We start from the raw sequence: 286,032 nt of genomic DNA, 5'->3' as shown, positions 1-286,032 counted from the left end.
ATAGTAGCTGCAGCCGAGAAGACCATTCCTGGTGCTCACTGCCTTCAGGTTCACTCACTCTGCTTCTTCCACACCAGTGCAGAGCCAGGAACCTCTGGGGATGCCAATGGTCCCTGCCTAGCATGCACTGCCCCTGGAGGAAATGTGACCATCCTCACTAAGACCCTCCGTAAGGTCCTGCCACATCTGGGGTTTTTCCAGGGAGAAAGGCTCAGGATCCTACTGAGACCCAAAGATTTCTTTCTCCTGCCCCACCCTTTGGAATTTCTTCTTAAATCTGGGGAAATCCTTTCATGTCTTTTAATCTTTCTCCCATCAGCATTCCTTCTCTCCTCAAACCCCATTCTTCTTCATGGGCTTAAGGCAGAAGCCATGAAGTCAAACGGCTTCAGGGTCCAAGAGGGCACGTAAATGAGTGAAATCAGCAGGATATAAGGTAAAGGGGAGTGGTGAGACTGTGGCAAACTGGAGACCACATGGCCCATCCAAAGAAGGGAGCTGCTACTCAGCACCAGCCAAGAGTGGTTATATGGGAATTTTAGGACCAGAACTGCCAGATAATCAGATTTTCCTGGAGATCTAAGAAATCTAGATGTTTAGGTGAAATTGTCCAATTTTTAAAATACTATACAGGTTAACTAAAAATGCCTTCCAGGCCACTATGAAGGCCAGTTTGTGACCCCTGGCTAACCTAGGCTTTGAAAAAAGAAACCCAGAGAGAAAAGTGCAATTCCTTCAGGCAATTCCTGCTTCCTGCAGTACCACAGACCTCCCCCAAAGAAAGAAAACATAGAACCTTCTCCCTATCTGAATGGGAAAACAAAGAAAAAAAATTATAAACTTAATATCTCAAAAAATTATCCTGCTACATCTCGATTATTATCTTATTTGTACGAGTTATAAAAATTCAAAGAATAATTTAACTCAATAATCTAGCACATGTTATTTATCTACCAGGATTCTTTTTAGTTACAAGTGAGAGGAAAAAACTAGCTAAAACACAAAGAGATTTTGTTGTTTGTGTAACTGGAAAGGTAGATCTGGCTTTAGGTTCAATTTGATAATAATTCAGACATTGTCACAGACACTTGATTTCTCTCCATCTCAATAAATTGGCTTCTTTCTCAGGTTACACATGGTGGCAAGATGGCAGCAGCCTGTAGCCAACTTCTTCCAGGTTCAAATATGAATGAGAGTCTCCTTCCCCACCCCCACCCCATCCCATCCTGAGGCTCCTTGCATTTCATTGGCTATGACTGGGTCACATGCCCATCCCTGAACCAATCAGTAAGGCCAAGAGATTATGGGGTGGTGATTGACCTCACTCTAGGTCATCCTCCACCTTTGAGTTATGGGCTACCCATGGTGGGAGAGGCGAGGAAAGACTGCCAAAAGAAAATGGAAAAAAGAAGACATGGACGCTGAGAAAGCAGATGTTCTCCATAAAACACTTCCAAAAGCCCGCCCTCAGCAACCTGTTTCACACAGCTGCCTAAGGGGAGCTTAACAATTCTGAAGCCAGTGCAGAAAGACAACCCAACCCCCAATTACTGACATTTGCTAGCAAAATAATTCAGATAGAGCCAGCTAACAAAACTGGCACCTCCCAGTGCAGAATGAAAACGTGAGGTGCCTTGTTCAAAAAGTACAGGCAAAATGCTGTTAAAGGTACTAAAGTATAAAGTTGTTCCTTTTTTCTCGTGGTCTCTCAACTCGTCGTGGTATCTTTTGTTTGCTATGTAATGTCCTAGGTAAGGAAAAATTTAAATTATGAGCATAAAGTTTACTGTTTATCTTCATATTATGCAATGCCAGTTTAAATGCAAATATAAGCACATTTAAGTCCTCTGCAGAATTATTGAAATTACACAATTTGTATTTTGTAGCTCATATGAACATACCCATTTCATTCTTACCAGAACAGTAGAAACGTTGCACAAAACTAGCTTGACTGTTTTTACTTCGCTTTTTTGATACATGTGCATTCTACCAACACTGTCTACCTTCTGCTACTGATGAGTAAGGAAGCCTGAAAGGAAAAGGTGTCTGGGCTGTCCTCATCCTTCTCTTTCCTCCTATGGCATCATTTTCAGCATAAATTTTTGGCTCATACAAGGAAGTGAAAAAGGATATGATAAGGTCATTGCGTTTCTTAGAACATCGCCTTCTTTCTACCTTTAAAGCAGGGTCTGCTTCGAATAGAAAAATTGGCCTCTGAGGCTATCAGTGTCCCTGCTTATTCAGTCATAGACATAAGGTGCTTATCTTGTACACTCTTTGAGGCTTGCTGAACTCCCGTGCGTGGTGGGTCCACTGGAATTCTGTGCTCATGGGGTATGGTGAAAGCTATGTGCAAATGAGGCAGCTAGAACTGCAGTGTCTACACACATTGCATGTATCTCCTCTACTCAAAACACCTGTCATTGTCCCATCAGACTTCACTAACAAAACACAAGTTCAAAGAGAAAATTGTCAAGAGTTGCAGGATGGTGACAGCAGGGCCCATTAAACCAAGTGCAGGGCCCCTCTGAGCACTCGACCTGTGCAACTGCCCGTGAAGCTGGTCCTGACTTCAGGCGACACAGCGTTTCTCATGTTGACCCAGACATTCTTGTATTATTCAGGATATTTCCACCCCCCATCACCACCCAAAACAACAGACTCAAAAAGTAGTCATTTAAAATAGGTTGGCAAAAAGACAGGAAAATAAAAGGTCTGTAAAAGCCAATGCTAAACCCAACAACATTGCCTATCTGGCTAATTATATGTTGTTCTGCTCCCTAATGCTCCTTTTATATCCATTCTCTTTGAGTTGGTACAGATTGAGCTGTGCTGCATGTTTATTTTCTTATGAATAAACGTCCAGAAACAAATCGAGCCGCCTTGTGTACCTTTGCTAAAGAAGTTTGCTAAAGGAGCCTGGGTCCCTGAGTCAAGGCCCCAGGATCTATCCCTGAGCTGTTGTCCACAGAGGAAGGGCTCATGTTGAGTGCATTTGGAACAAGTTAGCCTGTGTTTATAAAGCGCGTATGGAGCTCTTGCTCAGTGCCAGCAACTGTTCTAAACACTTTACAAATTCCCTTGTTAACCCCAAGACAACTCTAAAAGATAAGAAACTATTATCATGCCCAATGTATAGATGGGCAAACCGAGGCACAGTAAGGTTAATTAACACCTGGCAACACAGCTAGTAGGCAATTATCAAAAAGCCAATTGCAGTGGTCAAAAAGTCCAAGTTCTAAGAGAATCAGTTAGTCCAGTTTTTCTCACCAAGCCTAAGACAACCCACCCAAAGAAAGGAAACCACTACTCAGCTTCTCTGAAACTAATCAAGGGTTCTTCCAGCCCACTGGTTCCCAGCCCTGACTACATATGGTAATAACCGGGGTGGCTCTTAAATACCCGGATGCCCTGGCCTCACTCCAGGCCAATGAATCAGAGCCTCCAGGGGTGGGACCAGACATCAGTATTCGGTAAAGCTGTCCAGGTGGTTCCAGTGTGCTGCCAAGGTCAAGACCCAGAGGGAACTGGCCTACTCTTCTGGGGACAGTGGTGAGTGATGGGCCACCAGCGAGAGGAAGAGCCTCCATTTGGGGACAACTTATATTTTAATATAAACTGCCCGCCTCCTCTTCTTTTTTTTTTTTCAAGAAACTGTATTGTACCAGAAATAGTCCTGACCCTAACATTGGCAGGACACGACCAAGAGCCCAAATTGAGGTCCACATACTGTAAGTCTCAATGTTTAATTTATAAATTAAGGTAATGAATTGTTAAATAAAATATGTGCTATCTCCTACCTTGACAAATACACTCATTTAACAACAAAATGGTAAAAAAGCAAAACAGGTAAAGCAACAGTTCATCCAAACAATTGTGGATAGAACAAATTCGAAATAAATTTCACTTTCTGCCAAAGACTGCAACTTGCTCTAGAGCAGGAGTGGGAATAGGAAGATGGATTGCAAAAAATTTCTCCCCTCCTTGCTGGGCTGCCGGGTGGGGCTCCCTCTGCCAATCACTCAGGCAATGCATAGACCCTGTTTTCTTTTCCTCTTTTTGAGAAGGGAAGTCTTTCATCCCCCACTGAGGCTCATCTGCTCTCCCACCCCCACTCCCACCACCCAGGTACCTATAAAGTGCACCCAGCACGGAGGCCATAAGTTCTCTCCTGACCTCTTTCTGCCCAGGCCTAGAAACTACTGCCCACAAGGCACCCCAGCCCCCAGCCCCCACTGACAACACCCCTGGCCCTGGCCCTGGCCCTGGCCCCTCTTCCACCCTTCCTAGACTCAATCTTGCACCCTGAAGGGCCTTGCCACCCCTCAGGCTGATGGGGCACCCACCAATGGTGCACCCAGGGAAGAGACATATGCAGGCCCTGGGAGAAGGTGTGAGGACTTGTGAGCAGGGAATTCCTTCCAGCATCCTGCTACCCAAAGGCAGGGCAGAAGAGAGGGCATGGGCTAGGGAGGACCTGCCCCCTCGGCTCCAGGGACTCCTTGTCCCAATGCAGCCAAATGCCCCCACCTTAGGGTGGAAGGATGTTGTTGCTGGGGCCAGGGGCCGCTCTTGCTAGGCACTAAGGACTATGCTAACCTGAAACCATGTCTTTCATTGTTTCCATCAGGTCTCACCAGGAGCCTGAGGTTGTAAACACTATTATTATCCCCACTTTGCACATGAGAAACAGAGCTGGTAAAGGTGAAGAACTCCCAAGATTCTGCACTCACTGCGGGGGGAGCCAGGACTCGAATTGAGCTCTGACTCCAAAACCCCTGTTTTTAACTAGTTCATTCCATTTTCTCCCTCTTCCCGTTGTCCAAACCGCAACCCTTTTACATGGGTCTCTGCGAAGCCCAGCTGCCTCTGCAAACCTGCCCTGAGCCTCCCCCTGGACGTGATCCACCCAGCCCTGACCTCCTGTGGTTTCTAAGAGCCATCAAACTAGGATATGAGCACCCCCAGAAACTCAGGGGTCAGCCTTAAGGATGGTTTCAAAGGAATCAATTTCCAGGTTCTCAAATCTCATATAAGCTCTTTCCAAATCAGATCTGAGCCCATTCCTGGTACCCAGAAGTGCTCTGAGCATCTTGGGCTCCCTCTTTTCCTCCCTCCCCTTCATAATCGCCCTTCTCCCACTCTACAAAAGACAAGCCCACCTCTTGCCACCCTGAATTCATGGTGCAGCATCCCCAAGCCCAAACCCTCCAGGGACGTCACGGAAAAGAACCATTCTCGATATTGATGTAAGTGTTAAGAAAATGAATGACCCTAAAGTCTGGGAATAAACCCTCCCCCAAGTCCAATAGTTTCCAATTCTTTGCTTCCAGCAATATGAGAGCAGGACCTAATTGAGTTGGCAGCTCAGAAATCATTAAAAATAAATTTTTGATAAATCACTCTGTGATTTTTGGCACATAGGAGTTTAAATAATTGAGTGACGTTGCTGAAACAAAACTCTTGCATTTCCATCAATTTAGTCATGTGTGAACAAGGTTTCTGAGAACTTACATCTATAAAAAGTGAAAAATAAGAACAGAATTAATGCTGATCATTATGGTAATAAGTAATTTCCTTCCTTTGAACAGCTTTTTTAAAAAGCCCACCCAGCTTATTAAAAGATGCAGTTCAATAAAATGTTACTTTTTATGCTCGATAATTATTTCTCATATTTTATAATGAATTTGTGTTAATGGATCAATTATATTAATAATAATTAAATTGCAAATTCAATCTGGAAGAATTTTTTTAAGCCCTAAAAGCCTCAGAGTGCCAGGAAACCATGTTTTTGCTTCAATGTGTATGTAAATTTGCTTGCAGAGAACCATGATAACATGATCGATAAAAATCTTTGAAGCATAAAAATAGATTTCATTAGAATAAAACTCTGTGTGGAAATAAAAAAAGAGATTGTAAATTCAAGGAGTAAAGGGGGCAACGTAAAATTTTAAAGAAGAATTTTTTCATCCATTTTTCAATGAATAATGGTGGGTATCAAATTGTTATGGTGTTTAGATTCCTTTGGATATAATTTTTTTAAAGCATGTAACATTCTTATTTTAAAACATCGATATTCATAAAATGCCAGAGGTAATATTCGTTGCAATTGTTTAAACTTACAAAGAAAAATTTTGAATGTCAACCTCCAAATATGTGAGAGGAATTCATAGTTTTTCAAAATACTTTGAGGGTGGTTTGCAAGCAAAAAACTATTGAAGCCACTGGCCTGTGCCATTTACTTGTCACCAATCCCTGCCACCTTGGGACAAGCCTGGGTTTCAATAGCTATTTAGCTGCTGTATTGTTTGAATTTCCTCATGGCAGCCTTGTCTCTCCAACTCGACTTGAAGCAAAGAGTCCCACACTGTCTTGTGTCCCCGTCCCCAATGTTAGCAAAGTATAGAATAAGCAGAGCCCCGACTCCCGCGTCAATCACCCCCCCCCTTCTAACTCACGGATGATGACCTGAACTGAAACCCACACCCACCGGCTATTGCACGTGCTCCATGGTCACTTCTTAAGCCCCTCCGGGTCTCAATTTGCTCATCTGTAAAATAGGGGCAAGGCCACACACCTACTGTATCTACATTGAAGATTTTTACGAGGTTCAAATAGGATCATCTTTCCTCCTACTTTGAACTCCAATTTTTCAATTTTCTTGCAGCCTATTTGCTCATTCTGAGCTTGCAAACCCCCCTAAAAAAATAGCAAAAACCCCTCTCCCAAAAAAATCCATGTCCCTAACCACCACCACCCCAAATTAGTGAATCTACTCCACCTTTCCTGCCCAGTGAGCCAAATATGGCGTGAGATTCCTTCACAAAACCCACAGCTCTCTAAGCCACTTTCCCTCTGATGTGTTTGATGATTGACTATTGAGTGGTGGGTGTATTGATTACTGAGCTTTTGATGACACCTCCCTCCAGGGGATTCAGATGTCCCATGGTAGAGCCCTCCATTCTAGAGACTCACCCCTACTCTAGCATTTGCCTGGAGAGTAAAGGAGGGCATGAAGCAGGGAAGAAACTACAGGATTGATGCTCCCTCCTCCTCCCTCCAAAAGGGGAGCCAGGAAATGTCTCCACATGATTGCAGACATGATCTGCAGCATCTCTGTTCCATTTGAGACATCCCCTACAGAGCCTGCCTGTGCCGCTTCAGAGCTGTTCTCATCTGCTTTGCTTCAAGGATTTGACCAGGACAGAATCAGCTGCTCTGCCTGCTGCTTTTGTTGTGTGAGAGGCTTGTTTTATTAATGAAAAGACTCTCTCCTCCTGGGAAGCCCTGGGAAGGCGGACAAGAGAAGCAGAATGACTCAGTCGATAATCCAGCGGAACATTCTTGGCAATTCTTCCAATTCACTCAGAGCGTGAAGAAGACACACCAGTCTGTGCCCCAACGAGACAAAGCAGCTATGGTTTGGGGACTGATCCTCAAGCTCACAGCTGCCATCCACAAGTCACAACAGGCTTGGGCTTAAACGCCAAATCTGCCACGTCCCTGTATAACCTCAGTTCTCTGTCCTGATAGTGAAAAACAGGGCCATCCCGTCTCTTCCCACGTGGTCTCACTATTTGCAAACATGCCCTCACACACAGAGTCCAGAAGGACTCACACACTGGGCTTTACTGTAATTTGAGTCTTAGTTCTAATCAATACAGGAGCCACAGGGTGGAGAGCAGTAAGGAGCCCTCCAGGACCAGTTGGGAAGCTGCCAATCCTTGTTAGGCCAAAGCAACAGAGCTGGTTACACTGGAGCAAGTTGCCTCCGAGACTCAGACCATGAGCCTCCCAGGCCACAGCCTTAGAAGGCATGGAAGGAACTAGAGGATTCCTACATTGGAGGATGTTGGCTGCTCTGTGCCAGGCACTGATCTCAGCGCCCAAGATAAAGCAGTGAACCACAGACAAAAATCCTAGAGGAAGATAAACAAGATAAATAAAACGCTTTCTATATCCAATAGTAAAAAGAGAAGAATAAATCCGAGGGAAGAATAAAGAATAAATAAAAAAGGGGAAGAATAAATCAGAGAAGGGCATGGATCGAGTGTATTTGTTGCAATCTGAGATCGTGAAGTCAGGGAAGCCCTCGCTGAGAAGTTGACCTGTGAGTTCAGACTTGAAGGAAATGAAGAAGTGAGCAAGTGATTCAAGAGCAAGCGAGACCGAGATGGAAGCCACAGCGGCTTTTACAACCTAATCTCAGAAACGATCAATCATTACTTCTGCCATGTTCTGTTGGTCACTCAAACCAACCCTAGGATAACGTGGGAGGGGGCCACCCAAGGGCATGAATGCCAGAAGGGGGGCATGATTGGAGTCAGGCTACCACACCTGATGACTTGTCTGTACCCTCTACCTAACAAGCCCCTTGAGGGCAAAAGCTGGGTCTTGTCCACCATTATGTCTCCCATACCTGGCACATATAGTCTTATCCTCTGAGTCAACAAGTACATATTTAAGACACGAGGGCAGGTACCACCTTGTTAATCTTCACAGTCACCGTGGTGACTGTCTATGTCTTCAACAAGGCGGAAGGTGGCAGGAAGGAAAGGAGGCAACAGCCAGCTTCTCTATTTAGGACAAGGAATAGAGAAAAATCAAAACAGACAAGAGAAAAACTGAACACTTTCTCCAAAGGAGACATTCTGAGCAGCTTGCTACCGTGGAGAGACCCCCATCTTTGTGGAGGGACACATGGGACTATCACTGCAGCCAGAAGACAAATTTAGGCTCAGGATCTCTCTGCCTTGTTAGGGACAGGGAAGGGATCCCCTTGATAGGGGAGCTCATACAGAAGATCATTCAGATTATTACTAATGACATTAATAGCTATAAAATGGGGATAATAATATCACCAACTTCACAAAGTTATTGTGTAGATCAATTGAGATAAATGTTTGTTACTGGTTTAGCATGGTATCCAGCAACCAGGACATCACTAAATGATAGGTACTTTTATTGAGTGGACATGACCAAATCCCAGCCAAGTCCAACCTCCCCCAGCCGTGGAAAGGGGCAGCATTCTCTTCCCCAAGGAGTTATGCTAATTCTTTCAGACAAAGGAAAAGAGAGGAAAAAGTATTTTCACCAAAGCTGGCTGGCTATGGAAAAAAATGAGATTCTTTTCTAATTAAGTGGCTGCTAGAGAGATGCTTCGTCTGAAACCTATTGCTTTCTCAGTCAGTACTAGTTTTCAATGAAATGCAGCTGCCTGGAAAATTAATTAAGACTGAAATGTCACACAAGAAAGTCATCCCATTTATAAATTTACAAGGCTTTTGGGAGGGGGGCAGAATTTTCATCAAGCCTGAAGATGAAGATATCATATCCATCAGGATCCAGGCACACTCAAGGTGGGTGATTCAAGCAGACATTAATAAAAGACCCATATGCAAAGGTTAGGCAGATTGCAAGGGATAGGGAAGTACCCCAGCTCAAGAGGGGGTGCACAGACACCACCTTTAGGCCTGAAGGAACATGGGGAAGGAACAGTTATCAAAACCTGGAGAGAGAGCTTCATGGAGAGAGGGCTGCCCAATGCCCGATTGGAGCCATATTATTTAGTCAAGGAATGCAGCCATACCAAGTCAAATCTGCAGGGAATAAGCAAGGAGAATAGACACCCTGACCTCATTCTTCACTCTCATCCCTCTCTCCAGTCTTCTGCTATAGATCCCTGTTGGTCAAACCCAACCTGAAGCCATAGGGAAGGGAGCCCATTGATGCAAACGTGCATCTGGCGGGGGCAAGGTGGACAAGGGTGGAAAGGGGATCTGGAAGGGCAAATAGAAAATTTTCAATACATACCTTTATGAACTTATAAAGAAAAATAGTAGTAATGCATATAACAAACACATCTGTTATTGTAATATACCATGCAATATTTATAACAACTTCCTGATTCCTCAATGCCATCATCATTTTACAGATGAGGTAACCGAGGCTCATAAAGGTCAAGACTAGACACTGATTCCTCATGTACTGCTTAGCAGTCAAGTACCTTGCTGTGCCATCCACAATTGGATCTAGGCAGTGTGTCCTGAATGGAAGAACCCTTGATCAAGGGAGCTCCTAGGCAGCCATGTTTTGTATCACATGACCTCCATGGCCACAGTTGATTGGACCACTGGCAAGCATCATCTACAAGGGTAGCCAATCTATAAACTGGCCAGCGCTCCACATCACAGTCTGGCATAAGAAAATGGGTAGACCAAAGATCCCTGTCAAGAATATTAATTATGAAATAGGGAAAGAATGCAGCAATTAATAAACAAAGACAAAGATTCATAAGCCAAGTTCCTATGTAAAACTCTTGCTTCTTGATTTCTCCTAATTTTCTTGAAGGTCTTCTATTCTCACAGACTTTTGGGAAGGAATATTCTGTACCGACTTTACCCATGTGTGTTCTGTGAAACATACTCTTCTCTCCAGAGATGCCACAGGGAAGAACATAACAGAGTCCATGATCAGATGAATTTGAGACAGACATCATATTGCTTTGAGACAGACATCTTCCTCTAGACCTGCCCTGTCTGGAAGCCCTAACCACATGTGGCAATTTAAATTTAAGTTAATTAAAATAAAATAAAACTTAAAATTCAGTTTCTTTTGTCTCACCAGTCACACTTCAAGTGCTCAATAGCTCTACGTGGCTAGCGGCATCAGTATTAGACAGGGCAGAGAACACTTCCGTCATCAAGGAGAGATCTAGTGGGCAGGGCTGCTCTAGATAGTTCATAAGGCACATTGCCATGATAAAGGCTAGAGAAATCCACAAGTAAAACAATGTGCTGAAATTTTAAACTGTTTCTCATACTTATTTGATCCTATCACCTTATAACATTACATAAGTTTACACCTCATGCAACCATATTTTTGCAAGACATGATTTTTAGAAGGGAAACCAATCAACTGTTCTTCAGTGCCTGGCCATCTTGATCCCAATAAGCTCTTCTTTTTATTTAGCTTACTTCCTATTGGCTCATTTTCTCTGGCTGTCAACTCTGCCATTTGATGAGTGGAATCAAAATCCCAAGAAATAATTTAAGAAAAAATGCACAAAGATTATATTGGCAAGAGTTGTTACATTTGAAGGAAAGAAATAGCAGACAACTGATCTACCCAGAGTAGGGAAAGGAATAATAAAGTCAATTCTCCTATATCCACTGGGTGGAATATTATCCTCCCCCTAGAAATAATGGTTCTAAACTATGTGTGATGAGTTGGAAATGTTTATGACCTAATCTAAATGAAAAATGAGGACACCAAATAACCCATATGTTATGATTATCACTGTGTAAAAACAATCTACGTTTGGAAAAGACTGTACAAAAAAATAATGCGAGTATGCTTGTGTTTCAGTAGTGGAATTTGGGGTATTTTCTCAAATATCTTTTAAAAGCACCTAGTGCTTTCAGGATAACAGCAAATACTACTCATGGAACAACAGCCAGGGTGTGTGTGGGTGGGGGTGGTGCTGATGAATCATTTTGGCCCCAGAATTTTCTGATGTTGTGTCTATTCTAGTCAAGCATCTTGGATAGCATCAGCTCTCGGTGGCTGTGAAAATACAAGCATGGCAGTCTCCCCTTCCACCTCCACTGCTCTGAGCAATACTCCATCACCTATGGCGCAGCAGCCAGAGAAGTGGCAAGAGACACGTGACTCCAGGCTTCCCTGTCGGTTCCCTTCTGCGCCTTCTCTTCCCCATGTGAAAGCACTAACAGCACAATGGATCCTCTCTCCCAGCACCGGGTCCCAAATCCTAACCCCCTCCTCTCAAAACCCATCTCTGATCCCTCCTCACTCAGGAAATCTTGCCCTTCCACCCAACTAGATAAAATCTCACTGTGATAAAGTATGTGCCCAAACACCTAGCCCTAATTCTGGCAGATGGCAAATAATAATTTCCTTCTCTTCCCCTTTTCTTTTTTAAATTAACAAATACTTGATTAAACAAACAGAAAATAATCTCTTTGCAAATGCCAGCGTGCAAACGTTTCTTTGGCTGATATTTTTTCGGCCAGTTCTTCCTTAATTTTCCCCTGGAACATCCGCAGTTCATTCTTTCTATTTCCCCCTGCCCCTCAATTTCTATGACTTGGTCATAATTCGGAGGCCGGCACCAGGCTGAACGTATTCAACAGTCATTAAGCAAAATACAAAAGTTAAGCTAGAGCCTTGCCGGATAGCACAGCTGTTTCTACAGTTGGAGAGCACCTTTTAATAAATTATGCAACCAATGTTCCTTTTATTTCCTCAATGAGAATGTGGTTCATAAATTGTTATGTGGATTACCTTAATCAGTTAATTTCAACAATCTATAGCCTTGAGGCAATTTCACTGCATTATGTAGAGTGGATTGAGCATTTGAGCATTTGAAAGGATGAAATGATTATTTGTTTTTTGAGCTCCGGACATTCCTTGGGTCCAAGAACATGTTGTTTGGGGCATTTGTACCTGCTCAGCCCTTCGGAGGCTTTCTCTTACTCATGCTGGGTTACTCCCTTGGGATTCAGATTCACAACATCCCCCTTTGCAGAGTTCCAATTGTGTCTCCTAATCACAAGAGTTTCATGTGAAAAAAAATAATTCAAATAGCTTCCTGGTTAGACTCACCAGCATAGTGGGAAATAGGCTCGAGGAGGGAGTGCTGATGACAGGGGCTTCAGGCAGCAGGCACTTTTTTGGAAAGGTTTTATTTTGAACATCATGTGTAAGTAGCTGGGCCAGGCAATCTGACCTGTGAGAAAAATTCCTCTGAGGCCAATAGTGAAGAGTCACCACCTGTGAGTTTGACAAACATTTCTTTTGGACCTACTATGTGCTGAATGCAGCAGGGGGTGTAAGGAGGAGTAAGACCCAGCTCCTGCCTGGTCTCAAAGGGTTCACAGTCTCCAAGGCACAGTGCTTGGTGCTAATTAGGCTCCTGTTAGTGTTTGAGTATAGAAACCCCGCAAGTCAATGTGATCATACCGTGAAAGAGACTCAAAAGATTCTAGTGGAGGGGCCAGCCTGGTGGCGTAGCAGTTAATTTTGCACCCTCCGCTTCAGCAGCCTGGGGTTCACAGGTTCGGATCCTGGACGCAGACCTATGCACCTCTTGTCAAGCAATGCTGTGGTGGCGTCCCATATAAAATGGAGGAAGATGGGCACAGATGTTAGCCCAGGGCCAACCTTCCTCAGCAAAAAGAAGAGGATTGGCATCAGATGTTAGCTCAGGACTAATCTTCCTCAAAAAAAAAAAAAAAAGATTCTAGTGGAGGCTGGTGGCCTGGCTCCCCTACCTCTAGCTCTGTGACCCTGGGAAAGTTTCTTAGTCTCTCTGTTTCTCAGTTTCCTCTCCTGTAAAATGGGAGTAAATGAGTTAAATTACTCATGAGGAGTAAATGAGTTAAGGGTTTCAAAGTGCTTACACGTGTCCAGCTCACGTTTAATTTTTCTGTTCTACTTAATGACTGGGAGATAAATGGAGCCTGGTACTGGCCTCCCAATTATTACTAAGTCTGGAAGTTGGGGGTAAGTGATGAACTGCAGATGTTTCAGGAGAAAATTGCAGAGGAAGGAGCTGAAGGAAAAAAAAAAAAACCAGTCAAAGATACTTGTGCAGACTGGCGCTTGCAAAGAAATTGTTTTCTGTTTACTTAATCAATATTTGAGGCACAATTTAGAAACAAAGATTTATCATATAATTGATGGTTCAATTTAATAAATAAGATACAAATATTAAACACCACTATTTACCACAGTCTCCAAGAGAAGGATCTTCATTATTAAGGTGGCTCCCACTTCTAGGAATGCTCAGGTCACAATTAATATCAAATTATTAAATTAATAACAAAATGTAGACAAGGCACTTCGGAGATGCAGCTATTGGCGAAAAGTCCACCACTGTATCTGTCCCTAGTGCCCATACTTCTCCTTAAAAACCACCACAGTTGTTCTTACATAGCTACTTGTGGGCTTTTTAGTATTATCTTCATTTGCCTCAGTAGACTGTAAGTTCCATGTGGGCAGGAACAATGATTGTCTTTTTAACTTTTACTTCTCTTGCCTAACACAATGATTGCCACGTAGTAGGCATTCAGTGGATATCTCTTGGATGGATGGATGGAAGGATGGATGGATGGATGGATGGATGGATGGATAAAAGAAAAGACGAACACATCTCAGGACCAATGTTCGTAGGTGTTACCCTTTAAATGGAGAGATTCGTGCGTGTAGCATAGTGCAACAGTTCAGCAGTTCTCAATGCTTAAGGCAGGATACTCTGATGTGTCTTGATCAGTTGTGAGGTAGATCATAATTAACAGCTCTAAAGTTTGTGATTGATCTACAATTTTTCCCAAATTACATCAAATGCAAGATTTTCCTTAAAAGAACATCTCCCATCCTCACTTGGACCCAAAACTGCTTCCTCAAAAGTAAAAAGGGGGAAGGAGATTACACCAGGAGTCCTTAAAGCGAAGCATGACCCCAGGCTCTCTTGTTTTTGTGATGTAGCAGAGACTTCAGTCCCCACCAAATATCCACGTGCTTTTCCACATTTCCCAGCCCCCTTGCAGTAGGTTAGAGCCATATGACTAGTTCTGGCCAACAGACTGGGAACAGAAGTGGCACGTGTCACTCCAAAGCCAAAGCATGTAAGAGCTGGTGTGTGAGCCTCCAGATAATGGAGCTACCCCGTGGTGGAGCCTCTCTCAGCCTGAGGCATTGTGACTACAAGAAGCAGAGGCCACCATCAACGGGTGTTGGACTTGTGGAGCTAGAGAAAAATCAACTTTTATGGTGTTAAGCCATAGAAATTTTGTAGTTGCTTGTTACCTCAGCAGAGCCTTGCCTATCCTGACTGACACATGCCATAATCTGGGGATACCCCTGGGAGAGGCTCATGAGCATGATTGACATGATTCACATACTCTAAGACACAAAGAAAGTTGAGAACAATTGGTGTGCTGGAAATTGTTCTGCTAAGAATCTTGGGTTTTAGAAAAGGTTTCTTTTGAAACATTTTTTAATTATGAAATGTGTTCTATGTGCAGAAAATAGCATAATAGATAGTGTACCAACCACACAAATTTGACAAAATTTAACATTTTGCCATATTAGCTTCAACTCTTTTTATTAATAAAATACTACAGCTATAGCTAGTGCCCCACTCCATTCCCACCCCATTTCCTTCCCAGAAATAACCACTAACCTGTGTGTCTGTCATCTGTGAGGAAAGTTTTACACTGTTCAAGTTTTGTTTTGTTTTTTGTGAAGAAAACCAGCCCTGAGCCATCTATTGCCAATCCTCCTTTTTTTTCCCCCTTTTTCTCCCCAAAGACCCAGTAGATAGTTGTATGTTATAGCTGCACATCCTGCTAGTTGCTGTATGTGGGACGCCGCCTCAGCATGGCCCGACAAGCAGTGCTTCCGGACGCGCCTGGGATCTGAACCCGGGCCCCAGTAGCGCAGTGCGCACACTCAACCGCTAAGCCACAGGGCCAGCCCCTGCACTGCTCAATTTTTTTTTTTTTTTTGGCTTCTTATTTATTTATTTATTTTTAATTTTTTGTTTATTGCAATAACATTGGTTTATAACATTGTAAAAATTTCAAGTGTACATCATTATACTTCTATTTCTGCATAGATTACATCATGTTCACCACCAAAATACTAATTACAACCCATCACCACACACATGTACCGAATTATCCCTTTCACCCTCCTCCCTCCCCCCTTCCCCTCTGGTAACCACCAATCCAATCTTTGTCCCTGTGTGTTTGTTTATTGTTGTTATTATCTACTACTTAATGAAGGAAATCATACGGTATTTGACCTTCTCCCTCTGACTTATTTCACTTTGCATAATACCCTCAATGTCCATCCATGTTGTCACAAATGGCTGGATTTCATCGTTTCTTATGGCTGAGTAGTATTCCATTGTGTATATAGACCACAGCTTCTTGATCCATTCGTCCCTTGATGGGCACTTAGGTTGCTTCCAAGTCTTGGCTATTGTGAGTAACGCTGCAATGAACACAGGGGTGCATGTACCTTTACAAATTGGTGTTTTCAAGTTCTTTGGGTAAACACCCAGCAGTGGAATAGCGGGATCATATGGTAGTTCTATCCTTGATTTTTTGAGGAATCTCCATACTGTTTTCCATAGTGGCTGCACCAGTTTGCACTCCCACCAGCAGTGTATGAGAGTTCCCTTCTCTCCACATCCTCTCCAACACATGTTGTTTCCTGTCTTGTTAATTACAGCCATTCTTGCACTGCTCAAGTTTTAAACATGGCAATCTGATCCTTGAGCTTTCTGTTTCAGGAAAAAATGCAAAAACATTACGCTCTGATGTTTTTCTTTTACAGGAGTAGAACTTCTGGCACTAGCTACCCTTCCTCTTTTTCCATTTTTTTCTTCTTTCCCATGGTTTGCAAAACTATTTTCAGATAGGGAATATGCAATCACTTTATTTTTAAACATTGGTCTCTTAAATCAAGGATATTTTATTTAAGTTTGTTTCAAAATTCTATGAGGAAAAAATACCTGTTTCTGTATTTGTTTCAGTTTTAGGTTTTAGTGAAACCACTGCTTAACTCTCAAACTGCTTATGTTCTTATCCCCACTTGGCCTCCTACTAGCTGGATAACCTTGACCAATTTTCCTGACCTTTCTGTGCTCCAACTCCCTTGTGTATCGCTCAAGGCCGTGGCATGAAATAAATGGCACACTCCAGAGAGACCGTCGAAGAGAATTTAATAAAGCATCAACTTCCAAAGGCATGAACGTAGCCAAGGGAGCTCATCAAGGAAGGGGAAATACCCCAGAGCTGGCAATCACAGAAAGCCGTCGTCAGCCTGGGCTGGAAGGGGCAAAGGAAAGTAGTGGAGGCCGGAATCTGGCGAGACTCGAAGCTGGAGGAGAGGATCACTTGCCAGGAGCTGTGGCCTTAGGCAAGGAGCTCAGTCTTTGCCCTCCTATGACATTATGACTTGACGGTCAATCTCCTGATGGATCCCATTGGACAAACCCAACTGGAATCCAGAGGACAAAGGAGCACGACTGATGCAGCCCCACAGGTCACCCTGCCAGGGCACACAGTGTGGTAAGGAGATACGAAGGGGCATGCACAGAAAATCTAGCTCACCCCAGCTGTAAAATTAGGATAACAACAGTACCGTTGTCATGAAGCTATTCTGATGATTACATGGAAAAATATATAAAGGACAGTCTCTGGCACATATAAATGCTCAAAAATGTTAGCTTCTTGCAGGATTATTAATTAGTCCATATAATCAATTTACTTCTGCAGTACTGAATATGCATATTGATGTTTTCAAATAACTATAGAAGTGAATTCTTTCTGAAAACTCATCTTATCATGGCCTGAAGGATTTGCATTAATCTATTTATTTGTTTATTTATATACTTTAGCAAGAAGTTTGCCAAAGCAGTCATTTCAAAGCTGAATGTTTTCTTTTCTTTTTTTTTTTTTTATTTATTTTTCCCCCAAAGCCCCAGTAGGTAGTTGTATGTCATAGCTGCACATCCTTCTAGTTGCTGTACGTGGGACACGGCCTCAGCATGGCCGGAAAAGCGGTGCGTTGGTGCGCGCCCGGCATCCGAACCTGGGCCGCCAGCAGCGGAGCGCACGCACTTAACCACTAAGCCACGGGGCCGGCCCTAAAGCTGAATGTTTTCACCAGGCACACTCAAAAGGAAAATCTTCATTTTTTTTAATGAGGAGTTCTGTGCCTTGATGTAATATCCACTGCCCTTCAGGAAAAAAAAAACAGCTCTTACGAAATGGAAATTATTTTTCTTCAAAGAATCTGCTGCTCCAAATTTGTTGAAAGTCATTCAATATTTGGTCCAATATTTGTCCCAAAGCCTGCATCAAAATCTGGTGAAAAGAGAAGTTGTAGGTTTAACTCTGGCCTAAGGAATGCAATGGTAGGAGTTGTTTCAGTGGAAAGGGTTCCTGGAGAATGTTTCAGTAGATCTTCTCCCCTTGAATGCAAAGGATGAGTTTTCGAAAACCAAAGTATTGATCAAATCTCAACACTAAAATGCAAAATATAAGATTGCTATCAATATCATTAATATTGGAGCTTTCCATTTCTCGTGACCAATAATTTCGTACCAGGCATACCCAGTGACTTGTGACAACTCTAGTTATATAGCTCAGAAACTTACAGTGATAAAACCCTTGTTGTGTAGCTTCGCTAGCTCCCTACTCGCCTAGGGCAAGCCACCTGGATTCTGGGCACCTCCACCTGGGTGGGGAGCCAGAGTGCTCACTTAAATTGTAGCCCTACCACCTATTGACCAAATGACCTTGAGCAAATCACTTAACCTTTCTGGGCCTCAGTTTCTTCACGTATAAAATGGAAATAACAATAGCACATGTGTCACTGGGCTGTTGTGAAGATTAAAGGAATTAATGAAGACAAAGCACTTAGCACAATGCCTGGCATTCATTTATTGAACAAGCATTTATCGAGCACCTACTCTTTCTTAAGTGCTGTTTTAGGCACAGGAAATACAGATAAAAATCCTGGCCTTCACTGACCTTACAGTCTACCTGGGGAAGACAGACGACAAAAATAATAAATAGGCAAATTATAGAGCATGTTTGAGGGTAATGCATGCTATAGAGAAAGAAATAGAGCAAGACAAGAGGAATCTGGGCTGCCAGTAAGTGATGGGGATTACAACTGTAACAAGACAGTCAGGGAAGATCTCACTGAGGGGACATGTTAGCAAGGAGCTGAAGGGGATGAGGCAGTGAGCCATGAGAATGTCTGGGGGAAAGATTGTTCCAGGCAAGAAGACAAGGAGAACCCCTGACATGTTCAAAGAACCGTCAGGGGATCAGAAGGGTCAATCTCAATATATTTTGAAGGTGAAATCAGCAGGATCTGATGATGTGAAATGTGAAAGAAAGAGGAGTTAAGAGTGGTTCCGAGGGTTCTGTCTTGAGCAAGTAAAAGGATGGTGTTGCCTTTCCTGCATCAATAAGTCAGCCAGCCTGTTTTTTTTTCATTAGTTTATGATGAGAAACTCCAGGCCTTGATCTGGACTCTCATCTAATGCCAAAGCTGGTGCGCTCTGATCCTCTCCACCATATTCCAATTCATTGTTTGGCAATTAAACCTGAGTCCCTCCAGGATAGCCTGAACACCATGCCTAAGCTAATAAGTCAGTCAACAGCAAGTATTGCGGACACTTTCCACACAGCATTAATTTCTGGACTACGTTGGCCAAAATTAGGCTCAGCAAGATTGAAGTGATTTGCCAAGGGTCCCATAGCAAGTCAGAACTGGGGCTTTCAGCTTGTACAAACTCATCCTGCTTGCCATAGATGAAGGTTCATCTCTAAAGCAGCAGTTCTGAACCTTCTGGAGATCCTGGACCGCTCTGAGAATCTGATGAAAATTATGGATCCCATACCTTGAAAATGCACTTAGGTGTATACAGTTCCCTAGACAATTTCTGGAGGTTCACAGACCCTCCTCTTAAAGCTTGTCTGTAAACCCACTCAGGAGTCCTGGGCTACAAATTCTTGCCCTAGAAGCAAAATTGAAAGTAACTAAAGTATTACTGAGATGCTTTTAATTATTATGAATAGGTTATAGTTACACATGGGGAAAAATACTAAATAAAAGTGTACAAAAGGGGATTAGGTGGTCTCCCTCCCAGTCCTATCTTTAGCATCTCAGTTCCCTTGACCAGATGCATCCACTCCTAGTGGATTCTTCTAGAGACATCCAGAGATGGAGTGTGTGTGTTGCCCCCTTTCTCTTCACACAAAAAGTAGCATACTATACACATTATTCTGTTGCTTAGTTTTTCTCACTGAATATCCCATCTTGGAGGACATCTTTTAATGGAATCTAGGGATGTCTTACACTCTTTAATGTCCCTCTAATGCTCCTGCCCTTGTGTAGCTGGCTCTTATGATGGATACTTAGGGATTTTTTAATCTTTTGCCATCAAGAACACACTGCAATGATTAACCTTGAACATCCCTGTTTGTGCTCATTTGGGAGCATGTCTGTAGCAAAAGCTCCCAGAAGTGGGACTGAGGGTCCAAGGACATGTGCATCTTATGGTTCATAGATTTTCCAAATTGATCTCCAAAGGGGTTCTACCAAGTTACACTCTCACCAACAAAATCACTAAGTATTTTAATAATACTGTCATATTTTTCCCAGAACTGGAACTATCAATTTTTTTTTTTTATTTCAAAAAAGAAATCCATTGGCCCAGCCCAGTGGCATAGTGGTTATGTTCACACGCTCTGCTTCAGAGGCCCAGGGTTCACAGTTTCAGATCCTGGGCGCAGACCTACGCACCACTTATCAAGCCATGCTGTGGCAGGCGTTCTACATATAAAGTGGAGGAAGACGGGCACGGATGTTAGCCCAGGGCCAATCTTCCTCAGCAAGAAGAGGAGGATTGGCAATAGATGTTAGCTCAGGGCTAATCTTCCTCACCAAAAAAAATAAAAGAAATCCATTACATGAAATGCTTTCTGGCTTCTCTAGACTAGACCAAGTTCATTCCACAAATTATTCTCACAAATAAAAACAAATATGCATTCACATTTAGCTCAGGCCAAAAAGCAAAGCAAGCATGCAGATAATGCTTCAGAATGCTTATCTGCTCATGAGGGACTCCTTCTTGATAACAACCATTCCACCTCATTATTAATGGATAGACAGAACTGATGTTGTATTGGAAATGAAGTTTGTTTCAATTCCAAAGGAACTTCATATGAACAACCCAGAACAGAGAGAAAAGTTTTAAAGATCAAAATCCCCAGGGAAATGAAAAATGTCAAGGCCAGAATCCATTCTCATTTCAATTAGTTCCAGCAAAGAACTATTGAATCATAGTTTCCAATGCTGCTAAAGCAATTTTTCATTCAAGCAAATTGAGACAAGGCTCAACCCTGCCATCCTCCCTTCATTCTGAACAGAACATCCCATGCTTTCAGAATTGGACACATGGTACCAAGTGGAACAAGAAATTTTATTAAAGAATATGCGGGAGAAAAATAAATTAAAAACTGGATATATCAGCCAAGATTCTATCCATGAGTTGCAAGGGGCTGAAGCTCAAACTGGCTTCAGAAAAAAACAAACACAAAAAGAGTTCAGAAAGAGAATGCTCCCCATCCCCTTCCGTTAAGGGCCTCTGACACTGCATCATGCCCTAATGGGGTTTGTGACTTCCTGGCCTACACCTTATGATGCTCCCTCAACTCTTGCTGAGGGTTACTCCCCTGAGATCCCTGGCCCCAGCTGACATCTCAATGTGACACACACCCAGCGACCTTCCACAGCATCCTCTTGACCCGTGGGTAAATATGTGTGGCAGTCCCCCCAACCTCAGCAAATGTGGGCAGCTCCCTCTGCTGCCCTGTCTTCCCAACCCCCTGCCATTCAGAGCTACTCTAGGCAGCCGCCTGACATCAGGCTTCTCCAGGCCAGAGGCAGCACCAGTCCAAACACCCACAAGTCAAGCTCTCCAAAGCCCTCACTCATATTCTGCTCCAGCAGCATTTCTGCTCAGAACATATTTCCCGGGCTGTTTCGGACTCAGGGTTAACCACTAGATTAAAAGAGCAGGGAGGAGATGTCTGCCTTTTCTGTGGGTCAGAAGATTCTTAACTGATTATCATCTTCAATTTCTTCTATCTCCTTCCTTCTTGTGGTAGAAGAAGAAGCGAAATTATTTAGAATGACTAAAAGGTATAACTCGAGGTGACCTTGGAAATGATCAGGTCCAACTCTCTCACAATACACAGCAAGAAAGAGAAGTACAGAGCGGGGTTGTGATGTTTCCGATCACCCAGCATGGCCGTGGCTGCCCCCGAAGCCAAGTGAAGCAGGACCCCGACTTCTAAGCCACGGATGGCGTCGCTTGCTCTAAGAGACCCCCAGGCACAGAGAAGGCAATAAAGAAAGTGGGGGAAGAGGGGGCAAAAATGGAGACAGGGTAGCCGTAGAGAACTTAAGTAGGAATAAAAGGCAGGAAAGTTCCCCAGGTGTCTTACTGGGGCGACCTCAAGAACCCTACTTGAGTGGCGAAGAGCCCCTGGTTTCTGAATTCCCCTTCGCTAGCTGTGGTTTCTATCGATTGCTGCAGCCTGCACAAGTCAGGGCTCCCACTGGCGACATGCTTCACGCCAAGGACAAATCTCACAGCTAACGCTCTGAGGCTTTCCTGAGTTAAGCTGAGATAGTAAACCATTTATACCAATGTCAGGCTGGAAGTTGATCGTGAAGCCCGTGTTATGAAGCCTTATGTTGTATCTTGTCACTTCACTCGTTCAACAAAGGTTTATGGAGTCTGCTGTAGGAGCCTGGCGCCATGCTGGGTGTGAGGGACACCTGGCCAACGGCAGACATTGCCTCTGTTTTCCTTTCAGGGAGAGAGGGAAATGGCCTTTGATGCTTTTGTTTTCTTTAGTGGCTTTGAAAAGAAACTCAAATTAACTTGAGCTAAAGCTGCTTGCTGTTCTTGGAGGAACCACCAGCAAGGCCCTGCTCTGAGTCAGCTGCACAGACAGCCGCTGAGCATGCCAGGCCTAGATTTGGGCTGTTCCAGAAAAGCGACTTAGGGTCCGCCCCATGGACTGCTGCAGAAGGCTCAGTGGCTTCCTCCTGGCACCCCTCCCCTCAGCCTTACCATTTCTGTGCTCTCTGGCATGACTTTCAAATGCCTGACATGCAACTCTTTTCTCTGGCCCTAGAGCCTGCTCAGCCTGTACAGGACAAGCTGGAAATACGAAGGAATTAGCACTCCCAGGAAACCGTCTTCAACCAATGACTGATAGGAGTTGGTGATAAATACCCCAGGCCCCTCACCCCTCGGGTGGATAACTCTGAGGTGCATGTTCTACACTATCTCCCATCATTGCCCAGTGGTATCTTGCTTGATGACACATCTTGTATTGACCGTCTTCTCTTCCCTGTCCCACCTCTCCACTCCCCTGCCAGTGTTTTCTGAGATCACCTCTCAAATAAACTACTTGCTCTTGAATCTGTGCCTTAGGGTCTGCTTCTAGTAGCGCTTATGTCAGGAAATCAAAACTTTTCCAGGAGTCCTCAGCAGAATTCTGCTTATGTCCCATTGGACAGAACTGGATCACATGAAAACTAGCTGTAAGGGAGTCTGAGAGGGAGTCGAGTTTTTTAGCTGGTCACATTGCATTGTTCACTTAGCATAATGCCCTCTAGGTTGATCTATGTTGTTGCCAAAGGCAAGATGTCCTTCTTTTTTATGGCTGAATAATATTCCATTATATATATATCATATCACATATATATATATCATATCACATATGTATATCATATCACATATAAGTATAGATCACATTTTCTTTATTCATTCATCCATTGATGGACACTTAGGTTATTTTTATATCTTAGCCATTGTGAATAATGCTTCAGTGAATATGGAAGTGCAGATATCTCTTCAAGACACTAATTTCATTTCCTTTGGCTAAATACCCAGAAGTGGAATTGCTGGATCATAGTAGGTCTCATTTTAATTTTTTGAGGAGCCTCTATACTGGTTTCCATAACGGCTGCATCAATTCACACTCCCACCAACAGTGCACCAGGGTTCCCTTTTTTCCACATCCTCATTGACACTCATTATCTCTTGTCTTTTTGATAACAGCTATGGTAGCAGGTGTGAGGTGATATCTCATTGTGGTTTGGATTTGCGTTTACTTGATTATTAGTGGTATTGAGCACCGCTAAGCTTGTGGTAATTGGTTACACAACAACAGAAAATTAATATATGCATCTTTAAGAGCAGGAATGATTTCTAGATGGCCCTGTGAATCTCTGAGCTCCCAGTTTGCTGAGGAGGAGGGATTGCCTATTGATTAGGATGAGCCTGGGTGAAAGACAGCCTCCCTTGAATTACTGAGCTCAACATAATGAACGCAGGCTGGAAGGCAGCCACCACAAACAGGACGAAAATTGAGATCATGGAGCCACATAGCTGGGCAGATGGCACAAGGAAAATTACAAGCTCAGATGTCCTGCAGGGGCTGGAATACCCATATCCTTCACTGTCTTTCTTTTGGCTTTAGTTTATTCTAAGGCAAAATTCACTACCGTGCCTACAGTCCCTGTAAGGTCTTACCCCTGCCAACCTCCCTGACCCTGTTGCTCTCCATTCTCCCCTTATCAAACACATTCTTGTCTCATCAGCTTTCTTTCAGTACCTGGAACATGCCATTCTCTTCCCACCTCTGGGTCTTTGCGATTTGTGCTCCCTCTGCCAGGAATGCCCTTCTCTTGGCTCTTGCCGTGGGTGGCTCCTTCTTCAGGTCCAGCTGAAATATCATTTCTTCTTTTATTAAAAGGCTTCCAGGAAGCTTTCTCTACATGCTCAATCCAAAGTGAGTCCCTCCAAGTTATATTCTATCCCTGCGCCCTGTTTCTTTCCACCATAGCACTTATGAGAATTTGCACTTAGATTATGTATTTGGTTGTTTACTTATTCACCCTGTATCTTCATCACTGGAATGTATGCACCAGCAGTGGCCAGGATCATGTCTGTCTATTTAATCTCTACTTCCCAGCATCTAGCAGAGTGCCAGGCCCAAGAAGGCATTCAGTAAGTATAAATGGATGAATGACTGCTTCTTACCTGAGCAAGAGTGCTTCTCTGCCATCCCTTTTCCCCTCCTGTCATAAGACCAGCAAGATGCAGAGACTTCAGAGTCGTGCTTTTGGAATCCCAGACATGCTCTACGCAAGTCTTGGTGATCACTTATCCATCAAGGTAGGAATATTTATTAACTCCATTTTACCAATGAAAAAACTGAGGCACAGAGAGATTAAGAGGCATACAGCTTCTTAAAGAGCAGAGCCAAGATTTGAACCCACTTATGACTGGCTCAAAAATCCACACTCCTCTCCCTAGTGTCTGTTGCCTCCAGTCTTCAAGAGAAGACATCTTGAGAAACTTTAACATTCTGAATACTCACAGCATCCAGTCCATGCCCAGTCCAGGAGGAGAAGAAGAGAGTCAGAGAAATCTGGCTGAAAGGAATTTGAGGCAGGTTACAAAGCAATAGGCAGAGAATGAGTCCCCGCTGTAGACAAGTGTTCCCTGCAGGCTGTGGGCTCCATGCAGACAGGGGCCTGGTCTTGTCAACTGCTGTGTCTTCAGAGCTAATAGTGCCTGGTACGTGATGGGCATTCAATAAATATAGCTAAAAGAATGAAAATGTTAATATAAAAATATCAGGAGTCCATAGTTCTGTATATAGCAAGTGCCTCAACTTGAGTAGAATCCCAACACGCGTGGGCATGACTGTCAAACTGGTTTCAGTTATATTAGGGTTTCTCAACCTTGGCACTATTGACATTTGGGACTGGATCATTCTTTGTGGTGAGAGCTGCCCTGTGCACTGTGGGATGTTAGCAGCAGCCCTGGTCTCTACTCTTTAGATGCCAGTACACTCCACCCCCCAAGTTGTACTAACCACAAATGTCTCCAGACGTTTCCAAATGTCCACTCACTGGGCAAAATCATCTTCCTCATTCAGTGAGAACCACTGAGATATACGCAGAAGAGCCTAATCCTTATTGAAACAGGGTCTTAGACCCTCAGAGATTTTACTGGAACAAGGAAATAAGCTACCAGGATGCTCTGCTTGCCTTCCTTTCCTGGATAAAATTGATAAACTCTGTTTCAGGAGAAGTAAGGGGAAGCAATGAAGAAGCCTGCAGCTCAGCACGAGGCAGTTCTGACTCTAGACACCGCTGGGGCTGGTGGGAGGCCTCAGAGCCCTATCATATCAATTCCTGAGGAACTTGCCACGTTTAATTTTCCAAGGTAGTAACATCTGGATTTAATCTGAAATGAAGCTTCACTGTCTTCTCTCACCTTGGGATAAAAATAATTCTCAACCTAAATCAGGGTATTTAACACTTAAAATGAAATATTCTGGAACAGAAGGAGTAAGCCATACCACAAACCACAAAAAAATAATGCGAGAAGGATAATTCCTCCATCAAAAATGCTGCTGAATTAAAGAATAATAAAGATCAAGTGTTCTCTTACTTTGGGTGTTTGGTATTCTCCAGGAACAAGCAGTGCAGAAAACATGCATAAATCAAAGAATTTTCTAAGTGGCACTGTGAAACCTCTTTACACTTGGAATCTCATTCCCTCAAGAGTTTCTTATCTGAATTTTTAAATATACTTGTCTAGCCCCACTGATATCACCTTCCTAATGAATTATAAGGAACAGCACAGAACTCGGTGAAGTCCGAAACAGCATCTCTCACCTGCCCTTCCTCCACTCGTTCAAACATAGAGAGGAATGAGCATGTTTTCATTTTAAATGTCAAGCATTCTCTGTGGGGGCTGCTCACTCTGCTCCTCAGCAGAACATCAAAGGAGAGACCAATTACAAGAGAGTTTTCTATTCCAGGTTGTGAAAGGAAAGTTCAGGTTGGAGTTCATGGAGTATTTTGCTTGAACGTGACCTATTACTTACAGACAAGGGAGCATGCAGGCGTTAGAGTGCTCCAAAGAGTGATTTTTAAAATAGGTTTCTAACGCATGGAACATTTCCTTCTGACAAAATCTTAAGGAAAAATCTCAATAAAAGCAGATACAAGACTAGCCTTTTTCAGAGAAATGGAAGTTCTAGAAGTCCACCCCAGCCAACACTCAGCTTGGCAGCTGCCACAAAACTTCACCATATTCTGCCAAAACAAGTTGGAGCTCTCTGCTCTGGGGGATTCGGTTTTCTCTTTGGCATTTGGTTCCTCCACGGACTTCCAACTGACTGTGCTTGCGTCTTGAGCCAGTTACTCTGTCCAGCCACTCCCAGCCCCTTCTCGCCTTCTCCACCCTGCTCAGTGGCCCGGGAGCTGATTCTCAGGACTGGCTTGCCCAAGTTCCTTTGGTGTGGCCAATGGGAGGCACCAGCAGGAGATGAAAGGTCAGGGTATTTTTTCCCCACACATTCCCTGCAGTAGTCAGCTTGGGCTGTTTTTGAACTATGGCTCTATAACCCCGATTTTCTGAGTCTGTTCTCATTTCAGACAACCTGGTTTGGATTTGAGGTTGAGAAATGTGGTTCCTGATATACATGTGCATTAAGTCCAAGCCTTCCCTGAAGAACGTTCACATTTCTTTACCTGGAAGTAGAATCTAGTTTGTTGGTTGCCTGAGCAACAAAATGCACTGTTTTGTACCATTTAAACGTTAAGAGGGCTGAGATGTTTTTCTGCAAAAAGCCTATTTACCCTGCACTGAGTTCCCCAGACCACACAGTTTCGCAGGTGAGGAAGTTCGCTTTCATTAGAAAGTTCTTTAGAAAACGAAGGGGATGGATTTTATTTACATGAATTTCTTTCTGTGCTTTCTACCAAATTCCAAATTAATTCCCACCCAAGATTTAACATATCAGATCCACGAGGTCACCATGACTTTATATTTATATTAAGCCGGCCCACTATTAACTGAGTGCCAGCTTTGTGCTAGACATGCTCTGTTCACTGTCTCTAATCCTCCCAAAAGCCACAGGGTACACGGCATTATTCCCAATGAAGAAACAGGCTCAGAAATATGTGAAGTCATTTAGGAGAGCTAGAATTTGAACCTAAGTCTTTATAGTCCCAAAACCTGAACTCTTTCCACCAGAGCATGCAGCTTCCTACATTTTACCCTCAAGTTATCTGAGGTTTCAATTTGGCAATGTCTACATTTTGAGGTTGACATCATTTTCCTGCCCCCAATTGCTCAGAGTTACAGTGAATTTGTGCAGGCTTCATTTATCCCTCCCTGGGTCCACAGAGAAAAATGCCATTGTTTGTTTAGCACGGGAACCTCAGGCATCATTTAGGTTGGTGAGAACAAAGTGGCATGGGAGACATCTTCATTGGAGATGATGCCAAGTACTTCTCCTCTGTCTGGGTACAACATATCTCCATGTCTCAGAGCTCAACTCCACTGCGATGAAGGCGGTTCTCTGCAGAAAGACGCTAAGAGGTCAGAGTAATTGATGTTATTGCAGGTGTGCCCACTTCAGCACCAGCTCCTCTGGGGAACTCCTGTGAACAGGAACCTTGGCAATTCAGGAAAATGAAGCATGTTGGCAAACAAGTGTCAAAGTAGAAAAGGCAAGAAAGGTCACTTCTCTCTTTATTTGGACATAATTCACATACCATACAATTCACCCTTTTAAAGTGTACGATTCAGTAGATTTTAGAATATTCACCAAGTTGTGCAACCATCACCACTAATTCCAGAACATTCTCATCACCCCAAAAAGAAACCCCATGTCCATTAGCAGTCACTTGTGATCCTTACCTTCCCTCAGCTCCTGGAAACCACTAATCTATTTTCTGTCTCTATCGAACTGCTTGTTCTGGACATTTTATATAAATGGAATCATACAATATGTGGCCTTTAGTGTCTGGCTACTTTCACTTGCCATAATGTTTTCAAGATCCATCCATGTTGTAACATGTATCAGTACTTCATTCCTTTTGTTTAGCTAAATAGGTGTACGGGTATGTTACATTTTTTTATCCATTCATCAACTGATGAACATTTGCGTTGTTTCCATCTTTTACTATTATGAATAATGCTGTTAGGAATATTTCACATACAAGTTGTTGTGTGGACATATTTTTTCAGTTCTCTTGGGTATATATCTAGGAGTGGGATAGCTGGATCATATGATTATGCTATGTTTAACTTTTCGAGGAACTGCCATCTGTTTTCCACAGTGACTGTATCATTTTACATTCCCACCAGCAATGCATGAGGGTTCCAATTTCTCTACATCCTTGTCAACATTTGTTATTATTCATCTTTCTTATTGTAGCCATCCTAGTAGGTATGAAGTGATAACTAATAGTGGTTTTGATCGGCATTCCCCTAAAGACTAATGATGTTAAGCATCTTTTCATGTGCTTGTTGACCGTTAGCATATCTTCTTTGGAGAAGCATCTATTCAAATCCTTTCTCATTTTTTAAATTAGGTTATTTGTCTTTTTATTGTTGAGTTAAGAGTACTTTATATGACGTTATATATCAATTATATCTCAACTAAAAAAAGAGTACTTTAGGGGCCGGCCCCGTGGCTTAGTGGTTAAGCGTGCACACTCTGCTACTGGCGGCCCGGGTTCGGATCCTGGGTGTGCACCGGCGCACCGCTTGTCTGGCCATGCTCAGGCGGCGTTCCACATACAGCAACTAGAAGGATGTGCAACTGTGACATACAACTATCTACTGGGGCCTTGAGGAGAAAAAGGGAGGGAGAAAGGAGGAGGATTGGCAATAGATGTTAGCTCAGGGCTGATCTTCCTCACAAAAAAAAAAAGGGTACTTTATATGTTCTGGATACAAGTCCTTTATCAGATATATGAATTGCAAATATTTTCGCCCATTTTATGGGTTGTCTTCTCACTTTCTTGATGGTGTCCTTTGAAGCACAAATGTTTTTAACTTTGATGAAGTCAACTGAAGACTTGTGTAGAATATGCCTCAGAATTTTCGTCCTGAGGGAGAGTGGAGTTGGGCTCTCCTGGGGGCATTACATTCCCAGCACTTCTAAGTCATAGCAGAATGGCCTCCTTTGGCTTTGGAGAAAGACCTGAAGTAGCAAAGCAGAGTCGCGGTGCACGCCTACTTCTGCAGTGAACTGTCCACCACGGCGGTGCTGAAATCAGCTGGGCTGAGATGTGGTGCGGGGGCGCCATAGTGTCTGCCACAAAGTGTGTTCAGAGGAAGACCTCAGAGTCTTGAAAGTAAAGAAAGAATTTACCAGGTGGACAAAAGAGTAACTGCATTCCAGTGCAAACAGCATATGCAAAAATGCAGAATGGCACGTTTGATGAATTTCAATGAGCTGAATCCAGATGAAAGGTGGTGACGGCTTGCATACAAGTCGTAACAGCACTGATGGAAAGAAGTGACCAGATTGAGGATGTTTCGAGACAGAGTCAACAAGACTTGGAAATGGGTTGGAGGTTAGGGATGAGGAGAAGGGAGGAATCAAAAGAATGCCTAAGTCTTTGACTTGAGAAAGCAGGTAGTTGAAGGTGGTATTTACAGAGATGGAGAAGAATAGCGGAAAAATAGTTTAAAACTGGAATGTAAATCAGAAGGTCTGTACTAAAACCATCAAAGGTGAGAGAGGAGGGGTAGCAAAACATAGCAGGTAAATTTTATAAGTTTATTTCTTTTCTTATTTGCTGCCTAGTGTTGCTTTTGGCCATATTGAATCTCCTCCCCCTATGATATATAAAAATGCCTTCACTTGTTATCAATAAATTAATTCTAATTATGGGAGGAAGACTAGTGGTTAAGATCATTGCCTCTGGGGCCAGATGACTTGGGTTCAAATGCAAATTCCACCTCCTATGAACCCTGAGCCCGTTCCTCCTCAGGAAGTGATGGATGTTTATAGTCTCTACCTTAGAGAGTTGGAATGAATATTAAATGAGTAAATATTTTGTACACCTGGGGAATGACTGTTAACGGACATGAGATTTCTTTTTAGGGTGAAAAAATGTTCTGAAACTAGATAGTGGTGATTGCTGTACAATTTTCTGAATATACTGACACCACTGGACTGTACACTTTAAAAGGGTGAATTTTATGGTCTATGAATTGTATCTCAAAAAAGTATTTTGAACAGCACTTAGAACCATGCTTGGCTAAGTACTAAGGAAGTGTTCACTAAATAAATTAAAATGAATTGTAAAAACAATAAATTATTATTTTAGATTTAAAAATCTTTGTTCTTCAAATCCTTCAGCCACACCACCACAGGAGATTTTTCAGAGTCCGCTTCACTCCTGAAGAGCCTTCATCCTCTTCCTCCTTTTCCCATATTTTCTCCTACCTCTCCCTCCCAGTTGGCTTCCTTCCAACTCCAAATTTCCCTCTTTCTATTACATAAAGAAGCACCACTCCTCTGAGGCCCTTCGCTCCAGTTCAGTACCATGCTCATTTTTCCGTATCCAAACCAAGAAACAAGATTCTCTCCTAATTAAAAGGCAATTGTGGTTTATGTTTTCCTTTTCTTACACAAGTTATTGTGATAGAGACAACACATGTCTTTATTATCGTTATTATCATTGAAAGAATTCAGAGGATAGAGTGGAAAAGGGAAACTGAGTCAGTAAGCCAGAGACTGAGGAAGCAGAGATGGGTCTGAAAACTACTAACCTTTTTCTTCTCATCCACCTTTTTTTTTCCTCCTTTAATGACAGATTTAAGGCACATTTTGGCCTCAGGCTTTTGTATTTACTGTTCCTTCTACCTAGAATGCTTTTCCCGCAGGTAGCCACATGGCCCACTCTCATGCTTCACTCAGGTCTCTGATCAAATGTCACCACTTTGTGACATTCCCAAAGTTCCCTGACTTCCTGACGTTAGACTGCACTCTCCTCCCTGACACTCAATCTCCATCTTGCCTCCTTTCCTTCCTCTCCATATCTTGTATTATGACCTTCCATCCTATATATTGTAGTATTTACTTGTTTGGAGTCTCTCTCCCCGCTGAAATGTCAGCTCCCTCAGGGCAGTATTTTGTCTTCCTTATTCACTGTGGTATCCCCAGCACTCAGTGTCTGGTACATAGAAGATGCCCAGTAAATATTTGTTGGATGAATGAATGAATGAACAGATAAATGAATGACACAAGAAGCTAATATTCAACAGGTGTTCTAGACAAGGAGTAATATTTTGCATGGATGGTCGGTATTATTATACATTTGGTGGTATTCGGGTTCATCTATATTATTTCCCTGGGTACCATGAAGAACTCTAAGAAGCCATTGTTCTGATATAAAAATTACAAGGGAAAATTAGTCACTTAATTCAAAAGTATTCATGCTTCTGTATAATAATTCAATGTGAAAAGAAAAGGCATGGAAAGATATTAGTCCTATTGTCAGCACCCTTTTTTCTTTTAAGTTTTTAAAAATCAAATCTCCTCTGTGCTTGTCTTGCCATTTCCTCCATCAGGTTGAGAGCTCCCCAGGGGAAGAGGCTGGGGGCAAGGGGCTTCAGGACAGGGCTGAGTGTCTGGGGAGGGGGTGGAAGTAAGTGTTGCCTTCAGTTCTGTGAACTGTTCTAGCAAGTTATCAAACCCCAGGGGGAGTGGTCACGGGAGCCCCATTTATAGCCAGTTGGTCAGAAGTACAGGTGACAACCTGGGACTTGTGACTGGCGTCTGAAGTGGGGGCAGTCTTGTGGGACTGAGCCCTTCACTTGTGGGATCTGACGCTAACTCCAGGTAGATAGTGTCAGAACATAATTGAATTGTAGGACACCCAGCTGGTGTGAGAAAATTGGTTGATGTGGGGGAAAAAACCTACAGATCTGGTCAACAAGTGTTCTGTGTGAATAATAGTAGAGAAACATGAGAATTTTTCTCTTACACCACCCCAGGGCTACTGAAGTAGAAACCCTGGGCACGGGGCCCAGCGGTCTGTGTTATAACAAGTCCAAAGGTGATTCTGGTGCAAGCTCAAGTTTGAGACAATTGCTTGCTTCCCCTGGGAGGTCCCTGAAGTGCCTAACTCTCTTCCAGCTAGTCTAGTCTCCACATCTTCCCCCTCAGCAGAATCATTCCATTAGCTGAGCCCATAGCACCAATTTCCAACTAACAAATCCCAATGTTCACCTCCATAGTTCTAAATAATAAGTTTATACTATTATTGCTGGATGTAGACAACATATAGTGCCTCCCCACCAGGAGGAGTTAGCTCATAACTTTCCCTCTCCATCTCAATTTTTCATATTTATTGGTCTATTTTTCAGTCCCTCTGTGACTCTTCCTCTACTTCTTGTTCCATCGACTTCCTGCAGGATCTCTTGACCCCCCGCATTTGTGAGATGCTCCTTAGCTCCCATTCCCTTCTCTCCACTTCTCTTCCCTCCCATCCACTTCACAACATCTGTCAAAAAGCCCTTTGTTTTTATGTTTCTAAACAGTTCTTATTTACAATTCCTTCCGAACTTTGAACACATAAGCTAAAGTCTTTCATGCTTGGCTTGTGAACCAATTATGAATATTAAAAACCAATAAATTGACTTTATATTATTATGAGATTATGTATGTAAAGAGCATGGTATAGTGTGTAGCACATAGTAAGCCCTCCATCAATAGTAGTTATTATTTTTATGACAAGTGAATATTGTTCATGTGGTAGCCAGCCTCCAAAGTGGTCCTCAATGATCCTCAACTCCTGGTATTCACATTTTTGTGTAATCTGCTCCCACATTGAATACCCGTTTGACAAATAGGATATTGCAGAAGTGACAGTGTGTGGTTTCCAAAGCTAAGTTATAAAGAGCATCACAACTTTCGCCTTGTTCTCTTGGGATTACGTGGTCTGGGGAAAGCCAACTGCCATGTTGTGAGGACACTCAAGCTGCTCTGTGGAGAGGTTCATGTGGAGAGGAACAGCCAGCAGACAGCACTAACTGGCCTGCCATGTGTGAGCCATATTGGAAGTGGACCATCCAGCCCCAATCAAACCTTCAGGTGACAGTAGCCCTGGCCCACATGTTCACTGCAAACTCACGAAAAATCTTGAGCTAGAAGCACCCAGTTAAGTTGGCTCTGAATTTCTGAGCCACACAAACTGAAAATGATAATAAATAATAAATGTTTATTGTTGTGTTAAGCCGGTAAGTGTTGGCGTGATGTGTTACACAGTAATAGATAACTACTACATTTACTGTAGAGTCTGCCATCCTGTTGAAGGACCATATTTCATTGTACAGGGCTAGTTCCAAATGGCAGTATTCTAAGTCAGATAAAGAGATAGGTCTCTCTCAACCAGAGAGACGTGTGCTAACACATGGTTTTAATTATCTGCAAAATTCTCTCCTGATCCTGGTGGCAAAAATCAAAGCCAACTCTCGGGAAATTCTAGGCTACAGGTCAGCATCTCACTGAGACCTTTAAGCTCAGATATTTTAACAAAGGGAAAGCTTTCCAGACCCCGTCCTTGCACCACAGTGCCTGCTCCCTCCCCACCTCTAATGCACAGTTTAGAAAATCACCTAAGTAACTTGTTAAAACTATAGGTTCTAGGGCCCCATCCCCAAGGATTCTGAATTGGTGGCTTTAGTCTAGACCCAGAAATCTGCTTTTTAAAGAAGCCATCCTCCAAGAAATAACAAATGTTGGCGAGGATGTGGAGAAAGGGAAACTCTTATACACTGTTGGCGGGACTGTAAATGGTACAGTCATTACAGAAAACCCTATGGGGTTCCTCAAAAACTTAAAAATTGAACTGCCATACGATCGAGAAATCCCACTGCTGGGTATATATTTGAAGGAATTGAAATCAGTATCTTGAAGGGATATCTGCACTGCAGTGTTCATTGCAGTGTTATTCACAATAGCCAAGATATGGAAAAATCTAAGTGTCCATCAACAGATGAGTGGATGAAGAAGATGTGGTGGACATGTACAATGGGATACCATTCAGCCATGAGAAAGAAGGAAATGCTGCCATTTGCGACAACATGGATAAACCTTGAAGGCATTATGCTAAGTGAGATAAGTCAGACAGAGAAAGACAAATACTGTATGACATCACTTATACATGGAATCTCAAAAAATCGAACTTGTAAAAATAGAGAGTAGAACGGTGATTACCAGGAGCTGGGGGGTGGGGGAATTGGGGAGATGTTACTTAAGGGTACAAACTTACAAGTAGTAGATAAATAAGTTCTGGAGATCTAATGCACGACATAGTGACTATAATCAACAATACTATAAACTTTAAAGATGCTAAGAGACTAAATCTTATTTGTTCTCAACACAAAACAGAAATGATAAATATGTGACATGATAAAGGTGTTAGCTAATTCCACCGTAGTAATCATACTGCAATATACAAATGTATGAAACCAACACGTTGTACACCTTAAACTTACACAATGTTATATGTCAATTATATCTCAATAAAAAAAAGAAGGTGTTCCCCTGCCCCTACCCAGGTGATCCTTTTCTCCCCCATCCACTCTCGGAGAAAAGATGCTCTAAAAACTGGTGTCTCCTCTCCCCCAATCCATTAGCTAAAGTGATCGCGGCCTGCGAAATGGAATAACGTTGAAAGCATTTGCGGGCACGAATGAGCCAGGCCTTCTCCGAGCCTGAAGTCAGAGGACGGCAAGCTGGGCTCCATTGTGTAAAATATGTGCAGTCACAATCCTTTTTTTGTCTCATAAAAGATCCACCGGTGAATAACTCGGAGAAAAATTCCCCTGAAAGAACCAGTGGCCGCTCCTACCTCCCTCAGGCTTTTCATTTTCTTTCCCAGTTTTGCAAATCTGAGGGAATTACATCTTTTTCATTATGCCAGGTGTTTAGGACCAAGATTGTTTTTAATCGCTCTTTAAAGTCTCACAGACAATGCGGGGAAAACAACTTGGAAACCTTGAAAATCTGAAGTGTGAAGGAAGAGCCTGATTCCTTCCTGCTACCTCGCTTAGCTCTTCTCAGGGACGCTGATACAAAATACTCATTTCCTCGCCCTAGTCAATACCCGTCGATTACCCCCACTGAAGTTATTGAAGTAGGTGGACGTGCAGAAGATAATGCTTTTCTGGTGCCCGGCTCACTGCAGCGGGGAACGAGATTGGGACTTTGTTCATTACTGGAGCATGAAGAGTCCATTTTTAACCACGATCAGAGATAACCTTGAACAAAGAAACCCATAAATTCAAAACCTGAAACTCCGTATCCCAAGAGGGAAGCCCACACAGATGAGTGCCCTCTGAGAGTCGTCGCAGTAAATCATTCCCTACAATAACATTCAATTAGTATTTCTAAATTCACTAAGATTTACATGTGCCAAGATTGCTGCAAACAGCAAACCAAGATTTGTTTCCATTCCATAGGCTTTACAGCATTGTTTGCAAACTGGTGATTCCTGGGGCCTCATCTGAAACTCAGAAATATTTGACTCAACCTGTAGAGGTTTGGGGTTTTTTTTTTTAACACATTGCCAACAGTTAAATATCAGGAGATTTGACATTCCTCAAATGCAGATGGCCAGCTTGGGTCAGTTAGCATTTTCTGTGTAACAGCCATTTATTGTCTCCCGAGTCTGGGGCTCAGCAATTCGGGCCGGGCTCAGCCAGGCGGCTCTGCTGGGCTGGGCTGGCTTGGCTGATCCCGGCTGGGCTTGTTCATGTGTTTGTGGTAGCTGCCGCGACAGATGGGAGCTGGCTGGTCTCGGATGGCCTCGGCTGGGATGACTCGCTCTGATCCACTTGGTCTCCTCCTCCAGCAGGCCACCCCGGGCTTGTTCACAGGTGATCACAGGTTCTAAGAGCAAAAGCAGAGCGTGCAAGGCCCCTTGAGGCCTGGGCTCACGCACCATCACCTTCACTGTGTGCTATTGGGCAAGCAAGTCACAGGCCAACCCCGATTCAAGGGTGGAAAAAGACTCCACCTCTGGATGGGAGGGGAAGAATTATGGCCATTTTTGCAATTCACCACACAGCTTATCTTGAGAATTCAGTAGGTATGATCACCTTGAGCACACAATGTGCTAGAGCCTAGAGGCAGCTGCCGCCTCAGATGGGTATGGCACTGCTCTTCTTCTCAAGACTTGTCCTTGCTGTCCGGCCCTGTGGGCATGGTCGGGTTTGCCGTTCCTAATCCCAGAATGACTTCTCACCACATATATCCCAATCCATCCCCAGCCATGAACGCAACCGCCGTGCAATAGCCCGGAATCACTTTTCACTTCTCAGAAAACATCTCCTTTCTATTTACCCTATTTTCTTCCCCCCACTAAATATCCCATTTTCTGCCGGGAGAATCAATGGGGGGCGGGGGGAGGGTGAAAAGGGGGAAGGAGGGTTGTTATTTGATAATTGGAAAACTTAGAAAAAGAGCTGCCTTGGAGCCAGACAGATTTGGTTCCCCTGGCTCTGCTATTCTATTTACTCGGTCTCTCCAGGCCTGGTTCTCATCTGTAAAACTGTACCTGACCTGTTTGCATACTTCTCCTTGAAGATATTATGTTAGTTGATCCATACATGTTGCATAAATGTGGACCCATTTTGGTGTAACAAAAAAACAGGCAAAAACACAAAAGCAACAACGACCCAAAAAAGCACTCAGAGGAGTGAGTGGTTAACGTTATTTCCCTGCTCAACTCTGACTTTAAGCCAGGCTTCCTACAAAAGGCAATTCTAGGCTCAAGAGCAGAAGCGATTTGCTGAAAGGTCCGGAGACTCGAGCGTCCAGGTGACTGTCTTAGGTCGATGCATTTGCAAACTGTAACTCGCCCCAGACCTCAGAGTCGCTGGCTGTGCCTCGCTGCTCAGTGGTCAGAGCCTTGGGAGGGCCTGCAGCGCCACCTGCTGGGCGAGGACGCCTAGGACAGGGTTAGCGGTGTGCAGGGCAGGACCATCGAGGTAAATCCTGCACGGTTCCTTGCCCCGAATGACATGCACACACCAGCTGCAAGCCAGCGGAGCCCGCGCCCGGTAAAGCCCGCTCCCGAGGGCGAGCTCGGCAGCCCCTGTCACCTTCGGGGCGCAAATCGCCTTCGTGCGAGAGCGCGCAGTCCTCAGCCGCCCAGCGTGCCGGAGAGGTTGACCGGGCATCAGTGAGCTGGCATCGCACGGGAAGAAACTCGGCTGGTGCCAGCCACGGCTCAGGAAGCCTCTCACGTCCGGGAGGGCCCTGGAGCCCCAGACAGCCCTCCCTTAACCTCCCTAAGCCTCAATTCCCTCATCTGTAAAATGGAAATGATGTTAATGCCAATCCCATGGGGTTGTTGTCAGGGGCAAATGTGACAATCCATATGAAGGCTCAGAGCCTGGCAGCAGAGTGTGCAATAAGTAGCAGCTATTAATGTTAAGCCTGAATCTCCTCTGAATAACAGTAATATAACAACGAGAATAATAAATAGTGGTCCTCCCGCCTAGCAGGAGTACGATAGCAGGTACAGTGGATTTACTATCTGTCAGCTTCTATTGTAAGAGCCTTCAGTAAAACCCTTCAGCATTCCCATAAAGTCAACAATGTTCTCATCCTCATTTCACAGAGCAGGAAATAAACGCGGAGAGATTAAGTAACTTGGCCAAGGTCAGCTAGCAAGCAAATCGCAGGAGTAAAACTCAAATGCCCGCAGCACGCATCTAGAAGGAATAAGAAATTTTCTTCTTGGAGAGAGATCGGCAGGTCCAATCTCTCCCACCTCCCACCCTTTTCCTTGGCAATCTATTAAAAAGGGGAAACTGAGTGAATCAAAAGGCTTTGTTTTCCCCCAAAGACCCCTCCACGATGCTTTTACGGCCTGCCGAGTTCCTCATTGGCATGGTGGCCCTGGGTATTTGTCCCCATCTTACAGAGAGAAAATAGAGAAGCTGTATTAGGCAAATGAGTTCCCCTCACTTGCTTGTCACTCCCAGAAGCCAGTCAGTGGAGGGCCAGGCTGGAACCCGGTGTTCTAGGCCACACTGACCTGGGTCAGGACCCGAGAAACAGTGCATGAAGCTTGAGGCCGATGAGCAACACTTACAAATTGCGGGGAGACAAAGCAAAGATTGGTGTACACACGCACACACGCACATGCGCACACACACACTCCCTAGTCATCCAAAGATCAACATCACTTTAAAATGTCCCCTCATGTTGAAGTCTGAGAATCGGCCCAGCATGCTGAGAGACCAGCAAGGATGTGGTTTCAGAGAGGAGTGGAGCTCTGAGTTCCCACTGATGTCTCACGCAGACCCTGGGACATAACTTTCCCAAAGACAAAACCTTGACTTATCCTACATGTCGGCTCTTCCCCAGTTTTCCCCGCTCAGTAGATGCCCCACATCTCTCAGGTGCTCAGCGTGAGGTCCTGCAGTCGTCCCTGTTGGTTCCCAATGGTGAGAGCTCCCCGGGTGAAATCAGGGCCCCTCCCTGAAGGGCAAGGAGAGACCCAGAAAGAGGCAGGCCGCTCCAAATGGGTAGGGGGCAATTTTAACCAGCAAAGGAACTTACATACAAGGCTTATCTTGGGCACCTTGAGACAAGTGGCTCTCACCCCCCACCTGCCGGAATCTTAAAAGTTTATAGAGAACCCTTAACGGGGTTCAGTCGCGTGTACCGTCCAAATGGTCTCAGCAACACCTTGCTCTCTCAAGGCTGCGTCCTTGGAAAGACTGCAGAATGTACATGCCAAGAGCAGGGGTGGGGTGAGGGGCCGCTGGCTGCCCGGGTCCAGGTGGCAGGTCACCCAGCTGCCACGTCCTCTGGATGACCTCCTCCAACAATCCGGAGTCCTCCCTCTCTTCACCCCACCGCCAGGCTTCCCATGTGTCTCTCAAGTCCTCCCATGTGGCCTCAAGGTCACCACCAGAGCCCAAGGCACGTCCTCTCTCACCCAGAGTTCTGCAAAACCCTCCCAGCGGGGCTCCCTGCTTCTCATCTTTCCTCCTCCAACCCATTCTCCACACAGCAAGCAGAGGGACCTGTTTAACGTGGTCATCGGATTGTGTCGCTCCCCTAATGAAAACCCTTCCATGCCTACCCACTGCAGCTAGAATAAAATAAAATTGACTGATCTGGCCCGTGGCAACTTTTTCTAAGCCCGGGTCATGCCCCTCAGTCCTTGTGCCCTGCCACTCAGGCCTCCTCTGACTCCCCCACCCTGACACGCTCTCTTCTTCCTTTGGAAATGCACCTGGGCCATCCCTCTGCTTGGCAGCCTCTTCCACTGAAAGCTCTATGTCTGCTCCTTTGCACCCTTAGGTGTCCAAGGCCTCCCTCTAGAGGAAGCCTTTCTGATCACCCACGGCCCGCCACATTCATCACGCTACCCTCACTCTGCTAGTCGTTCACTGTCCATCAGCCCACCCAACTCGAAGCCCCATAAGAGCGGAGACCACGCCCCAGCCATCCACCTGTGCTACACAGTGCCTGGCACAGTCCTGGGCAGATCGGACATGCTCAATAAATATATGGGGGGTGAAGGAAGGGAGGGAGGGAGGGAGGGAAGGACAAGACATACACAACCCTTATGGGAGAACAATCAGTAATTATTAATATAATGTATAATAGCCTACACCAATACAGGGCTGCTCTGAGCCCAGCGCTACTGTAAGCACTTTACATGTGTTAATACACTTAATCCTCACAATAACCCCATCACGTACCTGGTATTACTATCCTCGTCTTACATGTGCAGAAACTAAGGCACAGGTTCCGAAACCGGCCCAGTGCCATTCAGGAAGCAAGTGGTGCGGCCCGAGCTTGAACTTGGGCTCCTGTCCAGAGTTCATGCTCTCAACATCCACTAGGAAGACCCTACATGTCCATCAACTAGGAAAGAGGTAAGCCACTTCTGACATGACAATTGCAGGGAATACAATGCAGCCATTTAAAGGAAAATTTGGCCGCTCTGTATTTACCAACATGGACAGATATCCTTGATGGGACACTGGGTGAAAAAAGCAAATGGAGAACAAGTTATAATTCCATTTTTGGAAAAAACAAACAAACAAAACAACAACCAGATGTGACTGCTTTTACACAGAAACCTGCCTGGAATGACACAGAAAGCAGCTGGTACTGGCTCCTGCTGGGAGGGTTTTCCCTGGTTCTCGCTCTGGGCTCTGGGCTCACGGAACCCTTCAGGGAGACCCCCCCAAGGGCCTATCTAAAATCACACCCCCATTAGTCTCCAGTCCCATACTTCGCTTCCACGTGGCATTTACTGCTGCCTGACACCACAGGTTGTACTTATTTGTCTAATGCCTATCTGCTTAAGGGTAAAAACAAACTGAAAAAGAAAAAAAAAATTTTCCCTGGTGCAAAAAGAGAAGAGACCCTCCCCACTCCTTTTCTTAGACCATTTCCTTTAGAAAACTGGCAAATTCTTTCTCTGCCTCTTTGAGATGTATGTAAACCATTTTAAAGGTGAAATATGCCTCTTCCCAGTTTTTATAAGCCAGAAATATGTTTCTTTTTCTTTCTTTCTTTCTTTTTTTTGGTGAGGAAGATTGTCCCTGAGCTAACATCTGTGCCTGTCTTCCTCTATTTTGTATGTGGGACACTGCCACAGCATGGCTTGATGAGCCATGTGTAGGTCTGCACCCAGGATCCAAACCTGCAAACCCCAGGCCACCAAAGCAGACCGTGTGAACCCAACCACTATGTTGCCACTGGGCTGGCCCCAGGAATGTGTTTCTTAAGAGTTTGAGGACCATCTCTTTGAAATGTAAACATCAAGGAAGACAGTACCCCGTCTCCTAGTCCAGGTGAGGGTTTCAGTTGGTGAGGAGCTCCATATTGTAATTACATGCTTGCCGTAGAGATATGAGAAGTTTATTATCCCTTTGGATAAAGACAATTAGCAAACACAAATGGCCGCCCCAGTTACCAGTGGATTGAGGATGAACTGTGTGTGACACATGGTGCTGTCAAGTCCTCTTGCTTGAGAACTAATTATTGTTGATCTTGAGAGCATGGATGTAACAGATTGCATCTGCTCAGCTGTATGAAACGGTGAGATTTCTTTCTGTCTTTGCAGTCTCTTCAGTGGATCGCCTGGGGTACGCATCACATTGTGGTTTAATGTTTATTCAATAATAAAGCTGTTCTCTTTCTCTTCTCCTTTTGTGGAAAGGTCTTCTGGGTTGGCAGGAGATTTTGTTCTGAATTTTATTTCCCCAACACTTTTCCCCAGTAGATCATAAGCCCCGTGGGACTTTTTGTCTTCCTAGATCACGGCTGGGTGCCTGGCACTGCGTAGGTGCTCAAAACATGCTTATTGAATGAATAAACGAACTTACTGGCCGTGTTGTTTGAATTTCACTTTTTACAATGAGCAAGTATTACTTATTATAAAAAAAATCAATTGAGCTTTTAAAAACTCCACAATTGCCAATAGAACAGGCAAGAACTGGTTTGCTTTATGGATACTGATTTTATTTCCTGTTAATCCCCATGCTTCACAGACATGACTCAGGAGTCTTTAAATGGCTATTAGTAACTACTTCAGACATTCTCATTAGCAACCATTTCAGACATTATGCAAAAAAAAAAAATCTTCAGACATCATAGTCCCATCTAATCCAGATCCTTCCTAAATACTGGGAAGTGATCCATTTCTATCTCAAAGGCAGTCAAGAGGAGATTCTCGGAATGCCATATCAGCTCCCCCAGCCTCCAACAAGCTGCTACTCTTCTCAGCGGACATAGTCAAAGCCCACACCATTCACCCTCTTCTCAGAATGAATGAATGCAGAGAAACAATGATGGTCACTCATTTAGCTTTCAGGGGGACACCGTGTCTGCCAGGCCCCTTGCCCAGCACCCTATGCGCATGATTTCTCTTAATCTTCACAGCAACCCCACGAGGTGGATACTATTATTATCCCCATTTTACAGATGAGAAAACGGAGGTTCAGAGATGTAAAGTGACTTGCCCAGTCACACAGTAAGTGCACAGTAAAGTGGGGATACACTCCTAGGCAATCTGACCCCAAAGCCCCAGCTCTTGGCCCCAAGCCATAAAATGCCTTTAGTCCCAAAGCATTGGACCAATCTTCCACCTGATTTGTGGAAACAAGAAGAGAAAACCCAACTGGGCAGGAACCTGGGGCAGGAGGAATCAGAATTCCTCTTAATAACTCACATTTCCTGAGCCCCTGCCATATGCCAGCGCTAGGCTAAACACTCTAAAGATGCTATCCAATGTAAGCCTCACACGGAACTAAGGTGTTTGCTATCACTGTCCGCATTTCAGAGATGAGGACTGTGACGAGTAGAGGTGAAGTGACTTGCAAAGGTGCCAGCTAGTAAGTGGCCAAGCCAGAATCAAATCCAGGTCTGTCTGCCCCCATGGCCCCTGCTTTTAGCCACGATTCTTCCCCCAAAGTGATAGAGAAAAGCAGAGATGATGATCCAAAGTCAGTGCAGGCTCAAACAGGGATGGAGCTCCCACGGGGCGGGCCAGGAGGAGAACAGGGTCACTCTGAAGCAGGTGGCGGCAGCCACCACTGTTGACATTCTCCACTCTGGCTTAAGGGGTGGGGCAGTCCTATGTCCTGGGAATGGAGGAGCTTGAGAGTTCTTTTTGTGTTTGTCATCTCGACGACTAGGGCCCTGACCTGTATTTCTTCTGTCCCCCTTTGCGCCTGTCACAGAGCCAAGCACGACATGGATGCTGAAGGAATAGTTGCTGAACAAATGAGAGAATGCACCTGTCTCCCTTTACAAGAGACTACAGCCCGGGCCTGCATGGTTTCCAGCTCAGAAGCGGTCCACAGGGGCTGGAGTCACGTAGTCCCCTCTGCCCTCCTCCTTCCTTCACAATGCCCCACAAAGCCACCTGTGTCCAGGTGGAGGGAAGGGGGAAGGGGATGAAGCCTCTGGGGCACTGATACCACGCCTGCCGTGCACACATGGGATTGCTTTTCATTCTTTCAGGAAGCCACAGAGGCACATGCTGTTAATTCCCATATTACAGAAAAAGAAAGCTGAGGTTCAAGGAGGTTATGTATCTTCCTCAGGCCTGTACAACCAGTGTCGCGAGCCCCAGAACTCAACTCCGACCTGTTTGCCTCCCAAGACCCTGGTTCACAGAGGGAGAAGAATCAGTAGGCGCTGTGTGGTAGAAGCAACTCCACACACACAGTCAGCACCCAGTAAGTACCTGTTGAATGAGCCAGTAAATGGATGGATGAGACTGCTTCAAGGAGAGGGTTACCGATGGGATCTGCTGCAGCAAGACGTCGCGAATGATGGAGACTGGAAAAAGGGCTAATAGACTTGACAATCAAGTTCAAGTTATCACAGAAAAAAAATTGGAGATCACCTATATATCCATTATAATCTATATTAGTCTGCTGGACTCCTGTAACAAAATACCGTACACTAAGGGGCTTAAACAAGAGAAAGTTACTTCTCACAGTTCTGGAGGCTAGAAGTCCACGACCAGGGTGCCAGCATGGTGCGGTTCTGGTGAGACCCCTCTTCCTGGCTTGCTGATCGCCTTCTCGCTGAGTCCTCACATGGCAGAGAGAGAGAGTTTTGGTGTCTTTGCACTTCATATAATGGCACTAATCGCATCATGAGGGCCCCACCCTTATGACCTAATCTAACTCTGTTTACCTCCCAAAGGCCCCATCTCCAAATACTAACGCATTGAGGGTTAGTGCTTCGACATATGAATTTGAGGGGGACACAAACATTCAGTCCATAACATCCATTACCAGGAGATTGGATTAAATAAATCATGGTGCATCTATACTATAGAATGCTCTGTAGCTTTTCAATAATATTCCACAATGATGGTTTCAACAGGAAAGACATTAGTGACAGATTAAGTGAAAAAGTCATTATAATGCATATACACAGCACAACCCCATTTTTATCAACACCAGGGACATGGGGTACTTGGGCAAGATCTGGATCCTGAGCCCATTCCCTGGCCAGAGGGCAGGCAGGGCACTGAGATTTGACAGCCTCACCCAAACTACAGTAGGGAAGGAGGGAACTCTTCAGTAGAAAGAAGGAGCTAGGCAGACAAAAAAGAAAGAAATGCCAGCCACATTTCCGTTTCTCACGTCCTTACTCTGTGCCAGGCTCTGTTCTATAAGCACTGAAACATGTTCTCTTGACCCTCACAGTGACCCTTTGAGATTATTACTCCCACTTCTTCCAATAGAGGAAGCAGAGACTTAGATAGTAGGACTCAGTGAAGGGGCAGGGCAGAGCCACGTCTAAGCCAGGCCTGTCCCTACCAAAGCCATGATGCTAACTACCAAACCTTGAATCAACAAGGCCTTCCTTTCACCGCATCACCTGCTGCCAGCACAGCCTCTGGCACACAGCAGGTGTTCAGAACAGTGAATGTTGACTGGAAATGAACAGAGAGGAGGGAAGAAGTGATGTATGGGTGTGGGTGGTTGGGTCTGCCTTGGGAAAAGGGACAGAAGCAGAAGGAGGTGGGCAGTGGCATGCAGGGCAATCAAGAGGTAGGCTGGGGCCATCAGTCAGGGCTCAGGATTCTCCTAGAAGGAGGAGGAGGGGGCATGTGCTAAGAGAGGAGGCATCAGGGAGGAGGGAGGCCTCTGGGTGGAACGGTCACTGCAGAATCTGACAAAGAGAGGAGAATTGGAATAAAAATGCTCTTGTCCTCAAGAAGGCTCAGGCATGGTCAGAGAACAGGTATTGGGAGAAAAACAGCAATTTGTCCCAAACACTGTCCACTTTCTATTTGAACAGTTCCTCTGTGTGTGCTCCAGAATCTATCTCCCACATTCCTATAGAAACAAGCCACAATAAGTAATCTGAGGCCCTCGATCCCAGAGCAGACTAATATTATGTTCTCTTGGAAACTGGGAATAAGTGGTTCCTCCACTGGAAGGGAAAATCCTTCTTCCTTCCTTCAGCACCTTGGCCCCCTTCAGTCTCAACCCCTTCACATATGCACACTCGAGTGTGCTGCTTCCCACCTGCACACATGCACTCCCCGTGTTATTCACACTCACCGCCACACACAGCCCGGTGGCACCGTCTGGGAGTTACCACTCCGGCCCACAGCCATCCTCCTCTACCCCCGTGCCAACAAAACCCTAATTGTGTTCAGGAAGACACGTGCCTGCTCCCATCTAAGCCAAGTCTGTTTCCTTTTGCCAGATCCTCAAATTCCAGACTCCCTTGCAGCTAAGAGTGATCATGTGACACAGTGCTAGCCTATGAGATATAAGGGGCTTCTCAAGGTTGGGGCAGGGGTGGGGGTTCCAGAAAGGGTTTCAATTTGCTGAGGTACTGAATTTGGGCATGTTGATTTCCATCTCTTTCCAGTGTACTTTCTTGGCAGAAAAGCTAAAATTTCCCAGACTCCTTTGCAGCTAGGTTTCTGGATATAAATTAGTTTCTGCCAGCTGGATGCACTTGCACAGTATTTTGAAGGTAGAAATGGGGCAGAGGCATCTTCCTGTGGCTTGGGCTGTTTGCTGCTGGTGAACAAGTTTGCAGACATGTGGGGGTTTTCTGCAGCAGAATTCAGGTGTCCAGTCACCAGCCCATGGGTGTGGACAGGCAGCTGTGGCAGAGGTAGCAGCCTGACCCCGCCTTCCAGTGTCCAGTGACCCGTCTTGTGGGAGCTGGAAGGCAGTTTCCTGATCCCTGGATCACAGCTATGGCAGTGTGTTCTAGGATTCATTCATTCCCCTGGGGACTCCTGATGCCCACCTTCCCAGTTGGCTGAGGAGCAGCTCCTCTGGCTGGCCGGGGTTGCTGCGTCCTGGGAGCCCAGCCTAGTGCCCACTCCTCCAGCTTTTCCAATGATCTTCCAAGCACCAGTTCCCTGTGCTAAACTCTTTTCTGCCTAAAATAGCAAAGATCTAGAAAGATTTTGGATGCTTTAGTCTCAATCAAAAAATGTACAAGGGGTCAGGCATGAAAAGTGTATGAGGATAAGAAATACTCCATTTCTTTGAGCTTAAGTTTATTCTGTAGAATGGAGACCAAAGATTATTATCATTATTATCAGTTAATAGTTATTGAATACTGCACCAGATTGTATTTCCCCAACATGGTCACAACAGTATTTCCCCTCCCACAAGCCTTTCCACATGTGACCTTGCCACTTTCCATCAAGCTGGAGGAGTCTAACCCCCTCACTCTTGAAGCTGGGCTGGCGTCTGACTCGCTTGTAACCAACATAATGCCGCAGAATCGGAGCTGTATGAATTCCAAGACTAAGTCGGAAAAGGCGGGCGCCTCCAGCCCCGCCCATTCCTCCCCAGGCTCCGGCTCCGGCCCCGCCCACCCCGAGCTTGGCTCCGGCTATGGAGGGGCGGGGCATGTGGGCGGAGTCAAGTGCTGCGCACAGTTCTCTGGCCCCGCCCACTCCGCGCTGGGCTCCTGCTCCGCCCCGCCGACGCTGCTCCGGCTCTCCGGCGGGCCCCGCCCACAGGCTGGCTCCCCCTCCGGTCCGCAGCGCCTCTGCACGCACCATGGCCGGGCTGCTGGTGCTGCTGGGCCCCGCGGGCAGGGCGGGCGCCCGGGTCCGGCCTCGCGCCGCCTGGCTCCTCAGCGCCGCCGCCCCTTGCTCCCCGCCGCCCCTGTTCCTGCCGCTGCTCCGGCCCGGGCCAGACGCCCCGCTGGTGCGCGCTGCCGGCGGGGACGGCCGCGGCCGCCAGGTGAGCCTCCCCACCCCCACCGCGGTCCCCGGGCGTCCCGGTCCTCGGTCCACCGCCGCCGAAGGACAGCTGTGCACGCGCAGCTGCCCGACACCGAGCACCTCCAGGGTCCCCAGGCCCCAGATCTCTACGAGCTAAGGAAGATCCTCCCAATTGACAGCCGGAGAAACTGAGGCTCCGGGAGGTATGGTGATCTGCCCAGGGTCGCACAGTCTCCTGCGGAGCCCCAGGTTCCCAAAGCGCCGGCCGGTACGGTGGCGGCAGCCGACAGAATTGTGGGTGGGCTTGGTGTTCACGTCCTCACCTGGCCTGCAGAGCCTCCTCACTTTGCCCAGGAGAAACGCGCCGGGGGTGCTGCTGTCTTGAACGCCTCCCAACACCTGCTGCTCCTCCCTTTTTATCTAACCAGAGAGCAGGCCTCCCCGTCGGACTTCAGGCAGGACTCAGCCCAGAAACCACAGTGTTGTTTCGTTCAACGTATTTCATTTCGGGTGCCTTCTGTGCGTGTTAAGTGAAAACTGGTTTCCATTCAGAATGGTAATACAGGCTTTCCTTTGATTAAAAAAAACATTTATTACAGTTGTTTTTTTTTAAGTAGGTTTCTTTAAAGAAAAACAGTAATTAAGTGGTGGAGTCTGGAGATACAGGGCTAACAAGTTGGGACACGCAGAACCCAGCTTCCTGCAGGAGTGCCTCAAGCTTGGCCGCCTGCAGTCCTGGGTCAGATCCGGGCCCCTCCGCTCCCAGCGGTGTGACCGCACCCCAGGCACTGAAGGCCTCTGAGCCTGTTTGCTGACCTTTCAGGGGGCTCTTCCCAGTGAGAGTTTGGGGGACAATTCCATGAGCTGATGCATGCTGGAGCACAGTGCCAGCAGAGCCCGCGCTTCCTGAACGTTCTGTGGGGATTTGTCGGAGGCATGCCCTTACCATGCCTCCCACGCAGATGGGAGAAGCTTCCTTCCCTGCCTTCTGCTCTCCCAGCACATGAGCAGCCTGTAGATCTTGTCTCTAAATCCTGAGCCCAGTTTGGGGATCCTCACGGGTCTGGCATCCTGCGCACACACCCAGCTGCCTACTAGTGATTCTTCATGGCTCAGCCCAGCTGTCGCTTCCTCCAAGAAGCCTTCCCTGACTACCAGTGATGCCTTGGGTGCCTCCACTGGCCCCCCTCAGGCCCATGGGTGTGGATCCTCTCCACACTCATCATCTGGAATGATCTCCTGACTTGCTTGTCCATCCCCTCAGCCACATCAGCCTTGTCCCTAGCCAGGGCCCTGGCCAGTGTTTGCATGTGTGTGTGTGAGAGAGAGAGAGAGAGAGAGAGAGAGATGTGTATACAGTGATGATGAGTGTGGTTTCAGACTCCCCGTATTCGTGTCTCTCCTCACTAGTTCTGTGGCCTTCATCAAATTCCCTCACTTCTCTGTGTTTCGGTTTCCTCATCTGTAAAATGGGATATTGATAATTCACATTTCATAGAGTGTGAGTGTAAAACGAGGTAACGTGCATAGCTGGCACCTGGTTCATTCTAAATTAATGTTAACTTTGTTATTATCATCACAGTAGATATATAAAATCACAGGGCCCCACAAGCTGTGCTTTGTTTCTCCTGCTTTCTGGCAGATGGGCGGGATCCAAGTGGGATCAGAACCTAACAGGAAATTAGGACCGAAAAACTCATCTCCCTGAGAAAACAGTTCCCCAGCGGGGCCTGGGAGGAGGTGGAGGGAGGCCTCCCCTGGGGCTTGGCTGTCCTGGCTACCCACAGGCACCGCGTCTCTGGTCTCTGGGAGGAGGGAGTACAGTGCTCAGCTGGGGTCTCCAAATGTGCCGGAAGAGAGACAGCCCACCTCTGCCTTCAGCGTCTGCTCTAACGGGGAGGGAGGACGTAGAGCCACAGGAGAAACCTCCCTTTTGCACTTAACCTGATTCAATGTCATGTCGCCCGGCAGAGCAGCCCAGCCTGCCTACACTTACCACTTACAGGAGGGAAACCTTAGGCAAGGGACTTGCTCTCCCTGAGCCCCCCTGTCCTCCTTGTCTCCAGCAGTTCTCACATGCTGCCTCTTCAGGGAGCCCTTCCCTGATGACCTTCTCTAAACTGGCAGCATCCCTCCCGCAGTCCTACCTGTCTGCCCCCACTCCTTGGTGTATCTCCAGAGCACTTGTCACCTCTAGCAGCCCTGATACTTTCCTTCTCTGTTATTGTCCCTCCTCTCCCACTAGACTGTAGGCTCCCTGAGGGTGGGGTTTGTCTGTTTCCTTCATTGCTCTGTCCCCCACGCTTAGAGCAGTGCCTAACGCAGAGCAGACCCTCCTGAATAAGTGAGGAACATAGCTCAGCGGGTTTGGATCCCAGCTCTGACAGGTAATCCCTGTGTGATCCTCTGTAAATTACTCAACCTCTCTGGGATTCCAGGATCCTCTTCTGTCAAGTGAGGATGACAGTAGTGCCTATCTCACATGGTGGTTGTGAAGATTATATGCATTAATATTTTCAAAGGACTCACAGCAGTGCCTGGTACAAAGTAAACACAATCTAGTGTTTATTATTAATATTATTTATCAAATGAAGGAAAACAGGCATCACTCGAAACAGTGTGAGCAATTTGTGAACAAGATCTTTGGCTCATTCCTCAAACCTTCCTCCCCCTTCTGATACAGCCTTTTGTACTTTAATAAATGTTTGGGGGGGAATCACACACACACACACACTCACGCAAGTATGTGAAAACACTTTAAGTACAGACACTGGGGGATGTAGAATGTTATATGCATCCTGGGCAGTGCCTGACATGTCACAGGTACTTTAGGTGATATTTCACAAAGAAATGAATGTCTGAAAAGTTTCCATTTCTTGCAAGTCACCCCCTCATAAATTCGTTTGTTTTAGCTTCTTTAGGTTCCTCCAGGGTTAGGAAGAAAAACGCATGGCTCACAATGCTTAAAGATATTTCCTTTTACTGAGATAAAAGAAAAAAAATTGTCCAAGTAAGATTCTAACTCTGGAAAGTTAAAAACTAACCGCTGGGCTGGCTAACAGGAAGTTGCCTGTTGTGTCTGAATATTTTGTCCCTCTCATTGTCTTGCAGTAGATGCTGGCTGTTCTGTAGCTGGAAGTCTGGCTGCCTTTTTCTTTTTCCTTTTTGGCCAAAAGGCCTTTTGCCAAAACAGAGGTTGTAAAGAAAAGCGCCCTCAACGGGGATGGCTGCGCCAGGTCCTGGTGAATGGACAGATGGGGTGTAATTAAGCTTGGTTGGGCCCAGTGTCAAGGGTGGGAAATGAAGGGGGCTTTCCCGTCACCAGCCTCTCTCAGATGTTGGCTGGCACTTGGAGCTGTCGAGAGTAGATCGTGTGTGCTATCAGCGCCTGGCGGCTGGCAGTGCTCCCATCTGCAGCACTTCTCAGCAGCCAAAAGTCGGGTGGGGCCGTGTTTATCAGAAAGAACCTGCGCTCTGAGCGCCGTTCTGGCTGGTGGCGGGCAGAGGCCATCAGAGGCTTTGAGGAAAGGGGAGGGAACATGTGCCAGCCAACCCAAAGGAGACTGATGACAGTTTTCCTTCTCCCCTCCAGAGCCTTGAAGTTCTGGAGAATTGTCTTCCTGTAGGAATGTTCAACCCTTACAGGACATGAAGGAGCATCTGCTAATGATTATGGAGGCCGTGTGGCCTGGTAGTGACTGCGCAGTAACCAGTCCAGGAGCTGCCAGCGAGCTTGCCACTTCCCCTGGAACCTCGGTCTCCCACTGTCAGAGTGGGAAGGACAGAGGTCCCCACATCACGGGGTTGGGAGGGTTTTTATGAAATGATGCCTTTAAAGTGCTAATCCCAGCGCCTGGCTCAAACCCCCCTATCCTGAGGACACTGAGGTTTTCCTAAAACCTTTCAAGAAATGTCATGCTTTCCTGCCTGTCAGAGTTCAGTCTCTGGATTTCAGTAGCCCCTCCCCCTTTTTATAAGTCTTTGTTTTCATGAGTCTGAAATAACTCCCAGAAGTCAAAGCTAAAGGCAGTGATGAAATACTGTTCATCCCCACCCCCTGGGCCTTAACACTTAATTCCCAAGGCCGGGAGCAGCCTTTATGAAACTGAGATTAATTCCAGAACCAAAGCTTCTGGGCATTTTGGGTTTTATTTATTTTTTTTTTCCATCCCAACTACAGTTTGGGAACAAAAGAGATGCTCTTTCAATTGGCTGTTTGTCTGTTGGGCAAATCTGTAGAGACAGGAGGTAAAGAAAAGACTCTCTTAACTAACCTGAGTTTTGTAGAGACTTTTTGTTGGGAGGAGGGGCACATGAGTAGCTGTTGTGTGTGATTATAAATCAAGGATGACTCTGGGCAAGTTTTAATCCAAGGCTGAATCCCACCCCCTCCTCGCCGTGCCCGGAATGTGGCCCTTCACTGAGCCTTAGTTCGTTTGGGGACAATAGGGTGGTCTGCTTTTGTGGCTTTCTTATCTTCTGCATCCGTGCAGCATCCACGGTGTATCTTCTCCAGATGCAGACTGCAGGGTCAGCGTCCCGGTTGGCATGTCCAGAGCCCGGCCTTCCTAGTCCTGCAGGACACTGGGCTGAGAGGCTGCCCCAGGGGTGACCAGGGTCAGCAGTGCTCCCTGACAGAGCAGACATTCTTTGGAGGGTGTAAAATGTACTGTGGCTCCCAGCTTGCCCTGGAAAGTAAATTTTAGAATTTGTACTTTGTATTTCAGTAAATCAAACTGTGTCTCATAAAAAGGAATGAAGTTCTGGTGCCGGCCTGGTGGTGTAGCGGTTAAGTTTGTGTGCTCTGCTTCGGCAGCCCAGGGTTCACAGGTTCGGATCCCGGGCACGGACCGACGCACCGTTTATCAAGCCATGCTGTGGCGGCGTGCCATATAAAGTAGAGGAAGATGGGCACGGATGTTAGCCCAGGGCCAGTCTTCCTCAGCAAAAAGAGGAGGATTGGCAATGGATGTTAGCTCAGGGCTAATCTTCCTCACCCAAAAAAAAAAAAAAAAAGGAATGAAGTTCTAATACCCACTACAACATGAATGAACCTTGAAAACATGATGCTAAGTGAAAACTGTCTTAGTCTATTTGGGTTGCTATAACAAAAAGACCACAGAATGGGGGGCTTAAACAACAAATGTTTATTTCTCACAGTTCTGGAGACTGAAGCCCAAGGTCACCAGCAGACTCAGTGTCTGGCGAGGGCCCGCTTCCTAGTTCATAGACGCCGTCTTCTCCTTGTGTCCTCACATGGTGGAGGGGGCGAGGGAGCTCTCTGGGATCTTTTATGAGGGCTCTAATCCCATGCATGAGGGCTCCACCCTCGTGACCTAGTCATCTCCCTCTTCCAGATACCATCACATCGGGGATTAGGTTTCAACATAGGAATTTTGGGGAGGTCACAGACGTTCAGTCCATAGCAGAAGCCCATCACAGAAGGCCACATATTGTATGACTCCATTTATTTGAAGTGTCCAGGATGGGCAAATCTACAGAAACAGAAAGGAGACTGGTGTTTGCCTTCCCTCAAAGGGGATGGGGGAGGAGGGGAATGGGAGTGACTGCTAATTGGGAGAAGAAAATGTTCCAAAATTAGATTATGGTGATGGTTGTACAGCTGTAAACACACGTAAACCATTCCACTGTATACTTTAAACAGGTGAACTGTGTGGTTTGTAATTTATATATCAATAAAACTGTTACCAGAATGGATGGGCCCCTCCCTGGGAAGGAGGGAGAAACATGTGGGGTGTTAGATGGTAAATGCATGATGGAGGAAAATACGCAGGGAGAGGGCGTGTAAAGGGGTCTCAGTTTTAAAGAGGGTCCAGGAGGGCCTCCCTGAGGTGACGTTTGATAAACATCTGGAGGTGGCAGTGAGGGAGCGAGCTGTGAGCACCTCTGGGGAAAAGCGTCCCAGCAGAGGGAGCAACAGATGCCAGCACCTTGAGCGTTCTTGGCCTGTTTTCCTGAAGGCACAGCGAGGAGGCCGGTGTGGCTGGAATTGCGGGAAGGGAGAGGGAAGGGTCCGGGGGGTCAGGGTGTGTGTTTGGGAGCTGAGGGGACTGGTGCAGAGGCTGCTCTGGCTTCCAGGAGGCCTCTAGGGGAGCAGTGCTGCAATCCCACCTAGGTTTTTGCAGGGTCCCTCTGGCCACTGTGTGGAGACTAGACTGGAGGGGTCAAGGGTGGGAGCAGGGGACCAGTTGGGAGGCTGTCACAATAATCCAGGGGGTAGATGATGGGCCTGGGCCAGGGTGGCGGGGGGAGGTCTGAGTCTGGACACAGCAGCGTTGGCTGATGGATTGGATGAGAGAGGAGTCACTGTGACTCAGAGGTTTTGGCCAGAGTGACTGGAAGGATGGAGTTTGCCGAGATGGGGACCACCTTGACCATGAGAGGAGAGTGTGGGGGAGGGTGGATCAGGAGCTCGTCTGGACGTGTTGGGGATGTGTGGCTGTCGACATCCCAGCTGAGGCAGTCGTGCCAGTTCCGAGTTTGGGGAGATGCACATCTGGGAGTCATCAGCCGGGGTGGGTGTAGGGCCAGGGGCCCCCCGGCCGAGGTCATGCCGGGGTTTGCACCCCTTCTTGCTCCCAGTGCCCTCCCTGCGCAGACACACGGGGTGTCCTGGAGAGAGGAAACCCAAAGACCACCGGCGGCAGGTTCCGTTCGGAAACAGCTTCCCCCGAGCGCACTTAGCCCGCTGCCCCGCAGGTGCCCCCTTTAGGTAACAGCCATGCATCTCCTGCTCCGGAGGGTCAGCCCCTCGTGGACGAGACCTGTGAGGACAGGCCCGTCGGGACTTGTTTCTTACATTCCCGCCACACCCCAGGCAAGAGTTGCCTAGGAGTTCTGGTCCAAGTGTGTCAGTCAAAGAAGGAAAAGTTCAGTAGGGGGATAGAAGGGGCCAGAAGGCAGAATGAAGGAGCTGCCATGGGGAGCACGAGGGCAGAGCAATGAGTTCTGACGGGGTGTCTGCCGCAAGAGAGGGTCTGCCCGAGTCCTGAGGATTGGAGGGCTGAGGGTGGACCACCAGGGCTGGGGGCGCTGGTGGCTCAGGGGACAGAATGGACACAGCGGGGGCCTGGCAGGTGAGGGGGGTAGGACAGTAGGCAGTGAAAGTATCTGAGGAGGGAAGGGACCCCCTGTCACATCCTAATACATGCTCACCGTGGTCCATCTCAACACTGCAGAAGTGTGAAAAATGGAAATGCTCCCTTGGCTCCCTGACCTTGATACACTCGGCAGAGATGCTCTGTTAGTTCGAAGCCAAGCACAGCAGCGAGCAGGACAGACCAGGCCCCTGCTCCCTGGAACCACACATATTCCAGGCCTCTGGCCAACAGCAAACAGGCAAACAATGCTTCCGTTACCTGTTACATGTATTTGTTACATTATAAGCAAGACAATTCTTGAAGATAGAAACTTCGAAGAGGGAAGTGGGTGATGTGAGAAGGGGGCTGCCATGGAGGGCAGGCAGCGGTGAGGTGGTCACGGAGGGCCGCTTGGAGGAGCTGATGTTTGCATTTCCGGCTTGGGAAGTGGAGGTGCATCTGAGTAGAAGGGAAGGCCCACCTGGAGAGTCTGCTGAGGGTGGGAAAGAGCAGGGCAAAGTGAGGCAGGAGAGGTGAGCAGAGGTTCCCCTGGCCACCCTGGCCGATCACATTAGAATCTCCTGGAGAACTGATAACTAATCCCGGTGCCCAGGCCTCACCCCAGCTCTATAAAATCAGAGGCTGGGCGCCTGGACATAGGTACAAACGGACCAGCGGCATCTGGGCCACCTGGGAGCTCATGGGAAAAGCAGCATCTGGGGCCTACCCCCAGACAAGCATGGTCAGAGCTCCTGAAGTGGGTCAGGGGTGGAGCTGGGAGGTCCCCTGCAGCCCAGGCGTTGTTGAGTCTGGAGGCCTCTGCTCTGGGGCCCTGTATTCTTTCTCATTTTCATTCCGGGGAGTCCTGCCTCTGCCTCCTGGGGATGCTGGGCTGTCGTGCTCCTCCCTCTTGCCTGTGAAGCGTGGCTCAGCTGCAGCATGCTCAAAAGTACGAGGAAGAGGCCATCCTGCTGCAAAGTCAGTAACTGGAACTAACTGACCGGGATAACCGCCTGCCCGGAAGAGGCCTGTTGTTAGAGAAATCCTTTGATAAAAAAGGCACTCTCCATGTTGAGAAGGAGTTGGGTTTTTTTTAATCCAATGTTGTTTTTTTGTTTCTCCCAAACATACCAGGCCCTGTAGGTGCTCAATAAATGTTAACAGACACCAGGTGCAATGAATTATTTCTGTACAAATCCCAGCCAGTGTATTTATGGCCCGGCCCTCCCTTTTTATCTTTTCAAATCTCAGGGGTAAATCTTAAATCTGGAAGTAAATATCCCAAAGCTTCTGCTCCATTTTATTTCGCATCCACCGTCCTGGTTTTGTAGAGTCTGGCATGGTTGTCATGTGCTCAGGCTGTGGAATCAGATGACCTGGGTTCTAGTCTTGGTGACTTTGGGCCAATTCCTTGGCCCCTGTAAGCCTGTGTTCCTCCTCTGTAAAGTAGAAGGAATAGTAGTATCTACCTAGAGGTTGTTGTGAGGACAGAAGCAGACAGCGGATGCATAGAAGCATCTGAGCACTGCCTGGCTCAGAGAAAGTGCTCGATAAAGGATCGTCGTTGTCCTCAAGGGTGTGAGCCCTGGCGTTTTAGTTCCTATGGCTGCTGTAATAGATTACCCCAAACCTGGTGGCTTAAAACAACCCACATTTATTATCTTACAGTTATGGAGGTCAGAAGCCCAAACTGGGTCTTACGGGGCTGAAGTCAAGGTGTCAGCAGGGCTGGTTCCCTCTGAAGCCTGGGTTGTGGGGGGAGTCCATTTCCTGTCTTTTCCAGCTTCTCGAGGCTGCTTGCATTCCTTGGCTGCATTTCCTGTCTTCCAAGCCAGTGGTGTAGCGTCTTCAAATCTCTAACTTGGCTTCTGTCCTCACATCTGGTTCCCTCTCATTACTGATAAGGACCCTTGTGATTACGTTGGTCTCACTCAAAATCCAGGATGACCTGCCCATCTCAGGATCCTTAGCTTAATCACATCTCAAAATCTTTTTGCGATGTAAGGTAACATATTTCACAGGCTCTGGGGACTAGGACCTGGACACCTTTGGAGCCGTCATTCTGCCCTTCATACCTAGTACCCAGCCTTTCACCGCACTTAGTGGCTAAGTGGGCATTAGCCTCAGCCCACTGGGTAAGAGGTAACTGACCTCGCACTGGAGGGAAAGAGAGCACAACAGTGCGTGATGTGAAAGCTGGTGAGGACACTAACGTCCTGCTCCTGCCCTAGAGTGTCTCCCTTCTTTGGTTTGTGCACAGGACCCCAGCAGAATCACTGGAACAGCAGGCAGCGATGTCAGCAGAGCAGAGGAGAAAAAGCAAAGCAAATCGCAGCAGCTGAAAAAGGTTTTTCAAGAATATGGCGCCGTTGGCGTGTCCCTGCACATTGGAATCTCGCTAATCTCCTTGGGCATATTTTACATGGTTGTTTCAAGGTAAGATTTTTGACAGTAATAAATATTGGTTTTCTACTGTCATGTAAGATTGTTTGTATAAGAACTTTTTCCCCTAAGACTTTTTATTCTTCTAGCTACTTTCATCCGTGGCTTAGCGGTTAAGTGCGTGCGCTCTGATGCTGGCGGCCCGGGTTCGGATCCCGGGCGCGCACAGACCCAGCGCTTCTCCCGCCATGCTGAGGCCAAGTCCCACATACAGCAGCTGGAGGGATGTGCAGCTATGACATACAACTATCTACTGGGGCTTTGGGGGAAAAAAATAAATAAATAAAATTTAAAAAAAAAAAAAATACTGTAAATCTCATAGCCAAATTGATTTAATTTAACCCCTTGCTGTAATAATCGGGTTTTTGCCTCTTTCCCCTCCAGTGGTGTGGACATGTCTGCAGTCCTGCTTCAACTCGGATTTAAAGAGTCACTGGTCCAGTCAAAAATGGCGGCGGGCACAGGTACCTTCGTGGTGGCTTACGCCATCCACAAGCTGTTTGCGCCAGTGAGGATCAGTATTACCTTAGTTTCTGTGCCCTTCGTTGTCAGATATTTTCGGAAAGTGGGGTTTTTTAAACCTCCAGCTGCAAAGCCTTGATGAACTCTTCAATTGTGGGCCTGAAAACCTATTTCTTTTAAATTACACATTTCAGATTGGTTTTAGGGTTTTTTGGGGGGGGAGGGCAAGAGCTAATTGCTATGTTCTCATGGATAAGTTTTACTTTTGCCAGCATACTTCAAGTTTTTGAATAACTGTAATTTTTCTGCTTTATAAATTTTGTTAATGTTTTTCATCCTAAGGCTTGTATACATAATCAAAAATGTCAGCAAAACATCACAAATGAGTTGTCATGTCAAACAAAATGTGAGCCTATGAAATGTTCCTTTTGGAAGATCACTGGTGAGGGTCTGTCTATAAAAGCCCCAGGGGTTAATCTTTGCTCAAGTTCTTACAGGACAATGATTCATTAAGCTGGTTTTTAAAATTCCCCTTCCTCCAACATTTGTCAGGCCGCCTGTGGTTTAATATGCAATATTCTGCAAAATAGCCGCCAGTGCTACAGTTAAGCAGAATTTAAGACTTAATGTGTAATCAGGATGTAAATTAGCATCAACACTGACATTCATTCTACTTGTTTGGGGGAAAGAAAAACGAGTATTTCTGGTGTGTTTCATTGATCCCAAAACACCTTCAAATCTGGACATGATGGGGCCTACCTCAGGTGGTTTTTCTCAAATTTCATTAAAGTAGGTCAGGGTCATCTGTCTCTGTTTAGGTAAAATATGGAAACTTTGTCCAGTAGTAATGGCATCACTTGGCTCCCGGTGCCCCGTTCTCAGAGGAGTTTGGATACTGCCATATGGAAAGCTAAGACAATCTTGCTTAACCCTCTGTATCTCAGACTTCAAACATTCCAGAATGACTCTCACAATGTTTACATTGTGTTGCTACTTATATTTTCCAATTGAGTTAAAATTATGTAAAAAAGATTTTGTGTCACTCTCTAAAAAGGAAAATTAGTAGCACTTCCTGTAAATGGGAGGCCACTGTGAAATAATACAAGCTGGGAGGCAGGCAGGCAGGCAGGCGTAATTACATTCTACTTTGCCAGTTTTACCAGGAAGAGGGTGTATGACCTGAGGCCCCCCCTCACTCTCCTGTTCAGGACATTTGTTAAGAAGAGAAATTCAAGTACACAGACTCAAATTGAGACTTTGTCCTTGAAGTAGTCAGGAGCAGGCACTGAGGAGTTCCTTCCTGTGGGATTCAGCATCACGAATTGCTGCCCTCCAGGCCCGGCTTACGCAGAGTACCTGCTCCACACTCTGGGAATCCGGGTCTAACCAATCTGCCCTGCCACGGTGGTCCAGGGAGTTGTTTTATCTTTCTGGCTCCCAGTTCTTGTTTTGTTTTGTTTGATTACATCTGTGACAATCAGAAAACTAAAGAAACTAAAAACTGACCTTTTTGGTTTTATGATCTAGCTATTGACAGTTCCCTGGTAGTCCATAGTAACTCATATCAGTTATTTCAGTTAACTTTTATAAGAATCTTTATGGGACAGTTTCTTCACTTGCAAAATCTTTAAAGTGAATCCGTATTTTTTTTTCCCCCTTTTAAAGCAATTAGCCCATTGCCAAAAGATTTTACCAATTTTAAGTTGGAACTGCCTTTCTGGATCTAATTCCAAGGACATCTACACAGCTGAGCAAGATGCCTAATATAGTGCTAGGTAATTCCTTGTGTGGACAAGACCAGCATCTCCATGTCATCTCATCTTTATTTAAACAGTTGGCTCTTAACCACCTTCTCTAGCAGTGTCCCTACCGTTCAGATCCCTAGTAATGCCTATGCAAAAAAAGCTGACAGTGATGCCTATAGGGTTCAGGGCTTCAATCTTCAACTTTGATTCCGTGTTTGGAGTAATTCGAGTGGACTGAAAGGGCAAGCAATAACATTATCATACCAAATAGCCATAGCGTTCTCTTCTCAGCCCCAACTCCACTCCACTCCGGTGACCAGTGGTCAAATCAGAAAAGAATAAATGCAGAGGATGAGGAAATCCAAGGATCAGGGAACTAGAGCATCATGTGAATTCACCAGCAAGATGTACAAATTGCTTGTATTTACATTGTTTTTATGGAACTAGGGGAATAAAACGGATGATCTATTTTAAAATGTAAGCCATGGTTCACCTCTAATTTTTTATCTGACACAATGAGCAGCTTAAATCCCGTAAAACAAATAAACATCTTTGTAAAGTTTATGAAGACCTTTTTATTCCTCTTCTCGTAAGCCATAATTGTTACGATTATGAAGCAGCACTGTGTGTGACTAGTTTATTAATGGTGTGCTCCTACAATGAGCTATTTTCTTTGCTTGTGTGGGTCTGGGGAAATGACAGTTTAGCTAGTACCACTGGTGAAGTTAATCACATCATGTTAACCATAGCTGGGCTGGACGGTACATGAAATATGCCTTAGGGAATGTAAAAGTTGGGTCAGCTCAAGACTGTGGGAACCAGAAGTTACTTTGTCCCAAGGGGGCTTACTGGACCGTGCAGTTTTACTCAGTTGTTTTGAAGTTTCTGTGATACTTCGTCAACTTTGACTTGGAAGTTTAGGTTGCTACTTATAGACATATCTGATATCTAGTCTCTTACATTCAAAGTGAGCCATGAAAGCATTATTTCTCTATTATTTCTCAGTAAGCTCAACACTTCCACCTTTTCCTTCACCGTATCTGTGGTTGATGAACAGATGATGTTGGCATCTATCTAGAAACAGATATGTAACTTGATGCATTAGGAGCACACACAACGTGAGAGACCAACAGAGGGACAGACCTGCTCCTCCGATGGTACCTGCCCAGTTCTAGGCCAACAGTGAACAGTGAACATTACCCATATACTCCAGACAGATGTATTTGTGCACTTAAAGTTTACATACACACTATAACTCCAGTGTAATAAGGCTTTAACATTTAGAAACAGCTCTGAGACCCATCTCATCCGTGTCCCAAGCAAGTCCCGAGATGGAGGCAGAGCACATGTTCCTATTTTCCAGTCTCAGGAGGTAAGTGGGTAAGGAGGCCTCGATAACCAGGTTTAACAGGGCTGTTGGACACGAGAGCGTTTCTGAAGGAATGCCTAGAAGTAAAAATACAAGTCTATACAATATCTTTATTTTTAACATTTAAAAGAACAAATCACATATTCATTCTGACAGCTTTGCCAGGCTTGGCCGCCCAATAAGTTACACACACACTCAGCACTGGGGAGGTTATTGCACGGCTCTGTAACTGATCAGGTCAGGGCAAAGCAGCCAGTTCCCCACAACTGGACTCCGAGGTCGCCATCCACAAGGATGCCTCACCTGAAACACTGTGGGGCGGCTGCAGTTGAACTTTGCCTCCAGATTATGAAACCAGTGAAGTTAGACAGCTCTCGTGGCTACTTTCACTTTAGAGTGTCATGTTTATTGAAGTCGAACTTTCTGAAGGGGGAGGCTGAGGCACTGCCTGCTCAGTAAAACAACATTTTCTGTGGCACTCTCCACTACAGGCAGGCAGTCAAGAGTAAGTTAATGTCAGTAGCCTGTTCCTGACAGATTGTTCAGTAGCCCTGGCTCAAGGACTTCTCCCCCTGCAAGAGTTTTAAGATTGTTTACTAGTTGATTCTTTGCTTTTTTGGCTATTTGATGGTTTTGATGCATTTGCTGTGATCCAGGGGTGTTCAAGTACTTCTTTTAGAGTCGGCCTTTGGCTGGGATTATGCTTCAGCAGTCTTGAAATGAGGTCCCTAGCTCCGTCTGGTACAAAGTCAGGGAATGTGAATTCAACCTGGAGTACAAAAAGTGACCGTCAAAACGTGGTTTAGAAAGAGGAGTGTAAATATTCAGATCGTAGCCTAAAGTTAAGGCTGATAATAAAGAATTCTAACAGAAATGACGGATCCTTTCTAGTTATGTCTTACCCGTGATATTCTTTTGTAGGTCTCTTGGTATGTGCTTGCCTCAAAAGGAGGCTTCCCAACTAAAAATTCATAGCAAAGAACCCCAAGGCTCCAGAGATCCACCTTCTCATCATGCATTCGGCCTTCAATCATCTCAGGGGGCAGGTAGTCCAGGGTGCCACAGAGGGTGGTTCTCCTAAAAATGGAGGCAGGCTCAGGGTGACATGCTTCTGTTTTATCATCACAACAGCTGCTAAAAACTATTAACGTTATGCTAACACTGAGCACTTTTCCTAGGCCAGATCTTGTGCTATGAAGCAGATACTATTATAAATCTCCATTTTTAGATGGGAAACAGATAGAGGGATACACAAGATCACATGGCTAGCAACCAAGCTGCACCCCAAATCTGTCCACTCCAGAACCTTCTTAAATGATCTAATATGTAAGAAATTTAACATATCACTACTATATAAAAGCAGCCAAGCAAAGTTCTCTGTAAGTACAATTTGTTTTTTATTAGATATGCTAAGAAGATTAAGAGCCGGGTGACATTAATGACAAGAAACTAAAGACTGTCCACCGTGAAAGCACTAGGTTAGAGGTTATAGATATGTGTTGCCTTCTGATACATCACTGGTACAAAAGAGATACTGAAATTCTGGAGGTGGCCTATGAAGTATTCTTGCCAAAAATATTCTTCAGGCACTTAGACCTAACTTCTAGTTTTCAGCAAATACAGGAGATGAAGGACCAAGTAAAGTGACACCACAATCAAAAAATTCCATTTAAAACTGGGAGGGGACTGGTCTAGATTTAGACAAAAGAGACAATCAAATACAATGGATGGACCTTGGTTGGGTTCTGATAAAAAAGCTATAAAATTTTGTGGACAACTGGGGAAATTTGAACGCAGACTAACAGTAGATATTAACAAGGCTGTTAATTTTCTTAGGAGTGATAATGGTTGTGATTATATGGGACAATGTCCTTATTTTTAGGAGATGCATACTGAAGTGCTCAAGGATGAAGCATCACGTCTGCAACTTATTTTAGAAGGTTCGCCAAAGAAGTAGCCAATGTGGCAAAGTGGTAACTGTTGAATGTAGGCACTGGGTTGGACAGACGGGTGTGTTATCAGTTACCAGTTAGGTGTTTGCGTTTTTTTTTTTTTTTTTTTTAAAGATTTTATTTATTTATTTTTCCCCTCAAAGCCCCAGTAGATAGTTGTATGTCATAGCTGCACATCCTTCTAGTTGCTGTATGTGGGACTCGGCCTCAGGATGGACGGAGAAGTGGTGCCTCGGTGCGCGCCCGGGATCCGAACCCGGGCCACCAGCATCGGAGCGCGCGCACTTAACCACCAAGCCACGGGGCCGGCCCTTGTGTTTGCGTTTTTATAACCGAGGTTGGAAGCAAGCTGGGGATGGCAGACATCAAACCAGGAGCAAAGGCCATGTAGGGTTTTGTTGCTTTCTCTGAGTTGTTTATTCTTTGCCATCGGAGCTTATGCTGGGTCAGTGCTGGTGCCGTGTTCACCACACCTGGCGACCCGTGAACACACGAATACTCGCTCAGCTGAATGGTGCCTGAGATTGCAGAGCCATCTCTCCAGACATCTCACCCTCATCACCACGGAGATGAGGGAGACGGACTACACCAGAGCTTCTCAAATGACAGCTCACAATAACCTGGGAGCACCTGTGGTTATTAATGTCTGGGAGGCGGGGCAAAGTGACCTTCCACATTTACATAAATGTCCTTTTCAGAAAAGGATAAGCTATCTTCCTATCATGATGCACCACTGGAGAGGTTCAAGTCTGGTTTAGCCCTGTGATTCCATGAAGCCTACAGTTCTTCATTGTTGTTTGCCTCACCAGATGCCAACAGCTCCCACTAGTGACAGACAACCAGTTTAAAAAGAGAGACTGCAAGAGCTGACTCACTGCATTGCTGGCAACAATCAGAAGTGTTCTGTAACAAAAAACAAAGGGCCCTCTCCCATGTCATCTATTTTAGGCTGTACATTTTTTTTTAACCAGCTTTATTTTTAGAAGTAATCTGGTGGGCCGGCCCCGTGGCCTAGCGGTTAAATGCGCGCGCTCCGCTGCTGGCGGCCCGGGTTCAGATCCCGGGCGCACACTGACACACCGCTTCTCCGGCCATGCTGAGGCCGCGTCCCACATACAGCAACTAGAAGGATGTGCAGTCATGACATACAACTATCTACTGGGGCTTTGGGGGAAAAATAAAATAAAAAAATAAATAAATAAAATTATAAAAGTAATCTGGGTATAGTTTTTTTTAAGTCCTACTTCAAAGTTAAAAATCTAATCAATGTATGCTTTTAAATGCCCTGCCTCACATGAGGTTTCAAAAGTTTATTTAAACCCAGATTCAATTTAAAACGGGAGAGAGTCATGGCAGCCTGGTGGCGTAGCGGTTAATTGCGCACACTCCACTGCGGCAGCCTGGGGTTCGCAGGTTCGGATACCGGGCACGGACCAACACACCGCTTGTCAAGCCATGCTGTGGCAGCATCCCATATAAAGTAGAAGAAGATGGGCATAGATGTTAGCCCAGGGCCAATCTTCCTCAGCAAAAAGAGGAGGATTGGCATCAGATGTTAGCTCAGGGCTAATCTTCCTCACCAAAAAAAAAAAAAAAAACCAATGGAGAATATTTTAGCTTGTTTGCAAAGTTCAGATTGTTTCATTAGATCAATCTCTCTGCTTTAGCTTTAAAGAAAGGAGACAAGAAAGGACTATTCTGTTAACAAAAGCAGACCAAAGAGAATCTTTAACCACTACCCTGAAAGTTCTATCCAAATCAGTTTATGTTTTTTTTTTTTTACGGTTCCCAAAAGAACCATGCCTGTGCTCTCAGCTCTAGATCTTTTCCCGTGCCATCCTCTGAAACTTCTCTCTCCTGGTCCCGGAAGCACCATTGTCAGAATTCCTCCACCTCCACACATCCTGCACTTCACCTGTCATATACTTGTCATATCTGTTTACTCTTTGTCCCCTTCATTAGCCTCTAAGGATATTAAGCATCTTTAACATCAAGCCTAAGACACGATAAATAGCCCAAAATGGTTACAGAATAAAAGGGTCTTGAAGACACTAGTTTACTATCAGGCCTAAATTGCTCTAAAGTATGTGTGTCAGTAAATTGCCCCAATTCACAACATCTATGCTTAAGTACTTTACCATTTAGCTCATAATTAGCACCCCCAGCTTTTGCTAAACCAAACAAGCGACCTCCAAAGTTACATACCTGGAGGATGGGGCATGTACTGACCACCCAAAATCTGCAATCTTAAGCTCTCCAGCTGATCCAAGAAGCAGGTTCTCCGGCTTAATGTCTCTGTGAATAACTCTCTTCGAATGACAGTAAGCCAGCGCATTTGCCAATTCTGTGATATACTATTAAAAAAAAGTATTAAAAATCTGTGTTTTAGATTTTATGTAAGAATTTTAGACATATCTTCTGCAAGGAAACCCAACACAGATTAACATGTTTTACAGGTTTTAAAGCAAAAACTAGAAACAATGGATGACTCTACAAAATCAGTTGAACCAGTTTATATCAAGTATGAGTATTCAGCCCTGTTACTGATTTGCTAATATAGCAGACGTAATATTGAAGGACAGGAAACAAACTGATAAGCTATCACTACATCCCCACACAGCAATTTATGGCCCAGCAGCAATGAATTAAGACAATACTGGAAAACTGGTACAAATTAGGGAGTCAGATGTGTAAATAATTTAATATAAAAAAACTATTTTTAAAAAACCTTTGGGTACAATCAATTCCATTTTTAAAACCAAGATCAATTTACAACATAAAGATTTGTTTGCAGCTAAAAATTTACTCTAGGAGTATCAGAGGAAAGTAATCCCAAACAATAAACAGAAACTAAAAACAGATGTACTGGCACATTAAATAGCATGGTAAATTTTGGGTATCCTAATCTATTAGCCAGCTTAAAAGCACACAAGCAAGTCAGTCCTTTTGTTAGTTTTGTTTCCTCTTCAAGTAAAGAAAGATCTAGCAAGCAAGTCCAAAATTTCCTTTCACATATAGATAAGAATTATTAGTATATTAAAAGAATTTATTTAGCTCTGGCTAAAGTTTGAGAAGGGTTTGTTTTCCAAAGTAACTACTAGACAGGACTGAACATTATTTTACACCAAAAAGGTTTACTAAACAAATGGGTAGAAGCCAAATGTTATTGGCGTCTACAAAATCAGAACATTTTTCATTTTTCAGCCAAAGCGAAAATTTAGATAATAAACTGAAAGTAAAGGCAAAGAAAGCCCTTCCCAAATTTGAGTTGATGATGATTTAAGAGCATACATTAGAATTCCAGAGGGCAGTGGGTTTTCCCTGCTCAAATCAAGACAAGAAGCTCTTAGCTAAATCAGAGCTCTCTGGCACCCACTTCCTCCACACCTCCCCCATTAGAGTGTGGATATGTGTAAAAGTCCCTACCATTGCTCTACAATTAGTTTTATTTGAATTAATCAGAAAAGGAAAACAGATGTGTGTATACATATTCATTCTAACTACTAAGGAATCTAAAAAGAACCAATCTTGTATTTTCTTTCCAATAGCTACCTGCTTACACCAAAATAAACTCCATTTGGATTGAAGAAAACTGAGGAGTATAAATATTAATTGCCAAATAAGAAACTAATTTGGTTAGCTAATATTTTAAAAAGCAAATGAAACAGATCTATTTCTACGTATCCAAAGGGCAAACATTTAAGTTTAAAATAGTATGTGTCCTCACTGCAGAGACAAGACCAGAGGGTTATTCACCAAAAGTGCTGTGATTTCATCAGATGGTAAAAGTAAAGCCTCCTGAATTTAATGCCATTTAAATCAATACCAAAAAGAAAGAAAATTCATGTACATACTACACACTACCCAGAGATTTCCACCAAGAAACAAATCAAAGGAACCACCATTCAATAGGCCCGTCATCTGCCAATTCAACAAAGAGCCCAAATTAAGACTCTTGAATTTCTTCCAACAAGTAATTTGATTCACATAATAAAGGAGAAGTATGATCCATGTAAAAAACAAAAACTTGTTATGTTGGACTTTAAAAACTTCTGCCCGGGGCCCAGCCCCGTGGCATAGCAGTTAAGTGCAGACGCTCTGCTACTGGCGGCCCGCGGTTCGGATCCCGGGCGTGCACCGACGCATCGCTTGTCAAGCCATGCTGTGCTGGCGTCCCATATAAAGTGGAGGAAGAGAGGCACGGATGTTAGCCCAGGGCCAGTCTTCCTCAGCAAAAAGAGGATTGGCATGGATGTTAGCTCAGGGCTGATCTTCCTCAAAAAAAAAAAAAAAAAAAAACTTCTGCCCTGTGAAAGACACAAATAAGAGAATGAAAAGACAAGCCACAGACTGGGAGAAAACATTTGTAAAACACATGTGTGATAAAGGACTTGTACACAAAATATACAACTCAATAAAAAGACAACCAAAAAAACAATTAAATGGGCAAAAGATCTGAACAGACACCTTAAAGATGATATACAGATGGCAAATAAGCACATGAAAAGATGCTCAACATCATATGTCATTAGAGAATTGCAAATTAAAACGAGATACCATTATACAACTATTAGAATGACTAAAATCCAAAAAACCTGACAATACCAATTGCTGGTGAGGACGAGGAGCAACAGGAACTCTTATTCATTGGGGGGAATGCAAAGATGGTATATCCACTTTGGAAGACAGCTGTAACAGTTTCTTACAAAACTAAATGTAATCTTACCATACAAGCCAGCAATCACACCCCTAGGTATTTACCCAACAGACTTGAAAACTTATGCCCCACCAAAACCTGCACAAAAATGTTTATAGTAGCTTTATTCATAATTGCCAAAAACTGGAAGCAACCAAGGTGCCCTTCAATAGATGAAGGGAAACAGAGGTATACCCATACAGTGGAATATTATTCAGCAATAACAACAAATGAGCTATCAAACCCTGAAAAGATAGATGAATCTTAAATGCATATAGTTGTTTCCCACAGGGGTAACTTGTCAACAATTCTAATACCACTATGCATGTACAATGGAATTGAATGACAGATGGTGGATGGTGGAATCCAGGTTTCTCAGGGTTGGAGTGGGAGGTCACAGATAAGCAAGGGGAGGAGAGTGGAGTGATCCATGTAGTAATGGACTCGTGTTTTGCTTTAATATAGATACACATGGGTAAATACGGAAATATTTATAGATAGATGTATATACACAGATTAGGATACACACATATTTCCTTGCTCTCCGTCAGCTGAGAACCTAGAAATAGTGACACTCTGGTAGCAATGAGCCCATCTAGCACCCAGATCTTGGTTTCTAATAACGTTTGCCAATAAAAGGAACCAGGGCTCCTTGGAAAAATGGCTGATTCTAGGCCTGGGATAGGAAATATACAAGATGAGGCTGGAGCATCTTATACGAGAGCAAGGAAGCACTGAAAAAACAACCAATGAGGGGCCGGCCCAGTGGCACAGTGGTTAAGTGCCCACACTCTGCTGCAGCAGCCGGGGGTTCAGATCCTGGGCATGCACCTATGCACCACTTGTCAAGCCATGCTGTGGCGGTGTCCCATATAAAGTGGAAGAAGACAGGCACAGATGTTAGCCCAGGGCCAGTCTTCCTCAGCAAAAAAGAGGAGGATTGGCGACAGATGTTAGCTCAGGGCTGACCTGGGTCACAAAAAAAAAAAAGACCGAAAAAAAAAAAGAGAGAACCACACACCCACAATGTCAAAACAACACAGGAACCATGTGAAAGAGCTCCCAGGGACCAAGGCTGGAACAATTTGAGCAACAAAATAAAGTAGTATTGGTTGTAACCCAAAGTATAAAATATCCATGAGACTATATTAATAAATGATTATTACCTCTATAGTCTTCCTCTCAAAAACCATGACCTTAGTCTAATCATGAGAAAAACTAAGGAAATCTGAATAAAGGATGGACTTCAGTTAATAGTTACATATCAATATTGGTTCATTAGTTATGACAAAATGTACCACACTAATGTAAGATATTAATTGGAGAAATTAAGTGTGTATTATTAATAGGAGAAAATAGATCTGTATAGATCTGTATTAGCTTTACAATTATTCTGTAAATCAAACTATTCTCGAATAAATTGCTTATTAAAAAAAGAAAGAGGGCAACTTTTTATATACATTTCCACAGAAAAACAACCATGGACACAAACAAGATTCTACCTAGTACCTGATTTTATCTGTACATATGGTCCAGCTAAGCCATTTTGGGTTTTTTTTTGGTGAGGAATATTTGCCCTGAGCTAACATCTGTTGCCAATCCTCCTCTTTTTGCTGAGGAAGATTGGCCCTGGGCTAACATCTGTGCCCATCTTCTTCCTCTGCTTTATATGTGGGACGCCACCACATCATGGCTTGATAAACGGTGCATAGGTCCGCACCCGGGATGGGAACCTGTGAACCCCAGGCCACCAAAGCAGAGCACGTGAACTTAACCACTACGCCACTGGGCTGGCCCCCCAGCTAAGCCATTTTGATTTTTTCATTTCAAATATTTGATCCTATCTTGTCTTATTATTTTCCATAAGACAAAACCCACCCTACCACTGAAAGGTACACTGCTGTGTAGGACAGGGACAGAGGAAACAGAATTTGTCTGGACAATAAATGAAAACTTACAGTAGCAGTTCTCTGCTCATCAAACTTGGACAGTTTCTGAAGTTCTCTATAGACAGCTCCAAGAGGTGCATATTCTAGAATGAGGTAAACTCTGGTGGCATCATGGAAGTAACCATACAGTCTGAGAATATTTGGATGCCTGCAAAGGATGAACACTCTAACACCTGGTTTTGGAGCTGATACAAGAATATGTACTAAATACCAAACAAACCCCTCATGTGAAACCAGTGGTAAAAATTAGTTCTGGTCACAGACTCCCCCGACCCCGCAAAGCCACTTGAGAATCTGAAACTATAGACCCACTCTAAGAAAAATATGTCTATCCACATATCAGTTTACATGCATTTGAAGGTATTGACGGACCTCAGGTTTAGTTGACTATTATTTCCCTCCTTTAGGCCATCTTTATTCTTAGGGGAAAAGATTCAACTAAATATTAATTCTCTGCAAAAAAAAAAAAACAAAAACAAAAAAGAGAGCGATGGCATTCCCACAGCAGTCTGATACCCAAATGCTATGAGACAGACAACATAAAAGCAGTGCTCAACAATGGCAGTAGCTGCGTGCTGCTGAGGACTTCAGGCAGCTGAGAGCAGAGCCCATCTAAGACATCAGCCCTTCTCAGCTCCAGCCAGGTGTCGCCAGGTCTGAAAACAGGCCTGGTACAGACAGATTTTTAAGTATTTAGCAGCTGACTCAAGTTTGAAAAAACAATGAAAGGGAAAAAAAAGAAGAAGAAAAAGACCAATTGGCCAAAGTCACCCTGAAGCCTGCCAGTTTGCCACCTCTGCTTAGAACTCAGAATAAGAGGTATCATTCCCCTTAATTATCCACCAAACAAAAAAAAATTTGCTCACATAAATTACTCTATTAACAAAACAAACCTTCAAGGAATTTTTCAGGACCACAGCACTTAAGTCTAGATAAATCTTTGAAAACTGACAAATTTAATCACTTCTTGCAGCACCATGAAGCAGGCCTTCTAAAAAGTTTATAGTTGTTTACTTCTGTACACCATTCTTCTGAGTGTCAAACTGAAAACTTACCTAAGGTGGGACTGTATTTCTACTTCTCTTCTCAGCTGATGCTCAACTCCTGCTTTCTCCAGCTGAGCTTTAAATAATACTTTAAGAGCCAGGATAAACTTGCTTTGTTTTTCTCTCGCCAAATAAACATTACCAAACTTTCCTTTACCCAGTGGACGACCAATTTCAAAATCTTCCAAAGCCCATTGCCTTCTAGGAAAGAATTCAAACATTTTAAAATGTGAAGAAAACAAATCTTTTCTAGCCATTTATTAATTAGTAGACACAGCCTAGAAATAATTTCATATTCAAAGTTGTATTCGGTATGTACCTCCTCAAGAACCAAGCCAATAACCACAGTTAATGAGTCACCACAGACATTAAACCCTTACTCCCCCACCTGCCAGTGGCTGTATGAATCAGTGACAAGGAAAATCCGGACTTTTAGAGCTGAAGCACTCAACGAAAAGTGTCCCAAGGCAGTACTACACTTAAGAGAACAGGCCTATTCACGACAACACTCAAGACCACAGAAAGGACTAGATCAGTCACTGGAGAGGGAAGAATGCTTCAGAACCCTCTGTGGGCCTCTTGCCAACTACCCACAGCCTCCTGCTCCTCCATCCCTGGAGATGCTAACACTCTCCGGGGTGGAGAACCACCCTGGTAAAAGCAAGCGGGATGGAGCCCACAGGGCAGTCGGGGTGAGAACCACTGGATTTCTTCTCAGAAAGCCCTTCCTCAGGCAGCTAAAGCAAAAAAGTCTGTGGGTTCATCCCTGGCTCCTCCTCCTCCATTCTAGAGTCTAAACAGCTCAGAGACTGACAGCAGGCTTTTAGAAAATATCTGGGAAGATATTATAGCCGAGCTTTGTTATAAAGAATAATTCTATTAATACTATCAAAATACTCATAGTCACATATGTGTATATAGTTGTGCAACATGACCGCATTTTGTTTTTAAATAAACTTGCACTTTTGTCTAATAGAAAAAAGTATAGAAACATACGTAAACCATATGTAGTGGTTACTTCTGAGGGTCGAGGGGAACTTTTATTTTACACATTTCTGTAACAAGCTTTTTCATACTGGCTTTTTCTAAATTTGAAAAGCAATAAGAAAAACTTGAGTCTAATAAACATCCATCATTAAAATTCCTTCTCTCTTTTTAAGATTAGAAATTTGGAAACATTTATATTTTCTGAATGAAAATACTTTTTTATTTTTTAAAGAGTTCCCATAATTAAATTTGCAATTAAATGGTGTCATTCTAATGGAATGATAGCACATAACTTTGTAAATAAGATAAAGCTTACCTTTTTGAGTCTTCGTTTTTCTCTTTTGATGTGCGTTCCTTTTCAGAATTATTTCCTATATAGAATAAGTTAAAAACCTGTTTTAGAATAACTAGAGTTGTTTTAGAATAACTATACAGAATAAGTTAAAAACCTGTGAATAGAGATGAATCAAAGAATGGTCACCAAAATGTTAATGGTATGTGCTGAATAGTAGATCTGGGCTATTTTTAGTTTTCTTTATAGAAAAAAGACTACCACACCCTGACTGACTCCCACCATGTGAAGTCTTTACAGATTTCTAGAGTAAAGACAGGCAGAGATGTATGTATACAATTAGGCCCTCCCATAATTTAAAGACTCAAAGACTACGCAGATTCTCCCTGAAGCCTCAGGTTCCAAATGCAGAGCTTCTAAGGCAAAATCACCAATCTTCCCATCCCTGACAAGCTCCCACCTCATCACCTATTCCCCTCTAGGGGGGCCAGCCAGCTATCCATATGCTACACACAAATTATCAACAATGTGCAACAAAACACAAGCTAGCCACCTTCCTTCCACTATATTAGTTACCAAGGGGAAATATAAAAATAGAAGCCACCGATTCAGCAAAATGTACAATAAACCAATTGTACAACAGGGTGCTAAAGTCACTACTATTTCATTATCCAGAGACTCTATGAGACATTTTCACTTATCTATCTCTGGCACTTCAAACTCCAGCAGCATGCTCTGCTCAGATATTTGAACGCAGGCCCAAACTGGTTTTTCCCTCCCCGGTTCACTCTCTCAGTTAATGCCATCAAAATAAGCACCATCCCGATGTTCAGTCTATTGCCCAGGTCTATCCAGTCTGCATCCTAAGTGAGCGCTCAAGTTTGTCTACCCCTCTCCATCCTGGCTATGTCTTTGGATAAGTTAATGCTCAGCTTCCTCCTCTGTAAACTGAGTTAGTAACTCTGACTACTTCATAGAGCAGATCCTCCCAGTATTGAAGGAAACAAAAGTGAATGAAGGAAGCACTTATCTCAGAGCCTGCTGTGTGTGAGGATTCAACAGCTGGTAAATAATAACTACAGTATCCACCCTGCTGCACCTAGCAGGCCACCGCCATCTTTGACCTAAACCACAGCGGCCTCCCTCCTATCTGGTACCCCTGGGTCCAGCGTTGCTACTCTCCAATTCATTCCACACATCCAGAGTAAGCTTTCTAAAACACAAGTCAGTCCCTCAGAAACCTTTCAGCAACTTCCCAGGGCATGGGGGATGAAGCCCCACTCCTCCACACAGCCAGCAGTGCCCACTGGGACCTCGCCACGGCCTGCCTCAGTCCATCCACTTCCCCCTGATTTCCCTCCATGCTCAGAACCTTAGAACTTTTCAGCTCCTCAACTGTACCTTTGAGGGTAGGACTCAGGTCTGTGTTCTTAGCACGGGCCTGGCCCAGAAGAGACACTGTTACTTCAACCTGACATCAGATTTTCTCCCCATCCTCCAGAAAAACGATGTAAAGGCTAGGGCTCCAAACAATAAACACAAGTCCATACGCTTGCTTTTTTTAGCAACTAAAAAGAATGACTATCCAATGAGTCTGAAAAAGCTGATTTACCAGGGGCTGATGGCTGAGGCTGCTCACTCTTTTGGGTACTATTCAGCGGCCTGGAGACAGGAGGAGGGACACTGGTTGCCTGCGATTGCTTCTGCTTCAGATTCTGAACCGGTCTGTGGCTGGAGACGAGCTTCTGTGCTTGTGTAGGAGCTCGGTGGGAGGAATTTGAAGGACACAAGACCCGCTGAGCCTGGCCACTGTTTGCAGACAATGGATGCTGAGAAGGGAACTGCTGAGTCACCAGGACACGTTTTGGACCATCACCAAGTGGAATCGTAGTCTAGGTTGGGAGGGAAAAAGAAAAGAAACTTCATGGTCTTCATGAACAAAAGCTGAATATTTTGAGAATTTCACGAAGTTTGTTTTCTAGTATAACAAAATACTGAATGTCCCTGATAAGAGATGGAAGGGGAAAGCTATTTTAATCAGCATTTCCAGAAGATATAGTTAGTATATGGCTGAAAAGAATACCTAAATGATACCTCCTACCCCCTCCCCAATATCCCCCCTAAAAATCAAACTCCCATAAACAAATGTTCATTAACTAAACTTCCATCTAAAGAGTATCGTGGTGGGGCCGGCCCCATGGCTTAGGGGTTAAGTGCGCGCGCTCCACTGCTGGCGGCCCGGGTTCGGATCCCGGGTGCGCACCTACGCACCGCTTCCCCGGCCATGCTGAGGCTGCGTCCCACATATAGCAACTAGAAGGATGTGCAGCTATAACATACAACTATCTACTGGGACTTTGGGGGAAAAAAATAAATAAAAATTAAAAAATAAATAAATAAATAAAGAGTATCATGGAGATAGTAAACACTTTCTAACAATTCTCGATGACTTGGGAATTATTTAGCAAAAAGCTGTAATATAGCAACTTTATACTAAAATTCTAATTCCACTGCAGTTTTTTGACAATATATATGTTCAGAAAAGACAAAAAAATACATCACAATGTTCAACGTTTATCTCTGAGTGAAGAAGTTTTAGAAGACAGTCTGAATTTTTGCATTTGCTAGAATTTCCAAAAAAAGCTTATTACTAATTTACTAATGTTTCATTTTCCAAGTGCTTACAAAATGGATCTGAGCCAAAAAGAACTTTGGCAAAGAGGAAAGAAACATAGGTTCTTCAAAAAGTTATTACCCAAATATATGATTTACATGCCTGTAAGTAGGTATCATAAGCTTAAAAAACAGTTAATTTAATTCTAAGACCCTGAGCTAATCAAACTAAAATGGGGGGTAGAGGGAGTGAGACTTCCTCCAGCTTCAGCAGAGGAAATTTCTCTCATAAATGAGGAAACAGTGCTGGAAAGGGAAGCCTCAGAGTCCATCACCAGCACTGGTGAGTGCTTCACGAGAGAGGGTTTCCAACTTCAAAGTAAAAAGCCGAGTACCTCTGAAATTAGCAGCCACACCACAGTAGGCATCCAGGCAGTGACAAATAAAGAAACATTTTCAACATAGAGCAATTTTTAAAAATGATCTTTGTCATAGTAATTGAGAATCAAATAGGGTGACTCAAGTTAGCCTTTTTCTAAACTGGCCCTTTTCACTTGCAGCCAGTAAAATAGGGTCAGTATCCATTTATTTGAAGATGAAGGATTCTAAAAACAAGCTCCCCTCCCCCACCAAAAATGAAGCAATATTTATATTCTTATGTTGATTTCCTAGAAGGAAAAAAATCTGGAGACTACTTACAGTAAAGGATCTGTATACGCAAGACTCACTCACCCAATTGCTCCACTGAAACGCCAAGAGCCAGTGGTCTTGGCTTGGTGAAGACTGCCTGGGTTCCAGCCCATCCCCATCTGAACTGAGCACCTCTCCTTGGAAGTACGCAGGTGTGTGTGTGAGTGTGAGAGTGTGTGTGTGTGTGTGTGTGTGCGCGCGCGCGCTCACACACATTGTAAGGCATGGTATTGGCTCACACAGTTCCTTGGAAGTACGCAGGGTGTGTGTGTGTGTGTGTGTGTGTGCTCACACACATTATAAGGCATGGTATTGGCTCACACAGTTCCCCAAAAGGGCTCTAAGTTCTTCAAAGCCAAAGACCATGTGCTTTTCATCATTGTAAGTCCTGCATCTGACACAGAACTTGGCTCCAAGTGGAATCCCAGGAAATGTTCACTAAAGTGCAGCTTGACGTTCCTCTGAGCTTATCATTCCCTAAATCATGACCAGAACAAAACTACGGCAAAGAAATTAATTTCTGGCAAGCAAGAAAGTACAGGCAAGTACTGGGCACCTATCATGTACTACATTATTATTCTGCATACAAGGGAGGAATACAGATACTTAAACAGCTAATTATAAGACAAAAGCAGAACAAAATAAAAGTTCCAGTGAGAGAATCAACAAAATGTTACTGAATGCTGAGAAAAGTGACTAACTCATATCCAGGAATAGAGCAGAGGAATCTAAAGTTACAATGCAAAGTAAAGGTGAACAGAATTCCAGATATAAGACCAATCTCCATTTGGGTTTTGTAAATGTGATTGAGATCACAGATTATTCAATTTACCTTCACAGGCCCTGCAACACAGTTTTCTTTAGATCTGTCCATGATGCCTGAAAAGAAAAATATTGTTATGCTAGATCAGGGTTACAGCTCCTGATGAAAAAAACCTCACAACAGAATTTTACACTTTTTCTTTGTCCAAATGAAGGTGATAACAGAGCAGTGTTTTCTCATGTGATACAAATAATGTACAGGCGTGGGGCCTTTCCCACAAAACCAACCTCTCCCCTTGTACACTGCATCCCCATCCCTTCCCCCTCTCCTTCACTCCAACTTCACCCCTGAACTGACTTGTCCTTCTGCCCCATCATCTCCTCTCTAATGGATGGCTTCCATCAGTGCACAAAAACCTACTTCAATACCTACTGCCTTTAAAAAAAAAAAAAAAAAAGGTCCTTCCACCCCATAATTGACTCAAGCGATGACCGCATCTCGCCTTTTTTATAATTTTTATTTATTTATTTATTTTTCCCCCCAAAGCCCCAGTAGATAGTTGTATGTCATAGCTGCACATCCTTCTAGTTGCTGTATGTGGGACGTGGCCTCAGCGTGGCCGCAGAAGCGGTGCGTCGGTCCGCCCCCAGGATCCAAACCCCAGCCGCCAGCAGCAGAGCGCACGCACTTAACCGCTAAGCCACGGGGCCGGCCCTCTCGCCTCTACTTTTAACAGCAAAGCTCTGGAACAGTCATCCACACTCATCCTCTCTACTACTTCTCTCCCTCTCTTACGCTCCCTCAAGCCCACTCCCATAGGGCTTGTGCTCCCATGGTGTGTGTTGGGGTGGGGGGTGGAGTGGAGGTCAGGCTCATGACTGACCCCTACTGTTGCCAAATCCAAAGGTCGGTAGTTCACAGCAGCATTTGACAAGCTGGATCACAATTTTTCCACTCCTTTCTTCATTTACCTCAAAGATTTGCCTCCTACCTCACCAGCTGTCCTGTCGCAACCTCCTTTGCTGGATCAGCCTCATTTTTACTAGTCTAGAGTGTCGGGGTGACCCAGGAACAAGTCCTTAGACTCTCTACTTCCCCATCTACACCCTTCCTAGGGCCCCTCATCCAGCACCAGGGCTCTAAGACATTAAGATGACTCAAATTTGCATCTTCTGCCCTAACCTCTCCTCTGACTGGTAGACTCCGTTATCTAATTACCTGCTCAGGGTCCCCCGGAAAGGTCTACCAGACATCTCAATCCTAACACATCCAAAGGGAACCTCTTCTCTCCTCCACACTTCATTTCCCCTCTGCTCACAGGAGCACCCTGAGCTCAGGCCCAGAGCACTCTTCTTTTCCAGCTACACTCACTCCCTAGGTGAGCTCATCCAGTCTCCTGGCTGTCAATACCATCCACAGGCTGAGGACCTCCAAATTTCCATCTCCAGCTCAGACCTCACCCTGAACTCCTACCACCTACACAACATCTCCACCTGGTGCTCTGAGAGGCGTCTCAACTTTAACATGTCCCAACCTGAAGTCCTGCTCCCTCCCACCCACCTCCCCAAACCTGTTCTCACAGAAGTCCCCACCTCAGCTGATGGCAAATCCGTCTTGCCAGTTGCTCAGGTCAAGTCTTGATATAATGTTTTACACGGTTCCCCCTCAAACCCCGTATGTAATCCATCAGCATATCTTGTATGCTCTACCTTCAAAAATCACTGCTCATGACCTTTACTGCTACCACCTGCTCACACAATTCTCTCCCCTCAATTATTTGCAACAGGCTCCCAATGGTCACTCTGCTTCCACTGTTGCCCCATTATGGTCCATTCGCAACAGTGTGCCCAGTGATCCCATTAACAGGTCAGATATGTTGGTCCTCATAGTTCCCCAATCCAAATTCAAAATCCTACTTGCACAGACAGGCCTACAAAGTCTCAAAGAATGTGGAACGTGACCACCTTTCTGACCTCATCTCCTCTTCTTATCTGTTGCATACCAGCCATATAGGGCTCCTTTCTTTCCTCAAAGTCCCTGCCACAGGGCCTTTGCACTTCCTGTTCCCTCTATTAGGCTCTTCCCCTAATAGAAGTGTGGCTTACTCCTTCATTTCATTCATGTCTCTGCTCAGACATCCCCTTTCAGACCATCTCTCCTTTATTTTTCATCATACTCCTTAATATCTTACATAACGTCACTTGCACTTGTTTACTGTCTCTCCCCAGACTCAGACATCCAGCTACCTGCTCAGCATCTCCAAAGCAAGCAAGCTCCACGAGCACAAGGGCTTAGTCCCATTTTGTTCACTGCTGCCTCCCCAGAACATGCCTGGCATGTAGTATGTACACCAATGTTCTGAGAATGAATTAATCCATTAACAAAGCAAATCAATAATAAAAATAGTTTATAACACTTAGTAAGCCCATACGGTGATTCAGGTACAACCACCTATCAAGTAAGTAGAACATAAACTCCAAGAAAGCAGAAACTTTTCTGTATTTTTCTTACCCAAGTGCTCTCCGAATTCTAGAATCCAATCAGAAAGTGCTCCCCACCCCTACACTTTCACATTCATTTTATAAATAAGCAAATAACTCCACCTTGAAGATGGGACCACAGCTAAAGAGCTGGGAGTCCTTACTTTAAGCAGTGGCTTAGTAGAAATAGACAAAAAGGAAAAAAGGAAACATATGCTTGTGTTATGAAAACGTTCATTTCACATACACTCTAATGCTTTCTTCACTTTCCCCTAACAATTACAAGCAGCTCTACTGAAGTCACATAGCCCTAAGGACATTTATTCAACAGTCTTTGACAGAAGCTACAGATATTTGCTCCAATTTAATATGTTTCCTTCTCAGGGAGATGAATGATGATAAGCAGAAGGGAATAAGATTCTGACCCAGAAATTCTGGCGAGAGCCCCAGGGAGACTGCTTCTCAGATGGTTCTGGCCTACAGCCAGGTTCAGGAGCCACATGGCCAGACGACCTTCACAAGATCCCTACCGCTCAAGCCAGAGATCCTACTATTCTAAACAGGAAAATTGTTAGATTTAATAGCACTGTGGGGTTAGACTTTTCCTTCCTTGTCAAACCTACTAATGTCTGCATATATGAAGGACAGTGGACAGGAAATAAGTATGTTGTTGAAAAGTGTTTAATTCAAAGAACAAGGAAGGTTGAGGAGGGGACATTAAAAGTCAAGGGCAGTAGCTACACCTACAACAGGGGGGCGTTTGTTAGAAATGGAGACTCTCAGGCCCACCCCCAGACCTAACAACTCAGACCCTGCATTCTAACACCCAGTTGACTAGTATGCGCTGGTCTGGGTCTCTAGTTCTCAATGACACATCAGAACCACCTGGAGAGCTTGATAAAAAGACAGACACCTGAGTCCTATGCCCGAGTGCTTCCGATTCATTAGGTGGGTCTATATTTTTGACAAGGACTCCCAGGCCATCCCGACGTATAGGTGGTCCAAGGTCTACGGTTTGAGAAGCGCTGGCCCAGGAGGCCTCTTCCAGGTTATTCATTCACCCACTCATCCAGCCAGCCAGGAAAAAGGGACCTTCCTAGCTGTTCTGTCCCAACTAGCCCCCGGTAAACCACACGACTGTTTTCTTTCGTAAGGCTCACCACTCTCGGACGTTATCTTGCTAGTTCGCAGTCTGTCTCCCCACCCCCACTCAACTGCAAGACAGCAAAAACCTGTGTTTCTTCTTACCCGATGCTCACTGAATACAAGAACCCACCTGAAAGCACACCCTCCCCCCACCCCCCACCCCCCACCCCCCCAACCACCCCAACCACCCCAACCACTCCAGAACACATCAAGCAGCATCTTCAGGGCGCCTCAGTACCCAGAAGCAGATGCGAGGGCGCTGGGAAAGCACAGGTGGGGGACGGGGAGGATGAGGGGGATGGGGGAGGATGGGGGCACAGGGACCCTGGGGACGGAGGGCGACTGGGGGGGGGGCCTTCTCGCCCCGACCATTCCCTCGCGGACCCCGCGGACCCACTGCCTGCATCCCTCCCACCCAGGCCGGCCACCCGGACCCTCCCGGGCCCGCCCGCCTTGCAGAGCTGTCCCAGGGTCTACCCACCCGTCAGCTCCTGCCTCCGACCTAAGGCCGCCGAGTCCTCCCGAGAACTCAGCCGTTAGAATTCAAAGTCTTCATTTTAAATAGGAGTTAAACCCTCTAATCCGAAAGCTGATTGGCCCGGGCTAGAGAGGCGCTGCCTTTTGATTGGTTCAGAGCCAATTCGACGCTTGAGTCACGTCCAGGGCAGAGACGGCGCGCAGGCGCACTTGCCCAGTAAGGCCCCGGAAGTGGTGGAGCCAACGGCCCGCCAGACCCGTGGCCGTGCTACCGCCCTTGGTGCTCTCCGGAATCCGGCATTTGTCTGTGCGACAGCAGCCCCTTGGCGTCAGGGTTGTCGCGTAGAAGATAAATTCAGAGAAGGTGAACAAACCTCTCGAATGCGCTAGTAGGTAAGATGCAGAGAAGAGCAGGGGAGAGTGGTGCCGATCGATAGCGCAGCGTTCGGCGCGTCTTCCTGCACGCGTGCGCAGTGAACGTGCGCTCGGAGTGATCGATCGGGCAGGAGTCGCGCCTCCATTTTTCTGGAGAGAGCGGGAGACCAGGAGAGCTGGATTAGCGGGTACAGGGGGCCCGGGATACGTGGCGGGGGTGGCTGGCGCGGTGGGCTGGGCTTTCAGGAAGGCTGGGGGCGAGGCGAGAAAGGTCGATAGCGAGCGGGGCGGCGTGCGCCGAGTGGCCGGGCTGGGCCTGCACCCCCCTCGTTTTCCTCGAAGGCCTCGTCCCTTCCCTCCCTTCCTCCTCAGTTCGCCCCTGCGCCGGGATGGTAGCGGAGCGGGCGGTGAGGGGGCGCCTGCGCTCTCGCCCTGGTCCCCCTTCCAACTCCTCTGACAGTTCTGGGTCGGGCTCTTCCTGTCCCCGGGCCTCAGAGGCCTCACCTGCAAGTTGGCGATGGTAATTAGGCTCTAACCAGCCCAGCGAGCGAACGTTCTAGGGGAGTTGAGAAGCGGGGCGCGTCCTCTCTTTTCTTCATCTCTTTGTACACCTCCGTGATGCTCCTGGCGTGAGTGAAGAGACAGGGTGGAATAGTGGTTAAGCTCTGGGCTCTGGTGTGGGCAGTCCTGGCGGCCACTTGAACCTTGGGCGACTTAGCCACATTTTACTTTCACTGGGATTCCTAACCCCTTTGAGCCGGTTTCATAGTCTCCATTGTGTCCTCGTATTGTCTACGCAAGCATAGATTTATATACGTTTGCTTTTACATGTACTTAAATACATTTAGTGATTTCATTCGGTGAGCTAATGCTTATAAAGTGCTTTGCACGGTGTCTGGCAACTGCTTAATAAATGTTAGCTATTATTAACACCCACCAGTACAGCCCGGTAAGAACGGCGGCTCTGGGGTCAAATAGCCTGGATTAGGATTCAGGCTCTGCCGTTTATAAGCTGTTTGATCCTGAGTTGAGTTAACCTCTCTGGACCTCAGGTTGTCTGTCTCTAAAATAGGATTAGATGAGGATTGAATGAGGTAATGCATATTAGCTGCTTACACGGTATATGTTATATACTGTACAGAATGTCTAATAAATTTTAGCTAGTTTTAAGTTTTTGAGGAGCACTGCAGGTAGTGGTTAGGAACAAGACAGTCTTTAGAGTCAAACCTCCTGTGTTCTAGTCCTGGTTCCTCCAGGCACTAGTTGTGAGACCATGGGCAAGTTATTTCCCCTCCTCATCTGTTAACAAGATTACAGGACCTGCTTTATAAGATGGTGTTGCCAGTTAGGTGAGATAAAACGTGGTAAATGCTCAGTGAATGTTAGCTGTTCTTAGGATCAGCAGCCTCAGTAATTCTCCAGAGGGAGTTTGTACTTAGAAAACGTGGTTCCCCACCCCTTTCCTCTAACACCCTCACCTCCCCCCCTTTCAGAATCGCCCCTGTAAAGTACAGCAATACCAGGAGGTACTGATGTTGGTGTTCACTCCCTCCTCTTTTTTCTCATATTCATCTCTTTCCCGTACTCTGCCTTTCAGTTTTCTTCTCTGCCACAACTTTTATTCTTTATTGCTGTCCCTAGGCTCCTGCAGTCTTCTGATCTGTCCATATGTACATATACATAAAGACATTAATTTTTGATAATCAAATTTTCTATCCATGTCCACCAATTGCAGTTTTGTTTTGTTTTGTTTTGGCATAAACCAGAAACCATCATCTACAGTTTTCTGTTTCACTTTCTAAGACTGAGGGAAAACTTAGACACTTGTAAATCGATCTAAGAGCACAATCTTTCAGATTTTTGCATTTTTTTCCATTTTTTAAAGTTATCTTGGCCATATCCTACTTGCCAGTATTTTACTAAACAGTCCACTTTTGAATCTTTGAAAGCATTCAGCTTCATTGTTTTCATAGCACATTAGCTGTTTTGTGCTCATATGAAGCTCGGTTACTTTAAAACATGTTTTAAGAATGAACATAACTGGTATTAGTAAACGTAGAGCTCAGCTGGTGTAAACAATACTGTTTAGACAATAGCAGCTGTCTTACCTATTGCAAACACCAGTCACTGTTTTATTAACAGAAGAAATGGAAGATTCTGGGATAGCAATAAAGAATAAAAATTGCAAGTGGGTAGTTCAGCATAGAAGAAAAGTTGAAGAAGAGACATTCTGCTGTAAATATCAGCAAACATGATTTGAATAATTTCTTTCTGCCACTATGCTCAATGCACCGTCTTGTTTAACCTTCACTAACTTATTTAACAGATGAGGAACTTGATCTTAGAGAAACGAAGTCACTCACCAAAGATAGTGCAGCTGGTAGAGCTGGGATTTAAGCCTACAGGTCTGACCAGGTTCCTGTGTTGCTTCTGTGGTTTACTAGTGCCTCTGCCCTTCACCGGCCACCTGTTTTCTCTTCTTGCAGCTGGCAGGGAAATTGTCTTCCTGTTCTTCAAGATGTACAGAACCAAAGTGGGCTTGAAGGACCGCCAGCAGCTCTACAAGCTGATCATTAGCCAGCTGCTCTATGACGGCTACATCAGCATTGCCAATGGCCTCATCAATGAAATCAAGCCTCAGTCTGTCTGTGCGCCCTCGGAGCAGCTCCTGCATCTCATCAAACTAGGTAGCTTGTGAATGCAAATTCATTGATCCCATGACAAGGTTTCAGATGTTTTCACACGTCAGAATTTTTCGAAATTATTTCTTTAGTTTTAGCCTTTAGTATGTATCAAGTACAGTGCTAGATATTGAAGGAGTAAGCAAAGTACAGATTATAAAGATTTCAAGCTGGTTCTAGCCTCAGGATCTTTATACGAATTATCTGAAGCATTCCGTCATTGTATTATTGACTTTCTTCAAGTTTCGGCTCAAATGTCATCTCAGAGTCCTCTTCACTTCTAAAATAACCCGACTATCTTCCCCGTAACTCTCCAGTTACTCTAAGACAATAATCCCATTTTCTTCATAACAGAATCAGTGTCTGAAATTTTCTTTATTGTTTTGGGTTGTTTTCCACACAGTCCACACCTCCCCAAAAGAAGACTGCAGGCTTAATAAAAGATCAGGACCTTGTCTTGTTCAGAAGTATATCCTGGTGCTTACCTGGGTCACAGAAAGCACTCAGTAAAGTATAAAATTACCGAAGATGTTTATACCGTTTGACTTGGCAATGCTAGTTGTGAGAATTTGTCCTGAGGATATAAAATGAATATAACTGAAATGCCTAACAATGGGGAATTAGTTATGAATGTTCTTATATCCATAAAATTAGATCCAACAACATGATGTAGATGAACATTTATTATGCTGGCCAGATGTTTATTGTGTATGATTAAGTGAAAAAGTAAGTCACAACATGTTATGTAGTGTAATTCTATTTTTCTGTTTCTGTTAAGAAGTGAAACAGCTGTATGCATGGAGAAAAGTCTAGAAGAATTCATACCGCCATGTTAACAGTAATATTCTCTGGGTGATATAGAATGAGGATATTTTAATTTTTTTGTTCTTCTGTATTTTTAATTTTTGTTATGCTAATAAACATTGTTTATATGATATATGAAGTTATTTTTAAATTTAAAGTGCATATTCTTGGTAAACTTGAGTTTATTTAGATAACATTCTTTCAAATACATTTCACTGGTGTTAATGCTGACACTATATCTGACTTAATGAGCTTCAGAGCTGCTACTCACAGGTCTCAGCACTAAAAATATTAAAATCCAGAATGGGAAAAAATGGACAGTTTAACTACAGAACTGCTTTTTTTTTTGAGTTTCTGTAGTTGTGGTTAAAGTAGAAAGTTTTGGAGGCAAAAATCAGGGGAGATGACTTGACATATTGGAGCCTAACCTTCCACAACCCATATTGCCTTACAGTGTGTGTCACTGTGCATGCGCCCAGGTCGTTACACATAGTTGTTTACAATATTAAGTGTCCTGCAGCTCCAAGAAATAGTAAGTTCACATTGGCAAACATCTTGCCCAGTGTGGGTCCTGAACTTTGTCTTGGCCTTTTAAAATAGCATTTTTTATGCCCTTCATTTTTCTTCCTTTCAGGAATGGAAAATGATGATACTGCAGTTCAGTATGCAATTGGTCGTTCAGATACAGTTGCCCCTGGCACAGGAATTGACCTGGAATTTGATGCAGATGTCCAGACTATGTCCCCAGAGGCTTCAGAGTATGAGACATGTTATGTCACATCCCATAAAGGACCATGCCGGGTGGCTACCTATAGCAGAGATGGACAGTTAATAGCTACTGGATCTGCTGATGCTTCCATAAAGATACTTGACACAGAAAGAATGTTGGCCAAAAGTGCCATGCCAATAGAGGTAAAAAAATCCCAGTTACATACTTCCTGTTTGCCTTTGGTTGTTCATTCTTAGAAGAATGAGAGAATAGTTGAAACCAGCTTTAACTTAGCATAGTTGTAGGTTGTGTGCTTTGAGTCAAACAGATTTTGCACTTTGAGCATCTCTTCTTTTCTTGTTGGCCTAGGTCATGATGAATGAGACTGCACAACAGAATATGGAAAACCACCCAGTGATTCGAACTCTTTATGACCATGTGGATGAAGTCACGTGTCTTGCTTTCCACCCAACAGAACAGATCCTTGCCTCTGGTTCAAGAGATTATACTCTTAAATTATTTGATTATTCCAAACCATCTGCAAAAAGAGCCTTCAAATACATTCAGGTTAGGAATGTTTGGAAAGGAGCTGTACGTTTTTTTTCTGAAATACAGTGAGCTATTGTATGAGTATCCTCTTTTTAAAAGTAATCTCAGCGTCCTGTAAAACAAGAGTACAGCAGCAAGGGTGCATGCCGCAGATAGCACCTGGATCACTTTTTGTTGGCATGCCGTTCACGTGCTGTCATGCACCCCCTTCCTCGTCAGGAATATTGCTGGGCACAGCTCATGTGACAAGGGTTCAGAATCCACATCACTCTTTAAAGGTTGCTGATCCCTGTTTGAAGACAGAACACAACCAACTTCACTAAAGTATAACTTAAGGGAATCAAAAAATTACTCAGTTGAAACTAGCAGGTGTTTACTGGAAAAGTGACATTTGGTGTACCCTATTTTGAATATGCAGGTCAGAAATACTAATGTTTTAGAAGTGGCTTCCTTCTTTTAATAATTTAATTTTTTACTCAATATTTGAAGCCCTGGGACAAATTAAAGAAGCTGTTCCTATGTACAGGTTGTGTTTATCTTCATTAATCGTGTGTGAACGTATCATAGATTGATAATATTCCGTTTTGAGTTCACTCTGTTCATTTGCAAATAATGAAGCTCACTTTTATGGTTTTGGGAATAATCTCACCATTAAAGGGACTTCTGAGTCCCTTTGGTGGCGCTATTTGGCACTATTTGGAGAGTTTTGGAAATCTCTGTTCAAATGATACATTGATATAGTCCAGAAAATTCTTTTTTCCTTTTCGTGCCTATACAATATCTGATCATTGGTTTATGGATTCTTTGCATCAGCCAAATATTTTCCACAGTTCCTCTGGATTTAATTGTTCACCAGTTGGTCACCTAACGTTAATGTCTCTGTCCTAACAGGAAGCTGAGATGTTACGCTCCATCTCTTTTCATCCTTCTGGAGACTTTATACTTGTCGGGACTCAGCATCCTACTCTTCGGCTTTATGATATCAACACATTTCAGTGTTTTGTCTCCTGCAATCCTCAAGATCAACACACCGATGCTATATGTTCTGTTAATTACAATCCTAGTGCCAATATGTATGTAACTGGTAGCAAGGACGGCTGCATCAAATTATGGGACGGTGTTTCAAATCGATGCATCACAACTTTTGAGAAAGCACATGATGGTGCTGAAGTTTGTTCTGCCATTTTTTCCAAAAATTCTAAATACATTCTCTCAAGTGGAAAAGACTCTGTAGCTAAACTTTGGGAAATTTCAACAGGACGCACGCTGGTCAGATACACGGGTAAGTGAGAAATTGACATTACTTAACATTTCTGTAGCATGAAGCAGGGCTGGAAATAGAACTACAGTTTCTTAGCTTTGCTCTTCTCAATACGTAACAGCTTTAACTAGATCTGATTCCATGCAAGTAACGTTTGAGAACCTGGTGGTCCATTTGTAGACTGATGGCTTGCCCTTTTCCCACAAAAACATGAAAGCAGTCCAGAGAAAAGCCTCAGTTAGTGGATCTCAGTAAGTGTACGCATTCAGGAAAGAGGGGCTGAGAGGGAGGATCTTGGCCCATTCCTGAGCGCGCAAAGGTAACACCCAGAGACCACAGTGTTCTGAACCTGGGTGTGAAGTGGGCCCTTCAGACAGAAAAACAAAAGTTCATCACATTTTCTCATTAATTCATGTTGGTCTCTAATTGGTAACAGTTATGCCTGTGAGCTCTGTTTATGGTAAGATCTGTTTAAATTTATCGTATCACTAGTGGTCAGTATTCAGGTCTAGTTATTTGGTAGTGAATATTGTTAAAATGTGTCTCCTTCTTCTGTCCCTTGCAGCAGCAAAGGCTGGTGTTTGCTGGAGAACTTCCAGGAGACTTCAGCTAGTTTCCTCTGTTGTGAGATGTTTGTGTCATGCACTAAAACCAGCACGACCATAACTTAAAAACTCACAAAAAAGCAATACTGTTTTTTTTATAATTTTATTTCTTTATTTTTCCCCCCAAAGCTCCAGTAGATAGCTGTACGTCATAGCTGCACATCCTTCTAGTTGCTGTAGGTGGGACACAACCTTAGCATGGCCAGAGAAGCGGTGCGTCGGTGCACGCCCGGGATCCGGGCCCGGGCCGCCAGCAGCCAAGCGCGTGCACTTAACCGCTAAGCCACGGGGTCGGCCCGAAAGCAATACTGTTTTAAGGGGCTCTCCTATGGTGTTACTAAGCAAGCATTTTAAAGAAAATTGAAAAGTTGCTAACATCTGAGCCACTAGGGTGCAGCATAACCTACCTTAGATTTATCATTGTAACCAAAGTTTGCTCCAGCCATCTCTCTGGCTTCTCGTGTAGATGGTACAACTGGCAAGTCTTGGGAAGACTCATTTTTATCATAATTCTTGGGGACTTCGCTGAAATACTTACTTTTGTATGAAGCTATTTTGAAAAAATCTCTAATTAGTACTATTGAAGGACGGTGCTTGTTCCAAGAAGAAGATACAAAAGTAATCAAAGTGAAAATGGGAAAGCTTTTTCCCTCTTCAGAAGTAACAACCACTGCTTGAGTGTGGCAGATCTGGAAGGGTACACACCAGACTGCTGACGAGAATTTACTATATTTGTTTTATGAATTTTTGGGACGTTTTATAGTTGTATGTAGTTGATTGGTTTCTTTTGGTGGAGAATTGAGATTTAATTTTAAAATGAGATAATACTGAATTTATATGCAAATTCCCTTTTTTCTAATTCACAGATTAACACTGCTTCATGTTAGCACATTTAGATCTGTTTACAGTTTTAATATTTAGTTAGAATCCAACAGGCTCTTAAAATAATGAAGGAAAAGGAAGAATTATCAAGTAAACATTAGAAATTTTGATGTTAAAAATTAATTTAAGGGGCCGGCCCAGTGGCACAAGTGGTTCAAGTGCGTGCACTCCGCTGTGGCAGTCGGGGGTTCGCCGGTTCGGATCCCCGGCGCGCACCGACGCACCGCTTGGCAAGCCATGCTGTGGCGGCATCCCATACAAAGTGGAGGAAGATGGGCATGGATGTTAGCCCAGGGCCAGTCTTCCTCAGCAAAAAAGAGGAGGATTGGCAGGTATCAGCTCAGGGCCGATCTTCCTCACAGAAAAATAAATAAATAAATAAAAATTAATTTAAAACACCAAACAAGGGGCCGGACCGGTGGCATAGTGGTTAAGTGCATGCACTCCATTTTTGCGGCCCAGGGTTCGCAGGTTAGGATCCCGGGCGCTCACTGACGCACTGCTTGTCGAAGCCATGCTCTGGTGGCATCCCATATACAGTAGAGGAAGATGTGCACGGATGTTAGCCCAGGGTCAGTCCTCCTCAGCGAAAAGAGGAGGATTGGCATCGGATGTTAGCTCCGGGCTAATCTTCCCAGGGGAAAAAAAAAAAAAAAAACACTAAAAAAATTTAAATGCTGAACTAGGAGAAAAATATTCATAGCATATGTAACAGAGATGGGTCAGACATTGGTCAGTGAACCCAAGAAAAGATAGATGACCAACCTCACTATAAACCTAAGAAATGAAAATAGAAGGATTTTTGTGCTCATCAGATTTTAGGAATTTAAAAAATTGATATTATCTAGTAGTGATAAACATTTAAGGAAACCACACATTTTATTATTAGGAGTGTTGATTGGTAAAATATTTCTGAAGGGCACTTGGTGTTAACTATCAAAATTTTAAGTATATATATTTTTGACCCACTATATTCACACTTGGAAATTCACCCTAAAAAGATTCTTGGGCAAGCATGCACATGCACACGTAAAAGGATGTCCATCCCAGCATTATCTGGAGGAGTGGAAAGTTAGAGACGGCATAAATATCCACCAAGAAGCATTGAATAAATCGTTGTTGTGCATCCTTTAACAGCATGCAGCCTTTAAAAGTACTCATAGTGGGGCTGGCCTGGTGGCGTAGCAGTTAAGTTCGTGCACCTTGCTTCGGTGGCCCAGAGTTCACAGGTTCAGATCCCAGGCACGGACCTACTCACTGCTTATCAAGCCATGCTGTGGTGGCATCCCATCTAAAGGAGAGGAGGATAGGCACAGATGTTAGCCCAGGGCCAATCTTCATCAGCAAAAAGAGGAGGATTGGCAACAGATGTTAGCTTAGGGCTAATCTTCCTCCAAAAAAAAAAAATAGTAATATTTGTTAAGCACTTGTACTGCGAAGCTGGATGTGTGTTATCCCTTGTTTTAATCCCCACAACAATCTGTGGGTAGGTGCTGTAATTATCCCCGTGGAACAGAGGAAAAAATTAAGGCTTGGAGGTGTTAAGTAATTTGTCCAAGGTCATGTTGCTAATAAGTGTTGAATCCAGATCTGATACCAAAGTTTGTAGTTTTATCCATTAGGTTATATCTTTTTAGAGATCTCCACTACATAGTATTGACTAAAAGCAGCGTATGATGTATGATCTGATTTATATAGTATACAATTGAGTGTACAACACATGGAGATATTTGGAAAGGTTATTCATCAAAATATTGACTCAGTGTAAAGTTATCAGGCAGTTTTTATTTTTTATACTTTAAATAGTACTTTAAACATAAGATACTTTTTTTTTCCCATGGTCAGAAAAAAGCATAAAGCTTCCTTTTGGAGAGCGGATGTTCATACATCCCAGTAATTCCATTCCTAAGAATTTAATCCTAAGGAAGTAATGTGTTCTGTGCAAAGAATGTTTATCACAGCATTACTTTCAATTGAATGCAAACTAAATGCCTTGCGGGAAAAGAATTATTAAATAAGTAATGGTGCTTCCAAACAATGGGATACTTTGCAGTCAGTAAAAAACATGGAGAGGCATACCCAACGTAAAGTTGGCTCAGACGGATAGAAAAGACATGTAACGTGGCACCAGTTTTGTATTTTTTTGAAAAGGTGTTTTTATAGCTGGAAGTACATCAGAACGTTAACAGAGTTGCCTTAGGTGGTGTGCCCAGGGGCGATTTTCTTTTTCACACGTTTTTAGAGTTTCCAAAATTGCACAATAACTGTGTATTACTTCAATGATTTTAAAATGCTGTTTCACATCGACAGGATTAATAACAAAAGTAGAACAGTCTGGGGTCTAAGAGGGTCTGAACTTGGAAAGCTAGCCCTGGTGCGCAGGCTCTTAACCTCTCGATCTCTGCGCAGGCGCTGGCTTGAGCGGGCGGCAGGTGCACCGGACGCAGGCCGTCTTCAACCACACAGAGGACTATGTGCTGCTGCCTGACGAGAGGACCATCAGTCTCTGCTGCTGGGACTCGAGGACGGCCGAGCGCCGAAACCTGCTCTCCCTGGGCCACAACAACATTGTGCGCTGTATCGTGCACTCGCCCACCAACCCCGGCTTTATGACCTGCAGCGACGACTTCAGGGCACGGTTTTGGTACCGGAGGTCAACCACGGACTAGGACCACCTGATTGAATAGGGTTCTTTTCTTGGGGGCTCTGCTCCTCCTTGCCCTTGTGCCCCGTCACCAGCTTCAGTAGTAAGTCATTGTACCAACTGTGGCAGGTGTGCTGCCGCCTCCACATCCTTCTCGGATTTGTACAAAAGAATCTTTTCTTACCTTGATGTAGAATCATGGTGGAAAAAGTTGGAAACGCAGATCTGTGTGGTTGTTCTGCATTCACTGATTATTACAGTGTGATTTTCATTGGTTTTGTAAATACAGGACTTGCCATTTCTCTTGACTCTCGCGATCATTTGAAGAAGGGTAGAGTATTCAAGTACTTTTCTGGATCTCGAGTGGATCTGTCATGAGGAATTTTCCTTTGGTTATTTTGTCAACTTTCGTGCCTATTCTGCATCTTCTTTGTACTTTTCCTTTCAAAATGCATTTGGCAATAAGTAGGCATACAGCTCTGAGAATCAAGAGTTTTGTGCCATATTAAAACCATTTTAGAGAATTTATCAATTCTCTCCTAAAAGGACATTCTGATAATAAAGCTCAGATCTGCAACTTTAGTGTTATACATTTTTCACTTCGGTAAAATTAATGCCCAGTTTTTCCTGAAGATTGGTGGGAGATATATCTTTCATCATAGCACCTGTGTTATATCCAATCTAATCAAAATTAGGCGAACCCATTACTGTTCTCAGGTGTTGCTTATCTTCATGAATGATTAATATCAATTAAATTTATTCTTATGTAATTTTAAATCTTATTTTTCAGTTCTCTTCATGAACTGTAACTGCTCATCGTGGATGCACGTGGCAACTGTGTTCTCAGAAGATTTTTTGCAATTAACCAACTGATAACGAGTTTTCTTTTTCTTGAAACTTTGAAAGTGACACTGTTTCTCTGGATTCAGCTCTAACTGAGTCAGAGAACCCTGAACTCCTCGCATAAAGATAAACTTTGGTTTATATTTATCCCCAAATACAAATACCTCATGATCTGGGTAGGAATGCCTAGAAATGTAATCCAGGATCATTTGATAAAAATATTAAAATAGATTAAAGTTAAAGTAATTGTTTTATGTTTTAGGAGCTTTAAAATCTTCTGAAGTTTATTGCATAAAAGTTTTGCTTTAATCATCATCCTTGAGGATCATTTTAACTCTTTGGTCCATAAAAGCATTTTAAGCATTCTTAATGTGTTAAATCACGGGGTTTTAGTTCAGATTTCCAAAGAGCTATATATTTCGGTCCATAGTGAGTTTAAATTTATTTTTATTTTGTGTCCTGATTCTCCAGTATTTGAACTTGTCCACCTGTGGGTGCTGCTTTTGTAAGGTTAAAAGAAATCTACTAAATAGGAACAAGGATAACCAGTTCTACCAAAAAAAAATTACCACCAAAACTCCCCACTTCTTTTTCTGACCTTTTTTTTGCTTTCAACCTTTGAAACTATAAAGCAGAGATTTAACGGCTTGGTCTGGCACAGAAGTCGTTTTGTGGAATGACCACACTGCACTCCTGATCTAAGTTCCATTGGATGTTTTCACTGCATGAACTAAAATAATAATGTCTCCTTTTTCCAGTTTTTGGAATAGTCTCAGCAATAGGTCTGTAGTTTAAGGACTTCTGCTTACAAGATCAAGATAGTTTTGTGTGTTTCCAAAATAGACTTCTTTGTTTTTTTTTTTTTTTTTTTCTTTTACAAATCACATTAATGTTTTGAACTGGTGTAAATACCAGGAATATCACAGGGACCTGGTATCCGCACATCACTAATGTACCTACCACTCTACACCCTGGCGTTTAAATGGTGAATAATATCCAGTCAGGATAAGAACTTAGAACTTCTGTGTAATTTTTTAAAGATGCCTGATTTCTAAAATAAACTTTTTTGTATATAACGATAATTTAAAGCTAGTTCATTTTTTTGGGAGCTTGCTTTGAATGTTTCCATATTTGAACATGAGTTCTCAAACAGCAGTTATGACTTTGGACTGGTACTTTTCACAGTTTCTTTAATGCTTTTTTCCAGAAGTTAGATTTTTGTAATTTAATCACCTTTAGCTGTGTATCTTTGTTCTTCTACTCTCTATGAATTTAAAAACTTGAGTGTAATTTCATTTCTTTTGATCATTCAGGGAAAACTACCTTTTGCCTTAAACTGTGGTTTCCCTTAGTAAGGGCAGTGTTGGGGGAGAGGAGGGTCCAGTCTCAGCTCTGTTACTGACTTGTTAAGTAGTGGGGCAAGTCGTTTCTCCATGGGGCTACAGCTTCCTTCTCTGTGATTAAAGAGCTTAATCAAAATAGCCCTAACATGCGCTTCCATCAGTAAATCTCTTTTTTTTTTTTTAACCACATCATGATATAAAGAGATTTGGGAGAAGGGGGAGGCATTTACTTTTAGGGGAGAGGTTTCTGTTTCTCAAAATACAGCAGACCAGATATTCTGCGAACCCTGTCAGTACAGACCTAGATAGAATTTATTTTTAATCTCCAAATAGGTAGTTGAGCTAGCAGGAAAGTGAGGGAATTCCTGAGAGGCAAAAACGACCAGAAAGCACAAATCCAGAGGATTGACAGTGACAGAGCCGCTGGTTGCGCTGAGGACATTTGTCAATCCCTTGAAGCCTAGTGATTTCTGAGCTCTGAGTCTTCACAGGATGGGGACTTTTATCAAGATCCAGAAAACCCAAAACCTGAAAGGTGCCCCCCTCAGTGCAAGGATGCACTGGACAAAAACCCTGTCTCAGAGAAAGAGAGAAGGAACCTGCCTGGCTTTGTGTGGGCTCAGGTTTGCAGGGAGGGGTCTTCCCTGAGAATTCGCATCCAAGCTGTTCCTCAAGTAAGGCTGGAATAGTTCACACTACTTATGTGGTTTAGAGAAGAGCAAGCTGAGAACTGAAAGCAACTCCAGTTGGTAGTGGCCACGAGTGCCTGACAAGCACAGATTCCCTGGGAAGAGCACATCTTCACTCGCAGATGAAAGCTCTGAGAACCGTGGGTTCACGATCAAGTGCACGGGGAAACAGCCTCCATGAGGAGAACCAGCAGAAACATCCGTGAAGGTTCTTAGCCACCTTTTGGCAAATGCACTCCACTTTCTGGCTGCTCGCCGCACAATGACTGCTTGCCTGCGGCATTTCTGCCCTGGTATTGCTCTCCCTGTCAACATTCAGCCCTTTGTCTTCCAGCTTTATGCCCACTGTACACCCACAGCGTTTCCTTTGCATCTTTTTTTTCAAGTCTTGCTCTGATTCCTTTTCCCTCTCAATTTGGGGATCAAAATTCAGGTTATTAAACTGAGTTGTCACTAATAATTACAGTAGCTGCAGAATCCCAGTACTCCTGTATTATCCCAACGTTAGAGTATTTAGATGAATTTATTGGCAATTTATGAAATTCTACTTTGACCAAAAAAGCTATTTTTGAGTTATCTTGAAGAGGTTAAAATCTGCCAGATTAATCAGATGATTTTAAAGCATTGCAGTCTGAAATTTCCTGCCATGCATTTAATGTTTTGGGCCTTCTAAGTCTGGTGTTCGGCTGTCCTTTAATAAGTCAAGTACTGAGCACCCAGTGTTTGAGTGCTACCCCTCAAGGAGCTTGATCGCTCAAGTCCACATGAAAACAGTACAAAAGCATAACGAAAGCAGTCTGCCTGCCTGCACATTTGTTGCGAGCGATAGAAGTGAACACACTAGGTTCTGAAAAGAATTAATCCAAAATACTGTTCTTGGTAGCATATTTATCAAGAGAAGGGGGAAAATTACCTCATTAGAGTCGCCCCAACTCGGTTCTCTTAAACTCTAGCTGTCTCAACCTTCAGTTGGCGGGATGTTACGAAAGCCACCCAATTTCCTGGAATAATCAACTCTTGCAATATTTGTACACGTAAGAGACTCATTTGCGTTAAGAAGTAAATATGAGTGGATTGCAGCAAAATAACTAGGCCTTTCATGCGGAAAAATCGTAGCAGGATCAAACACCAGAGAGTCAAGCCCCTCATTCCCAAAATACTGCACTAGGAATCTATGTAGGAGTGAATCTTTAATTTCAGGGCCAAATCCTATCACTTTTGTGTCTTAGTTTTGTTTTTTGGTTTGGATTGTTTTTCCTAAAAAAAGACATGCAAATTACAGCATTCTAATCTTTATTGGAAACTTTAGGCTCCACCCTTCAGTACTGGGAGGAATCAGTAGCAGAGTTTGCCAAGGTGATGGGAAGGGTCCAAACTTGAGTTGGTGTGAAGTCTTGTTCTTTTCCAAGAGACGAGTTCAGGTTCTGTCTCTCACATCAGTGTGTGACCTTGAGCAAATTTGTCCATCCTTTTTACTTTTTTTCAAGTGTATACAAAAGTCAACAATACGATAGAAACAATGGTTGCCAGGGGGTTGGGGGAGGGGAATGAAGAGTGACTGCTAATGGGTATGGGGTTTCTTTTCGGGGTGATGTTCGGAAATTAGATAGTGGTGATGGTTGCACAACTCTGTGACTAAACGAAAAAACACTGAATTGTACTCCTTAAAAGGGTGAATTTTGTGGTATGTGAATTGTATCTTAATAAAGCTGGTTTTTTTAGTTCACTGTCAACAGTACAGTACAATGAATCCTCATGTACCCATCACTCAGACGCCCCGATTTTCAACTCATGGCCAATCTTTTTATCTATACCTCTATCCACTTTCCCCTTTCTTGAATGATTTTGAAGCAAATCTCAAATTTTATCTGTAAATATTTCAGTATATATCTCTGAGAGAGAAGGACTTTTTAAAACACAATCATAATATCATTACATCCAAGTATATATATATGGAGGCATCAAATTTAGGTCTCATAGATTCCCACTCTGGAAACGTGAACCTCAGCCGTAGCTCAACAGTGCTTGCGTCTTCCTCGTCTGAGATGCTGCGTGTCCCGTGCCCACCAACACAGAGGAACGGGTAGAGCCAGAAGAAAGCAGGAGCGAAGAGGCACACCCAAGAAAAATGTCCAGATTCACATTTAACAACACAAAAATCGTCTGCTATCTCGTAGTGCCCTTTGCCTTACAAATGTCACTAGCTATATGTGTTGCAGTAGAGCCATTGTGATGATTTGTCTTATCTGGAAAGACTAATAGGATAAAATACTTCTGTTAGTCCAGGCTGTCATTCATAACCTCAGCCTCTATGACTCATTGCCCTTCATACGAATCTGCTTATTTTCCTTAAATGGAGCTTGCTAATTCCATCTTTTTTTTTTTTTTTTTTCCATGTTCATGGTGTGGCAGCCAGGAACAAGCTCTGCCTCCATACTGGACCACCCCTGCTTCTCATATCTGGCCTTCCTCATGAAGCCTTCCCTAAATTACCCTCCTCTTCTCCCATTTCTGGCCTCCTCTCTATGGATCTCCACTTTGAATTTGTTGCTAAGTCAGTTTGTGTTCATTCTGTGGGGTCATTGTTCCCTACCTGTTATCTGTTCCCATTCGCAGCACGTCAGTTACTTGGCCCCGGAAGTTAACTTCCAACAATGATAACAATTTAAAATATGTCTTGTCTCAGCCAGAAATCAGTCAGCTATGTCCATTGGTAAATCCTTCCGGGGGCTCAGACTTGAGGGGACTACACATGGGAGGACCAACAGACAAGACAGTAAGTGCTGTCGTCGCAGGAAGAGAGGGATGAAAGAGACAGCTTGTTGGAGATGAAACTTGAAAGCCAGGCTTAGAAGGATGTGTACCAGTTTGTTTAAATGAAATCAAAATGCAAACGTGTTTAGCAAGGAGTCTGCTCCCCTGTAGGTCCTCTCTGTATGTTGAGTCTGAATTTAGGGAAAGTAAAAGACTTAGCAAGTAATGCTGAACTGTGTGAATGGGGGGTGGTGAGATTTAAGAGAGAATCATAATTGTATTGATATGTGCCCAGCATAGCCCTAGTGCAGAGTCAGCACTCAGAAAATGTGCATCGTGAAATGTGAGCAAAGACCAAGAGGTGGGCCTGGGGGTCAGAGCAAGGAGAAGTGTGCACCTGAGTGGGAAAGATATGGTGGGACTAGATCCTTTAAGACCTTCCCCTTGACTTGTTTTCTCCTGGCTGTTGCAGGGCAAGCTTTAGAGAGCAGGAAGGAAGAAACACTGACCACTATCAGAAATTTGGTCTCATGGCCTCTAGTTAGGGAAATGAGCTTGGTCTGTTTGGTGGGAGTTGTTCCACAGTGTTCGAGAGACAAGAATGCTGTGCATTCATACCCTGAGCTTTTCAAAGTAGGAACTTCATCCTACAAAGCAGAAGAATGGTTTCCTTTTCTTCTTTTGTGGTTTCACGGAGCAAATATGTGACAATCTACTTATAGACAAAGTGAGACGTCAGGCGTTGAGTGAGTGTGGGCTGGATTTCTCGTCTCCCCTCGTTCATCCATTTCATTTTACTCTTATCGTGCTTTCCAGAAAGTTTGCCTGCTGGGAGAACCGTTTTGACAATTTCCCGTGTTGTCAGCTCCATAGAATTCAGTTTCTGAGAACCAGCCAGAGGCATGCAGTGACGTTGCATAATCTGCCTCTGAACCGGAGATATCAGCTGTGGCGCTCAAAGGAGCTGTTGCACACCACCAACATGAAGGGAGTGAGCATCATGGATGGTGCGCCCAAGGTGAGTGATGGGGCTGTCTGAATGGGCAGGGGGTATAACAACCTGTTGTGGCTAAGGAAAGTGACTGATTTGAGTTCTGAGTTGCTAGTCGAGTCAAAGGATGAATACTAGTCACATGTAAGTTTGAGATGGGAAAGTTTCATGTAAGTGTAAGTGTGGAAAATATATGTGCTGTAAAGCTCCTTACCAGTTTGATTCAGAGATGGGTGAAAATTGCTTTCTAGCAGAAACCAGTTTATGTGGTTGATAAGACAACCCATTCCTTTGTCTCCATTCACCTTCTAACAAATTTCTTGAGCAAGACTCGAGTCTCTGCCTCAGCCCACCCTAACCTCTCCTGTCTCTGGACCCCGAAGACAGTCCTTGTCACTCCCAAGTCTCCTGTTTGATTCTGTGCTGCTTTCCAAGAGCAGAGCCCAGACCTCGGCTTCAGCCTCCTATGCTGAGTCCACAGTGGACATTCCCTATGCTGTTTTCACGTTGACTTTTGTATTGATATGTGTGAGTGGAGCTCAAGTCTGTGACATGAATCAAAAAAGAGTCACTATTTAGAAAGTTGAAATGGTTACCAAAAAAAAAAAATTTACGAGGACACAAGGAAAGTGAAGCTCAAGAGTTATCTTGCTATACTTTTTTAAATTCTAAGTAGAACAGGAAAAAAGGAAATGAAATAATTACTAAATGGGGAGTTTGCTTATATGAATTAAATATAAGTTATTTATTATCACAGTAATAATAATAGGTATTACTAGTGGAATTTATGGCTGAGTAACCCATGACATCCTCTTACATAGGTTGTGTGTAAATATCTCAGCTACCCTAGAATTTTGTAGCCAACTATTTACTTTGAAAATTTTTAAACCATTGGAAAAATTGAAAAAAATAATTCAGTAAACCCCTGCATATCCTTTACCTAGATTCACCAATTCCTGGCACTTTGTCACACTTATGTACATCTATTTGTATGTATTTAGACACAGGCGCACACTTCGTTATTGTAGTGGTGTTTTGTTTTGTTTTGCTTTTTGTGAGGAAGATCAGCCCTGAGCTAACATCCATGCTAATCCTCCTCTTTTTGCTGAGGAAGACTGGCCCTGGGCTAACATCTGTGCCCAGCCCATCTTCCTCCACTTTATATGGGACACCGCCACAGCATGGCCTGACAAGTGGTGCCTTGGTGCGTGCCCGGGATCCGAACCGGGGCCGCCAGCAGCAGAGCGTGTGCACTTAACCGCTACGCCACGGGGCCGGCCCCAGTAGTGGTTATTAAATCATTTGAAAACAAATTGCAGATATAGTGACACTTCTTCCCTAAATAGGTCAACTTGTGTCTCCTAAAAACAAGGACATTCTCCTACACAACTCCAATATCATTAACATACCCAAGAAAATTTAACATTGAATTAACAACGTCATTCTAATGTTCAGCCCACATTCACATTTTCCAAAAATATCCTTTCTAGCTTTTTGGGCTGTTGCTATTTGTTTGGGTGTGTGTTTGTTTTTTCCAACCCAGGATTCATTCCAAGATCACGCATTGCATTGTTTATCTGGTCTCTGTTGTCCTTAATCTAGAACAATCCAGTACTTTTTATTTCTTTCATAACATTGACATTTTTTCCTGAATATCCCAGGTTTTTTATGATCTAGACTTCTTTTTATTTATGTGCCACTTATTCTGCCTAATTTCTATAGCACTTTACAGTGTGTAATTCACATGTATGTGTGTGTATAACATGTGTTTGATATTCCGAGCCTCCCCGCGAAGTCCTATTATCAGTATCATACAGATCCTAATAGCTGACCCTTACTGTGCATGCGCCGGGCCCAGTGCTGAGTGCTCTACTTGCATTTTCTCATTACATCCTCACAACATCTCCGTGAGGTGGAGGTGTTAATCTCATTCCCATTTTACAGATGAGGAAAGTAGGCTGCGTTGACTTGCCAAGGTCATACGCTAGTAAATGGAATGCCAGGAGTCAAACCCAGCAGACTGAACCCAGAGCCCCAGCTCTTAACCAGCTGGCTATATTCTGACTCGTAGGTCAGGAGTCAGCAAACTCTTTCCAGAAAGAGCCAGATAGTATTTTATGCTTCGTGGGCCACCTGCAATCTCTGTTGCATATTCTTTTTTGTTTTTACAACCTTTTAAAAGTATAAAATTATTCTTAACTCTAGAAGTGGTCATGTGGATTTGGTCCACAGGCCATAGTTTGCCAGCCCGTGTCCTAGACCAGCAACGTCACAGCTCATACAGGCTACCCCCGCCCAGTAACAGCAGCATCAGGGCAGGAACCCAAGTCTTCGACTCCTGGTCCAGAGGCAGCCTCAGTGCGTGGTTTCTTGAGTATCTGTACAGAACTGTCAATGCACATATAAGATAATATACTTTTTTAAAAGTTTTCCACAAATAGGAGCAGTCACTGAACAACTGTGGAACTTCTTGCCTTTTACAATTAACAGTACATAGTACAGTTCCATTCATTTTAGCACCATTGATCTACCTCATTATTGTTAATGCCTACATTGTTGTTTAATTGCTTTTTATTAAATGGTAACACAATGCTTTAAGGGGTCATACCACCTAAATGGTCCTCGGCTTTGGTGCATTTGACTTTAAAGCAACCCTCACTTTCATTCGGGGCTGCCCCAGATCACCTTTCATGCCCTGAAGTTGGCCTGTATATGTTGGATGGTGAACCATGACTCCCCTTTCAAGCTGTTCCCTAGCGTGGCTGCTTGCCAACCAGCAGTTCCGCGTCAGGAGAGCTTCCAACTCCGTGCATGGCAGATTTTGTGTAATCGACTGATTTTCACTAGGTTTTCCCTAATTATCATAAAACAAAGAGAAAACTGAAAAATAAACATGATGATGTTAGTGATAGGAAATGCTTGCCTCAAACAGTACAGTTGCAACCAAGGTCAAAATCGTTAGGCATGGTGAACGTGGTAAATCTAACATCATGTTCATCGGCTCACTGGACTCTCCATGATTGAGTCCACGTTCACTTCCATTCAAGAAATGCTAGAAGATTTGGTCCAAAAGACAAGGTGAATAAGTTCATAAGAATATGTAAGTTCTTTTTTGGGTTTTTGGTAGTTTCAAAAGTGACTTATTGATGAAAAATAGAGTCTGTATGTACCTTAGTGATTCAGTCCGATTTGTTGCAAATTGTGTTTACTTCCGAGTGTGTGTGTGCGTGCACATCATTAGAGGTGATATTGAAATTAGCATCTTTGTGCAAAGACATCTTTGTCTCCATGGGGTCAATGTCCAGGAATTGAAGGAGGGTCACTGTGTCACTTCATTTGTGAGTGTGGAGCAATTTCACACTCTCCTTATACTTTTAGCAGTTCTGAGGTGGTAAGCAAGACATTTTAACTCAGCCTTTGTCGAAGAAGGGCAAGTGGGATCATGTGGGGTCATGTGCAGAGAACTTACCATGGCCCACAGGCCCTGCCTGATCCCACTCCCACCAGCCCCCCTACCTCAGTTCCTTCCCCTTCTCCCCTGCTGTTCCTGGCCTTGGAATGCTCCTCTCTCATTGTGGCTGCATCACGTGGGTCCTTCACCCAAGCATCTCCCCCACCTAAGGCTTCTCTGGACCACCCTCCCCTTCCACCCCACCCCATCATTCTCCTTGTCCATCTTGTCTTCACTTAACAAGATCTGAAATTGTCTTTCCTGTCTGTTTGTCATTGTCTGTCTCCTCCTCTAGAAAGTCAGCTCCGTGAGCAACAGACCTGGGCCTGGTTCTTTGGTGCTGCATCTCTAGTACCTAGAGCAGTGCTTGCACATAGTGGGTCCTCCATAAGTGCTTTGTGTTGGTGTGTGTGAATGAATGGGAGGGTACAGGCAGTGCAGACAGAGCCCTGGCGATACAGCCCTGCCTCGAGGACAGGAACAGCCCTTCCTCTCTGTCAGACGTCTGGAGACAGAGATTGTCCCTGACTCTCAGCTCTCTAACCCCTACCTGGCCCCAGCCTGACCTGCCACTCAGCCGACTGTTAAGAACTGGCCCCTCTTTCTCCTGTGGTCAGACGTTGCCTTAGATCTGAACCTTTGCAATTGAAGTCAAGGTCACAAGGACCTGTGGCCTCCCTCGGACCTTGTCCAGCAACTTCATCCTTTCACCCAGCTCACGGCACAAAACAACCTAGACACAACACCCAGCTTGAAAACACTACTCACTGTCCATCGTTTAGCCATTCACCCAACACATAGTTATTTGGCTCTGGGGGTTGGAGTGATCGAGACAGAGCTGATGTTCCAGTGGCATCAGAAAGTCAGTAAGCGAGTAATGGACACAATGATTTCAGGTGGTGATAACTACCGTGAGAAAAATAAAACATGGTGATCTGATAGAGGTGATGGACAGATAAGGCCTCTCTGGAGACCTGAATGATGGGAAAAGCATTCCAGGCCAAGGGAGCAGCAAATACAGAGGCCATGCAGTAGAAATTTCAGCATGGTAGAGTATCCGTAAAACAGCCAGAGTGGTTGGAGCACAGTAAACAAGGGGGGAGAGTGGTCAGAAATGAGATCTAGGGGGTCAGCAGTGTCCTGTTCACATAGGGCCTCGCTGGCCCTGTAAGAACTTTGAAGTGCATTCTAATTGCAGAGGAAGCCACTGGCCTATTTAAAGCCGGAGATGACATGACTGATCTGTGTTTTTAAAAGGTCACACAGGCTGCTGTGCGACAAGTGAACTGTGGGTAGGGCAAGAGCAGAAGCAGGGAGAGGGATTAGGAGACAAGTGCGGGGGCTTTGTTTTCCACTTTGGATAGTATTGTGGTCTTCTCAGTGGACGCGAGAAGAATCGTTTGCTCTGTCTTTTGAAAAAAATAAAACTTCTGATGTTTGAGACTGTCAGGGGGTGTGAGCAAAAATGGAATAGTAAATAAAAGTGTAAATAGCTTTTATTGAACTATATGTGCTATATACTTTTTTTTTTAGACACTGACATTTGTTTTCCACAAACTTTATTTCCATTTTCTGTTGAGACAATGTACCTTTCCTTCATTCAACAAATACTGCGTGCCTACTAATGTGCCAGGCACTGTTCTAAATGCCACAAAAGGCAAACATGTCTTGTCCCCTTTCTCAATATTTAATACATTATCATTATAGTTAATAAAAAATCCATTACATTATTCTTTCCCCTGTTTAACGACCTTTATTCTCTTAGCATTTTACTTCCTATAGAGCTCACTTTTTTAAAAAAAGCTAAACAAAACATCACCACCACCAAAGTTAAAAAAGTCTGCTACAAAGACTATTCAAAGGAAAGTGGCCTGCATGATAATGAAATGGGGAAGCAACCATAGAAACCTGCAGTGGTCATTTTGGAACTGTGATGACTAAGGGAGGAAATGACAAGGGCCTGGAGGGAAATAACTTCAAAGGAGGAAGGTGGGAGGCTGGTAGAAAGATGATGCTCCAAGTGATATTCGAATACTCCAACATGAGTTGCAAAAAGGGGAAATAAAATGTTTTAGGAGCCGGTTCCAAATGTATTTCTCATAAACCATTTGTTTATTGGAATGAAAGAGGACTCTGTGTACACACCTTGAGGATAGAGTTAATGCTAGAATACAGTGTGTCCTCCTGCGCCTGGGACAGCATCTGCTGGCTCTCTGCCGTAGAGTCTTTGCAGTCTCTTAAAACGCCTCTTGGAAAAGTGTGGAAATGACTGAAAAGTCATTCAGAGGCAAGTCTGGGCTGCTCAGCCGGCCACTCCAGAGAGCACTTCTACCTGAGTTTATAAGTTAGTGAACCTACTGCTCTTTTTCTTTAAACTGTTGCTTCTCCTTAGAAACAAGAGTAGCTCTTGTTTGTTACACATCTGTTACAGGCAGTCTGTCATTTGGGGGAAAATAAAGAAGAAATGAAGTAAGAAAGCAGTAGGGTCCCCCTCCCTTGGAGATGTTTGCCATCTGGTTAACAGAAAGTAAAAAGTGCATTGTGGAATGTTCACTTGGGTCCGGAGTTTACACTCACCCTCCCGCAGTGAAAAGGGCACGAGAGTCAGTTACTAATAGCAGTACTTCAAGTTGTTTCTCTCCTGCACGGATGTTTCCCGAAGTGAGGGGATCGACAACCATCGGGAAATCAACAGGGCCAGTTACGCACACATTGTGGTCTCCCAACTAAGGCTTCGATGGGTTTATCTGTAGCCCGTTATTGACAACAAAATGCGTTAACCCAGTGAACTGGAATAAATTCACACCAACAGAATGAGAGAAGAAAAGCTCAAATAACAGGTGGCTCACTGCTTTCTTACACCCCTAAAAATGACCCTGGGAAAATGGAGAATTCGGTGAACAAGCATGAACCTTCACTCGTTTTTCTGTGATCCATTAAACTACGTGGGCCAGCTTTGAATTCTTCCTGATCAATCAAACAGAAAAATCACACCCTGCGGGGACCTTGACCTCCAGCATACAAAATGATTTTAGATGTGGTACACAGATAGAACATTTTTTACATTAGTTATATGTTTTAATGTGCATTAGAAAAGACTAAAACAAGCTCATCAAACTTGTAATTTCATATGTAGTATTGCTTAGGGAGAGTGTTTTATAATTGGCTTAATTTGATATTTTACTTTAAGTAAAAAAATATACAGACGGCACATGCGTATGACAGGAAGCAGACACACGAAGTTTAAGAAACACAGTCTTAGACAAAGCTTTCTCCTAACTGGAGTTGGCGTAATCACTTATGACCACAAAACATCTTCATTGTCTCCATGCCTTTCTTCCTCCCTTTTTCCCTTCGAAAAAAAGAAAGAAGGAAGTAAGAGAAAAGAAATGAGAAAGGGGGGCCGGCCCCATGGCTTAGCAGTTAAGTGCATGCACTCCACTACTGGCGGCCTGGGTTCGGATCCCGGGTGCGCACCGATGCACCACTTCTCCAGCCATGCTGAGGCCACGTCCCACATACAGCAACTAGAAGGATGTGCAACTATGACATACAACTATCTACTGGGGCTTTGGGGCGGGGGGGAAAGGAGGAGGATTGGCAATAGATGTTAGCTCAGAGCTGGTCTTCCTCACAAAAAAAAAAAAGAAAGAAATGAGAAAGGGAAAGAACCTACCTGTTGTTTTCTTTACTCCCTCGGATGGCTTTCAAGAAGTAAGAGATAAGAGTAAGGAAAGAAGCTGTGCAAAAGGCAGGGCGTTGCCGCTGGGTGGGCACCCTACACAGCTACGTCACTTTCAGAGGAGGATACAGAGGGCCAGAGTTCTGTTACCTGCCCTCCCTCCAGGAGTTTCTCTCAAGCAAGGGTGGAATCCTCAACCACCTACCTTGCCACAACATTGCTCCCAACTCCTCTACTTTCCAAACCAAATATCTTAGTAACTCAGGGACTTGGCTAGCAAGGAGTGAACTTGGAGGTGGGACGGTGGGGAGAAAGCTGTGAATAAATATTTTGGAATAGAGTTCAGTTCAGTATAACATGGACTTGTCTTGGGTCACATCCCAAAAAGTCAATTGCTAGAAGGCCTGGGAGCTCTTTATTGTTGCATCGTTTCAATCCTGAGCTTAGCCCAGGGAACCTGGTTCACCTCATTCCCCAAAGCGTGTGTCAGACACAGTAGGTGCTGAATAAATAATTGTGGAATCAATGAAGCACTAAGAGTGCATTTTAGCAAGATTCCCACAAATAGGGGAAGTATATTCAAACAAGTTAATCTGGGCAAGACCCAAGCCTATTGGAAAACCACAGTACTCAGAACTTGGGGAAGAAAATGTTTCATTTCCATTGGGTGGCTTTGGAATTTTTTCTGGCCACAGCCTCTTCTTCCTCAAAGTCTCATTAGTAGGCAGTGCTTTCTGCAGCTACAGAAGTCCCTGCAAGGAGTGACTTTTTCATCCGAACCATCAGGAAGAATTCAAAGCCAGAGGGATCAGAATTCAACGTTATCGTGGAGAAATCAGTTAAGGTTTGTGCTTGTTCACAGAATATGCCATCATCCAGGGTCATTTTTAGAGGCGTCAAGAAAACAAAGGATCGCTCTTTTATTTGTTTCTCTTTTTCTCTCATTTCCAAGTTCACCAGGTTTATTCACTTCTTTGTCCCCAGTGCCTATAGATAGACCCACCACAATGGCTATTTAGCATCCTGACAGATGGGAGGGACCCACAGGAATGTCGAGAGAATGTGTTATGTAACTGGCCCCATCCTTTCCCATGGCTGTTGGTTTCAGCCCAGATCGCCTGGCTGGACAGCTGCAGAAAGAGCCCTGATCAGGCACAAGTGTTTTAGCCCCAGAACCTCCCGACATTCCAGCACAAACGACTACAGAAGGACTTCCCTTCCAAAGCCATTTCTGCCGATGTTTTCCAGGATATGGAATAATCACCTTTAAAAATAATTTCTTTAAAGGCCTGAGATGAAGGTGAATGTGAGTATCTGGGTTTTCTCTCTGCTGGCATCCCTCTCTTCAACTGTTTGATTGCGTGGGACTCGGAGTTAACTGTGTAAAAGAGTCGTTACCTGTTATTTCATGTTTTTTCCCCTAAATTAAGGAAGTAGGTAATGATGTTTCCCAAATAACTAGCACACTAGTGGTAACAACTGGAAGTTGTTTTATGTCCCCGGTTTTGAAACAAAAAAGAGAGAATTTATATTTTGTTTAAAAAGTTATATTCTATTCGGTTGTTTTTTTTTTAAAGCTTAAATGTTACTTTAAATATCAAAATAATTGGGAAAAGGGAGTTTCAGGATTTCACTTTTGGTTAAATGACTTCAGATCATTTTCTGCACACGCTGGAACCTTTCATTCAAGAACTTTTCAACTTTTTCACAAGAGGAACGGAAGCAGAAACTCAGTTGTTTTTCTAGCCGATCTGGCAATATTAACAACAAAAAAGACAGCAGTTTTCCCTCAGCATCTCTCAATCAACTACTTTGCTAAGTTTTAAAAAACAGCTCCAAGAGAAACAACCCTTCTTTATGTTGTAGGATGATGCAAGAAATGACTTAGCTGTCACCTCATTAAGATATTCTAAATATTTCTGAGAGTGAAATGCAGATTATTGAAGCAGAGCTGTCTCAAGTTCTACAGTATTGCAAACTAATTCTCTTACCACATTAGGCATGACAAATTAAAGGGAAATAATTTCATATCGTTGCAAATCTCAGGGCAGGTCTGGTTATAAAATATACCGTTTTGTAAATGACTCTCAGTTCCCCATAACTTGTGGAATTCTGCTTTACATTTTAATGTAAATATTGCTACGGAAAGCTACTGCAATTCATGAGGGAAAATAAAAGTTAAGGTAACAGCTTCTTCCTTGGACAACTATTTCAAAGGGAGATGATTAAAGAGGAAAGAAGATGAAGGGACGAAGGGAAGACCGGAAAATGAGGGAGGGAAAGAGAGAAAAAATGAGTGATAGAGGAGGAGAGAAGAGAAGGGGGAGGTGGGCTGGTCGTCTGGGGCTCCCATCTCAGCTGCAGACCTCATAATACAGCTCCACCAGGAAGGAAAGTAGCAATGGGTATTCTCAATGCCTTCCCCACTGTTACACGCACGCAGAACACATGTTATGCAGCAAACTGCTATGGTGTCCAGTGACTGCTCGTCCTAATTTTCACTGTTGGTAGCAGCACCCTCCATCTGGTCGGAGTGTTTGTGCGTAGGGCCCAAATCATTCTGCAGGGCCAAAGCAGGGCGAGGTGGGTGCAGTGTTGGGAAGGGTAGGAAGCCTCCCCCAACTGCTTGGGGGCTCATTCGATGCCTCTCTACCTTGCCCAGGGCTGGGCCAGAAACACCCTTAAAACTTCCTCCAGCCTAACCTTGTGTGATTCTTAACGCACCTGCAGTTAGACCCCAGTTTAATTTAAGCGGTAGGCCTTTGTTGCCTTCACGCTGCGGCCCTGCTCTCAAGGAGCTGGGGAGAGAGAAGCATGCACAAAATCACCTGGTTCTCAAAAACTGCTCAAGCGCTTTCCAGCATCTTCCATGCTGTAATGGCACAGGTCCTCTGAAGACCGGGCAATGTGAGTTGCAGCGATGGTAGGTGTTGTTCCAGACGTTCCCGAAGGGTTACCCCAGATGCGAGATGCCTTTGTGTGGCAAACTGCTTTTGGCCAAAATTAAGATAGATTCGGAGTCAAGGTTCCCTTCTGTCGAATCTAGGAGTAGAACGGGCTTAAGTGATCATGGCAAGCAGGAGTTCAACTGCCAATGCAGAAGCCATTTTCTTCCAACAGAACAGAATCCTTTTTAAAAACTAGATTTTTATATTGAAAAAGCAAACACGTACGCATGGTTTAAAAAATTCAAACTGTACCAATGGGCGTGGACTGAAACACGTCTTCCTTTAATCCCAAATCTCTATAGTTCCCTGGGTTCCAGTTCCCCTGGCCAGAGGGGGAGCCCCAAAACTTACGTAATCTTCCAGAAAGATGCTACACTTATCAAAGCATAAATGCGGACATGTCATCTGCTCTTGCTCGTTTTTAAAATTTAATACTGTATTTGGAAATTGTTCCATTTCAGCTCGTATAAACTCTACCTCATTCCTTTTAATGGCGGCGTAGTATTCTGTTACACAAATGTATCATTATTTACCAGTAATTGCATTTAAGCTATTTCCTGAATTCTTGGTGCAGAATCTAATTCTGGTATATAATCACACAACTCACCCAACTGAGTTCAATGTTTTCATCAGCTTACCATCCCTCTCTCCAGAGGCACACTTTGTCATTCACTCATCTGTGGAAATGCACATGCCATCGTGTGAAGGAGTCTGTGCTAAGCACTATGATGTGTAGGCTAAAAGGGCAGACTCTGGAGACAAAACTGCCTGTGTTACAATCCTACCTATGTTCCTTGTTCGCTGAGCACTCTTAAGCTACTTACTCACCCTCTCTGTGCATTAGCTTTCTCATCTCTTAAATGTGACATAGTAACAGTACCCTCTTCATGGGGTTGTGAACACCGAGTGAGATAATCAGTGCTAATTACTTGTTGCAGTGCCTGGCAGAAAGTTGAAAAACTGTGAGCTATTCTTAATCAGGCATTGGCTAGATAGTAAACAACAAAATTAGCATGTGCCTGACTCAGTATGCATCCAGAAGATTGAAGAGAGTTTTTTTCCTCTCTGATTAATTGTAGGAAAATAATATTTGCTGACACACACAGAATGTAAGAAGTCTGCATTGTTATCTGGGGTTTGCAAAGTGGGGAACCTTTCCAGATCATCTTTGCTGTGACTCCTTAAAAACATTTCTACCCCTCTCTCATCTTGCCAGAGGTGACCTCACAGAAAATTGTTCCCCATCAAAATCTCCCTCAAAAGGAGTGTCATGTAGATACTGTGTCTCTGCCTCAGAGCTGTCCCTCTTCCTCTGCCTTTCTTCCCTTTTTGGAGGATGTGGGTGGGAAAAATGGAGGTGGTAAGGGGATTTTTCTTATGTTCTTGGAAAATTTTCTCTCTATTTTTTTCCTTAATGTAATGTGCTTTAAAACATGATGGAAAATAAACATTCACAAGCCAACAGAGAGCACCATTCTCTCTGCTTTGATCTCTCCAAGCCTATCTATGTATTTACATCCTATGAAATGCTTCCAAGTACATTCAAGGGGAGACGATTGTCTTTAAAGATGATCAAAGAGCTTTCTCCGTTCTGCATCTCCTCCTGAGGTTCCAAGTCTGGGCTGAGCTGCCTCATAAAGGAATATAAGAGAATAGTTCACTGATCTCAGAGTAGAAGCTCCTACATCCAGGGGTACCTTTATGAACTTCAGGGATTCACATTTCCCAGACATCAAAGGATTTGACTGTTTACAATGTGTGCTTTAAAAAAAACTGTCTTGTGTATAACTAAGTATTCTCTCATGGTCCTCAGAGGGGAAGTATGAACTATTCCGCCACCTTCCCCTAAAACTAAGAATTCTTGGAAGTAATTCCGGATTCATGGAATCTGTGAAAAGGAAGCTAAAATACTAAACATGGACCTTTTTCAAAGAAGGATTTTAGTGGAAGAAAAATGCCACCTTGTTAACAATGGAGTTCTGTGACATCGTGCAGAGCAGGGGCCCAGTGACCACTTACCGCTCAGGGTTCCTTCCACATTTACGGTCTCTGTCATTGTTTGGGGCCCTCACTTATTTACTACTTCTGACTATGAGCTGCTGGCCTCGTGGTCTGATTTACCTTCTCAAGGAAATGATGATCTTCTGGCTAGTTTGTTGGAAACCATTTCAGGATCTCTATTGTCCTATCCCCTGGCCACTAACTTTTTAATTTTAGGAGTACAAGAGTTTGGGGGGTGAGGAAGCACTTGTGAAAGGAGGAGGAAGGATTGGGCTACAATGTGGATTTGACGCCTGTGAAGGGAAAGAGGGAAGCACGAGGAGAGGGTAGGGAGAGGCTCAAACTCTGAGCAGCTTTCCCACAGTCTTGGACATAAAATAACGGGGGCTTCGGAGCAAAGATCGCCTGTCAGAGTCCTGCATAAATTGGGCAGAAATGCTCCAGCCCCCGCCTATTAACTTTTGGTTGGCAAAGGAAACTGGGGTGGGCCTCTAAGACCCCAGTAGTAGGCTGGACTCAGCAGCAGAGTACTTCACTTGGCCCAAGTAGTTATATTTTAAAATCTGCCTGGGGGCCGGCCCTGTGGCTTAGCGGTTAAGTGCGCGTGCTCCGCTACTGGCGGCCTGGGTTCGGATCCTGGGCGCGCACTGACGCACCGCTTCTCCGGCCATGCTGAGGCCGTGTCCCACATACAGCAACTAGAAGGATGTGCAGCTATGACATACAACTATCTGCTGGGGCTTTGGGGAAAAAAAAGGGAGGAGGATTGACAATAGATGTTAGCTCAGAGCCAGTCTTCCACAGCAAAAAGAGGAGGATTGGCATGGATGTTAGCTCAGGGCTGATCTTCCTCACACACAAAAATAAAAAAACTGCCTGAGCATACCAATCTCCACCACTCCCAAATGTCTTACACCTGGCCCGCCTCACTTACATATGTTTGTTGCCCAGCTCCCATAATCGTTTGAATTTGCTGCTCCTGCCTATACATGTCCTTAAGATGGCTCCTTCTAAATTTACATGCATTTAGACTTGAGCAGATTAAAGTAGGACATTGACTTGCACTTGGGGAGGCCGTGCAGTGAGTTAGCAATAGCAGGCTTCAGAGTCAGACAGACTCGAGTTTGAATCCCCACTCTACTGCCTGCTGCTGTGTGACCTTGGGCAGGTCACTTAACCTTGCCTAGTCTCGGCCACCACAGAGCTCTAACATGAGGCCAGCAGAGCAGATGACATCCAAGGCCCCCATCCAACTCTACCACTCTGATCTCCGCAGCTTTGCTCTCTCAAGTGAACTGAAGAAAATAAAAATGGAAAGCAAAGCAGAAAGGCAAGCTGGGCCCCTGGAGGGCCAGCGTGGGCGCAGTCACTGCGGAGCTGTGCCCACCCTCCCAGTCTAGAGAGCGGCTTACCATCCTGGCCATAGGAATGATGAAGAGACATAGAACTAGCTTCCACGGGTGGCATTTCTACAGGCTCATCCAACCTGGTTCTGTTTAGAACTGTCCCTGCTGCTGATGGCTCTTGATGCCACTGCAGGAGACAGAGTATGAGGCCCAGGTCTCTCCTTCTGCTTCTGACTTTCCCTGGTCCATCGTGGGGCCCTCCGCCTTTCTCTGGCAATTATAATCCTGCCCTTCTTTCAAGACTCACCTCCAAGTTGCATGCAATCCTTCACCAGCTCCTCCCTACAGCTACCCTAAATCCAGCCTCCACCCTCATCTGAACCATGGGCATCTCCCACTTCGACTGGGCAGTTGGCTTTGATTAGCCTCTTTGGCTTCACACCAGCTCCTCCAATCCCTTTTCCACCCAGCAACCAGATGTAAACAGCAGCCAATACAAAACTCAAGGCCCCGACCCTTTGTTTACTTCTCTCTGGCCAGCCGGGTCATCTTTCAGTTCCTCCCGTGCACCACCCACTTCACACACACACTCACACTCACGCCCTCCCTCCCTCCAGTCCTCACATATTTCTCTTCCCCTGCCTGGATGATGTCTCCTCCACTCTTGATCTGACTAACTCCAACTCACCCCCAGATCGCAATTTCCACGGCGCCGTTCCCAGGGGAACTTTCCCTAAGCCCTCATCTGTCACCAATTCCTGACTGCACTCATCATTTCTCCTAACTTCCTGTATTTCCTTCATCGCACTTAAGAGAAGGACAAACCCTATATTTATTTCTGATTTGATTGGAATTTGCCTCCTCACCGGAACATACATTGGCATGAGATCAGGAGCTGTTTTGTTCATGGCTGTATCTCCAGCAGAGCACCGCCCATATAGTAGATGCTTAGTACAATCTTCGTGAATGAATGAATGGCGTCCCAGATGTCTCCAGTCATAGCTCATTACTCCTATGGCTCATTGCTGGTTCAATATAGATGAGCACATTACATCTGGCATTGTGTGAAGGTCTCCCCAGAGAGACGAGCATCATCATGAGAACAAGGAATCTTATTCTTTGCTTTTGTTTCCCTAAACTCCTTCCCCTTCTTCCTTTCAAACGCTTATTCATTTTCCTTTCCCCTCTCCCAGCTGTTGTATAAAGATGGGCATTTGGAGGAAATGCCTTTTTTGGAAATTGGTTAAGAAGATTTCTTCCATGGTACCCAGAAGCTAACTGCCTGTGTGCCCCCAAGGATAAAAATATAAACCTCAATCCTCCTTCATTTCTTAAATATCTACACACGTTTCCAGATTAACACCCTATTGAAAAATACCTTGTGAGTGGCCTCAGCGACAATTGCAGTTGTGATCAGGACCCTTTGCAGTGGCCTGTCAATTGCTTCCATGTGTTCTCCGATAAAGAGCGTGGCACAGTGCCAGGAACATAGGTGCACACTGAATGTTTGCTGCTGCTGCTTGTTCTCCCCACACCGCCTGCTTGTCCATAAAGGTCCGGCTTGCCCGCTCTGCTTCCTCGACATGCCTCGAGGACCATCGTCTCCAAGGCCCGTGTGCATGCAGAGGAGGAGCCTCGCCTTGCGTGAGTGGTCAGGCACAGCCTCTGCAGGAGGTGACTTTTGAGCTGAGAGCTGAAGGAGAAGGAGCCAGTCTTGCAAAGATCTGGCAGAAGAGTGTTCTGGGCAGAGGAATAGCAAGGACCAAGGTCCTGGGGCGGAAGCGAGCTTAGTGCCTCCAGGAAAAGTAAGAAAACAATGAAGCTGGAGGGAAATTAAGGAGAGGAATAGTGGGCCGGGAGGCCCATCAGGCAGGCCAACCGGGTAGGGAGTTTAGGTTTTGTTCTAAGTGCAGTTCCAAGCAGTTGGAGGTTTTTAAACAAGAACCAACACAATCTGATTTATGTATATAAAATGTCATCTGGCTGGTGTCTGGAGAATGGATTGTAAGGGGAAGGCTGCAGTAATGGATGTGAGGAGAGCAGTTAGAGTCCAAGTGACCTTGGACAAGTCATTTGATCTCTCTGACCCTCAGTTTCCTCATCTGTAAAATGGGGATAAGAAAACCTGCCTCTGAGACTTCTGAGAATTAAGTGATATAATGACTGCACTGAGGAGCACCCAACACAAAAGAGGCCCCCATTCAATATATCTCACTATTTTCCCTCCTTCCTAGGTGAGGAGCTCCCTAAGACTTCTCACATGTGTTTCCTTCTTCTTTTGTAACATAAACTTTGATAGTCTTTGTGATTAAAACTCTGAGACATTAACTGATTGCATGAGGTGTCCAGAGACACCCCCTGCCAATTACAATGAAGTGCCATACTGGAGGGAATCGAGTTACAGCAACATATTTAGGGTTTTCCTTTGCTGGGAATTTACATCCTTTGAAGGTGTGGGCTGCTGCAATGGAGACCGCAGGCTGCAAGTACGGGGTAAACCATGTCTCCAGAACAAGACTGTCGTCATCCCTCCTGGACAGCTGTGGGTGCCCAATGGGGTGGATGATCACACAAGCCCGTGGTTCCCTGGAAACACATCGCTGCCTTCCACAACTGGCAAATCCACCAGCTAAGCTGATGCCAAACTGGACACTTCCGAGCAGATGCCATATTGTGACAACTGCTCTGTCTCAATATACACACGTTCTTATTTCTGGACAAATGCGAGTACATTTCAGATGATGGGCTTTTTCTTTTAAGACTGTTTTAAGTGTGTTTCATGATGATTGGTTGGAGCTTGTTTTTATTTTCCCTTTTCTTCCCAATGTGGACAGTTAAAGTATAATTTTCGAAAAGGTAAAATCATGATTCTTGTGCAAATAGAAAATGAACTCATGTCAAAGGTTTTATTAAACTGGTTAATTAATGAGGGAACCATAAAAATGTTACAACCAGGTCAAAGAGCATTTGAAGATCTAGGTATTTATAGGCAATTTAATAAGGAAATATTAGGATAGGAATGCAGGGCTAGATACAAATCTAGTTAAAGTTTGACAAAATAATAAACCGTAACCTTTCAGATTATCTTTTCCTACTGAAAAGAAATTATTTGCCAGAAACTTTAACTGGAAAAAAAAAATCTACAAAGTAGCGTGTAACTTCAGGAAGTCTTGACCTTTACTCGGTACTGTGTATAAGATTCTACGACTCTATTCCCCCTAAATGCTTCATCTCTGCTGTATTCTCCAAGCCAAGCACCCACATTCACATGAAACCTGCTCGCAACACACTGAAGGGACAGTAATTGAGTGTGCAGAATAGCCAGGCCTTGAGGTCCAACTTCTGGACGTCTCGGTGGTCATTCTTACTGAAGGGGGTGGGTGGGCAGACGGTCAAAGAGAGCTTCCTTCTGACCCTACTCTGGACAGAAATACAAGCTCTCATCCTGATGCTCTGTGTCTGCTTACCTCCCATAGGGGCATCACATTACTTGTCCTTCTCCACCCCTTGGCTCACCAAGTAGCACCTCCTGTGTGCTGGGGCCTGGGGCTGCAGTGAAAGCAAGGAACCGCGGCCCCTGCTCTCCCGGGGCTTGTGCTCCAGCCGGTAAACCCATGCAGGATAGATGATTGCCCACTGAGTGAATTACAGTGGTCCCATTTATCCGTGGAGATACGTTCCAAGGCCCCCAGTGGACGCCTGAAACTGTAGATAGTACCGAACCCTATATATACTGTGCTTTTTTCCTATACATACATACCTGTGATAAAGTTTAATTCTAAATGAGGCACAGTAAGAGATTAACAACAATAACTTCTCTTTGGGGTATCTGAATTGCCAGCATCACTACTCTTGCGCTTTGAAAAGGGGCCATTACTAAGTAAAATAAGGGACACAAGCACTGCAGTACTGCAATGGTCATCTGATAACTGAGGCTACTAATTACTAATGGGTGGGTGGCGTCTACAGCGTGGATCCACTGGACAAAGGGATGATTCACGTCCCAGGCGGGAGGGAGCACGACGGCACGAGATTTCATCACACTACACGGTACAGCACACAATTTGAAACTTATGACTTGTTTATTTCTGGAATTTTCCATTTAGTATTTTCAGATCGCAGTTGACCGTGGGCAACTAAAACCTCAGAAAGCAAAACCACAGATAAGAGTGGATTACTGTTCATTTAAATGTCATAAGGCCTGACATGGAAAGGTGTTCAGCAAAAAAATGGGGAGAACTAATTTAGTCTGCGGGAGTCTGGGTGTCAGGGAATCCTTTTCTGAGGAAGGGACATATAAGATGAGTCTGAAAGGATGGGTGGGATTTCACTGGGTGAAAATCCACTGACTGTTTTGGGTAGGGGGTACTGCATGTGTGAAGGACTCGAGCCCCGCAACAAGGGTGACACTGCGGGGCTAGTGACAGTGATACCATGAGGCCGGAAACATGGGCAGAAACAGAATTACACGGGGCCATGAAAGTTTGGGCAGAGTTTGGGCTTCATCTCAAGGGTCCTGGGGAGCCATCGAAGGGTCATAGAGAGGGGAGCAGCATCATCGTAATTTGTGTTCCTGCCAAGTCAAGCACTAGGCACAGTGAGGTACCTAGTAGACACTCAGTAAGTGTCGGCTGAGTTTGGGAAGGAATAAAGGCTGACCCAAGGGGACACTTCATGGGATGCCTGACCCCGGGAGGCAGGTGATGTCTTAAATTAGCTCTAACTCAGCGCTCTGCTTTTCAACTCAATCTCGTGATCTCAGTCAACCTCGGACAAGTGAGACTTTATACCATCCCTCTCAATTGAGGATTTCGGGTTCACCATGGATGAGAGAGGAAATCTCTACAGGCAGCCACGGCCCTCACCATACACATGCCTGGAACTCTTCAGGACCATTTTCCTTCTTTTAAAAATGAGCGGTGGAGTGCAGCGGGGAGGTGACACCCTTTCCAAGATGCACGGAAAGTATCCACTCACAGCTCGTGAAGCTGTGGCTGGTTCTGTAGTTTTGGGGAGTCTGGGTGTTTGCAAGAACATGTTAAAAAACATTTCAAGTTTCCTTGACAAATATTCTAAAACAAAATGTACCATCCAACAAAGAGCTAATACCCAGGGTGGATCAGGGTGCGAGGAAAAGGGCAGTCTCCTTCCTGTGGGTGAAAGTGTTAATGAGTCAAACCCTGCTGGAGGGTGCTGCACAGCACAGAAGGAGGAGCCCCAACGACTTTCACCCCACCAACTTCCCACCTAGAAATTTATCCTATGGAAACAAACAAGGGGAGTGCAGATATTTATCTGCAAAGATGATCATTTCAGCCTTGGTTGTAATAGCTAACAACTGGAATTAGCTAAAATGTCCCCAAACCAGGAAGGACAGGTATGGTTCATCCATACAATGGAAAACCATGGTGGTATTTAAAAGGATACTGAAGAAAACTGTTTATTGGTGTGGAAAGATGTTCACAATCTATTTTTAAGTGAAAAAAAAAAGCAGATTATACAACTGTATGTAGCATATGATCTACATACAGTTAGATGTAGCACTGTATGTTTGATCAAATATGCATGAGAAAAGATCTGGAAAGACACAAACCAAAGGGATAACGGTGGTGACCTGTGGTTGGTGACACTGTGGGCATTTTTGTTTTCTTATGTTGTTTATCCTTATTTTGTATTCTTTCTTTAATGAACTTCTATTGCTTTTTAGTAAGAAAATAGTTTCATGTGCAAAAACTTTTCATGATCTCCTAGGATCTCAGTTGCAGTAGATTTTATGGGGCATTTTCAATGCCTGTTTGCCTGCATGAAGGATCTAATTCTACTTCTGCTTCTCAGATACTCATGAAGCACACAGACCTGTGTGTTTAAGACGGTATTTTTCAGCAGTTTGCCATCCCATTCCATTTTTGTAACAGAAAAATATTATTATGCAAAAAAAAAAGCAACAGTTCTCAACAAATGTAACGGAAGGTTTGGCAATTTTTGCTTTATTCATAAACTATGTGTACTAGGGGCTAAGGATATAAAAAGTATAATCAAGTAAATTTAAAGAAAGAAAAAAGCAACCGGAAGGATAAATACCAAATGGTATGAATAATTACCTCTGAGTGGGGGGATTATGGGTAATTTTCATTTTCTTCTTTTTGGTTCTCTATATTTCCTAATTTTTCTGTAATAAATATGCATTGATGTAATAAGGGAAGTGATTATGTTAACCCCATAGAAACAAACTGCCTTCATTTAATTATAGCAGTAAGTTCTGATAAGAAGGGGGCTTAACCATTGCTACCATTGCAACAAGGTGAATTTTTTTGGAGGACCAGGGGGCTGCAGAAAGTGTGTGGGTCTGAGAATTAGGGAGACGGACTGTCTTTTCATCCTGGCTCTGTGACCACAGACAAGTCAATCACCCCTGTGTTTTCGTTCCGTTGTTCATGAATTTATGAACATTTACCTAGCATCTCCTATGTACCTGGGTCTGTGCTTGATGCTGGGGACAGAGCAGGAGAAGAGCCAGATATGGTCCCAGCAGTCATGGAACCTCAATCTAATACAAGAGAAAAATAATGGCAACCCGACAAAGAGCAATATAATAATTATGACAGAAACAGCCAACCTTGACTGAGCACTTCTAAATGCCAGGTGCTGTTCAATGAGCTGTATATACGTGTCAACCCATTTAATTCTCACAGTGACTCCATGAGGTAGATATTACTATTATTCCCACTTTACAGACAAGGAAACTGAGGCCCAAAGATAGTAGCTAATTTGCTCAAGGGTACACAGCCAGAAAGTCGCCGAGCTAGGTTTCAACCCTACCGTGTGCTACACTGCACTCAATATGTAACTATGAGGGTCAGAGTCACCACGAATGAAATCAGGGCCTGCGAGCATATTAGGGAGCCTGGCCCTGGTCTCAGGGTGCAGGTAAGACTTCCCTGAGGATGTGACATTTCACCTGAGACCCCAAGGAAGGGTAGGAATAAATCAGGCAAAGAACAGGAACAAGGGCCTCTGGGGTCGAGGAAACAAGAATAAATAGCAATTGTGACTATTCGCTAATGTTCCTAGGCGAGTGGTATTGGTATAGTGGTCATTGACAACGGTAATAACAATGAATTCTCTTCTCTCCCCGCCCCCAGACACTCTTGGCCAGAGCACTTTATGACAACCACCCTGACTGCTCTGATGAGCTGGGTTTCTGCAGAGGAGACATCCTGACTGTTCTGGAACAAAATGTGCCGGAAAGCGAGGGCTGGTGGAAGTGTTTGCTCCACGGGAGGCAAGGTCTGGCCCCTGCCAACCGCCTCCAAATCCTCACAGAGGCCCCCACAGACAGGCCCTGTCCCCCTTTCCTGAGAGGCCTGGAAGAAGATCTCGTCAGCAACGAAGAGACCTACCAGGTGCCCACCCTGCTCCACTCCCCACCTCCAGGCCCCGTATACGAGCAGATGAAAAGTTGGGTGGAGGGGCCCCCGCCGCCCACCATCCAAGTCTATGAATTCCCCGACCCACCAGCCAGCGCCAGAATCGTCTGTGAAAAGACTCTAAGCTTTCCCAAACAGGTAAGCATACTTCCAAATAAAAGAGATGGGTCAAAGAGTATGTAACAGCCAGGAACTTAACTACCACTCGAGTTATCGGTGTCCATCAGGAGAGCAAACGTGCAAATCGGGAACCAGACCGTTGGCGTGATTGGGTGGGCTTGTGTTTGGTCCCCACGTTAGTTGTCATTAACACTCTCAGCACCCCTGCGATTCTCCAGCTCTCCAAGACACCCACACTTTGCGGGAAACTGAATGCTTAGTAGAGCTGTGTGTGACAGCATTACAGATGTTCGTGGTGGTCTTTTTTAACACTAGGAAGAAACACTAGGACTGCTAGTAGTAAATGGGGGCTGAATTTCCACAGGTTCAAGGGCAAGAAATTACTCGTCAGATTTCGAATATATATTCCCTTCAACCTAGAAACTTTACTCCCACAATTGCTACAAAAATACACAAGACGGCAAAGATATATCTGGATGGGGAAGCCATGGCCATGATAGCACTATTTGTTACAGGGGAAAGTGGAAGATGCCTGATGGTTGTTAATGGGGGATTGGGTACATAAATTTTCTCATATCCCTACAACGAACTACTAGCAGTTGTGAAAAAACATGAAGTTGTTCTGCGAGGTATTTATAAGGAGGAAGAAACAGCTATTTAAATAAAAACCAACCAACCAAATAGAAACTCAAAAGAAAATTCTGTGTGTGCAAGTGTGCATGCTCACACACTGAAAAGAACACACACCAACAGTGGTTACCCTTAGGAAGTGGAATTGGTTAAGGAGAAAATGAAAGAAAGCAGTCAGCAGGGACCTTTATTTTATTCACGCCTATGTCCCAGCACCTAGGACTGTGCCTGGCTTGGGGTGGGTACTCAATAAATATTTGATGAACAAAGAGATTAGGAAGTTGATTTGTGTGTTATATAGAGCATATATTACATCTGTAATTTTTTTACATAATTTTAAAAAAGAGAGGAAAAGAAGCACTCAGTAAATGCAGAATAGAAAAAATTTTTTAAAGAAGGAAAGGAATTAAAAGAAGAAAGGATAAAAGTAATGTACTGTTTACCCAAAGCCCTGGCCTTCATGAGGTGTTAAGAATACAGAACAGATTTCACGGTCCTCAGTCACTGTGGACATTTCCTGCCATCTCGCACTTTGCTTTCAGCTCAGATGACATATCCCACCCGGTCATAGCTCTGGGGAAAGGTCTCGGCAAGGTCAGTGTCCAGGAAAGTCCACTCCCCGTGATGTAGGACGTCCTGGAGGCCCCTGGGACTGTCTTACTTACCAGCTTCCAACACCTTCTTCAAATGGGAAGGTGTTGATTCCTAAAGAGATTTTGAATACTTCAGATTTTCTAACTCCCTGGGCTGCCAGGCAGAGAAGCAGACAGTTGTTACCCAGAGCAGCTGCCACTCAGCAGCTGCCTGACAAACGCCAGGAGGAAGCCACTGAGCCTTCTGCAGCAGTCCATGGGGCGGACCCTAAGTCGCTTTTCTGGAACAGCCCAAATCTAGGCCTGGCATGCTCAGCGGCTGTCTGTGCAGCTGACTCAGAGCAGGGCCTTGCTGGTGGTTCCTTCAAGAACAGTGGCTTTAGCTGAAGTTAATTTGAGTTTCTTTTCAAAGCCACTAAAGAAAACAAAAACATCAAAGGCCATTTCCCTCTCTCCCTGAAAGGAAAACAGAGGCAATGTCTGCCGTTGGCCAGGTGTCCCTCACACCCAGCATGGCGCCAGGCTCCTACGTGGGCTCCATAAACCTTTGTTGAACGAATGAAGTGACAAGATACAACATAAGGCTTCATAACACGGGCTGCCCGATCAACTTCCAGCCTGACATTGGTATAAATGGTTTACTATCTCAGCTTAACTCAGGAAAGCCTCAGAGCATTAGCTGTGAGATTTGTCCTTGGCGTGAAGCATGTCACCAGTGGGAGCCCTGACTTGTGCAGGCTGCAGCAATCGACAGAAACCACAGCTAGTGAAGGGGAATTCAGAAACCAGGGGCTCTTCGCCACTCAAGTAGTGTTCTTGAGGTCGCCCCAGTAAAACACCCGGGGAACTTTCCTGCCTTTTATTCCTGCTTGAGTTCTCTACGGCTGCCCTGTCTCCGTTTTTGCCCCCTCTTCCCCCACTTTCTTTATTGCCTTCTCTGTGCGTGGGGGTCTCTTAGAGCAAGAGACACCATCCATGGCTTAGAAATCGGGGTCCTGCTTCACTTGGCTTCGGGGGCAGCCACGGCCGTGCTGGGTGATCGGAAACATCACAACCCCGCTCTGTACTTCTCTTTCTTGCTGTGTATTGTGAGAGAGTTGGACCTGATCATTTCCAAGGTCACCTCGAGTTATACCTTTTAGTCATTCTAAATAATTTCGCTTCTTCTTCTACCACAAGAAGGAAGGAGATAGAAGAAATTGAAGATGATAATCAGTTAAGAATCTTCTGACCCACAGAAAAGGCAGACATCTCCTCCCTGCTCTTTTAATCTAGTGGTTAACCCTGAGTCCGAAACAGCCCAGGAAATACGTTCTGAGCAGAAGTGGCCATTGATAGGACTAGGCAAGTCTAGCCACCACCTTTGAGCTGTTTTCCAACGGGGGTTCACAGGCGTGGAACATGACCTGGGCAAGCCATTTCACAGACTCCCTTTATACCTGAGTTGACTATCTCTAGATTAAAGTTGGCCAAAAGTTAAAAACCAAGAGGGTGGAAATATGTCACTTTTCCCAAGATGTCCTAAGAGATGAGTCTAGGGGTCAGAATCAGACATCTCTATAGCTAGAAGAGACCCAGGTGGGCCTTTAGATTGGAACAACGCTTCTTTTTACAAATGAGGAAATTGATTCCCAGGGAAGTGAAAAGGCCCATCCAGGGTCACACGGATGATGAGACTAAAGCTTCCTTGTTGTGTCTGTGCATGTCTGTCTACACCCCTAGATGGCCAGTGCCCGAAGGCCGGGCCCTTGTCCTAGACATCTCGGCATGCCCTTGATCTTCGTTTGCTTAACTCTGTGGCTGACACTATTCTTTGCATTAACTTTTTATTGAAGGTTAACCTATGGATTCAAAGGGTACAGCTCAGCCCCCAGGATCCAGATCAAGAAACAAAACCAACTAGCACTCCAGAAGCCCCCCACGCCTTCTCCCCGTCACTTCCCCCCAGGGTAACCACTACTTTGAGCATTGTTTTACTTTTTATTCCAACTTCCTTAATATAATATGCTGGCCTGACTTTTTTTTTCCCCACTGTTTTTTGTGTGTGTGTGAGGAAGATCAGCCCTGAGCTAACATCCATGCCAATCCTCCTCTTTTATTTTTTTGCTGAGGAAGATCGGCCCTGAGCTAACATGTAATGACTTTTTTTAATCACCATATGAAGAACATATTTGATTTGGATTTAAATTCAGAGAGGGGAATCTTTAGTAGTTCAAGTGAAAAAGGTCAGATTTCCTGATGAAATTGCTCTCAGACCCACTAGTTCCTCAACTGGGGTTTCCTTCTGCCCCTTAAACCTTTTGAAATCATATTTCTCAGACATGTTGCTTAATTGATTGCCATCTTGAACCTACCTTTTCTAAGAAACACCGGGCATTTTTGAACTGGCTTCCTTCCACCTAAAATTGAGCACACAGGAAAGTCCCTTTGCTCTCTGTAGGTGGTCTTGTAGGCATGTGTGACCCACAAAGTCAGCTACACAAATAAAATGGGCCTGGGTCATAGAGGAGTAGTAGGTGATGGAACTGCATTTGGAAAGGCTCTTGTGGTTGAGGGGAGCTTGGTGCTATCGAGTAAGCGGGGGCAGGGAGGAAGGAAGAGTGGAGGTGATAGCTGGTGGGGGGGTGACACGTCATGCATGGTCCCTGCGGTTGGGCAGGGCATGGCCTGATAAGAGCTTGGATTTAACTTAGAGTGCAATGGGGAAGCATTGATGAATTTGTCCTACATCAATCAGTCTAAGACCAGCAGGGACAAAGTCAGGTTTATGCACCCACTACAGTGAGGGGGATCACGGAGCAGAGGAAACGCAAATGCAGGCTGTCTCACAGAGGATAAGTAGCATAATTATGGGGTTGGGGGAAAGGTGGGGTTTAGGTGAAATGTAAATGAAGGCCTATCTTGATAAGATCTATGCAAAACAGGGCAGTGAGTAAAGGGGTCTGTGTCAGCCTAGACTGCAAAGTGGACACAGGCTGCTCTCTCCTCGGAACCGCAGATTTGGGGTAGACGGGAAATGTCGTGTCTGATGCTCTGTATCTGAAGCTCTGCGTGGGGCTGGGAATTGAGGCCACTTCTCCAGCAAGAGTGGGGTGTTTCCTTCTTACTGATAGAACCTCAGACAGCAGTGCTTCCGAGAGCCTAGGAGTTGAGAGAACCAGGTCTCTCCGTGCGTTAGACAGCAGTTGTCACTCAGAGGGAGGTTGTTTGGACACTCGACAGCTGAGTGAGTCCTGGGAGAAGCATTTGTCCTGTCTGCTTGCAGCTGCTTTGTCTGTCTGCATCTGTTATTCTGACCTGAGGAATGGTGGGACCCACTTGCCTCAAGCTGTACACATTCTTTCACCAAAACAAACAAGTAACAGATATAGCACTTACCTCATGCCAGGCCAGAGCTGGGTCACCGTTGTGAACAAAGGGACCCTCACCTAGTCCTCATAAGCTGCGCCTCCACCTGGGTTGACCTCCCCGGGCTCCACATATTGACATCCTAACCACCCATGATCCAATGTGGAAGCCCCCTTCCGTGACGGGTTCTTTGGTGCCTGATGGGAAATACAGTCTCCCCCTGCCAAACTCTCTGGAACTTGGCCTTTTCCTTTCCTCAAGGCCCTGTCCTACTTCCCAGCCTATGTCCTGGGTGTGCCCTTTTCTTGTTTCCCCCTTTAGACTAAGCCCCTGGCAGACAGCTATACCTATAAAAGACACTACCCTATAAAATTGCCCATTCCCAGGCTCTCCCGGAGATGTTCTAGGCAAGAGATCTGAGGTGGAGACCTGGCAAGTCTATTATTTTCAAGTTCACCAGTTCAGATCCCTGGCCAGGTTTGGAGGCTGCCACCCTGGAGCAGCCAGCGTGGTGCCCGCTCCAGAGTCAACATCAATGAGTTCTGGAGGATTGGCTCGAGTCCCAAGTTCCCATTTACAGGCAGACTCCAGGCTCAGAGAGGTTCTGCTTGCCACAGCAGCAAGGGCAACGACTGACCGAGTGCCCTTCATCTGATCATAGGTCCTGCCCTTTTGGGGTAAACTCCAAACGCCTTCACAGGACATTTCCGACTCCATCTCTCTCCTCCCTTCGCTCACTTCTCTCCGGTCACTTTCCATCATCCGAATCACCAAGTTCTCTTCTGCCTCCCACTCTTGCCAGTGAAAGCTGTGGGCCACCTTCATCTGGTCACCTCCTGCTCCCTATCAGCTCTCAGCTGGAGCGACATGGCCTGTGACAGGCCTCTGCTCCCCCCACAACCCTGTTAGTCCCTCCACTTCATACCCTTAAAGCCCCTCCACCTGTCTCGTTCACGGCTGCATCCTCAGCATCATCAAATGAAAGCTTTAATAACCCAGGACTTGAGTCACAGCCTCGATCCCTAGAGAACATCAGAATGCCCTGGGAAGCTTGTTGATACTGCAGATTCCTGGGTTCCCCATTGCAACTCAGAGTTTCAGTACAACTGCCATGGGGCCCAGGAATCTGCATTTCTAACCCACTTTCCAGCTGAGATTGATGTAAACAGCTATGGGCCACCACGTGAGGAAGACCGTCCTCCACCAGGGGACCTCCCTACCGGCGTCCTGCAGTTCCCAGCCTCAGAGCGAAGGGCCACCAGTTAGGGGTGTCAGGAGAGCCCCTCAGCAGTGTCGGAGCTGCCTTCGCTGTCTGAGGGATAACTCTGAATGTGATCTGTGGACTCAGGGCTAACGTGTCTTTTCCCCCGGCTCTTTTTCTCCCTAAGGCCCTCTTCACTATTCCCAGACCCACTCGGGCTTCATTGCCAGCTCTGCCTTCCCAGGTGTACGACGTGCCTGTCCAGAGCCGGGGCCCCCCTGCCTTGAAGGTGAGCCTCAACCGCGGCCCTGCTTCCCCCGGAGTGGGCGTGCTCAGTGTCACGCAGACACAGCGTTTCAGCGTTACCAACCAAGGTGTTCTGGAGCATCAGTCCGCTCCTGGCTCCGAAGGTCATGTCACCACTCAGAAGCCAGCTTTGTGCCCAGGGAGCCCAGACCCTCTCAGGAGAGCGTTGTGACTATTTGAATTCTGAATATTTAAAAAATGTTTACTTTTCATTTGTAATAGATATTTTTTTATCTATGCACACAAACACATATATGCAGTTTTTAAAATAATAATACCCTGAAGGCTATACATCATAGTCTTAACATTATCATTGGTTATCTTAACATTGATTATCTCTGGGGGATGAAATTTTAGGGTTTTTTGTTTTGTTTTGTATGTAACTGGTACATCAAATTTGTGAGACCAGCTTCATGTAATCAGAAAGCAACTTCCCTCATTTCTTTGCACATCCAAACTGCCCAGTGGCTGCGGTTCTCCCGCCCCATCAACGCAATGAAACATCCGGTGCCTTAACCACGCCGGCTGCCTGGCCCACCCCAGAGACTCTGATGGCTGAGGTCCGGCGGCCCGGGCAGCAGGAATTTTAAAGCTCCCGGATGATTCTAAAGTGCAGCCAGGGTCAGGAGCCACAGCTCTGGGGTAAATAAAAACTTAGGCAGGCTCTGTGACTTCCTGGTCACCCACAAGTAATAAAACGTCACTTTAGCCTCTCCAGTCTCAGTGGAGGAATTTAAATATCCATTCCAGGCAACAAACTTTCTACTTCATTTAAAGCGAGCTCCTGCCCTCCTGGCTTGATTGTGAGGGCTGGGCTCCCGCCGCAGGACTGAGGATTGGCTGGATTCTCTGTCGTTCCCTATCTCGGGTTTCTCCTCCTCTCCCCTCCCTAGAGGTCTCAGGCTCCTGTAGGGCAGAGGAGGGCAGGTAGGGAGAGAGGGCACAGGGCCCTCCTTGCTTGGATCTGCTGGGGGGATGTCACAGTGTTGCTCTGTGGAAGTAGTGAGTACCTAAAGTTGATGCTTTCTCTTCTGGGGCATTCCTGCAGGTGCCACCCCGCCTCTCCCCCCACCTCACTGCTGGGCGTCTCTTACCTGCAAGTTCCTTGACGTGGGCAAATGCCCCTCCTCTGGCTGGTGGCTGAAGGCTCCTCCCTTAGCTCCGGGGCAGGCGGCTCATCTCCTGCCTCATCCTCCTGAGAGTCTCGCACCCATTCCGGCCTGGCTCTGGCTCCAGCTCTCACATGATCCCCGTCTGGTCCGTGAAAGCACAGTCTCCCTTGGCTGTGAGGCACTCGGGGCGCACAGGCTGGGCGGGACGAGGTGAGGAGAATGAGGCACTCGCCTCGGGCACAGAAGTTTTAAATAAACACGCACTTGCCCCGATGCGCCTCGCTCATCTCACCTTCAGCCCCACCCTGTTGGATCCTGTCTTTATTTAAAATGTTGACATTTTGTTCATCATGATTTTTTCACATTAATTGTGATTTTTTTAAATATTGCATTACAACATGCTTTACCTTGATTCCCGAGGTTTTTGAGCCCACTTCAATGTTGGGCCCCAGCGGGCCCTTCACTTTCCTCACCCTCTTCCCTCCCTGAGAGCAGGCCATCCCCGGCCACCACCCTGTGCTTCGTCACCACATTCTCACCCTTAACTTTTCCCAAGCCAGAGTTACCCCGTGCACTAAGACCCCAAGCTCAGCTGACACAGCACAAGCCATCGAAGGTCCCACTGGAGGACTTGCCACTTTGCTGGGGGGCGAGGAAAAGCACCCCACCGTCCCCGACAGAGGAGGGGTCAGCAGGAAACCCACAGCCCCACCCTCTCCAAAGAAACCCCCTCTCCAAATTCCAGCCTTTTCTCTCTTTGTAAAACCTGTTGGGGTGCTCTCTCACCTCGCTTGGGAACATGGAACCTATTTTTCACATCCTAACACATGTATTTTCTAATGGCTGTGCCAAAAAATGCAGATTATCTCCCCACCATGTCTTTTGCTCCTTACTGAGTATATGTATGTCATTTGGCTCAGTGTCCAGTAGTACACTCTCAGTAAATATGTGCAGGATGAATACGTGAGTGATAAGCACAGGAAATTTCTAGTAAGAAAAACAAACAAGAAAGACAAAAGACGTATTAAGTCCCAATCTCATTTATTCTTCTTTAATTCAATCTTAAGGTTAATTTACAGAAGGAAATGAACTATAGTTTTTAACTCAGGCACCTGCACTTAATGTCTCTATAGTTTGTCCCACCTGTGGTTGAGAAGACCCCTTTCTAAAGTACAGAGTCCATTGTTGAAAATACACCCCCTGCAGCGTGGAAGCTTCCACCATAAGAGCATCGTCACTGAAAGTCCCCAAATCTTCGGAGATTTGTGCTTTCTTTTGGAAAAAATACTGGCGTGGGGGGTAGTTTGTGATGTGCAGCCATCAGGAAGGAAAAATCCAAATTGTCCTCCTTTGTGGTCTTTCCCCAGGAGCCAGAAAAGCAGCAGTTGTATGACATCCCCACCCGCCCCCAAAAGGTGGTACTCGGTCCCCCCTCCAGCCAGCCATGTGTGAGTATGACAAGGTGCTGAGATTCGATGCCATGAAAGCCTGAACGTCCTCTGGGAGATTTTATTAGCTTGGTCAAAATGAGGAAGGCAAACTCCTCGCGGCAGACCTTATTTCATTTGAGGCAAAATCCCTAAGCGCTGTGGTGTTCAGGAACAGGACTAGCTATGTGGTTTGGGCAAGTCCTTGAACTTCTCCATACCTCAGTTTCTTATTACAGACTTGCTGCAAGCATTGCTATAGTCCCTGCAAAGGACCCAGGACAGTGCTTGGCACAGAGCAAGAGCTCAGTAGCCCTTAGATAAATGCTTCTTCTTCTTATATACCTCAGAGATGTGTTGTGTTACAGTAGGTTTTTATTTGTATATAGAGGAGGTGCCTTAATTTGAAATCTTAATCCATGTGTATCACTGGATTCTGTCACATGTATACAATACATACACCTGTGCCCAAGGTTATTAGGAAAGACCTTACAAAAGTGGTGGCATTGCAGCAGTGTCAGGAGGGGTGCAGAGAAGTTTGTTAGATGGAAAGCAAAGAGTTGGAAGGGCATTTAGAGCAGAGGGACCAGTTTGGGCAACATCAAATATGGTGGTATAAGTGAGCTCTCTGAGTTCAGGGAAAGGTAAACAGCCTGGCTGGCTGGACCTACAAGAAGAGTGGTGGCAGGGATGGTGGGGAGGCCTGGTGGAAGTGGTGAGAAAGGAGGCTCAAAAGGAGAGTGGAACCAGACTGTGGAGGGCCTTGAGTGATAACAGCAATGTGGGAGCTGCTGAAGAAGCTTGAGCAGGGGAATGCAGATCAAATTTTGTGTGTGTGTGTGTGCGCGTGAGGAAGATCAGCCCTGAGCTAACATCTGTTGCCAATCGTCCTCTTTTTGCTGAGGAAGATTGGCCCTGGGGCTAACATCTGTGCCCATCTTCCTCTACCTTATATGTGGGATGCCTGCCACAGCATGGCTTGATAAGCAGTGTGTAGGTCAGTGCCTGGGATCCGAACCTGTGAACCCCAGGTTTCTGAAGCGGAGTGCGCGAACCCAACGGCTATGCCACGGGGCCGGCCCCTGAAGATCAGATTTTTAAAAAGCACAGTGCCTGGCACTTAGTGGGTCCTCAGCATAATACACATTTTTCAGATAAGTTGTTCACAACTTTTTATTGCTACTAAACTGGGCAACTTTGTGTGGATCTCCACAGGGCCAGAGTGTTCCCCTGACATCAGCGATTGCCTTAAGGAGAGGCGGCTACAACACGTTACCAAGCCCTCAGAAATCAGAATGGATTTATGACACTCCGGTGTGTCCAGGAAAAGCTGATACAAGAAATGCGTCCCTAACCAGCTTTGTGGAAGAATCGGGGCCTCATGCGCACCCCAGGTATATGTCCAGTTTTCACAATCCTCCAAATAGCAGAGCAAGGTCGCCCACTTTACACCTGCATAAAAATGTGCCCATGCAGAAAAAACTCAGCCTTTCAGAAATTCCTTCTTACAGCATTCCAGCCCCCGGGGACACATTCCCTTTTGATGAAGGTGTAAGCTACAAGGTTCCTTCAAGCTTTCTGGTTCCCCGAGTGGAACAGCAGAACACCAAGCCAAACATTTACGACATCCCTAAAGCCATGCCAAGTGTCCCTCAGGTTGGGAAAGAGCTGGGAAAAGCCAGTGGGGCTTCAGAGAATTCCACGAACCATAATTCCTCGTGGTTCTCCAGACGGGCCACATCGCTATCTCCTGAATCGATAATGGACAGATTATCCATTTCCAGTTCTGACAGCAGAGCTAGTGTCCTTTCTTCATGCTCTTCTACATCCACTGACTCTTTTTCTGGCTCCTTCTCTGAGGAGTCAGTAAAGGAGCTCCCCTTGGACCTGGACTTGGCCAAAGAGACCGTAACGACTTTGCAGCACAAAGTGGCCAGCTCTGTCGCAGGCCTGATGCTCTTTGTAAGTAGGAAGTGGAGGTTCAGAGACTATCTGGAGGCCAACATCGACGCAATCCACAGGGCCGCCGACCGCATAGAAGAATCTTTGAGAGAATTTCTGGATTTTGCCCACAGAGTCTGTGGGACCACATGTAATCTTACCGACAGTAACCTTCAGGCCAGAATTAAAGATCAGCTACAGACAATCTCCAACTCCTACCACGTCCTGCTTGAAACAAAGGAAAGCCTGGATAGGTGCAGCTGGTCCCTGGAAGTCCTTGTGACTGACAAAGTCCAAAACAGCCTGGATGACCTTGAGCGATTTGTCATGGTGGCGCGGATAGTTCCAGAAGACATCAGGAGGTTTGCTTCCATTGTCATTGCCAATGGGAGGCTCCTTTTCAAGCAGAATTGTGAAAAGGAAGAGACCCTGCAGTTGACACCAAATGCAGAATTTAAGCTTGCAGAATGCATCCAGCTTCCCCAAAGGGAAGTTGAATCATACCAAAGGAGTGCTCCTTTTAATAAGGAAAGGGACAGTGGACACTCCCCTGAACTATTAAAGAAAAATAGGACAAATGTCTATGAACAGGTGAGTTCAGAGTTCCAAGTGGTATAATACAAGCAGGGCTTTCAATTTTTATCTGGAGTGGTCGCCAATAACTTAGATGCTGAGAATCTTTCAATCTTTATATAGGCTTTGGGGAGACACTGGTTCCATTTTCCAGAAAATAAAATTCACAAAAGTAAAGTTCTAGATGAAATCTTATTAGGAAATAAGATAAATATTTTATTTTATTTTTTTTTAATTTTTTTCGCCCAAAGCCCCAGTAGATAGTTGTATGTCATAGTTGCACATCCTTCTAGTTGCTGTATGTGGGGCGCGGCCTCAGCATGGCCGGAGAAGTGGTGCGTCGGTGCGTGCCCGGGATCCAAACCTGGGCCACCAGCAGCAGAGCGTGCACACTTAACCGCTAAGCCACGGGGCCGGCCCAAGATAAATATTTTAATATTGAGACAGATAGGATGTCTTCTGGAAATTTTAAGATTTCAGGTTTACCTTTGATACTAGAATTAGAAAGGATTTTGAAAACCTTTTGAAATCTGTTCTTTGAGCAAATATTTTAATCTCACCATCAAATTTCCTTTCATTTTTGAAAGTTATAAATTTAGTCATTGTCAGTGTGTTTCTTAGAAACAGAAGAGGAAGTGTAAATAAACACTCTTCCAAATTGTGCATGGTCTTTGTAGCCTCCAGACTCTAGTTACTCTTAAAAACACTTTGCTGCATGAGTTCAGACACTATAGAAAGAATCTTTAGTTCAAGGATTGCAAGTCTCGCGAGGTGCAGCAGGTAACCTGGGGCTGTATTAAGGAAATAATTTGGCACTTTCAGCCCCAGTCTTGGTATTCTGCTGAAACGCCTAGTGGTGTAAGAGCTTTAATACATTCTGGAGAAGCTAGAGATGTGGATATTTTTCATTTCCCAATTTAAGAATACATATATATTTTTTCAAAAAACAACTTTGTGTCATTATATTAGGCCATGATGGTAGGCAAAATTCAACAGCTGGGCTGCCAAAGTCTCCTTTGTTGAAAAAAGGCCTCAGTAGGCAGAATCATCAACAAAAATATAAAGAGGAGTGCTCAAGTTTTAAAGTGGATTTAAACAGCTATATAGTAATATAAAAACCATTCAAGTGGGTAATTCGAAAGGATTTTATTTTTCAGAAGTTGCCTAACCTAGAAGAAAAAGAAAAATCCATCTTGGAACAACGGTTGGATGAAAACAAAGACTCAGAAACACAGGTAAGCCATATGGTCACTCTGCAATACTTTTGATTAATATGTTTTATTCCTAAAGATGTTCCTGCTGTGAATAATTCACCATTATGGCCATGACCCACATGGGAGGAGATTTGGTTTTTGTGATGGTTTTTTCTTTTTTACGGTAGAAGGAACCCTAGAGATGAACAAATTCAGTGAAACCCAGGATGTAGAACGTGATCCTTTAACCATTAAGAAATAATTGTAGGTGCTCTCCAGGTTTATCATGGGTGGTACTGACACAGCATTAAAGAGCACGGACTCACATTCCTTTTGGCTTTCTCTTTTAATGTCTCTGATTACAACAGAAAAACCACTCAGGTTTGGGGCTTGTGTATCTTCAACACTTCTTTGACACTTGATGTTCTTCCTTTTTTTTTTAAGTCAAAGATATTATCTTTGTGCCTATTTTTATTGGTTACCTCCTCTTGGTGGCAAATGACAGAAGTTTTCCATTTACCGATTTAAAAAGTTTCCTTTCAATTAATTTAAGTAAAAACAATGGATCCACTTAAAGACGAAAATTAAGCAAGTTGAAGTTAAGAGGAAGAAGGAAAGGGCATAACTTGTGATGGTTTTCTTTGAATACCTGAAGCCTGGGAAACAGTGAACCAGTTCAACTCCCCGGCTGTGGCTGGGGGTGGGTGAGGGAGGGACAGAGATGTTCAGTGATGTGGACAAGATTATTTGCCTTCTCAGTGGCAAAACTAGGACAAGAACCCAGGCCTCTTGATGCTCAGTTCCTCAAACCCCAAACTTTGGGTCTGCCAGATTGCTGAAAGTCATGTTATTTTGTTCAACATGAAGTATGCCTTGGACCAGTGGTTCTCAAACTTGAGAGTATATCACAGTCTTCTATAGGGCTTCTTAAAACCCACAGGGCTGGGCCCCACAGTTTCTGATTCAGTAGGTCTTGGGTGGGACCCGAGAATTTTCTTTTCTAACAAGCTCCCAGGTGATGCTGATGTTGCTAGCTCAAGGACCACACTTAGAAGACCACTGGTTTAGAGAGACAGTGCTTCTCAGTGGGGTGGGGGGCACCACTGACCACTGGATGGACAGTTCTCCACTGTGTGGGATGGATTGTTCAACATCCCTAGCCCCCTGCCCACTGGCTGCCTGCAGTGCTCCCTAGTCAATGTGACAACCAAAGATATCGCCACACATTTCCAACACCCCAGGATGAGAGTCATAGTACATTTTCCATTTACCTACAGTTAATACTTTCAAGCTAAGATGCCAATACTCCAATGTCTAGATCGTTGCTTCTCATTATTTCCAGCCTCTGCTGCATTCTTCTCACGCTCCCTGCCCCCAGAGAGTCCCTCTCAACCAACACCCCAATCTTTTCTTCACTTTACTTGTCTATCTTAGTCCGTTTGTGCTGCTATAACGAAGTACCATAGACTGGGTGGCTTATAAACAACAGAGATTTATTTCTCACAGTTCTGGAGGCTAGAAGTCTGAGATCAGGGTGCCAGCACGGTCAGAGTCTGGTGAGGGCTCTCTTCCAGGTTGCAGATTGCCAGCTTCCCATTGTGTCCTCACATAGCAGAGAGCAGAGAGGGGAAGCAAGCTCTTTTGAGACTGCTGTAAGGGCACTAATCCTTTCATGGGTGCCCCACCCACATGACCTCATCTAATCCTAATCAGCTCCCAAAAGCCCCACTTCCTAAAACACTTTCACATTGAGGGGTAGAGTTTCAACATATGAATTTGAGGGGGACAAAACAGATCATTACACTGTCTGAGTGCTTCTGGGCTATGACTTTTGAGATCATAGGTAGATGAGAGAGTCTGCAGTTTAATGGAAAGAATGAGAGTTTCAAACTTAGCTGACTTGGCCTGGAGTTCTAGATCTTTATTTTGCTCATTGAATGACCCTAGACAGCCTCTTCTGTTCAGGGAGCCTCGGTTTCCTCAGGTATAACCTGACAAAGGGGCTTTTGATTGTTACCTAGAGTGGTTGCCACTAAGTTAGATACTGAGATTCTTTCAATTGTGTATAGGCTTTGGGGGGACATTGTTCCATATTCCAGAAAATTCCATGAAAGTAAAATTATAGATGAAACCTTATTAGCAAGTAAGATAAATATTTTAATCTTAAGGCAGATAGATCAGCATATTTGGATTCCTTCTGGAAATTTTGGGGGTTCAGATTTGCCTCTGATACTGGAATTAGAAAGGATTTTTAAAATCTATTGAGTAAATTTTTAATCTCACTGGCAAGTTTTCCTGCATTTTGTTGTTATAAATTTAGTCATTGTCAATGTGTTTCTTAGAATGGGTTTCTAATGGTTTGTTGAGAGGATTGAATAAGATTTTATATATATATATATAATATGTAAGATTATATATATAATGCAGTATAAAATATAAGATTTTATATGTGTATAAATATTATATTCTATATATAACAGTGCTTTGAAAACATTAATGTTAATTTGTTAGGCAAATGTTGTACTATGGGGCTTCCCAAACTACACTGTACTTTTTTCTTATAAACAGTCTAGCAAATTAAGCAAAAACAGGAAAAGGGGGATAACCACAGCCTGTTGATCGAATCTGTCTCTTATCTATTGTTTTCTTCCCCGTCTCTAGAATCCTAGCTCCCTTGTCCCCCGACCTTTGAGTCAGCAGAATCCTGAGAAGAAAATCCACCTTTCTGAACACTGCCGGCTCTATTTTGGGGCACTCCTCAAAGCCATCGGCGTATTTACCAGCAGCCTCAGCAGCAGCCAGCCCCCGGAGATCTTTATCGCGCAGAGCAAGCTGATCATCATGGTGGGGCAGAAGCTGGTGGATACGCTGTGCACGGAGACCCAGGAGAGGGACGTGCGCAACGAGATCCTCTGCGGCAGCAGCCACCTTTGCAGCCTGCTCAAGAACCTCGCACTGGCCACCAAGCACGCGGTGCTCAAGTACCCAAGCCCTGCAGCCCTGGGGCACCTCCAGGCCGAGGCCGAGAAGCTGGAGCAACACACGCGGCAATTCAGAGGGACGTTGGAATGAGCCTCCTTCCCTCTTTTCTTCTCCCGGTTAACCTCTTAGCTTCAGCCTCACATCCACAGCCACGGAGGACTCTGTCCTATGGGAAAAGCCAGACTGGGGACACACCAACGAGCAGAAACAGCCATGGAGCGCCAAAGCCAGTATTACCAAGTGGCTAGGCAACCCCAGGGCATTGACTTATTCCACAGCGAGTCAGGTCCTTGCCAAGTTTTTTAGCATATCATGTAGGGTCAGTGTATGAAGTGAGATTGTAGAAACCAATTTTTATATTGGTTAAATGTGTGCCTGTTTTAAATTCATTCATTCAATGCTTGTTTCTTGGGCACCTACTATATGTCAAATTCTAGATGCTGGACATATAGCAGTGAATCAAGTAGCAGAGGCCGTGCCCTCAGGGGCTTGCAATCTAGAGGAGACACAGACAATAAAGTGATGGAGGAATACATATACAATGTATCAGGTGTTAGGGAGAAAATAAAGTCAAAGAGGAAGAGACTTATTTTCAAATGATTAGTTTCTGTTGCACCCGTTAGACAATGTGATAAGTTTTTCATTTGGATTGAATTAATTCTGTGAGATCAATACAAATTATGTATCTGCATCTTACACCAAAAATATGTATTTGTTTGCTATTTTCTCTTAACTGAGTTCAAGATGCCTGTTATATTTGCAACATAACATGTTCTGTTGGGTTCCCTATTAATTTATTTTGTACATTATAGATTCTGTGTTGATAAATTCAATATGCTCAATCAGAAAAGGTTTATACCTCAACAGTCTCAAATCTGTTTCCATTTATAATGTTATGTAAATAGAATCATGAATTGAAACATCCTTTGCAGCAATCCTTTCTTTGGAAAAGTCTTTGATCCATGTCACCGGGGTTCACGTACCAAAGCAAAGCCTCCAATGTTTACTTTTGTTATTCAAATGCTTCTCCCCAAAGTGTCCAGGCAGATGCAGTAGAGGCCAAGTTCTCATGTGCAAGGCAAGGCTAATATGGGAAAAGCAAAGCCATCACTCGTGGTGGTACAGCCAGGAAATGTGGTGCGGGCAGGCTACCCACTCCCGTGCACAGATCTGCAAGTTGTGCACAGCTCCCCTCAGGTCAAACCGCCTCCTCTTCCTCTCCTTGCAGCTGAGTCTTTAGCTCCTGTTGCTATGGTTACATCATCCCTACTTCACTTCAAGTGAAGGTCCCTGTCTCCTACATGCATCTCAGCCACTAAACACCTTTGCAGCCTGGAAACAGCATCTCCAGGCTGGAAGTCACCGGAAATGGTACCAGATCCAGTTCCTGCCTGCTACTCAGCGCTTGGTAGGTGGTTTTAAATTGTTGACTACTAGAAGGCTGGTTATCTTCACTGAGTTAGTCTCAGGGTTCCTAAAGAAGAATCCCATCTTGGTGAGGCTTGATTCTCCACACTGGAACAGAGAGAGGCACATTCTTTGAACAGCTGTGATCTGTATCAGTTAGGACTCCTTCTGTTACAAGGGATCAAAAACGATATCCAGTCTGTCTTAAGCAATAAAGGAAATTTATTGACTCAAGTCTCTTAAAATAATCTAGAGGCAGACTGGCTTCAAGGCCAGCTAGTTTTGGGTGCTCCATCAGTATTATCGAGGCCTAGTTCCTTAGTCCTGCTTCTCTGGGTTAACTCTCATGATGGCAAGGTGGCTACCCTGGGTTATGTTCTTCTTGGTTTGTGGTCCAAGGAGAAGAAAGAGACTTGATTCTGCTTGGACTAGCTTAGATCAGGGGCCTGCCCCTGAAAACTCCATGACGAGTGGGGCATGTAATACCTAAGTTGACTTAGACCTGGAATTCACCCTACACGCACACACACTCCCATGTGTCCTGAGAGCGGTGGAGGGATGGCTCTGCCGAGAACTGTGAAGTGTCTGAGATTTCCCCCTACTTCAAATTAACAAGTTAGCCTGCCACAGTTTCATGCATGCTGAGAGAAGACACGAGATTCTGGGGTCAGAGACTATGTTCGGGGTCCCCAAGACCACCCCAGGTCCAATGATTCCCCAAGACCACCCCAGGGCGGATTCACAGGACTCAGCATATGGTCGTACTCATGGCCATGATCTGTTACAGTGAAAAGATACAGCAAAGGGAAGGGCGCTTGGGGTGAAGTAGGAAGGAAACCAGGCTCCAGCTGCCAAGAGTCCTCTCCCAGTGGGCACACAGGACACCCGTAATTCCCCCAGCAACGAGTGGTGACAACACATGTGAAATGTTGCCAGCCAGAGCAGCTCATGAGAGCCTCACACTCAGGGTTTTTATTGGGGCTGATCATGGAGGCAGCCTCTGCATGGCACATACCAAAATTCCAGGATCTCAGAAGGAAAGCAGGTGTTCAGCAGGAATCACACTGTTAGCACAAACAGGTGGGCACACTGAGCCATTCTTATCAACTTTGGGGATGCTGGGAACCCTCCCCAAATCCAAGTTCCTATACAACAACCGAAGGCCAACCTCGAAAGCAGGGGCCTTTCTTAGGATATTAGTTGGGCCCGCTATGCCATCTCTTCTGCACAGAGACACAGGACTTTTCTTACAACATCGCAAGCAGCCTCATCTTTACATCATTTCCCCACACTCCCTAAGTCCCAGGGGCAATGCAAAGTGGGTGCCTGTGCTGCTGTGCACACAGTTTGTGTCAAAGCCAAAGGCCCCAGAGCATAGGAAACCCCAATCTTTTCTGATGGGCTCTGAGCAAACCGATCAAGCTTTGCCTTGGAGAGAGGCATTATCTTTATGATATTGGACAGCAAACAAACCCGCCCTTCTGCTCTGTAGGGAAATACTACCTCTATTTTCCAAGGGTGTTTGCTACAAACAACCTCGGAAAGACAGTCCAGAACAAAATGTCGTCAATGCTTCTGCTCAGAAGATGTGTAGAAACGCAAAAGCCCCCTGGGGGACTGTGTCCCAACAGGAGCCCCTAGCAAAGTAGGTTTGTTGTTGGGAGAAGGAGGGGTTGCTGCAGTTTACTCCAGCGGGCAAATTATTTATTACACAATAATAATAACAACAGCACATATTTATTAAGTGATTGCTACGTTCCAGACACTGTTCTAATACTTTAGATGTTTTAGTTCATTTAGGCTTTCATAAGTGACACAGTCTCTAAGGTAATGAACAAGTCCCTCTTGGTTTCAGAACACCATATATGTATCTATGCAGATAAATAGATAGATATATATGGAGATCTGTCTATCTATCTATCTATATATATATATATATATTTTGAGATGAGTTCAAAGCAAGGACCTTCGTTGACAAAGTACAAAACCACTGGGTTTAAAATAATGAAAACTGCTGCTCTTAGCTAAATGTGTTTCCTTCCTTTTTTTGAAAGAAAGCAGTTATGGGATGAGTTTCCACTGATTAATTCAATAGGATAATGATTCCTGAAAAAAATTTTAAACGAAGAATAAAATCACATTTTGTAGCTTTTGGAACTTTTGCTAAATATTTTTGTTTGATGCTTAGAATTCTGTACTGTTTCCTCTCGAGGAAGGAAGAGGAAATGGTGGGCGGTATGGCGGTGGAGGTGGTGGTAGCAACCGACCTCAATTAAGTTAAATTTCCTGGGGAGGATGGAAGTGGTGAGGAGCCTAGTTAAGAGATCTTCCCATATGACAAGCACAAGGGAGCCACGGTTCTGGTTTGGTGGCAGCTTCTTTTGTTTTTATAAAACATATTTTAAAATTTTTATGTTCTCCCCAAGTAGGGACCCAGGTCTCCAAAAGCTGCCCGTTTGCACAAGTTGCCCATTTGTGTAAGCTATTTGTTAATGCCTTTTTTGTGTGTGTGAGGAAGATCAGCCCTCAGCTAACATCCATGCTAATCCTCCTCTTTTTGCTGAGGAAGACCGGCTCTGAGCTAACATCTATTGCCAATCCTCCTCCTCCTTTTTTCCCCCAAAGCCCCAGTAGATAGTTGTATGTCATAGTTGCACATCTTTCTAGTTGCTGTATGTGGGACGCGGCCTCAGCATGGCCAGAGAAGCGGTGCATCGGTGCGCACCCGGGATCCGAACCCGGGCTGCCAGCAGCGGAGCGCGCGCACTTAACCGCTAAGCCACGGGGCCGGCCCGCTAATGCCTTTTTCTTTTCATTCATTCATTTAACAAGTATTTATTGAGCACCTCCCATTTGCCCAGGCCTCTGCCGGTGGGTCACTAGAGGTGATGCAGGGAGAAATGTAGGCTTTACATCAGGCAGCTTTCGCTCCAGCCAAGGGAGACGGGAAACCAGGCCCAGGAAAAGAGTGAGGCAAATAAGGCACTCACCTTGGATGCAAAATGTCTGGGGGCTCCCCTAAAACTTAGTAATCAAGATAAATGATGTTTTGATGCAATATTTAAAAACATCAAAATCAATGCAAAAAATCCGTGGTGAACAAGATATCAAAATTTCAATTTATAACATGGTATCGGTGGTGATTTTAAGTGCAATGAAGAAATTTAATCAGGGTAGGAGGCAATATGATAGAGGAAGTGTGCTCTTTTAGATGGAGAGGTCAAGGAAGATGGCTCTGAGGAGGGGACCCAGGAGCAGAGAGCTGAATTACCCAAGGGAGCCAGGCTGGCAAACACTGGGAAAAGTGTTCCTGCAGAGGGAACAGCAAGACAAGCGCCCAGAAGTGGAAGTGCACCTGAAGCCCTCGAGGGAGAGGAGGACGGCCAGTGTGGCTGGAGCTGAGTGAGGGGAAGACAAGTGGCCAATGGGAGCTGGGGGGTGCAGCCAGGGGCCAGTGTGTGTAAGGCCTTGGATACTTCTGGAATGTTTTCAATGTTTCCCCCACACTGCACATTAAAATTATTTTTGTCTTGAATTATCTCAGTAATCACCTCAATTTTCCACTTTATTTTATTTTAATCCTCTTTGGGACATCCTCCTAAGTGTAACCTTAAATGATAGTTGTGAAATTCTTAAAGAATCCTCAAAGTTGTTTTTTATTTTTTCATTCTAACTCTTAAAATGAGTTACTCTGCACGTCAGCTTTTTCCAGACAGGATTTTAAAGTGCAGTTACGGAGGAGCACACGGGCAGAGCTAACAGGAAATCCAACCCTCAACAGTTTAGAAGTCTGAAATATTTGGGAACTACTGTAACAGGCCGTAGAAGCAATTAAAGTCCCAGTTCTCAGCCTGAGCCTCAGGTGGCTGTGAATGAAACACATACCTTTATAAACTGTAGCAAAACTTCTTATGTACTAAAGGATGTGTTTCTGGGGAATAAGTCCAAAGTTTTCGTCATGTTCCCCAACAGGTCCAATGATCCCAAAAACGTTCAGAAATACTGCGTTTTGCTAGAGGGTGAGGGTTTTCTCTTTCATGATTTCATTCATCTCCCGCCCTGCAAATCCACAGCTTGACTGGGGCAAAGTTGTCACCAAGGATCCTTGTAAGGAATATCCTTTATTAGTTCATTCAACAAAGACAGTGGAAAGAAGCAGCAGAGAATGACACCTGCTTCCCAGTGTGGGTGGGAGAACAAAATGGCTGAGATTAAGTAAAGCTCTGAGTACAGGGCCTGACACACAGCTAGCTCTCAACACAAATGAGCTGCTATTGATGATAATAATAAAGCATACAAACGTTTTAGTGTGTATAGTCTGCAGCACAGAGCAGCCTAGAGACCAATATTCTGAAAGAGGAAACCAAGCAGGAAGAGAAAAAATAAATCCAGCTGCCAGAGCTTCAACGCCCGCACAGCCAGCACCGCTGGGGGTCATCAGCAGCTTTTGGGGAGAGGTTCAAGAGCATGGCGTTTGTGGTTAGCTGGGCCTCACTTGAGAAAGACTCGCATCTTCTACTCCTTCCGCTCACCTACTGTGTGCGCCCGACCCCAAACACCTCGTATGAGTCTCAGGTTTGTCACGCCTCCAAATCTCCCAGTGTATAGTCATGGTTTAATGAAGAGCAGCTATTTTCATTTTTCCTTCCCCAGATGAACTTGGTGAGGAACAGGTTTACTTGTCAGAAAAGCACACAGGTTTGAGAGGCTATCTAAAGACCTTTAGGTGTTTGCTATTCTGGATCTGATTTTTTGTAGAGAAAACTAATCTTGGAAACACTCCCAGCTCTCTCACTTACTAGCTGTGCGACCTCAGACGAGTCATTTGATCTTTCTGGCTTCTGTTTCCTCACCTGTAAATGGGATTCTTACCAGTTTTAGGGTCTGCCAAATGGGGCTCGTCACCCCTCTCCGAATGAGTCTGCACTTTTCTCTTGGTTTATTGAAGAAATAATTACTGAGTGTGCCAAAGACTCCTCTAGGCACTGAGGATGCCACAGGGAATAAAACGAAGTCCCCACCCCACGGACTTTACAATTCTTGTGACTGGCATAAAAATAGACCATAGGTCAATGAGAGACCAACTGATTAAAGGGTTTATTTTTCTTTTTAATTCCCATTAATTGCAGTAACAGATAACCCAATCTTACAGGCCATGAAGTTTTCATATCCATGTATTTTCTGTTCCCAAGTGGGGAATATTTTCAGCTTTTTATGTCTCCCTTTGGTCAACATGATAACATCCAATCATAAAGGGCTGCCTTACAGTAGATAGGCTTTCCCCTAATTTTTATAATAATTAAAGGAACAAACGGAGAGACGGTCAACAGCATGAAGGCAGACAGTCAAGGAATTTAGCAGGGCTTTTCTAAGAGATCTGCGTTTTCATTATAGATATAATACAGCCTGTCTGTCGGAAAAGGCATGGAAACGTCAGCGTATCTTTCATAATTATATCTGTGTCTGTTAATTATACCTGCTTTTTAATAAACAAAAAAAATTTTTTAGCCTGGGCTTCAGGAGGTTGTGAATGAAATACATACATGTACAAATTGTATGCACTATTTCAAATATATAAAATGTACATGGCAGTATCAGAACGTTTCAGGCCTTAGAGAATCTTACTCCTCCAGAATCTCCTATAACATCCTTCACAGGATTTGTTGTTGAGTGCTTAGGTCACTCAATAAAAAGATACGTTCTCCTTTTAAACACATAAACATTAACTGAAATAACAGATCTCATTTATATGCATCATTAATTGCATTATAAAATGCAGCCCTTTCCGTCGAGGCGCTCCCAGGCTAGGGATGTGCCAGATCCACAGTCAGACAGGTTGGGGTGGGACGGGGCCCAGGGAGCTGGGCGCTCCTGAGTCACCCCCGCCCGCGTCGCCCCGGCCCCCCGCCCCCGAGCGAGCGATTAAGATCGCGCAGCAGAAATCCAGGGTCACCGGAAAGAGGAAGGGACCGGCCGCGGCCGGGGAGACGGCAGCAAGCCCCGCACCCTGCTTCGCACGCGAGGCCCAGCCCGCGCTGCGGGGCCACGCCCAGCCCCTAGCGACGCTTTCCATGGCAACGAGGCTTGGCAACGGCCCCGCCCCGCTGCGTCGCGGCGGGCGTGCTGCGTCACCGCCGCGCGCCGGAAGTGACTGCAGCGGTCTCCAGGGACCCCGGAAGTGTCCGCTGCGGCAGGCTGTTGCTGACTGACTCTTGGCTTAGCGATGGGTTGCGACGGGGGAACAATCCCCAAGAGGCATGAACTGGTGAAGGGGCCGAAGAAGGTTGAGAAGGTCAGCCACGTGGGCCGGGTGGGGACCGGGGGTAGTGAGGCCCCGGGGAGCGAGGGGAGGTGGGGTGGGGGAGCCAGCGGGGCCCCAGACGCACTGCGCTCATTCCTCCCATTTTGAGGACTCAAAATTAACAGCAGTGTCAATAACGGACCCTTATTGGGTGCTTGCTGTTGCCATTCACCTGGCAGTACGCTTGATGTGAGGTATCCCGTGTAGTTCCCACAGCAGCCCTATGTGCACGCGCTGTCATTATCCTCACTTTTCAGACATGGGAACTGAGGGTCAAGAGGAGAGAGTTGCAGAGTTACTAAGTGGCAGAACCAGAATTTGAAGCCTGTCTGCTGTTAGTAACAGTGATCCAAAGGGCTGCTGTTTGTTGAGCTTTGCGTACACTAACTTCATTTTTTCAGGGAAGTCTTCCCCAACCGTTCCCTTACCCCGTGAGGTCAGGTCCTCCTCTTAAAAACTGTCTCACCGCCCTGTACACCGCGGTCGTGGTTGGTTAATGTCGGTCTCAGGGAACGGAAGCTCCTGATGGTAGAGGCTCCGCCTTTTCGCCCTGTACAACTGGCACAGTAAATATAGTGAATAAATGAGTGAGTGAATAATCCCTAATTCTCACAGGTAGTTGAGCAAATTATATGTAATAATTTCCAGGCTAATGACAAGGAAATAGAGTCAGTAACATGACCAAGATCACACAACTGGTAGGTAATGAAGCCAGGATTCCCATCCATTTATTCAGGATTTTAAATTTGGCACTGAATTGCTTTTTAATAATAGAAGGCACGCGAAGCACCTAATACAGTGCCTGGCACACGTGAGTGCTCCATGTATTCTCCGTTCAGCAACCAGAGAGATCTTTTCAAAAGGTGCTCCCATATATCACTACTGTGTTTAAAACACTCCAGAGGGGCCGGCCCCGTGGCTTAGCGGTTAAGTGCGCGCGGTCTGCTGCTGGCAGCCTGGGTTCGGATCCCAGGCGCACACTGACGCACTGCTTCTCGGCCATGCTGAGGCCGCGTCCCACATACAGCAACTAGAAGGATGTGCAACTATGACATACAACTATCTACTGGGGCTTTGGGGGAAAAAAAATAAATAAAATTAAAAAATAAATAAATAAAACACTCCAGAGGCTTTCCATCATATTCAGAATAAAATCCCATAAGGCCCTGTGTGATCCCATCCCCTGCCTCTCTTTCCACCTCGTCTTCTGCCCCTCTCCAGCTCTTTCATTCTGTTCCAGTTACACAGGCCTTGTTCCTCCACCTGAAGTATAATTTCCTCGACCTGTTGTGTTCTTCACTGAAATATTCGCATTATTTGTTTCTTTACTTGATTCAGTTCTTAAATGTCATCTCAGTCCAGTGCAGCTGAAATACACCTCACTTCCAATCACTCTCCATCCTCTTCTGCTGCTTTACTTTTCTTTATAGTGCTTATCACTATATTATTTATTGTCTGTCTCTCTGCTATGTGGACAGGGACCTTGTATGTCTTACCTCTGTAATCCCTACAATGTGTCTGCCATACAATAGGTACCCAGTACATGTGTGTTGAATGCCGGAATGAATGAACACCCGCGTGGATGGAGTGTGCCCTCTAATCATACCTCCATCTGCGTAGACTAATGCTGGATAGTTAGCACTCATAAGAGCCTTTGTCAAAAAAATATTCAGCTCAGTTTTGTTAACTTGTGGCCAGGGCTGAAGAGAAGTAGCTTAATGAAAGGCTTGGCAAGAAACAGGTGTCAGAAGGGGCTAGAAAAGAAGAAAGGGTGATCCAAAACAACCAGAGTGCTCAGGCAGGATGGATTTTTGTTATCCTCATTTATTCAACAAATACTTATGAAGAGCTTAGCGTATGCACCATTCTAGGCCCTGGGGATACAGCAGTGAACAGAGTCCAGCCCCTGTAGAGCTTACGTTTCAAATAGATATATAATAATTTAATATTTGTTGATCACTCATATGTGTTTGGTCTGGCCCAGAATTGCTGTAATTTAAGACCTTGCCCTGAAAAGAAGTGAGACCTGGAAGAAAATGTTTTCAGAAGTTTTTTAGGGGGACCAATCTTTAAATCCATGGGTAAGACGTAATTTATTGCTTTTCTCCTTGTCCCCAACTCTCCCAAGTGTTTTTTGAATCAGTAAAGGACTGTGGGGGAAGCACGTGGGGGATCCAGAAAGTAATCCCAGACTTGCTGAATGTGGCTTTTTGAATCTGCAAAAGATGTAGGAGGTCAGCTTCACTGGTGGCAGGTCTCTCTCAGGGCTCTACTACAGGGCCGGTTTTTTGTTTTTTTTTTTTATTTGTTTATTTTTCCCCCCAAAGCCCCAGTAGATAGTTGTATGTCATAGCTGCACGTCCTTCTAGTTGCTGTATGTGGGACGTGGCCTCAGCATGGCTGGAGAAGCGGTACGGCGGTGCACGCCCGGGATCCGAACCCGGGCTGCCAGCAGTGGAGCACGCGCACTTAACCGCTAAGCCACAGGGCCGGCCCCTACAGGGTCAGTTTTGATAAAAGCTGTTTAAGCTGCCAAAGTGTTGCTCTTGGATGTGGGGAGTGCATAAAACAACAGTTGCGTAGTGTGGGTTCGGTTTTAGTTTTGTTTGACAAAATAGAGATTCGTGATTAAAAGCCTGGTCTCTAGAGCCAGCCTGCTGGGTTCTTATCCCACCTCCTTCATCTACTTGCTGTGTGACCTTGTACTTGTAACCTAACCTCTTGGTACCTCAATTTCCTTGACAACAAAGGTAAAAATACTAAGTCATGGAGTTTTTCCGAGGGCTAAAAGGTTGTCACAGAAACTGCTTAGCACAGTACCTGGCACACAGTAAATAGTTAAGCAGTTGTTGCTACAAAAATTAAATTTAAGGGAATTTTTCCTGATTGTTTCTTTTTCTCTTCTTATTTTCTCCCAAATGTGCCGTCCTGTTACATTATTCAGGTTTGGCATTTTAGGAGGGGAAAGCTTGGGACGTGGAATATTATAGAGGTGAAAATATCATTTGAGGGCTCTGGAAGCTCTTACGTCTGGATTTTCACAGTGTGGACAAGGGTTTGATATGCCCCCTAATGAACAGTTTGCAGAAAACACTTCTGTTAAATTGGTGATTTTTGTGAAGAATTATATAGTCTTTGTACTGAACTTTGAACAAAAAATGGCCGTCTTCTCAGTTCTTAGTCCTTAAATTCTACTAAATCTGTGGAGCTTTTGCCATGGTTAGAAGTTAACCTGTGCTGTTTGTTTTTTCTGTATGGCTGCCTCACTTACTGTTAAGACGTAAATATCAATACTTAAATGTAGCTTGCATGAGCAATTTAATGACTTGATGTAAACTGTTCCGTTGTAAGTTTAGAGGGGACTTGATTTGACAGCGTGTTGATTACTTTGACTTTTGAAATCCCAGCTCCATGTGTCACTATCTTTGTGACAAAGATGACAAAAATCATCACAGTGTGGTATTACTGAATAAGCCTTTATATGTAAGAACTGTGGACCATATGTTTTTCAGAGGTGAAAATTAATCGAAAGGATTTCTTTTCTTAGGTTGACAAAGATGCTGAATTAGTGGCCCAATGGAACTATTGTACTCTAAGTCAGGAAATATTAAGGCGACCAATAGTTGCTTGTGAACTTGGCAGGTATGGTTCCTTTGCTTAATCAAGATGACTTTTTATTAAATGATTTTAAAAAGGATTTTAATGTGCAAATGCATTTCTTGATTCATCAAATGTGAATTACCTCATACAAATTTGTGACGCCTAGGTTATCATTCCCTGTCTCTGAACATACTTGTACACTTTCCTATTCAGTTTGGTTTATTTAATCCATGGGTCAAAACCTCAGAGGCCAGTAGGAGCTAAGTTATAAACATAAATGCATGAAGGAGCCACGTGGGGCAGTAGGGAGGGGTGGGGACTGGGGGAAACGAGAGTTCATGGCCTGTATAAAGGGGTAGCTGCTACTGAGTTCCAGCCAGTTGTTGCAGTTCAGGAATGTGGGTTTAGTGATTCCAGAACTTCCATGTGTGCGTAGGTTTTTTTCTCCCCCCAAGAAAAGTTGAAAATGTGTACTTTTATATTAAATTTCCCAATTTTTAAAATCCTTGTTCAGGTCACATTCAGCCCTCAGACTACCAATTTGCAACCCTTGATTTAAACTAGTTTCTTTCTTTGTGTGCTCTGGAAATACTTGAGACAGGATTAAATTTACCTTTTTAGTAATGCAGGGCATTTCTGTTATCAAAAGTAAATGACTTTGGGTTGTACTCAATTTAGTCTTCCTCCTTTGTGTGAAGGTTGATTGTTGCCAGAATGTTTTGACTAATCCTTATTGTTGCAGACTTTATAACAAGGATGCTGTCATTGAGTTTCTGTTGGACAAATCTTCCGAAAAGGCTCTTGGGAAGGCAGCATCTCACATTAAAAGCATTAAGGTAAGACAGGTGATTCTGAAGTGCTCCAAGGGTCTCAGTGGTTCAGGTTCATTTTATAGAATTTATGTACATTGTAGACTGAACTCAGAAATTTGGAATTCCACTCCCACCTGGCCGCCTGATGAAGGTGTGATTTTGGGCAGGTACTTAAAGCTCAAGCCAGAAGTTCCCACACCTGTACTTCCTGCATTATAAATCCACTGATTTAATATGTGTGAAAGAGCTTTGAAAACTCTGAGCGTGCTGTGTAAGTATCGGGAGGGATTATTTTTGTAGTTAAAACTCAGCTACTTGGATTTTTATTTGGAAAACACTTTTATAGGAGAATTTTGTAGGTAGATCATTATTAAATCATTGTGGTTATCTCCTGCTGATTAGAAGTTCTGCTTGGCAGCTACAGTTCTTTCATAAAAGTGTAAAAAGTTTTTTAGTGAAGGAAGTTAGCTGAGAGGACAAAATCTTTCAAATCTGGTCAATGGGAGAAAAATCAGAAAAGTAATGAAGAATTTGAGAACCATGAAGCTTATCAAACACTCCATTTCACAGGTGAGAACGCATTGCACTCATTGAGGCCACATGGCTAATTCGTGAGGCACTTGAACCAGAGCCCCTGACTCAGTCTAAGGCTTTGGGTTTTTTCTTTCTTTTTTTTATTTTTTATTATTTGTATTACTTTATTTTTTATTTTTTATTGTTATATTAGGCTTTTTGTTTGAATTCTTGGGGTAATTACTGGAGACAGGATATGTTCATTTCAGGCAAATTAGTAATTCTGAAACATAGCTAATGGTAGTCCTGTAGAAATAACCATGCTGATTTTTGTCATCTTACCTTTGGAAGAGAACTGGTTCCTAAAAAACGCATGGTAGCATAATTATCTTACCTCAAAAATGTGATTATCATTGAAATTAATTTATATAATTCTATACTCAAAACACAATATTCAATGTATGTGGCTGAACTTTTAATTTTAATGCAAAAAAAAAAAACTTCCAAGGAGTTGGAACTGTAAAGACAAAAGGACTCAAATAAAGTAATGAAAATATATGATTATCATTACTGTCGATTGATAGTCCACAAATACTAGAGCAGAGAACTGGATGAGACACATGCCAGCTGTCAGCCAGGAAGCTGGCTGCGTGCCTGCTGGCTTTCCTTTTGAGGCACTCAGCTGCTCTCCAGAGTGTTGAAATCAAAATGATGTGGTTAAATATGAAGAAATGCCTCAAATGCTCAGGTAGGGCTAAGTCAAACTCCTTGTGAAGTTGACTTTTTAAAAACCTGAATGGCTGGATCTTGGAATATGATAGTATTCTCTGGCTAATAGTGTGCCTTGGACTTATTAAACTGTGGCCTCACAGATTTTACTGTCTGTTCAACTATTAGGTAAACGTAGATGGTCAGTAATACAGAGCAGCCTCCGTGAGGATTCATCAGCAGGAAAAGAAAGTGTTCCCTTCTGGATGCAGCTAATACAAAGCTTTCTCTTAGTGGAGTAATTTTTCATGTCAGAAGTTACTTTTCCTTAAATAGTAAAATATTTGTAAAATAGAAATTAACTAATTTATTTACTCGTCAGTGTATTTTTAAAATCTTGTTTTCTATCACAACTTATGTTTAATTTTATATTCATGTTAATTGACGGCCAAAGGATAGTAGCTAGGAAGTGGAAGTTTGGATGGGAAGGTACTAGAATGACAATTTCTCTGTTGATTTTGGTGGTGGTTAAGGCTAAGGATTATCCATTTATCAGATGAATTCTTAAAATATTGATGATTTTTCACAGAATGTGACAGAACTAAGGCTTTCTGATAATCCCGCCTGGGAAGGGGATAAAGGAAACACAAAAGGTGACAAACACGATGACCTCCAGCGGGCACGATTCATCTGCCCCGTCGTGGGCTTGGAGATGAATGGCCGACACAGGTCAGTAGTGGATATGGGGCAGGTACTGTGGAATCTAGGTAAGTGATACTGGTGTTGTTGGGATTCATGCCGTAGCTTATCTCACATGGACGCCTGTAAGGTGTCTTTCAGTTTGGGTCGTGTCTTAGAGGCTGCTCCTCAGAAGACCACATTCATTCCCTGTCGGCCATTTGTACCATGGCGTCCCAGTCCACTCAACTTTGTTATCTGTGGCCTTCTGCTCTTGAGAGTTCTTTAGGTTCTTGAGAACCTCAAGTAAAGAAGGATTTAAAAATTTTCTCATGTGACACTTCTGAGACTTGAGTTGGGTTATTTGATCTTTTCCTATGGGAAAGAAAGCAAAGGACAAATGTTTCCCTTCAAACAAATCCCATTTCCTTGTAATTGCCAGAAACTATGCAATGAAAACAGTGTTGCACAGTGTGTGGTTGATCAGTCAGCAAAAGGCCCAGCTGATAATGATAACTTGCTTTTGATTTGTACCTAACAAATTCTCTGGCTAGAGCACCAGAAATCTTAAGGTTGAAATTTATATAGCAAATGTAGGTGACCTGTATATTTCCCCTCTGAAAAAAATAGGAATGTTGAGTGGGTTAGTACTTACCTTTTTATAGGACATCTTACTAAGCAAAAGCTTTAAACCCTTTTCCCACCATTTAGAAGTATCTTTAATAGACTGTAATTATCTGGAATCTTCCATCTAACACACCACATGTTGAAAGCTAGCATTGTTTTACTGTTTTCATTCAGGAAATGTGGGGGGAAGCATCTCAAGTAAGTAAAAAGTTTTATTGAGCTATAAACAACTACATTTAATCTGCGGCATTCTGGCACATTTGTGTACACTCATTTAATAGACGTGTGTGGCACACTATACCAGAGAGACTAACCACCAGGCTCTCCAGTGGAATAACCTGTGGCTTTATGGATTGGGAGAGAAGTAAAATTTAAGGCTCAAGGACTGTGTGCTTTTAAAGATTATGCTCTTCAAATCGTGTGAATTTAAATCATTGAGACCTCTCTCTCAGATTTCACTGCACTATGTGCAGTGATGGGTGCGTTAATTGGCTTGATTGTGATGATCATTGCACGGTGTATATGTCAAATCATCAAGTTATACACCTTAAGTACATACCATTCCGATTTGTCAGTTATGCCTCAATAAAGCTGAGAAAAGAAAAATAAAAAACCAAAGTTCACCATTTGGGTCAAGCAGGAAAGATTCTGGGGAACCAGACTCATGTTCCTGACCTTGTCGCGCGCGCGCGTATGTGTGTACATGTTATTTTGAGGTGCACGTCATAACAGAGTTAAGCATTTTAAAGTGTACATTTCAGTGGTGTTTAGTACTCACAGTGTTGTGCAGTCACCACCTCCATCTAGTTCCAAAACATTTTCATCACCCGGCAGGAAAACCCCCTGTCCCTCAAGCAGTCACTCCCCGTTCTCCTCTCCTCCCAGCCCACGGCGACCACCAGTCTGCTTTCTATCTCGATGGATTTACCTATTCTACATATTTCCTATGAATAGACTCACACAGTGTGTGAGCTTTTGTGTCTGGCTTCCCACTTGTTTGTAAGAAAACCATGGTTTATCCCAAAAGAGGAACTTAGGAGAAACAGACTGAACTCTGGGGTCTTGAGCAGGGGTTACCTGTAGCCTGTTGCTCTAATGTGGCTTCCCCTGGTTTTTCCCTTTCATTTGCTGGTTAATCTCTTCCCAGTTAATTGAGTTTTGCCTGTTTTGGCTTTGCCCTCCTGCTATTCACAGGGCCTCTGCACAGAAAATTGATTTGGGGGTTAGTTTGTATATTTAGTAAAGTTTGTATGATACAGATTTAAATACATAGAAAAGTAGAAATAAATTACTAATATAATAGAAACACTGGGCCTTTGTTTAAAGGAAAACATAATTTTCTAAATTACTAATAATTAGTAAACATCAGTAAAATACAAAACTGTTTTGGTCCTAAACTAATGAATTTAGGACAATGTTGTTAATTGGATTTTTGTTAGGACAATTTGTATCCATTATAATCCCTGGGAAACTGGAGAATATTTCTATTGTGGCATTTTTACAAGAATATATCAAGTAAAGTGTTAAAGTGCTTTTTGCCTCTTTCCCCAATTGTGGCCTCCAGTGGCAGCATTATTAGTTGTTTGGTGTTTAATGCCCCCCCGACACCCCCACACATACACCACACACTCACCACGCTCCCCTCCACCTCTGCAAATAGAAATATAAATAAACGTGTGTCTTTCCACAGTCATGGGATCATATTATACATTTTTTTTTTAAGAGAAGTAACCCTTTATTTCCTTGTTTCACAAATAAAGCTGGCTGAGTTGGTTGCTGAAAACTTGATTACCCCTGTTAATGTTCCCTTCCATTAAAGTGGTAAACTGAAAATTGATTATAGATATATAGATTTATTTGCCCCTTCATTCAGAGGCGCTGGATTTATTTTCTTCCAATTATTGATGTAGACATAACCAAGATACTGAAATCTTTTGGAGTTTTTCTGCCTAAGGATCCATTTCCTACTGAAATAGCAAGATGTACTGTGTACTACCGAAAATACCAAATATTCAGGAAGTATATGAATCATGTTGATAACACAAATTTTAAAAAGGAATGCTACTTTCAAATTTTTTTATATTACACGTATTTTGAAACTTCTTTTTTTCCTACTTCTCTTTCTAATTTGAACATGTTTTCGTGACCTTACATACAGATTTACCTTATTCCTTTTACTAGCTGTACATGATTTATTTACCTGTCCCCTGTTGGTGAACATTTAGGTGGTTTCCTCTTTTTCCTTGTTATAGGCAGTGCTGTACTACACAACTTCATAAATATTTGTGCATTTGCACACTTGGGGGCATGTTTCTATAGAGAAATTCTGAAAAATGATGCTGTACTTGATACTGCCAAATTGTCCTCCCGTGTTGTACTCACCCACCAACAAACGTGCCTGTTTCCTTTGACAGTTTCCAACTGGACTCCTTTAATCTCTTTCATTATTGCCTGATAGGGAAAACATTATATGTCATTGTTTTGAAATGCATTTTTTCAATTATTAACAGTTGAGGTTACACATCTTTTATATGTTTTGGCCATTTATATTTCTTTTGTGAACTTTAATGTCCTTTGCCCATTTTTCTATTTATTGTTTATTTTTGGTTTTTAAGACTTATTTGAATATTTGTAGACTCTGAATCTCATCTGTATTTAAAAAATATTTTCTCCCTGAGTTCCTAGTTTGTCTTTGGCTTTTTATGTTTGTGGTTTTTTTTTTTAAATGTATTTATTTATTTTTTTTTATAGGCCAGACCTTATTCAAAAGGATTATTGCAAGGGGGCGGGAATGGGACTATGGCCTATGTTGGTGGTTTTAATTTCTATAAATATATATATATATATTTATTTTGGATATACTGATTTTTTTGTGTGTGTGTGTGAGGAAGATCAGCCCTGAGCTAACATCTGCCAATCCTCCTCTTTTTTGCTGAGGAAGACTGGCCCTGGGCTAACATCCATGCCCATCTTCCTCCACTTTATATGGGACGCCGCCACAGCATGGTTTGACAAGCGATGCGTCGTTGCACACCCAGGATCCGAACTGGCAAACCCGGGGCCGCCGCAGTGGAGCGCACACACTTAACCGCCTGCACCACCGGGCCGGCCCCTGATTCTTTTTACTTAATAGCCTTTTCTCTTTGTGATTCTTGGCCTTTGTGTAAACTGAGCAAATTTCATTTGTTATTGATAATCTGGGTAACAATTTAAAAATTATTATTTGTCATGCCCCATAATCAATTATTTCTCCAGGTTTTGCTTCCTGCGGTGCTGTGGTTGCGTGTTTTCTGAACGAGCCTTGAAAGAGATAAAAGCAGAAGTTTGTCACACGGTGAGTTGTTTACACATATACCATGCATTCCTTCTCAGTGACTGAGGAAGTCAGATGGTTTGGGGTCCTTCCTTCCATGTGTCATTTCAACATTTTTCAATTCTTTCTGAAACACGGGTCTAATCAGTTGTTTCTCTGCTTGAAACCCTTCCACAGCTCATCATTGCTGGAAGTACGGTCTCAGACTGCCTCTTGTGACATGTCCCTGCCTGTCCACTCACACCTGGCTGGGGCTGCTCCCTGAAGGAGCCGAGTTCTCTCGTGTGCCTTTGTTCCCTGTACCCTGACCTGCCAGCCTAGAGGGGTCCTGCTCCCCATGAACCTTAGTTCCAGAGCGATTGCTTCCCTGTGAGCCTTTGCTGCCAACCCTCTTTTCCCGCTCCCTGGGCGCCTTGTGATCCCACGTATCTCAGCAGAATGTAATTGGTATTTGTATGTTGGTTTCCCCACTGCGGTGTGAGGGTTTTTTTTTCTTTTTTTTATAAGACTTTATTTTTTTAGAGCAGTTTTAGGTTCACAGCAAAGTTAAGAGGAAAGTACAGAGATTTCCCCTATACTCTCTGCCGCCACACATGCACAGCCTCCCCCATTATCAACATCCCTGCCAGAGTGGTACATTTGTTACATCTGATGAACCTACAGTGAGACCTCATCATCATCCAAATCCCTGGTTTACTTTAGAGTTCATTCTTGGTGTTGTACATTCTTTGGGTTTGGACAGATGTATAATGACATGTATCCATCATTATAGTATCTTACAGAGTATTTTCACTGCCCTCAAAATCCTCTGTGCTCTGCCTGTAAGTTTGGTGGGTTTTTTTTGTGAGGAAGATTAGCCCTGAGCTAACAACTGTTGCGAATCCTCCTGTTTTTGCTGAGGAAGACTGGCCCTGGGCTAACATCCATGCCCATCTTCCTCCACTTTATATGGGACGCTGCCACAGCATGGCTTGACAAGTGGTACGTAGGTCCGCACCCGGGATCCGAGCCTGCGACCGCTGGGCCGCCGAAGTGGAGCACATGAACTTAACTGCTATGCCACTGGGTTGGCCCCCTGCCTGTGAGTTTTTGAGCACGGGGAGCAAGGCTTGTCCATCTCATTACCTCCAGGGCTTATTCTCTCCAGAGCATGTCACCTCTCCTCAGTAAATGCTTGTACGAGTGAGCAGACACCTTGATGTAAGAGCTCACCTGCTCAGCTCAATGGAGGGAATACTGAGGACTTTGCTTTCACAGTGTTGTTGCTGCAGCCCAGAACATTCGTGCCTTTGGTGTACTGTTGCCCTGTGGAAAGCCTGGCATTTAGTTAAATGTCATGGATGCCAACAGCTCCTGTCCGTATTTTCACCCATATTAACTCTGCTTGGATTTCATTAGGCTTCCCTGTACTGTTCCTCCCTGTTGTGAATTATTCTTTCATTCACCAGCTTTCACTGAACACCTGTTATGAGCCAGCCCCTGTCCTAGGCATGTAGGTGGGGTATCATGGTGGGTATGATTGACACCGCCCCTGCCTTCCTGGAACTCCCATTCCAGTTGGAGAGATAGACACTCAATAACTAGGCACTATCGATTGTGATAAATGCTAGGAAGGAAATGAGAGGGTGATGTCCCGGAGGGAGAGAGGCTGCCTTACTGGTAGTGAGTTAGGGCACCTCTGGAGATTTGAGCCAAGACCTGAAGGGTGCAAAGGAGCCAGCTAAGCAAAGCTTGAGCAAAACCTCAGAAGTGGCAGAGGACTTTGCTAGTTTGAGGAACAGAAAGTGTGGTGGAGGATGGGGACAGGAGAGGAGAAGTAGATGAAATTGAAGAGTTAGGCAGAGGTCACTTCATGTAGGGCCTGGGTGGCCACACTGGGGCTTGTAGATTTTATTCTAAGAGCAGTAGGAAGCTAGAAGGCAGCTTTAAGCAGGACAGGACGTACTTTAGTTTCAAAATGATCCCTCTGGAAAAGAAGCCAGGCATGGAGGAGGACGTGGGTTATTCCATTTATTTGAGACTCAAAGATAGGCAGAAGATCATTGGTGATGGTGAAGTCAGTGAGGGTCATGGAGTTGTTTCCAGCTTGGGATTATGAATAAAGCCATCATAGAATTTGCCATCTGTCTCATTAAGCTTTTACAAAATTCAAAGAATGCGATCAGGAATTGGTTTATGTCCTTTATTCACCAGTATTTATTACATCTCCTGTATTAAAGATGAGGTTATAAGTGTTCCAAGGGAAAATAGGGTGTAGATGACACAGTCCCTGCACTCGAGGAGACTGCAGTCCTGCCAGAATCCTAAATTATATGAAAAATCGTATTCCACTTTGCTTTTTGAGGCCTGGTCCTAGGTGGATAGTAAAGATGTTGTTGGAGTTCAGGGGCCAGAGAACTTGCTTTTGACTGTGCTGGTGAGCAGTGGCTTCATGAGGGGGCTTCGAAGGCAGAGCATGGTTCTCATCAGTGAGACTTTCCCAGAGATTGGGACACGACTGCTGGTGGTAGGGATGCTGGTGTGGGGTGGTCCACGGACAGGATGCCAGACGTCTCTGCGAGACACCATATAGCAGGATACTCACTCCCATTTTGGCTCTCCTTCAGACCGGCGGCCTGCCTGGAGGAGAGAGTCTCCATTTGGCCCCAGTATGTTTTTAACACCTCTCTGACACTCGCTGAGCTCCTGAGAGAGTGGACCTTACGCTCAGAGCGTTAGCAGGCAGGATCTAGCGAGACTTTGTTTTGTGTTGTCTGCATTTTTATGGTTACTTTATAGCAAGGAGTACTTTATATTTATAGCAAGGGGTACTGTTTTTATATTTATGGTAGGAATATAAAGTTAATTTTTGGAGTAAATTTAAGTAGAAACAGCGTATAGATTTAAGGAAAAATATTAAGATACTGACAGTACGGTTGGCAGGAGAATGCCTGAAGTTTGTGAGACAGTTGTACTAAGTGGTGGCAGGTATGTTGTGGGGGAGGGCATGCGTAGACAAGGTGGCGGGTGTTGAGGGAGGAGGAGGAGGAGCAGCCGCAGCATTGAGGGGGAGGAAGCGCCCAGGCAGTCTCTGGAGATGGGAGTGCAAGGTGAGTCAGACCGCATGGTGGAAACTTCGAGTACCAGGCCGTGGAGCAGGTCCAGGTGGGAATGCAGTGGGGAGCCATTGATGCCTTTGCAACCGCAAAGTGCTTTGGGAGCCTCAATGTGTAGACCTGTGCAAGATGGGCAGAGAGAGAGAAGACTGAACAAGAGCAGGAATTTGACAGCAGGTGTGGAAAAGGAGCCTATGCGAAAAGCATTGGGAGGGAGAGGGAACTCAGCTGGCATGGGATTCCTGCGAGCAAGAAAGGAGCTTTGCCAAGTGCTCTGTGTTCAGATGTGTGCATGTTTTAACATATAGTATGTAAGATCTTGTTTAAGTGTCAGACACATTTGCAAGTACACTCAGAAAGTCTACTTGAAAGAATATAAATATGAGATGGAGGGAAATAAAGCTGAAATTTATTACAGAAGCCAGATGACTTAAATCAGTGGTTCCCAGGCCGGGCTGCACTTCAGAGCCACCACAGTAGCTTAATTTGCCACTTCCCATCTCGGACCCTCTAAATCAAATCTTCAGGGTTGGTGTAGAGCCCTGCGGATTTCTATTAAGAGTTCCCAGAATAATTCTGATGGGCAGCCAGATTTGGGGGACCCACTGATCTAAAGCAATGAAGGGTTTTCTCTTCTGCCCGTAATGGTGACCATCTCGTAGATTGGTGTGCAGTTATCCTTTGCATTGGCTGACCTCAGACATCCATGTTAGTGACCATGTTGACACACTTGCAGCAAAACAGGACTGTCTGCACAGAGCTTTACAGAGAAGTTGATTTTATTTCATGGAAATGCAACATTGCAAGGGAACTCTGAAATCATTTTGTTGGTGCTTGGGAAATGTTACTGAGCGCTAGTAAACTTTGGAAAGTCTGTACCTTGAGCACTTCAAGGGAAGGGGAACTGTCTGCATCGGGTTGCGCAAGGAGAAGCAGAGACCAGGCGGGGACCAGAAGCGCTGGCTCTTCCTGTCTCCTGATGGGGGGTGCCGTGGCTCTCGAGACCTGCAGTCAAGACAGGACACTGGCTGTAATTCAGGAATACCTCAGGGAGAAAATTTTTTTAAGATAAATCTGTTGCGAGAAGAGCAGGATACTGAGCACTTTTCACGACTATGATTTACTTAAAAATTGCCTTTGCATAGCTAGGTTGAATACTCTGCATATTAGTTTAGTTTGTTAGGGCTGCCCTAACAAGGTACCACAAACTGGGTGACATAACAGAAATTTATTGTCTCACAATTCTGGAGGCAAGAAGTTTGAAATCACAGTATCGGCAGGGTTGGTTCCTTCTAAGGGCTGTGAGAGAAGGATCTGTTCCAGACCTCTTCCCTGACTTGGAGATGGCCTTCTTTTCCGTGTGTCTTTTCACACCATCCTCCCTGTGTGGAGTCTGTCTCTGTATCCAAATTTCTCCTTTTCGTGAGGACACCTGTCATACTGGATTAGGGCTCACCCTAGGGACCACATCTTAACTAATTATATCTGCAGAGACCTGATTTCCAAAGGTCACAATCTGACATACTGGGAACTAGGATTTCAGCATATGAATTGAAGGAAGGAGGGGACATAATTCACCTGATAACACTATACAGCTTAGAAAATCGTGGAATGTGGGGCAGTCAGTGGCACACTTGAGTGGGAGTCATTTATTCATTCATTCATGCAACCAATATTGAGAGCCTGATATCTATCACTTTTGGTTCTCATACCAGCACTGGTTTGGTAATATAACTTCGCCTCTCTGGGCGTCAGATTCTAATGTGTAAGAGAAAGGAATTGTAGTAAATTCTCAGACGCTTTCCTTTTAGATCCAAGATTCCAGAAGGTAACATTTTTAAATGAGGAAATAAATGACAAATTTGTATACTGTTATCAGGAATCAAACTCATACTACTAGTTTAAAGTCTCTAAAGTCTAGTAACACTAAGTATACTAACTGCTGTAACAAACAGCCCCCAAATTCCAGAGGCTAATACAATGCAAGTTCCTGGTTGGGCAGCTTTCTTCCAAGGGAACCTCAAGGACTCAGGCTCCTGTTCTCTCATAGCTCTGACCTCTGGTTTTTGGAGTATTCTCCATTCAGTTGACTGATGGGGGCAGAGGAGGGAGCATCTAGCCTAGGAGGTGTTTATGGGCAGGTCTGGACATGCTGCTCAGCACTCTGCTCACGTTCCATTGGCCAGAACTCAGAATCTGGCCACACCTAACTGCAAGGGAGCCTGGGAAATGTAGTCAAGCTTGATGCCCAGGAAGAAGAGGTAAACACCAGCCATTTCTGCCAAACTACCAAAAGGAAGAATGATGGTGCAGTTTCAGGAACAGTAGTGCATCATGAAATGTGAATGAAGTGAGATGAAGACACAGTGTCAAAGTCTAAAACAAACATTTTCATTTTTCAGATAATGTCTGAAATTTAGAGAAACCAATATCATGAGAACGATGTCAGGAAACTCAGAGCGATGCTTAGGGTGTGCGTTTTCTCTCCTTTGCACTCTGTAGTTCCATCTGCATTTGCCTTTTCAGGTCGGTAGAAGAGACTCAAGGGTTTGAAATACCTCTGGTTCTGTGCTCTGACACGTGGTGGGCACCCTGGATTTCAGTAAACAGGGTCCAAAGAGATGTAGTTGCTAGGTTTTTTTGTTTTCATTATAAACAAATCACTAGCCACAAACTAATTGTATTCCCTACTGTGTTCCTTCCTTCTTGTAATAAGAAGAAGCACATTGGAGTAATTACAGGTTGCAGAATAAACAGTGTGCTTGTTACTCAAAGTGTGACCCAGGGTCCTGCAATATTGGCAGGACCATTGTCACCTGGCAGGTTTTTCTTTTTTCTCTCTTTTTAAGAAATGCAGACTCCCAGGCCGCTTCCCAGACCCAGGAATCAGAATCTGTATTTTAACAAGATCCCCAGGGCATTTGTACCGCACAGTAGAGTTTGAGAGGCGCTGATCTAGATGTCAGAGGTGTGATGGGTGGCATGTGACTTGCTGGCTTTCTGGCTTCATTTATTTAGGCTTCGTGATCGGTGAGTGGGTGTGTGGATGTTTTAAAGTCAGAAGTAAAACAAAAATTTACACTCATGGTCGGTTTTGGTTTTTTGATTTTGTTTTTTTTTTTTAAGTCTTTTCGTGGAGGGGGTGGAGTGGAGAGAAGAAAACAAGTTAGGGAAGGGAAGAGGGTATCTTGAGAAGTGGTCGGCGAATTCTGATTTTCAGGCTCTGGCCTCCTTCAGGTTGTTTTAGCTTTCTGCCATCTTTATGGTCTTTGTGAATATTAAGCCTCAGGGAATCATGTAACATACAGCACAGGCAGCCTTAAACTTTTACATGTAAGAAAATCTAATAGAAAAATTGAATGATAGACTCTACATGTTAGCAAGAAGGTTCTCTTGCCAGAAGATTAGAGAAATTATCTGAAGGTCCCTGTTAATATGTGGCCTTTAAGATGCAGTCTGCAGCAATATATTTTAGACATTTTTTACATGTGATTTAATTTTGTTCTTTGACTTTACAAATGAGCACAGTGAGAGTGACTCAGAGGAGAGTGAGCAGCGGCTGCTTGCTGGTTCTGATGCCACCTGAGGCTGCTGCTCTATCTTGGCCTCCCTGGTCTGTCTCGTTCATGGCGGCTGCCTGCCTCTCAGCCTCTGCCCACCGCCTCCCCCGACACTCCACCCGCCTGGTCTGTGCTTCCCCCAGTCTCACGCTGCTTCCCTCCACCGTGCCTTTCAGTTCCATCTGTTATTTTTATTTTATCTCTGTTACTGAAATGGTTTGTTGAGGTAGCTTCTTCCATTATGATGTTTGAGGCTTTTGAGGGCAGGTGTGCGTTTGAGTTCGTACTTCTTTGTACGAGGTAAGGTGGTGTAGTAAAGGCTTGGACTCGGGGGCCACACTGCCTGCCTGGGTCCAAGTCCCAGCCCTACCTTCTTAGCCATGTGGTCCTAGGAGAGTCCCATTCTCGCCCTGTGCCTCAATTTCCTCATTTGTGAAAAGTGTCAGACATTATTCTAAGTGCTCATCCTCAAAGCAAATCTGTTAAGCAGACGCTCTTATTAGGCCCCTTTTCATAGTATATGATTGTACTATGAATTGACATTGAAATGAAATGAAGGAAGCCTTGTGTTTCAAGTAACTTGAAAAGATTTAAGCTTCTTCCTTTTTTTTTTAAACTGGGTTTGCACTTACTGGCTAGTGAGTTGTTATAAAATACAGGGGACAGAGTTACAGTGAATTTGAGCTTTCTGAAGAGCCAGTCAGAATGTAGCCAGTTAGCCCCACCCATGAGCACTGTTTGCCTATAAAAATGTGTGCTGTGCTATCATGGGGCTCGTGCCTCCTTCTCTTTAACGTCTTAACATTTTCAGTGTGTGCTTTCTTCGGAATTAAACGTCTATGAGGAAGAAATGTTTAAACGAAGATTTTAATAGTCTGTGGTTAGCTTAAGTTTGATTCGTGCTTTCAAAGCCTCTCTTCCTTCTGTTTAGCTTCGTGCTTCTCAAGGGCTATTTTCATTGACTCAAAGTGGATTTGATTCCATTTCTGTGTTTGGGAAGCTTCGAGGTGTTATATTTTGCCTTTGAATTACACACTTATTTCTTTAGTGTCCTCTCCTGTGGTTCCTGCTTTTCTTTTAGTTATTTTATGTTGTGCTATTTAATAGTTGTACATTTTCAGTCTTGTGTGATGCCATGAACTCTTTTACAGAAAGAGAGTATATTGAAACAACAAAAAAGTCAGACTTTTTACAGACCTGAGTCTGTGAGTAGAGAGAAGTAAGACCATTCATGCCTTTGACCTATGCTGTTCAGTATGGTAATCACCAGCCACATATGACTATTTAAATTTCAATTAATTAAAAATTTTTTAATTAACTAACAATTAAGATTCACTTAATCAGTTGCACTAGCCACATTTCAGATGCCCCAGAGTCACTTGTGGTTGTGGTTGGTATTGGACAGCTCAGATGTGGAACATTTCCTTCATCTCTGAAAGTGCTATTAGACAGCGCTGCAAGACTACAGAAACTTATGGCAGCCTTTTAAGAAGTTATGTTTCAACTCCAGATTAATTTCACATTACCCAAGGAAATAGACTCTTTTGTATTTTTCTAGGATTACCAGAACAAAGTTACATTGTTCCCAGGCAAAGAGGACTGTTTGAGATAAGCATATTTTCATTTTCAGTGGGAGTTTGTTCTTTACTAGAAATTTCATACACAATAGTATCTTCAAAACAAGACATGTTCTTATTCGAACTTGAGGCTGGATCTAAGTGTTTGGACAACTTTCATTTTCAGCAACTTCTTACTAAAGCAGGCAGCCTTCTGGGTGGCTTTTCTATATGTCACCAGTGGTACCTTGAGTTATTTTTTCTCGCATAATTTCTTTCTCAAAGCTATAAAAGCAACCTATGATGAATAGCAAAATCTTGTCAATAGTGTGTTTCTAAATTCATTTTAGGACTAATTTGTATCAAGGAATCATTTTCCCATTCTTCCTTCTTTGGTTAAATGTTCTCTCATTTCAAGTCAAGGAAACAGAACGATACCAATAAGAAAGCAAGCACTCTTTATAACTTCTAGCTCAGTAGTTCAGTTTCGTATTAAAGTGACTTTCCTGTTGAAAATGCCAGTGTGGTTCCACAGGAACCTCTGCCTGCCGTAGGACTTTAAGTCTGTGCCACCTCTCCAAGCACATAACCACAAGAGGGTCTGTCTCGGAGTCAAATTTGTTGGCAAACAAAGAAGGCGATTGAATGATCCACGGCAAGTCTCCTGGGCCATATACACAGCTGTCCTGGACGTAGCGGCCTGAAAAGAGAAATGCAAAGACTTAGCTGCCTCTGCTTCCTTGTCAGTTTACATTCACACACAGACTCGGTGCCCATCTTCTAAGCGTGTCTGTGAGGCCTCTTTGCTTCCCAGGAGTTCACAGTAAACGTGACTTCCATGATTGCTTTGACAGGGGCTTTTATGTTGAATTTTGAATTTATGATGGAAGGGAAGTTTTCTTTCTTTTTGTTAGTGATCTTTAAAGTGTTTAATGGCTACTTTAGGCGAATACTGTGGAATTTTAGCTAGTCGTGAGCACGAAGGAGATGCAACAGCACTCATTTGCCTGGTAAAGTCTAAATTCTGATAGCTTCTGTTTTAAGTTCTGTGAACTTCTAAGTGTTTTCCTTGGTTGTGGGTAGTTCATAAGAATTGTGTTGGTTTTAATAAGTCATTGCTTCTATCTTTCTTTGGTTTTGCAGATGAGTGTTTTTATTTATTTATTTATTTATTGAGAGGAAGATTGGCCCTGAGCTAACATCCAATGCCAATCCTCCTCTTTTTTTTTTTGCTGAGGAAGACTGGCCCTGGACTAACATCTGTGTTCATCTTCCTCTACTTTATATGGCATGCTGCCACAGCATGGCTTGACAAGTGGCGCGTCAGTGTGTGCCCGGGATCCAATCCTGCGAACCCCGGGCTACCGCAGTGGAGTGCACGCACTTAACCACTACACCACCGGGCTGGCCCCTGCAGATGAGTGTTTGATATAAAGAGAATTAAAATTGGACGGGCCAGCCTCGTGGCTTAGCGGTTAAGTGCGCGCGCTCCGCTGCTGGCAGCCTGGGTTCGGATCCCGGGCGCGGACTGACGCACTGCTTCTCCAGCCATGCTGAGGCCACATCCCACGTACAGCAACTAGAAGGATGTGCAGCTATGACGTACAACTATCTACTGGGGTTTTGGGGAAAAAAAATAAATAAAATCTTTAAAAAAAAAAATTGTAATTATGGTTAGAACCCAGTGCTGATTGGATTCCCTCGAGATGACCTCAGTAGCGCCTTCTGTGTGCCGGCTCTGTGCTCGGCTCTTCCAGCTCTCTCCGTTAATCCTCCTACCAACGCTGTGAGTGGTTTCCGTCATCTCCTTCAGTTTGCAGAGAATCAGCTCTCGGTGTGTGTGAGACCTTGCTCTTTGTTCTGTTCAGCCCTGCCCTGCCCTCTCCCCAGGCCAACCCAGTACTCCTACTTCTAAAAGCCTGTCCTAAGGAAATATGACAAAGGGGTGGAACTGTGTGCACGGGAACGTCCAGTGTTGTTTGTAAGGCTGAAAGAAGTCAGAAGGACCTTCCCCCTACCGAGCGGGCACTCTCGAGTGAGGTGCTGTTACCATGACTGAAATCTGTCAACTGACACATTCTTGGTACCGTGTCATAGAATCTCAATAGAATTACGTTTAACCGGTTGAAAAGCATAAATATGAAGAGAAGTAGTGTGGAAAGCTTAGGACATAGTGGAAAAGCATCCGCTGCACCGTGATGCTAACTGGGTAGCTCTGTCATTTATGTGCGTGTGGATTTGAACTGGAAGGGAACACAAACAAGTGGAACATTTCCAGAGTTGTGTTAATGGTGTTTTGGTGATTAAAAATAAACGAACCCCGTGTTGCTGATAGTAACAGGATGGCTGTCACTGCGTGCAGAGCTGTGCCGTAAGCTCGCCCGGTGGAGTGGTGCCAGGCAGCTGCACCTGCTTTGAGGCCCAGCTCTGCCACTTCCTGTGCCACTTCCTATGACTTTGGGAGTGACCTCACTTCTCTGAGCCTGGGGTTCCCCATCTGTAAAGTGTGAATAATAATAGTTTCCACCTGAGAACCGCTGTGGTGAGTGACTGCAGGCCCAGAGCCAGGCTCTGGTGTGCCAGTGCTTGGCCTAGGTCGGGGGCCGGTTCTAAATGCTGGCCATCAATGGCTGTGTTACTGCTTTGCTAGTAGAACAGTTTGCACACTGAAGCTAGTGATGGCAAGAACTTTCTGAAGTGTTTACTTTTAGGGAAAGATGATTTTTAAGATTGACAGTAACTAATTTGCAAGCATTATTGAAATATTCAGGTTGCCACTATAATAATTCCGAATCATTATTATTGATAGCAACAAACCTTTGTGACTTTCTATACTGTTTGTGCACCTAACAGAATCACGTTTTCGGAAAGAATCTGAGTCCCCTCCTATTAGCATTTATTTCCTAGTCCTGTCAACCCTGGTGTGTAAGGACGATGCATGCTTGCTTTCCAAAGAAAAGCCAAGGTTGTTTATTAGCCTGTTGTTTAACTGTCACCTTCTTACTATGTGAGTATCTCCCTAATTGAATCATATCTACCTTTTTTAAAATACTAGAAAATTATTCTAGCCGTTCTGACCCAGTACCTGTCAGGAGGATGGCTGAGCACATGAACTATTTTGAACTGTTCTGGTATTAGATTTTACATTCTTTATTTGTCTACAACCTGTTTCTTTTAGGTCAGTCTTTTAAATAGCTCAAAAACTGGATGAACCTAGTTTATTTTGCATATCTGATCTACTGTGTTCCAACACGAGGACCATACCTAAATGCACTATCAAGATAGGTTATTATATCTCTGTGCAGTAGCTCCTGCGGTGGTTGGGAAGCTGCTTGTAGACAGGAAAGGCAGGGCCTGGATATCCTTGGAGAGAGAATGTTCTGCCGGAGCCACTTTCACACAGCATTTGCTCTAGTCTTCCCACATTCTTTGTCCACCACAATTTGCGGCCGCATAAAGGACAGGTACCCTCTGTTTCCCTGTCCGTGAATCCTAGAGCATTTGCACATCTCTCTACTGAACTCGTGTGCTGTGAATTGTTTGTCATGCATCCTTTTCTCCCCAATACTGTCTGATCCTCTCAAGCAGCCGTCTTCAAACTAGGGGTTCGGGTGGATGGGGAGAACCAGCCCCGGGAAAGAAGGCATGAATAGCTCCACAGGAGCCAAATTCTAGCTCTTTGACACCATAAGTGTTTTCCCCAAAACTGATGTGCCTGAGCAACTCCTCTGCAGTCAGCCAGTTCTCTTCCAGACTTTTCACAAAAGTGGGACACTGCTTGCGCCCCACCCCAAATCTTGCTTTTGTATATTGTCCTGGTAACTAAAACCTCTGGGACATCAGACAAAGGGGCAAAAGAATTCACAGTTCTTCAGGGAGAATCTCTTGAGGGCAAAGCAAAAAGCCCTTCCTTCAGCAAGAACTCCTTAGGAACTGGGGGGCAGTTGGCTGGCCCAGCTCAGGAGCATCTGTCTGTGTTATTCAGTTGTCTCTTCTGATAGAGAGACCCAAGGAGACACAGCTCATTAGTGACAAATGTTTGAGTTCTAGGAGCGGGTGGAAAAAGCCAGAAGGTCTTGTATGTTTACCTTAAAACTGTAAAAGTTACAGCCCTGTTTTTGCGTTCACTTTGTGAAAATTTATCAACTCAAATACTTAAGATTTGTGCTCTTTTCTGTCTGGATATTATAATTAAATTAAAAGTTTTTAAAAATCGGCGCCACGCTAATTGGATCATCACTAATTCCAGCTTGCTTTAAACATGGTCGTCAGTCTTCCTGCTGTTACCCAGGCAGCAGTTGTATAGTTTTTCTAAAATTTAAGGGCTTTTTTTGGTTTTGTTTTTACCTTTACATCCATCGTGAACATTTCCCTCCCCATTTCTCCATTTAATGGCTCGAACATGTCCTTTCCAGCCGGCGTTTGGTGTGGCACCCGGGGCGTCTGAGGGGGAAAACAAAACAAGCATACAGTGTGGAATCGAGCTTCTCAGTTGGTTTAGTGCGAGTTCTGCACCGTCAGTTCCTCTTCGTCTAGACACGGTGATCACTGAGAAAGATGGAGGGCAAGCGTGACCTCGTTTAAAGTGTTTAGGTATCATCTGATGAAGGCCTCACCCTTCTGGGGATGGGGCACTGTGCTACACTGGCAATAGCATTGGGGTTGAGTGAGGTCTTACGTTCCATCTTTGTGCTTAGAGTTCATTTTCCACCCCTCTCCAGCTGTAGTAACTCATTGTTTACCAGGTGCTCTTCATGATTGTGCTGGGTTTCTCTGGATTGTGTTTTCTCCATTAACAACCCTCTGAGGTGACTTGAAAATAGGATTTTCAATGGATATGAGCTATTATTAAAAGGTCTTAATTGATTTCTGCTAGATTCATCATTTGTACTGTCTTCTGGACTGACTAGCTTGGGTATTCAAGCTTGAAGCCACCTTCCCTGTAGGAGCCAGTCAGCTTTATACAAAGAGAAAGTAAGTCCACTTAAAGGAGGGCATCAGATTTCCCTCTACCTCTCAGGGAACCTATATGAAGTATCATATTTGCCACACAAAAAGTGACTGGGTTTAATACTTTCCGTTCTTAAAGAGCCCCTAGCACAATGCCTGGCACTAGTGGATCCAATAGTATTAATAAGTGAATGAAGAAATGAAGAACTGTCCAAAGATTGGTGCTCAGAATTTTCAGAAGGTTCTGGTTGAGGAGATTCGAGATGCTGGTACTTCTTTCTGGAGAGGGAACAAAAGCAGCCAGGCTGGTTTTGGAACATAGCCCTCTCAGCAAACTTCAGACCCCTAGAATCAAAGACCCTCCTGTACCCCTCAAGTGGAAGGTCTTGCAAAATGTACAGCTAATTACCAAGCCGCAGTAAAATAGCTGAAAGAGAGTTTTCAGTTAAGAATAAACTTCTCTTGTTGCTCTGATCTGAACAGACACCATATTGCCCGATCCTTCTTACCTTTCAGTCGGTTCAGAGTCACCCAGTAGTGTCTCTCTGGGCTGTGGATGTCTTTGGACCACCGAAGCATGTCTTTTGCACGGCTGTCAGTCAGTACAAACTCTACAAATTTCCTCGTTAGAACGTAGTAAGCACTTCCAAAATAAATTGTTAAGTTATGGGGTGGTTCGTCTTTGAATCTTTTATTTGGAGATACATAGACACTTCCTCCAGGGGTGAGTTCAGGCTGACTTGTCTTGGATTTAGTGTTTGGTGGTTGGAGTACTCCAGGAGTGATATTTTTATCCTTTCATTTGCTCCTGATGTAGTATATGATTTCTTTGTTGGTTTTGATTGGAAAATCTTGTCCACTGAGATTAATGACGTAGTTCCACTGAAATTTGGAACGGACTAGATCTTTCATACAATTAATATCTGCCTGTAGTCTGGGAAAGCCAGTGTAAGCCCCTTTCTCTCTCTTTGATGAAATAAAAATATTTTCAAAACAATTAACCAGGCTTTGCACAGCAGTCTTATACGTCCTTGGGGCCTTTTCATCAATGTGAATACAATAAACATTTTGAGGTACATAAATAGCTCTGAGAAGCTGCACAAACGTAGCCAGCTCCTTATGAAGAGTTATAATGTACGCCAAAGAGAAATTGTCCTCTTCTGCAGACAAGGGTCTGGTTATGAAATGCAACTCCTGGGAAATCCTGGAGCAATTTCCTGGTGAGTGTAAATGAGCAAGTATTTCAACTCTATAAAGGGTTTTTACAAAATTTTGCAACTTGGGGGGCTGCCCTTTTCCCTTCAAATAAAGCTGAACACAATTCATCTGGATAAAAGCCACACTCTACTACTGCTGGATAGGTGGGCTCCTCCTCTGGTTCCTCAGGAGTTAGATTCCTTAAATAGAGAAAAATGAAGATGCAGAGGGCTGTGCACACAAGAAGTCCAGGCTTTGTGGCTCGCAGCTGGCTCATGTTTTGAGCTCCAGGTGTCTTCTTATTACCATGGTTTGAAATGTTTTCTTTTAAGCTTCCTAAAAGAACAACAGACAGACGTTAGGGTATTGTAGCTCTTCCCCCCACCTGCCCCAACTTTATTGAAGGACGCATATTTAAAGTGTATAATTTGGTCAGTTTTTATATACGTACACACCCGTGAAACCATCACCACAGTCACGATAACGAGCATTTCCCTACCCCTAGAAGTCTTCCTGTGCCCCTTTTACTCCCTCCTCCTTCCACCCTTCTCTCTGGGCAATCGCTGATATGCTCTCTGTCACTGAAGATTAGATGGCATGTTCTATAATTTTATATAAATGGAGTCATACACTATGTACTTTTTTACCTGGCTTTTTTCACTTAGGATGATTTTGAGATTTCATCCACATCATTACATTTATCATCATTTTTTCCTTTTTATTGCTGAGCAGTATTCCATCATATTGTTACCAATTTACCTTCCCTCTGGACTTGAACCCACAATCAGAAGGGCTCCGAGGAAGAGCCCAGGGGCAAGTGGGCCTCAAACCCACAGTTAGTCCTTTTCTTCCTTGGAGGGTCCCCTGATTGTGGGTTCAAGTCCCACCGGAGGGAAGCTAAATTGGTAACAGAATTTGGCAACCACAAAGGGGACGGGTGGGTAACAATGTGGACATGCCGCAATTTGTTCATCTGTTCACTGTTGATGGACAGTGGAGTTGTTTCCAATTTGGGGATATCCCAAGATGCTGTAAGCGTTCATGCACAAATCTTTGTACGGACCTGTGTTTTTGTTTCTCTGGGAGTAAATACCCAAGAGTGAACTGGCTGGCTCACATGTAGGTGTATGTTTAACTTCTTAAGAAACTGCCAAACTGTTTTTCCAAAGTGGGTGTACCATTTACATTCCCACCAGCAACGTATGCAAGTTTCATTTACTCTGTATCCTCACCACTTGGTGTGGTCAAATTTTTAAATTTTAACCATTCTTTTATTTATTTATTCATTTATTTTTTGGTGAGGAAGATTGGCCCTGAGCTAACATCTGTTGCCAATCTGTCTCTTTTGCTTGAGGAAGATTGTCCCTGAGCTAACATCTGTGGCAGTCTTCCTTTATTTTGTATGTGGGACGCCGCCACAGCATGGCTTGGTGAGCAGTGCATAGGTTGGAGCCTGAGATCCGAACCCGAGAACACTGGGCCCCCGAAGTGGAGTGCATGAGCTTAACCACCACGCAACCAGGCCAGCCCCAGAATTTTAACCATTCTAATAGGTGTGTAGTCGTAATTCATTGTGGTTTTACTTTGCAGTTCCCTGCTAACTAATGTTGTTGAGCGTATTTTCATGTGTAATTGCCCCTATCTTATCAGATAAAAAAATCTCAAATATTTATGTTGGACATAGATACTGTCCTGTTCTGCATTATTCAGAGTTCATTTTATGCCATTGTAACTGTATCATGTTATGAGAATAAATCTTTCCAATAAAGGAAGCAACATATCAAGAGAAATTTTGTGATCACATAATTGAACTTGTTGAAATGAGCATACGAATTGTTTTTGGAGAAGGCTCCAGTCATTAAAAACAAGTTATCTTTATCTAATAAAATTATTTGATAATAATTTAGTTGCCTCTCGAGCTCTACAGAGAGGCATGGACAGGTGTAGCAGAAGCAAAAGGTGACCAAAGGTGTTTTAATTAACTATCATTGCACGCAAGGATGACCCTTTGGAATTTAGGGAAGAAAATTGATCAGGTAAAACGTCTATATTGTTAGTAATTATTTTTTTCCTGCTTATGAATCCTGACTCTTGGTTTTCATAAAAGGTCATATCATTGCCTGTTCCTAACTCCTGTTTTTAAAAAGCCCATTTTCTTCTGACCAGGGTTCTGTCTCAGATTTGACATTAGTCCCTTGCCTTTCCATGTCATTATCACAAATGCTGTGTGGATAAAGCTTTGAGTTTTGACCATAAAGGCAGTTTTGACCAAAAGGCAGCATTTTGAGTTATCCCCATGTTCTCAAACTTTGAGCCAATAACAACTATAAGTGGTGATTGTGGAGTGTGGATTTTTACAGTGTATTAATTTTCATTGTATAGTTTTTTGTGTTTTGTGTGTGTGTGAGGAGATCAGCCCTGTGCTAACATCTGCCAATCTTCCTCTTTTTTTGCTGAGGAAGACTGGCCCATGGGCCGGCCCCGTAGCTTGGTGGTTAAGTGAGCACGCTCCACTGCTGGCGACCCGGGTTCGGATCCCGGGCTCGCACTGACGTGCTGCTTCTCTGGCCATGCTGAGGCCGCGTCCCACATACAGCAACTAGAAGGATGTGCAGCTGTGACACACAACTATCTACTGGGGCTTTGGGGGGAAAAATAAATAAATAAAATCTTTAAAAAAAAAAAAAAAAAAAAAAAGACTGGCCCTGGGCTAACATCCGTGCCCATCTTCCTCTACCTTATATGGGACGCTGCCACAGCATGGCTTGCCAAGCAGTGAGTTGCTGAGCGCCCGGGATCTGAACCTGCAAACCCCGGGCTGCCGCAGCGCAGCGCGCGCACTTAACCGCTTGCACCACCGGGCCGGCCCCATTGTATAGTTTCTTTTTACCCATCATGCTTCAAAAATAAAAAGCAGCCACTGCCCAAATATGCCAGGTTACAGTGTTTTATGCTGATTGCCCCAAACGTAAAACATCATTTCATATCTGGTCTCTAAAATAAACAAACATACCATAAAAATAGAAATTCAGTAGGAAGGAAATACCTTCTTGAAATGAAATGAAAATAAAGCTTTTAACTACGTCTTAGAATTTTGGTTAAAAGGTAAACCGTGTGCCGTAGTTGGTTACATTTTCCTCTGTATTCTAGCTGTAGTATGGGAAGGAGCTCTTGGAGGTTTTTGGTTTGTCATCTTGGTTTTTGTTTTTAAGCTTATGGTCAGAGTAAAACGTTCTGGTCTCACCACAGAAATGTTAGCCCTGCTTCACTGACAAATTACACCCCATGTAAACTTACCCCTGTGGCAAGCCCAGCAGATCGCACATTATCAGTGGTTTATAATAATCAAAGAAGACAAGTCCCGTGTGTAACCCACTGTCCTTCAGGGTAATACGTGGGCTGAGTGTGTTTCCCTCCCTCGTGTGGAGGCGGGCACGTGAGCTTGGGTGGGTGTTCCTCTGCTGCCGTTCCCCCTCTCGTCCTGTTAGTGCAGTGTTCTCAGCTGCCCAGTTACATCTCCCAGCTCAGGTTCCCTTGGACTTTAGAGCTGGGTGCGCGTTAGAATGCTGTGCTGAGTGGGAACTAGGGGCACCAGCAGTTTCGCTTTATGGTCACTCTTTCAGCACAAGCTTTTCACGGTAGTCGGGCCAGCCTTGTGCATGAAGCCTTTGGAGATTCCACTACTGTTGAATATAAACAGTTCTTGCTGTTGCTTTAACATCACATCTAGTGGATCATGTGAAAATTCCCACAGGAATCAAGGGCCTGGCAGTTTTTCCTTTTTAAATAGTGAACAGCACTATTTTCAGTTTTGCAAACATTTCCTAGCCTCGATTCTTGGTGATTTATTGTTGTTGTTTTGTTTCTATAATGTGAAGTCAACTTTTGTAGTCATAGTGAAAGTGTAATTATTAAACCTGTGACTTTCTGTCACTAAATTAATTTCCAAGAAATGTAAGCAGTATTTTCCAGCTGTGGGGAATATGCAGCTCATAAAAATGTGCGGCCTGTCTTTCCTGGGCCTTGGGTGCTTGAGTAATCTTTCAGTCCTCCATCTCTGCTGCCCTTGGTCGGCAGCATCCTTAAAATGTATGTAGAGGACGGTAGGATTCAGGAGCTTCCCAAGAGTGAATAATGTTATGAGGATGATACATTCAGTTGACTGAAGGCACCTGACGTCCAAGAGATATTGCAGAATATCTTTCAGTAGAAATAATTACTAAAGTTATGGGTAAAGATGGTGTTTGAATTTTTTCCGGGGCCGGCCCCGTGGCTTAGCGGTTAAGTGCGCGTGCTCCGCTACTGGCTGCCCAGGTTCGGATCCCGGGCGCGCACTGGTGCACCGCTTCTCCGGCCATGCTGAGGCCGTGTCCCACATACAGCAACTAGAAGGATGTGCAGCTATGACATACAACTATCTACTGGGGCTTTGGGGAAAAAAAGAAGGAGGATTGGCAATAGATGTTAGCTCAGAGCCTGTCTTCCTCAGCAAAAACAGGAGGAGGATTAGCATGGATGTTAGCTCAGGGCTGATCTTCCTCACAAAACAACAACAACAACAACAAAAAATATTAGTTAGACTAATTTTGAATTCAAAGACTGCCCAACATCCAGTGAAGTAGATTTCTTAATCACAGCATGTGTATTCCTAAGATGTGTATACATGTTTTCAGCCACTTTGATATGAAGAGGAAAACTTAGGATATCTACTCAAAACAACCACAACAAAAATAACATTTTTGTTATTGGCACAAAATGAGAACTGAGGATTTGAACATGACCCTGAGGTGACTTAGGTCTCATCTCCCGTGTGAAGAATGAACAAATGGTGACATTTAAATTTAAAACTCTAAGATCTCATACTTGAAAATATTCCACGTTTATTTTCTTTGGCTTAAGTGAAAAGTGACTATTTTTGAGAGAAAAAGATGCCTGCTACATCTGCATTTTACAATATTACTGATTTTCCAATATTTCTATTTTAAAACCATAAAGTAGGCAAAAAAGAACATGTTTTGTTTTAATAATACCTGCTCAGCCTGTACCATTCCTGACTCCTGCATAGTTAATGAAGCACTTACCAAAGGGTGCTCCTTGTGCTCCGCGGGTGGAAGCCCGGCTGCGCCCGTGCCCGCTGGTTTCCCTCTTCCACCAGCTGCGCCTCGTGCGGCGGCTCCAGCTGAAACCAGGTGAACGGAGTTGCTTGGCAGGTTTTGTTGCCCTTTCATCCCTGGAGGATTTTATTCTTGTTGATTCTGACATGTAGATTGAAAAATACTTGCCGCTTTTGCTTCTCTGAGTATTTCTTCGGGACTGGAGCACTCTTTACAAAACAAAAGGAGACGAGAAAACACTTGGCCCAGATGACAGGCGGGCAACACAGTTATTCTTGTATTCGTTCTGGAAACTGGGTGAAATCCTGGCAGTCATGGGTCAGATTCTTTAAGTGCTTTTAAAAATAGGAGGCCAGATTGGGTTTTCTGACTCTTTTTCATTAGAGGGATAAATAAAAGTTATTTAAAAATCTTGTTTGCTTCCTAAATAGCATTTCAAACAATTCGAGTGTTTGGCATGGCTCTCCCGAGGACCTGATTTCAGGGCTGCAGCCCGTGCCCTGCCTCTGCCTCTGTCCTCTGTCGCCGTCGGGGGCAAGTCTGTGCCATCGCACGTTGCGGAGTTAGGGTCCCTGCCCCACGGTCAGCGGGCTTCCCCCTTTCCTAATTCTCCACCTCCGGGTGCTTGTACTCTTAACGTCCTTCCCTCTTCTGGTTTCAGAGGTCCTCTCACTTGCTGGTCCTCTCTTTAGGATTACCACAGACAGGTCTAGAAAGAAGAGTGAAGCCAGGAGCCATGAATCACACGCATAGAGACTCACCATCCTCACGTGTATGTCCAGACACCTGAGCTGGGTGTTTAGTCACATGAGGATAGATTTTCTTCACCTGCTTGTGGGTGACTCAAGGTACCTGTTGCTCTTTTGTGGAACAGATGTTGCTGTTGCCATAGAAAGAGTTCTTACTTGGCAGATAGAATCTAGTCTCTTTCCACTTAAGGGGCGTGTATGCTTTGTATTTAAAAATAGATTCATGCAGCCTTCCAATGGTGAGACCCTGAATATGTTTGTATGGAAATGTTCAGGTAACACGAGTTGAGGGACTAATTTTAGCTAGCGAGAACTAGGAAAGGAAAGGTCCTTTTATATGTGGAAAGGCCACCCTGCAGCTTCTGGAGTCCCCTGAGCGCTTGCTTTAAAGACCGTCCTCTGGGTGCTGTGAACCTGGACCAGCAGGTCCGTGCGTAATGGCCTGTCCCTGAGGGATAAGGACTGGTGCTGGATTTCACCTGTCACCTCACAGCCTTAACCTGGAAGGAGGAAGATTCTCTAAGCCAAGAAGCAGTGGAAGAAACAACTGAGAAAATATGGGGAGAGATGCCTACATACAGTTTTACACTTCCATAGCTCTAAGGAAAATACAGAATAACAACCAGACATACTGGAGGAACCATTGTAATAGATGCACAAAGGGTTAATAAGCTTAATATATCAACTTCTTATACAGATTGATTAAAATTTTTTAAAATGAAAACCCTAATAAATAAAATGGACATATAGCATATATGTGTAACTTAGAAAAGAGGCACTATGAGTGCGGTGGGGTTTTTTATGTTTCTTAAAGCCAAAAAGGAGCTATCTTCTTTTGCCTTTCAGATTAGCATATGTTTTTTTCCTCTCAAATAATATGGTATGATGGGCACTCTCACATGTTAGAGGGAGTGTAAAGTTCATGCGACCTTTTAGGGGAACTATTTGGCTTTAAAATTTCATTCCCACTCATCCTGGTTTGAAGTATTTCTTTAGGTCATGTTTTCATTCATGCAGCAGATGTTTACTGAGCGTCCACTGTGTGCAGGACCCTGGCTTAACACTGGGCTCCAGCCACAAAAGACAAAGCAGAACCTCCTGCTGGAGCTTACAGTGTGACAGAGGGACAGTCAATACAGACATACAGGCTTACGTTCATTCCTTATAGGTGCAGGGAACGGACAAGTTTCCATGACAGGGAATAACCGAGTGTCAGAAGTGAGATTTTGGGGTCAGAGATGGCGTGTAGTCACTTGTTCATTGCAAATGTTATTTGTAAGAACAAAGATTGAGAAACCACTATTCCATTTGTTTGTGATAGAAATATACACACACAGTAGCATATTCCTCCTAATTCTACCACTGTTCCGTCAGCCCTTCCCTACTGGCCTTTTTTTAAAAAAAATTAACACCCAGAGGTCATATAAATATAAAATTGCTAGTCCCCTTTGTCTTTTAACATGTGGTAAGCATTTTCTGTGTTGTCTAAGACTAAAATAACTATATAGCCTTCCTTTTTGGGAACGTGTTATGATCTATTCAACCATTTCCCCCATTTTTTGGACATCTAAGTTACAAGTGAAAAAAGGAAGCAAAATTTAAAATAAATATATGATTTCAATGGTGTGATAACAGTTTACATAGAAAGTGCATTCGTAGGAAAATATGGGTGGTTTCTACTTTGTGTGTTACTTTTATAATCAGAGAGAGAAAGAGAGAGGGTGCAGGTCAGTCTCTTTGGGCTAGCTGTGCCTTTGCAGCACACTGTCCTCTCTAAAGTGACCGTCTACCCTTCTCCTTCCACGGAGAAGAGCCCCACCCTGGCAGCTGGTGTTGGGACAGAAGCCTGCTTCCTGCCCTGGTTTCACTTACCCTCCAGGGATGGGCCACTCCTCCCATGCTCCTGGGATCAGGCAGAAGCCTGCCAAGGTCAGGCGTGTACCAAGGACGAGTGACGGGGCTGTAACCAGCAGGAGGGTCATATGCCCAATCTCCAGGGGGCAGCCCAGCTCAGGTCCGAGCAGTTGAGGCCTTGAGGGTGTGGGTTTGGCACTAATGGATCTTTTGAATTCTAGAGGGACGGGCCGGCCCCGTGGCTTAGCAGTTAAGTGCTCACACTCCGCTGCTGGCGGCCGGGGTTCGGATCCCGGGCGCGCACTGATGCACCGCTTCTCTGGCCATGCTGAGGCTGCGTCCCACATACAGCAACTAGAAGGATGTGCAGCTATGACATACAACTATCTACTGGGGCTTTGGGGGGAAAATAAATAAATAAATAAAAATTATGAATTCTAGAGGGAAAGAGCAAGATATCACAAGGGTTTTTTTTGTTTTTTGCAGGGGAAGATTCACCCTAAGCTAACATCTGTTGCCAATCTTCCTCCTTTTTTTTTCTTTCCTTCCCCCTTCCCCCTGCAAGCCCCAGTACGTAGCTCTGGACAGTTGTAAGTTCTTCTGGTTGTTCTGTGTGAGCCGCCGCCACAGCATGGCTGCTGACAGACGGGTGGTGTGGTTCTGCGCCCGGGAACCGAACCCGGGCCTCCAAAGTGGAGTGCACAGAACTTTAACTGCTAGGCCATCAGGGCTGGCTCAAGATATCTCAAGTGTTAATGTAAAAGATTCCCAACTTTTTATTGTTAGTGGCTAATTCAACTTTAAAAATAGAACTCTGGGCACACCACACCACAGGTATAGACAGAACGGGTCCACAGTCATATTTAGACAACTAAGCGATCATTTGTAGGGAAGGAGACTGTTGACCACGACAGGAAAGGGGGGCAGCAAGGAGTGGTGGAAGGGGGCCGCAGAAAGCCTGAGCGGTGGGGGAGGAGTGCGAGGGGCTATGGGACGAATGTGTGACTCCTCTACCTCTCGGTTGTGTACTCAGGGTTATTGACGCCATAGCCCCAGCCCCAAGCCCACTGGGCCTTATCTGCCACCTGATTCTCTTCCTGCACATCCCTCTTCATTCCCTTTCCACGGAGGAGACCCCTCAGAGGAGGGCTCTGCCCAGATCTCTCGAAGTGTGGGACTTCCCCGAGGACCGCCTCCTGCAGAGCAGGCTCTTCCTCCTCCCATTGGCCTCCCTGCAGTAATGGTGAAAAACCAGCTGCTTTCTTCAGAGGCCGTCCTGGCTAGACGCTGTTTCCAGCACCCTCTCTCGTTCATGTAACGTCTCTATGGACCGACCTCAGGATCCGTCAAAGAAGGGTCCCTTCAGTCATGAAAATTGACCAGCCCCACCCTGGAGAAGGAGCTGACTTGGACCTGAAGCAGTGGGTTTTGGAGACAGAACCACAGTAAATAAGCCAGCTAAGGCAGCAGCTGAGGGGAGTCAGCAGACAGTGACTGGCTTTCCTTTGTGTCCGGAGGTGCTGGGAAAGCTTTGGCAACTTTTAAGAAAAAGAGCACTTTCGTGTCTTTTCTTGCGCTGAGACTGTCTTCTCTAAAAGAGATTCTGGGCACAGCAGGTCTGTTACTCTTATGTTCTGGGCACAGTAGGCTAGAAGGACTCACTGAACTCGGCATATAATTATACTCACAGCTCAGGTTTATCCCAGTGATCTAAGGATACATAGCCAGATGGTAAGGGGGAAAGACCCGGGCAGAATCTAGAGGAATCCCTGTGAGGCTGCCTTATGCTCTCTCCTGTTCATGAGGGGCACAGAGCGCACGCTCCCCCAGCAAGGAAAATGCAGCCACACGTATGTCATGTTTCCACCCAGGGAAACCAGTTAGAGACACGGTGCTGGGAGATAAGTCTTGGACATCCTTCTGTGTGGACACAGGTAGTTCTCCTACAGGAAGATGCAAACCGCAGCATAGCTGACAGTGACCCACTATTCAGTGCCCAGCCCTGTGCTGCGTTCCCCACCGTGTTACCCTTCATTCTTGCCTCAACCCAACCATGTAGGGAGTTCAGTTTATTCCTCCTTTAACAGGTGCGGTAACTGAGGCCAAGGAGAATCCGCTGGTATATCTAGGCAGTGGGACTCTGGAGAACCCACAGTAAGAGGAAAAAGCCAAGACAGATGCTGGCCCAAATCCTGTCCTCAGCAGGGCTGGCTCCCCAGGTGGGCGAGTGAAAATGCTGATCCCCGTGGGAATCACAGTGGGCAGCATCAGCCCAGGAAAGAGCTGGAATGCAGGCTCTGCCTCCAAACAAGTTCCTTCCTCTTCCTGCTGAGATTTAGACCATTCACCCTAATTGGCCATCTTCCTAAAGTCTAGAACAGTGGTTCTCAAAGCATGGTTCCCCCACAGGCAGCATCTGCATGACCTGAGGGAACATTAGAAATGCAAATTATCGGGTCCCACCCTAGAACTCCTGAGTTGGAAACTGGCGATGGTGGCCCTGTGATCCTCAGAGAGTCTGACACAAGGTCAAGCTCGCAGACCTCTGCTCTGTCTGGAATGTGAGACCTGCGGCTTCTCCCCTTGTGGCCCGTGCTCAGCAGCAGGTAGCGTATCACAGGCTCTTTTCACGTCAGTCATCAGATGAACCAGCAGTAGGTGCTCAATAAATGCTGCCAATAATTCCTCAAACAAACATTTCCTACATGCCGCCGTGTGCCAGGGTCTTTGCATGGGGCCCCTGCTCCTGCACACTAGAGGTCGGGCCCGGTGGGGAGACCGGTAAGGAAAGAAGCCCCACATAGTTAGGAAATGGTGGGAATCCTCCCAAAATCCAAGTTCCCAGACACCAGCCAGGGGCAGTCTTGCAGACAAGCCCTTTCAGAGATAGCACTCTCGGGCCTGCCATGCAAACTGTATTTACAGAAACTTCCCCAAGCAGGGCTCAGACTCCAAAGCTAGCTACGCCAGGATGGAGGCGGGAAAACAACAGGAGTTTCCCAAGAGCTTGAGGAGCAGTGGTAGGGCTTCGAGTGAGGGTCTGAGGTGTAGCTCCCTCTGCGTGGTGACAGAATCTGTCTTCTCTTTTTGCCCTCTCCAGTGTGGGGCTGCCTTCCAGGAGGATGACGTCATCGTGCTCAATGGCGCCAAGGAGGATGTGGAAGTGCTGAAGAGCAGGATGGAGGGGAGACGGCTGAAAGCGAAGCTGGGAAAGGTAACGGCTGTCCTTGTGTCTGTCCCCGACCTTCCCGGAGTCTGGAGGGAAAGGAAGCTCTCCAGGTCCTACCCAGCCTCTTCCTCGGCCCCAGAGCCAGTTGCAAACCATCAGGCTGCGTTGCTGGTGGCTGCTTCGGGGTTTGCAGCGGTTGAGGCGGTTTTTACAACCTAGAAGCGTCTGGGCTCTGGAAAGATTCCCGTCGCAGCCTGGCCGCATCCTCACTCTAATGGGCATGGTGTTTCTGCTGTTTGGTGCTCAGCCCCTTCACCAGTGAAGTGGGGGTAGTGACAGCAGCTGTGCAGCCTGGGGGTTGTCAGGAGGGTTAAAAAGATCATGCCCGTGAGGGCTGCACAGAGCCCAGCCCGAGTGAGTCCGCTGGAAAGGCAGCCACCACAATTGCTGCGTGTTCCTGATTTTATTTATTTACTTAATTTTTTTCTAGTGAGGAAGATTAGCCCTGAGCTAACATCCGATGCCAATCCTCCTCTTTTTGCTGAGGAAGACTGGCCCTGGGCTAACATCTGTGCCTGTCTTCCTCCACTTTATATGGGACGCTGCCACAGCATGGCTTGACAAGCGGTGCGTCCGTGCGCGCCCGGGATCCAAACCTGTGAACCCCGGGCCGCCAAAGCGGAGCGCGTGCACTTAACTGCTACGCCACTGGACCAGCCCCTACATGTCCCTGATTTTAAAAGAGTACATATGCGGTGTTCATAACTTGAAAACAAAGGAAAAGTGGAAAGTCACCGTCACCCCAGCACATCTGAAGAGCCCAGGCTGCCCAGATGAGTGTCCCAGGAGTCACCTGGAGGTCTGGGTGGCCCAGGAGCCTGCCTTTGGCATCCACTCCTGGGGAATGCGGAGGCAGCCCCTCCAAGCACTTCGAGTAGCAAGGAACCAAGCAGCCTTCCCACAAACGGGAGCTGCCTCCCCGGCCTTCCTGAGCCCTCCCACGGGGCAGTCTGGTTATGAGTGGTGCCTTGGCTTCCTGAAGGGAGGCCAGTGAGACATGCTGATGCCTAGGCAGATGTCAGATGTGAAGGCTTTGTTCTGTGGCCCTAGGTTTATAATCACATTCCGTAAGCAGTAGAATCGTTGCTAAATGATCTGACCTAACAAGCAAGCTCAAAACAGTTTATCAGCTAAGAAATCATTCAGTGTGCCATCGATTCAGATCCAGCAGTAAATTATTATTTCTTAAGTATTTACGGGTGATAGCTATGTAATGCAGATCTTTTGTGAATGGCAAATTTTTCATTCTTTAAAAAAAAATTTAGGTTCAGGGTAAAAGTGGGAGAAACTTTATGTGATCAGAACTAAGGCAGGGCCGGCCCTGTGGCTTGGTGGTTAAGTGCACGCGCTGCGATGCTGGTGGCCCGGGTTCGGATCCCGGGTGCGCATCGAGGCACCACTTCTCCATTCATCCTGAGGCCGAGTCCCGCACACAGCAACTAGAAGGATGTGCAGCTACGACATACAACTATCCACTGGGGCTTTGGGGGGAAAAAATAAAATAAATAAAATCTTTAAAAAAAAAAGAACTAAGGCAAAAGAATGCTTAAAGTAGGGCCAGCCCGTGGCTTAGCGGTTAAGTGCGCGCGCTCCACTACTCGCGGCCCAGGTTCGGATCCCAGGCGCGCACCAACACACCGCTTCTCCGGCCACGCTGAGGCCGCGTCCCACATACAGCAACTGGAAGGATGTGCAGCTATGACGTACAGCTATCTACTGGGGCTTTGGGGGAATAAATAAATAAATAAAATTATAAAAAAGAATGCTTGAAGTGTTAGAAAATGAGCTTCATTATCTTGATGACATAAAATTGTGAAAAAAATAGCCTGCCTCTATGTGGCATACATTTGCCAGTGATGTGATGATTAGAGATTCTTCAGAGTTTCTTTCTTTAATCATAATCGAGGAAAGGGGGGGATCATATCCCCCTGGAATCACACGTAGTTCACAGTCGTGAGGCTTAAAAAGCTGATGCTTGAGGCTGTGGTAGCAGCGTTGTTATTGTGTATGGACCCAGGATCCTCAGAGAGAGCCAAATCCACGTGCACTTCCTCCTCCTGTCGTTTTATTTAGGTAGAAAATAATGTGTGGGGCCGGCCCCGTGGCTTAGCGGTTAAGTGCGTGCGCTCCACTGCTGGCGGCCGGGGTTCGGATCCCGGGCGCGCACCAACGCACCGCTGCTCCGGCCATGCTGAGGCTGCGTCCCACATACAGCAACTAGAAGGATGTGCAGCTATGACATACAACTATCTACTGGGGCTTTGGGGGAAAAAAAGGAGGAGGATTGGCAATAGATGTTAGCTCAGGGCCGGGGCCGGTCTTCCTCAGCAAAAAAAAAAAAAAGAAAGAAAGAAAAAAAGAAAATAATGTATGTAAATGGTTCTGTAGTACAAGAAATTGTGCCCAAACTTTGTAATCAAATGCCAATAGAAGTGTTCTGTGAAGCAGTGTTATAAGATGTTAATACAGCGTGCTTGAGAACTATTTAAAGAGCCACTTGGTCATTTAAGGGGCAAGTTCAGGTTTAAAAGGGAATATATATAAATGCATTTATTCTAGGTCAGTTTTCTATATTACTATGATTTCATTACAATATGAGCAAAAAAGAGAAAGTAAAAAGCTTGAGATAATTTTGACAAAGAACAGTGACCGGAAAGGACCTGCTTGTTCTTCATGCTACCATTGATCCAGCTCAGTTTTTAAAAAGCACAAAAATATTTTAAAGGAAGCTCCTGGAGATGTTCATACGGTCGTTAACCGTTTACTTCAGTGGGTTGTCTCCTCTGTCCCAGGCTTCCTGCCCGGTTGTGCAAAGCCCAGTGGAACTAACATTCTCCTCTCCGAAGAATGCTCCCCGGAGCTCCTGGGAATGCCTCTTAGATACTGCTACCAGGGTACCAAAATATTTCCCAAATATCCCCGCAGCTGGGAACAGGACAGAGCATTTCCCCCCTCGCTCCTTACTGCCCCTGCTTTTCACATAACCTCAGCTGTGAACACAGGGCTTCAAAGTCAACAGTTGTCTCTGTTTTTAAAGGACTAGGTATTACCCTTTCAGATTTGAATGCATGCCTTGCATGTGCGAAATGAACGGAAGTTTTTATGTTTTATACAAGCGTTATAATCACATTGCATGTATCTATTACAAGTTCAAGGCCACTGCTGGAGAAATTTTTTTCCCTGTTTTCTAGAGATGGGAGCCTTCTGAAATAATTAGGCTGGTATCTTCAGTGCCACCTTTTGGAGACTTAGGAAAATGGCATTTTTAAAGTAAATTGAATGAACGTGCTGTAGTCCTATTTGTCTGTTCTGTGATTGAATCAGTTCTGACACAGCTGTGTGATTTTAGAATGGTTAGTTTTATTTCTTAAATTTTTACTGACCGATGTAACTGTTATGAGTGACATAATTCTAGTTCCTAAAAATCTAACAGGAATAATCCAGAGTTTAGGAGCATTGGCTGAAGTGTCCTTTAGTATAGGCCTCAAAGCCTTATAGTTAAATAAACAAATATCAAAGCAGTTTGACAACTTTGAAAAAATCTTACTGGAATGGATAAGATTCAGAACATGTATATGCTGGCTGGACTCTGTGTACCCATTATACTTTATTATTTGTTTAACTGCTCCTTTGTGTACAGGAGTCACCACGAACATTGATGTTATCACTGTAATCTGTCATCTTTATTTAAAATTTTTGAGAACGTGATTTTTTGGAATATGAATATAAAACTGCACTGATCTCTACAGATATATTCTTGTGTGAGGCAAAGTGCATAACTGGAAACATGCAGAGGATCAAGGTTTAGGGTTGATGGAGTGTCAGCATTGTCGTCAGAATGAGTCCCTGCCTGATGTGAACCACATCGGCCTGTCAGTGGGGCTCCCGGGATGGCGGTCGGGGGGGGGCAGCCACACTGACACTGAAATAGAGCGAGTCCAGGCACGTCTCCAGCTTCCTCTTTCTTTTTACAGAAAGCAAAGAAACCCAAGGCGGCAGAGTCTGTCTCAAAACTAGATGTCAGTGAAGGTAAGACACTAAAAGAGGTCCTAGGGCTGTTACCTAAATAAGTTCATGCTTTTGTTTTTGTTTTGCTTACTTTGTTGTTTTTACAGAATCTCCAGGGCCATCAATGATTAAGACGGGGAAGCCTGAAGAAACGAGCTGTGATTCTAGAGAGAAGAAAACCAACTCTGCTCCCAAAAGTGCAGGTGAATCCTGTTGAGATGATAGTGAGCTGTTTAGAAAACTGGAACCCAGGTGGTTACGTCACAGTTTTATTGGTGTGAATGAGAAAACTCAGGCTCGTCTTGAGTCTTGTCTCTAAATTGTTCGTTTAGTTCTCTGGGGTGGGGGGACAACTAAGAAACGGTTAATATGCCCAGAGCAGGAGCCCAGTCAGGACTGGAGGAGTCTGGGCACAGACGCTAATTGTTCAGTTTTCCCGTTGAGTCTGCACTTGGTGCCAGGCCGGCGAGGCTGCACTGAGAACTGGACTCGGACAGACCACTGAGACCGATTAGTGGACTAGGGCTCAGGGTTTTTTTGGGTTTTTTTGTGTTTTTTTTGTGAGGAAGATCAGCCCTGAGCTAACATCCATGCTAATCCTCCTCTTTTTGCTGAGGAGGACCAGCTCTGAGCTAACATCTATTGCCAATCCTCCTCCTTTTTTTTTTTTCCCCCCAGCTCTGAGCTAACATCTATTGCCAATCCTCCTCCTTTTTTTTTTTTCCCCCCAAAGCCCCAGTAGATAGTTGTATGTCTTAGCTGCACATCCTTCTAGTTGCTGCATGTGGGACACGCCTCAGCATGGCCGGAGAAGCGGTGCGTCGGTGCGCGCCCGGGATCCGACCCCGGGCCGCCAGTAGCAGAGTGCGCACTTAACCGCTAAGCCATGGGGCCGTCCCCGAGTCTCGGGGTGTTGAGCAGGAATGTCCCTGATCCCTTTAGGCTGGGGTTTTCTGTATACCACACGTGGCACTCAGAGCCAGCCTTCTCACCACCTGCCTCTTGGCCAAGTGTCAAAGAGCCATTTGGCATACAGTCCAGAATTCAGTGCATTTCTCTTGAAACTCACTGCCCTTAACTCAAAGAAAGTTGTATTTGTTTCACAAAAACACAGAGTCATTAGTAAAAGAACGTGTGATCTTGTGTTGTAAATAGCATCCACAGTGATTAATGGGTTCCAGTCCCCGCTCTACACAGTAGCTGCCTGGCCTGGGGTAGGTCCCTGGGCCTCCTGGTGCCTCCATTTCCGTCCCTGTAAAACAGGCTGATGGCACCTCCCTTGGGACGGTGATCTCATTTACCTCATCCACAGAGCTGGGACCCGTGCCAAGCACATCTCAAGTAGTTAGTGTGATTTTAAATGATAGATTTAAGTGTAGCTTCGTCTGTTTTTAGGAGTTGGTGATTGAGATGCTGTATTTCAACATTGATCCCTGGAAAGTATGAGGAAAATTCTTGGATTAACAGACTTGCTTTTTTGTCTTTTGAGAATGTGGTATTTGGAATGATCTTTAGCCCCAGGCTTAAAGTTGTTGGCTTTTCGTTTTTCCAGCGACAAATGGAACCTCTTCTGGAAAGGTCGGGAAGGCTCCGTGTGGAGCCGTGAAGAGGTCCATCGCCGACAGCAAAGAATCTGAAGCTTACAAGTCTCTCTTCACGACTCACAGCTCCGCCAAGCGCTCCAAGGAGGAGTCGGCCCACTGGGTCACCCACACGTCCTACTGCTTCTGAAACCCACGCGGGCTCGGCTCGGTTTCCGTGTAGACAGGCGGTGTGGGCCCTGCTAGATCTCTGTTTGCACGGTGTCATCAAGTCGTCCTCCCAGACCTCGGCGCCAGCCTGCGCTCTGCCTGGGAGGGGTGGTGGGGGACTCGCAGAGGGGCCGTGCTGGGCCCCTCCCGCGGCCCCTCCCCCACAGGCTCACGCTCATTTCCACCTGCATTTGCTCTTCTTGCCACGGCCCAGAGGCTGTGTTGGCTGCACTTTTTATGTTTGAAATAATTCAAGACTCCAGATTCCTCTTGGGTGTGTGGTCGGCTCTTTTTGACTAAAATTCTAATGGTTTTGCCACCAACAGGAAATTAAATAGGCCAAGTGAAACTGAACTTCAGAGAGGAGGAGTTGCAAATGCTTTCTGCCTGCAGGGCTGTTGAGGGAGCGTCTGCAGCAGCGGGCAGCCGGGCCTGTGGGTCCAGTGCTATGGGAGGTTTTCTTGTTTTATCGTTTTGAAGGTAGAGGAGATTTAGTTGGGTACCTTATGATTTGGTAAAAAAAATAAAGCAAGTCTGAAGTCTGCCTTTTCTCTCATCTGTTTTTTTTTCTTTCTTCTATCTTCTACTAATGTTTTGGTAAAAAAATTGCAGCCATTGCATTGATAACAGTAGGAGTAATCCCATGTCATATGAATTCCACTTTTCTCTCAGCAGAAGATAGAAAGGGGACTTGTACATAACATCGATGTGTTTTATTTATCCGTAAAGTGTGAAGTCAATAATTAATGAAACTTGCCTGTGAGACCGATAATTAAGAACCAGTGATGTCCAGGTCTCAACACTGCATCCTGGAGGCGGTTATATTGCTGAGATGATTGGCTGGTTATTTCTCCCAGATCCAGGACACTGGTTTCCATCCAAAAGCAGGGAAAGAACCTGGGGGAGGAATGTCAGATGGTGGGAAGCAGCAGGTAGGGTCACGTCAGAAGCTTGGGAGGGAGGATTCTGGGGAGGGGGCTAGAGTTGAAACCAGCCTGCCCTGTCCCTGTGTTCTCAGCCTCAGCATGCTGGGAGGATGGGCGCTGAGGTTGTTTTGACATTGTGAATGTAGAAGCAATTTAATCAGAAGTATATTAATGTCAATGAATTTTTGTTGTGGACTTTTCCAGAACAAACCTGAATTAGCCATTTTCTTTCCCTGGTCAATTTTCTATATAGCCCAGTTAAACCATTTTCTTTTCCTTCCTTCCTTCCTTCCTTCCTTCCTCCCTTCCTTCCTTCCTTCCTTCCTTCCTCCCTTCCTTCCTTCCTCCCTCCCTCCCTCCCTTCCCTCCTTCCCTCCCTTCCCTCCTTCCCTCCCTCCCCCCCCTTCCCTTCCTTTCTTTTTTGAGGAAGATGGGCCTTGAGCTAACGTCTGTTGCCAGTCCTCCTCCTTTTTTCCTTCTTTTCTCCCCAAAGCCCCAGTAGATAGCAGTATGTCACAGTTGCACACTGTTCTAGTCGCTCTATGTGGGACGCCCCCTCAGCATGGCTTGACGAGCAGTGCGTAGGTCCATGTCTAGGATCCGAACTGGTGAGCCGCAGGCCTCCGAAGCAGAGTGTGCAAACTTAACCGATACACTACCAGGCCACTCCCTAAACCATTTTCTAGTTGTTGCTTTTTTCCTTTTGTTAAAATATTTTCATAACAATTAGTACCTTTTTTATCCAGTTAAAATTATTTATTTCAATGAGTTTCCTTTTTTAATTTTACAAAGAAAACTTGATTCATCAATCCTTTTAGTCAAATGTTACTAATTACACCTTCAGCCATCCTGAGGCGTTTTTTGTTATTTTAATAGCCGTTATTTCTACCAACTTCAATTCTTCTAATTTTGGCCTTAGTCAGTTTCATTTTACATTGGTTATTTTGACCATGTCGAGTTTTTTCCTGTGACCCAGTCACAATGTCCTCAGCATCTCAACAGCCCTGCTTCCCGTCAAGGTCACATCCATACTCCCACCCCACCCCGCCCTCTTCCTGCTCCTGCGTGTCAGGCTGATGCCCCACCCCATCTCTATCACCACGTGCCTCCGGTCTCTGAAATACTCGGCAGCCTCCCTCTCAAGCCTTTTCCCACTGAGAGAGGCCTTCATCCCTGGAGAGAAGGGCTGGCTTTGGAGAGTCCTTCCAGCCTTTAACATTTAGCAAGGCGTAGTGTCCTCAGAGGCCCGAGGGGCAACACTCTGCTTGAGGGGAGAACAGTGTCTGCTCTGGGTGCCCCCAGGCCTGGCGTGACGCCTGATACACAGAGGGCAGGAGAGCAAGGTGGTCATGGCTAACAGCATTGTTGAGAGTGCTCCCCTGAAGAGGGAAGCACTGATGGGCTTCTTCCCATGGGACTCAGCAGCCCAAGGAAAGGAGCTGGTGACCACTGTCCTATTACTGAGCACAAACACAAGTCTGTTACCTGATGCACAGGAGTGCTAATTAACTGAAACGTCAGGCTTGTGGCAAGGTAAGAGGTTTATTATTGAAAGGCAACCAGATGAGGAGATGGGAGTTGAAACTCAACTCCACCTCCCTGAAAGGAAAAAGGGAGGGGTTTTTATCTGGGTTGGGGGCGGGGGGAGCATGTGGCCTTGCTGGCTGGTGTCTTCAGCTTCTGCTTGGTCTTGAAGACTGAATGTCTTTTTTTTCCCTTGGCCATCTGGACTTTTCTTGTTAGTTTTCATCTTCAGCCCGCGTTGGGCCTTATGAAGCTGAATCACCTTTCTTCTTAATGTCTGGACCTTGACTTCCTGGGAAAGACAGCTCACTCATGCACTAGGGAGGGATAGAAAGACCTGGTTAGATTTAAACAACAGTTGATTATGCTGGGTATGCACAGCTGCAGTTAGCAAAAAAAAAAAAATTTTCTCTTCTTCTAGCCCAGGGAAGATTTAACCCACTCGTTCTTGGTTTCAGTCCTGTCTTACAGGCGAGATGGCGAGGCTAGAGCAGTTAGGCGACTTGCACATGCGCTCGCAGCTCACGCGTCAGGTCTGTCTCTCCCGTGAATACCTGCCGAGTGAATAAATCAGTGGCAGCTGTGGAAGCCATCCACAGAAGCACTGTTTGGGGTGGTTGACTTAAAACGCAGGGTACGTACAGACCTGGGGGCACCTCAGAATACTCTGCAGTTGTCACTCAGAGCAACAGGAACGCCTTTCCCACAAGAGCTCTGGGAGGCTGATCAGGAAACACTGGGACAGAGTCGAGATTTCAAGGATGAGCCCCCTGAAGGCCACAGGGCACGCCCCCTAGCCCTCGGCCGTGGGTGTCAGGTATCAACTCAGGATGAATGGATTGATTTAACTGCCCAATTTTAAAAATTTTTTGTTAAGCTATGATTGATATGTAACACTGTATTCGTTTCAGGTGGACGACATCATGATTCGGTACTTGTATGTGTTGTGAAATGATCACCACAGTAAGTCTAGTTACAACAGCCCTATTTTCTCATCAACGCTTTGGCCTTGCCTCTCCGCCAGCCCTGCCCCGACGGTCTCCTACAGGACCCTCCCAGCCCACCGTGAGCTGTGCACGTGCGGGAGCAGTCTGTGCGCACAGCCCCACGCTCCGCCTTCCCCTTGTGCTGTCAAAGTCTTACGAAACTTCCTTGTCGCTGCCCAGAGCTCAGCACAGTTGGTGGCACAGTGAAGGTCCCAGGGGACCCTTGATCATATTCAGCAGAATGTTTTCTTTCTGGGGAGTAAGTCTGTGAATCAGGGGACCCAGGGGAACAAGTACGAGCCTTGTGTTCCGTTAACTGGGATTTCTTTGTTTCATGTCATTTATAGAAACGGATGGTTTCAAATACACGGGCAAGTGAGCCCTGGTTGTATTCCCGCATCGGCCTCAGCTGTCATACAGGCTTCTCACCTCGGGGTCTTCACCCACCTTGACATCAGCCCCCTCCCCATTTTACCAGCCAACTCCTGATCATCCCTCAGACTCTCCCCGAATGTCTCTCAAGAAAGCCTTCCACATAAACTAACCTAGACCAGTCCCCTGTTCTATTCCCTTAAAACTCTGTTCTTATTACAATTTTAATTAAATAAATTATCCTCTTAATTAACACAGGATATCACACTCAGGTAAGGTCACTCAGTGTGTGAGGTGATAGGGAGTGGTGGGGACTGTGGAGAGAATGTGACCACCTAGAGGGGCAGTTCCTACTCAGCTCCAGCAGAGAGTGGCTCAGTGTTATCAGATCTTCCATACTTTCAAAGGAAGCCGGAAATCTGGGCTTTTTAAGTGAAGTCCCCCCCAACATTTAAATATGGGTGCAGACATAATTATTTTTAGAAACAATGTAGGCCATAAAACATCAATCAATGGCTCCTACTTTGTAGCCTCTGGTTTGTTTTTTTTTGTGAGGACGATCAGCCCTGAGCTATCATCCATGCCAATCCTCCTCTTTTTGCTGAGGAAGATTGGCCCTGAGCTAACATCCATGCCCATCTTCCTCCACTTTATGTGGGACACTGCCACAGCATGTCCGGACAAGCAGTGCGTTGGTGCACGCCCGGGATCCGAACCCAGGCCGCCAGCAGCCCAGCGCACACGCGCTTAACTGCTAAGCCACGGGGCCAGCCGTAGCCTATGGTTTAATCTTTCTTTCCCACTCAGCTCTCAGCTCCACAGGAGCACATGCTGTGTCTGCTCTGCATTCAACAAACGAAAAACAGAAATAGACTCTGGCCTCTCCCAATGGAGCACCAGGGGCAGAAAGTCTCTTTAATTGCTCACTGACAGTTTCTCCATCTCCCTTTAAGTGCTACTCCCCTGCGACCGCTTCGAGCCTCATCATCCTCTACCCTGAAGTCATCACAATGGCCAGAGCTGCTTCTGGCTCGGGCCTCTGTGACATCACCAGCAGCCCAGCCCTATGTACCCAGTCTCCAGGTGCGAGAGCAAACAAACCCACCATGTGCGACTCCCTCCCACATCTCTGCTCACCATGTGGATGCTGAAATGGTTCCTGTTCTTGCCTCTGTGCCTCTCCTGCGGCTATGCCTTTATGTTTTCTTCTTTGAGAGATAAAGTCAGAGAACCCCAGGGGAAGGTGCCTTGCGGAGGGCACTTCCGGATAAGGCAGAATCTGCCAGAGCATGCCCAAGGCTGGCTTGGGAGCAAATGGCTCTGGCTTTTTTTTGTTATTGTGATGTATATGATCCTGAAGCTTCGAGGAGACAGCGAGAAGAGTAAGGTAAAGAGGGCTCTGTGGTTTACAGCACCCTGATTCCATCTCAGAAATCTCAGACTCGGACAAACGGGTGTTCTGCTCATTGTAGGCAGGACCATTAAGTATAACGGATTAGGGTGCAAGATACCCACCTCGTGTTCCTGGGAAACACTGGCAAATTCATTTCCTGACATATCCTTAGGGAAGACAGTCGTCCCCACAGAGGTTGGTACTCGCGGTTGAAAACCACCTTGTGTTTATTGGGTGAATAAAACTTTGGCTCAATAGTTATCCTGTTAAATGAGTTTTCTTTCAAATTGAGAATAGATTCAAGAACTTGGTGTGTTCAGCTCAAAATTATTCACAGAGCCAGATTCACTGACCCTGATTTTGATTTCCCTAGCATTTGACTTATTATAAGTTGCTGAACTGAATGGAAATGGTATCATTATCCAAAGTAAAGGAAAAGATCTGTCATAAAGGGATAGCGGTATAAAGTAAGAGCTCTTCCCTAAGTGGCTCAACAACTCTCAGAGGGGAAAAGGAGAGAAATATGGCAGCGTCTTCTGTCCTGACAGACCCAATGCGTCATGATACTGTGTCCAAACTGACTAGAGCAGGGCTTGGCAAATCTATTCTGTGAAGGGCCAGACAGTAGATATTTTCAGCTTTGCAGCCCATACAGTCTCTGTTGCAACTACTCAACTGTGCCGTTGTAGCATGGGAGCAGCCACAGACAACATGCAAACGAATGAGCACGGGTGCGTTCCAATAAAACTTTATTTACAAAAACAGACGGTGGGCCAGATTTGGCCAGAGTTTGCCAATCCCTGGAGTAGAGCAATGCTAGAACCATCTTCTCTTAGATGAGCCCAAATGTCTTGGAACTGAGTCAAAATCAGCAAAGTCAACTGTTATTCACCCTTAATATCTTTCTTGGCAGGAGCAGAACCCTCCCGGCCTTCGAGGCTGTCTATTTCGCTCTCCACTAAAGAAAAATCAAAATGCTCCCCCCTACAAAGACTATGCGTTCAATACCCTAACCCAGCTCGAGATGGACCTTGTGAAATTTATGTCCAAGGTGCGGAATCTGAAAATCATCATGGCAACGAGCAGTAACCTCAAGATTCAGAACTCAGTGGCGCCTGCAGACCCACAGAATCATGTTACAATATATGAAGTATGGGGCGAAGGAGAGTCCGAATGAACGGATTTGTGCATCAAAATAGGAAAGAAAAAGTCGAGTGTTGACAAGCCATGTGCAAACTAATAAAACTAGTCTGAAGAAAAGAATTCTCAAATTTGAGACATTTTGCCTTTCTTTCTCTTTTTTTAAACTTGAAAAAATAAATGTGAGACCAGTGGCCACAGCAGTTGTTGTTTTGTTTTTATCTTTCTCAGTTCCTCTCGAGCTATGTGTGGTGAGAAGGGCATCGGCAGTGACACAGTAGCGTAGGGTGACATTCTTGGCCATGGTGTCATGGCCCTTGTAGGATAAGGCTTAGTAAATTTGGGGTAAGATGCTGATATCCTTGTCATCGTAGCTATCTTTATAGTAGCTATTTGTACAAACGATGGAACCAATTGTTATCTTTATGATTTATTATGTGACAAAGGACAACTTTCGTTAGAGGTTTAAAATGAGAAAATGATTGAATTAGAAGGAGTGTGTGTGTGTGTGTGTGTGTGTGTCAGGGGGATGGTGGATTCTAGAATCATTTGATGTTCTTACCACCAGAAAAGTCGTCTTCTTCATGCCGTCTCATAGATTCCACGTATTGACTTTTTCTTCTACCAGATTAGCAGTTACATATGTCTAATTGGATTAAGAAAAATGGAAAATCAGTTCATATTTTCAATGTAATTTGGATACAGATGAGCTAACCAGGGGTTCCCAAATTAGTTGATAAGAATGTTCTTTATAATACTTACTAAAAGTATGGATATTTTGGCATGTTAGTGTGGTTAATGGAAACTACACTGACCCAAGGCTTACTGACCCAAAGTAAGGCTTACACTTACCCAAATTAGTTTACTGACCCCTAATCTAGGCCAGCGTGACAATTTTATAGACGTACAAGTACAGGTCTGGAAAGAGAAGTTAGCTGTGGGGGACCGTGGAAATTCCCTTATTTCCACTTCAGTCCAAGTTAATGTGTGCCTGCATCTCCATCGCCTTCCTGCCCAGCCACAAAAGTTAATTCCCACCATTTGAGCAAAATCTTCAGAATCGGTCCCACATTTGTGTAGGATTAGACCTCAGATGCCCATCTCTTCTCCTCTTGTCACTCTCTTTTTGAAATGTGGTCCCTGAACGCTTTTTGTGGTAACTACAACTTTCGGGACAGGAAAAAGCTGAAGGAGCCAAGATTAGTCCTTTGTGCCTTCTGTGCTCTGACTGAGTCTATTCCAGCACAGGGGACTGTGTGAGTTATTCTCACAGCACACTCTGAAGAAATACAGATAAGGAAAAATATTTTGGTTTTAACCTGTGGTCTCGGTACGGGGCAGATTTTAGATTACAATGGAAATAATCTAAAAGGCTGGGGGTCACCAAACCCTGGCTCACGGGCCGAGTCCAGCTGCTGCCTGTTCTTGTACAGTCTGTGAGCTAATAACAGTTTCTATATTCTCACTTTTATTTATTTATTTCTTTTGTGAGGAAGATCAGCCCTGAGCTAACATCCATGCCAATCCTCCTCTTTTTGCTGAGGAAGACTGGCCCTGGGCTAACATCTGTGCCCATCTTCCTCCACTTTATATGGGACGCCGCCACAGCATGGCTCGACAAGCAGTGCGTCGGTGCGAGGCCGGGATCCGAACCGGGGAACCCCAGGCCGCCGCAGCGGAGCGTGTGCACTTAACCGCTTGCGCCACCGGATCGGCCCCAGTTTTTATATTTTTAAATGGTTGAAAAAATCAAAAGATGAATAATATTTTATGACATGAAAATTACATGAAATTCAAATTCTAGTTCCATAAATTTTATTGTAACACAGCCACACCCATTCATTTATATACTGTCTGTGGCTGCTTTTGTACCCAAGGGCGGAGCTGAATTATTGCACAGAAACCATATGGCCCACAAAACTGAAAATATTTACTAACCAGCCCTTTACAGGAAAAGTTTGCTAACCCCTAGTTTATGCTAATCTTATTTATATGTTACTAACCAAGAAAAGTATTCATTAGGAGCAGATGTATTCAGCTGTAATCTTCACAAACATCCCATATTTGTCCGATAGGCAAAAATGAAACTTTATAAATCGTATTTTTTTGTAGTTCTGTCCAGGTCACTATTAACCGAGGATGGGGATCCAAAGAAAGAGCAAAACATCAGAATTACTTATGGCAAGTTGACGGAGGACAGGAATTAGAACAAAATCTACTGTGTGTTTGGATTTAGCAATTCCCATAAAATAGTGTCCCCCAGCGTTGGCCCAGCCTAACACAGAGCTTTGCAAACCACAGTTTTGCCTAGAAAATAGTATTTCTTCGATCCAGTCCATTTCATGCAATAATTTCACGCAAAATTGCATTAGATGTACATTTAGGAGGCAGAGCTTAACAAAGCTACTCAATTCTGCTGTTACAACATAAACTCAAATTGTATTGTTACCGCGCTCCGTTGTTTAAAAAGACCAGTTGTCAGGCAAGTTGTAACTACTGGATCGCTGTGGTTCTTCCTACCTGACGTATTCATCAGAGGAGGCTCACTCAGGTGGTTAGAATTCACTTCCTTGAGGCTGTAAGACTCATGACCATTTGCTTCTTCACAGCCAGCAAGGAGATTAAGACACTGGAGCGAGTCTGCTCCCAGAGTCTCACGTCGTGTAAGGACATCAGAGTGACGTCCCATCACTTCTGCCAGGTTCCACTGGGTAGAAACAAGTCACTTCGGGGGGATTACACCGGGGTGTGAACAGCAGGAATGAAACCCAAGGCAGACCCAGCTGCAAAGAGAGAGGCTGTCCCAGCATGTGAGGTTTGGGGGGACTTCATGGTGACGCTAATGAAGGCGCTTGAGGACAGTTGACTCTGCAAGGCCTTTTTCGTATACCTGGGCGTGGGTGGTGGGCACAATTCTAGGATGACCCCCAGTGGCACACAGCCGTGTCCAATCTCTCCCTTGAGTGTGGACGGGAGCTGTGACTATGATGGAATAGCCGCTCTGGTGATCACATTGTGTGTTATGAAGCTCCCTCATAGCCGAGAGACACTCCACGTGGCAAGGACGTGAGGCAGCCTCTAGGACCGGAGAGTGGTCCCCGGCCAACAGCTAGGAAAAACCAGGGACCTCAGTCATCCGACTGCAAGGAGATGGGTTCCACCAGCAAGCCTGGACCCCAGCCCCAGCAGACACCTTCGTTTCAGCCTGGGGAGACCCTGAGCAGAGGAGCCTGCCCACCCATCCGTGTGCTCCAGACCCATGGAAACTGTGAGGTAATAGACGCGTGTTGTTTTAAACCACCGAGTTTGTGGTAATTTATTACACAGCAATAGAAAATGAATACAGCATGCATACACACACCAACACACAAAATCTTTCCCTGTGCTCTTTGTGATGCCTCGGATGACATGTCCCCCTTCTCTCTGACCTAGTCACCTGGCCTCTGAGCCGGGGAAATAGGACAAGGGGACGTCGGCAGAGGGTCAAGAATAGGAAGGTCTTGTTTCTCGAAACTAGAGCGCACAAACTGTCGGCTCAGGGACCATACCTCCCCCGACTCGGCCATCTTTGTTTGGCCCACAGTCATTTTTTTTAACTTTTTACTTTGAACTAATTATAGACTCACAGGAAGTTGCGAAGGTGGTACAGAGACTCTCCCTGCACCCTTGGCCCGGTTTCCCCCAGTGGTTACATCTTCGTAACTGTAAGGCAGTAGCAAACCCGGGAAACTGATGTTGGAACAGCGTGTGTGAAGAGCCCCCGTGTGGGTTCGTGTAACCACCCCCGCAGCCAAGACACAGGACCATCCACCACGGGAGAGCCACCTCACGCTGCCCCTCACCACACAGACACCGCCTCCCCGACCCATCCCCTGCAACCACCAACGGCTTCCATCTCGGTGATTTTGTCGTGTTGAGAACGTCGTCTGAACGGAAGCACACGTGTGTGGCTTGGGGCTTCGCTGTCTTCACTCAGCGTGACGTTAGCCCTTGGGATCCACCCAAGAGGTTTCATGAGCCAACACCTTGTGCTGCCTTTGCTGAGTTCGTTTAATCATCCACGTGTGGAGGGACGTGTGGTCGTTTTCGGGTTTGGGCCGTTACTAACAGAGCCGCTTCGGAGAGTCCTGTGCAGGTTTTGGGTGGACATACATTGTCATCTCTCGGGGATAAACACCCAGGAGTACGATTGCTGGGTCACGTGGGAAGTGCAGGTTTTGGCCCCCTGTAATTTTTTAAACTTTGAATCAGTGGCTGACATTTTACAATGAGATTCCATGTTCTATTCTAGTGAGGGAGACACCGTAAACCGAGAAGTCCCTATAATATACCAATAGACGTAATTGGAGATGCATCGCTCCTCCGCTCACAGCCCCTGTGCTTCCCCCATCCCTACAGCAGCACCCAGGAGGCCACCTCGCTGGCTCACACGCCCCGGGGGTTCCCATCCCCTCCTAGCCCTTTGACCTTCTCCTTCCAGCTGCACCAGGCCAAGCCCATTTCTGCCTCAGGGCCTTTGCACGTGGCCTCTCTCCCTGGGGTAAGTGTTTCCTCCAGATGTCACACTGCTGGCTGCTATGCTTGTCATTCTGGTCTTTGCTTAGAGGTCACCTCCTCAGAGAGGCCTTCCCTGACCACCAGCTAAAGGAGCCCCTCCCCTGCCACTCCCACCACATCGCCCCGCTTTATTTAACTTTCTTCCTAGCTCCATCCCTGGGTGACATGATGCTTTTTGTTGACCTGTTTCCCGTTTGTCCCTTCTCCCCTGGAATGTAAGCTCCATGAGGATGGGGACGGTGTCTGCTGTGGTTATTGCAATGTCCTCAGCGTCTGGAACAGAGCCTGGGACATGGTGGGGACTTGACAGAGATTTTTAAAAACCTTCTATTTGGAACTCATTTCAGACTTACAGAGAAGCTGCGACAATTGCACAGGGTTCCCAAGTACACTGCAGCCGGCTTCCCCCAACGCTGGCCTCTTACGCAACCATAGAAGAATCATGAAAACGAAAGAACGTAATATTGGTACAATACTGTGAATTGGCTAACTCAAATTCCCTTTCATTAATGAAATTCATTCCATCAACTTCCTCTTTCCGTTCTAGGATCCAAGCCAGCGTCCCACGTTGCATTTAGTCACCTGTCCTTACCTCCTCCAATGTGGATGTTCCACAGGCTGTCCTGTCCTGTCCTGTCCTGGCTTTCAGGACCTTGACACTTTGGAAGAATCGTGATCAACTGTTTTGTAGAACGTCCCTCCGTGTGGGTTGAATGACGTTTTCTCGTGATGAGAATGAGGTTATGCATTCCTGGCAAGAAGGCCAGAGAAGTGATGTCGTGTCCTTCTCGGGGCACCACATTGAGGGGTCCGTGTTGTGCATACGCCGCACCACTGTTGATGTTGACCTTCACCACTTGATCAGGGTGGAGTCTGGGCTCCTGCACTGGCAGGTCGACACATCTTAGAGGGCACTCTGAGACCATCCAAGTCCTGCCCCTTCTCAAACCTTCACCCACTCATTTAAGCGTCCATCAGCGGGTCTTGTCTGCAACAGTTATGTCGGTGGTGTTGGCGTTTTGGCTGATAGTGGTTTTGATTTTCCTCTTTCCTTCTACATTTATTAATTGGAGTTCTACTCTAAGGAAGAGCTGTCCTTTCTCTCCCGTTCATTTGATTATGTATCTATATCAGTATGGACTCATAAATATTTATTTTATTGTATTAAAATCCAATACTTTTGTTATTTATTTTCTTGCTCAGATTATTCCAGCTCCTTCAAGTTGGCTCCTGTGTACTTTGCACAAGACCACGGCCCCTTTTGAACAATTTTTTTCTTTCTGGCAACCCAAGGTGTTCCAGGATCATCTTGTTTATTCCCTGCCTCAGCCCTGGAATCAACCACTTCTCCAAAGAGCCTGGTTCCTATATTGGAGAATGGGGCTTAGCATTGGAGATGTGCTCGTCTGTACCGTCTGCCATTGCTCCCAGGCCCTCTCAGCAGAAAGACCTAGGAAATATGTGTGTGTGTATTACACTCCCCCACCACGTCCATAATTCCACATCTGTATCAATATGGCAAATACCGTGCCTTCATCTGGTCCCTCTGATCCCAGCCCAACACCTCAGGTTTACTCTAGCCATCCTTCTGCCCCTGATTATTAGCTTTTCTCCAACAGTGAGAAACCTAGCTTTCATGATCTATGTTTACTGATTTGTCCAATTGTAGTACACACAGAAAGTAGGTTAGAGTTTCTAACTCAGACCCCACGACGAGCACATTTACTAACCAGGTTACAGCATTCGCGACAGTTCCTTCATCTTCAGGCTGCAGCATCCAGTGCAGACGGTCTCCCCAAGTTCCTTGAGTGAGCCCTTCTCCTCTCAGTGTGGGGGTGTCTGTCTTCCATTTCAGGTTCCCCGCATACTGGTTGGTTTTAATTGTCGGTTTGCTTTTCGAGTATGTGACGCTGTGTGACATGTCACGATGGCTCTGCGAGTCAAAGACTTACCCGCAGAACTGCCGCTCTTTCCTCTTCCCCGCTACCCGGATCCCCTTCCCTCCAGCTCTTCCCCTCGAGGCCCTGGACGTAATCAGCCTCTTTGTTTCTGCTTTATCCTTCCTGTCGTTCTTTTGCCCAAATGAACAGATGTGTATTTCCTATACCCCTCTTTCTCATGTGAAGGATGGTAGGCTATCGCTATTCCTCGGGGCTTTGCTGTTTCCCACTTAACAGAACGTCCTGGAAATCACTGCACATCGGCTCGTGGAGGTCTTCCTCATTCTTTCCTCCGGCTGCAGAGCACTCTGCTGTGTGGATGTACCACAGTCTGTTCAACCGCTCTCTTATGTGTGGACATTCACGTGGTTTCAAAGTTTGAAATGACAAATAGTAGTGTAGCTGAGGCGGAGTCAAGATGGCGGCGTAGGCAGACTCTGAACTCACCTCCTCCCGTGGACACAGCCAATTTACAACTACTCGTGGAAAAATTACCCCTGAGACAGAACTGAAAACTGGATAAGAGGAACTCCTGCAACAACGGACAATCCTAACTGGGGTAGAAGAGGCAGAGACTCCCTTCCGGAGAGGAAAAACGCCGCCTTCACAAGCCGCCAGCTTCACGGCCGCCGGGAGCAGCTCACAGGTACGCAGCCTCCCTGGAGGCGCGGGGCCCTGAGCCTGGGAGCGCCCTCGCTGGGGGCATTTTGTGGACCCAGCACAATTGAGACCAGCAGCATAATATCTGACTTTGCTGCTACTAAAGCATTGGGTAGCACCCCCAGAAAACCCGGTTCACAAAGAAACTAAAACTGGCTCTTAAAGGGCCCAGCACAAACTCACCCGTTCCAGAAAGCATCCTAAAATCACCAGAAAGAAAGGTGCACAGTGCTTGGAGACAAGCGACTCAGCTAATAGGCCCTGAGTGGATCTCGGTGAGGGGTGAGACCTCTCCAGGGACTGGGACATTGGCGGCGGCCATTGTTGTCGCCTGGTGAGAGCGTGCTGACACACACGCCATTGGAGTTCTCCCTGAGACCTGCTAGCCCAGGGTCTGCTCCACCCGCTAGAGCACCGATTTAATCCAGCTCAGCCAGGGCAGGCAGCCCACCCTAGAGACTAGCCCCACCCAACAACAAGCCCTCAGGCAACGTGTGGGCCTGCATAGATTGGTGACTGGATTCTCTGCAGCCTGGCAACTGAGCTGACTTGAGCGGGGCAGGGTGTGCACAAGGAGCGGGTGGAGAGTGTGGGGCGGTGGCAGAGTGGGTGGGGCTCCCGCCGGAGAGACTGGGTCCACTTGGGGAGGTCGGGGCGCTCACACGGGGCAGGACTGTGTTGACTGTGTGTGTGGACCTGTGGGCGGCAGGGCTTCTCAGCCACAGAAGACTTGCACTTCTCAAAGACCCACATAGGAGGTTTGCTCCACCTTCCAAAACCTGAAACAATTGGGTGCTCCTGTGCCTGAGGCCAGCCCCACCCAGCTGCAATCCTCAGAGAGCGGACAAGAGACCTAATAGGTTAGAGGCTTACAGCAATTGTAAGGCCCTGAGCCTAACAACCTGGGGGGGGGGGGGCTACTCACTTAAAAGAAATACTGCAACACAAATGTGGTATTAGAACTTGCAGCCAACTGTGCTGGGGCTCCCCACAGCTGATAAAGAGACTGAAGGGCCCACAACAACTACAAGCAGCTGAGCATTACAACAGCTGGCCAGGAGCATAACTCAGCCTCCCTGGGCGCCCACAGGGAGAGCAAACAGGCCACAGCAGAAGGATACACGTAGCCCACATAGGGGTCACCCCTGGAACATTGAGAACTGAGGGAAGCACACTGGAAGCCTCCTAAGCCATCACTTACATAAGGTCACCTATCCAAGAGCAGGAGACTTAGCTGACCTACCTAATACGTAGACACAAGCACAGGGAAAGAGGCAAAATGAAGAGGCAAAAGAATACATTCCAAGTAAGGGAACAGGACAAAACCCCAGAAAAGGAACTTAGTGAAACAGAAATGAGCAACCTACCCGACAGAGAGTTCAAACTAAGAGTGTTAAGGATGCTCACTGATCTGGGGAGAAGAATAGATGGACTCAGTGAGAATGTCAACAAAGAAATGGAAGATATAAAAAGAACCAATCAGAAATGAAGAATACAATACTGGAAATGAAAAACTCATTAGAGGGACTCAAAAACAGAGTAGAGGATACAGAAGAACGGATCTGTGAGCTGGAAGAAAGACTAGAAGAAATTACCCAAGGTGAACAGGTAAAAGAGAAAAGAATTAAAAAGAGTGAGGACAGTCTAAGGGACCTCTGGGACAACATCAAGCGCACTAACATCCGTGTTATAGGTGTCCCGGAAGGAGAAGAGCGAGACAAGGGGGCAGAGAATCTATTTCAAGAAATAATAGATGAAAACTTCCCTAACCTAAGGAAGGAAACAGACATCCAGGTACAGGAGGCACAGAGAGCCCCAAACAAGATAAACCCAAAGAGGCCCACATCAAGACACATCATAATCAAAATGTCCAGAATTAAAGATAAAGAGAGAATCCTAAAAGCCGCAAGAGAATGTCAAGTTACATACAAAGGAAACCCCATAAGGCTATCAGCTGACTTCTCAGCAGAAACCTTACAGGCTAGAAGAGAATGGCATGATATATTTAAAGTGCTAAAAGGAAAAAACTTACAGCCAAGAATACTCTACCCAGCAAGGTTATCGTTCAAAATGGAAGGAGAGATCAAAATTTTCCCAGATAAGCAAAAATTAAAGGAGTTTGTCACCAAGAAACCAGTGTTACAAGAAATGTTAAAGGGACTGATTTAAGGGGAAAAGAGAAGACCACAAATAGGAAAAATTATCTATTTCCACGATCAGAACGTAATGGATACAAATGCACAAAAAGAGGTTGGATATGATATCAAAAACATAAAAGGAGGGAGGAGGGTAGTTAAAGAGTACAGCTTTCAGACAGAGGTCAAACTAAAGTGACCATCAATTCTGTATAGAAGAAGTAAGGAACAGAGAAGGACTACTAAAACACTGAGGAAAAAAAAAAAAAAAAGTTAAAAAATGGCAGTAAGTACATACTTATCAATAGCTACTTTAAACGTCAATGGACTAAATGCTCCAAATAAAAGGCATAGGGTGGCTGACTGGATAAAAACAAGACCCATATATATGCTGCATACAAGAGACACACTTCAGACCTAAAGACACTCACAAACTGAAAGTGAAGGGATGGAAAAAGATACTCCACGCAAATGGCAATGAAAAGAAAGCTGGGGTAGCAGTACTCATATCAGACAAAATAGACTTTAAAACAAAAACTGTAAAACGAGACAAAGAAGGGCATTACATAATGATCAAGGGAACAATCCAACAAGAGGATATAACACTTGTAAATATCTATGCACCCAATGTAGGTGCACCTAAATATATAAAGCAATTATTAACAGACATAAAAACAGAAATAGACAGTAACACAATAATAGTAGGGACTTTAACACTCCACTTACACCAACGGATAGATCATCCAAACAGAAGATCAATAAGGAAACATTGGCCTTAAACGACACACTAGAACAGATGGACCTAGTAGATATATACAGAGCATTCCATCCAAAACCGAAGAATACACGTTCTTTTCAAATGCACATGGAACGTTCTCCAGGATTGATCACATATTAGGCCACAAAACAAGTCTCCATAAATTTAAGAAGATTGAAATAATACCAAGCATCTTTTCTGACCACAAAGGTATGAAACTAGAAATCAACTATAGGAAGAAAATCAGAAAAGCCACAAATACATGGAGATTAAACAAAATGCTACTGAACAACGACTGGGTTAATGAAGAAATCAAAGAAGAAATCAAAAAATACCTGGAGACAAATGAAAATGAAAATACGACATGCCAGAATTTATGGGATACAGCAAAAGCAGTTCTAAGAGGGAAGTTTATAGCAATACAGGCCTATCTCAACAAACAAGAAAAATCTCAAATAAACAATCTAACAATGCACCTAAAGGAACTGGAAAAGAAGAACAAACAAAGCCCAAAATCAGTAGAAGAAGGGAAATAATAAAAATCAGAGCAGAAATAAATGAAATAGAGACCAAAAAAACAATAGAAAAAATTAATAAAACCAAGAGCTGGTTCTTTGAAAAGATCAACAAAATAGACAAACCTTTAGCTAGACTCACCAAGAAAAAAAGAGAGAAGGCACAAATAAGTAAAATCAGAAATGAAAGAGGAGAGGTTACAACAGACACCTCAGAAATACAAAAGATTATAAGAGAATACTATGAAAAACTATATGCCAACCAATTCGACAATCTGGAAGAAATGGATAAATTCTTAGAATCATACAACCTTCCAAAACTGGATCAAGAAGAAGTAGAGAATTTGAATAGACCAATCACCAGTAAGGAGATCGAATCAGTAATCAAAAACCTCCCAAAAATAAAAGTCCAGGACCAGACGGCTTCCCTGGTGAATTCTACCAAACATTCAAAGAAGACTTAATACCTATCCTTCTCAAACTCTTCCAAAAATTGAGGAGGGGGAAGCTCCTAACTCATTCTACGAAGCTGACATTACCCTGATACCAAAACCAGACAAGGACAACACAAAAAAGAAAATTACAGGCCAATATCACTGATGAACATCGATGCGAAAATCCTCAACAAAATACTAGCAAATCGCATACAACAATACGTTAAAAGATTATACACCATGATCAAGTGGGATTTATTCCAGGTATGCAGGGATGGTTTAACATTCGCAAATCAATCAACGTAATACACCACATTAATAAAATGAAGAACAAAAATCACATGATCATCTCAATAGATGCAGAGAAAGCATTTGACAAGATCCAGCATCCATTTATGATAAAAACTCTGAATAAAATGGGTATAGAAGGAAAGTACCTCAACATAATAAAGACCATATATGAGAAACCCACAGCTAATATCATCCTCAATGGTGAAAAACTGAAAGCTATCCCTCTAAGAACAGGAACCAGACAAGGATGCCCACTGTCACCACTCCTATTTAACATAGTATTGGAAGTCCTAGCCAGAGCAATCAGGCAAGAGAAAGAAATAAAAGGGATCCAAATTGGAAAGGAAGAAGTGAAACTGTCACTATTTGCAGATGACATGATTTTATATATAGAAAACCCTAAAGAATCCACCAGAAAACTTTTAGAAGTAATAAACGAATATGGGAAAGTTGCAGGATACAAAATCAACATACAAAAATCAGTTGCATTTCTGTACACTAACAACGAAGTAGCAGAAAGAGAAATTAAGAATACCATCCCATTTACAATTGCAACAAAAAGAATAAAATACCTAGGAATAAACTTAACCAAAGAGGTGAAAGATCTGTACACCTAAAACTATAAAACATTTCTGAAAGAAATTGAAGAAGACACAAAGAAATGGAAAGATATTCCGTGCTCTTGGATTGGAAGAATTAACATAGTTAAGATGTCCATACTTCCTAAAGCCATCTATAGATTCAATGCAATCCCTATCAAAGTTCCAACAACATTTTTCACAGAAATAGAACAAAGAATCCTAAAATTTATATGGAACAACAAAAGACCCCGAATAGCTAAAGGAATCCTGAGAAAAAAGAACAAAGCTGGAGGTATCACACTCCCTGATTTCAAAATATACTACAAAGCTATAGTAACCAAAACAGCATGGTACTGGCACAAAAACAGACACACAGATCAATGGAATAGAATCGAAAGCCCAGAAATAAACCCACACATCTATGGACAGCTAATCTTCGACAAAGGAGCCAAGAACATACAATGGGGAAAAGAAAGTCTCTTCAACAAATGGTGTTGGGAAAACTGGATAGCCATATGCAAAAATGAAAGTAGACTCTTACCTTACACCATACACAAAAATTAACTCCAAATGGATTAAAGACTTGAATGTAAGACCTGAAACTGTGAAAGTTCTAGAAGAAAACATAGGCAGTACGCTCTTCGACATCAGTCTTAGCAACATCTTTTCAAACACCACATCTGACCCGGCAAGAGAAACAATAGAAAAAACAAACAAAAAGGACTACATCAAACTAAAAGCTTCTGCACAGCAAAGGAAAACATCAACAAAACGAAAAGACAACCTAACAATTGGGAGAAGATATTTGCAAACCATACATCTGATAAGGGCTTAATCTCCAAAATATATAAAGAACTCATGCATCTCAACAACAAGAAAACTACCAACCCAATTAAAAAATGGGCAAAAGACCTGAACAGACATTTCTCCAAAGAAGATATACAGATGGCCAACAGACACATGAAAAGATGTTCAAAATCACTATCAGGAAATGCAAATCAAAACTACAATGAGATATCACCTCACGCCCGTCAGAATGGCTATAATTAACAAGACAGGAAACAACATGTGTTGGAGAGGTTGTGGAGAGAAGGGAACTCTCATACACTGCTGGTGGGAGTGCAAACTGGTGCAGCCACTATGGAAAACAGTATGGAGATTCCTCAAAAATCAACGATAGAACTACCATATGATCCAGCCATTGCACTCTTGGCTATTTATCCCAAGAACTTCAAAACACCAATTTGCAAAGGCACATGCACCCCTGTGTTCATTGCAGCCTTATTCACGATAGCCAAGACTTGAAGCAAGCTAAATGCCCATCAAGGGAGGAATGGATAAAGAAGCTGTGGTATATATACACAATGGAATACTACTCAGCCATAAGAAACGATGAAATCCAGCCATTTGTGACAACATGGATGGACATTGAGGGCATGATGCAAAGTGAAATAAGTCAGAGGGAGAAGGTCAAATACCGCATGATTTCCTTCATTAAGTAGTAGATAATAACAACAATAAACAAACACATAGGGACAGAGATTGGATTGGTGGTTACCAGAGGGGAAGGGGGGAGGGAGGAGGGTGAAAGGGATAATTGGGTACATGTGTGTGGTGATGGGTTGTAATCAGTATTTTGGTGGTGAACATGATGTAATCTATGCAGAAATAGAAGTACAATGATGTACACCTGAAATTTTTACAATGTTATAAACCAATGTTACTGCAATAAACAAAAAATTAAAAAAAAAAAAAATAGTAGTGTAATGAATAACCCCGCACGTAAGTATTTTTATCTTGTTGGAGACGCACCTTCAGGGTAGATTCCTAGAAGTGTGATTGCTGGGTGGAAAGTAAGCACACATGTAGTTTTGTTAGTTTTGCCGAATTTCCCTCCTGAAGGGGTGTCCAGTTTGCATTCTCAGCAGTAATGCCAATACAGATTTTAAAACGGATGTGCGCCTAGCTGGCTGGACGTCTCTGCCTGAAACCTCTCTCGCAGAACGTGGTGTGTGGCTTGCAGTTACTGGAGACTGCCACTAGGTGGCAGACAAGCCCCATCACAGAGAATCCCGAGATTCTGTCCTCCAGGGCCCTCGGCAACAATACTAAGTTGAAGTAATAATAATCATAATGCTTTCATTACTGATAGCAACTAGCATTCATAGTATTAGTAGTAATAGCAGCATCATTTTTATTAATAATTAACATCCGTCACTTGACTGTTTACTCATTCATTCGAGGGTTTATTGTTCTATGTGCTGTTCTAGGCTCTGGGAGAGGAGATGGGAAAAAACCAGACAAACATCTTGTAGCACAGAGCTGGCATTCTGCTGGGGGAGAGAGGCAGTAAACTAACACACAAGTCCAATACGTAGTCTGTCAGGTGGGCACGTGTACCACGGAGAGAGACAGAGTTAGGAAGGGGAGGGGGGGGTGTGGGGTCGGGAGTGGGGCGGTTGGTTTATAATCTTAAGCAGTGTGGTCAGGGAAGGGCTCACTGGGAAGTAGTCACTGAGGGACTAAGTCATGAGGACAACCTAGGAGAAGAGTGTGGAAGACAGAAGGAATGGGAGGTGCAAAGGCCCTGAGGCAGAAGTGTGCCTGTGGTGATGGGGGAAGAGCCAGGGGCCAGTACACTTGGGGCTGGGTGAGTGAGAAGATGAGGTAAGAGATACAGATGCTGCTGCAGGTCATGGAAGACGTACAGGCCACTGACAGGACTTGGGACTTGTCCTCCGTGAGAGATGAGAGCCATGGGAGAGAATATCAAATCCTCAGAAGCCCAGAAAGAGGGTGCCCCTCTGCCTCCATTCTCCAAACCCGCAAATCACCCATTCGCCATGTATCTGGAGACGGCCTACCATGGGTCAGACCCCACCACTGGACCGACTGTGAGAAGAACTTGGTCTCTTTTCCGGGGGCTCTCACAGTCGGGGGGGGGGGGACAACAGATGGGGCGTCGTGCTGCCAGGAGAACCTGGGGGCAAGTGTCCTGTGGGAAACTGGACCTGGGCCAGGGCGCCCTGCTGGGTGACGTCTGCCTTCCGCTGTCTGCTCAACGACTCTGCAAACTGTGGAAACAGGACACGCAGAGCGTTCTTGTTCATGGACACCCAGAGGAGCCGCGCGGAGGGGACGCCGCTGTGCAGCCCGCATCCGTCTGTCACCCCGTCAGCGTCCCCAACGCCCGGCGCGGCCCGTGAAGTCTCCCCGGGAGCGGCTGTGACGTCCCCCAGGCCCCCTCCTCATCTAAGGCGTTGAATAAAATCTCAGACACTTGATCGTTTTGTATCACACGAGCGCGCGATTCTGCCCTTTTCCAAACTCCCCTCGCGGCGCCTGGAGCCTCCTCAGGCCGAGCACAGCGCGGAAACGGACACTTCCCGCGCGCCTCTCCGGGATGAAGAAATTAGAGCCACTTCCATTCTGAAAACCCGTAAAAAGGCAGTCTGGGGGGGGGGCGGGGGGCCGGGCCCTTGGGGCCTGGGCGGGGCGGGGGGACAGGCCCAGGCGCAGCCCTGCCCGGGGGCGGAGAGGCGGGGATGCGGGGAGACGGGAGAGGCGGGGAGGGGGGGAGGGGGGGGAGGGGGGGGGGCGGGGAGGCGGGAGAGGCGGGGAGGCGGGGAGGCGGGAGAGGCGGGGAGGCGGGGAGACGGGAGAGGCGGGAGGCGGGGAGGCGGGGAGGCGGGGAGGCGGGAGAGGCGGGAGGCGGGGAGGCGGAGAGGCGGGGAGGCGGGGAGGCGGAGAGGCGGGGAGGCGGGAGAGGCGGGGAGGCGGGAGAGGCCGGGAGACAGGAGAGGCGGGGAGGCGGGGAGACAGGAGAGGCGGGAGGCGGGGAGACAGGAGAGGCGGGGATGCGGGGAGACGGGAGAGGCGGGGAGGCGGGGAGGCGGGGAGGCGGGAGGCAGGAGAGGCGGGGAGGCAGGGAGGCGGAGAGGCAGGGAGGCGGGGAGGCGGGAGAGGCGGGGAGGCGGGAGAGGCGGGGAGGCGGGAGAGGCGGGGAGGCGGGAGAGGCCGGGAGACGGGAGAGGCGGGGAGGCGGGGAGACGGGAGAGGCGGGGATGCGGGAGGCCGAGCTGGAGGCGAAGGGGAGGCTGAGCCCCTGAGGGCAGGCCGTGGCGTCCCCGTGGCCCACCCCTCTCCCCCTCGGGCCCCGTCCCCTCCTCCCTCTGCCACCACCCCGGCCGACGCCCTGGTGAGAGGGCGGCTCCCCTGCCCGATCCCGCCCCCGGCGCCCCTAGGAAGCGCCCCGCCTTTTCCGGGCCGACTCCTGGGTTCCCTGACCTCGGAGACCGCGAGGCCGCGAGGCGCCTCCCGGAGTGCGGATGGGACGCCGGGCAGACCCTCCGCCGCTTTAGCCTCTCCCTCGACCAGTGCCAGCGGCAGCTCCTCCCTCCGTCATTCCAGGAACACCGTCTCCCATCTCCCCACTCATCCTTCCTTCAGTCAGTCAATTATCTGCTCGTCGTTCAGCTAATACGCAGCGGGCATCACCACGCATGACCACCGCGGCGGGAGCTGAGGATACAGTGATGCGCAAATGCGGACAGGGACCACACTGAGATCCCACCTCACGCCCACTAGGCTGACTACTCTCAAAAACAGAAAATCAGGGGCCAGCCAGGTGGCATAGTGGTAAAGTTTGTGCGTTCTGCTTCACTGGCCTGGGGTTTGTGGGTTCGGATACTGAGTGTGGACCTACTCACCGCTCATCAAGCCAGCTGAGGTGGCATCCCACATAGAAGAACTAGAAGGACCTACAACTAGGATATGCAACTATGTACTAGGGCTTTGGGGAGAAAAAAAGAAAAAGAAAATATTGGCAACAGATGCTAGCTCAGGCCAATCTTCCTCAAAAAAAAAAAATTTAAAAACCAGAAAAAATTAAAAAGCCACAAAAAAAACCCCAGAAAATAACATGTGTTGGCGAGGATGTGGAGACATTGGAACCCTTGAGCACTGTTGGTGAGAATGGAAAATGGTGCAGCCACTGTGAAGAATAGTATGGAGGGTCCTCAAAAACTTAAAAATAGAATGACCGTATGATCCTGCAACTCCACTTCTGGGTACATACTCCAAACAATTAAAAGCAGAATCTCAAAGAGATATTTGCACATCCACAGTCCTGGCAGCATTATTCACAACAGTCAAGAAGTGGAAGCAACCCAGACGTCCACAGATGGATGAACGGATAAACAAAATGTGTATACATGTACTGGAATATTATTCAGCTTTGAAAAGGCCCAGCACCCTCTGGGCACTGGGAATGCAGAGGTAATCCAATCCTACAATTTGATTGGGGGCTGTCAGACAATAAGGGGAGACAGACCATGGCAATAAACACATAAATACACAACACTGTATTAGGAGGGGGTGAGTGCTGGGAAGAAAAATACACCAGAGGAGGGGCCTCTTGAGCCAGATGGTCAGGGAAGACCTTTCAGAGGACATTTTCAAACAAGCCTGTGTGAGGTGAGGGCACAGCTGTGGGAAGGGCACTCTAGGCAGTTGGAAGACCAAGTGCAAAGGCCCTGAGGCTCTCCTAGGAACTCACTCCTTCCTTCTGAACACTGACCTCAGAGTCGTAATTGTGGTTCAATCTGTGTTGTAATTGGATCATTATGAAGGGGATCAGGATACGTCACCCCAAAATATGCCACTTCTGCATAAGGATTATTTTGAGCTGAAGGCAACTGAGGCAGGAAGAGTTCTCTGCACTTCTCTCTTCTACCTAAAAGTGGGACATAAATTTCCCATTGAGGAAGGTGCCCCCCCACCCTAGACAGGAGTGATGCTTATCACTGAAGCTGGGAGTTGACACCAAGGTGAGTTTTCGTGAACAGACCTTGCTACAACAGTCCTCATGTTCCCTTAGTTCCTCTGTGTATTTCCTAGTCACTTCCTCACACTTTATCCCTTGAAGCCCAAACCCTCTTTCCGTCGTTAAAAAAGTATTATAAGCCCCTGATTCTAACAGCTGCTTTGAGTTTCCCTTCTTTTCTCTGCTCTCCCGTGCATGTAAACATTAATAAAAATTGTGTCTTTTCTTCTGTTAATCTGTCTGTTGTTAGTTTAATTCACAGACCCCCATTCATAAGCCTAACAGGGTAGAGGGAAAGCTTTTCCTCCCCAACGTTTTCCATTCTCTACCCTCAATGCATTCTGGCTCTGCTTATTCTAGAGTTTGGATGCCCCATAATTTAACCAGTTCCCTGTTGAGGGATGTCTAGGTTCCCCCAGCATTTTGTTATTATGACACATATGGTCCACATTTCCCCAGATTGGACGGATTTGATGATCTCCACTCCAAACAGCACAACCACCATCTGTTTGGGTTTGTTCTCGAGTCAGCAAACACTGCTGGCACAGCCAGTCAAGACTGAAAACAAAAAGCCTGGAATGACTTACACTTGACTAATCTTAGAATTTTAAGTACAGTTAAGTAATGACTCATCACATTTAAATTCAAAGCTGTTTAATGGGCCATCTGGTTCCTCAGAATATGAAAGACTTTGCCCAGGAACCTGGGAAAGTACCCAAGAGGAAGACAAAAGCATTTTTAACTGCTGAGAGGAAGTCTGGGGCCGTGAGCTGAGTGTCAGCTCCTCGAGGACAGGAACGTTGTTGACTAAATACACTGCGTAACGTCTGGGCCTATTTCACTGAAAAATATTCCCTTTTTTCCCCGATTACAAAAGCAGTGTGACCAAAAGCACAAGTAACCAAAGAAAAATAGATACATTAGACTTTAGCAAAATTAAAAACTTTTGTGCCTCAATAGAAACTGTAAGAAACTGAAAAGACAACACAGAGAATGGGAGAAAATATTTGTAAATCATCTATGTGACAAGGGTCTACTGTTAAGAATATATGAAGAACTTACAACTCAGCAATAAAAAGACAAATAACCCAATTAAAAATGGGGAAAGGACTTAAATAGACATTTCTTCAAAGAAGATGTACAAATGGCCAATAAGTCCGTGAAAAGATGCTCCATGTCATTAGCCGTGAGGAATGCGCATCAAAACCACACTGAGGTAGCACTTGTACTATAAACCAAGGGACAGACAGTAGCAAGTGTTGGTGAGGATGTGAAGAAGTTGGAACCCTCACACATTGCCAGAGGAAATGTTAAATTATGCAGTTACTTTTGAAAAATGTCTGGTATTTCCTCAAAATGTAAACGTACAGTCACCATATGACTCAGCAATTCCATTTCTCGGTGTCTACCCGAGAAAAATGAAAACATATGTCCACACAAAAACTTGTACACGAATGTTCATAGCAGCGTTATTCACACTAGTCAAAAAGCGGAAACAGCTCAAATGTCCATCAATTGATAAACGGATTAATAAAACGTGGTACATCCAGGGGCCAGCCTGTCGGCGTAGCAGTTAAGTTTGAGAGTTCTGCTTCGGCGACCTGGGGTTCACCACTTCGGATCGGGGCGTGGACCTACTCGTCGCTCATCAAGCCATGCTGAGGCAGCATCCCACAGAGAAAAGCTACAACTCCACAACTATGATACATAGCTCTGTACTGGGGCTTTGGAGAGAAAAAAAGAAAAATAAGAAGACTGGCAACAGATGTTAGCACAGGGCCAATCTTCCTCAAAAAAAAATAATAATAATAATTAAAATAAATAAATATTTTTTTTAAAAACGTGGTATATCCATACAATGAAATATTATTCGTCCATAAAAAGGAATGAAGACTGACATGTGATACAAATTGGACGAACCTCGAAAACATTACATTAAGTGAAAGAAGCCAGACACGAAGACCACATATTGTGTGATCCCTCTTGTGGAGGAAACACTTCCTGCTCCTGTCATCGGGACACGAACACAGCCCCTTGTGGGCATCTACACGTGTAACTGGCATACACTCAGATCCTTCACCCAGGTTGTCAACAGGACAGAATTCAGGACAGCTCTCCCTGCAGAGGCCTGATGCCATTGGGGATGATTGGGCAGGGCGGGAAGAAGCTGGGAGCTGGGAATTCCCCTCTCCTGGGCCCCACACACCCTCCCACCACCTGCTCAGTCCCTCGTACCTGCCCCAGGTGGGGGTGGGAGGCTTCTCAGAGAAGGGACTAGGCCATGGAGACGGCCACCGGGCAGAGTGAAGTTTGGGCACCTGCCCCTCCACGCACTGTGGGGAGAGATGTGTCATCCCGGGAGGAGGGGTGATGGACATGGCTCTCCACGCCAGGCCAGCTTCCCAGAAGCGCAAATCTTTGTCATGGGATAGACAGGAAGCGGGCCATTGGCTGTGGCAGTGTGGGGCAGCGATGAAGGGCATAGAAGCTGGAATCTGGAACTCCTACCTTCCTACACCCAGCACTGCCTCTTGCCAGCTGTGTTACCTTAAGCAGATCCCTTAACCTCTCTGAATCTCATCTGCAAAATAAGGTTTGCAATAGGCTGATGGAACAGGATCATTCAGAAGATTCAGTGAACCCCTTAGCATGATGCCTGGCACACAGTAGGTGCTTAATAGTGATACTCTATGATTACACCCAAAAAATGTGCTTTGGATTCCCAAGGAAACAAAGTCCCTTAAATAAAGGATTAAAAAATTTGAGTCTTCTGAGCTGTATAACATATTCCCCTGTGTTACATATTTCCCAGCTTTTGGACAGAGCAGACTGAACATCTTTTTTGATGATGCAGACTCATTCCTTACAATACAAAAATTCCCGCAGAGGCCACAGCCTGCCTGTAGCTAGAAATCAAACATTAATCTTCATTTAGCAGCCAAAGTCCCCCGTTCGCCCCTACGCTCACTATCCCAGACTGCTGGGTTCTTAAGATGCTCTGTGAGAGGCCATCAGAATAACTCTGAAAAGCTCGGTCAGCATCACTCCTCAGAGAAACAGGAAGGACATGGTTTGAAGTGGCCACACTGACAGCAAATTGCTATTTCCCACCTGCTGTGGGGTGAAAACCCAGACCCCCCATGCATGTGATCCAGTCACAGAGCTACCAGGGATCGAGCCCAACAGAAAGGCGGGAGAGCGTTATTAGCTGTCCAAGGTCACACACCTGGAGCACGTTCGAACGAGGCTGTGAGGCTGTGAATCAGAGGCTGATTCTAGATTCTAATAGCTTTTCCTATAGGAGTACCAGACTTAGCACATAAAAATACAGGATGCCCACTTCAATTTGAATTTCAGATACACAATGAATAATTTTTAGTATAAGTATATCCGTGCATTATTTGAGACATACTTATACTAAAACTTATTCTTTGTTGATCTGAAATCCAAATTTCACTGGGCACCTGGTATGTTATCCAGCAGCCCACACTGCCTCTGTCCAGTGTTCGGTAGACACAGAAACAAAATCCTGACACAGGAGAAACAGAGGATCCTGAAAGCTCTACTGGCCTCTGCACAGCAATCTGAATGTAAGGCCACCTCCCCAGAGAGGCCCTGTCTGAAGGCTCTGCTAAAGGATGGCTCTCCTTCAATGCCCACCCATTCTTGGTAACGGCTTTACTGAGATATCATTCACATACCATACAATTCACTCACTTGCAGTGTACAATTCACTGGCATATTTTGTATACTCACAGATATGTGCAACCATCCCCACAGTCCATTTTAAACATTTTCATCACCTCAAAGAGATGTCCATACCCATTTGTACTCACTCTCCTTCCCCGGCCCCAGGCCCAACAATCACTAACCTACTTTCTGTCTCTTTGGATTTGCCTCTTCTGGACATTTTATATAAATGGAATCATACAACATTCAGCCTTTGGTGTCTGCAGCACGTGCCAGTACTTGATGCCTTCTTAAGGCTGAATAATATTCCGTCCTGTGGATGGACCACATTTCGTTCATCCATTAGTCCTTTGATGGACATTTGGGTTGTTTCCACCTTTTGGCTATTATCTCGTTCTTAATCACATCACCTCATTTCCTTCACATTTCTCGCAGTGAGCTGTCATCCTATTTCTCTACAGAGCGTCTGCTCCTTCTCTCTCTTCGTCACTGCACCCTAAGCTCCAAGCGGGCAGAGTTCTGTCTGAATCACCGCCATACGCCTGGCCCACGACTGATGAATGAGCAGTTGGAAATGGACCTGCTCCCTCTGATTCAGGCCTCTGGGAAACGAGGGCATCGTGAGCCATAGAGAAGAAAGTTCTCATGATTTCCACGTAGGAAAAGCCCTTTGGTGTGGCCGTGAAATGCTGCGCTCCTCTTGGCCACCGTCCTCTCTGCTTTGAGAGTCTGCAAGATCAACTTCATCTTCCTCTGAATCTCGTTGGGACAAGTGCTGGAAACAGGCGTGTTGAGGCGGCCGGGGGAGTTGGGGCTGGAGGAGCCCCTGTCTTCTTGGAAGCAGTTCCCCAAACTGGCTGGTTCCAATAAGACGCAAATCTACAGCAGTTTTGCGGTTGTCACTCGTGGAGAACATCCCATCCACAATTGACTCTCCTGCCCAGATGGATATCTGATAATCCTCTCTGCTCAACTCTTTATTTTATTATTGTTATTATTATTTTTTTTTTGGTGAGGAAGATTGGCCCTGAGCTAACATCTGTGCCCATCTTCCTCCACTTTGTATGTGGGGTGCAGCCACAGCAGAGCTTGATGAGTGGTGTGTAGGTCCGTGCCCGGGATCTGAACCTGGGAACCCCAGGCTGCCAAAGCGGAGCGCATGACCTTAACCATTATGCCACCAGGCCAGCCCCTATTTTATTTTATTTATTTTATTTATTTTTTAATTTTTATTTTTTTGTGAGGAGGACCAGCCCTGAGCTAACATCTGATGCCAATCCTCCCCTTTTTTCTCGAGGAAGACTGGCCCTGGGCTAACATCCGTGCCTATCTTCCTCTACTTTATATGTACGCCACCACAGCATGCCTTAGCAAGCGGTGCGTCGGTGCGCGCCTGGGGGATCCAAACTTGCGAACCCTGGGCCGCCGCAGCGGAGCGTGAGCACTTAACCGCTGCGCCACCGGGCCGGCCCCAGCCCCTATTTTATTTTTAGTTTTTGCAGTTTGGGGGAATTTTCCAAGTATACCTTCTTCCCTGGCAAATGAAATTTTTGTCTGCCTATCTGAGTCAGGCTTCAAACTTTATTCATGCATTCAACATTTATTTAATTCTACCCTATGTTAGATTCCTAGCATGGCCATAACAAAGTACCACAAACTGGGGGCTTACAACAACAGACATTATTCTCTCGCAGTTCTGCAGGCTAGAAGTCCAAAATCAAGGGGTCGGCAAGGCCATGCTCTCTCTCTGAAGGCTCCGGGGAGAATCTGTTCCGTGTCTTTCTCCCACTTCTGGTGGTTGTTGGAGATCCTTGGTGCTCCTTGGCTTTCAGAGGCATCACTCCGGGCTGTGCCTCCGTCCTCACATGGCTTCTCCTCACTGTGTCTCTTCTCCTTTTCAGACCCCACTCCCGTCAGACCTCACCTTAACTTCCATCATAATTACACTTGCCAAGACCCTGTTCCCCAATAAGGTCACGTTCACAAGTACCAGGACAGGGCCGGCCCGGTGGCTTGGCGGTTGGGTGAGCGTGCTCCGCTAAGGGCGGCCCAGGTTCGGATCTGGGCGTCCACCGACGCACCGCTTGTCCGGCCGTGCTGAGGCCGCGTCCCACATACAGCAACTAGAAGGATGTGCAGCAATGACATACAACTACCTACTGGGGCTTTGGGGGAAAAAAAAAACAAAACAAGTACTGGGGATTGGGACTTCAACACGTCTTCGTGGGAGACATAATTCAACCCACACATGCTCCTTCGAAGAAAAAAATCTTATTGGAATTTTAATTGGAATCGTATTCAATTTATATCATAATTTTAGCCTTTTCTTACTCAAGGACATGGTATATCTCCTCCTCTCTTCCTATTTTGTGTAAGGTCATTCAATAAGATTTTATTATTTTCCTCATAAAGAGCCATGCCTTTCTTATTCAATTTATTTCTAAGTATTTTATCATTTCAGTCTATTTCGTGAATGGAATATTTTTTCTTATTTTTATTCCTAGTTGTTTATTGCTAGAGTGTAGGAGAGCTGTGGTTTTGTGTATTTATCTTGAATCCAAAATCTCTCATTTATTCTAGGTTGTTGTTGCTTTTTTTAATGACTAGTGTATTTTGGGTTTTCTAGGTACAGAATCCTATAAACAGGGAAATGACGGAACGTTGCATCGGGAAATATTCTGCAGCGGATAGGAAGAAGGACCTGGAGTTACCGGTTGACCTTGAGCCGTTTCCACAGGGCAGTGTTCGGTGAGGAAAACAAGATGCAAGAATGTCATGGAACCTCAGTTTTGAAAAACAAATGAGGAAAAAGGAGGTAAGTGTGTACAAGGGTATATGTTTACATATGATTTTGTGTTCATGTCATAGAGAAAGTACAGAATGCTAGACTGTTAACCTGGACTGCTTGGCCGAGTGGGGAGTTAATATGGAGGGAGAAGGAGGAGAGATAAAGGCAGTCAAGGGGAAAAAGAAAGGACTCCCCCAAAACGTCCCAAATCATTATGACACGGGCACATTTACGCATTTATGTAAATTTATACATATATATTTGTTACATACATATATATTTGTTAAAAGTTACATATATATTTGTTGTATATGTTCAGAGAAACTTAAAATAATTTTTAAATTGACACAAAAACATGCAAAGAAGGGAGACTCTGCTGGAGTGGCTTCTGAAGGCAGGTTCTGATACGGAGACACAGCCCGTGCGCTGGAGGACGCCCGGGGGGACCTCTGGCTGCTGGTAAGAGGAGGAAGGCTTTTGCTAGCCGGCATCCATGCCCCGTTTTGTAAGAACAGCCCAGTTTCCCGTGGGGAGCCGCCACCTCTCCCCCTCCAGCACCCACACTGGGCATCATCATGATGGGACCATCAGTCAAGGCCCCCGCCCTGCCCTGGCAAAGGTGACCGCGTGCCCGGGCAGCGTGGCAGATGCTCCCCTCAAAGTCTGACTCTTGAGTGAAGGGACAAGCGCATTGGCAGCTCACTGACCCAGGACCCTTGGCCAACGTGCCGCCCGAGGCCGTTAGGGAGGCTCTCCTTTGACATTTTTAGCCTTCCAAATACATTCTTTTCTGACCTAAATTAGCCAGAGCTCATGTCTACTTACAATCAGAGCACCCTAGGTGATTAAAACAAACAAAAAGCGAGCTAAAAATCTTCCACGCCACACACTTACAGAACTGTCTTGTGACGTGGTTATTATTATTATCATCCTCATTTCACAGACAAGGAAGCCGAGGTTCTGAGCGGTTCCCTGCTCTGCCTGAAGTCAGACTCCTGGCGTGCAGCGGCACTGGGATTTGAACCTGCGTCTGTCTGACCCCACAGTCCATGGCCGCAGTTCCGTGTCTTACTCCAGCATAGTAGGAGGATACAGAGACATAAATGGGGTGTCACTACCCAAACACAACATTTTATAAATCATTTCTACAGAGGGTTTTATACAAACACTGAGATGGCATAGCCAAACTGTCACCGACTAGTGCCCCGAGGAACTCAAGGGTGGGCATTTAACTGTTGTTGTGTTAAGGAGACAACCAGTAGCCACCCTGAAGCTAACCAAGCCTCCCTACAAGAGCTGCGCCCATGACTTTACCTTATTTTTAATACTAAGATCTCTTCAGGAGGAGATTAAGCCTCATTACCATAATCTGCAGTGTACTGCCTCTTTCTTTTGAATATTCATTCCCCAACCAAATAAAAATTCCTCCTTCCCTTTGTTCGGGGACACCATGACTTTGGAAATGATTCCTCATGGCCTCCTATTTGCTGCAAATTTGCTCTCACACTTTACTTTGTGAGACAACTTCCACTGCTGTAGAGTCTTATTTAACTCACCAGGAGGGGAGCCCACTTGGTTCCGTATCAAATTGAGCGTGGGATGGTGATGGCGGGGGTTTCAGGATAGCTTCCTGGAGGAGGTGGCTGATGACTGAGCTGAACCGGAGAGAATGAGCAGAGGCAAGTCAGGGGAACCGTTGGAAGGGCATTCTAGACAGAATGAATTGCATGAGATATGCCAAGCACTGGAGGCAGAATGTACCAGTTAAGACTCAGTTACAATCCCAAGTATGGCTGAACAGAAGGAAAATTTAATTGGTTCAAATCGCTGAAAAGTTCAAATGGGGTTATACACGGTACCAAGGACACCATTCATCACATGATGCCCTCAGGATCTGGCTTCTCTCTCTGTTGCTGGCTTCATTTCTATTATCTTGGCTCCTTTCTCAGGCAGGCCTTCCCCTGTGCTTGCAACATGGCTGCCGGAAGCTCCTGGACCACAGACATGGAGATCTTCCCTTTGGCTTCCTTGCCAAATGTCTCATGGCCTCTCATTGGCTCTCTCTAGATCATCTGCCCATCCCTGACCAATCACTGTGGCCAAGGTGACGCAGAGTGCTGATTGGCTTAGGCCTAGGCCACGTGCCCCATCCTTGGTCAGGGGGGTCAACCTGGGGAGACACCTGTTCTGAGTGAAGGGGAGTAGAGGGAAGTGGGGGCACTTGTTTCCAGAGGAAGGATGTATGGAAAGGGGGGAAGGGAGACACCAAATACCATCTCTCTGGGAATGTAAAGTGAAAGCCTGGAGCGGTGGGGTTCAGGCTCAGAGGTAGCAGGGCCAGATCAGGGAGGGCACAAAGGAGAGGTCTTGCAGCTCAGATGCAGCTGGAGGATGTGAGCCAGCATCCCAGAGAGAGCAAGCCATATCCATGGTCTCCTGGCCCCAGACCCAGGCTTACTCCCCTAAAAGGACACCTGCCAGGGCTCCCTGGTCCAGGTGGTGGTGGCTGGGTGGCTGGTGATTTCCATCTTTGAGTCAAGTCTCTCATCTTGATAAGGATGAAAGAGCAGGGATTCTTCGAGGAGCTTGCTTCTGAGTTTCTTCCTTCAGTTGGCTTGTAATCCACCCCATATACTCAGAGGTCCACACACTTTTCCTGTAATTGGCTGGAAATAGTAAATATTTTGGGCTCTGTGGGCCATCTGGTCTCTGTCACAACTACTCACTCTGCTGTTGTAGTGACAGCAGCCATATTATTTACATATTGCCTGTGGCTGCTTTTGAGACCATATGGACCACAAAGCCTTAAATTTCTATCTGGCCCCGTACAGAAAGAGTTCGCCAACCCTGTCACGTGCTGTGAACATCTTCCGAGTCATCTTGCCACAATTTTAATTACCACCATTTAATTTTAATGCATTTTTCTTCCCTTCCACCAACGTTTCCAAAGCTATTCTACTAGGGGCATTCATTTCCACAGCAAATGTTCTCGAAACTGAGTTTGCCAAGGGAAGACACCTTCTGAATTTGAGAATTAATGGGAGAAGCATCCCCAAAGCCCTGTGTGACTTTTCTCCCAGCCCAGCCCTGGTCTCTAAGTTCTAATGGGCAAAAAAAAAAAAAAAAAAAAAGGACATTTTCTTTTTTTGTGTGAGGAAGATCTGCCCTGAGCTAACATCTGCCTATCCTCCTCTTTTTTCTGAGGAAGACTGGCCATGGGCTAACATCCTCCACTTTATATGGGTTGCCGCCACAGCATGGCTTGACAAGCAGTGCATCTGTGCGTACCCGGGATCCGAACTGGTGAACCCCGGGCCACTGCAGCAAAGCGTGCGCACTTCACCGCTTGCGCCACCGGGCCAGCCCCACAAAGGACGTTTTCTAAGTCATTTCTCCTGATCCAAGATCTTGCAACTTTGCAAACCCATAAATTAGGCCACCTGCTGAGGAATCTCATTGACCCTGTCCTGGGATAGCTTAGTACAGTCCTTTCTGTTCCCTGCAACCTGATCCTACTCATATTAAGCTACTTTTCAGCTCCTTGAAATCTTTTTTTCCCCTTAATTACAGTATACAGCTGGTCTTATTGGGAGCGAAGGATCCCTCGCTTGCCAGGGGTCTTTATACATCAGGCTGGGCTGGGGGGTCTTCCTGCTGGGTTGATGGAGGAGGAGGAGCCGAGACAGAGGCTTGAACGAGTTTTTCTAGCTCTAGGCTCTCTCCAGACTTTTCTCTGGGTTTACTTTTCTTAGGCAGAAACCCTAGCTGGATTTGCAAATGACATGGGGCTCTTTGTCACCCAAGATCCTTCAGGGGCCCACAGGGAAGACAATTATTTGGAAAATGTTGGCTCTTAGACTTTTTTTTTCCTATAAAAGAGGAATTATAGTCTGCATCCTACAACCTTGGACTTCTGCCAAGTTTCCTTGGCAGCATTGTCACTTGACAGATATGAGCCTGTCTCCTCCTGAGCCAGGAGAGTGTTTCTTATACCAATAGTAGAGTTTGAAAAGCAAGAAATCTCAATCCTGGCTGGACCCCTGCATTTGTCATGTCAACACCCCAAATGCAGATGTCACCTCCCAACCGACCTTTAGATGAATCAGAAAAGCCAGAAAGAAATAAGAGGCCATCATTCTGCTCATTTTTCAAATTTATAGCACTACCTTTAAAAAAAATTTTGGACTTTGGAGTTTATTTGAATTTTTGTTGTTGTTGTTATATAATGACACATGGTCATTAGAGAATTGATAAATCTTAGACTGGGCAAACGAACAAACCATGGCTTCCAGGCCACATTCAAGGAGGTAAACACTGAGGGACACTTCTCCAACCCTTATTAGTAGAATAAGAAGCAGTATAAAAATAGAGGAAGGTGGGCACAGACGTCAGCTCAGTGACAATCTTCCTCAAGCAAAAAGAGGAAGTTTGGCAAAGATGTTAGCTCAGGGCCAATCTTCCTCACCAAAAAAAAAAAAAACAAAAAAACAAAAAAGGCAGCAGCAGCAGCAGCATAATTTGCCTACTCAACATCCGTTCCTTCTCTTCCTCTTCCCCGAGAGACCCCTGATTTTGTTCTGGCTTCCATTCTGGACGAGGGAATCTTGGTCAATCTGAGATTAATCTGTCATGGTGGCCATTTCCCTCCCAGTAAGTGGTCAGACACGAGCATGGATGAAATTACGGGCAGTGGGATAAGGAGGCAGATGTCTATTGAGAGGCTTCTGGGGGAAGTTTCCTTCCTCCTAAGTGGGACACACAGAAAGAGATGCCCTCTGCTGTTTTTCTGACGACTAGATAAGATGCCTGGAACCATGGTGGCCATCTTGGCCTCCAGCTGAGAAGGGAGCAGATGTGGGGAATTGGGTAGAGCCCAAGGAGTCAGAAATGGAGCAGGAGCCCAGTGCCTGGTGCCCGCCCTGCCTCTGCACTTCCTATGTGACAGAAGACATTCCCCAATTCTAAGCAAATTTGAGTTTCGATTCTGTTACCGTAGTGAAAATCATCATAACTGAATAGCTAGTATGTGTGTGCACCCATGTGTTATGTTGCTGAAGCCCACCAGCCAGATCCCATTAGGAACATACCTGCAGTTGAGTAAAGATGGGCTTACTTAGCTTCTGCAGTGAGGACCCAGAGGAGAACACTCAGAGGAGCCTCTGGGAGATTCGGGGAAGGGGAGGGAGTTTGCACTGTGCTGGGTGATGCTAACGAGGGATGAGAGAAATGGGGCCAGTTCTGGACTGTTCACTGTTGAGAAGCTGGGCGATTTGGCAATTGACTGTCTTAACAACAATTAAAGCAGCATTGGATTGGAGTAAAGCAGGGTTGGAACCGACATTGACAAGTTAGTAACCACTCACGTTAGAAGAGAGGGATGTTTAATTATTATTATTATTTTGTGTGTGTGTGAGGAAGATCAGCCCTGAGCTAACATCGTGCCAATCCTCCTCTTTTTACTGAGGAGGACCGGCTCTGAGCTAATATCTATTGCCAATCCTCCTCCTTTTTTTCCCCAAAGCCCCAGTAGACAGTTGTATGTCATAGTTGCACATCCTTCTAGTTGCTGTATGTGGGACGTGGCCTCAGCATGGCCGGAGAAGCGGTGCGTCGGTGCGCGCCCGGGATCCGAACCCAGGCCTCCAGTAGCGGAGCACGCGCACTTAACCGCTAAGCCATGGGGCCGGCCCTGTTTAATTATTTTTATGGTCGCTGTGTGGCCTCATCTGTGACCTGCTTCGAGCACTGTTTATGTTTTGTTGGGAATGTTGTGGTCTGATTGTCAGCAAGGCCCATTTCACTTTCTCTGGCTGGGGGCAGGGCCGATTTTTACTATCTCAATATATGCATAATCCGAATAAAACATTGGGCCCCATATCATCATTCTCCATGCAATGTGACATTCAAAGACACAGAGCCCCCCAAGAGTAATTAAAAACAGATTAAATATTGTTTTTTGTCATAGCAAAATGCACATGGAAAAATACACACATAACTCAACCCCTATGCAAACATTTTAAAATTATTCATTCAACAAAAAGAGAACAAGGAGGAAATTCAGCCAATCCTGGAATATATGGACATTTAGTACCTTATAAGAAAAATATTCTGGAACTAACAGAATTCTTCATTTTATATCTAGGCTCCTTTGTATCATAAATCAATGATTCCTAATTCCGAGGTCAGCCCAGGCAGGCTACATTAAAATTACCTAGGTTGCTGATGAAAAAAATATAGATTCCTGCCTCCTCCCTCACCTGAGATTCTGATTCAGCTGATCTCACCTAGGAACCTGTGTTTTTTAACAAGCCCATGAGATGATTCTTCTATATAACCAGGGCTGGGGGCAATCAGTTTGGAGCACCAAGATGCCATCTCACATCCTTTCAGCATCTCTACTTCAAAGTCAAATCTCCTTCTCCTCCAATTTCAAGGAATCTGATTGGCTCCACTTGGGTCACATGTCTCATTCCTGGGCCAGTCACTGTGGCTAGTGAAATGGGGCTCTGTGATTGGTCAGATATGGGTCATATGCCTTTCTCCATGACCAAGAGGATGGGATACTGTAATTGACAGCTATGCGGAATCCTATGATGGATTCAAGGAGAAGTGTTTCCCCCAAAGGAGGTGGCAGGGGTCCACACTGGGCATATCATTCCAGGAATGCCTGAATCTTGTTTTAGCTCAATCCACTCCCTCCCCTAAGGTCCACCCACCACAAGAGGCAAAGGCAAATTAAAAATCAGCTTCATTAGTATTAACTGGGCTTTTGGCAGAATTGCATGCAGACTGTTGATAAGTAGAGCTGTATCTCTTGACTTAGAGGTGAAGATGGAGGGAAAAGGTGGCCTTTTGTCTCCTGCCATCTGCCACCAGGCCACAGGGGCTGAATCATGCCAAGAGACAAGAGAGGAAGGATGTGGAACTTGAAGGCTAGAACTGCTGAGGTCAGAAGCTGCCATTTTCTGTGATTTGGCCCATTAGTAAATCATACTCACTCAATGTCTTAGATTTTGACCCCATCAGATTTGTAAGTCTTCCTCTCTGAAGGGTAGGAGGGAAGACCTACAAGATTTCAAGTTGAAAAATCCCAGGGAAGGGCTCTGATTGGCTCAGCTTGGGTCATATGGAGGAGATAAGCAGAGACAACCCCACCAAGAATTCTGGGTACATAACCAATTCTTCCAAATACCTCCTTGCTCACTTTACGATGCTGTGACATAATAAATATATATTTGGTCTCTGCCCCTATTTCCAGGCACACAGCTCCTAAAAACCTTGGAATCTCCAAAGTAAGCGGTGTCTTTTTGTATGCTAATGAGATGACTGGTGGCTGGGGCTCCTCAGGATAGGGATTGGTTGACAGGGGAACCAACCAGGTGCTTAGAAGTTTGGAACTTTCAGCCCCATCTCCTGACCTTTGGAGATAAGAGGAGCCGGAGGTTGAGTTAATCACTAAACCTCCATAAAAACCCCTGAACTACAGGATTCAGAGAGCTTCCAGGTTGGCGAACACGTGGAGGTGCTGGAAAGACACACATGCATGCCTGGAGGGCATGGAAGCTCCGCCCCTTCCCCCGTACCTTGCCCTGTGCACCTCTTCCGTCTGGCTGTTCCTGAGATGTATCCTTTACAATAAACTAGTAATCAAGTAAGTAAACTATTTTCCTGTGTTCTGTGAGGACTTCTGGCAAATTATCTAACCTGAAGAGGGGGTTGTGGGACCCCTCGACTCATTGCCAGTTGGTCAGAAGTTGGGGAGGCTCAGACTTGTGATTGACATATGAAGTGGGGGGCTGTTAAAAAACAAAATTCAGGGGCTGGCCCCATGGCCTAGTGGTTAAGTTCGGTGCACTCTGCTTCCGTGGCCCAGGTTCAGTTTCCAGGCCCAGACCTACACCACTCGTTGGCAGCCATGCTGTGGCGGCATCGCACATACAAAATAGAGGAAGACTGGCACAGATGTTAGCTCAGAGAAAATCTTCCTTAGCAAAAAAAAAAAAAATTTTCCATTGAATAAATGTAAAGATCTAATTGGCTTTATTCTGCAATTCATGAATTGGGTAGCATCCCATTAAGAGAATAGCAGGGAGCTTCAAGAATTGTACAAAACGAAGGTTTTTATAGGGTGGGACAAGGAAGTTAAAAGAGTGGATTATTTCACACAGGGTATCTTCCCTTAGGGGAAGGCAGGGCGCCCTTCCCCCTCACTAGTGCTGACAAGGAAATTCCAGACTGATTGGCTTAAAATTCCACTCCTGGGAAAGGCTGAAACTTCTGTTATGTTAGGTATTAAGTCTTGGTGGGGCTTAGCACAAGTGACTCCATTTTGGGCTTGTTTCTTTTTAACAGGGCAGTCTTGTAGGAGAGCCCTTCACCTATGGGGTCTGCACTAACTCTGGTTGTTAGTGTCAGAACTGAATTGCATTGTAGGACACCCAGCTGGTGTCTGGGGAGTTGGAGAATTGGTTGATGTGGGAAAACCTCCCGTACGTCTGGTGTGAGTAGAGTGTAGTAGTAGGAAAAAAAAGTTTCTTTTTTTTTTACATGCTCTTCATTTTTCCTCCTTTAAATGTATTAGAGCCTTTATTTTAATATAAGAAAAAAATCCTTTCAAAGAGTCTGGCAGTATGGACTGGATGGAGAGGTGGAAGCCAACAGAGCAAAGAGAATGCAGTTAGACTGACCGAGGTGCACTCCACTCGTCTTTGGTTCTCACTTTATTCATGTGTAAACCTAAAAGACAATTTCTGTTGTTTGGTAAAATTTCCAGAGTGGTGACCTAGAAATGTGGCTAATACCTTTTATTACTTTTTTCCCTTTTTGGGAGGTTAAGATTTCTTCAAAGAGTATCTTCAAATAGCTCTTGCTTTGACCCCAAATGATTTTAATTAAAATAATGGTAACAGCAAAAAAAATAGACTAACAGTTCCTGAAGTTCTATGAGTAAGAGGAGGAGTTAGCAGTGGTAATCTACTTGGAATGTAAGGGATTTGTCTGGAAGCTGTGTCTTCTTAGAAAGCACACTCTTTTTACTTAGATTGCATGCTTATGTGGATTGCCTTGATATGGGGGTGCTGATGGAGATGGGGAGGTGGGGAGATAATCCCCAAATAATAATAGCCAAACATAATATAGCACTTGCGATGTTTTCTGTGTACTTCATAAACATGAACGCGTTTAAACCTCATAACAACCCTATGAGGTAGGTCCTTTGCAACCTTTCCAAGATGGCACAACTAGCGAGACTCGTGTAACCACGATGCTATCCTGCCTCCTTGCCTTCAGAGAGGCTCAGTGGCTGGGCAACCTTGGGCATTTGCCTTCTTCGAGCTTTGGTTCCCCACTTGCAGAACGAGGGTAATTCTCAAGTTGTTGGGAAGCACTTAAAGCACTTGACTTTGGTGCTCAGCAGAGGGAAGTCGTGATGGGTACTGCTCACTTGAAGCGGGCATTGTGCCAGGATTCGGTTAGTAAGGCATCTCCAAACTGAGCCGGGTTGAGGCTGAAGTTCCGTGCCAGGAGCAGCCGCCTGTGCCTCGGCCTGTGCAGAGCCTGGCTGTATGTTGAAGGATCGGATAAGTCACTCTGGAAGCTTCTCCCCTTAAAACACCTTGACATTAAGGAATCTTCGTTTTTTACCTGTCTTTCTTCCCTTCTGCCTCCCTTCCTCCCTCCCTTTCTTCTTCTTAAATGCCTGAATTCAGGTGATGCCTTTTCATAAGTGCCTAACTAAGCAGGAGAGCAGGGCGAACACAGTTGACACTGGGCAGGACTGAGAGAGGATTAAGGCCCTTTTGTCAATTTCTCATCTCCTCTCCGCAGAGACAAGACCTGAAGTGTTGCTAAAGAATTCCCTTGGTAACAACTTTCTCTGGGGCTTTGTTTGAATTGCCTCTGGCTGGGTGGAGCTCCTGCTGTGTGCAACCTTCAGGGGAGTGAGCCAAGGGCTGCCAACAGCGGAGCGGGTGAGCCAGGGCGTTTGCACGGGGTTGGGTCTCCATTCTAGGGCCAAGTCGACTCACCTCTTGGGCCGGTTGCTTCTGACCTCAAAGACAAGCCCTGTCATGCCAAGAGACTCGTGCTCCCCAACTCCAGTGCCCAAGGGTGTGGTCCGTGGTCATCCCAGACTGCACCTCCCTTGGTGTTCCCTTCTTCCCTCCATTTCTCGTAGTTTATGGAGGAAACGTACAACCTACTCTCATGGCAGGCCAATCCTCCACTTCGCCCCAGGTCCCTCCCTTTTTGACCTTCTCAAGGACTTCAAGTCTTTAATTATTCCCCCGTCTCCTGAATCATCCGTCTCTCCCTCTCCCTTGCATCTCAGCAGCCGACAGAACTTCTCTCATTTAAAACAAGAACAGGTATTCACGATAGCCAAGACTTGGAAGCAACCTAAGTGCCCATCAAGGGACGAATGGATAAAGAAGCTGTGGTATATATACACAATGGAATACTACTCAGCCATAAGAAACGACGAAATCCAGCCATTTGTGACAACATGGATGGACATTGAGGGTATAATGCAAAGTGAAATAAGTCAGAGGGAGAAGGTCAAATACCGTATGATTTCCTTCATTAAGTAGTAGATAATAACAACAATAAACAAACACATAGGGACAGAGATTGTATTGGTGGTTACCAGAGGGGAAGGGGGGAGGGAGGAGGGTGAAAGGGATAATTCGGTACATGTGTGTGGTGATGGGTTGTAATTAGTATTTTGGTGGTGAACATGATGTAGTCCATGCAGAAATAGAAGTACAATGATGTACACCTGAAATTTTTACAATGTTATAAACCAATGTTACTGCAATAAACAAATTTGATTACCAACAAAAAAAAAAAAAAAAAAAAAAAAAAAAAAAAAATAAAACAAGAACAGAAATGCTCCGACCTCTGTGTGCCCCCCCAGCTTCCACCCTCATTTCTCTGCTTCCTTTAGAGACAAACTTCTCTACACTCACCGTCTCCGTTTCCTCAATTCTCACCCACTTTCTGGCCCATTTCAGTCTGGCTCTGACACTCCCCTGAATTTGCTCTTGCCAAGGTCACCAACACCCAAGTTCCACTGTACAGCAGACACTTCCATGTCCTCACGTTAAGGAGCTTCTTAGCTCCATACTCCGTACTTGACACAGCTGACCACTGTCTTCTTCCAGAAGCTCTCTCCTCGATTTCCTTCTGTGACGTGCTGGTGGGTCTCCTCCCAGCCACTCCCTCTCAGTCTTCATCACTGGCTTGTCTCCTTCCTGCCCTCTAAGTGTTGGGTTCCGCCTAGCTGGCCCTGGTCCTCTTCACCGCTGGACTCGCACGGGATGATCTCCTCCATCGCCATGGTTTTAGACAGGATCTGGGGGCTGAGGACTCCCACATTTACACCTCCAGTCTTGCTGTCACCTCACAATTCTACGGCCTACCTGACACCCCCATGTGAATGTCTCTTGGGCATTCCACCCTGAAGGTGTCCAAAAAGAAACTTTCCATTGTCTTCCACATCTGTTTCCTCCCCAGTCTTCCTCAGCTCCAGAAATGGTGCTGCGCTTCAACCCAGATGCCCAAGCTGTCATCCTTGGTTCTTTCATCCTCCTCCCGTAACCCTCCCGCCCACTCAGCCACCAGCTGTCAACGGTGTTCCCCAACCGTTCCTCAGATCCCCTTTCTTCATCCTCCCTTTGCTACCCTCAGCCAGGCCACCATCAATTCCCACCTGGATACTGTAACAATCTCCTTAAGAATCGTCAACCCTCCTTTCTCACACTGCTGCCCTTGAGATCTTTCTAGAATGCAAATCAAATCACAACCCTTCAGAGCCTGGCCCTACCAAGGGGGCACTCCAGGTCCCAGACACACAGACAGGACCTCAGGCTCCAGAATGTTCTCTTGCTTCCAGGCCTGTGCACTAGCTCCTCCCTTCTTGGGGTGCTCTTCCCTACCCTACCTTGCTCCCCACTCAGGTTAGCTCCTACTTATCCTTCTGTCCTTGGCTTGGCTTAGATGCCACTTTCTCCAGGAAGCCTTCCCTGACTCATCCTTCCCAAACAAAACAAAATCAAATCAGACCAAAAAACTGAATCATAAGCTCCTTTCTTCTCTGAGGAGGGATCAGAAAAGCTGTGTTTGCATAACAAGTAGGCCATTTTTATTGCCTTCTTTGTTATTGACTAGTAGAAATGGGGTGGGAGAGCATCTAAATATAAATAATTACGTAGGCCTGGAAAACCACAAATCTCTGCCTGATATGTGACTGATGTGATCATCTGATTGGGACAGATTGTCAGAAAATTAAATAAAAGCAAAGACTTGATTAATAAAATGTATACTTTGCTCACATAAAAAGATACTTAACTGGGTTTTATAGAAACTGGGTTTTTTTCCTTCCTAATGGGAGGTCCATTATTCCAATGACAGATTATAGAATTAGTTTCTGCCTTTCACATATTAAATCACAACAACACCATCTTCTGGCATTTTAAACATATCCTTGGCTAATTTTGTTTCATTTATATGATTATTATCATTATTGTGATTTGGGATGGCTTGAGGGCTCCAATGGAATGGGAGGCTGGCTAGAGGTATTTTAGACACCCCTCTGCATCACTATTTGTTGTGTGTCAAGGGCTGGATCAATATTGATGAATGAATGAATGAATGAACCAGAGTTCCAGGCATCATGTTATCAGCCTCCAGTGGTTAATTTCATCAGCACACAAGACCAGGCATGGCTTCCACTCTCTGAATCATGGAACTGTAGAATGATGGATGGCAAGGTTCCTGGGGCACCGCGCCCCCCTTCCCCGAACCCCTTTCCCCCCCTTCCAATGCATCAGTTGAGCAGGCTGAGCCCTGGCTCACTCACAGCTGCCAGAGAGCAGGAAGGCTGCCGGCAGGATGGAAGACAGCTTAGGGGCCAGGTCAGACCTGATCTCATGGATTTTATTCTCAGGACAGCGAGAACCCTTGGGGAATTAAACATGTCATGTGATCTGATTTCCTTTTTTGTTTGTTTCTGTTTTGTTTTTTTAAAGATCATTGCAAATCTCTGGAAAACCAGATCCAGAACTGGAGAGAAAAGGTAAGGTATTGGCAGAGAGTGTCAACACACATTTGTGTCACCAAATGAGCCCCTCCCCCCTTAATGGCAATGCCCAGAGTCAGCTCACCATCTTGTGGGCAAACCTAGGCACTGCACACTCCCCATCCTAGTTTCCAGGGCTCCATGCAGTGGGGGAGCCAGGATTTGGACCCCAGTCTGTGGTCCCACCAGATTCTGGGGTCTAAAGGCCTCTGTTCAAGTCCTGGTTTGACCACTCCCAGCCATATGACCAGAGAGGATCAGGTTTCTTATCTGAATCGTAGAGACAGCAACGCTCTTGTCTCTCCAGGGAAAGAGCCAGTGAGAAGCGAGATTGTCGCCGTCACAGGCTTTGGTAAACTCTCCTGTGTGTGGCTGGTGGGTATTGCTTCTCTGAGGGTGAAATAAGAACATCTCTCTTCAGTATTGCCTTAAAACAAGAAAGTAAGATGCCTGGGTGGTTTGGATGTTTGGCACTGGGAGGGATTTAGGGGTCACTAGGGGTGACCTCTGTATCTTACAGAGGAAGAAACTGAGGCTCAGGGAGAGAAGAAAGTAGAAGCCAAGACTTCTCAAGGCTCACACTGCAGATGCGGACGAGCCGCTCCTCGGTTCAGCAGTGAGTAGAAGCTCCGGCTCTGGCGAAGGCACCGGAGGGCAGAAGGTTGCAGATGGGCACCCTAGAACGGGGTCCAGGGATGGGGCCATTGAGGACAGAAGTCACGGCCCTTTGGAAGCCAAGTCCTTCTTCCTGCTGGTGAAGAGTCACCCAGAGAACCTGTGAGTGGGGCTCTGTCTCCCGGGCAGCACCCAGGTGTGCAGAATTCCCAGCATTTAGTGAAGAGCTTGCCCAACACCCCGTCACTTCACAGAAGAGGAAACTGAGATGCAGGGAGAGAGGAGGAGCCGTGTCAGAGGCCACTTCCCGCGCTCAGTAGCTGTTCATCCCAGCAAACTGCGGCTGCGGTCGTGGTCCTTTAATTCTGACCAGATACCTATTTTCTTAGAGGGATCTTGGAACTATGCACTTTATAATCTTATTCCATTTAATCTTCCCAGCAGCCTTGCAAATAGGTTTATTCCTATTTTACAAATGAGGAAACCGAGGCTTGGGGAGATGACGTGATGTGCACAACACTAGTGAGCGGTGAGGTCCAGAATTGCACCCATCTCCGCTCAACTCTAGAAACTGGGTTCACGGCCACTAAAGTGTATGGCAGCGCAACAAGCTTTGGGCTCTTCCGGGGGTGGTTTATAAAGAGGTGGTGAGGTCCTCTCTTAGGAGGGCTGTCTTCAGAGTTTACTGAGATCTTCTCTGTGACCTGGAGTAAATCAATTACCCTCACTCATCGCTTTCTGAAAAATGAAATAAAGGATCCAAATGGCGGTCGTGATGCTCCGCCTCAGTGCCTGACACATAAAGGCGTTTTCCTCTTCTCCTCCCACCCAGCCTCCAGCTGCTCCCCGCCCCGACCTGCTCTAGGAATCAGCTAAATGAAGCCTCTAAAGTTAGGAAGGAATGAAGTGTGAATACCCCTGGGGATTTCTTCCTACCCCGCTAACAGTATACCCCTGGGAAGAGGAGTAGGGACATCCCTTGCTGGAAATACCCCAGTTCCCTGAGGGCTGATGGCAACCTCATCATTCGTGGAGAACAAAAATCTGCCCCAGGAGTCCTGGGAGAGCCTGGGGAGTGGGTGGGGCAGGGGGGCGGCCGCCATCTGAGGCTCCTTGGGCCTGGACCCCCGGACAGAGGCAGGTCCCAGACCACACGCTGACCTGAGTGGCTTGGCGAGCCAGCCTTCCTGGAGTGTCCAGCTGCTGGGCTACCTGGTGTCCACTCACAGCCTGTGCTTTGGGTCATCCTCGCACAGTGTCCTGGCTGGACCCTGTGGTCAGGAAAGTCCCCGTTTGACTCTGCCGTTGTTTTTGTGTTTCCTCGGAAGTTTTTCCAGCTAATCCTGGGGATGGGAAACAGCAGGAATCTTTCCAGAGAGCAGACTGGCCCTGGAGGAAGGTTCTCAACGGGCGAATACACGACGGAGTGAAGGGATGATGAATTTGGCTGCTTTCCTTCTGTCCCCACCGCCTCGAGCTTCCTTGGAACCAGGGGTCATCTTTGACCTCCCACAGCACCTCATGTCTGTCTTAGACTCTTAGTCAATCTCTGGAATCCAGTTGAAGGTCTTCCTAGGGCCCAGGCCTTCATACTGCAGGTAGTGCCTCCCACAAACTATAAATCATATTAAAATGCACCTGCTGCACACATCAAAAATATTTTCTTTGGTGTAAGTGAAAAAAGATTTTATTTATTTATTTATTTTGTGAGGAAGATCAGCCCTGAGCTAACATCCATGCTAATCCTCCTCTTTTTGCTGAGGAAGACTGGCTCTGAGCTAACATCTATTGCCAATCCTCCTCCTTTTTTTCCCCAAAGCCCCAGTAGATAGTTGTATGTCATAGCTGCACATCCTTCCAGTTGCTGTATGTGGGACGCGGCCTCAGCATGGCCGGAGAAGTGGTGTGTCGGTGCGAACCCGGGATCCGAACCCGGGCCTCCAGTAGTGGAGTGCGTGCACTTAACCACTAAGCCACGGGGCTGGCCCTGAAAAAAGATTTTATAGCTGAGTTTTGCCAGGAACAGATTGTTCACTTTGTCCTTGTGATTCAGAATTTATTATGTTTATATACAACACTATATAAAGAAAAACCCAAAATATCCTGTATGTTTGGAAATTTAAAGGCAAATCTCTAAATAACTCCTGAGTCGAAGAGGAAATCATTATGTAAACGAGAAAATTTATAACTGAACAACAGTGAAAACTCTACCTGGTTAAACTTAGAGATGCAGCTAAGGCAGCAACTATAGGGAAATATATGGCCTTAAATGCACATATAAAATAAGGAAAAAAACCTGAGGTTAATGAGCTAAATGTCCAAAGCAACAAATTAGAGAAAGAACATCAGAATAAACCCAAAGAAAATGAGAGGAAGAGAATGATAAAAATAATAAAAATTAATTAGAATCAACTCAGAGTATCAACAAACCAGAAGTTGGCTATTCAAAAATAAATAGATAAAACCCTGATGGTATTACTTCTGGGGAAAAAAGAAAATATGAATTTTAGGAATGAAAAGAGATGTACTACAGACATTGTAGAGGTTAAAAAAATAAGAGAATACTTTGAAGCAGCTTTATACCAATAAATTTGAAAATTTAGAAGAAACTGACAATTTTCTGGGAAAATATAACCTTCCAGAATCACTTAAGAGGGCTGCAATAGACCTGTATCTGTTACATTGTATCAGTAGCTTAACATCCAGCCAACAGAGACTCCACAGGATCCCAACGATTTCACAAAAAAGTTCTACCAAAAACCAGATAACCTCTATATTTTCCAGAGGATAAAAAATGAAAGAAAATTGCCCAACTCATTTATTTTTTATTTATTTATTTATTTATTTATTTATTTATTTATTTATTTATTTATTTATTTATTTTGTGAGGAAGATCAGCCCTGAGCTAACATCCATGCTAATCCTCCTCTTTTTGCTGAGAAAGACCGGCTCTGAGCTCCTCCTTTTTTTCCCCAAAGCCCCAGTAGATAGTTGTATGTCATAGTTGCACATCTTTCTAGTTGCTGTATGTGGGACATGGCCTCAGCATGGCCGGAGAAGTGGTGCATCCGTGCACGCCCAGGATCCGAACCCGGGCCGCCAATAGTGGAGCGCACACACTTAACTGCTAAGCCACGGGACCGGCCACCCAACTCATTTTATGAGGCTAAATTTACCTTGATACTAGAGAAGAACCTGTGAGAAACAAAATCCATGGCCAATATCACTTACAAACATAGATTCAAAAATCCTAAATAAAGTAAGTGTCATCAAGTCAAATGGAACTAAATATGTAGAGCATACATGACAATGCAGTCCCTGTGTGGAGGCCATGGGAAGGGTTAGTGTCCACCTAAGGAAGGTGTCTGAGGGCCAGTGGCCTGGTGGTTCAGGAGATTTGCTGCACACAGGGATTGAGAAAGTAAGTAAATATATTGAAAATAATGGGATCCATATTTCTTATTCTCAGGGAAAGGAGGTCTGAATATGCAAGGAGGGAATGCTAGAATGAATCCTATAGAACTGAATTTGAATTGGAAGGATTGATATGAATGCATGTTTTTCAATATAGATATTGAAATAAATATAGATGTAAATGCATGTAGGCACACACACACACATGCACTTCCTATCTTTGTACACTGAGAGGGCCTGGGAGCAGTGACATCCCAGGGGCAGTGAGCACACCTACCACCCAGATCTTGGTTTCTAAATACCACTCTGCACTAAAAGGAACAAGGACGCCATGGAGAACTGGATGGTTCTAGGGCTAGGGCAGGAAAACAAGATGATCCCGGAAGCTCTTCTTATGCTACAAAGTAAGGAAGCACCCAAAGACTGAGGAGATCATGTGAAAAGCCACTAGACCCAGCTTGAATGGACTCCCACTTCCAAAACTGGGACAGACTTGAACTTCAAAATAAATGATAGAAATGGATTAAAACCATTGAATAGAATAGGAATCCTTGAGGTCACACTGGCATAAATTAAAGAATGAATAAACAAATGAGGAAAAGAGAAAGCTCTTCCTAACACTATAATGCAAACTAATAAACGTAGAGGATGACAGAATTAAAATATCACTATTTGACAATCATCATAGAAATAATTCAGACAAGAAACATCAATGGATGCTAAAATTAGTGGGCGAAAGTGGACTAGGAATGGGAAATTAAGTATCTCCCCCTGAAATACTTATTAAATACAGAAGAGGAAAAGTAACTTTACGGTGGAAAAACTTGGCAAAAGCCGTCTTTATCAAGAGATCAGCACTGAACGTCACCAGTAATGGGACAAGTCGAAATCATGTGCTACCCAACAGGGGACGAGAAGAACACAGCATTCCTTCTGTGAAATTCCAGGCAAAAATGTAACCTGGATCTAATCATGAGGAAATACTGGATGAACCCAAAGTGAAGGTCATGCCACAAAATACCTGTCCTGTAATCTTCAGAGACGTCAAGGTCATAGAAGTCAAAGAAGGACTGGAGAACTGCTCCCAATGGAAGAGACTGAAGAGATACGACAACTGGGTGCCAAGGGTGATCCCAACTGGATCCTTTTGATATAAAGAACGTTGTCAGGATAATTGGCAAAACTCGGAATGAAGGGTATAAGGGAGTACTTTATATTGTCTCTGCAAGTTTTCTATAGGTTTGAATTTGTTTCAAAATAAGAAGATATATATATATTTTATACATAAAAATAATTATATATATAAGATCGTATAGATGAATATGACCTTATATAACTATATGAATTTGGGTTTATCCCAGAAATTCTCAATAGTTTAACATTAGAAAATCTATTAATGTAATTAATCACATTAACATGGAGAGAAACCACAAAAAATGCAGAAAATCCATTGATGAAATCCCATGCCCTTCATGATTAAAATAACAATAAACCCTCTTGACAAGCATCTTGATATAAGCATTATTCTTTTTATTTTATTATGGAAATTTTTGTGGACACACACCAGGAGAGGAAAATATAATAAATCTCCAGGTGTATTGTATCACCCAGCTTCAACAGTTATCAAGATTTGCCAGTTTTTCTACACAGAAATCAAAACATAATGATGTACACCCAAAATTTATATAATGTTATAAATCAATGTTACCACAATAAAAAATTTCAAAAATGATATTTTTTTCCATATAAAGACCAAAATAAAACAAGCAGTAAGAAGATAAAAAAAAATTTGCCAGTTTTGTTTCTCACCACTTTCTTTTTCTGAAGTATTTTAAACGGAATCCTAGATATCATATCGTTTCACCCATAAATACTTCAGTGTGAGTCTCTAATTCATAAAGATGTTTACGTTTTACATAATTGCCACGCCATTATCACACATCACAAAATTTATAACTTCAAAATCGTGTAATACTTAGCATATATTCAGACTTTCCTGATTTATCTCAAAGATTTTTTTTTATACTTGTTCTGCCCAAATCAGAATCCAAACCCAAAACACACATGGCATTTGGTTGTTATGTTTCTTGTATCTTTTTTTTTTATAACTGTCCCCTCCCCTCCTCAACCCCTCACCTATTTGGTTCATGCCATTGTTGTTGCTGTTTTTAAGAGAAATTGGGCCATTTGTCCACAGAATGCCCCACGTTCTAGGTTTGGCTGCTTGCTTTGCTGTGGTGATCCTCCACTCCTTTTTCCTGCAGCCGTCATTCCTAATAATGAACCGGTAGCAGTGTTCCCTGTAAAACCAGGACGGGGCTGCCCTCCATCACGGCTTCTATTCACATGACACGGGAGGTCCTGGGCAGCACAATAAGAAAAAGAAGGTTTAAAGACTATAAAGTAAGAAACAACACATTTTTGTTCTCAGACGATATGTCTTTCTAGGTAGAAAATTCAAGAGAATGTACAAAAAGCTAATAGAACCAAGAAGAAAGTTCATCAGGTTCATCCCTTGTATTCTGTTGGATACAAGTTCAATAGAAAAGAATAATTAATAGAGTTCTAACAATTAGAAATGAAGAATTAGAAACTGTAATTAAAGATACAATAGCCACAAAAACTATGAGGTACTTAGACTAAATCTAGCAAAAGATATGTCAAATTTTTATAAAGAAAAGTATAAAATTTGACCAAGGGGCACCAAACTAGATTTAAATACATGGGAAAACATCATGATTGTGGTGGCTTTGTAATGAGTTAACTTGCTGGAGTGGACTTCGTTTCCCACAGTGCCCTTCCCTGAATGTTTGTGGTTAGGACGGCCCAAGAGATTCTGGTTGGAGGTTTGGAGGTTGGAAGCAAAGCAGTAGCCTTATGGCTGTTTATGCTTGTAAGGTCGGGCGAGCATCACCAGGTGCTCCTATAGCTCGTGCACCTTGTCACTGACCCGCTGGCATACCCCCGTTGCACTCAGCCAGGGACCACCTCCTGCTAAGCTGGGCCCATGTGCGGGCTTCTTTGCTCACAGGTCCTCCCTCCCTGGTGTCTTGACTTCCCAGAGAACAGAGACTTTCTCCTCCGGTTTCCTCCAGATGTTCAGCAGCAGAGCCCCCAGTGCTGGGCAAAGACGCTGGCCCACAGTGGGTCTTTAGGATTGTTGGTTGAGGAGGTACACACACATAGTAACTGAGCACCCAGTGTTGGCTCTGTTTATGATGGCCGTGTCAGGCACCGCACTGAGTTCTGGCTCACGGAGCCCTAAGCCTGCAGATCCTCCTTTCTAGACCAGTGGTTCTCAAAGTGTGGCCCCTAGACCAGCAGCTCACCAAACTCCTAGACCCCACTCCAGACCTCGTGAATCAGAAACTCTGGGGGTTGCGCCTACCAATCCAGCAGTTGACAATCTTTTAACATAAACATTTGAGAATCACTGTTCTAGAGTTTTGGAAGACGCCAATTGGGCAAATGGGTTAATTCTCAGCAGGAAGAAGGAAGAACCTTTTCTGAGGCCCAGGCAGAATTCCAGCTCTTTCCTGGGCTGATGCTGCCCATTGTTATTCCCACAGGGGATCAGCATTTTCAATCGCACACCTGGGGAGCTGGCCCAGTTGACGGTCCCTTAAGGCTCAAGTCAGATTTTCCCATTATAGATCTCTGCTGTATTGATTTTTTTTTTATCTTTTTTTTTTTTTGTGAGGAAGATCGGCCCTGAGCTAACATCTGCCAATCCTTCTCTTTTTGCTGAGGAAGACTGGCCCTGGGCTAACATCCATGCCCATCTTGCTCCACTTTATATGGGACGCCGCCACAGCATGACTTGACAAGCGGTGCATCGGTGCGCACCTGGGATCCAAACCAGCGAACCCCGGGCTGCCGCAGCGGAGCATGCACACTCAACCGCTTGCGCCACCAGCTGGCCCCTCTGCTGTATTGATTTATTTTTATTTTTCCAAATGGCACTTCATGTGATTTATTGGGTAACCATTTCTTCTCTCACTGATAGGAAAATGATACCTTTTATCATATACCAAACTTATGTATATTTAAGCGTTCATTCCTCTCATCTAATTTTTTGTTTGTCCTTTAACTAGGACCATATTTAGTGGTTTTCAGAAAAAAAAGTATTTTCAGAATACTGTTAAAAATAAGTATTATTATTTCATTTTTTAAAATTTTATTATTTTTAATTTTTTTAATTTTTTTCATTTTTTTCCCCCCAAAGCCCCAGTAGATAGTTGTATGTCATAGCTGCACATCCTTCTAGTTGCTGTATGTGGGACGCGGCCTCAGCATGGCCGGAGAAGCGGTGCGTCGGTGTGCACCCGGGATCTGAACCCCAGGCCGCCAGCAGCGGAGCGCGCGCACTTAACCGCTAAGCCACGAGGCCGGCTCCAGTATCATTATTTCAGAAGCATTCAACAACCTTGAAACAATACACAGTAATTTCCCGTCCCTCTGCCCACCCAATCCTGGGTCCCCAAGGCAGAGGTCTGGGCTAGGGTTCGCAGCAGGGTTAGGGGGCAAGGGCCCAGTGGAGGTGCCAGCATTTCAAAGGCAGTCATGGCCAGCCCAGGGACCAGGAGTGGGGAGGTTTGCATCTTTTCCCCGAGCTTCTGGGTGGTCCTGACCCTCTCCTGGGGAGGTTGGGACCCCCTGGTAATTTGGGAGCAGATATGAAGCAGCACCGCCTTCCTCCACCAGTTCCTCGACGTGCTGGTGCGTGCTCCATGCACCAGCTCAGTGGCCGCACACACTGCAGGATCCGCCTCCATGGGCCTGGGAAGGTTCCTGATCCCCATTGTAGGAAGCAGCGGTGATACCTGGACTGAGCGGGAGGCCATGTCCAGAGCCCAAGAGGGAACAGCGAGAGTTGGAGATGAAGGTCGGGCCCCTGGGGCTTCAGCTGCCTCAGGACCTCCGGATCAGAGGCTCAGAACTTCCGGGGAACTCCTGAGGAGAAGCTGAGGAAAGTGCAGCTCCCTTCTCCGGGGAAAAGGAACTCCAGGTTTTGTCTACCTTGTCACAGCCTCCGAAGCTTCCTGAAGCCCATTTTCCTCTGGATCTAGGTTTAGAAATCTTATCTAGACACAGGGCCGTGTGTGGGTGTGCGTGTGTGTGTGTGTGTGTGCACGCGTGAGGGAGACAGAGACAGGAGAGATGCAGTCTAACTTACTTGAGACTTTCACTTGCAGAGGACCTACTTTATAGAATTTCCTTCTTTTTCTGTTAAGTCTTTGCTTTGGAACTTGGGTTTCAAGCCTCTCGCACTATCTGCCCTCTTTCCACCCCCACAAACTTTCATGTTGTTCCTGCTGCTATCTGGAGATGCCACTCCTGTCTTTCTCCTTCTCCTAAGTATTTTATGCAGTCTGTGGAACAATGCAAAAGAAGGAGGAGGAGGGGGAGGGAGGGGGGAGGGGAAAAGGAAAATTAACCACTCTTCTCTTACCCACTGCCTGGCCTGTGTCCTTCTGAACCTTGCTTCATGCTCATGCAAAGCACATACCATATATATAGCCACTTAGACAAACATGCAGTGTATCCATGGCAATCATTTTTGCAGGACATACAACTGGTTGTGTGAATTAAGAAATGAAATGTCAGAAGGACGAGTTACATACAGGTGACGTACAGCACCAGCATCCCTGAGATTCGCCTGGTTGTCCTGATGACTTGTGCTCTCTCCTCTACTCTCTCCTGAGAAAATGAATGAGGAGCGATGCCTCCATCTCCAGCCTCAGCGCTGAGACCTCTGGAGCATCTGCTATCTGCCAGGCTCTGCACTAGGCTCATTATCCATTAGCCCTCATCTCATCACCACCATAACTTTCCAGGCAGTTCCTTGTATCATCCTTGGTTTATAAACAGAAAGACTAAAGCTCAGAGAGTTAGTAATCAGCCAGCGTCACCCAGCCTGGAAGTGGCAGGGGAGGGATTGAACCCAGGAAGTCTAGCTCGAGACTGTGCGTTTCACTGCTGTTCTCTACGGAAGACTGTGACATAGTTTCTCTCTCTTGAATGTTTGGTGTATTTGCTTCCTATGGCTGCTGTGACAAATTACCACAAACTCAGTGACTCCGCACAGATTTATTCTCCTAAAGTTCTGGAAGGCAGAAGTCTAAAATGGGTTGGCAGAGCTGTGTTCCTTCTGGAGGCTTTAGAGGAAAATCCATTCTTTGCCATTTCCGGCTTCTAGAGGCTGCTGCGTTCCTTGGCTCAGGGTCCCTTCCTCCGTCTTGAAAGCCATCACTCCAACCTCTGCTTCTATCATCACACCTCCTACCACAGACTCGGATCTCCTATCTCCCCCTTATAAGGACCCTTGTGATTACATTGGGCCCACCGGGATAATCCAGGATTATCTCCCATCTCGAGATCCTTCACTTAATCCCATCTGTAAGGTCTCTTAGCCATGTAAGGTGACATATTCACAGGTTTCAGAGATTTGGACGTGGACATCTTTTGGAGGCCATTATTGTGTCTACTCCATTTGGTTATTTCCATTTTGTAGAATGATAACCAAAAGTATTTTTGAATGTCTTCCTAGACCTTCATCCATTGGTTTAATTCCACCAGAAAAACCTGTTGATCATGCAAAGCCAGGTTGATTAGACCTCCTGCGGTAAAGGACAACACCGCTTCAACAGCCTCAAATTAGGGAAATTAGGGAATGGTATTTATAGGCTTTTAGGGCCCTGGCGGGGTGATTTTAAAGCAAGTCTTGCAAGGCAAGGGACTGGTCGGGATTGGGCAGCGTTTCTGACATAAGCGCTTTGGAATGGTGGGCTCAGGGAAGTGGGGTTTGGAAGTGAGAGCCCAAGCATAATCCTATCTTCCAGGGGCGGGTATTTCCTGGAACAAGCAGCAAAGTGACTTTTGCCTGATCCCAGTGTTGCTTAACACAGGGTTTACTTGGTTTTAGTTCTCACTAGTTACAATAATAATAGTTCCCATTTTTTAAAGCGCCTCCCACAGGCCAGACAACGTGAATGCGTTTTGGCGATTACAACAACCCTAAAGGCAGCTATTTCAACTCCATCTCAGTAGCGCATAATCATCCCCCTCTGGGATCTGGGAGTCAAAAAGTCCTACACAAAACTTCCGGCTCCTCCGCCTACTCCCTGGGTGAATATGGGCAGGTAAATTCTCCAGGGAGGCTCCTTTTCTTCATCTGTAAAATCAGGATAATACTTCCGACTCCGAGGGTGAAGGCGTGTCTTCAGGGGCTCCAGTGGGTACATACTCTGTGCCCACACGAGTCGGGGCCAGCATCCCCATTTTCCTGCAGTAGACCTGGTTCATGCCCGCCCTCCCGGCGTCATTATTATAGTGCCCGTTTATTGTTCTCAAAAGAGCCCTTCTTTGGATGATGAATTATGTGGGCACAGTTCAGTACAGTGAAGCTAGTTATTATTTCTACTCCATAGGTGAAAGGGGGTGGTGCAGAGGTTAAGTGAACCGCTCAAGGCCACAGTCCTGAGTGGGCAGAATTCTCCAAGTTAAAGGTACGGAGCAGGCCAAATACTATTCCTTCTGGCCAAGGCAGTCCCCCACCCCCACCCCCACCACAATGCCACCCTTTGTAACTCTGTATCTGTGTGATTGTTTTGATTAAATCCGTCTCCCCTATTAGATCAGGAGCCCAAGCTTGGTCTGTCTCATTCAGGACAGTGAAGCGGTGCCTAGAACCGCAGGGACCCATGGTGTGTGTGCCATTGACACGCAAATGCTTAGCCTGCTGTCTTGTAGGTGTTCAAGAAAGGGCGTGACTGCATGCAAGGCAGCTTTTCCTTCCTGAGACCCAGCCTCAAAAGCGCTGTCCCAAAGTTCTGGGAGGGTCCCTCACCCACCCCGGCCAGAAGGAGCCCCCTTGTAACAGACAAGAACTGTTTCCACCGTTCATCAGGGGCCTCCCCGTAAATATGCAGGAATTGATGAGTAACGGAGCAGTCATCATTTTTTCCATACTTCCACCTAAAACGGCTTGATAACCATCCGCCTTCCACGGTTGGGTAGACACAGGTGGTGGGAGAAACTGTGCCCAAGCACTGGGCTATCTCAGGTATGGCTTACATGCTGGGCTGGGGCCTGACTCCAAATGTCCCCAGCAAACAAGATTTTTTCCTGTAATTACCATACTTTGGGCTTGGCCCTCACAAAGTTATCGCCATTCAATCTGATGGGATTTCTTGGCTCTGATAAAATAGCGTCTCCTCTTAATAGTAACAGATGTTAAGGAATGCTTTATGGCTAGATCTTCTCTACAAGGGCCTTTTACTCCCAGGAGGAAATTAACATATATATGTCTTTATTTAGATTAAGGTAATATATGGTCCTAGTATTAAAACTTCAACCACTCTAGGAGAGTTTTTTGGTTTTTTAATTATTTTATTGGGGTCATATTGGTTTATATCATTGTGTAATTCCAGGTGTACATTATTATATATCGGTTTCTGTATAGACTGCATCTTGCTCACGCCCAATAGCCTAGTTTTTATCAGTCACCAAACATACGTGTCCCTTTACCCCTTTTGCCCGCCTCCCCACCCCTTTCCCCTCTGGTAACCACTAATCTATTTGCTAGCAGAGTTTTTAACAAGACTCAAAATCTGAGCAGACCCCATGACTCAGCAGTTTCGATTCCTGGAACCTCATCTTCAAAAACACTTGAGACCAACAGGTGTGCAGTCGATGCTTCTCTTATCTGTCTTTGTAATAACAGGAAAAACTGGAACGACCTAAGGGTCCATCGGGGGAAGGGGTTAATGACGCACACATCAGGGTAAATCCATACAATGGAATGCCTCCTGGCGCTAAAAATAGCGAGGCAGAGCTGAAGATGACAACCAGGGTCCAGCCTGAGGAGAACAAAGCAAGCGTTTGCCCATTGATATTCACCTAACTGCCTAGATGAGGGCCTAGACTTGCAAATTATTCTAGTCTGTTACCTCTTCAGTATTGAAAAAAGATTGTATTCAGGTATTATCCACAGCATTAAAACAAACCGGAAGGTAACCACCTGAAGATGGTTTCATCCCTGCACAATTCCATTGTAGGCAGATGCTGGTGCTAATAGCTCAGATGCTTCCTGCGTCAAGTTAGATTGTTTTGCCAGGACTGGGCAGCAGGAGAAGGAAATTAAAATTAAAATTTCACCCAGACCCCTCCAAAAAAAGCCTGAAAAGTCAGCCCTAACCCCATTCTGCAACAGATGAAGTGTCTAACCAGGTCAGGGTTTCCCAGCCTCCGCACTACTGACACTTGGGGCTGGATGACTCTTGGGCGTGGGGGCCACTCTCTGCACCGTAGGATGTTTGGCAGCGTCCCTGGACTCTACCCGCTACATGCCTGCAGCACCCCACCACCATCACCACCGCCAGTTGTGACAACCAAACATGTCTCCAGACATTGCCACATGTCCCCTGGGGCAAAATCGCCCCCAGCCTCACCCCCTGGCTGAGAACCACTGGACTAGGGTGATCTTTGACAGGTTTCCTTGGGATCCTCCTGGTGGCATCTCATGAGCTGGGGAAATTACTAACGTCACCCCCTCTCACTCGCCAAAATGCCCTGTCTGATACATCACTTGATGACCCTGGCTCTGACCCTTCTCCCCAGAAAAATGCTCGTGGCATCATCCTCCCGGTGTTTGGCATCCAGACCCCTTGGGTGATGAAGATATTAGTACCAGTAACAACTAACACTGGGAGCCTCAATCAGATGCATCTTTAGCTAAATTGCCACTTTTCCTGAAATCAGGGCACCATCATCCTTATTTCCATGGTCCGCCTGTGTTTTTCAGCTTTCCCTTCAGGCCAAAGTAAAACTGGGAAGCTGTGGGAAATGGACAAATGCTCAGGTGTTTGGATGAAGTTCTCAGAGGATACCAGCCAGTTCTAGAGTTTCCCACTTTAACAGACTTTTTTTTTTCGAGATCTGAGCATGCTAGAGAGTGGGGGTTTGCCTTGCCATCCTCGGAATAAATATTGAGGGACTGGATGTTTCAGGGATGGGGGTCCTCCGGAGGGATACAGCAGTGAACTAGCGCCCAGGGCTCCCACCTCCTGGGGCTCTTAGCCTGTAGGGAGGGCGGGGGGGGGGGGTTGACATTGACCAGCAGGCAATAAAGAAGAAAACTGACAAATAAACGAAACACTGCGCATTGTGATAACTCAAGTAGCCCTTGGGTGGTTCTCCCTGACCACCTGTTGAAACGCTCCAGCTCACGACTCCCTGAGCCTCTCTCCTGCCTCGTTCTTCTCCCGGGTCCTCGGCATCTTCTGGCCCTCCTGTATTTGACTCGTATGTTTATTAGGTCCTTGCAATGGAGTAGAAGCTCCAGGAGGACAGGATATTAGTCTGTTTTGTTCTCTGCTGTATCCCTGATGCCAGAGTAGCTCTGGGCACATAGTACAAGCTCCATAAATATTTGTGGAGTGAATGATGCAAAGAGACAGTTCAGGGCAGAGACAAGGAATCGGGTGGAGGGACCTTGTGGACTCAGGTGACTGGGAAGGCCAGTTTGAGAAGGTGACACATAGAACCCAACACGTAGGAGAGGGGACCAGTTAGGCCTTCTCGGGTGCAGATGCCACAAAAACGTGTGGACGCTGAACACACCACAGAATTCAACCCTTTTTAAGGTCAAAGTGCCCACTTGGGACGCTCACCAAGGGCTCCGCAGACGTTGCTCTTCACTTCTCCCTCCCCCAAACCCCAGGAGGTTGGGAACGTCATTTCTGTTTTAGATGTGTGGGAACTGAGGCACGGAGAGGTTAGGAAACTTGCTAGTGAGCATGAAGACGGGCTGTGGGACCCCGCGCCCCCGCGCACGTGAACAGCCCCAGGGGCGTCCGGGCCAGCTGCCTGGTCCAGTCCAGGTCTCGCTCAGCCTCTCACTGGCTCTGACAGTGACCGAGCCCCTGGCCTGGCAGAGTGGAGTGTGCTCAGAGATCAGGTGAAGGAAGGAGGAGATGTGGCCTTCACATTGGGGGACATAGCCCTCTGGGAGGTCTTCATCTCCAGTGAAAGGTCGGGACCACCCAGAAGCTCCACAGAATTGCTGGCACTCAGGCTGGGCACCCGCCTGTGAAATGCTGGCGCTCCAGCGAGCCTCTGGCTCCCTAATCCTGCTGTGAGCCCTGACTCAGACCCTCGGGAGGTGGGATTAGACAGGGAGTGGGCGATTGCACCCTTTATCTGTTGTTTCAACTTGTTTACCACAAACATATCTCCTTCTTGTAATAATACTGATTATTCCAATTTTTGATCAGAAGGTAAAATAATCTGGTACTAGTAAAAGGAAAAGCAGACAACTCAGCGGGGGTTTGGTAAATGGCAAAAGGTGTCATTTCACATCAGTGGAGAAAGAACTGATTATTCAAAAATAACATTAATCAGAGACATTGAAAAAAAATGACACCTCATTCGTTAGTCCCAAAGGAAGGATATCCCAAAGGAAGGATAGATGTAGCCAAGAAGGAAATGTATAAAGTGAAACCACAGTAGAAAAATAGAAGAAAGAAAATAGAAGTGATGATACAAACACTGGGGGTCTGAAGAAAAAGGCTGACACATTTCACTACATGAGAATTTCAGATGTGAAATATTTCCAGCATGAAGCACGAAGAGGGAATAACAAACCCTATGACCTCCTGCGTGCTCGGCTCCGAGCTCGGACAAGGGGGAACTGGGGCAGGTATCGAGACCCCAAGAAACTGAACATCCCCCCAGCCTCCCCAAATGGTAACTGTCTCGAATTTAGAGTTTTCGTTCTTTTATTTCCCACAGAGGTATTGACACCTCTTCTGTTGGTTTTAAAATTGATATAAACAGTATCATATCGATATACTACTTTCACATTGAGGTAAAATTCACATAACATAAAATTCACCATTTTAACCATTTTAAAGTGTGTAGTTCAATGGCATTTAGTACATTCACAATGTGCTGCGACCATCAGCTCTATCTAATATGAAACATTTTCATCACCCGGAAAGGAAACCTCATACCCATTAAGCAAGTCACTCTGGATTTGCCTATTCTGGATATTTCATATAAATGGAATCATATAACATGTGCTCTTTTGTGACTGGCTTCTTTCACTTAACATGATGTTTTTGAGATCCATCCATATTGCAGCATGGATCCAAACTTCATTCCTTTTTATGGCCGAATAATATTCCATTATATGGATATACCACTTTTGTTTATCCATTAGTTGATGGATATTGGTGTTGTTTCCCTCGTTTGGCTATTGTGCATAATGCTGCTAGAACACTTATGTACAAGTTTTTGTTGGAATGTCTGTTTTCACTTCTTTTGGGTGTATACGTTGGAGTGGAATTGCTGGGTCACGTGGTAATTCTATGTTTAACTTTTTGAGGAACCTCCAAACTGTTTTTCACAGCACCTGCGCCATTTTGCATTCCCAGCAGCAATGTACAAGGGTTCCAACTGACCCCCATTCTTGCCAATACTTGTTATTTTCCATTTTTTAAATTATAGCCATCCTAGTGGATGTGTGAAAAGTTTTGAAAACTTTTTCTTAGCAGTGATTTTCCTTAACAATATCTGTGTTAGTACGTGTAGCTTTACCACAGAAACACATGCAGTCTTAAAGGAGTTCAGAGCACGCCACCCCAAAATATGCCGCTTTGGCACAGGATTATTTTGAGCTGAAGGCACTTGAGAAACAGCAGTTTCAGGACAGGCTCTCTGACCCCCACTTTCTACCTAAAAACAGGCCATAAAATTTCCCATGAGAAAGGTGTCCTGGGGCCAGCCCTGTGGCGTAGTGGCTAAGTGTGAGCGCTCTGCTGATGGTAGCCCGGGTTCGGATCCCGAGCACCCACCGATGCACTGCTTGTCAGGCCATGCTGTGGCAGTGTCCCACATAAAGTGGAGGAAGATGGGCACAGATGTTAGCCCAGGGCCAGTCTTCCTCAGCAAAAAGAGGAAGATTGGCATGGATGTTAGCTCAGGGCTGATCTTCCTCACAAAAAAATTAAAAAAAGAAAGAAAAGTGCCCTCCCTGTACCAGGAAGAGAAGAACATTCTAGAAACTGGGACTCAAGGCTGAAATGGATCTGTACACACAAACCTACTAAAATAACCCTGATCTTCCACCAGCCCCTGCCCCCCATTTATCTCCTAGTCACTTCTCTACAATTTACTCGTTCAAACCCCTTTGTCTCGTCATGTCTTCACAAATTTATCGTTTCTTTGTCTAAAAGGGATAAAAGCTCTCTGCTCTGGTCACTTCTTTGGGTCTTCGTTCTCTGATGAAGGCTCCTGTGTACATGTAAAAATTTAATAAAACTTGTATGGTTTCCTCCTGATAATCTGCCTTACGTCAATTTAATTCTAGGTCTAGCCGGAGACCCTCAGATTTTCTCCTCCCCTCCAGCCTCAGCAGTAGCTGACAAGGATTGTGCAGTCAGCGCCTGGCCCTGTGCCATGCTCCCCACGTAGATCATCTCACTTACTGGTCATACCAACTCGATGACACTGGGTGCCTAGTGCTCCCCACTTACAGATGAAGTGACTGAGGCCGAGGTGCCAATCTGGAGAATCCTTCCTGAGAGGCAGCCTTGGCCACTCACTCATTAATAATCGTTTTTCTCCTTAAAAGTGCATTAAAACTAAACACTGTGTCTTAACTTGTGTTTAGGCTCATCATTCATAGTTTTTTTTGCCTCGGAGATTTGGGGCAGCAGATGCTCGTCTACCTCTTGTCCTCAGCATGACCTGGTCTCCAGGAGGAGGACTGGGCCAACGGTGGGCAGCATCAGCCCAGGAAAGGGCCGGGACAGAGCCCTCCTTAGGGGAATTAGCCCTTTACCTGAACTGGGAGCCCAGTCTGTGTGGACATTTACCCAATACTGTCCAATTATACCTCGTCAGGCTCAGGTCCCTTTGAGCACAGGACCTGGCACGTGGTAGGTCCTTACGGAGATAAGAAAGAGGGGGAGACGGTCTCTGTAGTCAGGGAAGCCAGACTCTAGTGGGGAGACCCACGAGGAAGGGAGCACAAGTGAGCCCCCTCCTCCCAGGACAGTGGTAGCCTGCCCGAGACTGAGCATCCCGGGTGCAGAGGGCAAGGGTGGGCTGGGGTGGGAGTGGGGAGCGGGCCGAGCTGAGGCTGTGCTCAGGCCAATTCTGTGGGGCTTTTATGTCTTTGCTTGTGTGTTTGGTCATATTTTTAATGAAATAATTGGTTTTTAACTGTAAAAATAGGATGTGCCCATGATCCAAATAAAACGTGAAAGAGCACAGAAAGAGAGAAAATACAACGTAGAGGCTTCCATCCCCATGTCACTCACCTCCTGATTTTATTTCTAGAATTTTGTAAATTTTCAAGGATTTTATTAGCAGTTAATTGCAAAACGGATGATGGTACACCATCCTTTCTCCCTGTGCCTGGGGGGCCTCCTTTAGAAAGCTGTATCCTAATGTTCCATCAAGGCCTAGAAAGTACATCAAAAATATATCTCACAGTTGTCCCCAGACACCATCCAGCATCAAATCAGATTTTGTGCTTTGCATGTACTGGTCACGTCCCCTTAGTCTCTCTCATCTAGAACAGTGTCCCATCCAGTGCCCCTCAGACCTGGCCAGTGACCCTTACAAAGCGCCACACTGAGCTTGTCTCCTTGGTCCCCAGTGGTGTCTTTAACTCAATCCCTGAGTTTCCCGTAAACTGGCTTAATTAGATTCAGACTAATCTTTTTTGTTAAGAATTCTTCATATGCTTGACAGATACAGCAAATAAAAATACAGGATGCCCTAAATTTGAATTTCAGATAAACAACGAATTTTTTTTTAGTATAAGTTATGCCCCAGACAATAGCTGTATAACCTACTTATACTTAAAAAAATACTCATTGTTTGTCTGCGATTCTGGTCTAACGGGGCATCCTGTACTTTGTCTGGCAACCCTGTGAAAACCACAGTGCTGCTGTGTGCTTGATTGTGACTCTCTGTGTCCCACAGCACTGATGGTGGATGTGATCACCGGGTTATGATGGTGACTTTCAGATCTCTCAACTATGGGTTTTGGAATCAACCATGTCAGGCACTGGAAACGCAAAATCAAAGACGACCTTTGCCCCCAAGGAGCCAACCACCTGGTGTCTCAGCCCCCTTTCAGTTCTCCTCTCTCCACTGGGCACATATTTGGAGCTCACAAATGTCCAGGTTTTTGTTGACTTTCATGAGGGCCACATGGAGGGTTAGCAGAAAGATCATGGACTCTGGAGACCAACACATCCGCTTTCTATTCTGAAACTGATCGCTTCTTGGCCTTTTGGCTAAGATCAAGAGTATTCTGAAACCGATGTCTCCTGGCGGGGGGTCGGGGGGAGACCTTGGGAAAGCTCAACAGCCTCTCTGAGCCTCATCTGCCCACTTTGCAGATGAGGAAACCGATTCCTGACTCATTGGGTTGTTTTGAAGACGAAAATAGAATTCATTCCACAAATATTTTTAGGCTCCTTGATTTTATCAGTGGATACAGAAAAAAGCATTTGATAAAATTCCATATGCATTCAAGTTTAAACAAATCAACAACCTCTTCCTATAAGAGCAATGAAACCTGATAAAGAGTATCCACCGCAAAGCTATAGAAAACATCATTCTTAATGGTGAAAATGTTTCACTGAAGTTAGGAATAAGACAAAAACCCCCCATTTCTGTAGCACTAGGCTGGAGGTCTGGCCGGTGACTGTCATTTTGTGGACAGGCATGTTGATTTATTTGGATCATGGTCATGTCTTATTTTTATAATTAAAAACCAATTATTTTATTAAAAATGTAACCAAACACACAAGCAAAGCACACAAGCCCTACAGAAATGGCCTGAGCACAGCCTCAGCTCAGCCCACTCTCCATTTCCCAGCCAAGCCCCCCCACCGCTGAGAAAAAAAGAAAAAAGAAGGAAAAGATTGTAAGGATGAAAAGGAAAGAAACAAAAATTTCATTATTCAATGATAATATGACTGACTACATCAAAAATCCAAGAGATTCAACAAACCATTACAACAAATAAAGGAATTCAGTAAGATTACTGGAAAAAAGATTAATATTGAAAAATCAATAGAGTTTCTATACATAAGGAGATGAAAACTAGACATATAGTTAAAATAAAGATATAATATACAACAGCAACAATAAAAGATTAGGTATAAATCTAATAAAAGACACGTAAAATTTTTTGGAGAAATTTATAATGCTTTACTAAAAAACTAAAAGGGAGTTTTACAAAAGGTCATTTTTCCTTAAATTAGTCTCTAAATTCAGTGGAAGCCAATTAAAAAAACTCTAATGAATTGGTCAAAAAACCTGGCAAGGGTGATTCTAGAATTCATATGTTCTCTGTGGATTTTAGAATCTGGAGTCTGGATTTTAGACTTGGGAATTTTGTCGTTTTGTAAAGGATCAAGAAGAGCCAAGAGGATTTTGCAAAATAAAACAAAAGAGGACATACCTTTAAAGATTTCAATTCTTCCTCTAAGGCTGTGATAAGTAAACCAGTGTGGTTCAGACTAAGGACCAGAACAGAGCTCAGAGGAGACCCACACTTCTATGGGAATGTGTGTATGGGGAGGTGAACTGACAACATGGGAGGAAGAGATGGATCAATCGACAAATAGTTCTGGGAAACTGGCTATCGTAAGAAGATAAATTAGATCGCTGTTACTAGAACATTCACAACATACATTTCAGATGGATTAAAGAACTAAATATAAAAATGCAGCTCTGAAAACTTTACAAAAAAACAAGAAATACCATCATGATATCAGGGTGGGGAAGGATTCTTAATCAAGATAAAATAACAAAACCATAAGAGAAAATGTTGATTCATTTAATTGCATTAAAGAAGTTTCCTATAGAGGAAATGAATAGGCCATTTGTTTTCCAAATTAATAAAATACTTAAAATTAAAATATATATATATGTGAAAATTAGGAGGTGAATGGCTTGGGGAATAAAGTCAACTTTTTATTTTCTGCCCTTCTGTCCTAGTCTCATGTGTTTTCTGAGCCATGCATATGTCTTGTTTTTATCATTAAAAACTAGTTATCTTATTATGCGTAAGTGATACTATATTAGCATAGGCATTTCAGACCAGCGGGAATTCCGAGTGTAAGTCTTCCACTGCCCACTTCCACATCCCACCTCACCTCTTGCTCCCTGCATCCCAGTTGCACTCGGCTAGGATGAAGGTCCCAGCATCAGAGCTGGGCTCCTGAGTGGACTTCGTTCCTTACCAGTCTCCCCACTGTACTCAACTTCTAGGTGTGCAGGAGCAGGGGCCCCATGCAAAGACCCTGGCACACGGCGGCATGTAGGAAATGTTTGTTTGAGGAATTATTAGCAGCATTTATTGAGCACCTACTGCTGGTTCATCTGATGACTGACGTGAAAAGAGCCTGTGATACGCTACCTGCTGCTGAGCACGGGCCACAAGGGGAGAAGCCGCAGGTCTCACATTCCAGACAGAGCAGAGGTCTGCGAGCTTGACCTTGTGTCAGACTCTCTGAGGATCACAGGGCCACCACCACCAGTTTCCAACTCAGGAGTTCTAGGGTGGGACCCGATAATTTGCATTTCTAACGTTCCCTCGGGTCATGCAGATGCTGCCTGTGGGGGAACCATGCTTTGAGAACCACTGTTCTAGACTTTAGGAAGATGGCCAATTAGGGTGAATGGTCTAAATCTCAGCAGGAAGAGGAAGGACCGTTTTGGAGGCAGAGCCTGCATTCCAGCTCTTTCCTGGGCTGATGCTGCCCACTGTGATTCCCACAGGGATCAGCATTTTCACTCGCCCACCTGGGGAGCCAGCCCTGCTGAGGACAGGATTTGGGCCAGCACCTGTCTTGGCTTTTTCCTCTTACTGTGGGTTCTCCAGAGTCCCACTGCCTAGATATACCAGCGGATTCTCCTTGGCCTCAGTTACCACATCTGTTAAATGGGGAGTAAATTGAACTCCCTACGTGGTTGGGTTGAGGCAAGAATGAAGGGTAACACGGCAGGGAACGCAGCACAGGGCTGGGCACTGAATAGTGGGTCTCTGTGAGCTACGCTGCGGTTTGCATCTTCCTGTAGGAGAGCTACCTGTGTCCACACAGAAGGATCTCTAAGACGTATTCTTGAGGGGAAAAACGCAGGTTACAGAAGGATACAGCACAACATTGATATCCAGTTTTGTACCTGCGTGTGATTCATGGATCCTACGTGGGAAATCAAAGGATAAAAGCCTGCACAGAAGGAAATCCTCCAACTTCTGTCTGCCTGGGGTGGTAACTTGTTACAATGTTTTCCCTCCTACCCTGGGAGGGGAGCATGCAGGTGGTTTTGCTGTTATTCCTTCTGTTTTTAAATATCTGAAATATCTCCTATTTGAAATGTTTGGGTAGTAAGTTTTGTCGACATTTTTTCTTCACGTCTTGATGTTAAAGTCATATCCATTACTAAACTTTGTTTATTCCTTTATCACTTTCTACCTTTAACTTTGCTAAAAGTGTACTCTTTTTTGGAATAAGAGGTTAAGTGTCCCCCAACAGAGGGGGGTTGCTTCTCCTTAGTGTCACTTATTGAATAATCTATTCTGTCTCCACTGATGTGAAATGATACCTTTTACCATTTACCATATCTCCATATATATGTGGATAGGGTGCCTTATTCAGTTCCATTAAGTTTTCTCGATTGCCCTTGTACCAATACCAGATCATTTAATAAAAAATTAAATTGATATTATTATCAAAAGAACACACGTTTATGGTAAACGTGATGGAACAACACATAAAGAGTGGAATTTCCCACCTCTCAGAGATAAAGTTCTGGGTTAGGGTTCGCAGCAGGATGAGGGACAGGACCCCAGCCGGGGTGCCCGCATTGCAAAGGCAGCTGTGCCCAGCCCTCCACCAGGAGTGGGGTTTCCCGCCCTTTCGACAAGCTCCTCGCTGGTCCCCATTCATTCGCTGGAATGGTGCACCTTTGGGGCTTGGAATAAGATGCGCTGTGACTGTTATTACTTTACAGATGACAAAAATGAAGTCCTAAGCAGTTAATCGTCCTGTCCAAAGTCATACTGCTAGTCAGTAGACGAAATTCTTCAAGTTAGAGCTGCATAGCTGGACATGTGCTGTTTCTTTTGCCTGGACATCTTCCCTCCTCCATCACACCTGTACACTCTGTGGCTCTATATGTGTGGTTGGGGCTGTCTCCTCCAGGAGACCGGAAACTTCCTGGGGCAGACCTGAGGTCTGTTCTGCTCACTGCTCTTTGCCCAATGCCTATAATCATGGAGGCACAGAGCAGCTGCTCAACGGATATTTGTGGATTTTCAGGGTACCCCTTATCCTACGGCCTGGTGCCCAGAAAGGCTTAAGACATGCTAATAATTATATGCGACAGGGCTTTTATCTACCAAAGGGCACAATGTCTGTGTGGCTAGGACAGAATCTTCTAAGGCTGTCCAAAATTCCAGCAACATGGCATGCATTTCAGTAGCAGACAAGCCTGTTTCTACCATTCATCTTCGTAGGTGCGATGATCCTGTTTCTGTGAGGAACACTGAGCCGGTGAGTAACAGAGCATTCATCATTTTGGCTGCTTTTAACTGAACTTTGATAACAAGCCACCTTTCACAGTCAGCTAGCAGGGGAAGTGGAAGAAACTGTGCCCACACACTGGGCTCCCTCAGACGTGGTTTATGTGCCAACGCTGTCTTGTTACCAGTCTCCTGGCGGGGCCATCCAGGCTCATGGGCTTTCCCTTAATCACCACATTTCTGGGGTAGGGGCTGTCTCATAGATTCACTGCCACCTGACAAGACGAGAGTTCTAGATTCTTGTGGAATATTTTCTCAGTTACTAGAATAACAAACTCTTCACGTCCTGGTCACCCTCCAGGGTTCCTCTACCCCAGGAGAAAATTACCATTTATATTGATTGATTAATTTAAATTCCATAAGTGGACTATTACATAGATATTAAAAAATGAGATACAGCGATAGATAATAATGCAGAATGGCCAAGAATATTGCTAGGTGATCGATTCGTGTAAAATAGCAAAGAATAAGATCTTCTTTATAGCAGTTGCTTGCAGAAATCCATACTTCAGTATGTAGAAAAAGGACTCTAAGGATCTATCAATCCGCTGAATCGTGGTTACTTTCGGGGAGAAGCTAGAGAGTTTGTACTCATCCTAATAGGAAGGGCACGGAAGAGAAAAGAGCCAGATAAAAATAACTGGTTAACCTCAGGAATAATGTTTACTTCTGGGAAAATCTAGGGAGATGGACAGACGTTTATATGTTCTGAAGCTGTACATTTACATATATTTCAAGAATATTTTATAATCAAAATATATTCATGCATTACTGGGTAATTTTAAAAATACATTAAAACACAAAACCCACAGAAAGTTATAAAGTAGGAAAAATGCAAGTCCCTGTCCCACCCATTCTCCACCCCCCTCCCTTCCAGGTAGCTACAACAAACAGTGGCCCCTTAGATCTGTAATCGTTCCTTTGTAAGTAAATATTTGTGTTAAGAGAAAATGTTAATAGAAGTTTTCTGCAGTAAAGTTGGATAGTTATGCACTGGGTGTGGCCACAGGAGGAGAAAGGAATTAAACCACACCTCCCCCCAAAAAAAAAAAAAGAATCCACAAGATGAACACCTCTTTCTGAATCTGATCTCCTTTGCATGTTGCAGAGACACAACCGTTGACACCAGTCTTTTAAATAACAATGATGTTAATTAGAATAATACTAGCAGCTTTTGTGTGTGCTCAACACTGTTTCCAGAGAGAGCCTTCTCTCTTGAAAATCGGGCTCACATCTTATTTCCATTTTATTTGTTATTATTATTATAGAATGTTTCAAACACGGCCAAAAGTAGCATTGTGCAATGACCCACCTTTCACCCTGGACCCATCGCTGTTTCAACAGCCACCACTTTCTGCCACTTGCTTTCATCCATCCCTCTCCTCCACTCCCCCACTCCAATATTTTAAAACAAACCCCAGACTTTGTATCACTTCACCCGGAAACACTTCAATGTGTGTCTCTAACAGATAAAGACATTTTTGCTTGCCTGCTGTTATTCTAACCACCTAATCCCAACATGATTATCACTCCCAACAGAAATTAATAATAATTTCTTACCATCTAATAATCAGTGCCTTTTCAATTTTGTGTTTTTAAATCAGGCCAGAGGAAGATCTGAAAAGCTTTGAAAAATTGGCAAATGCCGTAAGGCATTTAAACGAATGGCAAGCGAGATCCGTGGGTTAGGGCCACCATGTCACCTGGGAGCTTGTGAGAAATGCAAAATCTCTGCCCCAGATCCACTGAAATCAAACCTCCAGCTTAAGGAAAACCACCAGTGATTAAAGCTTGAGGCTCTCTATCTATACTGCGTAGAATGTCGTGGCCAGTTCACTCTAGATTAATCCACTTTTTTCCTAAGATCTGGATCTTGCTGGCTAGGAGAGGCTTCTTCTTCGAGTCATTCCACCACCAGTGAGAGCCCACCATGCAGCAAGCACCAGGCTCTTGTGGACAGATGAGCTCCTTGCCATTCTGAGGCTGTCACTCTAATGAAAGAGACAGGAAATTTATAAATAAATAAAATAACTGCAAATTGTGATTGCTCATATATCAGCTGGGTGAGGCCTCCCCCGACGCTGTATTAGAATTGCACCAGCTCCTAAGGCCTCGTCCCCACCACCCCAGCATCTGGTCCCTCTTCTTGCTTCACTTTGCCCTGCGGCCCTCATCTCCAGATGTTGGACCTGGACCTTTCTTATTTATTTGTTCACTGCTTTTCTCCCCAGCTAGGATGTGAAGCATAGGATAAACATTTGCTAAATGAAAGTCTACTAAAATTTTTTGAACAATGAATGTACCTGATAGTGATCAATATGTGAATCAGCTCTTTTTTTTTTTTAATTTATTTGATTCCTACCCACAGGAAGAGTTCCTGTGAGTAAAGAGGCTGATTCAGACAACTCCTGAACTGAAAATAAATTGCACCTGACCCTGGAGTGGGTGCTTCCTCCAAGGGCTGGGAGCCTCGGTGCCGCCACGCCTCAGCCCTGAGCTGTGTCCTTCCGAGGAAGTCGAAGAAGCCAGAGCTGCAGGAGAGTCACCGAGGACTCTATGCCCTTGTGGCCATCCTCCAGGTCACTCGGCTGGATTTTTATTTTTTTAACCCGAGGGCTCTGCATCCAGAGGCTGCCTTTTTACCGCTCCTTCTAGACACAGAAGTGACCTAACCTCAGCCTCATCAGGATAAAGATCTCAGATGTCTCAAGATGTGTCTATACATTCAGAGTAATTCTGCTCAAAATTAAAGCAAGATCTTTAAGGGGGAGGAGGGAATAGTGTAGGGCTGGGGACTGCAGAACAAACAGGTAGATTCTAAAGCTCTTGTGGAGGATGAAGGCAGAGGAGGCAGATGTGGAAAAGAGGCTGAAAGCTTTTGGGCTCCATCTTGGTCCTGGCACAGGAATAGACTGATTACCCATCGGGACGGTGCAGTGTATAGCGACAGACTCATGCCTATAAGGAAATCTAAGAAATGACAAAGGCAGCACTTCAGATGGGAGGGATTTTAAAATAAATGCTATTTGGGCGATCGGCTAGATCTGTCCATTTAGAAACTGTAACATGAGTCTTCCCCCTCAAACCTCAAGTACATACAAACACACATTCCGCATTTCCATTTGAGTTCAAGATCCACACCTAAAAAACAAATTCTGTGAGAATGCTTGAAACAAGGCAGGTAAAAAGATAGCGCAGTGGAAACGTGGCCCAAGAGCAGGAACAGGTGGTTCACTGAAGGAGAAATACAGGTGCTTAGTAAACACGGGAAAAGTTGCTGATCACCCTACCATCTCTGCCCTCAGATGGTGCAGATGCTAATAGAGACAGAGCTACAGATAGTAATGCAGAAGAATTGCCGAGAATATCGCTACATGGTAAACTCACGGAAAATAGCAAAGAATAAGATCTTCTTTATAAAACCTGTGTGCAGATGTATGTACTTAAATATATAGAAAAAGAACTCAAAAGGCACTTAACCAAACTTTTTAATCATGGTCTCTTCTGGGGAGAAGCTAGGGCGTTCCTACTCCGTTATACAGCACTAACACGGCCATCCATTGTAGGTGACCTTGTGAGGACGTGGGCCTCTCTGCACTCTTGGGGTGTCTAACTAAATTGGTTGCAGCATTTTAGAAGCTAAATGTAACATTAGCTACAGAACACCTTCTCTTCTTGCATTTACCCTGCAGAATGTACCTGTATGATTCTGCAAGTCCCATAGATTCCATGGGGGTTAATCCATTACATTCTATCCCATAGCATCCCCCAAATCCTCGTGGTACCCAGTCTTTAAACAGCCTGTAGGTGGCTTTTGTTTGGGCCATCAGCTACATTAAAAGGAGACTCAATCAGCTAGGGTAATGGTTTAGTCTTAAAACAAGTGGTTTGGCACCTGGTGTCAGATTCTCCCACCTGAGCTGCCTGCCTGGCCCTGAAGGGCAAGCCTGGGGTCCCTCAGGTGTGCAGTGGGGAGTCACCTCCACCGAGAAGACCTCCCATCATCTCCAAGACCCCACACTGCTTCACTTCGGCCCCTTGCCCCTCCTTCATCGTCATACCTGGCCTGTCCCAGGTATCAGGCTGGTGGCTGTGCAGCTGGCCCCCACCCCCTTGGTAAGCTCTGTGGAGCAGGGGTTTTGCTGCTTTTCTTCCCCACCATCCCCTAGCCGGACCTGACACCCTGGAGGCGCTCAGGGTGCATCTGCTACAGGAATGAAGGACCGCCTCACCCACCACCCATGCGGCTTAAGAAGAGCATCTTATTTACCAAACACTCATTGTAGATAACAGGATGAATGTTTGTGCACCGAATGGTTGAGCTCCTGACCCCACCTCAGCTTCCAACTCAGGAGCTGGGCTCCTGTTCATGATGCCCCAGGGCCTTTCCCTCCCTCCCCTTCCTTCTGCTTCCTCTGAAGATCCACTCTCTGTCCTTCAAGACCCTTGTAATTTCAGTGTTGCCTCCTCTGGTAGGCTGTCACACTCCCAGGTTAGGCCAGGCCACCTATATCCACAGCATTCCCTTTCTTCGCAGCATCGCCTCTGTAAACGTTGAGTTAGTTGTGTAATGGTTTGCCAAGATCTGTCTCCTACCGGGGATGGTAAGCCCCTGAAGACAGGGACTCAGGCCTAATTTGTTGACTCTGAGCCCCCAGCACAAGGCCTGGCCCACTGTAGGCACTCCATAAATATTTGTGGAATGAACAATGCAAAAGGGACAATTCAGGGCAGAGACAGGGAATCGCGGGGTGGAGGGACTCTGTGGACCCGGGTGACTGGAGAAGGCCAGTTTGAGAAGGTGACCCATATGACTGACACCTGGTCCCAGAGGGGACCAGTTAGTCAGGCTTCTCAGGCGCTGATGCTACAGAAACACATGGACGCTGGACACACCAGAAAGTGACCTTTTAAGCTTGAGGCTCCCACTTCCGGTGCTCACCAAGGGCTTTGCAGATACTTTTCACTTCTCCTTTCCCCAAACCACAAGAGGCTGAGAATGCCCGGCACATGCTACCCAGTGAAGATTTCAGCTCTCATCACTGCCACAGGACCCTCCCTCCCTCCTCTGTTATCTGGTTTAAAACTTTCCTGGAACTTGGCACCAAACCTCTGTGGTTTCACCTGCTCCATCAATTCCCAGTACTTAGAAATGAGGAAAGTATCCTCCCACCGCCCTCCACCCCTAGTAACAGGGTAAACTTTTGGGATGTGGGGTGGGTGGAGATCGTCAAAGTTCCTTGAAGGATGCAGGACATGCCCAGGGTCCCGGCAGCCTGGTCAGTGCTCCGCAGTGTTGGGTATTAATACTGGGACACTGGCCGCCACCATCAGCCAGGCACTGGAAGCCAGACCCACCCCCCCAACTCCCTTCTCCCACCACGACCAGCTTTCTGAGAGGTGCAGAGGCAGACCCCTTGGTCTCCCCAGAACTTGCTGGATTTCCTTTCAATTGTTCCTGAACCATCCATTCCCCTTCAGTCAAATAGAAGGAGATACTCAAATCTAGAGGTGGGTGGTGGGGGAAGGTGGGAGAGGATGGGAGAACCTGGTTGGGAAACCTGCAAGGGAGGCCCACCCACAGTAGATGCAAAATAACAAACAGTCCAGAAGGTTTCTATTGTATTCATAACCTGGTGGGTGCTTCCTTCCCCAGAGCCAGGCACTCTGCTAACTGCCGTTAGTGATGGAATCTAAGCAGAACATTCTTACAGGAGATCTGTTATTGTCCCATTTACAAAGGTGGAAGCTGTAGCTATCAAGAGGGAGAAAGCCCTCCTCCCCCCTTCTGCTGCTTCTGTGGATGTTTAGAGCAGTAGATCTTGTATCTTTAAATGTATCCAAAAACATAATTTTTAAAAATCAATTAATTAATTATTTTAATTGCAGTATAATTGACTTACAACATTACATCAGTTTCAGGTGTACAACGTAACGATTTGATATTTGTATGTGTTGCGAAATGATCACCACAATAAGTCTAGTTAACATCCATCGCCACACGTAGTTACAGAATTTTTTTTTCTTATGATGAGAACTTTTAGGATTTACTCTCAGCCACTTTCAAATATGCAATACAGTATTATTAACTATAGTCAGCATGCTGTACATTACATCTCCATGACTTATTTATTTTACAACTGGAAGTTTGTACCTTTTGACACCCTTCACCCATTTTGCCCTCCCACCTCCCATCTCTGGTGACCACCAATCTTGTTCTCTGTATGTATAAGTTTGAGTTTTGTTTAGATTCCACATATACCTGAGATCAGAGGGTATTTGTCTTTCTCTCTCTGACTTATTTCACTTAGCATAATGCCCTTAAGGTCCATCCATGTTATCGCAAATGGCAGGATTTCATTCTTTTTAATGGCTGAATAGTATTCCATTGTATATAGAATAATAAGAAATTGTCCATTCATCTGTTGATGGACATTTAGGTTGTTTCCATATCTTGGCTGATGTAAATAATGCTGCGATGAACATGGGGATGAATATATATATCTCAAAAACATAATTCTTGATTCATTTCCTTACTCATTTATCTCTCCATGTATCCATTTAATCAGCAATAAATGAACACCTGCTTGGTGGCTAGATACCAAGGACACCAAAGGGCAGAGATTCTCAAAGTTTTGGTCTAAGGACCTCTTTACATTTTTAAAAAATTATTGAGATTCTCAAAAAGCTTTTAATTATGTGGGTTATCAATAGTTGCTATATCAGAGGCTGGCCTGGTGGCGTGACGGTTAAGTGTATGCGCTCTGCTTCGGCGGTCTGGGGTTCTTGGGTTCAGATCCTGGGCGTGTACCCATGCACCGCTTGTCAAGCTGTGCTGTGGCGGTGTCCCATATAAAGTAGAGGAAGAGGGCCGGCCCCGGGGCTTAGCGGTTAAGTGCGCGCGCTCCGCTACTGGCGGCCTGGGTTCGGATCCCGGGCGTGCACGGATGCACCGCTTCTCTGGCCATGCTGAGGCTGTGTCCCACATACAGCAACTAGAAGTATGTGCAGCTATGACATACAACTATCTACTGGGGCTTTGGAGGGAAAAAAAAAAGGAGGAGGATTGACAATAGATGTTAGCTCAGAGCCGGTCTTCCTCAGCAAAAAGAGGAGGATTAGCACGGATGTTAGCTCAGGGCTGATATAGTAACAAGCAGTTACTATATCAGAAATCACTAAGATATTTAAAACATATTTATTTGAAAGTAACAATGACACACCCATTACATATTAACCTAAAAATGTATTTTATGGAAAAAATAACTATATTTTCCAAAACTAAAATAAAATTTAGTGAGAACAGTGGTATTGTTTTTTACATTTTGCAACTCTCCTTAATGTCTGGCTTCAGAGAAGGCAACTGGATTCCACTCTCTGCTTCTGCCTTCAATCTGCTGTGATATCACACCTCATGTGGCCTCTGGAAAATTCCAGTGCACAGAGTGAAAGAGGCAAACAACATCTTATGTTATGAAACAGTCGTGACCTCATGACCCTCTGAAAGGGTCTTATGGACTCCACTGTGAAAGGGACACTCGGGCCCAGGCCACAGGTCCATGGAGCTCCCAGTCTGCTGATGAGGAGTAGGGCAGGAGGGCAGGATGCGCCGGGGGTCACCAAGCAGCCTGCAGCCACTGCAGTCCCCTCCTCCGCCTCCCCTGGCCCCTCTCTCTGTTTCCTTCCATCCCTCCCCATATTCCTTTCCAAACGTCCCCTTCCTGTTCCTCTGTGTGGCTGCGTAGCCCTCGCTGGAGGCTCAGCGGCTCAGCTAAGCTCGAGTTTGCAGACTCGGAAGCCTGTGGCTCTTTGCTTCAGTGTGTGGCCTTGGGCAAGTTATGTAGCCTCTCTGAGTCTCATCTACCTCCTCTTCAAGGTGAGGAAACTAAGACCTGACTCACAGGAGTATTTCGTAGAGTCAAAGAGATTTTACAGTGAACTAATAATTTATGATGCAGCTTCTCTCTGCTGGCAGGTTCCATAGGCAGGGAATGGAACAGTTCAATTCTTTGGCCCTCAAGGATTCTTCATTTTAGAGAAAAGGTGAGTTTCATTCATAAAGCAAATATTTACTGAGTACCTCCTACATGCCCGACACTGGGTAATGTATGTCAAGGACTAGAGTTCATATTATGAAATTCTATGCAATGGTTTTTAAAATGAAGTATTAGAACATGGTTAGAGCTTCAAGATATATTAAGTGTAAAAAGTAAGTTGCACAATGATATGGGAATATATTATACCATATATTTATAAGCATGCAAACACGTATTTTTTCTCTTAAATATCTAATGTTTAAATATCAATGACAAATCTAATTTCCCTGATATAATTTAAAGCAATCATGTATTTTTATCTTCTATATCTAAACATCAATTGCAAATATAAAGACTTCAAATAACTTAAAATGGACTTACAAAATATGTTATGTAAAACGTTATTACAAAATACATATTACAAAAGTTATCAATATACTTACACTTAAACCTATTCTAAGACATCAGTCACCTCCTCTCTTCATGAATTCCACACTTGGTTTAATTACTTTCTTCCTAGGGGTCAGTTATGTTATTGTTTTCACTTTTTAAAATTGAGACATAATGTTCATACAGTAAAGTGCCCCCTCTTCAGTGTACAGTTCAATCAACACCCAGAATGAATCCACTTTTGTAACCGATACCCAGATGAAGACCCGGAACATTCCATTACCCCTCAAGGTCCCCGCCTGCCTTTCCAGTCCATCACCCCACCCAGAAGAGTTAACACTGTTCTGACTTCTACCACCATGGATTAGTTTCACACGTTCTTGAACTTTAACCCCACAGTATATAGTGTTGTGTCTGGCTTCTTTTGCTTTAACTTCCTGTCCGTGAGGTTCATGGGTGCTCTCACATCTAGTGGTAGTTTATTCTTTATTGGCGTGTAGAATTCCATTGTCTTTGTATACCACCTTTTATTTATTCATCTTCCTATTAATAGACATTTGGGTTGTTTTCAGTTTGTGGTTATTATGAATAAAGCTGCTAAGAGTCTTGCACAGCTCTTTTTATGGACACATATTTTCATTTCTCTTGGGCAAATACCCAGGTGTAGAATTTCTAGGTCATAGGGTGGGCCTAATAATTCTGAGTTTCTTATGGGTACATGCAGGTAAATACTGAGAAGAATCTAGATCCAGGTTAGAGTCCTAGCTGATAGCATTAACTACTTCTTGAGAGGCAGAGGGCAAGGAGAGAGTTGGAATTGGAAATGTGATTGAACTGGACTACAGTCATATCTGTAATATTTTGAATTTTTTAGAAGACAAGTATACTCATATTTGTGAAATATAATTTTAAAAAGAATTAAATTGCCTAACACAGTACCTGGCACAGGTTTATGAAATATAGACACAAGAATATATGAAAAGGTAACTTTCACTTCCAGCCACGATTAAGCACCTGGCCTTGCCTTCCTGCTGTAAACAACTAAAAAAATGAATAAAATATACAAAACAACTATTTTCAGAACTCGAAAACTGGGCAAAAATTATGAAACAAGTGTTTTCAGAGACTGGACAACCAGCATCACTGGACCGTGGTCCCCGAGAGAAAGGCAGCGATGCGCTCTATGGTCACCGGAGCTCTCCTCCTGGAGGAACTTTCTGGCCTACAGCACAGGGAGAGTGAAACAGGGCAGGGTAGTTTTGACAAGCTGCAGATGAAGCCAAACCGGCTTCTTGGGCTTGTGACCTGTGCAGCTGTGGAGGGTCCCAAGCTTACAAGGGCCTGCTTGAGTTAATACTCTGCTGCTCCTATCCTGAAATTCTAAACTTTTGAACAACGGCCTGGGCTTTCATTTTGCACCGGATCTGGTGAATTTTGTAGGCAATCCTGGGAGGCAGAGACTGGAGTCCAGGGAGGCTGAGTTGGTTAGAATTTGAGGAACTGGAGAAGAGGGACCAACTCAGACAAGGAGCTCTCGAAATTTCAGGGACCCCTTGAGTCTTGGTTTGGATGCTATAATGGTTAATTTTGTGTGTAAACTTGACGGGGCCACCAGATACCCAGACATTTCGTCAAACGTGATTCTGGGTGTGTCTGTGAGGGTGCTTCTGGATGAGATTAGCATTTGAATCAGCAGACTGAGTAAAGAAGCTGGCTCTCCTTAATGGGGTGGCCTTCAGCCAGCCTAGGTGAAGACCCAAATGGAACAAACCGGCAGAGTTAGAGGGAGCTCATCCTGCCTCTCTGCTCAGCTGCCACGCTGGTCTTGTCCAGCCTCCGGACTAGAACCGAAACACTGGCTCTTCTTGGGTCTTGAGCCTGCTGGCTTTCAGACTGGAACTTACACCATTGGCTCTACTGGTTTTGCGGTTGCTGACTGCAGATCTCGGGACTTAGCCTCCATAATATCACGAGCCAATTCCTTTATCTATCTATATATCTCCTATTTCATATATATATATATCTGCTATTGGTTCTGTTTCTCTGGAGACTCCTGACTAATAATAGACATGAAGCCGCATATGTGTAGAATTGTGTGGAGTAAAACTGCGCAAGGCAGGCAGAGAGCTGTGAGCTGAACGATCCCCAGAGACTGTACACGAGGCTGGGTCTGAGGCAGTACAATAAGGTGGGAAAAAAGGCCATACAGATGAGGAAGGCAAGAGTGAAGCTGTCTATGTAGAAAATCCTAAGGAACCTACTAGAAAGTTACTTGAACTAATAAGTGAGTTCAGCAAGGCCTCAGGATACAAGGTCAATATAAAACTTTTAAAAAAGTAATTCTATCTTTACATACTATCAACAAACAATAAGAAATTGAAATAAAACAACACCATTTGCAATAGCATCCAACAATTTGAAATACTTAAGGATAGAGTTAACAAAATACATGAATGACCTGTATATAGAAAACTACAAAATAATGCTGAGAGAAATGAAAGAACACACAAATAAATGGAGAGATAGGTCAGGCTTGTGAAGTGGAGGACTCAGATCCACTGGGATGTCAATTCCCCACAAACTGAACACTAGATGCCATACAATCCTGCCAAAACCCAGTGGCATCTTTTTGGTAAATACTGATAATCTGATTCTAAAACTTATATGGAAATGCAAAAAGTCTAGAATAGCCAAAATAACTTAAAAGAACAACGAAGTTTAAAGAATACTCTATGATTTAGGGGCCGGCCCGGGGGCATAGTGGTTAAGTTTGCACACTCCGCTTCAGCGGCCCGGGGTTCACAGGTTTGGATCCTGGGTCACAGGTTTGGATCCTGGGCGCCGAGAGATGCACGGCTCATCAAGCCATGTTGTGGCGGTATCCCACACATAAAGCAGAGGAAGATGGGCACAGATGTTAGCCCAGGGCCAGTATTCCTCAGCAAAAAGAGGATGATTGGCAACAGATGTTAGCTCAGGGCTAATCTCTCTCACCAAAAAGATAAATTAAATAAAATACTAAAAAAAAAAAAAAGTCTGTGATTTCAAGACTTATTATAAGCAAGACAGTGTGCTATCGGCATAAGGATGTACATATGGATCAATGGAACAAAATATAGAATCCAGTAATAGATCCACAAATATATGGTCAATTGATTGTCAAGGTGATTCAATGAGGGAAAGACAGTCTTTTCAACAAAGTGTGCTAGAACAACTGGCTATCCATATGCAAAGGAATGATCCTGAACCACATAGAAAAATGAATGCAAAATGATCACAGAAGTAAATACGAGAGCTAAGCTATAACATTTCTAGAAGAAAACATAGAAAATTCTTCACGATCTAGGGTTAGGCAAAGATTTCTTAAATAGTACACAAAAAAGCACAAACTATAAAAGAAAAATAAGTTGGACCTCATCAAAATTTAAAACTTTTGCTATTCAAAAAGCGCCAATAAGAAAATCAAAAGGTGACTAAGGACTTGTGTCCAGAATATATAGAGAACTCCTACAACTCAATAATAAGCAAAAAAAAAAAAAAAAACAGTTAAAAAATAGGCAAAAGATTTGAACAGCCACTTCGCCAAAGAAAATATAAACACATTAAAAAATGCTCAACATCGTTTACCCTTAAAGAAATGCAAATTAAAACCATAATGAGATACTACAATACACCCGCTAGAATGGCTGAAATTAACAGACTGACAATATCAGGTGTTGGTGAGGATGTGGAGCAAAGGAACGCTCATTCATTCCGAGCAAAATGGTACAGCCACATTGGAAAACTGGCAGTTGGTTTTGTTGTTGTTGTTGTTTTTTAAAGGGGATTTTTTTTTTTGAGGAAGATTGGCCCTGCACTAACGTCGTCTGCTGCCAATCTTCCTCTTTTTCTTTTTTCTCCCCAAAGCCCCAGTACATAGTTGTGTATCATAGTTGTAAAGTTATAGCTCTTCTATGTGGGACGCCACCTCAGCATGGCTTGATGAGCAGTGAGTAGGTCCGAGCCCAGGATCCGAACAGGGGAACCCCGCGCTGCTGAAGCAGAACGCTGGAACTTAACCCCTACGCCACCAGGCCGGCCCTGTTGGTTTTGTTTATAAAGTTTAACATGCACTTATAACCCAGCAATACCAGTCCTAGGTATTTAAGCGAGAGTAATGAAAATATGTCCACACAAAGACTTGTACATAAAAGAACAAAGCAGCTTTGTTTGTAAAAGCCCTGCAGTGGACTGAATGTTTACGTCCCCTCAAATGCACATGCTGAAACCTAATCCCCAACATGATGGTATTTGGAGGTGGGCCTTTGGGAAGAGCTTAGGCCACAAGGGTAGTGCCCTCATGAATGGAATTAGTGCCCTCTTTTATAAGATCCCCCGAGGGCCCCCTCACCCCTTCTGCCATGTCTCTGAACCAGGAAGCAGGCCCTCAGTAGACACTGAACCTGGGCACCTTGATCTTGGACTTCCCAGCCCCCAGAACCATGAGAAATAAATGTTTGTTGTTCATAAGCCACCCAGTCTATGGTATTTTGTTACAGCAGCTGGAGCTGACTAAGAAAAGCCCCAAACTGGAAACAATCCAAATGTCAGTCAACAAACAGGTGAATGAATAAACAAATTGTGGCATGTCCATACAAGGGAACATTACTCAGCAATACAAAGGAAGGAAACACTGGTACACCAGCAGCACAGAGGACCTCAAAAAACATGCTGAGCAAAAGAAGCTAGACATAAAGTGGTACATACTTATCTACATTTTATGTCTATGACATCTGAGAACAATTTAAAATAATCTATAGTGATGGAAGTAGATTGATGGCTGTCTGGGCCTGCAGATCGGGGGCCACTGAAAAGGGTCAGGAGGAGATTATCTGGGGTGATGGAAATATTCCACATCTTGATTGCAGTGGTCAGAACATGGAGGTACACATTTGTCAAAACTCATCAACCTGTGCACTTAATTGGTGCATTTTATGGTGTGTAAATTAGACTTCAATAAAGTCAATTTAAAATGTTAAGACAGAAAAGAAAAAAATACATATGGTAAGAGCTAATTTTATAGAAGCCACGTGATTCCCACCCTAATGAAGGGTACCTCGGAGGAAAGGGGTTCCTCCTGTTCGGAAGACCTGCACCTGACCCCGGGGCGGCTTCAACCTCACCTCGGGCAGGGAGCCTCCCCCACCCCGAGCTGCCTCCTGCAGAAGCTCAAGAGGCCCCACGCCAGAGCCACAGGTGAGTCACTGAGCACTCTGCGTACGCCCTTGTGGCATCCTCTGGGTCACCTGTCTGGATTTTGATGAACAAATCAAAGTAACGCAAAGTTTCTCAACCTCGAGGCTGTTGACATTTTGGACCAGATAACTCTCTGTCCTGGGGGGCTGTCTTGCGTCCTGTCGGACGTTTAGTGGCATCCCTGGCCTCTACCCACGAGATGCCAGGAGCACCCTCCCCTGAGCTGTGAAAACCAGAACTACCCCTAGACATTGCCAAATGTCCTCTTGGGGACGAAATCACCCCGTGAGCGCCACTGCTTTAAGTGAGAGCTCTGCCGCGGGCCTGGCTTTTTCCTGTCTCCTCCAGACGTAAAAGAGAAGTAATCTCACCTTACTAGTGTAAAGATATTGGATCTTTATATCTATACATTCTGAGTAATTCCACTCAAAATGGAAGCAAGGTTTGTGTGTGTGTGGAGGGTGGTGGGGTGGGGAACAACACAACACATCGGTTCTAAGACTTTTCTGGAAGACTTGAATCAGGGAGATGAGGCAGATATAGAAACGAGGGTGAAAGCTACCATAATCAAATGCAGTTTGGCGTTGGCACAGGCATAGACTAGTAAAGGAAACAGATGAGAGGGCGGGAAAATTCGCATGTACGTAGAGGTCAACTTACACGATTACAAGTGACATTTCGGTCTGCCCCATCCGAATGTGAAGGGAATTGGCTATCATCTCCCCATTTGGGAAAAACAACAATTAGGTCTGTCTACCTTAGACCATAAACACATCCCCCTCCCTTTAACTCTCCCTGTAACTAGCTGCATTAAAGATCTAAACATTAACAAAAATTTATGAAAGTAGTGGAAAACACATCAGAGAAAAGATAACTTGATAGAAAAATGGGCATGTAGCACAGATGGTTTGCAGAAGTCACACAAATGACCAACAAATATTTGAAAGATGCAAATCGAACTGTTTCCAAAATTAAGGATTGGTAAAACACCCTCTCCCCACGTTGTGGTTGTGAGGGAGTCGGCACTTTTTCTACACTGCAGATGGGAGTGGACACGAGACTGCAGATCGTGCTGCACCCCTAGGCTCTGATGCCCAAATTCCACGTCTAGGGTCACCCCTGGAAAAGGTACATCTTCATTTCCGCAGGCCCCCGAAGTCTCCCCTCACCTCCCCTTGGCAGCCCCTGGACCCTAAAAAGCCTGTGGCCATGTTTGTTTGTGCTACAGGCTCTTTTAAAAGACAACTTGACTCAGCTTGCGAGGGTGTGCGGTTAGACCTCAATAGACAGGTTAGCACTTCGTGACGCATGTACCCATTTCTGCCACCTGCCTGGCTCTGAAGGGCAAGTTACTAAACCACTGTGTTCCTGGGTTCTCACAAATGCAAAATGGAAATAGTAATAGTTCCCACCTCATGGGGTTCCTACGAGGATTAAATGAGATAACACAAGCAAAGCTTTGGACCTGTAAGGCACACGTGGTTAAGTGCCAATACACGTTAGCCAGAATGCAGATGGAAAAAGGCAAGTAAAAGCAAAAAATCCTAATGTGGTAGCTGTCATAAACGTGAGTTAAACTTTAAACCAGCAAAAAAGGAAAAAAAATGGAAAAAAGGAAACAAGCAGAAGGAGAGCAAGAAGGAAAGAAATGCGTCTACAGATATCAGTGTGCAAAGATGTCCCCACTCTGTGGTTAACCACAAAGAGGCAAATGGCATAAGATAAACTACGTGTGACCTCCTTGTCATTAAAAATTCATTATGTTTAATATATAGATTTAATGTAACATTTGTTATATCTTCTATATCGTATACATATAATATAGATTACGAATAGAGAAAGTGTGGAATTGTATTTCTGTTTTAACGGTATTTTTCTCTGGGAATGGGAAAATTGGGGACTATTTTACTTACCTCCTTTTGCGTTTACATTTTAAACCACCTCATCCTTCCAGTCTCTGCTGCAAGGTCATTTCCTTTACCTGGCAGCCTCTATGAGATCCCCTCTTTCCTCACTGCTCCCCAGCCGGCCCCTTCTTCCAGCGCTGCCCCACACGATGGTCACGTCTTCTCGAGGACAGGGACTCGACTTCTCTTCCGCCACTCTCCCCTGGCACGGGAGAGGCCCTGGCCAGCCGCCTGCTGGGAGAATGAAGAAATCTGACTGCCTGGTGACAGTATCAAAGAGTGGAACAGCATTTTCTTTTCTAAACGTCTACTCTGGGCCAGATTCTCTGTAGCTAATAGGAACAACGTGTTGAGTGAATGAGCGAGTCTCGGCTCCTACTTCCTGCGGACGACGGGGCTCCTTCCAGGAAGCAAGCTCCCCATGCCCTGGGCCCCAACACCCAGCACCTTCTGGATCCTCCTGCCCTTGGCTTTGTCTTGTCATCTCCTTCCATTCTCCTCTGTTTCGAGTCTGCCCTTCAGCACAGCCTGCCCCGACCTGTAGACCAGTCAGCCCCTCCCCAGCCCTTTACGGGCTTGTACCGCCCCCTGGCACCCTGGCTTCTGTTATAGCATTTGTCAGCATTTCTTCCTTTCCTTCTTTCCTTCCTTCCTCCTTCCCTTCCTTCCTTCCTCTCTTCCTTCCTCCCATTGTAATAGTTTTCTTAATGCTATCTCCCTAGGCCAGTATAAGCTTCATGAGTTTGGGGATTTTGTCAGTTTTGTCAATGTTCTGTATCCCCACCACTCACCCTATAGAGCTTGGCACGTAGTAGGCCCTCAAAACACTGTGGAATGGAGGAATGAGTGGCTCCCCTTCCAGACTGGAAGTTACAAGAGGGCAGGTTCCCCACCTGTTGACAATCTAGCAGAAGCACTGGTAACTGTTAGTTGATGCAAGAATGAGTGTCTCCCAGCACCTCTCACTCACTGATTTACCTGAGGGCTGCACCCTTGGCCGTGGACCTGGGAGGTGAACTTGGGCTGATGAGAGGTGCAGGGAGGGGGCTGAGCGTGAGGGTGGGGCACCTCACCCTGGGGGTGTGGGGGTTTGTGGGCCAGTCGGTCAGGCTGAGTAACAGGTTTCAGCCTTGCACAGAGACAGCGGCCTATGCTCTAAGGGTAAAGAAAACTCTCAAAGATAATCATAGTCACTGACACTATGTAACACTTATATTTGCCGGGCTTTGTTTTAAACACTCTACATACATTTTCTCATTCAATCCTCAGCTCCATGAGATAAGCACTGTCATCTCCATTTTGCAGATGCGAACACTGGGGCACTGAGGGTTGAAGTATTTCGCTTAAGGGATGCAGAGTCAGGACTTGGAGGAAACGAGCCTGTGGTCTTAACTGCGGGAGTAAGAGACAAAGGTGGGGCGCCTTCTAGGAAATGTAGACATCACCAGCCTTCCAGCGTCAGGGGCAAGTGAATATCTGAAATACAATAGGCTATCTAAGCCATTTGGACCCCCTGTTTTCTCCTGTTCAGTACCGTGGGGCATTGGTCTCCCCCGGTGCCCTGCCAGACAAGGCAAGGCAGTGATGCAGCCTGAGGCAAAAGAAATCGTGCGCCCCTAGATGTATTTATAAAACAGCCTCTCAATCGGAAAAAGTTAATAGAAGGTCTACAATCAAAAAGCACGGTGCTCGCTTCGGCAGCACATATACTAAAATTGGAACGATACAGAGAAGATTAGCATGGCCCCTGCGCAAGGATGACACGCAAATTCGTGAAGCGTTCCATATTTTTTTACCGGGGGGGAAGGGGGGAGGGAGGAGGGTGAAAGGGATAATTCGGTACATGTGTGTGGTGATGGGTTGTAATTAGTATTTTGGTGGTGAACATGATGTAGTCCATGCAGAGATGGAAGTACAATGATGTACACCTGAAATTTTTACAATGTTATAAACCAATGTTACTGCAATAAACAAAAAAAAAAAAAAAAAAAAAAAAAAAAAAAAGCACGGGTCTATACAAAGTCCCCGTTTGCCCTATCTGTTTGCTCGCCATTGTCGATTCTCACCAGCCCACCTGGTAGGGGACACGGGGGCTCGGGACAGAGAGTTGATTGGAAATAACTGTTTCTGTCGCACCATAACACAGGGTCATAAAACAGACCACCACAGCCTGTCTTCATTTAAAATTTTGATATTTTGTTCATCAAGTATTTTTTGTGTTCATTTTTATTTTTAAAAAACAATGCATTAAAATATTGTCTTGATTACTGAGTTTTTAATGTCTTAAATTTTGTGCCCTCACGCTAACTGCAGCCCTGGTCGGTACCCTCTTGTTACTGACCTGCCCTTCTCCTCGGGGTCACCAAGAGTCACAAGGGCAGGGCCGACACCCGCTAAGCCTTAACCGTGGCTTAGCGGTTAAGTGCGTGCGCTCCGATACTGGAGGCCCGGGTTCAGATCCCGGGCGCGCACCGACGCACCGCTTCTCCGGCCATGCTGAGGCCGCGTCCCACATACAGCAACTAGAAGGATGTGCAACTATGACGTACAACTATCTACTGGGGCTTTGGGGGAAAAAAAGAGGAGGATTGGCAATAGATGTTAGCTCAGAGCTGGTCTTCCTCAGCAAAAAGAGGAGGATTAGCATGGACGTTAGCTCAGGGCTGATCTTCCTCACAAAAAGAAAAAAAAAACAGTCACAGGGGCAGCAGGTGGTCCAGGTGAGGGAACTTGTGGTTTCTGACTTGTCCTGGGGATGCGGGTCCAAAAGAAGAAATAGGTGACATGCTTGTTTGGGTGGGATGGGGCTGAGGAAGCCTTGGTTTCCGGTAATCACTTATTTTGGAGCCTCAGCGTTTTCCTGAATATAATTGAAACTCGGATTATAATCTAATCCTTTGGGCGGAGGAGGGGAAACAGACAGGAAGAATCAAATTCTTTTTTAAAAAAATATGTTTGACTTAAACTTCCTTGCCTCCTCTTTCCTCTTACCCCCAAATCCATATGAATTATAGAATTTTCATAAAGTCTTGTGTACATGAATGAAAAACTGTTTCTTTAAAACAAAACAAAACCAAAATCTAAATGAGTAGTTTTGAGTAGGGTAAATTGGTTGTTTAAAAGGCCAATTTGTGATAAGATTAAAGAACATCCTTTCAACACCAAAAGGTTTATGAGACCTAGACCACAAGAGGGATAGAGGAATCTCTTAACTCAGGCAGTTATGATTTGGGAACATGCAAATTTGATTCACTCTGCATAGTTTCAGAGTCTCTCATAGGAACAAGGGGAGAAATAATTTCTTACTTGTTTTCATAGGAATCATTCATGCCTGTGGGTCTCAAACTTCAGTGTGCACCAGTCACCTGGAGGGTGTCAAAGCCGGAGTTGCTGGCTCCACCCACGGAGCTCGATTCAGCGGGTCTGGGGTGGGACCTGAGAATGGGAGTTCTAACAGGGTCCCAGGTGACGCCAGGCTCCTTGTCTGGGACTTCACTTGGGAATCACTGCTTTATGCTGTGTCCGAGCTTCTAATGGATAACTTGTCAACTGACCAATCAATGGGATTGGACTTGGTTGTAACAGGTCTGCACAGGCAGCAGTAGGAAGTCTTTCAACAAAATGAAAACCCATTATTGCCTAATAGGATAAATTAGGGCAGGGTAGTCTTCTGAATCTTCTTTCAGCATATCTAAGCCGCTTACGAAAAGGAAGTATTGGCACAAGACATTTCCAATTCTTGGTTTTGGAGGCTTAAGATTTTGTTCAGGTAAGGAAAAAAAAATATATATGTCTTTAAATTTTTTTCTGTGGATGTGCCTAGGATTAAGAAGGTTTTGGAAACTGATATTTATTTTATATTATAGAGTGGATCTGAAGAATATTTTTTTTTAGGGGGGGGGGCAGCCCGGTGGCGCAAGCGGTTAAGTGCTCACGTTCCACTGCGGCGGCCCGGGGTTCGCGTGTTCGGATCCCGGATGCGCCCCGGCGCACCGCTTGTCAAGCCATGCTATGGCGGCGTCCCATATAAAGTGGAGGAAGATAGGCATGGATGTTAGCCCAAGGCCAGTCTTCCTCAGCAAAAAGAGGAGGATTGGCAGATGTTAGCTCAGGGCCCATCTTCCTCACAAAAAAAATAAAGAATTTTTTTTCTTTTAGGTTCTGGCTTTAATTTCGTGTTGATTTTTGCTGGCTAGGGTTTCCCTCTGGATCCCTGGGTTGCCATGGTGTCATTTTGGCTTTTTGAACGCTGTTGTTGTTTTTCGGCTGACAGCTCCACTGAGATGAGTTCTTACATGCAGAACTCAGGAGCTTGGCACCAGGTCCAGGGAAGCCAACGTTTGGGTTCCACGTGAGGAAGATGCTGGGGGTTAACTGAAGATACTGCAGCCTGGCTTGTAGGGCTGAAAAGAGTGGGCAAAGGAGAGAGGATACAGGTGGCTGTTGGGGAGCTGAGAGCTCTCCAGAGGGGGTCTTGCTCCAGCCTGCCTGCAGACACCACTAGCAGAAGTCATCCAGAGTAAAGGGACCCTGGGAGGTTGCATGCCAATTTTTCACAATTATGTATTGTGACAGTACAAGGTGCTCCAGTTTCTGAAGGCAAATGATACATTTGGGCGTTAACAGTGGTTATTGTATCTTTTTGTTTTTAATTATAAAAGTAAGATGCAACCATAGTAGCAACAACAAAGACCAGAAATACATGACAACAACAACAAAAATCTTCCCTTCTGGATTAAATTTTGAAATAAAATCAGGATGTTAACAGTGATTACTGTGTTCATTAAAAAAATATAATTGAAACAAGACACTTTAATTCCAACCCCCCCAAATGAAAACAAAACCCCAACCATAAGGAAGTCAAAAGTCAGCTTTCTCTCCACACCCTCCCTGCAGCCCCGTCCTATGCGTGGGTGCAGCTACCCCAAAAATGCCGCCCGTGGCCTTTTATTTTTTATTTATTTTTATTTATTTGCCCCCCAAAGCCCCAGTAGATAGTTGTGTGTCATAGCTGCACATCCTTTTAGTTGCTGTATGTGGGACGCGGCCTCAGCATGGCCGGAGAAGCGGTGCGTCGGTGCGCGCCCGGGATCCGAACCTGGGCCGCCAGTAGCGCAGTGAGCGCACTTAACCACTAAGCCACGGGGCCGGCCCGCCTGTGGCCTTTTAGCTATACCTACAGTGGGACCAAAAAGCATAGCATGTGTTGATCTTAGAAAAGAAGAATATTAGTGATCAAAATCCTAGTAACACCTTCAACTAAGCTAATTTTCCCTATAGTTTTGTATTCTGCCTATTTTTGCTCAAAGCGGTGGCTAAGAGGGAATGTTTAAACCCCTTTACACTAAATTGTGCCTGTGCTTACGTCACTTTGTGTTTGAGAAATGTAAAAATGTACATTTCTCTCCATGGATGGTTCTATCATAAAAATCTCTTGGTGCATTTTAAAAACTGTCCCTTTGAAAACTATTGGGGACAGAGAAACTGGGAGAGCTTACCAGTAGGTGGGGTTGAAGCCTGCAGTCTTCCTTTATTTCTTCTAAGGCATATGTAGAGGAATCTTGGGTATGTTTTCAACTTATCTCCTGGGAAAGAAGCTGTTGGGGTTCCCTGGGCAGGTCCTGCGTGAAAACCATCAAGGACCCAGGTCATGAGGAACAGCTTCTGTCCAAATCTAATTTCTCCTCCAGCTGGCCTGGGTGATCACAGTGGGTCCCATGGTATTTAAATTGGTGGCATAGTTAACACATGGCATTTATTTCTATGTTCACAGTCTTCCTGAAGAAGACTGCCTTTTACTGGGCTCTCAGCTGTTGGGGGTGTGTGTGTGTGTGTGTGAGAAACCCACGTACAAATCTCTCTGGCACTTAAGAAAGACCCCAAACCGGCCCACTCCTTCTCTCCAGGGAATTCACTGCCCCTGGTCCAGTTTTAGCTGGACCTGGAAACCTGTGAGGTGCCTGAAGTCAGATCAAGGTTGGAAATGACGGCAGAGAATTCACGGAAAGGAGAATAGATGTGGCTTTGGAGACTAAATAAATAAGAAAATATCCTTTGCCAGCACGACGTAGAAAACATTTAAGATAATTTCGGGATGGAAGGAGCCCTCCTTACTGCGTGTCATATACATACGTAAAGATCGTTCAGACGCCGGGAAGACCCTTTGCAATTGGCGAGTTTACAGTTGCCAAGGGGGGGAGGGCAGGGGAGGAGTAACGCGGACTTCTCAGGTGTGTCTTCCAATCGCGATAGCCCGTTTTGGCTGTGAATTGCCCCCCCCCACCTCCGTTAATTAAATAAACGCTCGGAGCATTTTACAGCACACAACTCGGCCCTTGGGGAGCTCTTCCTGCGTAGCTCCCATTCTTAAAATCCCAACTCACCGAGGGGTGAAGAGCTGGCAACATGAATTTCCAGTTCCTAAGGGTGAGAGGAGAGGTGTTGGGCGGAGGGCATGCGACTCCAGAAGCCGGCAGGGAGGAGAGGCGCACGGGGGACGCCTGCTGGGTGGGCCAGGCGCCGGTGGGGGTGCAGGGTGCCCCCGGGCGCAGCCCCGTGCCTGGCCGCAGTGGGCCGCCTCCTCGCCTGGCGGCGACCAGATAAATGCGTTAAGGCCGCCGGGCTTAGCTGGCCTGGAGGTGTGTGGTGGCCGAGGACGCCGAGCCAAGAAGGCCTCTGGGGACTCTGGGCTCTCGCCTTCGCTCGGAGCGGTTAGGCTGCACACGGATGGGCCCCGGGATGTTAGTGGAGAGGTGGCAGGTGCTCTGCAGCCAAGCGTGGCCTCTGGAGGACAGGGGTCCCCGGGGGCAGGGGAGGTGAGAGCCAGGCTTGTCTCTAACAAGTCCCGGAGAGCTGCTAGGGAGGTGGCCTTGAATAGCAGGCAAGTTTGTGGCTTTGAGGTAGTGGGACGACTGAAAATTCACCATCACCCGCTGAGAAATGGGGCGATGGGTGTCAAGTTAGAGACTATACCCAGGACCTCTGCGCGTGCCGAGCCGACTAGATCCGGGACAGAGACGACCCCGGCCTCCCCAGAAGCCTGGGCTCTACAAGATGCCTCAACTCCCCACCTCTCTTAGCCTATTTGTAAAAAGATGTTTGCGAGGAAGAGCTAAAGGCTGCGAAGCCCTTCAAGCACCCGGCCCGGCGCGGAGCTCTTAGAAGCAAGCAGTAAAATGGAGCGGAGTTGGACCCCGGGCTAAGACTAGAAGTATCCATGTGTGTGCAGCGGCTGCTGTGCACACCACCTGCTATTTCTATATTGTCGCTATGATTTTGGAGTGGCTGCGAACTGATGCATGTGGCGCCCCAAGGCGCGCACCTTAGAGGGCTTAGGCAGCTCGAGTATCCTTTGAGGCGAAGTGTCTGTTCAGTGGCTACCAGGGCCGCGAAGAGAGGGCGTGGGGATAGAGGGTGGGGCGCGTGCATGGGCGCCCTCCTTCCCCATTGCTGCAGGCCCCGGCTTTTCGGCCCTGCTTGGCCGGGCCCCGCCACTTACTGCGGTCCCCGCCGGAGCTCACGCTGTTCGGAGGGGCCAGACCCCTTGCACTCGGGGGCCTCCACCTGCCGCTAGGGCGCCCCCGCCCTGGGGCGGGAAGAGGAGTCGCAGGCCAGCTCCAATCCAGGTCTACCAGCCCCGCCGCCTTTCTGGGTTTGCGGGGGGCGGGGGGCGGCGGCGGAGGATTCGCGCCTAGGGCGGGGAGCCCTGTTTCCAGAGGTGGAGGTGGCGCGCAGCCCCGGCACTGCTGTCCTTGCAGACGCCTGGTCGCCTCCTGGCTGCAGTTTCTTGGGCCATCCGAGCGGCCTGGGGGCCTGGGTCCAGGGCTTCAAGCGTGTGTGTGAGTGCAGGCTCCCTAGGGGGCGACAGAGGGGAGCCGCTGACGACTCTCCACCCCCATATCCCTGATTATGCGAGGCGTGCAGGGAGGTTTGTCCCCGGATCCCCACGTTCTGTTTACAGTTAGGCTGCTGCGAAGCCACGGAGGGTCCAGAGGGGGCATGCTTCCCCGGGCGATGGCTGCCCAGGGGTGCCTTCACGCAGCCTTGGTGGCTTCAGGCGGCGAGGGGCGGAGGCTTTGGAGGGAGGTCTGTCTCGGGTGCAGAAGCCATCTGCTCCCTGCTCTCGGCTGAGAGAAGACAAGTTGAGCTCAAGGAAGGGCTGAGGCTTACGGCGCCCTCACCAAGGCGTGCGCGTGCCGGGGTTCCGGCCCTGAAGCCGAGGGCGTGCGTGTTCGGGCAGGGTCTCTCTGGCCGGGAAGATTCGTTTGAGCCGCCTTCCCCATCCAGGGCGCGGAAGTCGCGCTCTAGCTTGAGCGCGTGCCCTTTGGAGAGTGGGCAGCGCCAGGGTCCAGGCAGCTGCGCTGCCTTGGGAATGGCCTTTGCCAAGCGGTTCCGAAACCGCTGGATTCCTGGGGCTCCCCGAACTGGGGCGCGTAGACCCTCAGGGCCCATCGGCTCCCTTTGCCTCCGCCATAGACGTCCCCGGGCTGGAAGGAATCTCTTTCCCTCCGGGTGGCTTCGGCGAGCGCTGCTGCGGAAAGGAAGGACAGCCAGGGCCTGGGGTGGGGGGTTGGCACCTTTCTGCCCAGCCCAGACCCCAACGTGTTCCGGGGTAAAGTTGCCGGCGCGCACGAGACAACTTGTTCTTAAGACAACTTAACCCCAAGATACACCCCAGGCCGGGTCTTGAAGTCAAACCCGAGGCTAGAAGGCCCAGCGTGGAGGAGAGCCCCCGCGTCACCCATCTGGGAGTCTGGGGAGCCGAAGGAGGCGCCGCAGCCTTCCTCTCCGGAGTGCCTGAGACCCCCAACCTTTCACGTCCGGGGCGCCAGCCTGCCTGCCGCGCCGAGGTCGGATTCCTGCATTGCGCAGGTGCCCCCTGCCCCCACTCCCGAATACCAGGAGCGCTGCTTCTGCCGGTTTTTCCTTTAGCCCCAGGCCCCGGTGTTTTGGAAGCGAGGTATCAGGGGTCGTGTGTACACTGTCCTTTGTACTTCTTAGTGCAAAGCCCCTCAGACATGCTGGAAAAGCTCGCAGTGGTTTTCACTTCCAGGTTTTGTCTTCGCATCTGGTCGGAGTATCACCTCGGATTTGTCTACTGTCTAAGGCGAGGGAGGAGGATTCGCTTGGAGAACGCCTATTTTTATTTTAGTTATTTTATTTTAGGCCCATCTGGGTCTAAAGAAATGTTAAAGCTCAAACAAATCCGAGGAGTAGGAAGGCGGTGGAAGCAATCGTTCGGCGGATGGCGAGGAGCGTCCACTCCAGGTCCGGGGAACAGTACCGATAGGTATTGATTATTGCAAAATCGGATTCCGAATCAAATCGAAATAGCCCTCTTCTCTGATTCCCTCAGAATGTTTAAATTCAGCTTCCTGAGTCAGTTGGGACGTCCCAAGAAAAAATTTCGCCCCTGGGAATTAGCGACTTTCCCCTTGCAGTGAAAAAGGCCAGTTACAGATAATTGGGCCATTGGATTTCGTTTCTTTAAAATTCTTTAATACTGACCGTTGCTTTTAAGTTTGGGTAGCAAATACACATTGAGGAGAGAGGCAGCGTTTACGTGGAAGTTTCGTTTTCTGCCTGCATCTGCGGAACGGGGGGTGGTCACCTCTCCAGCGGGTGCTCCTCTCGGGTCCCTCCCTCCCACCCACCTCCTCTCTTCCCCCGCCGGTAGCGCTGCGGTTGTATTCTGCTCCGCACCTCTTTTCTTGGGTGGGTTGAGGCTTCTGAGTGTCTGGCCACGTTGGAGGCAGGTGCCGAGCCGGCGCTGGCCAGGGCTGGGCTGGGCAGGGCTGGGCGAGGGCGCGCGGGTGCCCCCGGCCGCAACCAGCCGCGGAGACGCAGCTTCGGGCGACAGCGGCGAGATGCCGTAGTCCCAGACTTCGGGGCCGGTGGAGCGGCCCGCCCACCCCGTGGCGCTTGGGGCAGACTCCCCAGAAGGCCTTCCCTCCCCCATCCCCTCGGAGGAACCGGACGGCGCTGTGCCCACGGAGCCCGGGGGATGGGGGCTGTCTCTCGGAGGGATTGGGGCTCTCTAGCTGCATGATCCCAGCCTAAATCTTAAGTCTTAGTGGAGCGGGTGAGGTGGGACGTTTTAGGAGACACGGGGACCCCAGCTATTGAGACACGCCCCTCCTCCCGAACGCGGGGGTCTCTAACTCCACGTGACAACGTCTTTTGGAGGACGGGGGAAGGCTCTTTAGGCGAAAGAGGGGGGGCTCTTAGGTATTTGGATCCCGGTCCCCAGCTCTGCCAATCTCAGGTGTGTGCATGGTGGGGGTGATGAATGGAAGGCGCGACGGCGGACCCCGGCCTCGCAGGTCTGCGGCTGTTGGCTGCTGCCCCCCGGACTCCTCTTCTCGCCCCCCGCAGCGCGGGTCTCCGCGCGGCGCCCGGCCGGGGTTCGGGGCGGAGCTAGGCTGGGACTGGCTGGGGGCCGCCCCGCCCAGCGCCCGGGCCTCGCGCCGGCCCCGGGGGAGGAGTTATGATAATTTTCTTCTCATTAAGGCACCCGGGTCCCCCGGCTATCGCCGGGACACGCAGAGCGGGCGCGGCTTCCCGGGTCCCCGGCAGCGGCCTCTACACTCGCGGCGGCGGCATCTACGCTCGCAGAGCCGCCGATGCGCGTCCGGTGACCCGGACAGCGAGGCCCGCGCGCGGCGGGGGCGGCGGCAGACGCCTGGCCACCGTGACCCCAATTTTGGACTTACCACTCGGGGGGTGGGGGGAGCCTAACTGGCGATTGTTTTGGGGGACGCCGGACGCCATGTTGTGGAAAATAACCGATAATGTCAAGTATGAAGAGGATTGCGAGGTGAGCTGGGTGCAGGGGCGCAACCCGGACCCGCCCGAGTACAGTCCGGGAGGCAGGCGGGGGCCGCTGGACCGAGGTCGGGGGCGAGGGCGCAGGAGCTGCGAGCAGGCACTCGCCGCTGCCCCTCGATGGACGGGGTCCACTTTTCCGGACACCCCCTAGTCCGTTTCTCCGAGGCTCCTTTTCTGAATCGGGCCTTTTCCTAAATATCCAGCCTCGGGAACAGGGCCTGGAAAAAGAATGGCAGATCCCACCCACAAAGCTTACCGGTCGGTTTCACGCGAAGCAAAACAGCCCTTCTTCCCGTTTTCTCGGAAGAGCGCCCTGTCTACAACCCTGAGACGTGGCTTTTACGCACGAGATCTGTGTCCAAAGGGGTCACACGAGGCGACGTGCCGGCGACACCTTTGCGGAGTCTTCTCCGAGGCGGGCTTGTCACCTGCCCCGCTACCTCCTCAGGGAAACAAGAAAACAAGAGAAGTTTGGCTTTCAAGAGAAGTGGGGGCTGGGGAGTGTTGGGGGGGTGGCCTGAGGCCAGGACGGGGCCGTAAGCGCTCGGGAGTGCTCCAGCCTGTCGGACAGGTTGAGCTAGAGTTTCGGAGAGTGGGAGGGAGGGAGGCGGCGAGCGGGAAGAGGAAGAAGACGCAGGCGGCGGGAGGCGTGCGCCGGGGTGCAGGGAGAGGAGAGCCCGGGCTGGGGGCATGCGGGAGCGCACCGCACCCGCGGGACCTCAAGCGGCTGCCCCTGTTTGCAGGGCCGGACACTTCCACTAGGGGGCGACAGTGCCATGTTTCTCCCTGTTCCCCGCCACCTCTTTGACCCCGGGAACCCATGGAGACACGTCCTTGAGGAATTAAGTTGGAGCCGTGGGTCGAGGGGACGTGCCCAGGCAAGGTTGCCTAGTTTTCGAGGTCCTTAACTCTCTCTCAGTGCCCGGAGTTGGGGGACACTGACTGGGGCAGGGCAGGGCGTTCTCACGTCCTATCTTCCTCAGGACACAGCAGGGAGGGCAGCCCGGGCTGCGAGCGTTCCTTCCCGAGTCCCTCGGGCGGCGCCGGGTAGCAGGCCCTGCTAGGGAGTGTCACTCTCCCGGAGGTCATTGGCCTGAGGGCGCGGAAGGGAGGGTCCCTGGGGCGGGGGAGATGCGCACCTCCCGCGCTGCGCGCATTATCCGTGCGGCTCGCCGCTTCCCCACCTTCTTTTGCCAGGCGGCGCCAACATGTGCGGGCTCGTGAGCGAGCGCTCGCTGCACCGTATGCACCGCGTGCCGACTGCTTCCCCGGGCCCCGGCCCCGGCTTCTCCAAGCCCAAGGCCTGGGGTTCGGACTTGGCACCTCAGAGCGCCTCGGGCGTCGGAGCGCCCAGACCTTGGCCGCCGGGCTTTGAGGGCGCGTTCCCCCAGGTCTTTCACCAATCTCCCTTTCCTTCGCGGAATCGCGGTTTACAACGAAATCCCCGGGGCACATTGCTCCTGGGTGCCCTTTGGCCCGAGGGCAGGCCCCGCGGGTCGGTCCGGGCTGGTGCGGTGGTTCCCGGGGGCGCACAGCTTTGCGCGGCGGCTTCGGCCAGTTCGCAGTAGCGGGGTTTCGTTCTAACCGGGTCTCGGTTTCTCTCTCCCAGGATCGCCACGACGCGAGCAGCAATGGGAACCCGCGCCTCCCCCACCTCTCCTCGGCCGGGCAGCATCTCTATAGCCCCGCGCCGCCCCTCTCCCATACTGGAGTCGCCGAATACCAGCCACCACCCTACTTCCCACCTCCCTACCAGCAGCTGGCTTACTCGCAGTCAGCCGACCCGTACTCGCATCTGGGAGAAGCCTACGCCGCTGCCATCAACCCCCTGCACCAGCCGGCGCCCACCGGCAGCCAGCAGCAGGCCTGGCCCGGCCGCCAGAGCCAGGAGGGGACTGGCCTGCCGTCGCACCACGGGCGCCCGGCCGGCCTGCTCCCCCACCTCTCCGGGCTGGACGGGGGTACCATGAGCGCCCGCCGCGATGCCTACCGCCGCTCAGACCTGCTGCTGCCGCCGCACGCGCACGCCCTGGACGCCGCGGGCCTGGTGGAGAACCTGGGGCTCCACGACATGGCGCACCAGATGGAGGAGGTGCAGGTGAGGGCACCTCAGCTCTTGCTCCCTTCTGCCCAGACCTGTCTGCCCCACAGCCTCTCCTACCCCGCGCCCAGGCTCCCCCGAACTTAAAGGAAACTATCATTTTTCCCCCAGAGCGTCGACGACCAGCACCCGCTTCTGCACGATCAGACGGTTATTCGCAAAGGTAGGTAGAGAGCGAGAGCTTTCTTCCTCCCTGGCCATGCACGACCTGTACTGGTTCTTCCCTGCATTGTGACGTTAACTAGTGATGCTGGCAAGATGGGGCATTGGGTGGCCCACTTGGGACATTCGTGGTGGAAGGGACCGACGGGGCCTCGAGGAAAGGAGGCTTTTGGAGTGAGAAGATTTCTTTCCAGCCTAAATGAAAAAGAACGCTGCCTGGTATAGAACTCTTAGGAGTTCTTTTTTAAAACCCGGGTTTGTAACTCTGCAGTTTTCTCTTGGAGAATGTTACTCCTTGAATTTGAGGGCGTTTTACGATGTTAGAGAAAGTCTTCCAGAGTGAGTTCACGCTGTGATTTTATTTGAAAAAAGCACACCACACATCTTAGTTGAGTGGTTGGTTCTGTGACAATTTTAATTGTTGAATGAGTTGATGTGATTTTACTTCGGATTTCAAATAGGCATGTGGTAAGGATCTTTAATTCTGACCTGCAAGAAAAAGTTTTGAAACAGTTTGGCCTACCAAATATACAGCCTTAAAAAAACCACGGCGGGGTGATCTGTCACAGGTTGGGTTTGCCCAGAATAAGGGGAGAAGGGATTTGGAAAATTAGATTAGTTGGTGAGTGAGTGGCTCATGAAATTAAGTTACATACTGATGGGATTAACAGTCTGGCTGTTTTGGGAAATGTAGTAACCCTAAATTAAAGGTAGTTATGGTCTGTTATTTGAAGTTAAACTGCTTGAAATCAATGGGCGAAAATGGGTTTTGAAAAAAACTCAAACTGAATTCCCAGTAAACTTATAACCGAACAGGTTTGTTTGTATTTTAAAATTTACTGTGATCACTTGCACTGAAAGGTTTTGACAAAGGATCTGAATGTGTCCTGTGATTTTGGTTGTTCCTTGAGTGAGAAAAAAAGTCACCATTTATTTAGTATGGAAGCAGTCTTTTGAAAACAAATGTTCTAATTAAACAGATTTTAATGGTGGCTAGAAAATGAAAACTTTCCCTGCTTGGGATCTTGACTAATTAACTTCCCAAGGTGTTAACTTGTGAATTTCAGATTTGATTATCTTTGGAGAATATGGCTTTAAAAAAATCTGCTTGCAATTGATAGTCCAGCATGCAGTCCAGCATGCAATGTTATTTGTTTAAAGAGCTCGTGCAGCGTAGGTTAGTGGTTTGCAAAGGTCTCTTGCGGATGCAGCCCTTGGACTGCCACTTCTGATCTTCATTCACAGGTCCCATTTCAATCACCAAGAACCCCTTGAGCCTCCCTTGTCAGAAGGAGCTGGTGGGGGCCGTGATGAATCCCAGCGAGGTCTTCTGCTCCGTCCCTGGAAGATTGTCCCTCCTCAGCTCCACGTCTAAATACAAAGTGACAGTTGCCGAAGTCCAGAGGCGATTGTCCCCGCCTGAGTGCCTGAATGCCTCATTACTGGGAGGTGTTCTCAGAAGGTACAGGGGGACACGTTCTGGGCATGGTGGTTGGGTGGTTGAAGGTGAATAATCAAAAGGGATCAGGGAGGTATTTTTAACATTTATGTAACTTTTACACCTAACACTGAATTCTAATCAGCTCAGAGAGTTTTAGTACACTTCTTCTCTTTTAGAAAGTGCCAAATGTAGAAGGAAGTGCTAAAGCAGAGATAACAAATTATCATTTGGTTAGAATTTGATTCCCTGTATGATGTGGTGGCTTCCGGATTAAGGGAAGGGGAGCTCCATGGGGTTTGCTCCCCCTGGGAGTTTTGGGGGGATGCTGCAGTTTTTATAAGTGAAAATTATCTGCTCCTGTACAACTTTCAATGTCCTGTGATTTAAAAAAAAAAAATGTTGGTGATGCTAAGAGGTTTTTGAGTTTCGCAGGGATTAATGAAATGAGGATCAGTGTCCCATTTGATTATGATCCACATGATGTAGACAGTCTTTGATGAATTTTCAGTTTTGATAGCACTTTAGGAATTTAGAATTATTAAGTGTAGTTTCTCAAGAAGAGCCACAGTTCACTTTCTTTTACTCAGGGCCAAATCTAAAAACGGAGGCAGGTCCCTGCGGGAGAAGTTGGACAAGATTGGGTTGAATCTTCCAGCCGGGAGACGGAAAGCTGCCCATGTAACGCTCCTGACCTCCTTAGTAGAAGGTCAGTGGAGTTTTGTTGTTTTGTGGTGTTTTTATTTTGTGCTGTGTTGTGTCTTTAATACTTCTCTAAAGGAAAGCTTAAAAACCACTTTTCATTCCCTCACAAGTAGAGAGAGATAAAAGCGATTTGTCATAAGTTCATTACAATGAGTCCCGGTAATTTTATCAAGTAAGTTAACGTTTAAATGTCTGGCTGCTTAAGTATTCTGTTCTGGGTTCCCCAGAAAACCATTGTGAAAAAGAAATTGGTTTTCTAACCTAAGAAATCACTATATAGGGTATTGAGACATTTCCTGTTAAATGAACCAGTTTTCGAAAGATGCAGTGAATCAGTTGGTACACCTTTAAAAAGCTGGTCCTTACTGGTGGGCAGAAGTACCGTTGCTGGTGTTTGTAGCTGGGGAATATTGGGATTGTGGTCAGTGAAAAGAAAAGCCCTTGTATACAATGGGACTGGCCCAATTCACAATTCCTTTGTTCATTTTCCCCATGAAAAGAAAAAAGTAATGGGGCCCACACATGAGCCCCTCTCCCCAATCCTGAGACAGTAGGATGTGACCTTTCAGTTTCTTAAATGGGCCCGCACCCCCACCCTGGAAAGTAGCCAGGAATGCAATACAGCCTTTAAAAGGGGGCGAGGGAAAGTGAAATAATAATTTTTAAAAAACAAGACAAGCTCATTGTTACTGTACACAGGAAAATGGCGTGGAACGCTGAGAGGCTTATCCTGAAGCCTTGAGCAACCTCTAGCGCCTTGCCCAATCACCGGCGCTCTGGGCTCTGGCTAAGGGCTTGGGGAGCCAATGGGGGTGGTCTCCTGTAGTCAGGCAATTCTTTTGAATACTTTCTTTCTGGAGTCTACTGGCGCTGCTGCGATGCTAAAAGAGACCTGGCAGAGCCATGCTCTACCTTTTACGAGTGTCTTTGGAGGTCAGGGCAAGGAGAAAGGAGCTGCCTGTTAGCTGCCTGTGGGGCACAGCTGTCCTGCATGGAGAATGGTGGGTTCTGTGTGCGTGGCGCATGAATGTGGCTCTGCTAGGTTTCCTGACTTGCCAGGCATGTGTGCAGGAACAATGGTTCTCAGATTCTGGTGTATTAAGTCCGGGAAGGCAAGGGGAGTGTTGGTTGTCACCATCTGGATTTTTGAAAAGCTCTACCAGCCTTGCACCGTGGAGCCCAGGACTGGGTACCTCCAGTGAGAGAGGACTCCGTGGGTTTTCTCTCTCTCTGCTCTCTCAACAACTTGGACAGAGTGGGTGGGTGGTCCAAGTTGGACCTTAAGCTCTTAGCTTAATTCCAATAAGAAACACAGTCCTGCCTCCCTCTCTTAAACATTCTAGTGACTTGCCCCCTTCAGTAGTGGGGCACCCTAGTTTAAAAAGAAAGTTCTGTGTCAAAGACTTTGTCACAGTTTCATAAAGAGAAGTGACCAGTTTGCTTTTGTCAAATAGGCACATCTCCTTTAAATTTCCCTGCTTTTCCACAATGTTAACTCTCTTATTATGAAGAGAAAGCATGGGTGTGTCTCGCCGAGATAATCTGCTCAAGTTGGGCAGAGGGCTGGCTAACATTGTTCAAGTACAGTTAAAAATTTCAGGGCCTTCCTCCCCTCATATTGTGTGATTTCAGGCTCTATTCCTAGGGGAGAAAATCTTCTGAAAGTACCCGGGAAGTTCTATTTAGAAGCTGGATTGTATGTGGTTCCATTTAGAACGCAAAGTGGGCAGTAGACCGTTAGTGCTAGAGAAAGACAAGGACAGTTAGCCGGTGGTGACCACAGCCATCCTAAAGTCTGTCGCCATTGCTGATTGTTGTAGGTGAGGCTGTGCATTTGGCTCGGGACTTCGCATATGTTTGTGAAGCAGAATTTCCTAGTAAATCGGTGGCCGAATATTTAACCAGACCTCATCTAGGAGGACGGAATGAGATGGCAACCAGGAGGAACATGCTGCTGGCCGCACAGTAAGTATCCAGGCCTGACTTGATGACTCAACGATCTGACCTTGAAGTTGAGGGGCCAGCAGAGTCCCTGGTGCTCAAGAAAGAAATGCTCCTTAAAAAAGTTGGGGTGTGGAGCAAAAGAAAATGGCAAAGAAGTTTCTTTTACAAAGTCAAATATGTTAAGGTTTTCTGGTAGGATTTAGAAAAGTAAAGCAAGTGTATTGTTCAGTAATGAGTGTTTTTTGAGCTGCTCAATTATTGAGCTCAAAATAGTTAAACTACTCTTTCATATTGCATATCTTACAAAAATGTGTTAAACAATTTGTGTTGTCACATTCAGTAAAGATTGTGTGCCTTCTGCCTCCTGATAACAAGACTTTTTTGTTTTTTAAGTGTAACGATCAGGTTGGATTCAGAGGAGATGTGGGCAAATTAAATGTCTCAAAAACTACTTCTGCAGCTGTGGGATTTCTCATAGAAACCAATAGTAAATTGATTTTAAAGTCATGGTAAATGAAGCAGAAGTCGTCAAGTCAGGAAATAGCACAAAAAGGGAGCATCATGAACCAGCCGGTATAAAAAGAAATGCGTGATTCTTGGGGTTCTTGACACAGTTGGTTCATGGGAACCAACCTGCACCAAATAAATGGGCTAACCCTTAACCTAATGGCTGACCCCACCACTTTATCAGTCCTGGTGACCTTGGTCAGTTGGTGGGGGTTAATCCTGTTATCTTTTCTAATTGCAGTGAGGATTAAATAAGATATTGCTGCAAAGAGTTTCACTCAGAGCCCAGCATTGATAGGTGCTAAGTGCAGCAATTGGCTATTAGATTAGTTTAAAGTCTCCTTCCTTGGCTCAGGCCAAAAATTGATTGCGTCGCAGATGTCATCCTCAGGGTAATTTGTCTTGTGCTCCTGACCTGTTAAGAGCAAGACTGAGCTCACAGGTGTGTTGACTGTCTTCACAGGCAAGTGTGTAAAGAATTCACAGACCTTCTCAATCAAGACCGAACACCCAACGGGAACAACCGGCCCACCCCGGTGTTGGAGACGAACATACAGAACTGCTTGTCTCATTTCAGCCTGATTACCCACGGGTTTGGCAGCCAGGCCATCTGTGCCGCCGTGTCTGCTGTGCAGAACTACATAAAAGAAGCCCTGATAGTCATAGACAAATCCTATATGAATCCTGGAGACCAGAGTCCAGCTGATTCTGGCAAAACCCTGGAGAAAATGGAGAAGCATAGGAAGTAAAATGAGGGGGAACGAAGGGCCGAAGAGTCTTGAAGGAAAAGGCCTCTGAAGTCGTTCTTGACCTGGACAGACTGGGAACCCCTCTGGCCTGGTGGACAGAGTTTTTACCCACCTTCCCATTAAAAAGGCTTCCACTGATTTCCAGATCCGCGCGTGCCCTCCCGGATTGTTAGTTGTTTCTCTAGCGCTGAAGTATCTCCTTAACTCTGGACAAGTTATCAGAAGGTGACAAGTACTGGTTCTTTACTCATTAAGCTTGTATTTTATTTTTTTGAACCCCATTTTTCCTTTCTCTGAAAGTGGTGCTACAAGTTTTAGAACCTTTAAAATAAATTGCCTGGGTGAAGAAAAACCCACACACTTAGCTGTTGAAATGTCACACTGATGTGATTCAGATCAACAATAACCTTCAGTGTTAAGGTAATGGCTGGCTTTTGTGTCCACTAAATATTTATCTAAAAAAAAGTATCTAGCTTCTTCAGATATCAAATCCTACATGCAGTGGGAGGATGTAACAGATTCTGTCTGCTTAGCAACTAGTTAAAAGGTGGTATTTGACACATTTTAAACCCGTCGTTCAAAGGGGGCCTTTGGGTTTTCCGAAACTTGTAGAGAAACAAAGCCTGCTGACGATTTTATGTTTTTCTTTTTTTTAAAAAAAACTTTGCAAGTTAACTCTTCAAATGGGAGACTCTGAAATGACATGTTCCTTTAAGGTACTAAGCTTTATTTGCATATTTATTTCACATCTTGGTGTTTTGAGTAAACTTGAAAAGGGTATAGGCATGAAGCATTTTTTTGCTGCCTGTCACCCCCAAGTCCCAGAGGAGGCTCTGTATTGTGAGAAACAGTGCGTTGAGTGTACAGATTTTATTTATGCATAATTTAATGGGGTCTGTAAATACGGGTGCACTTCTTATGACTTTTTGAGAAATGGGATTCGATTTTAATATTAACTTTTAAAGGTGATGGGGTAATCTAAAACACATCTTTAGGTTTTCTTCGTATGTGCACAGAGTATTAAGAATTAAGAGGATCCTGGGTTCTGTTCTTGATGCGGAAGATGCTATTTAATTGAAGCTCTGTTCACAAAGCAATAACTTTGTGTCTTCATTCCGGTGGGGCTGGACCTGCAGATGAGTGTGCGGTACCGTGTGTATGGGTGAAATGGAGTTGGAAGTGAACTCCGTGCCTGTAAACGTTCCCAAAATATTGTTGTGTATATGATACCTGTATAATAAAAAGTATTCTCGATAGAAGCCCTGAAAGTCTGGTTATAACTTGATTTTTTTGGTCTCTAAGGTGAGTGGAACAGTGGAGAGCTAATTTCTGGTTTGTCTGCGCTCAGTTAATAGGACCGAGCAGGACAGTTGTGTGCCAAGGGAAAGCTCGTTTTGTTTTCTCTCCCTTGCAACACTGCTGAACTGCCCCAGGTCTTACACTCAACTTCGTATAGTACCATCCTCTCCCCAAAAAGGGGTGTTGGGAAATGTGTGAGAGGCAGCATATTGACAATAAATGAGAGGAGCCAACAGTTTTGGAATAGTGTCTCTGGTGTAAGGCTATGTTGTTGAGAAACACTGTACTCTATGGTCAAGTTGCCACCTCGAAATTTTGAGAATGGAAATGAAATGATTGCAGGTCATCCTTGGGCAGAGAGTCCTTAGGAGGACGTGGCATTCAATCAAATGCTGCAAGCATTAGAGGTGTGGCTCTCAGTGGTTTCAATTAAAATTCTCCATCTTTGGAAACCTGATAACACACCTCTATCCAAGGCATCTTAGTCATTTTGTCTGCCGGGTAAATCAGAGGTTGGGTCTCTGGACTCCACTTGGGGAGCAGAAGAGTCTGGCAGGGCTTGCGTACTTGTTGGATGTTTGTGAGGCTCTTGGATGCACACTGCCGGTGCTTGATTTCAAGTTGAAGTGGCCTGGCGTTTCCCCCAGGAAGTGCTATGTTTATAGTTTGGCATGAGTGGCCAGGCTTCAAAGGGAAGTGGGAGCAGGAGGATTTTCCACATTGGATAAGGCTGTTGCTTCAACTCCAGGCTCATAATCCTTAATTCATAACTCTTTACCAAATGCTCAGCAATTCCTGACTTAATGTTGGCACTGGATGTTATTAAGTAATTTAAACTCTGCCAACCTAATACTTTGCTCTTGGCAGCTTGTCCTTGGCGGCTCAACGTTCCCATTAAGTTGGATTTATCTGGTTGATGTGTCAAGATCACAATTGCTTTGCTTTAGAGCAGGGAAAAGAGGTCTTATGTTGGCAGTTATTTCTCAATCAAGACATGAGACATGGGTGTGAAAAGGAAGTTATAGGGCAAAGGGCTGAAGGAAAAAGGACTATTTCTTATCAGCATCTTGATTTTGGGCTCGAGTCTGGCTTTTAGGAGCTGTGCCTAATTGCAAGGCAGACAATGTTCTGGAAATGCCCCAAAGTCAACCAAGGATTGAAGTGAGTCATAAGTAGGGCTTATGCCTGGCTCGATGCTCAGTCTTTCTCTTCATTCCCACTGGAAGTCCACAGGACAGACACTGGCTTCCCTGGGTCCAATGCATGATAATAGGTTTTTCTTCCCAACACCTCCCAGCTGATGCCACGCAAAACAACCAAGCACCCTCAAGAGGTCCCTACGGGAACGCTGGCCACCTCAGCTTTTCCATCAAGCTCTTGATTCACGAGAGAGAAGTGCCCTGCCCCTTGAGCACTTGAAACTCCAGTGGCCCTGGTCTGAGGTACGGCCATCGGGTTGGTTGAGCATTGTTCCCCGTGGGCCAAGGTGGTTTTTGTTTGAAGCCCCCTGTTAGTGAAGATCATGCTTCTTTCTCCCTTTTCCCTTCGCCCTGTGCCAGTGTTGCACACTGGCTGTGACAGATTGGGCTTGCTTTTCATGAAGGCACAGGATGCCGCTGAAGTCTTGGCTCTCTGGGAGAAGAAATGATGCTTCCTTTTTTTTCTAGTTGCACTGAA

The 286,032-nt window shown here is 45.4% G+C and overlaps 8 protein-coding genes, 3 long non-coding RNA genes and 1 other non-coding gene across 20 annotated transcripts; 8 read left to right on the top strand and 4 right to left on the bottom strand.

Moving 5' to 3' along the window:
• Positions 1 to 46,996: 46,996 nt before the first annotated feature.
• MIMS2 (mitochondrial inner membrane scaffold 2) lies at positions 46,997 to 59,489 on the top strand. Its single transcript, XM_087445100.1, has 3 exons — positions 46,997 to 47,197; positions 56,539 to 56,714; positions 57,105 to 59,489. Exons 1-3 carry the CDS (start codon positions 47,012 to 47,014, stop codon positions 57,319 to 57,321), a joined length of 579 nt encoding a protein of 192 aa, XP_087301226.1. The 5' UTR covers positions 46,997 to 47,011; the 3' UTR covers positions 57,322 to 59,489.
• An 897-nt stretch (positions 59,490 to 60,386) lies between these two features.
• AURKA (aurora kinase A) lies at positions 60,387 to 79,509 on the bottom strand. Its single transcript, XM_004430249.3, has 9 exons — positions 79,392 to 79,509; positions 75,354 to 75,400; positions 72,831 to 73,110; positions 71,243 to 71,297; positions 69,949 to 70,140; positions 68,903 to 69,041; positions 64,454 to 64,602; positions 61,199 to 61,373; positions 60,387 to 61,065 (listed from the first exon to the last, which is right to left on the bottom strand). The coding sequence occupies exons 2-9, from the start codon at positions 75,393 to 75,395 to the stop codon at positions 60,880 to 60,882; spliced, it is 1,218 nt and encodes a 405-aa protein (XP_004430306.1). The 5' UTR covers positions 75,396 to 75,400; positions 79,392 to 79,509; the 3' UTR covers positions 60,387 to 60,879.
• A 108-nt stretch (positions 79,510 to 79,617) lies between these two features.
• CSTF1 (cleavage stimulation factor subunit 1) lies at positions 79,618 to 94,505 on the top strand. 3 transcript variants are annotated; one of them, XM_087445099.1, is made up of 6 exons: positions 79,618 to 79,751; positions 82,249 to 82,449; positions 83,882 to 84,159; positions 84,326 to 84,523; positions 85,397 to 85,787; positions 89,663 to 94,505. In XM_087445099.1, exons 2-6 carry the CDS (start codon positions 82,281 to 82,283, stop codon positions 89,920 to 89,922), a joined length of 1,296 nt encoding a protein of 431 aa, XP_087301225.1. In that variant the 5' UTR covers positions 79,618 to 79,751; positions 82,249 to 82,280; the 3' UTR covers positions 89,923 to 94,505. The 3 variants fall into 3 exon arrangements, with proteins under 3 accessions (XP_087301225.1, XP_087301224.1, XP_004430305.1); XM_087445098.1 differs by having other exon boundaries at positions 79,620 to 79,780; XM_004430248.3 differs by lacking the exon at positions 79,618 to 79,751 and adding an exon at positions 79,832 to 79,950.
• A 161-nt stretch (positions 94,506 to 94,666) lies between these two features.
• CASS4 (Cas scaffold protein family member 4) lies at positions 94,667 to 133,725 on the top strand. The gene is made up of 7 exons (XM_014787324.2): positions 94,667 to 96,544; positions 117,088 to 117,510; positions 123,452 to 123,553; positions 126,050 to 126,130; positions 127,325 to 128,641; positions 129,781 to 129,858; positions 132,478 to 133,725. The coding sequence occupies exons 1-7, from the start codon at positions 96,509 to 96,511 to the stop codon at positions 132,886 to 132,888; spliced, it is 2,448 nt and encodes an 815-aa protein (XP_014642810.2). The 5' UTR covers positions 94,667 to 96,508; the 3' UTR covers positions 132,889 to 133,725.
• Positions 133,726 to 140,365: 6,640 nt separating this feature from the next.
• On the top strand, positions 140,366 to 182,364 carry RTF2 (replication termination factor 2). The gene is made up of 9 exons (XM_087445097.1): positions 140,366 to 140,497; positions 144,054 to 144,148; positions 144,849 to 144,942; positions 146,729 to 146,868; positions 150,700 to 150,778; positions 175,933 to 176,046; positions 180,036 to 180,090; positions 180,177 to 180,272; positions 181,622 to 182,364. The coding sequence occupies exons 1-9, from the start codon at positions 140,429 to 140,431 to the stop codon at positions 181,798 to 181,800; spliced, it is 921 nt and encodes a 306-aa protein (XP_087301223.1). The 5' UTR covers positions 140,366 to 140,428; the 3' UTR covers positions 181,801 to 182,364.
• Positions 159,407 to 165,392, bottom strand: GCNT7 (putative beta-1,3-galactosyl-O-glycosyl-glycoprotein beta-1,6-N-acetylglucosaminyltransferase 7). Its single transcript, XM_004430535.3, is given in 4 exon segments — positions 159,407 to 159,668; positions 163,316 to 163,411; positions 164,428 to 165,172; positions 165,174 to 165,392. Coding segments are annotated over 4 exon segments (1,287 nt in total). The 3' UTR covers positions 159,407 to 159,441.
• A 1,905-nt stretch (positions 182,365 to 184,269) lies between the features above and the next one.
• LOC147914181 (uncharacterized) lies at positions 184,270 to 189,079 on the bottom strand. The gene is made up of 2 exons (XR_015555549.1): positions 188,724 to 189,079; positions 184,270 to 184,587 (listed from the first exon to the last, which is right to left on the bottom strand). It is a non-coding gene; the product is annotated as an uncharacterized LOC147914181 (long non-coding RNA).
• Positions 186,341 to 188,353, top strand: LOC101407515 (protein FAM209). Its single transcript, XM_004430247.3, has 2 exons — positions 186,341 to 187,015; positions 187,935 to 188,353. Exons 1-2 carry the CDS (start codon positions 186,695 to 186,697, stop codon positions 188,196 to 188,198), a joined length of 585 nt encoding a protein of 194 aa, XP_004430304.2. The 5' UTR covers positions 186,341 to 186,694; the 3' UTR covers positions 188,199 to 188,353.
• A 23,096-nt stretch (positions 189,080 to 212,175) lies between the features above and the next one.
• LOC147914180 (uncharacterized) lies at positions 212,176 to 227,065 on the top strand. The gene is made up of 3 exons (XR_015555510.1): positions 212,176 to 212,360; positions 225,359 to 225,405; positions 225,929 to 227,065. It is a non-coding gene; the product is annotated as an uncharacterized LOC147914180 (long non-coding RNA).
• A 21,129-nt stretch (positions 227,066 to 248,194) lies between these two features.
• Positions 248,195 to 265,090, bottom strand: LOC147914179 (uncharacterized). The gene is made up of 3 exons (XR_015555548.1): positions 264,630 to 265,090; positions 250,616 to 251,046; positions 248,195 to 249,651 (listed from the first exon to the last, which is right to left on the bottom strand). It is a non-coding gene; the product is annotated as an uncharacterized LOC147914179 (long non-coding RNA).
• A 1,218-nt stretch (positions 265,091 to 266,308) lies between these two features.
• On the top strand, positions 266,309 to 266,415 carry LOC147914178 (U6 spliceosomal RNA). Its single transcript, XR_015555689.1, has one exon. It is a non-coding gene; the product is annotated as a U6 spliceosomal RNA (small nuclear RNA).
• Positions 266,416 to 270,975: 4,560 nt separating this feature from the next.
• On the top strand, positions 270,976 to 284,315 carry TFAP2C (transcription factor AP-2 gamma). 7 transcript variants are annotated; one of them, XM_087445091.1, is made up of 9 exons: positions 275,181 to 275,439; positions 275,654 to 275,708; positions 276,648 to 276,841; positions 277,060 to 277,548; positions 277,663 to 277,714; positions 278,959 to 279,175; positions 279,742 to 279,860; positions 281,677 to 281,821; positions 282,771 to 284,315. In XM_087445091.1, the coding sequence occupies exons 1-9, from the start codon at positions 275,392 to 275,394 to the stop codon at positions 283,054 to 283,056; spliced, it is 1,605 nt and encodes a 534-aa protein (XP_087301217.1). In that variant the 5' UTR covers positions 275,181 to 275,391; the 3' UTR covers positions 283,057 to 284,315. The 7 variants fall into 7 exon arrangements, with proteins under 7 accessions (XP_087301222.1, XP_087301217.1, XP_004430303.1 ...); XM_087445094.1 differs by lacking the exon at positions 276,648 to 276,841 and adding an exon at positions 276,194 to 276,328 and having other exon boundaries at positions 275,350 to 275,439; XM_087445092.1 differs by lacking the exon at positions 276,648 to 276,841 and adding an exon at positions 276,194 to 276,328 and having other exon boundaries at positions 275,373 to 275,439; positions 275,654 to 275,937.
• The last annotated feature ends 1,717 nt before the right edge of the window (positions 284,316 to 286,032 follow it).

This window comes from Ceratotherium simum, chromosome 21, assembly GCF_057802395.1.
Source record: "Ceratotherium simum simum isolate JZ-2026a chromosome 21, ASM5780239v1, whole genome shotgun sequence".
NCBI classification, from domain to species: Eukaryota; Metazoa; Chordata; class Mammalia; order Perissodactyla; family Rhinocerotidae; genus Ceratotherium; species Ceratotherium simum.
The sequence above is the reverse complement of the archived record's forward strand: the minus strand, read 5'-3'. Positions and strand labels throughout refer to the sequence as shown.

What these genes read in the sequence shown, in the direction of transcription:
- MIMS2 (XM_087445100.1), top strand. Translation starts at nt 47,012, where the DNA reads ATGGCCGGGCTGCTGGTGCTGCTGGGCCCCGCGGGCAGGGCGGGCGCC. An exon ending in GGGACGGCCGCGGCCGCCAG is followed by an intron (nt 47,198 to 56,538) that starts GTGAGCCTCCCC and finishes GTTTGTGCACAG; the next exon opens with GACCCCAGCAGAATCACTGG. An exon ending in TTTTACATGGTTGTTTCAAG is followed by an intron (nt 56,715 to 57,104) that starts GTAAGATTTTTG and finishes TTTCCCCTCCAG; the next exon opens with TGGTGTGGACATGTCTGCAG.
- AURKA (XM_004430249.3), bottom strand. Translation starts at nt 75,395, where the DNA reads ATGGACAGATCTAAAGAAAACTGTGTTGCAGGGCCTGTGAAG. An exon ending in GTGTTGCAGGGCCTGTGAAG is followed by an intron (nt 73,111 to 75,353) that starts GTAAATTGAATA and finishes CTCCCAACCTAG; the next exon opens with ACTACGATTCCACTTGGTGA. An exon ending in CCTACAAAAGAATATCACGG is followed by an intron (nt 61,066 to 61,198) that starts GTAAGACATAAC and finishes TTTGTACTCCAG; the next exon opens with GTTGAATTCACATTCCCTGA.
- CSTF1 (XM_087445099.1), top strand. Translation starts at nt 82,281, where the DNA reads ATGTACAGAACCAAAGTGGGCTTGAAGGACCGCCAGCAGCTCTACAAG. An exon ending in AAAGTGCCATGCCAATAGAG is followed by an intron (nt 84,160 to 84,325) that starts GTAAAAAAATCC and finishes TTGTTGGCCTAG; the next exon opens with GTCATGATGAATGAGACTGC. An exon ending in CACGCTGGTCAGATACACGG is followed by an intron (nt 85,788 to 89,662) that starts GTAAGTGAGAAA and finishes ATCTCTGCGCAG; the next exon opens with GCGCTGGCTTGAGCGGGCGG.
- CASS4 (XM_014787324.2), top strand. Translation starts at nt 96,509, where the DNA reads ATGAAGGGAGTGAGCATCATGGATGGTGCGCCCAAG. An exon ending in GGGGCCCCCCTGCCTTGAAG is followed by an intron (nt 123,554 to 126,049) that starts GTGAGCCTCAAC and finishes GTCTTTCCCCAG; the next exon opens with GAGCCAGAAAAGCAGCAGTT. An exon ending in ACAAAGACTCAGAAACACAG is followed by an intron (nt 129,859 to 132,477) that starts GTAAGCCATATG and finishes CCCCGTCTCTAG; the next exon opens with AATCCTAGCTCCCTTGTCCC.
- RTF2 (XM_087445097.1), top strand. Translation starts at nt 140,429, where the DNA reads ATGGGTTGCGACGGGGGAACAATCCCCAAGAGGCATGAACTGGTGAAG. An exon ending in GAGATGAATGGCCGACACAG is followed by an intron (nt 146,869 to 150,699) that starts GTCAGTAGTGGA and finishes TTATTTCTCCAG; the next exon opens with GTTTTGCTTCCTGCGGTGCT. An exon ending in AAAACTAGATGTCAGTGAAG is followed by an intron (nt 180,091 to 180,176) that starts GTAAGACACTAA and finishes TTGTTTTTACAG; the next exon opens with AATCTCCAGGGCCATCAATG.
- LOC101407515 (XM_004430247.3), top strand. Translation starts at nt 186,695, where the DNA reads ATGTACCCAGTCTCCAGGTGCGAGAGCAAACAAACCCACCATGTGCGA. An exon ending in GAGACAGCGAGAAGAGTAAG is followed by an intron (nt 187,016 to 187,934) that starts GTAAAGAGGGCT and finishes CTTTCTTGGCAG; the next exon opens with GAGCAGAACCCTCCCGGCCT.
- TFAP2C (XM_087445092.1), top strand. Translation starts at nt 275,680, where the DNA reads ATGGCAGATCCCACCCACAAAGCTTACCGGTCGGTTTCACGCGAAGCA. An exon ending in CTGGGAGGTGTTCTCAGAAG is followed by an intron (nt 279,176 to 279,741) that starts GTACAGGGGGAC and finishes TCTTTTACTCAG; the next exon opens with GGCCAAATCTAAAAACGGAG. An exon ending in CCTGACCTCCTTAGTAGAAG is followed by an intron (nt 279,861 to 281,676) that starts GTCAGTGGAGTT and finishes TGATTGTTGTAG; the next exon opens with GTGAGGCTGTGCATTTGGCT.